This window comes from Eleutherodactylus coqui, chromosome 1 (assembly GCF_035609145.1).
Source record: "Eleutherodactylus coqui strain aEleCoq1 chromosome 1, aEleCoq1.hap1, whole genome shotgun sequence".
Lineage (NCBI taxonomy): Eukaryota > Metazoa > Chordata > Amphibia > Anura > Eleutherodactylidae > Eleutherodactylus > Eleutherodactylus coqui.
In genome coordinates this window covers 512,241,437-512,502,155 of record NC_089837.1, presented here as the reverse complement: position 1 = coordinate 512,502,155, position 260,719 = coordinate 512,241,437, and the positions used below count along the sequence as shown (strand labels likewise).

General features: G+C 46.7%; 1 protein-coding gene across 1 annotated transcript; it reads left to right on the top strand.

Annotated features, from left to right (window-relative positions):
• Positions 1-61,831: 61,831 nt before the first annotated feature.
• LOC136614489 (uncharacterized) lies at positions 61,832-233,267 on the top strand. The gene is made up of 7 exons (XM_066594117.1): positions 61,832-61,857; positions 66,903-67,149; positions 76,265-76,387; positions 129,553-129,675; positions 191,976-192,095; positions 212,239-212,370; positions 232,365-233,267. The coding sequence occupies exons 2-7, from the start codon at positions 67,069-67,071 to the stop codon at positions 232,548-232,550; spliced, it is 765 nt and encodes a 254-aa protein (XP_066450214.1). The 5' UTR covers positions 61,832-61,857; positions 66,903-67,068; the 3' UTR covers positions 232,551-233,267.
• The last annotated feature ends 27,452 nt before the right edge of the window (positions 233,268-260,719 follow it).

Here is a 260,719-nt window from a genome sequence, read left to right as displayed (position 1 = left end):
GGGGAATTACTTCTCAAAATGTCATATTGCCTTCGTGGAATGGAAACGTTCAGGGCAGTTGATTTCGTGAAATTGATCTTGAAGTTTGAGAGCAACCCGAAATCTTCAAGAAGCTCAGAGAGTCTAGGGAGACTCTTCTGGAGGTCCGTGACCACAAAGGCAATATCATCGGCAAAAGCTGCCGCCGAAATTTGCTGTTCTCCCACCCGTAGGCCCTTGACCCCTGGGTCTTGTCTGACCCTCTGGAGCAGGGGTTCTAGAGATAGAATAAAAAGCGAGGGGGAGAGGGGGCAACCCTGCCGAGTGCCGTTTCTTATAAGGAAGGGAGGGGAGAGGATCTCATTGATTTTCAGCCTAGCATGCGGGCAGCTGTAAAGCGAAAAAATCGCTCGGATGAACTGCGCCGGGAGGCCGAAAGAATGCAAAACTCTCTCCATGTACAACCAGTCTACCCTATCAAACGCCTTTTCGGCATCTGTACCTATTATTGCGAGTGGGATCTTGTGATGTTGGGCGTACCTGGCCGCATGGAGGAGCTTGATGCAGTTATCTCTCCCCTCCCTCCCCCCAACGAAGCCGGCCTGTTCCGGATTAATCAACCCGGGTATAAACGGCTCTAATCTTTTTGCAAGCAATTTTGCCCACAACTTCATATCTACATTAATCAGAGAAATGGGGCGATAACTGCCGCACATTTCTGGGTCCTTGTTGTCTTTGAGAATTAGCGTAATGTGAGCTTCTTGGGATTGCTTCGGCAGGGGTGCCCCCCTTAACAGGTCGTTGAACAGAGAAGTCAATTTTGGCTTTAGTATAGGGAGGAAGGTTTTATAGTAATGAAGCGGGAGGCCGTCCGGCCCCGGGCTTTTGTTGGGGGGGCTCGAGACGATCAGCGCCTCCACCTCCTCCTGTGAGACCTCTGTAATCAAGCTAGCAGCCCCCGCAGGATTCAGTTTCGGCATATTAAGGTGTTCCAGGAATTTATTTACATGGGCCGCGGGGTTCTCACCCGGAAGGGCATTATGAGTGTCCCCGAGGTTGTACAAATTCGTGTAGAACCTCCGAAACTCCTCTGCGATATCCCCAGATGTAGTCAGGGTCGCCCCGGCAGGGGATTTGATCGCTCTTATTAAGTTTTTAGCTCTGGCCTTTTTAATCAGTGACGACATGAGCTTGCTGCCCCTATTACCCTGGGCGTATAGTTTATGCCGGAAATGCAGCTGGTTTTTGTTATATTTCGAGTTGAGCAGGAGTTTCAGATCTGCTCTTGCTGCCGCAAGTTCAGCTCCATTCTGTACTACTTGGGAGAGTTTTGCAGTCAGCTCCAAACTGGCGATACGTGAAAGCTTCTCGTCGATAGCCTTCTGCTTTTTTTTCTTTATGCGAGAGCCCAGGGCAATCAAGAGGCCACGGATGTAGGCCTTATAGGCCTCCCAGACCAGAGGCGACTCCGACTCTTTTGTGGAGTTGAGGCGAAAATATTCTTCTAGATGTTTAGATAAGCACTCTCTATCCTCTATGTCATCTAAGAGGGAGATGTTCAGTGACCATCTCCACTCCCTGGCTACTGGTTGAGGGAGACGTAGAGATGTATGAACCGGGGCGTGATCAGAGATCGTCATAGTGTCAATGCTCGATCTAATCAGGGACGGGAGTAGGGAGGAGGAGACCAGGACATAATCTAACCTCTGAAAAGTGGAGTGCACAGAGGAGAAAAAGGAGAAATCCTTGGTGAAGGGGTGCAGAGTGCGCCAGGTGTCAACCAAACCCAACTCCTGAAATCGTTTGCCCAATTTTTTCAGTTTCTTTTGGGATATATGCGAGCGGCCCGAAGAGGAGTCTACTGTGGGATTAAGAGTGACGTTAAGGTCACCCGCCAAAATAATCTGGCCTTCGCTAAAGTGTTTTAAAATCTCGAGTTGCTTAAGCAGCCAAGGGATCTGTTCTGTATTTGGGGTATATAAATTGGCTAATGTAAGTTTTGTGTTATTCAGAGTGCCCCTTACGAACAGAACTCTGCCCTCGTCGTCTCCAAACCGGGCCTCCTCGACAAAATTAATTGTTTTATGGAGAAAAATGGAGACCCCCTTCGAGGCCGACGAGGGATGAGTGCAGTGGAATGCCCGAGGGAATGATTTCCCAGGTAGGGGGAAAGTTTTATTACCTTTGTAGTGGGTCTCCTGGAGGAAGAGAATCTTAGTGTCGTACCTCCTCAGAAGTAGTTCCAAGCTGTGACGTTTAGAGGGCGAATTAAGACCTTTGGCGTTGAAGGAGGTGAGACGCAGTTCATTCATGGTGGAGACCCTGAACTAAAAGGGGAAAAAACACACGTGAGACAAGCAATGACGTAATCACCGCTAATATGAATATTATGAATTTCCGTAAGTGCTCCTCTTCGCCGTCCCCGGTTTGGAGGCAGGGGGTGGGATAGGGGGGGAGGCGGAGGAGGGCAGGGGGGTGAGACAGATACCAGAAGGTAAGGTAACGCACAGATAGAAAACAACAGAGAGAGAAAATAATGCAAGGAGAATCCCCGCAGCAGAGCCACTGCTGGCAAGGAAACCTATGCAAGTGTGCCCCCGGGGGGGGGGGGGGGTCCGTAGACTCCCCACTAGGGTCCACACGTGAGGCGGCCTACTGAGATCCCACCGAGAAATGAATCTGATGGGATGTCAGAGAATTAGTTGCGGCCTGGACGAAACAGGCCCCACAGCCCACTAACCAAAAAAAAGAGAAACGAGGTATACAACCAGCGAAACCTCCGATCAGATATATCAAACAACTTACAACAGTTACAGCAAATAAAAAACCTATGAAGACATGCTCACAGTCTTTTACAAAGTCTCTGGCCCGAACAGTGCGATACACTATATCGTAACCTGAGAAGAGGGGTGTCCTGAAGTCTCGAAGTCGGGAGGCTACCAAGTCTCTTGTATAACTCCGACCGATCCGATGTACCGTTCAACTCCGGCTGAACCCCATAGCATACTGTAGGCATAAACGGTTAATCAAGAAAGAAAAAACAGCTTATAACATCAATTGCCATAGGACCATCCTCCACGCCGCATGTAAAACGGCTATAGGGGAGGCCCCGCGGCTAGTACCATATTTGAGGGCAAAACAGGAGAGGACACTCTCCGAAAACAGCGGATCACGAGTCCGGCTTGGGTTTTTTCTTCTTCCCCTTAGGGGATTTTGTGCTGCCCGCCAGCAGCCAGTCCTCAGGGTTCTCTAGCGACTGAAACTGGGGAAGGTCCGGGAGAGGTTGCCAATTAGAGAGTTCGATCGGATCCATTTCCAGGAGGGTCCACAGTTCCGCCATCTCCTCTTGAGTGCGAATATTGACCCTCTTACCCTTGATGGTCACGCTGATGCCGAAAGGGAACAACCACGCGTATCGGATGTCGCGGTTTTTCAGAACATCGAGCAAAGGGCGTAAAGCGCGGCGCTTTGCCAGGGTAGAGGGCGCCAGGTCCTGGAATAACAGAATGGACGAACCCTCAAACTTCAAGTCCTTAAAAGATCTGGCCGCTCTAAGGACCGCGACTGCGTCCGGGAAGGACAAAATTTTGCATATTACGTCCCTTGGTTGTTCAGAGGGGCCCGCCGGCGGTCGAAGGGCACGGTGTATCCTTTCCACACAAATAGAGGCCGCTCTCTCCTCCCCCAACAGGGTGGCGAAAATAGCTTTGGCGATTTTTTCCAGGCAGTCATTTGCATACAATTCGGGGATGCCTTTAAAACGTAAATTATTGCGCCTGTTCCTATTTTCTAGGTCTTCCTGGAGCAGGAGAGACCTGTTTAAATGCAGGTGCTGTTCCTTTAAGGCATGCTCCAGTTGCAGAGAGTGGGAGGTAATGGCTGCAGAGGAGGACTCTAAATCTTCCACCCTGTGCCCCATTAGTTTAAAATCTTCTTTAATCTCTGCTAAATCAGCACTAATGGGGCGCAGGGCTTGTGCTATCAGGTGCTTCATAAATCCCCTGGAAACGGACTCACCATCCTCCTCCTCCGAGGTCCGTTCTTCCTCCTCACCATGGCTGAGAGCGGGAGCGAGCGCTCGTGCCGGCGCCATCTTAGCAGGGGGCCGCGGGGAGCGAGAGGAGCGATCCCTGAAGAAACCCCTCATGTCAGCCTGCGTTTTGGTCGGTCGAGGGGTGCCCTGCAGGTCAGTGGACTTTTCTTTACTCGTTTTGCCCATGTTTCCGCTGGTTGACAGCCGCTGTAAGTTGCTGTGGGTGCCTGCTTGTGGGAGCGCGGGTCTCAGGCAGCCATTGCGCTCGACGTCCAGGCTCCGCCCCCCCCCTGAAACATTTCTGTAGCAAGAGTATAGGCGAACTCCGCAAACCTTTCAGTAGCAGGAGTATAGTTGGACCCCTGAAACATTTCAGTAGCAAGAGTATAGGCAGACCACTGTAACCTTTCTGTAGCAAAATTATAGGCGGACCCCAGTGATATTTCTGTAGCAAAAGTATAGGCAAACCCCTTTAACATTTCTGTAGCAAGAGTATAGGGGGACTCCTGAAACATTTATGTGGCAAGAGTATAGGCTGACCACTCAATCCTTTCAGTAGCAAGAGTATAGTTGGACCTCTGAAACATTTCTTTAGCAAGGGTATAGGCGACCCCAGTAATATTTCTGTAGCAAGTGTATATGGGGACCCCTGAAACATTTCTGTAGCAGGAGTATAAGCGAACCCCTCAAACCTTTCAGTAGCAAGTGCATAGGTGGACCCCTGAAACATTTGTATAGCAAGAGTATAGGCAAACCCCTAAAACATTTCTATAGCAATAGTGCAGGCAAACCCCTCAACCCTTTCTGTAGCAAGAGTGTAGATGAACCCATAAAACATATCTGTAGCAAGAGTATAGGCGAACCCCTCAATCCTTTCAGTAGCAAGTGTATAGGCGGACCCCTGAAACATTTCTGTAGCAAGAGTATAGGCAAACTCCTCAAAACTTTCAGTAGCAAGAGTATAGGTGGACTCCTGAAACATTTCTGTAGCAAGAGTATAGGCAGACCACTGTAACCTTTCTGTAGCAAAATTATAGGCGGACCCCAGTGATATCTCTGTAGCAAAAGTATAGGCAAACCCCTTTAACATTTCTGTAGCAAGAGTATAGGGGGACTCCTGAAACATTTCTGTAGCAAGAGTATAGGCGGACCACTCAATCCTTTCAGTAGCAAGAGTATAGTTGGACCCCTGAAACATTTCTGTAGCAAGGGTATAGGCGACCCCAGTAATATTTCTGTAGCAAGTGCATATGGGGACCCCTGAAACATTTCTGTAGCAGGAGTATAAGCGAACCCCTCAAACCTTTCAGTAGCAAGTGCATAGGCGGACCCCTGAAACATTTGTGTAGCAAGAGTATAGGCAAACCCCTAAAACATTTCTATAGCAATAGTGCAGGCAAACCCCTCAACCCTTTCTGTAGCAAGAGTATAGGCAAACTCCTCAAAACTTTCAGTAGCAAGAGTATAGGTGGACCCCTGAAACATTTCAGTAGCAAGAGTATAGCTAGACCACTGTAACATTTCTGTAGCAAAAGTATAGGTGAACCTCTTTAACATTTCTGTAGCAAGAGTATAGGGGGACCCCAGTAACATTTCAGTAGCAAGTGTATATGCGGACCCCTGAAACATTTCTGTAGCAGGAGTATAAGCGAACCCCCCAAACCTTTCAGTAACAGGAGTATAAGTAAACCCCTCAAACCTTTCAGTAGCAAGAGTATAGGCGGACCCCTGAAACATTTCTGTAGTAAGAGTATAGGGGGACCCCAGTAACATTTCAGTAGCAAGTGTATATGCGGACCCCTGAAACATTTCTGTAGCAGGAGTATAAGCGAACCCCTCAAACCTTTCAGTAACAGGAGTATAAGTAAACCCCTCAAACCTTTCAGTACCAAGAGTATAGGCGAACCCCTAAAACATTTCTGCAGCAATAGTAAAGTCGAACGCCTCAAACCTTCCTGTAGCAAGAGTGTAGGCGAACCCCTGAAAGATAACTGTAGCAAGAGTATAGGCGAACCCCTCAATCCTTTCAGTAGCAAGTGTATAGGCGGACCCCTGAAACATTTCTGTAGTAAGAGTATAAGCGAACTCCTCAAACCTTTCATTAGCAAGTGTATAGGCGGACACCTGAAACATTTCTGTAGCAAGAGTATAGGCAGACCCCAGTAACATTTCTGTAGCAAAAGTATAGGCGGACTCCAGTATCATTTCTGTAACAAAAGTTTAGGCGGACCCCAGTAACATTTATTTAGCAAAAGTATTGGCGGACCCAAGTAACATTTCTGTAGCAAAAGGTTAGGCAGACCCCAGTAACATTTCTGTAGCAAAAGTGGTGTACCAAGAGTATAGGTGAATCCTGGAGAAATTAGTTGGCTAAGAGTATAGGCGAAGGCTTGAAAAATTGGTGTGCCAAGAGTATAGGCAAAGCCCCGAACATTAGTTTGCTAACAGTATAGGCGAGGGCCTGAAAAATTGGTGTACCAATACTACAAGTGTACCCCTGAAAAATTGCTTAATCCCGAGGGCAGGTGAAACTCATAAATATTTTTTAACCATATAGCTTGTTGTTGCTTAATTTGTAACAGAGCCTGGAGACAGCCCTCCGAAAAAATTGGTTTTAACAGAGCCTTTGGCCAGCAGAAAAATTGGCAGTTCAGCGTGATGACATGCTGTTTGAGGAGGAGGAGGAGTAATGTCCGAGAGGAATAGACCAAGCTACTGCTCCCCTTTTTTGGGGTGATAGAGGATTCATTTTTCTCCTGTTGCAGTGAAAAGAATCTTTATGATCCTACCCTTTCCACCGGAGGAGAAGAGAAGTCTGGGAAAATCCAGCATTTGTTCATCTTAATGAGTGTAAGAATGTTGGCGCTGTCAGTTGACAGGCAGGTACACTTAACCATGATGATTTCCCCCAACTGCACTAAACCCCCTCTCTGACAAGAAGCTAGCGGCAGGGCAGTCCAGCACCTCCAGGGCATATAGTGCAAATTTGTGCCCCGTGTCCAGCTTTGACACCCAATAGTTGTATGGAGCAGAGGACGGTGGTACAGTCGACTGTGTACTCCCTAACCATTATTTTACAGTGCGCCCTCCAACTCAGTCTTGACTGGGGAGTGGTGACACAGTCTTGCTGGGGAGGCATAAAACTGGCAAAGGCCTTCCAGAGTGTTCTCCTGCCTGTTCTGGACATGCTGCCTGATCGTCGCGATTCCACTGCTAGTTGGCCCTATGAACTGCATCTTCTACCGCTAGTGCTGTCAGATGAGAACTTTAGCATCACTTTTTCCACCAGGGCCCTGTGGTATTGCATTACTCTTGTACCCCTTTCCTCTTCAGGAATGAGAGCGGAAAAGTTCTCCTTATACCGTGGGTTGAGAAGGGTGTACACCCAGTAATCCGTGTTGGCCGGAATGCGTCTAACGCAAGGGTCACAAGAAAGGCAGCCTAACATGAAGTCAGCCATGTGTGCCAGAGTCACATCGCTGTTCTCACTAGGATGCTGGCCTAATACGCCGCAGATAGCAGCACCGAGGTAGGACCCGCTATTCTCGGTGTGGGTAGCACATGAGCGGTCCCAGGCTCTGACTCGATCCCAGCCTCCACCTAGTTCACTCAATGTGCCGTCCGGGAGATATAGTGTCCCTGCCCGCCAGTACTTGTCCACGTGTCCGTCGAAAAGTGGACCTTACCAGTAACTGCGTTGGTGAGGGCACGAATAATGATGCGGCAGACGTGCTGGTGTAGGGCTGGGACTGCACACTCGGAAAAATTGATGACAGGGGATCGAGCAGTGCAGGACCAGTGCCATCATGTTTTTGAAAGCCTCCGTTTCCACAAGCCTGTACGGCAGCATCTCCAGGCTGATTAATTTGGCAATGTGCACGTTTAAAGCTTGTGCATGCAAGTGGGTGGTGGCGTATGTCCGCTTTCGCTCCAACACTTGTGTTAGCGACAGCTGAACACTGCACTGAGAGACATGGCTGGATGGAGTGGAGGACCGTGGAGGTGAGGGTGTGTGCAGGCCGGGAGGCGCTCATGTCTGTACCCTGGGAGGGGGATTGGATCTGTGTGGCAGGTTGTGGCACAGGGAAAGAGACAGTGTTGTGACCGGAAGGCGGTGAATAGACTTCGTCCCACCTTGTGGGGTGCTTGGCCATCATACACCTGCGCATGCTGGTGGTGAGACTGGTAGTGGTGGTTTCTTGGCTGATCTTGGTGCGGCACAGATTGCACACCACTGTTCGACGGTCGTCCATGCTCTCACTAAAAAACGTCCACACCTTTGAACACCTAGCCCTCTGCACGGAGGCTTGCTGTGAGGGGGTGCTTTGGGAAACAGTTGGGGGTTTCTTTGATCTGATCCTGTCTCTCCCCCTGGCCACCGCACTGTCTCTTTCAACTTGCCTCCCTCTCTGAAGCCCTGTCTTCAGTAGGCTTAGCAAGCCAGGTGAGGTCAGTCACCTCATCGTTCATCAACTCTTCCTCCGAATCCTCAGGACCTGCTCACATTTTCTGCTTGTAATAAAGGTCTACCACATGGACTCGCAAATTTTGATATGAGGTTGGGGAACATAGAGACTTGGCGCTCTCCTAATCCCTCAGCAGCCAGCTGTGATTCACCCCACCAATGACCTTGGCATGTGCCCACTCCCTCACTTGGACGACCACATCCACATCCTCGACCCAGGGCCCAAATAAATTACCCCACTGTATAGCGCTGAGAACTGTGGCTTATTAACTGCACACAGAGACTTGTAGATACTGGACACTCTATGCTGTGACTTGAAAAAATTAAACCGCTGTCTTGCGCTGATGCCTAGGCGTCATTTACCACTCACAGAGACTTGTAGATAAGAGAGGCTGTATGGAGTGGCAGAAAACATTAAAGCCATTGGATAGGGCTGGTAACTGCGGCTACCTTAACCCCCCCAAGGAAAGGGTATTGTGAGACGCTGTGCACATGGGCAGAAAATTATGAAGCCAATGAATAGTGCTGATAACTGTGGCTACTTCACCGCACTCAAAGAAAAGGTATTGTGAGACACTCTGCACAGGGGCAGAAAACTATAAAGCCAGTGGATAGCAATTGAATGCAGGCAACCCAGGCAGTGATTTTCGGGAAAGGGCTTGAAATAAAAATCCCGGCCTCCTGAAAGGGCAGCGTCCGATTGGCTAAGCGCTCAGCCAATCTCAGGCAGCGCTCAAGTATTCATTGAATGACAGCTGAGCGCTGCCTATGATTGGTAACAGCGCTCAGCCAATTAGAGGCTGTGCTCAGCCATTCATTAAATTTAATGAATGGCTGAGAACTGCCTGTGATTGGCTGAGCTCCGTGACCAATTACAGGCAGCGCTCAGCTGTCATTCAATAGTTTAGCGCTGCCTGTGATTGGCTGAGCGCTCAGCCAATCAGACACAACCCTTTGGGGTGACCGGGATTTTTATTTCAAGCCCTTCCCTGAAAATCACTGCCTGGGTTGCCTGCATTCAATTGCTATCCACTGGCTTTATAGTTTTCTGCCCCTGTGCAGAGTGTCTCACAATACCATTTCTTTGAGTGCGGTGAAGTAGCCACAGTTATCAGCACTATTCATTGGCTTTATACTGATATTTTTTTATGAGGATCCACAGCAGATTTTACCCTCTCAATTAAAGGGATGAATTCTGCATCAAAATCCACACTTAACCTAGATTCATACCGGCGTTGCCCCTTTTACATTCACCCGCTGGCGACGTAAAAATGCTTGAACAGGCGCAAAAATCTACCATTTGTGTGTCCGTTCAGATGGCCCTGGCCTGGCGCATATACACCGAGGCCGCAATATCTTTGAGTGACGGGGAAGACCGTTTAAATCTGCCAAGCTATCTCCCCCTTCCCTACCCCTCGCCATCTCTCAGCAAGGGGAGGACACAGGACATGGTGGGAGCTAGTGTGCTAAGCTCCACCCTTTGTCACAGCCAGAATTGAGAGAAGCCGGTACATGGGCGAAGCTTAGGTCCACCCCGCCTCCTCTAATTGCAAACAGCCGCCAATGTGTGGAGAGGAGCAGGCAAGTGGGTGGGAGTTTAGCAGTAACACTGCTAAACTCCCTCCCACCTCCCTTCTCCATAAAAGCGCCCGGCCAAAATCCATGGCCCATATACGCACGTGTGAATCCAGCCTCTGGATAATTTCACATAGATGAGAGCCATATTAGGCCTGATATCCCACTCATGTATGTGCAACTTCCCCACAGATGTGAGGCATTATTGTGTTAAAAACACCTTGCATCACTTCAGAGAAGTAGCCATTCAGATCGCAGAGTGTTTCCCACCTAGCATGTGGTGTGATGCTTCGCCAGCCCTATTGAAGACAATGGGTGATACATTTTGAGGTAACGCCCAAACATAGGACATTTTTAAAATAATGGGGTTCATATTCATGTGAGATTTGTGCATTTCACAATGCCTAAATCTCGCACAAGATTCTCGGGTCGTGTGAAACCGGCCTTATGGTGCTGATTTCGGTGTGAAAATTGCCAAACAATAAACATCCTTTTTTATTTATTTATAATCAAACTACGGTTCCTGATGAATTGCATCATCTGCAACGGAACACATTGAACCGTGAACCGCATATCATTTAATAGTACGCATCTCCTATGCGTCTATTGGGATGACTAACAATTTTGCACACCTAGGTTATCTTCCAAATTAGTATGCTCTAAAGTCCCTTTCCTTATTACTGTTTCTGGGAACTTGGTACACAGGAGTGCATCGTTCGCCGTATGTAGGGGTGATTAGAAGTTTGTGTGACCCCCAATTTCCCAAGTTATTGCCACACCTTTATCCACACAATTCTTGTTGTGTTGTGGCAATACGTTGTGTGTGTCTTGTGCCCTATAAAAATAATTTTAAATATTCTATTTAATAAAAGTTGAGTTTTTAGTTACATCTATTCTGCGAAGGGTTCTAAAATTACTATAGACTGTTTTTGCCTCTGTGAAAAAGATATATAGACTTCAGGCCACTACACTAGCAGTGCGAAAAAAATGCTCATCTGACCAAACCCTTATTGTTACTAGCATACAAGTTCTTTCTACTGATTACTGTGTGTCTTTTTGCACCCATAAGAAGAAGTTGTTAGACATTTAGCGATGGTGACATGTCGTCTTCTTCTTGGCAAGTGGCCAGAACTGCCGGTGTAAGGACAGCAGGGCTGCTTCTTTGGTTGCCTGGCCTGCCAAGGCATATCTAGAGTCCGTGTAAATGTTATCTGTCTTGTGCCAGCGTACAGGCATGTGTAAGGGCCTGCAGTTCAGCTTGTTGGGCTGAGACGTGCGCAAGTAATGACTGTTGTTGAAGGACAGGGGTCTGTGTGGTGACTGCATATTCAGTGTGAAATTGTCCATTTACAGCATACCTGGAGCCATCACTCAACACGGTTAAGTCGGGACTAAGTAGTGGAGTGTCCTTGATGGAATCAAACCCAGAAGTTTCCATCTGCATGAGCTGGGCGCAGTTGCGAAGTTCTTCTTGAGTCATTTGCTCAGTGTCATCCTGTTCCGGTAAAAGAGTAGCAGGATTCAAAGTCTGACAGCGGGTGATGGTAACATTGGCAGGCATCAGCAGGGCACATTGGAGTCTCAGGCAACAGGCTGCAGACAAGTACTTAGGCTGAACCTGTCCTACATCCTGGAGACTGCCGCTACTGCTCGTAGACAGGAAGGTGATCATTGGATGATGGGGTCTAACCTGCTGGAATAGTAGGCTGCGGGTCATTGGTGCCCTCCGTGCTGCTGTGTATCCATTGTTCTCATTGCAGTAGAGCCTGAAGGGTTTGTCGTAGTTGGGTAAGCCCAGGGCTGGGGCTACCAAGATGGCTACTTCTGTAAGTTGGAAGGGTTCTTTCTTGAAACAGTCATACAGCGGCCACATCAGCTGCGAAGCATTCACAGTTCATGGTCTACAATAAGAAACAAGTCCTACAAAGGTATGTAGTTTAGAGACAGAAGCAGATACCTTAATGTCCATAACGGCAGATTTACGATCCTGGGTGAGATGACGAGCTCCTGACGTGAGCCAATGTCCAAAAAAAGTCACAGATGAACAACAAAACTGGAACTTCTTCTTTGACGCCTTACATCCGTTCTTTATAAGGAATTGAAGAGAAATTGAAGCTTCTACCCATGTAGCTTTGTCTGGAGCACAGAGCAAAAATCATCAACGTATCATAACAAAACAGCAGCCTATGATTCAGGTTGCGAGCCTTCCAACACTTGACCCATGAGCTGTGAGAACAGGGAGGGTGATATCTGAGCTCCCTGCAGCGTCACAACCCAGGTATATTGCTTGCCTATGTGTGTGAAAGCAAACAAATACCTACTGTCTTTAATACAGAGGGATAGAGAAATACATGGCAATGGAACTCTTGGTTTCAACCTGACCTGAACTGGTGATACTGCTAGTCTGCCTATATCCGTTGTTCCCTCACTCCAAAGGCGGGGCTGGAACTTGTAAGCATTGTTCCAGCTCCTCCTCTGACTACAAAGGTGTGCATACGGCTATAGGAGTTTCTGAAGACTGACAAAATGCAGCTAGTATACAGATTTCTTTCTCTGCTAACTGACCCGTGATTTTAACCGACCCATCCTCCCTGAACTCAAAGAGGTGTGGATTTTCTGCAGCAAATCCGCTCCTAATAGGTTGAGAGGAGGAGTTTCATTAACCAACAATCGAGTAGTTCAGAGAATAATTGGTTGTGAACTTCACTTCCATTGGCTTAGACAAAGGAGTATCTTTTGGTATCCCATCTACTCCTACAAAAAAAATACTTTTTTACTGACGTCACTCTCTTTGACACGTCTGCTATGTATTACACTAGTGGCTACTCCAGTGTCTACCAGAAAGGGGAGAGGACCTTCTAAACCTACAGTCAGAGACAATAGGTTCTGGGCCCCTTCTGGATTTGCTAACTTGCAAAGGGCAGACGTCATCAATGAGTACAGACACTGGATTGCCTGTTTCCTAATGGTCAGGGGAGGACGGTCTGGATTTGGACTGTTCATTCTGAGCCTTAGGAGGTGCCCTACATTGTCTACGCTTGTGGCCCTGTTTGCCACAGTTGTAGCAAGTGATAGGTTTACAAGTACCGTGGTACAGGAGCCTAGCTCCAAACTGCTGACAACTTAAAGAAGAGCCTGAGCCTCTAGAGTACGCCACTCAGGACGGATGGCTTCTAATTTGTCCTTCAGGGTCTTTATGAGACCTCCCAAAAAGGCTTACGTAAGAAGTTGGGCATGTGCAGGGACATTAGGACTGTATCCCAAGTCCCTCCACGCTACCAGAATCCTAGACAAACATTTTTCTGCTGATTCTGTCTTCTCCTGCCTAACATCATGCAAGGTAATTCCTAACTCTGTCATATGCTTTAAAGCCCAGTCTTTCATATGGTGTAGGAAAATAGCCCCTGAGCCTGACACTTTAGGGTCAGGTGGTGGATTAAATTCCTCCATCATCAAGGGGAAGAAGAAGGGATCAGCTTTATGTCTGGCCACTTCTTCTAGGTCTTTTTAACAGCAGTCATAAACTCCCACTAACTGTAGACAACCTCTGTTTCTCAGGATCTAACTTCCCTTTAGCAACCAGGCGGGCACATCTGTCCCAACCTTCAGCTGCCTCCAGGAATTTAGCATCTTTAAAACTGACTTTATATTCTATCTTTGCATTTGACCACAGACAGGGACTAAGGGTTCCATGTCTGGTGTCTTGTTTCCTGAGAGACATCAAAGCCTTACATTCTTTAGCTATCTCTTTACCTTCCATATTCCTTACTATGTTTTTGGCCATTATCCATTCTGACTCATCCAAGGTGGCTTTCTTAGACCATCCGTTACCCATGTTTCACTGGTAATCTATATGGGTTTTTAATAACCTTTTTCCTCCTTATTTGAGGAGAGGGTAACCCCGTCTGAGGATATCATGTCGACTATGGCAAGAGATTCTTGTCACAAATCAGACACTTTTCCTACAGACATCATACAGTACAAGTGTTCCCGCTGCATGACTCTAAAAACTCAGACTTCACAGTGCAGGACCCACTTAAACCATATACACATGTGTTCCCACTGCATGACCCTAAAAACTCAGGCTTCATATTGCAGGACCCACCTAAACCATCAGTCCCTCGCGAGAGACCGGAACACGTTACCAGTAGATTAGGGAACTGAGATCATAGAATAGCCACACTAGGACAATTATTCAACCTATTGATATTATTATGGCCTTTAAACACACTGAGTTACACATTCATTCCAACCTAGACAACGAGACAGCTTATTTGACAGGCTTCTTTGTCATATAAAATAGACCGAGTTTAGACCTTAAATGAACCACTCAATATAAATGAACACACTTACCCAACTTTGAGCAGACAGAATCATAGAGACACAATGAGAGATAAGAATAACAGTTTCTTACCAGCTTTGTCCTGATTATGGGTCTGTGCATTCTGTCTGTTCGAGAGTAAGTCGGGTCAGAGGTTCCGGTCACACTCGGTCCCTGTTCCGGGCGCCAGCTTTTATCGGACCACACCGGTACCGATCTGATGACCTTGTTGCCAGGTGCCAAATTGGTAGATATGGAAGCCCGTGATGAGGAGATTTTGCTTGCAATTATCTATCGATAGCATGAAATTACTCCATGTTATGTCAAGACATTTCTCCAGTGAGAATCTCAATAAATTCTACTTTATTATCAACATTGCCAACTCTTATACAGAAAGAAGAGGGCATATCCAAATGCTGCTTGGTACAAAGATTAGTGTTACGTAGCTTACTGTTACAAAGGTGAAAATACTTATTGATCATAAGACTTAGTAACATCTATATTGACATTATATTCTTAAAGCTCTTAAGGCCCGTCTCAGACATAGAAATGACCTAAGTCAGGATATTGCTGTTGCATTAGACAACATTTCTGCTATCACTGTGTGTCTTCTCTGTTAACATAGCTTAGCCTTATTTAATTTGTCTGTTGACTTCTTATCTTAAAATCCTAGTTACGGGCACTACAAAGCATATGTTTTAGTCTTCTATTTAAGGGTCAATAGTCCAATACAAGGTAAGAAACATATTCTTCACCGACAAGAACTTTACTAATACTAAAATTATAAATTTTATTAATGTTCGTTAAAAGAAGGGGGAAAGGGAAGGGGACCAACCACAAACATACACAAACGAAAAGAATTCTTTATAAATATTGGTCCGTCTTTAGAGTGACTTGCCCATCACTACACTCACTACTCTATTACCTTTTGAGTGTAGACGTTTCTTCTTTTCTTATTTCACTACCCACATAACTTACAAGTGCTATAGAAAATTGATACCTGTCGCATCAGGTTATGTTGGGAAGGATGATACCAAACGTTGAAGGTGGTAGAATAATCAAACTCTGTCACCAACACGTTATGTTTATACGTCTTTTGTCAGATGAAATCAAGAGCATTTATTACTATAATACCCCTAGATAGTATCAGCAAAAAAGTCAGCACTTTTGTTGTGCTTTCTATATCTGTACACACTGTCACATAAGCAACCTCAGATTGAATAAGTAGAGGGATCGATGTTTATCGGCACTTTATATTGTACTTTCTTATCTATACACACTGTCACATCGACGCGTTTCTATGACACTGTTTTAACGTGTCACTTCATCAGGATGGACTGGCTGCGTACATTTTACCTGCAAAACGCAGGTAAAAAAACGCCAGTGGGTGCTCGCCCTTACTGACAACTTTATCTTCCAAAGAAGAGAAAATAAGGGGATCTGCTATCTTGCACCTAATAATTACCAACAGGGAGAGAATGGTTAAGGAAGTAAAGGTGGCTGGGACCTTGGGGGGCAGTGATCATGCCATCCTAAGGTCCCAAAAACCTTTAACAAGGAAACCTCAGACCAGTGAGCCTGACTGCCATACTGTGAAAAATCATTGAACAAATTATTAAACAGCATGTATGCAAGTACTTGGATGAGAATGGAATAATTAACGAGAGACAGCATGGGTTTGTAGCAAACAAATCATGCCAGACAAATGTAATATCCTTCTATGACAGAATCACTGATTGTGTGAAATATAGAACAGTTCAGCTCCCTTGCGCTACTAAATACCTATAGGTAAGGGATGTACATTCAAGCCAAAGTGAATGTTACTTACTTCACTGGTGAATCTGGATGCAAGCATTCCCCCCCCCCCCCCCATTCCAGGTCAGTCTTAAAAGATAGAAGTAGCGATTTTGTTATTTCTTCACTCCTTTATTCAAATCACAGCTGGTTCAGTAAAAATAATAGGTATACAGAGCAATGTGTTTCGGGGTCCATATGCCCCTTTTCCAAGCCTAACGGTAATACATAAACATACTCACTTATATATTACCCAATAACAGTATTCACAAATGGGCCTGCAGCGCTTCCAAATGACATCAGTCATTGCATCGCCGCAATCATTTGGCATTATCCACAGCGGGACGGATATGTGTTCCATTGTGCGTTCCGACTAACTCAGTCATGTGACACGTCATTTGGTGACGTGACGCATCGAGGCGCACATCACATGAGGACACAGCAGGATGGCAATGCGTTCCATTGCGTGTCTCAACTGCAACCGGTCACGTGGGATATTATGTGATGACATAGCAAATGGCACGTCTCCACGATCAGAATATCCAATGCTACTATGCATTCTACATGTATTTCAGAGCAGGCATATTATCTGATATAGTAAATATGTACATTTATGACAGATTGGAAAAATGTTAAATGCTCTATCTTTTCAGAACTTATATATATACAGTTATATGTCTGATCCATATTATGAAGAATATTTGTAAAAACAAATGAGTGAATATTTATTTATGCATAGATAGATACAAAAACAATAAATTACAAGATTTGAAAATTTTAAAAAATTAATACATTTTTTTAATAGACCCATACTTCCGACATATCTGCCATTCCAACTCTATGGAATTATAACTATAAATATAATCCTAAATATTTCTTGTAAAATTCTGCTATCTATAAGTATACGCAATGTACAGATAGTCCCCGACATACGAACATTTGAGTTACAAATTTTGGTACATACGAACAAGGTCGTCCTCAAGCGCCTGAGGCTAATTCGCATGACGGCCGAGTGGTTGCAGCAGTGAGCAGGAGCCGCGCCTGCCGCAAACAGTAGCTCTCTCTTACTGTACCCACGTGGTTTCAGTACAACGCGTGTTGTGAATTCCAAACATGTCGGGTGCCAAGTGCAAAAGCAGTGGTGATGCAGGTATTTCTAAGAAACGCCAGGCCATCACGATGGAAACAAAAGCTGACATCATAAAAAGAGTGGAGCGCAGTGAGAAGATGTCTAATGTTTTTTGCTCATACCAGATGAGAAGTTCAGTGCCTATGCACTCTACTATTATTAGTAAGAAACGTGGAAAAGTGATAGAAGAACTTGAAAATCTTCTGAGCATTTGGATGGAGGATTGTCATCAGAAAAGAAAGCCACTAAGCTTAATGCTGATTCAAGAGAAGGCTTTAAGTCTTTTTGAAGCTGTAAAGACAAAATATGAGGAAGAAGCAGCAGATGTAACCTTTACTGCAAGTCATGGATGGTTTAACCGCTTCAAGGCACGTAATAACCTCCACAACATAAAGGTGACTGGAGAGGCAGCAAGCGCAGATACGGTAGCAGCCCAGGAGTTCCTCTCCACACTTTAAGAAATTATCAAAGAAGGTGTGTTTTCACCTCAGGAAATATTTAATGTTGACGAAACAGGCCTTTATTGGAAAAAGATGCCAGACAGAACCCACATCAGTAAGGAAGAGAAGTCTATCACTGGCTTCAAACCCGCAAAGAACAGACTGACGCTACTGCTTGGCGGTAATACCGCAGGAGATATGAAGATCAAGTTTGATCACTTCCTGTTGTTTGGAAGAGAAAGCCGAAAAGCCTGGGTCATTCTTGCTATGTTTCAAGACTGGTTTTATCACCATTTCATGCCCGAGGTGGAACGGTGCTGCCAGGATAAGAACATTCCCTTCCACATTCTTCTCCTTTTAAATAATGCACCGGGCCACCCTCCTTTCCTGGATGATTTTCATGCAAATGTGAAGGTAGTTTTCCTGCTACCCAACATGACTGTGATCAATCGGATATAGCCCTCCGGACTTATGTGACATTCAGACACGCACCTAAGTTATGCCCCCTTCCCGGGGCGCATAAAGGGAATACATCACTCACTCCGGATGCACGTTGCGGTTTGATGCCATTGGTGGCATTACACGGCCGCCATCAATTCAATACAGTATGAGCAGGTTATCTAAATACATCATATGTGACTTCTGGATACGCCCCCAAGTCACGCCCCCTCAACGACACGCCTCTATACAATATGAGAAGCGCACTAAAACTAGGCCGGTGAGTATCTAGTAGGCGTGGACATCACGTGATGACGCTATTCATTGCGCCACACGGCCACGCCTACCCCGGATTGCATAAACATCCTACTCGGCCGCGATGTAAGGGACGCAGCGTGATGACGTAGCACGCTTGCATTCCACGATGGAACGTGGAAGTTCCGGCTTGCATAAACATCTTACTCGGCCGCGACGTAAGTGACGCAGCGTGATGACGTAGCACGCTTGCGTTCCACGATGGAACGCGGAAGCTCCGGCTTCCTAGCCCAATAACGGCATAGTGAAAGGTAGTAGGCTTGATCGGAAGGGAGCAATGGAGTCCGGTCTGTCTACTGAGTATCTAGGACTATCAGGGAGATATTTTAGATAGGATTAGCTTAGATTACCTACAGGGTTGTATTGAGAGCAACGAGTACCAACGTAAGAACCTCCTCCAGTCCTCTGTGATTGGTTATCTAATTGGTGACACCCTAGTTGGGAGGAGCTATACACACATATAACCCAGACCTACACACAGAGACCTCAGATGCCCGCAGCTCACCATCGGAGCTGCAGGCGATGCTAGAGATTACTCCTAGCACTCCTCTTTGCCTTGCTCTATGTCCTCTCCTGTAGCTCTATAAGCTACCATAGCTAATCTCGATTTACCAATGCAAGCCTCCTAGCTAGCTTAAAAAATGCTTTTTGCCATTGTGGCAGCTACTAGTAGTCTCTAGGCTGAATTGGGGTATTGTCCCCTGCATGATACCTTATGGTAGGCTAACAGATATCTAATCTTGCAGCCAGCTTAAAAAATTCTTTTTGCCATTGTGGCAGTTACTAGTAGTTCTTAGGCTGAATTGGGGTATTGCCCCCGTATGCTGTCTGTGGAGTGGGCTAATGACTAATCTTGCAGCCATTAATCTACGAGATACTTGTCCACAACTAAGTATGATAGTCTCATGCTAACCCTTTGGTCTAGGAAATTGGGAATTATTCTAGGTAGGCTAACTCTGACAGTTTGAGACACACTATTAAAGGCCGGGCCCCGTTTCGGTTCTATGTGATGCATTTATGCATAACCATTCTAATCCACACTAGAATCGTATTAACATGGCAGACCTGAGTGTCTAACTGTGAGGTAGAAATATCCAGTTAAGTCGATTTCTAGATCTTGAATGACTTGAGCACGTTTGGGACCCAATTGATCGGTAGGGTCCAAATGTAATATACAAATTAGGCAACTTTGAGGAATCTTTTTATGGAATAGTGACAGGCATTTTTTAGTCTTCTAACCAGTGACCGTTTCTGAAAAACACTCTTTCCTACTACTCAGGGGTGTATCGATGCCCGGCTCCTGATGAACTATCGGTCATTCCGATAGGAAAACGCGTCGAGAAATACAAACAGCAATATAAACGGAAAGTTTGATAACAGTGAAAACTAAATATCATATCGGTTCAAAGAGTAATCTAAACGGAAAATCTGAAAACTGTGAAAATAAAACACCACATTATATTGGTTCAAAAGATTAAAAACTACAAGAGTCCTAAATGTCAAAAAAATTGGGTTGTTTGATTCATATAATACATATATCTCTACTGAAAAAGGCAATTTCCCAGTTGGAGAATATATAAATCATACAACACCTAAGGTGTTGAATACTCACCTTGAGAGGGGTATTTGCCCCATCAATTAAACTTCAAGAGACTCTTGAGGATCTAGGGGAAGATTAGACGGGAATTGGTGATATTTAATTCCCTCCCTTACCCGTCCTAGATCCCTCTTTTTGGTTGTCTGTCTGTCCTGTCACTTTATGTTTTATGTAATTGTTCATTTGGTTGGCCCTGATTTTTAAACACATTCCTAATAAAATTTAAATTTTTTAATAAACTCTATATCTGTGACGGCCTTAGCTCTGACTATATAGATTTCTCATACCACTGTGATTTGTGAATTGTTTGAATGGTATGGCAGGTTTCCTGTCAAGAGACCTGAATGCCACACAATGGCTTAATGACGCAGGCGCAGTGTTCTCCGAAGGAGAGTACAATCGATCTAATCAAGATTATTCCATTAATACATGTTTCAAAGCACTTACAAACCAATATCGCGAATATATTAGAAATTTATGGGAGATCCAGGGGTTACAAAAATATGAAGAATCCAAAATAGTACCTAGAGGTCTCAGAAACCCGATTATACCCCCTAAACGACTACAAAGTACGGAATTTCTTACTAAATGGGAAAACGAATGTACAACGTCCTCCCTACGTCTCATCATTTTACTATTAGAGGAGGAGAATGCAACCCTAGTAATAACCAAAAGAAACTGGAGGAACTAATTGCAAAATCGAAAACCTTCTCAAGTGACCCAGACTTCCATACAAAAGAGAAATCTTTACAAGTAAACATTGAAAAATTTACGGAAGAAATAAAAGAACGCAAACACTTACAATTTAACAGAGATCTGAGGGACTTTAAAGAAAACCGTGTTTACACCATAAATAAGACAACATCGGAAACAGATATCAGTTCCTCTGATGTCTCCGATAACGAAAGGGCGGTAAACACTAGGAGACCCTTCAGAGCCTCAAGACGGAACCGCCACCCACAAAATCAAAGGGGGCGAGGAAGGACAGGGCAAACAACGAATTTTTTAGACCAACCAATTTCGCATTACTTCCTCCGGGGGAGACGAGATCAGCAAGGGCCACTATGAATCACAGAACTGGACGGCCATTACCCTATGAATCATCAGTCATTAGATCTAATTCAGGGAGAGATACGAGCGATAAGCTCCAAGTGTGTTGGAGAGGGGGCTGTCCTTCGTCCCCACGACCCAGTATGATCCGTTCGTGTGGGTGAAGGGCATCTCCCTCTTCACACATAAACTCCGATGGCATAAATATTTTGGGTTGTTTGATTCATATAATACATATATATCCACTGAAAAAGGCAATTTCCCAGTTGGAGAATATATAAATCATACAACACCTAAGGTGTTGAATACTCACCTTGAGAGGGGTATTTGCCCCATCAATTAAACTTCAAGAGACTCTTGAGGATCTAGGGGAAGATTAGACGGGAATTGGTGATATTTAATTCCCTCCCTTACCCGTCCTAGATCCCTCTTTTGTCAGGACAGTGTCCGGGATATGGGGGTCCCTGAGATATCCCGCAACCCCTGTCCCTGCCTACTTGCCCCCCTGGGCTAACCCCCAGGGCGACAACTGGGCGACGGTCCCTACCCTCACTAGGGAAGCGGGACACGGGAGACAAACAGACACTGAGACAAACAACGGTAGAATGGTCAGACAATCCGGGTAGGCAACAAGAGGGTACGCAGTACAGAGGGGTCAGGCAAAACGTAGTCAAGTCCAAAAGCAGGTGTCAGAAAAGCCGAGGTCACAAGAGCAGTCAGGATAAACGCGGGTGCAGCTGGAGAACCAAACTAACACTGGCAACGCCTGACAGGAAAACACACATATTTAAATGCTGTCAGTGCTCCCGCCCCAGAAGCTGATTGGGGCGGGGAGCCTGACAGCAGCAGGGCTAATCAGGGAGGTGCTGGGGGCACGCCCCCAGTCTTGCAGCACAGACCGTTACTAGGGAAGCCAGCCTGGTAGTCAAGTGACTAGAAGCACCAGCTGCCTCCCTAGCAACCCGGCGGCGACCAGTCTTACAGCGGCCCGGGGAGATCACCAGAACCGGGGCTCCCCTACGCCGCACTCCTGTAGCCCGGGTGGCAGGACCGGTGGTGCGGGCACGGCGGCCCCGAGAGTTGCAGGTTCTGACAGTACCCCCCCTTCTACGGGGGGACACCGGACCCCCATGGCCCGGTGCGGGCTTAAGCGGGAAAGCCCTGTGGAATGACTGGACTAGGCGTGGCGCATGAACGTCCCTGGCAGGGACCCACGTCCTATCCTCAGGGCCAAATCCTCTCCAGTGGACCAGGTACTGCAGCCCACCTCTAACCCGTCGGGCATCCACAAGCCTTTCTACTTCATACTCCAGTTCCCCCTGTACCAGAGAGGGAGGAGGCGGGTTCTGGGTGGGGAGAACTGGAGTCACATACTTCTTAAGCAAGTTCTTGTGAAAAACCTTGTGGACCTTCCAGGGGTCAGGAAGTGCCAACTTATATGACACCGGGTTGATAACCTGAGAAACCGTAAATGGGCCAATGAACCGAGGAGCAAGTTTCAGGGAGGGAACCTTAAGTCTCAGATTCTTGGATGATAATAAAACCTGCTCCCCGACCACAAAAGGTGCAGAGATAGTACGTCTTTTATTTGCGTATTTACGCAGTTTCTCTTGGGAACCCTGAAGGTTCTTACGAACCTGGGCCCAAACTGTGCACAGTTCTTCAGCGGATATGTCAGCGGCCGGATTGTTCGAGACAAAAGGAGTAGAAAGCGAGAACCGGGGATGAAACCCATAGTTACAAAAAAAAGGTGACAGTTGGGTCGACGAGTTACCATGATTGTTAATAGCAAATTCGGCGAGAGGTAAGTAGTTGGCCCACTGATACTGGTTATCAGAGACAAACAGTCGCAGATACTGGATAAGTTCTTGATTCATCCGTTCCGTTTGTCCGTTACTCTCGGGATGGAAAGCGGAGGAAAAGGACAAATTAACGTTTAGATTTTTACAGAAGGCTCGCCAGAAGCGAGCGACGAACTGAACCCCTCTATCTGACACAATATCCTCGGGGATCCCATGTAACCGAACAATCTCCTTGATGAACATCTCAGACAAAAGTTTGGCGTTAGGCAACTTGCCAAGCGGAACAAAATGAGACATTTTAGAGAAACGGTCAACTATTACCCAAATGACCGTATTCCCCAGCGAGGATGGCAGATCAGTAATAAAATCCATGGACAAATGGGACCATGGCCTGGACGGAATGGGCAAGGGCAGAAGAGGCCCCTCAGGACGTCTCCTGAGATTCTTCCCCCTTGCGCAAACCGGGCACGCGGACACAAATACCCGTACATCCTTGGCCATGTGCGGCCACCAATAGAGTCTGGCCGCTAACTCCAGAGTACCCCTGATGCCGGGGTGTCCAGCTAGGACTGAAGCATGTGTCTCCTCTAACACTTTCAATCTCAGTGACAACGGGACAAATAATTTACCTTCCGGAAGGGCTTCAGGAGCCGATTGTTGAGCGGCGTGAATGAGAGGTGAAAGGTCGGAGGAGACAGCAGCGAGGACCACCCCAGGGGAGAGAATGCTCTCAGGCTCCGGCTCGGAAGGTTCCGGAGAACCAAAACTCCTAGACAGGGCATCAGCCTTGACATTCTTAGAACCGGGTCTATAGGTAACCACAAAATTGAACCGAGAGAAAAACAAGGCCCAGCGGGCTTGCCGAGCATTTAACCTCTTAGCGGAATCTAGATAGGTGAGGTTTTTATGGTCTGTGAGTACCGTGATCTGGTGATGGGCTCCTTCCAAAAAATGCCTCCACTCTTCGAAAGCCCACTTAATCGCCAGCAATTCCCGGTTGCCTATATCATAGTTCCGTTCGGTGGAAGAAAACTTCCTAGAAAAATAGGCACACGGTCTAAGGTTGGTGAGAGTGGAGGGACCTTGGGACAGTACCGCTCCCACACCAAACTCAGAGGCATCTACCTCCACCACAAAAGGGCTGGACAGATCCGGTTGTACTAGGACAGGTGCAGAAGAGAACGCCGCCTTTAGGGTATCGAAGGCCCTCAGAGCCTCAGAAGACCAGGTCCTCACATCTGCCCCCTTTCTGGTGAGGTCCGTTAGAGGTTTAGCCACCACGGAGAAGTCTTTAATGAATTTGCGATAGTAGTTGGCGAAGCCGAGGAAGCGTTGAAGGGCTTTCAACGACCCTGGCTGGGCCCACTCCGTGATGGCCTTCACCTTTTCAGGATCCATCTGGAAGTCGCATGGCGTGATGATATACCCCAAAAATGATATCTTTTGTACCCCGAAGACACATTTCTCGAGTTTAGCAAACAGCTTGTTATGTCTGAGTCGAGCTAGCACAGTCTGAACGTGAGTATGGTGACTCGGCAAGTCGGAGGAAAAAATCAAAATGTCGTCTAGATATACAACCACGAACACCCCCATGATATCCTGAAACACTGAGTTCATGTACCCCTGAAAAATGGCGGGGGCGTTACACAATCCAAAAGGCATAACTAGGTATTCAAAATGCCCGAGGGGCGTATTGAAGGCGGTTTTCCACTCATCCCCTTCCCGAATGCGGATGAGGTTGTATGCTCCCCTGAGATCAAGTTTAGAAAACCATCGGGCACCAGCGACCTGGTTGAGGAGGTCAGGAATGAGTGGAAGAGCATACTGGTTTCGGACTGTGATTTTATTTAGCTCTCTATAGTCAATACAGGGCCGGAGACCCCCATCCTTCTTCTCAACGAAGAAAAACCCGGCACCCACCGGGGATTCTGAGGGCCGGATGTGCCCCTTGGCCAGACTGTCGTGGATGTAGTCCCTCATGGATTCTCTCTCTGGGACCGTAACGTTATAAATGCGGCCCTTAGGAAGTTTGGCCCCAGGAATCAAGTCTATTTTACAGTCCCATTCCCTATGAGGGGGCAGAGCTTCAGATAATTGTTTGGAGAACACGTCAGAAAACTCGGAGAGGTATTCTGGTAGGGGGCTCCCCTCGCAGGTGGAGATTCCCACCTTCACCGCACAAAGGTGGTTGACACAGCGGGGACCCCACTTTACCAGTTCCAACGTGTCCCAATTTACTACCGGGTTGTGCTCCCGGAGCCAGGGGAGGCCTAGGACGACGTCCACAGACAAATCTCTCATCACTAGAAAGGTGCAGGTTTCCACGTGTAAGGCTCCTATCGTAAACCTTACTTCAGGGGTAACCAGATTAACCACCCCTGCTTGCAATGGAGTGGAGTCCACTCCTGAAACCAGAATCGGAGTCTCTAAACGTAACAAAACTCCGGACAGTTGAGCAACGAAATTAAAGTTAACGAAATTAGCCGCAGCCCCAGAATCAACAAAGGCTTGCCCAGTACGGTGGAAAGCCTGAAATTCTAGGGTGCAAGGCACTAACATCTTGGACAACACAGGGAGTACCTTGGCTCCTAGACAGTCCCCCCGACAACTGCCTAGGAGCGGGAGTTCTTCCTGCCGTGGCTTCTTAGCGCAGGTAGCAATGCGGTGACCCGGCTCCCCACAGTAGAAGCAGAGGTTCTTCTTCAGGCGGTGTTCCCGTCGTTGCTTGGGGGTCATGGCTCCCAGCTCCATGGCCTCGGTGGTGGGAGGGTAAAAGGTCGGGTCAGTCGAAGAAGTAGACGTGGGGAGTGGGGTGGTCCGAGCGGCGTGTCTGGCCCTCAAACGTCGGTCGGCTCGAATAGCCAGCGACATGGCTTGCTCCAGCGTTCTAGGCTCTGGGTGGGCCACAAGTAGGTCCTTGAGACCCTCAGACAGGCCGGTCAAAAATAAGTCTTTTAGGGCGGCATCGTTCCACCGGGATTCCGTACAATGTTGACGAAATTGGGAACAGTAGTCCTCCGCCATCTTACAACCCTGGCGCAGGGCCAGAAGTTTGGAGACTGCGTAGCCCGCCCGGTCGGGTTCGTCATAAATTTGACCCAGGGCGGAAAAAAAGGCGTCAAGGGATAGTCGGGCTGGAGAGCCAGCTGGTAGCGAGAAAGCCCAATTTTGGGGGTCTCCCCTCAGGCGGGTAATTACGATTCCCACTTTCTGGTATTCAGTACCAGAGGAGTGGGGGCGGAGATCAAAGTAGAGCTTGCAGCTCTCCCTAAATGCAAAAAACTGATCTCTCTCTCCGGAGAAGCAATCCGGAAGCGTGGCTCGAGGTTCTGACATTGTTCCTGGAGCGGACGAGGGCTGCATGGGGCCTGCAGCTGCCACTTGTTCCCGTGGCTGCAAGCGGGCGGTTAGGTCCTGGGCAAGGGTCGTAAGGACCTGGACCTGGTTCGCTACAGCCGCCACGGCCTCCATCGAGGGGCTCAAAGTCGCCGGGCGGATGCAAGGGTCTGACCTTCGTTCGGCCAGTGTTACTGTCAGGACAGTGTCCGGGATATGGGGGTCCCTGAGATATCCCGCAACCCCTATCCCTGCCTACTTGCCCCCCTGGGCTAACCCCCAGGGCGACAACTGGGCGACGGTCCCTACCCTCACTAGGGAAGCGGGACACGGGAGACAAACAGACACTGAGACAAACAACGGTAGAATGGTCAGACAATCCGGGTAGGCAACAAGAGGGTACGCAGTACAGAGGGGTCAGGCAAAACGTAGTCAAGTCCAAAAGCAGGTGTCAGAAAAGCCGAGGTCACAAGAGCAGTCAGGATAAACGCGGGTGCAGCTGGAGAACCAAACTAACACTGGCAACGCCTGACAGGAAAACACACATATTTAAATGCTGTCAGTGCTCCCGCCCCAGAAGCTGATTGGGGCGGGGAGCCTGACAGCAGCAGGGCTAATCAGGGAGGTGCTGGGGGCACGCCCCCAGTCTTGCAGCACAGACCGTTACTAGGGAAGCCAGCCTGGTAGTCAAGTGACTAGAAGCACCAGCTGCCTCCCTAGCAACCCGGCGGCGACCAGTCTTACAGCGGCCCGGGGAGATCACCAGAACCGGGGCTCCCCTACGCCGCACTCCTGTAGCCCGGGTGGCAGGACCGGTGGTGCGGGCACGGCGGCCCCGAGAGTTGCAGGTTCTGACATCTTTTTGGTTGTCCGTCTGTCTTGTCACTTTATGTTTTATGTAATTGTTCTTTTGGTTGGCCCTGATTTTTAAACAAATTCCTAATAAAATTTAAATTTTTAAATAAACTCTATATCTGTGACGTACGCAACACTACCTCCCTACTGCAGCCAATGGACCAGGGGGCCATTGCAACCTTCAAGAAATTCTATCTCCATCACACTTTTAATCATGCACTGAAGGCAACTGAGGGTGATTCTAGGATGACATTGTGTGAATTTTGAAAGAACTTCACCATCTATAATGCCATAAAGAACATTGATGCTTCATGGCATGAAATTACCACGGCCACCATGAATGGGTTTTGGAAGAAACTGTGCCCCATGTTTGCCCCCGATTCCCGTAGTTTAGCGAAGCTACAGGCAGAGAAACAAAATGTAGTCAACAACTTAGTGAGCATCAGCGAGAAGCTTGACCTTGATTTTGAGGAACAGGATTTCAATGAATATTTTGCTGCGCACAACCAGGAGCTGACAGATGAAGACCTCATGGAACTGGAAAACCAGAGGAAGGAAGAAGAAAAAGAGGACAAACTGGAAGTGGAACCAGCACCGAAGCATTTCCAGACCAAGATGATGGCAAAGGCATTTCAGATGCTTGAAGACTCTCTGGCACTCTTTGAATCACAGGACCCAAATGTGGAACGGTACACCAAGGTTGCAGCATCTGGTCACCACCTAGGCATCCTTAGACCGGTTCTTTAGGAGGATGGAAAGATGTGATGAGTCTCATCATGACCCCGAACCAGTGCCATCGACGTCAGGTGTTACAACATCCACGCCAAAATCTTCTCACCCTCCATCTAATGTTGACGTCCCATTACCACTGAGTGCTGATGACTCATCCTCTCCAATTGTTGATGCATCATTGTCTCCCATTTCTGCTGCTCCACCATCGCCCAACGTCTCCTCCACTTCCAGTCAGTAATTTCCCACAGAAAGCCAGTCCATGTACTTTAGCTGTGTCACCTTATCAAGGTAAGATCCTATTTTTAATATCTTTACACCCAACGATTCTATTACTTGAATGTGCATTTCTTCGGACATACGAACAAAATGGAATTGCGAACAGGCTCCTGGAACGGAACCGGTTCGTAAGTCGGGGACTATCTGTATTAAATTTTAAAATATTATATATTAACCCCTCAAAGACGCAGCTGTTTTTTCTGACATTTTTTTGTTTTTTTCTCCCCCTTTTAAAAAATCTTAACTCCTTTATTTATCCATCGTATTTATGAGGGCTGTTTTTTGGCAGGACAAGCTGTATTTTTCAGTGGTACTATTTAATGTACCATATAATGTATTGAAAAAAATTCTAAGTAGAGTAAAATAAAAAAGAAATTAATGACATTTTGCCATCTTTCGTTGCGTCTTGTTTCCACGACGTACAAACTGCAACAAAAATGACATAACTTTCCTTCTATGGATCGATTACTATGATACCAAACTTGTATAGTTTTTATTTGCTGTACTACTTTCTTTTTTTTAAAGACATTACATTTTTTTTTATTATTTTCTGTCACCATCTTCTGTGCGCAATAACATTTTTATTTTTCAGTCGACGTAGCTGTGCAAGACATCCTGTAGTTTACATCGGTACAATTTTCAGAATACATACAACTTTCTTTTTTTGTAAATTTGAAATCAATAATGAAAGCAGTACAATGGTAAACATGTATACACATTAGAGATGAGCGAACGTGTTCGGCTCCGCCCCTTTTTGCCCGAACACCGAACTTTGCGAGCAATTCCGTGCTCGGGCGAAAAAAGTTCGGGGGTCGCCGTGGCAGCGCGGGGGGGTGCGGCGGGGAGTGGGGGGGAGAGGGAGAGAGAGAGGGCTCCCCCCTGTTCCCCGCTGCTGCCGCCCGCGCCGCCGCGCCTCTCCCCGCCCCCCGGCGCCCGCCGAAGCTTTCCGCGCGGACACTGAAGTCCTCGGCAAAGCCGGTGTCCGGGTGCGTAAGTGTTCGTTAAGAACACGTTCGCTCATCTCTAATACACATACATTTTACATATTATGAGCACTACATTTTACATATTATGAACTGAATAAAAATTCAGTTTTCAACAAAAGTATGATGGGAGAGATGAGGGTAAAGTATCGGGTGGGGGGAGAAGGGGGAAGGGAGGGAAAATAAGAGTTAAGTGATGAGCTTACAATAATACTAGCTAAAAGACAAGACAGAGAGTATTAATACCTCCAACCTCTGATATAAGATGAATATGAGAGCACTATTGTCAGAACCAGTGGCTCTTAGGGTCTCTGTGCCCTCACCGCAGATCCTGGCACCCAGGCTGCAGGGTGCAAGGCAGGGGGAGTCTGGTCTTTGTGACTTCCCCTGGCCGCAGGTATCCTGGATGCAGCCATGTTGCTAGGGGCGCTGCGGGTGCAGCCCCATGCCACATCCCATTGCCATGACACCCGGGCGGCTGGGCTCTGTTGGTTATGCTGCTGCCAGGGGGCTGGTTCTCCTGGCACCCCGTAACTGGTTCCTGTAGCTGTCAGGACTCTCCGCCCCAATCAGCTGCATTAAAATGCCTCTGTTATCTTCTGTCTTTGCCAGTGTTTGTTTGTTCTTCTGCAGCACTCACATTCCTTTATTTTGACTGACTTTCTGATTGACTACTGCATGTACCCTGACCTCTTGTACTGCGTACCTTCCTGTTGCCAACCCGGATTTCCTGACCAGCCTTTCTGTTGTTTGTCTCTGTGTTTTGTTTGTAACCTGACTCCTGCCCTACATCCTTAGAGGAGTGTAGGGACCATCACCCAGTTGTTGCCCTGGGGGGTAGCCCAGGGGGGCAAGTAGGTAGGGACAGGAGTAGCGGGCAGTTCTCCTAGGGACTTCCTGTACCTGGACCCCAGTCCCTTGACAACTATAGTTAGCAATAATATAATAAAAACCTATAGCTACCCATTATGGATCACCCAGGTTAAAATGTCAAGAGCGTAGCTTCCATGGCAACGAGGTAGATTCAAATTTATTGTGAGATCGGTTAGCCCAGCTTGACAGTTCCCCAAAACTGCAAATTTTGTTAACCTTCGCTATCCATTGATTATACGATGGAGCTATAGGTTGTAGCCATAGGAGTATGAATAATAATTTGGTAATAAGATGTGAGATAAGATTACTCCCAGATGGCCTATAGCCAGCAGAGGGTTTGGAAAGGATCACACAATCCAGAGAGAGACTGAAAGAGCTCTCAGCTATGTCACATATGGTTCTTTCAATCTGCTTCCAAAATGGTGTTAAAAGAGGGCAAGACCACCAGATATGTGCCAAGGATCCCACTTGTTCATTGCAGCGCCAACAGGTACTAGATTTGGAGTGTTTATGCGCGAACTACCACTCAAGTGATTTATACCATCTAGTCACCAGCTTGTAATGGTTTTCTTGTATCCTAATGCATTTAAAGTGACCATGCGAACTGCTTAAACTACAGTCTACCTCTTTATCTGATAACTTGACATCGAGCTCCCTTGCCCATGATATAATGAAGGTCGGTATGGAGTTAGCTTGAGGAATAATACATTTCCTTTTAAGGAGAGCAATCTTCCCACTGGTGTTACATTGAGCTACTGTGACTCGTTCCAGATCTGTAAGAGGGCAGGATGATGGGAACTCCCTATTGAAACTGTTCAGAGTTCTAGATAGGTGAATTGCATGTAAAGGGTTAAGCAAGCAGGAAGTTGTCAGAGAAAGTAATTTTTCCAAGAGCTTTCTGCTCTTGAGCGATCGATGCAACCAAAGATCTGCAATTGATAGATCGCTCAAAAAAGACCAAACTTGTTTTGTATGTACGTCTAGATCTAAACCCAGATAGTTTGGTATTAAGCTTAAAGGGGTAATTGGGGGTGGGAGGTCCTGATTCTCCTCAGAGAGAGTCCCACATCTTGCACGCTCCTCTCAGCTCCTCTCCCTTCTGTGAAGGGAGCCACATATCTGTAAAGATACATGTTCCATAAGAAGCATGAGCCAGAAGACTTCCCACTTAGTTTTTAGAGGGCTTAGTTAATTCCATCCATCTATTGAGTTGAATTGATTTATAGTAGTGGAGCATATCTGGTAAGTTTATCCCACCTCTCTCTCTCTCCTCTGGACTAGTATACTGTGGGTCATACGGAGTCTTTTATGTCACCATATAAATTATAAAAGCTTTGTTTAATCTGTTTAAAAAAAGAGACTGGCAGATAAATCTGAAGCATATGCCGTTTGTGTAATAATTTGGGATATATATACATTTGAAGAAGGGTTTTGCGCCCAAAACCGGAGAAAGTACCGGCAAATTGTATGTTTTAAGAATGAAGATATTTCTGTAAGGAGAGGTGCAAAGTTATTATCATGTAGGTTCCCTAAGTCTTTGGTGATCTTAACCCCTTGAGTGGGGTGTTTCTTATTCCTGGTCAGACCCACCAGGGCAGGTTTTTTAAATGGGCCAATCATTTAATTTCAACTAATTTTCCAGTCACATTCCAAGACCCATAACTTTTTCATTTTTCCATTGACACAGCCATATGAGGGCTTGTTTTTGTGGGACAAGTTGTACTTTTTGATGGCATCATTTTTGGGTATATATAATGTATTGCATAACTTTTGTAAAAAAATTTGTAGGGAGGTTCGAGTAAAAAAAAGGAAATTCTGCCATTTGTTTTTTTTTATTTCATTTTTACTGCGTTCAGCATGCAGAATAAATAATTGGATAACAATATTCTCTGAGACAACACGATTCTGGCGATACCAAGTTTATACAGTTTTTTAGGTATTTTTGTGCATTTAAAACATTTTTCTTAAAGGTTTGCTTTTGTGTTGCCACATTCTAAGAGCCGTATTATTTTTTTTTCCATTGCCAGAGCCCTAGAAGGCTTTTTTTGGGGCCTTATTTATCTATTTTTTAGGAACATGTAAAATTTTGATTGCTTTTTATTCCATCTTTTCTTGTAGCAAAATTAACAAAATCTGTAATTCTGGCATGTTTTTTATTTTTCACTGCATTCTCTAAGCAGTCTTAATTATATATATTAAAGTAACTCTACAGGCCGGTATGAGTATACCAAATTGTAATAGTTTTTTTCTTTTTTAGCGGCTTTTTCACAGTTTAAAAAAAAAGTAATAAAAGTTTAAATCACCCTCCTTTTGCCATATCTATAATAAAAAAATCATAAAAGAAAAATACATATTTGGTATCGCTGTGTCCGTAAAAACCCGATCTATCAAAGAAGTGCATTCTTTGCCAAGCACGGTGAACGTAGTCCGAAAAAAAAATAAAGAACGCCAGAAATGCACTTTATTAGTCACCCTGTCTACCAGAAAAAATGCAATAAAAAGCGATCAAAAAGTCGTATGTATTCTGGATTAGTACTAGTGTAAACTACAGGACATCACACAAAAAATGAGCCCTTGCTCAACTACATTGATGGAAAAATAAAAACGTAATTGCGTGTAGAAAATACTGCAGAAATTAATTTAAAAAAATGAAATGTCTTAAAAAAAAATACAAGTATTACAAATAAAAACTATACAAGTTTGGTATTGTAGTAATCATACTGACCCATAGAATAAAGTTATCATGTCATTTTTGTTGCAGTTTGTGTGCCGCAGAAATAAAACGCACTTGGAATTGTGTAAAAGTTTTTCAGTACATTATATGGTACTTTAAATAGCACCATTGAAAAATACAACTTTCTACAAAAAAACAAGCCCTAATGCAGCGACATTGATGAATAAGTAAAGGAGCTATGATTTTTTAAACGGGGGGAGGAAAAAAGGAAAAGGTGGGAAAAAAGGAGCCACGTCATTAAGGTGTTAAATAATGTTTTTAATTTTTTACAAAGTAAAGTAACGCGGGAAAAGTTTTTTTTTATTTTTTTAATAATTTTGTAACTTTTTTTACTTTTTGTCCCTTTAGGGGACTTCCACAGAGACCCATCAGGATCCCTGATCACATTGCAGGGGTCCAATGGTGACAGCTTTTTACATGCTGCAGTTGCATAGACCACGGCGTGCAAAAGGTTAACACAACAGAGATCGGAGGTTTTCTCCATTCTCTGCTATGTCAGAGCTGGTGCCCAGCTATCCTCTGACCGAGGGAGCCCCCTCCCTCTTTCAGCCCTTTACATGCTGCGGTCTCATAGACTGTGGCATGTAAAGGGTTAACACAGCAGAGATCGGAGGTTTTCTTCATTCTCTGCTGTGTAAGAGCTGGTGCCTGGCTATCCTCTGACAGCCAAGCACCAGCTCTCCCTGCCACAGAGACCATCGGCTGGCTTCTGACAAGCTGATGGTCTCCATGGCAACCTGTAAAGAAAGCAGTGCAGAAATTTGAAATTAGAAGCGGGAAGTTGCCGGCATATCGGTGATATCTTCCTGCTTCTTATTTCAAAGTCCTGCACTGTTCTGTGTGGGTCTGTGCAGGCAGAGCACAATGCCACAGCTTATAGCAATGTGCTCTGCAGGTCCTATAGTGAAACATAGCCCGTAAATCTTCCGGGCTATATCACTATGGGCAGTGGAAGTCGTCCCTGAAAATTTCCGGGCGTGCCAATCAAGGGGGTTAATCCCCAAATATTCAATGTAAGTTTCAGCCCAAGAATACTCGGAAGATAGTTGCAATTTTTTTTGCTATATTGGTAGGAAATTGTGTAATATTAAGTACCGTGGACTTCAACTCATTAAAAAAGGAGGCATAGGTTTGTAGGATCTTATTGAGATTTGGCAGGCCCTGCTTTGGGTTAGTTAAAGGGGTTGTCCCGCGGCAGCAAGTGGGTCTATACACTTCTGTATGGCCATAATAATGCACTTTGTAATGTACATTGTGCATTAATTATGAGCCATACAGAAGTTATAAAAAGTTTTATACTTACCTGCTCCGTTGCTGGCGTCCTCGTCTCCATGGTGCCGACTAATTTTCGCCCTCCGATGGCCAAATTAGCCGCGCTTGCGCAGTCCGGGTCTTCTCCTGTTCTCTATGGGGCTCCGTGTAGCTCCGTGTAGCTCCGCCCCGTCACGTGCCGATTCCAGCCAATCAGGAGGCTGGAATCGGCAATGGACCGCACAGAAGAGCTGCGGTCCACGGAGGAACAGGATCCCGGCGGCCATCTTCACCGGTAAGTATAGAAGTCACCGGAGCGCGGGGATTAAGGTAAGCGCTCCGGTAAGCTTTCTTTAGGTCCCTGCATCGGGGTTGTCTCGCGCCGAACGGGGGGGGGGGGTTGAAAAAAAACCCCGTTTCGGCGCGGGACAACCCCTTTAATACGAATAAAATATCATCAGCAAATGCTACAGCTTTAAATGTATGGTGGTTGATTTTAATTCCTTCAATCCTCTCACTCTGCCTCACTAATTGTAGAAGAATTTCTAAAAAGAGGATGAAAAGGGTAGGGGACAGGGAGCACCCCTGACTGGCTCCGTTTGTAATGGAGAAGCAAGGGGAGAAGGAGTCATTAATCCTAATTCTAGCATAGGGGTTTGAGTATAGCGAAAAAAATAGCGTTTATAAAAGGAGGGAAGTTGAATTTTCTTAGAACTGCCAAGATAACGTTCCAATCTACCCAATCAAATGGTTTTTCAGCATCGATACCCAGAAAAATTAAAGGGATTTTTTTTCTTCAATATACTGTATGGCATGCAGTAGCCTTGCTGAATTATCTTTTCCTTCTCTACCTGAAACAAAGCCAGATTGTTCCGCATTTATCAAGTTGGGGATATATTTATTAATGCGTCTAGAAAGTAGCTTCACCCATATTTTGATATCTAAATTCAAAAGGGAGATGGGTCTGTAGCAACCACACAGGATGGGATCTTTCCCTTCTTTATGAAGGAGGGTGATAAAGGCTTCTTGTGCCTGTGTAGGTAGCAAAGCTCCCTTTATCACAGCATTGAGCAACAGGGATAGGTATGGTAAGATATTTATTGGATTTTTTTAATAATAAATTGAGGGCAGACCATCCCGGCCTGAGCTTTTATGTAATGGGAAGCTTTTTAATACAGAGGATAGTTCTTCGAGAGAGATTGGAGTAGTCAAGGTAACCACTTTGTCCTGCTTCTAAGCGGGAAGAGCGAGGGATGCCAGCAGTGCCTCTAAATTTTTGCTTCTACTTTCCTCTAGGAGCCCATTGGGTTAATTTAAGTTATATAACAGAGTAGAAGGACTGGAAAATTTGAGCTTTTTTTTTGGTTTCCCTATGGGTTGTCCCCAACTGGTCATTTATTTCTGATATATGTGTTTTCCCTCTAGCTTTTTTTTTATTAAAGAAGACATTAAGCTTTTATTGCCATGGGAGAAAAGTTGGTGTTTAGAAGAGATTTTGCAAATCTGTTACTTAAGATATTCTTCAGACTCTCTCTCAAATCAGTTAATTTTGTTTGAGCCTCTATAAGCTTTTTCTGTTTGGACTGCTGTTCTAATTTAGCAATTTGTAGTAGTTTAACTAATCACTGAGGCAGAGGATCCCAATTAACTTAAACGTGCATCACTGTAAGGAACTTTCTGAGATAATTAAAATTTAACTTTTATTAAATATCAATTTTAAAATAATACCCCACCAATACAAACACACACTAAACAGACAAAACAAAACAATTTCATAGAAGACTACCAATTGTATATATTACTTTCTATGATAAAATAGTCGTCCTTTGTTGGACTCTGGTGTAAGGGGCCGTATTGAGCTGTTATTATTGAGGTATTGATGATATTATATCGGTAACCTATGATATCAAGCTACGACGGATCCCCCCACCTGTACTAAACAGGTCTATCTAATGTAATGGCTCCAAACTGCGAACATGAGGCCATGGGGATTGATGAAGTCCCTGCCCGTATTGCAAAACTAGCTAGGTAGGTATATTCCCAAAGAGATGCCTCCTAATGCTCTTATGTGCTATACTAGTGCCTTGGCCAGAGACCAGATGGTTATTCCAATTTATGTGCGCTTATAGCTAATGAGAAAATGGCAGCACAGTGTTGATTTGTTGGTTGATTGAAAACCAACATCAAAAATTGACACTATGAGCTGTGCTGTGTTCTCGTAAGGCTATACAAACTACAGTTACACGTCAGGAGACAGAGCTGCCCCTGGGTGTCACTGTATGTGAGCCAAAAACAGGCAAGAGAGTTTCTGTCAACTATAAGGGCAACTGTTATAGTCCGTTGTCTCCATATGACTAATCACGGTTAAATCTGTGGTTAGTGCGTTACTGCCGCATTACTGTCGACACGTTTCCGCAGCAATTTTTGGCTGCTTCATCAGGACAGTATGTCAGAGCGAGCCACCTTTAATTTTGGTGCTCAAAAATAATGCATGACCAAGCAACCTTAGTTTTTTGGTGCAATAGTTTAGGACATGAAGTCCGATATGACTGCTGAGCTCGCTGGCCCAGATAAAACTGACAGCAATTTGTAGTAGTAAATCATCTATCTCCCTCTGTTTTTGTTTTTTTCCGAGCAGCACCCATTGCAATGAATATGCCTCTGATATATGCCTTATGAGTCTCCCATACTAAAGGGTATTTGTCTGGAGATAATTGGTTTTCATTAGAGATGAGCGAACGTACTCGTCCAAGCTTGATACTCGTTCGAGTATTAGCGTGTTCGGGATGCTCGTTACTCGTAACGAGTACCACGCGATGTTCGGGTTACTTTCACTTTCCTCTCTGAGACGTTAGCGCGATTTTCTGGGCAATTGAAAGACAGGGAAGGCATTACAACTTCCCCCTGCGTCGTTCAAGCCCTATACCAACCCCCCTGTGAGTGGCTGGGGAGATCAGGTGTCACCCGAGTATAAAACTCGGCCCCTCCCGCGGCTCGCCTCAAATGCGTTGTGAGATAGCTGAGGGACAGTGCTATAGTGTTGGAGCTGCTGTAGGGAGAGCGTTAGGAGTTAGTGTAGGCTTCAAGAACCCCAACGGTCCTTCTTAGGGCCACATCTAACAGTGTGCAGTAGTGTGGAGGCTGCTTTTAGCAGTGTTGCACTTTTTTTTTTTTTTTTACTATATCGGCCGTGCAGAGCATTGCGCCCTGCAGTAATACTACAGGGACAGATGTGGTGGTTAGGCAGGGAGAGTGTTAGGAGTTAGTGTAGGCTTCAAGAACCCCAACGGTCCTTCTTAGGGCCACATCTGACCGTGTGCAGTAGTGTGGAGGCTGCTTTTAGCAGTGTTGCATTTTTTTTTTTTTTTGCTATATCGGCCGTGCAGAGCATTGCGCCCTGCAGTAATACTACAGGGACAGAATTGCGTAGGCAGGGCCAGAAGACATCTTATAGATTGAATATACGCAGTGGTCCTTTTGCAAAAAAAGATTTGAAAAAATCTATTTGGCCTGCCTGTTACTCTGCTCAGTGTTGTGGGTCCGTGTGTGCTGGGGGTAAAATTTCTCCAAATTCATACGCAGCCAGCTAAGTGTTACAGCAGGCTTGCGTAAAATTATTTCCTGGGGTTCCGTAAACGAAGTCAGCCTCCAACCAAAGGCCAATAAGCGGCACATTTAATTACAGCGTTCTGTTTCTGCACTACTGCTAATACACCATGCTGAGGGGTAGGGGTAGGCCTATAGAACGTGGACGCGGGCGAGGACGCGGAGGCCCAAGTGAGGGTGTGGGCACAGGCCGAGCCAGTGTGGTGGCCAGGGGTAGAGGCAGGGCCAGACCGAATAATCCACCAACTGGTTCCCAAAGCGCCCCCTCGCTCCATGCCACCCTGCAGAGGTCAAGGTTCTCTACGGTGTGGCAGTTTTTCACAGAGACGCCTGACGACCGACGAACAGTGGTGTGCAACCTTTGTCGCGCCAAGATCAGCTGGGGAGGCACCACCACCAGCATGCGCAGGCATATGATGGCCAACCACCGCACAAGGTGGGACGATGCCCGTTCACCGCCTCCGGTTTGCACCACTGCCTCTCCCCCTGTGCCCCAACCTGCCACTGAGATCCAACCCCCCTCTGAGGACACAGGCCGTACCGTCTCCTGGCCTGCACCCACACCCTCACCTCCGCTGTCCTTAGCCCCAACCAGCAATGTCTCTCAGCGTAGCGTCCAGACGTCGCTAGCGCCGCAGTTTGAGCGCAAGCGCAAGTACGCCGCCACGCACCCGCACGCTCAAGCGTTAACCGTGCACATTGCAAAATTGATCAGCCTGGAGATGCTGCCGTATAGGCTTGTGGAAACGGAGGCTTTCAAAAGCATGATGGCGGCTGCGGCCCGCGCTGCTCGGTTCCCAGTCGCCACTACTTTTCCCGATGTGCCGTCCCAGCCCTGCACGACCACGTCTCCCGCAACATTGTACGCGCCCTCACCAACGCGGTTACTGCCAAGGTCCACTTAACAACAGACACGTGGACAAGCACAGGCGGGCAGGGCCACTATATCTCCCTGACGGCACATTGGGTGAATTTAGTGGAGGCTGGGACAGAGTCAGAGCCTGGGACCGCTCACGTCCTACCCACCCCCCGAATTGCGTGCCCCAGCTCGATGGTGGTATCTGCGGGGGTGTATGCTTCCTCTACTAAACCCTCCTCCTCCTCCTCCTCCTACGCAACCTCTGTCTCGCAACCAAGATGTGTCAGCAGCAGCAGCACGTCGCCAGCAGTCGGTGTCACTCGACGTGGCAGCACAGCGGTGGCCAAGCGTCAGCAGGCCGTGCTGAAACTACTCAGCTTAGGAGATAGGAGGCACACGGCCCACGAACTGCTGCAGGGTCTGACAGAGCAGACCGACCGCTGGCCTGCGCCCCTGAGCCTCCAACCGGGCATGGTCGTGTGTGACAACGGCCGTAACCTGGTGGCGGCTCTGCAGCTCGGCAGCCTCACGCACGTGCCATGCCTGGCCCATGTCTTTAATTTGGTGGTTCAGCGCTTTCTGAAAAGCTACCCCCACTTGTCATACCTGCTCGGAATGGTGTGCCAGCTCTGCGCACATTTCTGCAAATCCCACACGCACGCTGCCACCCTGCGGACCCAGCAACATCGGTTTAATCTGCCAGTGCACCGACTGCTGTGCGACGTGCCCACACAGTGGAACTCTACGCTCCACATGTTGGCCAGACTCTATGAGCAGCGTAGAGCTATAGTGGAATACCAACTCCAACATGGGCGGCGTAGTGGGAGTCAGCCTCCTCAATTCTTTACAGAAGAGTGGGCCTGGTTGGCAGCCATCTGCCAGGTCCTTGGAAAATTTGAGGAGTCTACCCAGATAGTGAGCGGGGATGCTGCAATCATTAGCGTCACCATTCCTCTGCTATGCCTCTTGAAAAGTTCCCTGCAAAGCATAAAGGCAGACGCTTTGGAATCAGAAACGGAGCCGGGGGAAGACAGTATGTCGCTGGATAGTCAGAGCAACCTCATGTCTATATCTCAGCGCGTTGAGGAGGAGGGGGAGGAGCATAGGGAGGAGGGGGAAGAGACAGCTTGGCCCACTGCTGAGGGGACAGATGCCGCTTGCCTGTCATCCTTTCAGCGTGTATGGCCAGAGGAGGAGGAGGAGGGGGAGGAGCATGAGGAGGAGGGGGAAGAGACAGCTTGGCCCACTGCTGAGGGTACAGATGCAGCTTGCCTGTCATCCTTTCAGCGTGTATGGCCAGAGGAGGAGGAGGAGGATCCTGAAAGTGATCTTCCGAGTGAGGACAGCCATGTGTTGCATACAGGTACCCTGGCACACATGGCTGACTTCATGTTAGGATGCCTTTCTCGTGACCCTCGCGTTACACGCATTCTGGCCACTACGGATTACTGGGTGCACACACTGCTCGATCCACGGTATAAGGAGAGCCTTTGCACTCTCATTCCCGAAGAGGAAAGGGGTTCGAGAATGATGCTATACCACAGGGCGCTGGTGGACAAACTGATGGTAAACTTCCCATCCGACAGCGCTAGTGGCCGAAGGCGCATTTCCGCGGCCCAGGTAGCAGGGGAGGCGCAGAGATCAGGCAGCATGTACAGCGCAGGCAGGGGAACACTCTCTAAGGCCTTTGACAGCTTTATGGCTCCCCAGCAAGACTGTGTCACCGGTCCCCAGTCAAGGCTGAGTTGGCGGGAGCACTGTAAAAGGATGGTGAGGGAGTACGTAGCCGATTGCCGCACCGTCCTCGGTGACGCCTCTGCCCCCTACAACTACTGGGTGTCGAAGCTGGACACGTGGCCTGAACTCGCGCTGTATGCCCTGGAGGTGCTTGCTTGTCCTGCGGCTAGCGTCTTGTCAGAGAGTGTGTTTAGTGTGGCTGGGGGAATCATCACGGATAAGCGTACCCACCTGTCAACCGACAGTGCCGACAGACTTACACTCATCAAGATGAACAAAGCCTGGATTTCCCCAGACTTCTCTTCTCCACCAGCGGACAGCAGCGATACCTAAGCAATACGTAGGCTGCACCCGCGGATGGAAGCATCGTTCTCTATCACCATCCAAAACGTGGACCTTTTTGCTTCATCAATCTGTGTATAATATTCCTCCTCCTCCTCCTGCTCCTCCTCCTGAAACCTCACGTAATCACGCCGAACGGGCAATTTTTCTTAGGCCCACAAGGCTCAGTCATATAATTTTTCTAAACAATTTTTATACGTTTCAATGCTCATTAAAGCGTTGAAACTTTCACCCCAACCAATTTTTATTTTAACTGGGCTGCCTCCAGGCCTAGTTACCAATTAAGCCACATTAACCAAAGCCATTAATGGGTTTCACCTGCCCTCTTGGTTGGGCATGGGCAATTTTTCTCAGGTACATTAGTACTGTTGGTACACCAATTTTTGTGGGCCCTCACCTACAGTGTAATCAAATTAATTTTTAGCCCACCTGCATTAAAGCTGACATCACCTCAGCTGTGCTGGGCACTGCAATGGGATATATTTATGTACCGCCAGTGGGTTCCAGGGAGCCACCCATGCTGTCGGTCAACAAGGAGATGTAACTGCATGTGTCCACTTCTAAAGAACCCCAGTCTGACTGGGGCATGCAGTGTGGGCCGAAGGCCACCTGCATTAAGCATGACATTACTACCTCAGCTGTGTTGGGCAATGCAATGGGATATATTTATGTACCGCCGGTGGCTTCCTGGCACCCACCCATGCTGTGGGTCCACAGGGAATTATAAATGCATCTGTTTCCACTTCTAAAGAACCCCAGTCTGACTGGGGCATGCAGTGTGGGCCAAAGCCCACCTGCATTAAGCACGACATTACTACCTCAGCTGTGTTGGGCAATACAATGGGATATATTTATGTACCGCCGGTGGCTTCCTGGCACCCACCCATGCTGTGGGTCCACAGGGAATTATAAATGCATCTGTTTCCACTTCTAAAGAACCCCAGTCTGACTGGGGCATGCAGTGTGGGCCGAAGCCCACCTGCATTAAGCACGACATTACTACCTCAGCTGTGTTGGGCAATGCAATGGGATATATTTATGTACCGCCGGTGGGTTCCAGGGAGCCACCCATGCTGTCGGTCCACAGGGACTTCACAATAGGGAGTTTTACCTGCCTGTGTCTATGAATTAAAAAGCCCGGTCTGACTGGGGCATGCAGACACCTTGACAGAATGAATAGTGTGTGGCACATAGGTTCCCCATTGCTATGCCCACGTGTGCAGCTCCTGATGGCAGTGGCACAGGATTATATTTCTCATTGCTTCTGTACAGCATTGTGGGCTATCACCCCGCCCCTTTTATGGGGGGGTCGCTGCCTAGCTATGCCAACCCTCTGCAGTGTGTGCCTGCTTTTCCTGTGGCAGACGCACTTATAAATAGACATGAGTGTGGCGTGGCATGAGGGCAGCTGAAGGCTGGGCAGGGACAGTTTGGTGTGCGCTGTGGACACTGGGTCGTGCAGGGGGGGTTGGGCAGCATGTAACCCAGGAGAAGTGGCAGCGGAGTGTCATGCAGGCAGTGATTGTGCTTTGTTGGAGGTAGTGTGGTGCTTAGCTAAGGTATGCATTGCTAATGAGGGCTTTTCAGAAGTAAAAATTGTTGGGAGGGGGGGCACTCTTACCTCTATTGTGGCTTAATAGTGGGACCTGGGAACTTGAGATGCTGCCCTATCCATTGCTGTGTCGTTCCCATCACTTTCTTGAATTGCCCAGATTTTCACAATGCTCGGGTCGCCCATTGACTTCAATGGGGTTCGTTATTCGAAACGAACCCTCGAGCATCGCGAAAAGTTCGTCTCGAGTAACGAGCACCCGAGCATTTTGGTGCTCGCTCATCTCTAGTTTTCATTAAAGAATGTTTCTAAATGAGAAGATATATTTTTGAAATCTTCTTGACTAGCTAAGAGAGACTCGTTTCATCTCCAGCTCTATTCTCCACAGGACAATCAAAGGTTTTTTTGGAAGCCTCGGAGTTATGTTTCCTTTAAAATAGGTTTCTTGTAAGAATGCTATAGATGTTTTCATCTTCTTTAAAAGCCGTAACACTCTACTCCTCTTTTGCGGGGAGTAAGACTTTTGTGTTCAGAGATGTGGAAATGATTTCGTCCATCGCTCCAAATTGGACGAGAAACTACTGTATAAATTGTGGTAAGACCAGTTAGAGTGTCTTACTGCAGCCTTCACGGGAAAACAACTCTCTTCTTTGGGGGTTAGAGGATTGGGTTAGGGGTAAATTACGAGGTTTAGGGAAGGGTAAAGCGTTAAATTACGAGTCAAAATATACGGAGCTTGAGACGTTCACAACGTTTACACCTTTAACCGCCGACGTCTAAGTCGAGGGATTAGCTTTGAGTTTAATCAAAACATAATGTGCATCTACTATAACAGCAAACTGTTACTTTGAGTGAAGAAATAGTACTGTTTTAGTGTTACTTTGGTAGTATAGAAAAATTTGGGTAGTAAAGTAAAAATTGTATGTTCCGCTCTCCTACTCTTAACAGATTGCATGAGAAATAAGTAACCAAGGCAACTTAACAATGAAAACCATTTCAACTGGCATCCAGCCATTCAACAGGGCCACCCACAGGCATAGAAGCAACATTAATAACCACAAATGTCCAGGGGCTCAAGTCCCAACACAACATTGAGGTGTGCAAGGTCCCACCCCTGAGCTCTTTGGCATGAGTGCTCAGCTTCTCCCTTACTTCCCCACCCGCAGCACGGCAGATATGATCAGGACATCCCAGGGGGCACAAAGGTACCCCGTGGGTCGGCCCGAGCCACCCCGGAACCAGAGGCAAGGAGGGGGGTAAGGAGGCTACATACAACTGTCCATTTCTTCAACAGCCTAACTCAGTAGGCATCAATACAGACTTCCGGTGAATTCAGACAAAATAGAATAACAAATTATGATACCTCAAGGATATGTCCCGATACTTATAAAAAAGGTCTAAAAGTCAGGTCCTCTGGTGTGAGCAAGACAGGTCTTCACGTTGTAGGAATGTTATCTGGAGTAGAGGAGACCTGGCTTTTTTCACTGTAAAGGAAACATTAAGAGCAAATAGAGAAAGAAAAAAGGAGAGAAAGGAATACGAGAGAGAGAGAGAGAGAGAGAGAGAGAGAGAGATGACCAACATGGTCACCTTCTAGCATCAGCAACATCTATGAGTTCAGATCTTCTATCTGGTGACGCCGGCAGTACCAGACCAGCCCCCTGTAAGGTGATATAGTGAAGCTTGCTCAGAATTTTTGTGAAGGAGTCAATTTGGCCTTTTCATTTTGTGGGAGGTCAAGTCTAGTACGTGGCCTTCTGTTCCTTAGAGACTTGGAGTAAGGTATCTCCTTCTATGCCAATTGCTCTGTTGCCCTAGTGGGCATTACTTTTTCTCCTAAAGGAATCCAGAAGATGATCTGTAATGGAGAGAAGTCCAGTAAGGATCATGCCCTATCCAAGTCCGATGGAGTATGTATATAAATGTGTCTGCCATCCTTATGCACCGCCAGTCCAAATAGAAAGAGTCAGGCATACTGTAGGTTTTTGGCCCTTAGGGCTTCTAGAAGAGGTTTCATAAGCCTTCGCTTAGCAAGAGTGGACGCAGCTAGGTCTTGATAGATCTGAATTGTTGATCCTTGGTAGCACAGTTGGTCCCTGTCCCTGGAAGCAATTAGAATTGCTTGTGTGTCATTGAAAGATTATATCACATGGTGGGTCTTCAAATTTTGGTTTGGGGCGTAGCACCCTGTGAATTCTCTCAACGATCACAGTGCCAGCTCTCTCCTCCCCCAAGAGATCCAAAAAATACAGTTTACGCCATCTTCCTAAGTTCATCTGATGAATGTTACTCATAAAGGCCTTTAATCCTGATATTGCGTCCCCTACTACTGTTCTCTTGGTCCTCTATTAAGGTCAGAGCTCTGTCAATTTGCTCTCTCTGAATCTCCACCTGGCCAGAAAAGACATTGGTTTGTGTGATGATGATTGCATGGGAGTTCTCTAATTTCTCTACTCTGTTTCCTATGTGTAGGATTTCTGTTTTTAGGTCATTAAGCTCCAAAAGGACCGGTTGAATGGCTTGAGCCAGAGCTTTTTTTAAGGAATTCTTTTGTAAATGTTTGCTCTGTGAGGATTATCTTGTTCTATCTCATTTTCACTCTCCATGTCTGAGTCTTCTGGTGCTTCCTCTTCATTTGCGAACGATGGGTTCTTTTTGGAGGCGCCAGCAGGGAAATGAGCACTTCTCTATTTTTAGGTAAAGTTGCAAATCCCCTTGGTGTTTTGCTGATGATTGCTGCCCAGAGGCTAAGCTGGATATCTCCTTCCCCGTCTTCCCCATCTTGCCCCCTGGTGAAGTAATGCAGCTATATGGGGTGTGTAAGGGGACCAGGAATTTACCGATATGAACACAGTTAAGGAGTTAGAGGAGAGTAAGGTTATCTGTCAAATCTCCTGAATTTAGCTAGGTGCTTAAAAGCTCTAAAGTCTCTTAGAGCAGAAAGGGTATATTACGGTGTTGTGGAGGTCTTAGAGCATTCCTCCTGCAAACAAAGTGTTGTTCGGAAATTACTTCTCCACAACCTTTGACTTGAGTCAGCAAAATGTTCCAGCATCTACAATTATATATAGGCTGCAATGTTCTGCAATGAATAAGCTCCGGATCAAGTTGACAGAGTAGATAAAATAAACTATCCGCGCTCCAAGGGAATAAAGCGGCTTCAAAGTAGGGAACCAATGTCCTTCTTTATTAGTATTCTTTGAGCAACGCGTTTCGGTAGATTAACTACCTTTTTCAAGCTCTATACATTTAAAATAGCTAGCACATATAAATAGGCACTCACATGTCAATCCATTTGTCTCCAGCCCTGTGAATAGCAGGTCTGTAATTAGCGGGGGCGTGGTGCACGCCTCCCAGGTAGATCCCACTTCATCTATGTTGATCACCTGGAACGCTCCAATCTGCGCTCCACAGTTTTCAATAAAGTTTTATTTAGGTTGCAAAAGAAAAAAACAACCCTCTTACAAATTTTGTGCATTCCCGCTAAGCGCTGGCTATTCTTATGTTAAAATTTCAATGATTACACTCTAAATAAATCCATTCTAAACTCTATAATAATCAGTTTAAAGATTAGTGAATAAATTTTACAAAGATAGGTATTACACCCGGTATATTCCTATTCGCTGACAATATAAAATACATTCCTCGCTTAAAATAATAAATTCATAAATTAACACAATCATCCCCTATCTATACACATATATATTCATTATACCCACAAAAGACTGTTCGATCGTTATTTCTTAGTAATAATTTTTAACCTTTTTTATTTATTTTTTTATAATTTTTCTAACACCTCGTTTAAACCGTTTGGGCATAATGTGTTTAGTCTGTAGATCCAGAACATCTCGCGTCTTCTCAATTCGCTAACTGAATCTGTCTCTATGCATTCCAGGGGGGTTACTGACATTTTTAAAAAATCGGCACCATGCACGTCATTGAAATGCCTTGATAAACTATGGGTGCGTAGATTGTTTTTGATGTTTAATCTATGGTTGTTAATTCTCGTTTTAAGTTTATTTTTAGTACGACCGATATATTTAAGGTTGCACGGGCATTCAATTAGATAGATCACTCCGATTGTGTTACAAGATAAATGTTGGCTAATGGAAAATTTTTTACTATTATCGCTCTCATCGTGCTCAATTTCTATTCTTTTATTAGTAATTATTTGGCAACATTTACATTTACTGTGTCCACATTTGTATACTCCCACTGTTTTATTACATAATTGTTTTTGTTTATGTCGAGTGCGTTTTTTGTCTGGATTAGAAGGGGATATAATGTTTTGGATTGTTTTGTTTTTCCTAAAAATTAGTACGGGATTTTTTTCAAGATTCCTAGATAGAAACGGATCTTGAAATAATATTGGCCAATGTTTTTTGACTATATTTCTAATTTTGCTGCTATCTGTACTAAATTTAGTTATAAAGGATATATTTTGCTGATTCATTTTTGTCTGTTTTGTTAGTTTTTTACTATTGTTTGCATTTGTTTCATTAGCTATTTTATTGTATGCATTTTCTAAAATTTTTTCAGGAAAATGTTTCTCTCTAAATCTGTTTTTTATTCGCGCTGCCTGATCTTCGTAATCACTATTTAAGGTGCAATTTCTTCGGATTCTTTTTAGATAACTGTATGGTATGTTGTTAAGCCAATGTTTGGCATGGCAACTTCTGTAATCTAAGTATGAATTTTTGTCAACCTGTTTAAAGTGCGTTTTAGTAGTAATTTTATCATTAATGGGAATTAATTCTAGATTTAAAAACGTTATTTTTTCTTGGCTAATATCACTAGAAAATTTTAAATTATTATTATTATTGTTTAAAACTCCTATAAATTCTAAAAGACTATTACGAGGGCCCTTCCAAATTATTAAAATATCGTCTATGTAGCGTTTATAAAAAGCTAAATTTTCGCGTGATAAAAAGGACTTTTCAAAATGGCCCATATATAGATTTGCGAAAGATGGGGCGAATTTACATCCCATGGCCGTTCCGTGGGTCTGTAAATAAAATGTTTTTTTATATAAAAAATAATTATTTTTTCAAATAAAATCTATCGCTTTTGTTATAAAATTTTGTTGATTCGGGGGCATAAGGATATCTTCATTAAGGAATGCTTGTGTGGCTGCAATTCCAAGGTCGTGAGGGATGCTAGTATACAAAGCTTCAACGTCCAGGGTGCATAAAAAATAATTACTGTCCCATTTAAAATCGTTTATAAGCTCCAATAAGTGACCTGTATCCTTTAGGTAAGCCGGTAAAGTTACAACGTATTTTTGTAGGATCCTATCTACGTGTTCGGCCAGTCTACTGGTAACTGAATCAATTCCGGCAATAATAGGGCGCCCAGGGGGATCTGATTGATCCTTGTGGATTTTAGGGAGGTGGTACATAAATGGTATTTTGGGTTCTATCGATGTAATGTAACTACCCTCATTTTTGTTTAATCCCTTTAATTCAATATTTTCATTAATGAAATTTTTTAATTGTCTAGCAATTTCTTTAGTAGGATCGCTTGAAATAATTTTATAGTTAGTTTTATTATTTAGCATTTCTAGGTTTACTCTATCATATCGACTATAGTCCATAAGGATGATCCCACCTCCTTTGTCTGCACATTTGATTATTAAATTATCATTATCTCTAAAATTATTTAAAATGTTTCTTTCCGATAGAGTTAGGTTTTGGGGGGATGTGAATTTATTTGAGTTTTTGTTTTTATCACACATTTCGGTCAAATCTTTTAAAATATTATTATAAAACAATTCTATAAAAGGACCTCTAATGTCAGTGGGATAAAATTTGCTTTTTGTTTTAAGATCTGAACTAATGGGTTCATTAATATCAAATTCTACTGTTAATTCTTTAGGGGTATCTTTTTCGTGTATAATGTAATATTTATTTAAGGTTATTTTCCGTACGAAGTTGTTTAAATCAATAAATAATTCAAATAAATTAGATTTAGATGATGGGCAGAATGATAATCCTTTGGATAATAGATCTAGTTCTTTTTTGACTAATATATGGCTAGATAGGTTAAAGATCCCGTGTATTTGTGCTGTACTTTTATCTATTTCCTTATCTTTATCGATGTTATCCTTTTGTTTTTTATTGGTTCTTTTGCCTCCTCTTGTCCCTCTCCTGTGTTTCTTTGTTGGTTGCTTGGTGTTTTTTGTACTAGAGGTATGAGATACTGACTTATTTTGGATCTCGTTACGGGCGGTGTTATGTTTATATTTGTCGTCTTTTTCTTTTTTATTGGTACTGTTTAGGGATTGTTGGTTATAATATGTTTTATTTTGGGACGTGCCCCTAAAAAAGACACCGTAGGGGATTTATTTCTCAACGAAATGCTACTTGATTGACACTCTAAGGTGTTTGTTACCATTGAATTCGTTATCTTGCTAGGGGTTTTGTTTTTTATACTATCATTAAGGCTAGCGCTAGTTTTTTCTAGACCAAGAGGAAGTTCGGTAGATGTTCGGTTAAGTGTATTGTCAATGTTAATAAAATCGGGAGGGGAAGAGCACGGAGGTAAGTTCAATATTTTTTGTTCAAATCTCACTAATGAGGAAATTTGTTTACTACTGTCTGTTATAATGCATTTCTTTTTCGTCCTGTCTTGGCTTTTTTTATGTGAATCTACCGTTATTATATTTTTATGGGGTGTTTCATTTATATTCTTATTCATCTCGCTATTTATTGGTTTTATTATAGTTTTATCAGTAACTTTATGAACTATATTGGAGGGTATTCTTCTGTGTTTTAGATCCGGGTTACTTCGGGAGTATATTCTTGTTTCTCCTGTCCATACTGTGATTTTTTTGTTTTTACTTTCATTGTTTTTTCTACTGTTTCAGTTCCCTATTGTTTTAGATTGATTTTGGTGTGAGTATTCTATATTCTCATTTCTATTTCTTTTACAATCCTGTGGAAAAAATAAGTTATTTTTAACATCTGTATAATCACGATACATTTTAATTACTTTCTTATGCAGCAATGGTATTTCTATAAAATTCGTATAACAAGACAGATTTAATAATAATGATGTATTAAGGTATGCATTGGAAATAAAAAATTTTAGTGCTATATCCATCAAATTTTTCCTTTTTTCAATAAGTTTTGCAATCATCAAGTTGGAAAAAGTGTTTAGCATAATCAACCAGCCGTAAGAAAATTCTTTATCGTTCACAAAAGCTGGTTTTAAAGGAACCCGCAGTCCCCTGGGAGCAAATAGATTCTCCTGGTAAATCAATAGGAAGCAAAGATCGAGCGTATGTCTCCATACTTCATTTAGGAGACTTTTCATAGTTTTCAGCGATATGGTATCCTGGTTTAAAACCAAGTTTCGTTCAGCGGGCCACAAATCTGTAAAGAAACTTTTATATACAGTTGTTTTTAAATCTCCCAATGTTTCTACTTTTAATCTTACTGCTTTTTCCACTCTGTGGGGTAATGATATCCATTCTTTCTTGATTGTGTTTAATATTGCATCCGTCGCCATCTCCTTTAAAAAGAGTCCGGTGCATTAATTAATGCCCGTGTGAAAATATAAACAAATTGTAAGGAGGCGCCTTGATGATATAAAAATTGTTATATACTTATAACAATAATGAAAAAATGAGTGTTAACTCACCTGGTGTCAAGCGAGGATACCTTTCCCAAGGCACCTCGCTGACACCGTAATCCAAGTTCGCTTATAGTAAAGCCTTTAGTTCCATCCGACCTCATTCGGAGAGCTGCAGGACCATTTTGATTAAGCTCCACCGGATAACCGGGGCTTAGATAGAGTATGCAGAGTAGATAAAATAAACTATCTGCGCTCCAAGGGAATAAAGCGGCTTCAAAGTAGGGAACCAATGTCCTTCTTTATTAGTATTCTTTGAGCAACGCGTTTCGGTATATTAACTACCTTTTTCAAGCTCTATACATTTAAAATAGCTAGCACATATAAATAGGCACTCACATGTCAATCCATTTGTCTCCAGCCCTGTGAATAGCAGGTCTGTAATTAGCGGGGGCGTGGTGCACGCCTCCCATGTAGATCCCACTTCATCTATGTTGATCACCTGGAACGCTCCAATCTGCGCTCCACAGTTTTCAATAAAGTTTTATTTAGGTGGCAAAAGAAAAAAACAACCCTCTTACAAATTTTGTGCATTCCCGCTAAGCGCTGGCTATTCTTATGTTAAAATGTCAATGATTACACTCTAAATAAATCCATTCTAAACTCTATAATAATCAGTTTAAAGATTAGTGAATAAATTTTACAAAGATAGGTATTACACCCGGTATATTCCTATTCGCTGACAATATAAAATACATTCCTCGCTTAAAATAATAAATTCATAAATTAACACAATCATCCCAGTCACAGTGCCAGCTCTCTCCTCCCCCAAGAGATCCAAAAAATACAGTTTACGCCATCTTCCTAAGTTCATCTGATGAATGTTACTCATAAAGGCCTTTAATCCTGATATTGCGTCCCCTACTACTGTTCTCTTGGTCCTCTATTAAGGTCAGAGCTCTGTCAATTTGCTCTCTCTGAATCTCCACCTGGTCAGAAAAGACATTGGTTTGTGTGATGATGATTGCATGGGAGTTCTCTAATTTCTCTACTCTGTTTCCTATGTGTAGGATTTCTGTTTTTAGGTCATTAAGCTCCAAAAGGACCGGTTGAATGGCTTGAGCCAGAGCTTTTTTTAAGGAATTCTTTTGTAAATGTTTGCTCTGTGAGGATTATCTTGTTCTATCTCATTTTCACTCTCCATGTCTGAGTCTTCTGGTGCTTCCTCTTCATTTGCGAACGATGGGTTCTTTTTGGAGGCGCCAGCAGGGAAATGAGCACTTCTCTATTTTTAGGTAAAGTTGCAAATCCCCTTGGTGTTTTGCTAATGATTGCTGCCCAGAGGCTCAGCTGGATATCTCCTTCCCCGTCTTCCCCATCTTGCCCCCTGGTGAAGTAATGCAGCTATATGGGGTGTGTAAGGGGACCAGGAATTTACCGATATGAACACAGTTAAGGAGTTAGAGGAGAGTAAGGTTATCTGTCAAATCTCCTGAATTTAGCTAGGTGCTTAAAAGCTCTAAAGTCTCTTAGAGCAGAAAGGGTATATTACGGTGTTGTGGAGGTCTTAGAGCATTCCTCCTGCAAACAAAGTGTTGTTCGGAAATTACTTCTCCACAACCTTTGACTTGAGTCAGCAAAATGTTCCAGCATCTACAATTATATATAGGCTGCAATGTTCTGCAATGAATAAGCTCCGGATCAAGTTGAAATGCTCTCAATGTCTTCTCTCAGGGTCCAATGATGGAGGGACCCAGTACTCCTCAGAAACACTTCTGTCGATTCACACTACAGTAAGGAGATAGTTGAAGGTCAAAGAGTCCCATAGAGCAGATTAGGGGGCTTAAAAGCCACTATTCTTCAGGATGGGTCTTCCTCTCTCAGAACTGGCATTGTAAGATCTCATGCAGAAAGATTTTTTTTGCTCTTCTAAGTTGCCATTAGAGCGTAGTATGTAAAGAGAGCTTACTTGATAAGTAACATTGCTGGTACTTAGGGCACAATGTGGAGGGTATCTTAGGACATTCTTATTCACTAAGTGCTGTTAAGAATGAATTCCTATATATTTTGTCCTTTAACATCTCTTGTATTTCAATAATTTTGCTCATAAATACAATAAAATTCTGGGATGAACTGGTGCAAGAGCAAGCTGAAGATCTATTTGTGTCTGCTCTCCGAGTCTTAAGTGCAATAGACTGTTAGGTGTAGAGCTACTGCTGGGGGGCGCTGGCGGCCGGCAGTCGCTCTCTGCTCCTCCTGGCGCCGCGAGTATCAGTGCTGGTGGCTCCGGTTGGGGTTCCCCTGTGTTGGTAGTTGCACGTTCCCGCCGCGTTTGGGGACACTCTTTCTGTGGCCGGCCGTACGGCTCTCTGTATAGTACACAGCCCCGTGGAGAGCTGGTCTTATCTGCTCCCCTATCGGCATGTCACCTTTCCCCGCCCTGTCTGGACGGGGATTTTCACATGTCAGGCTTCTGAGTGCGAGCAGAGGTTGCCAGTGTTTGGTTAGACTTATTTCTGCTAGCACCCGCATATACTGCTCCCGACTGTATTGTTCTTTGACCCATTTTTGCCCTTGACTCCGCTCCTGTCTTAGTCCTTTTGTACTGAATACGTGGCTCCCTGGTTTGACATGGTCTTCCCTGACTACTCTGTGTTATCCTCTGTCGTTTTGCTCTTGGTAGGTTTTGCCCCAGCTTGTTTGACCATCCGTCTCCTGTCCCTCTCCCTTGGGGCCCCTTTCACTAGGTCAGAGCAGGGACCGCCGCCCAGTTGTCACCCTGGGGCGTAGCCCTGGGAGAGCAAGTAGGTAGGGATATGGGAGTGGGCTGGTGTAGGGACCCCCCCTTGGTCATCTGTCCCCTACCAACCCTAACAGACCCAGTACTTCTAAGCACACTTCTGTGAGAAGGGGGTGAAAGGGGAGGAGGAGGCAGTGAGGGTGTGCTGAAACTGTTATTAGTAAGCCTCCTATGTAGATCCTAATGGCAGTGCACTTCATGTGCTTCCTTTGCTCTCCCCGTCAGCTCCGGTCTCTCTCCTGTCAGCTTCCCTGCTGTGTGAAGCATACTTCTGGCTTCAGTGAGTTTGCCGGCAGCAGCGATTGTCTGCAGTGACTGCCCCCAGTGGTCCCAGGGCATAAGTGCAGAGCACAGGGTCATGGACACCACCACTAGCCTCCTCACCTTTTCCTGATGTCAGTGCCCAGACAGGAGGCTCCGTTTCTTCCTTGGTAAGCTGCCTCCCTTGTCCACGGCCCCAGCGCACGCTATGCGGCTTGTTTTCAGCGTTTTCTTTCGCAGCCTCCTCAGCCTCCTCCAAAATCTAGCCCCAAGCTTCCAGCTATGACAGGCCCACAGAGCTGCCGGTGTTCCGAGCGGCCGGGAAGGCTGTAAAACCCTCTCTCTGTAGCCTAGCGAACTCCGGAGATCTTCTACCTTATTCTCTGTGGTAATCAGAGCCAGGAACACCCACAAATATCAAATTTTAGAGTCTCGTTGAGATGCTCCTTCTCTGCACGTCTGACCTTGTTGCAGGCTTAGCCACGCCTCCATACATACAACTTTTTGATCGCTTTTTATTACATTTTTTCTGGGGTAAAGGATGACCAAAAAAGTGCATTTCTGGCATTCTTTTTTTTTTTTTTTTACACGATGTTCACCATGCAGGGTAAATAATGTGCTTCTTTGATGTATTGGACTTTTACGGACACATCGATACTAAATACGTATTTTGTTTTATGATTTAGATTTTTTTTATTACAGATATGGCAAAAAGGGGGTATTTAAACATTTATTACATTTTTTTTACAATTGGTAAACTTTATTGATCTTATTTTTACTTCTTTTTTTAGCCCCCTAGGGGACCACAATTAGCAATGCCATAGCACTACATCATACTGTAATCTGACAGACAGACAATCAAGCCACCCCATGGGGACAGCTTGATAGGCTGTCTGCTAAAACAGCCCTGGGGCCTTTTAGAAGGCCCCCAGCTGCCATGACACCCGCACAGCTCCTTGCGATTTCACCGTGGTGGGGGGTGCAAACAAGACCCGGAACATTGCTTGGGAGATTTGAATGCCACTGTTAGAATTGACAGTGGCATTTAAAGGGTTAATAGCGCTGATCAGCTGCGCGGCTGATTGCAGCTATTGCCCATGGGTTTAGGCTCTGTGATCTCTCTTCATACATAGACCGCCGTTACAGGCCATCAAAGGTATTGGTGGTTGCTAAAGGGTTAAATTAAAATACTTTATCAATAGATCTAAAGATTATGAAAACATAGATCTAAAATTCATAGTTAATAAATATCCAGATAAAAATATAATCTATTTAAAAAGAAAAGGGCGTAATTTCATTAGAAAAGGAAATATATATACACATTTAATTAAAAATACCTGACTGGGTTGATCAGGAAAATGCAAAAGATATAGTATATTTTGACAAAGTACTTCATACCATCCTTATTGAAAAAAAATGACTAAATAAGGGATTGACAAGGCAACTGTTAGATGAATTCACAACTGGCTGAGTGATCAAACTCAGAGTGGTCATAAATGGCTGCACATCCAAGTGGAAGAAGTGGGGTACCACAAGGCTCTATCCTGGGCATAAGTGTTGTTCAACATTTTTATAAATGATCTAGAGGAGGGAATAGAGGGGAAATTAATCAAGTTTGCCGACGACGACACACAGCTATGATGGATGGCTGACACTGGAGAAAAGAGAGAAGGGAATAAAAAGATCTGGAGAAACTTGAACAGTGGGCAGCAACTAGCAGAATGGTATTTAAAAAGCTGATATAACAGAAGTAAAATCACATGCATTAAGCCAACCCCAATCAACACCCTGTAGCCCATGCCTCCTTTTATCTTTGGTTGGTATATTTTATTAATAAAAGTGACAATCTCATATCCATTCCAAATTTAAATAGTAAGAAACAAAGCACTGTGGGTTGGACTAAGGCTAACGGGGAGGGAAGGGGTTAAGGAACAGGCTGCATGCTAGGAGTAGGGAATGCAAAGGAAAAGTGTGTGAAAGACAGGGGAAGAGCCAGTTCCTGCAGCGAGAGAGAAGAAGGAAGAAGAACCGGACGGAGAGTAAGGAAGTAAGAAGACACCGACTGAAGTAAAAAAGCCAGCTAGCAATCAGAGGGAGGAAGAGCAGAGGAAGAGGAGAAGTAAGAAGCGCTTGAAGAGAAGAAGGAAGAGCCCAAAGACGAAGGACTTACTGTAGGAGAATATGGAAGCATCCGGGTGGCAGTGGAAGAACAGGGCCTGGCCTGGAGTAGATATCCGGAGCGGCCTTTGGAGCAGTGGAGACGGAGCTGGTGGCAGGTCTGATGAGGGAGCAGAGGCACCAGCGAGTGTTAGCCCAGAGCACACGCCAATGCCGGGTAGGGAACCAGTCCCAGGTCCTTTCAGGCAGGGTCTTCCCTGCATCAGCACCAAGTGGGATGAGCAAGGCTAGGGAGAATCCTGCTCAGCAGCATGATGCGGTGTCCAGTACTGGGCCCTGTGCGGATGGGAATGCGGGGTCTAGTGCCCTCTGGGATCCATGAGAGCTGAGAGAAAGTGGGGCTGCTCACCTGTTGCAGGACCGAGCGCAGAGCAGCCCCACCACAGACACAGCCCAGCAGGAAGAGGATAGAGACAGGGCTGCACTGATTTGTGGAGGCAGACGGCATAGAGAAGTTAGTGGGGGACAGCATTCGAACAGTTCAGCACAGAACAGAAGGATATCAGCCCCGAAGCATGCAGCAGTGGCTGTGTGCACAGATGGGAGGCAGCAGTCCAGGAAGAGATGGCAGCGCAGAGCGGCAATGTCATTGACTAGGAGGGAGATTGGCAGGAAGACGGGTCCTATGCAGCCCCGTGAGTTAACATGGATGTCAGTTTTGTCTAACACTGTTAGCCAAGTAGCACCTGCGGGGGTAGTTTTTCAGGGGATGGGTAGTTTGGTAATGCCTTTACGGGGGTGTGCAGCACTAGCAGTGAGGTTAGGGCATTAGTGGGGTGCATGGTGGAGTTTTTGCAGGGACAGGAATTAGGGCCTGGTCCGTTGCCTGTTTCGGTATGTCACACACCGCTGAGCGTGTCATCCGGTAGGGAGATCGTTCCGAATGGAAGCTTAGCCGGTGGGACTGGGGTAGAACAGGCAGTGGGGTATGTTAAAAGTGTGGCCGATCCCATTGCCGACATCGGCATGGAACTTGTGTGTGCGAGCTTCATCCAGCAGGGATGGTACTCTGGGTGGAAGGTCTGCTGGGGGGGGGCTCGTCTGGAATCACCAGCTGTAGTTACCGTGGTGGTACAAACAGAAAGGGATGGTGACGGGATTCACCCAGATGATAGGGCAAAAGGGGAGGTCTATGTTTGCTTTATGGGGCCGTTGGGGGCCCACATGAAGAAAGAAGTTAGGGAAAAGATCTGGAAGGATGAATATGTAGAAATATTCTCCCCCCTTCCATTGGAAAAAATAATTTAGATGAAGGGAAGAGGACAGAGTACAAGAAGGAGGAGTAGAAAAGACATAGGTGGCGTGCGATTCCTCAGACATTCGCCAATTAGCTGCAAGCATTTGCCATTTCGGCAAGCGTAATTAGGAAGGTGGGGGTGGCAGCGCCGGAAAATTGCTCTGGCCATTTTTGTTATTTGGACTCAATAGGAGAAGCATATTGGGTATACAGGGACACAGACCTGGCTGCCCTATGACGAGCAGTTCAGGCAACGGAAAGCCGTTCCACCATCAATCAGATAAAATCAAAAAGACTTCGGTTTGTGGCTGAGGGTAATGGCTTTGGGCCGCCCTTTCAGGGAGGAATCGGGTGATCAGGCTCAGCTTCTAATTCGCAAGCCGGAAGTCAAGCAGACGAGGCAGGAGGTAATAGATTCAGTTTTGTTGGCAATTCAATGAAGGCCAATGTAAATTTGGGGCGGGTTGTGGGTTCAAACATGGCTGCTCCCTCTGTAACACAGGGTCACACGGAGCAGCTACTTCAGGAAAAGAAAGGGGAAAGCTCTATGGGGTCTTGGAAAAAGGAATGACCTCCGTGATGCTGGTAGAGATGGTGCCGTTCCTAAATAGGTAACATGACAGGGAGAAGGCCAAGATATTTTTTTTTTAAATCAATAAGTTTTTATTGATCTACAGAAAATGGATGTTACAACATAGGCGTTTAGGTATTTTAGATACAATATCAAATCATATAAAGAATGTACATTTATTCCAATCTTATCGAGTAAATAGCCTAGAGCATTTAAAGTGACCAAAAAGATTTTCTTTTATAAGAGAAAAAGAAAACAGCAAGTACTAAATTAACAAAGTTATTATTCCCTTCACAGATATAGATAAAAATTAATAACGTTTATTAAATTATTTTAAAAGACATTGGTTTACACTGACAAAAACAACACACAGATCAAGACGGAACAGGGAAAAAAACAAAGAAAGAACCCTGGTTTCCTGGTTTGGAATTAGATGGGGGATTCAGCACCTCGATAGTACATAGAGGTAAGTATATTTATCCCTTGTAATATATAAAGGAATATATATAGGTATTAATACAGACACGATTTGTTTTAAGAGTAGATGGTGTAGAGCACGTCAGGTCTAGATGCACAAATCGTGTTAGAATCTACTCAGACAGGGTGTATATATACCCTTAGGCGATTGGTGACAGAACACCGATATAAATATGTAGTCATATAGTGAATCCCCAATGATACCACAAAAATTGTTCGTATATAGAGTTATTGTTTCTGGGTCTGGTTATGGTGCATATCGATATTACTGTTAACCAGAACCCGCGGAAACAAGCTCTTTGTACCTTGGTAGTATTAAATCTACCAGTGTGAGGCCAAAATTGGCCCGGCGTACGGCAAGTAGGAGTATGCAGCTCACAGCTTGCCGTCATGCCATATGGTAGTGTTTAAAGAATAAATTCATGCTCAAAGATAGGCTCGACGCGTTTCCCTATCCGATTTTTGGATAGTTCCTCAGGAGCAAAAGGTACGTATACCATCAGTTCATATATAGTCCTTTTCCTGTGGACCAGTCAGCACCAGGGTAGGTGAAGAAAAAAGTATCTAGATGATAGAATGTTTTTTTGGTGGATTTGCAATTTGACCACCAGTTCCTTAGTTGAAAAATACCGTGAAATACGGTTGTAGATTGCTACTCATACTCTCGCTCGGCGCAAAACAGCATATCCACATTGACTGTCAGACCGACTGGTGTTAGAATACAGCTGTCGATGCTATTATAAGATCAGTCATTAAGTGAGATAGGTTGGAGCCAAATAACCCTTTTTTAAAAAAAAGTTTTCTTTACCATATTAAGAGATATTATATACTTCATTGCAGATGACATCTGATCTGCAAGATATATATTTACCTGCAACCAACTGAATGCTCACTATTTGGTTATTATGCAATTGCTGTTAAGATCCTGAGAGGCATATTAAATATTCACAAGAGGTCCCTGAGGAGCTCAAGTTGAGCGAAACGCGTCGGACCAAGGACCAGATATTGATTAAAGGGGTTGTCCCGCGCCGAAACGTTTTTTTTTTTTTTTCAACCCCCCCCCCCCCGTTCGGCGCGAGACAACCCCGATGCAGGGACCTAAAGAAAGCTTACCGGAGCGCTTACCTGAATCCCCGCGCTCCGGTGACTTCTATACTTACCGGTGAAGATGGCCGCCGGGATCCTCTTCCTCCGTGGACCGCAGCTCTTCTGTGCGGTCCATTGCCGATTCCAGCCTCCTGATTGGCTGGAATCGGCACGTGACGGGGCGGAGCTACACGGAGCCCCATAGAGAACAGGAGAAGACCTGGACTGCGCAAGCGCGGCTAATTTGGCCATCGGAGGGCGAAAATTAGTCGGCTCCATGGGAACGAGGACGCTAGCAACAGAGCAGGTAAGTATAAAACTTTTTATAACTTCTGTATGGCTCATAATTAATGCACAATGTACATTACAAAGTGCATTAATATGGCCATACAGAAGTGTATAGACCCACTTGCTGCCGCGGGACAACCCCTTTAAGCCTTTTTGGTGCTAATACCAAGCACAAATAATCTCGCTCTTGGGCACTATCAGTTTCCCAAGACTGTAGATACTACCGTTGTGGGGGTGTATTATCACCCTGAAATGGTTATTTGTTGCCTCGAATAGATACCAGTTAAGGCATCGCACTATACCTAGAAAGTACGATATATGGCATCTACATTTTCAAGAACCCTCTGAGATACACTTCCAGAGTTATTAATATTTTTCTTTATGTATTATATGTGTCAGTCTTTGTGAGTACTATTTTAAATTTTAATTGCTTTATTAAAGGTTATGTTTTAAAGTCCTAACAGTGAATAATTTTTTGAATAAGCAATTGTGATGCATTATTTTTTTCCTTTTTATGCGAAGTGCTAATATCCTCTGTGTTGCTAGAGTGACTTGTGATCCTCCGTTTACTTGCTTGTGATGTCCACTCTGCAGCAGTCTGTGTTTTAGTTCGCACAAAGCTGCCTTTTAACACTAAAATAAATGTCCTCTGAATAAGGACACACATTAGAGTTATTAGCCTTTTTTTAATGGCCCTTGGTAGAATTGTGTCTGGTTTAGCAAAATTACAGATGCAGGGCCTTGCTAAACACATCATCTCTCCTGTTGGTGTAATTTGCACATACTGCATGTCACATTATATGTAATTTTTCTGTGTATTAATTGCTTTCTTGGGTCTTCTGTGGCCCAAATATTCACCCCTCTAGTGAAAGCGCTGCATACATCATGGCGCTCCATAAGAGACTAGTTCACCAGGGTGCTGCGGCAACAGATAAATGCTGGGATGTCACCTGGTGACCCAGTGCGCTACAAGTTTAGCTATGTGCTTGGCTTTTTAAGACCAGTCCTTGAGTTAAATACGTAAGTATATGCTTTCCTTTGTGAAGTTATAATAGACGGACATGTTACATATATTTAGAAGAAACGTTACAAACAGTGGAGGCTCATGGAAAGGTGTGTCTCAATACTGTGTGGAAGAGTCACTTCTTGCAAGTGTGTCTCAAATTGGCGCTGCTCCATCTTTAAAAATAGAGATGCTTAACTGAAAAAATTGAGCTAAGGCACTAATACAGTCTTTTGTGTGGATGTTATATTACACTATTGTACTCTCTTGCATGTTTGAGGATTGCCACATACTCCAGAGACAAAGCAGTTGAGTTTACTCTAGTGTGCTTAGGAATGTAACCAAACAGTATATTTAGGCTCACTGCCTAGAGCTTAAATTTATAAACACACTAGGTTGCAGGGTGTTGTAAGAGGCAATAGGATTTAGCACTTTCACATTAATTGACCAAAGGATATATATCTGTTCTGACTTTTTATTTGGGATGATCATTATACATGACTAACCAATTGCAAAACTGCCATGCACACGCAGGGTGTTTATATTAATAGGCAATGCAAAAAACTACAGTTCTAACATTATAATTATCCATGTACAATGATCCTTGCCCTCAATTCATTCTGCATGTTGTTTTATTTTTTAGCACAGAATGTCGTTTGGAAACGAACGTTTGACATTTACAATCTCTTTAACCAGACAATCCAGTAATCTTGAGGAGCTGCGGGAGCAGCCTCCAGAGCAGAAGGAAGATCAAGAAACGGAGGAGGAGGAGCAACCACACTTCAAGCCGGTTTTTCTGCCCGATCTGGGGGAACACAGGATGCTGGGCGGGAAGAACAGAGCCCTGTGTTGGACAGGCCGCCTCAGCGGGGTTCCTTGCATCGCGGAGCCAGGGTTCCCCCTCAGGCTCCCCCGGCAGATCCGTCCAATCCTCCTTCACCCAGGGTTCAGGTAGAGATGGGAGTGTTGCAGTACCTGAGACTTCGGGCGGATGAGGATTGGGCAGACAGCCCCTCATTGTCGACAGGTCCCCCCAATGCTGCAGGGGACAGTGAGAAGGGCCCTTGGGACTGTCCTTGATGCAGCCCTGCAGCCAGATCCAGCACATGAAGTCTTCTTGATGCTGGACCTGTGGTGCCTCAGTGCCAGGGGAAGGCACCGCCAGAGGCAGGCCTATGAACGCTGGCTCAACGATGCAATGGATTGAAGGACTGATTTTTCTCCTGACCTATATGGTGAGGATTCGGAGGAGGATATGTATACACCACAACCCTTTTGTAGCAGTCCCTCTGAATATGCCTCCCCAAGGCCTGTAGGTCAGGGTCCTAGCTCTCTGAGTGAGGAAAGTGATATGCACACACTCCCCTCTCAAGAGCCACCTGCTGGGGCAGCAACTCCAACAGAGGACTCAGATCTCCCTGCGCCTCCTGTGCCAATCCCCTGACCCTCCCCGGTTCCTGGCCCTTCAGGGGTTGTACCCCTGCCAGTCCCTCCCTACACCCCTCCCCATCAAATAGCCCAGTGAAAAATGCAGCCAGGGCCAGGCAGGGACTCTGAGGTAGATCCTGCTTTTGTTGGACCCAACATTGTGGATGATGTAGAAGGCGCCCCAGAAACAATAGAGGCTGATGAGGAATCCTGCAGCCTCCACCACCCCCAGTACCACTCCAGGAATGTGTGGTTGAGGCAGGAGAAAATGATCCTGGGGAAGGCTAGTCCCAGGAGGTGTTGGGGCAGGGCAGCCCTCCTACTCGAAGGCTACGGGGTCGCCCACGAAAAAGGGATCATTCCCGAGGCGCATCCAAGCCTTTAACAACCCGGGGCTGCCAGGGAAAATTAGGAACATTTTTTTTTTTTACTTTGTGATTTCCTTTTTAGTTTGCACAAGAAACATAAACATTTAGTTTCCTTATTAAATATATGGCCAATGAAGGCTTTTTGTGTTGACAACATTTTATGTTTGATTATAAAAAGAATTGTTAACACAAAACGTTGTGGAAGACTTATTTTTGGGTACAAATACAATTCCCTTTAAAAAATATATATTGTGCCATGATCCTATTTCAATTTGCCATGTAATGGTATAAAGGAAGGGCATGTTTGAAATCATGAGTCTTTTTAAAAAAAGTGTGTTTTGACACATTGCTACTCAACGTGTTAAAACATGCTTGGGACACGCTTGCAAAATGGGAACAAATAGCTGCTTTGACCTCCCTTGAGCAGCTCGATGGTGCTGGTTGAGTGCTTACACGGCAACCAGAGTAGCCTGTGTTAAGCACCAGGGACAGCGCAACACCGCAGAGCTGTCAGGTGAGTGTCCAATGGCTGGCCTTTTAGTTGTCCAAGTGCAGGCTTATCATTTATCAGAAAGATGGCTGTGTGTGCTATTGACAAGCAAACTAGTGCTCTGCACTACAAGCAGGTTTAGACACACAGCTGTAGTAGCGATGCAGTAACAACTGGATGAGGCAAGCCTTTAGTTACACATAAAATTATTGTATAAAGGTACAAATAGAACAGTTGTTGGCCAGAAAAAAATATGTTTTGTGTGGTTTTCAATGCAGACAATGGAAGGCCAAAAATGAGATAATCCCATCCTAATCTGCTTTATACAAGTAGCAGGATGGCCAATGTTGCATTGTGAAGAAAAATAATTTAAAAAAAGCCAAGAAAGGCAGAAAATGTGCGGATGGGAATACATTATTGACTTCAACTAAAGGGGTTAATGCTATAATGGTAGCTAAAGACACACATATCTCACAACCGAACACACTAAATGACACATTGTATTGGGTTAAAATGTCTCAAAGAGGAAAGCCCGCAGCACTCCAAAGTAAGCCCATATCGTGCCGAGGTATTTACTTCATGCCAACTAGTAGGACAATGGACCTTCCATCATCCTTATACAGGCAAGAAGTTCAAAATTTGCAAACAATATACCTGTACCTCTTCGTACATTGTCTACCTGGTAACCTTCCCCAGTGGGCTAGGTTACGTAGGTAAGACAACACTGGAGGCAAGAACCCCCATGATCAAACACAAGAGCACCATCCGTACTAAGTGTCTTAATCTTCCTATTCCTAAACATTTTCATGACATGAAGCGTAGCATCAGCTAATTCAGGTTTAGGATTATAGATGATGTTCCTCCATTGACACGAGGAGGTGATAGGGAGTCCCTGCTAAAAAAGGACATTTAGTGGATACACACTTTAAATACCATGCATCCGTTTGGTTTAAACATGGATTATAATTTCGCACCTTTTAACTAATATGCTCTCTCTCCATTGACAGTATTTTTTGATCGGTCACCTCCCGTCTTAATTTTTCTTTGTGATATTGTTATTGTCTAGCCCTTTCTCCTTTTTCTGTATCCCCTCTTTGTTGGTTTACTATTTGTCCTATACCCTAGTTGTTTTTTTAGTTACTTAACATAATTAGTTTGGATTACATCCACATTCTCTGCAGGTGCCATCTTGTGGTTGGCTGCCGCCCAATACACATTTGGTTGGCTGTCTGGGGCCATCTTGTAGTTTGGGCTATATCCACATTCTCTGAAGGTACCATCTTGTGGTTGGCCGCCGCCCAACGCACATTTGGTTGGCTGGCCTTGGGCATCTTGTGGTTGCTGCATGTAATATGTGCCTCCGGGGCTTTGGTTAACACCGTGCTGAGGTCACTATGCTATGCGCACATGTGCATTCGCAGGAGAAGATGCCGAACCTCTAGGGGGTGGCTGGGAATGATCATATGGACAGGGGATGGCACCATATGTTCTTATGTCATGTGAGTTTTTAACAGGTGTGTGTTGTCAGGTGTTGGGAATGCTGTCAAATCATTGCAGGGCGGTTACTTCCCGCCCACCTATGTCGGTTTGGTTATAGAATGAGTGGTGCAGTGGCATACTAGCAGGTTTGAAAAAGACTTTTTAAGGTCGAAATGTTGCCTGTATTTTTAATATGGAGCAATAAAAGTTATTTTTACTTTAAATCCACCACTGATGCTGCCACTCCATTTGCTTCTCTGGATGACACATTGTGTTGAGATAACACAAACACTGCGCGGAACAATAGGGCAAAGGGTACATTATAATTAAACAGATTTTTTTTTAAAGCGAAAACCGTGTGCATTTGTTCACAATTACCAATAGGCTATGTAGAGATGACAAATAGAGATGAGCGAGCACCAAATTGTTCGGGTGCTCGTTACTCGAGTCAAAATTTCCGCAATGCTCAAGAGCTCGTTTCGAGTAACGAACCCCATTGAACTCAATGGCAACTCGAGTATTTTTGTATGGGACCGATGCTCCGCATAGGTCATGACTTGTGAAACTCTGGAAAACCTCAGAAAGTCATGGAAACGCCACAGAACCAGATAACGAAGGGCAGGGGCAGCATGTATGGCTGCATCTCAGGCTCCCAGGTCCCACTATTAAGCCAAAATGGGGGCAAGAGTCTGGCGTCACTCCCCTAACAATTTTTATTTCGGACAAACCCTCATTAGCAAGGCACACCTTAGCTAAGTACCACACTACCTGCAACCAAGGGCAATCACTGCCTGCGGGTGGCACCGCTGCCTTTTCTCCTTGGTTACATGTTGGCATTGCTGTCCAACCCCCTCCGCACGACCCTGCGTCCACAGTGCACACAAAAGTGTCCCTGCGCAGCCTTCAGCTGCCCTCATGCCACACGCTCACTTCATAGCCACACCACCCTCATGTCTATTTATAAGCGCGTACTAGATGAGGAGGAACCAGAGGCACACACTGCAGAGGGTTGGCAGGGCCAGGCAGCGACCCTCTTTGAAAGTGTGGGCGATAGCCCACAATGCTGTTAAGAATTGATGATAAATTGACGTTCGATCATCATTCCAATCCTGTGACACCTCCATCGGAAAATTGTCCGGAGCTGCAAACGAGGGCATAAAGGGGACGCAGGTGCCAGCACTTCTACACATCTCTACAATACAGCAATGCTCTGTGTGGGAAGCACGTGGGCGGGCCCAGGGTCAGGCTCATTCCCAGTCTTCATCTTATGTGACCCAAGGTGCCGTGAGTTGCATAGCAATAGGAAATCCATGTGTCCCCACACAATTCATTCTGTGTAGGTGTTAGATAGCTTAACACCGCAAAGGAAAGTCTTTGAGTTCCTTGGGCTTGCCTGTGCTGTGCACAAAGATGGTATTACACAAGAAGAAATCAGAGCGCTCAAACATGTCAGAGTTTCACCCCGCCAAGGACCTCAGCCCACATTTCTACCCTAGTCAGTCAGTGTATTTATGCCAGACAGATAAAACACCGCTATGGAAAGTATTTGTGCACTCACAGCATAGGTGAGCCAAAGGAACCCAAGGAAAGTATTAAACATGAAGAAATTACAGTGCCCAAATATGGCAGACTTTCACTCCGCCCCCCCCCCCCAGGACTTCGGCCTCTGTCCATACGCTCAGCAATCGTGGGCATAAAGCGGACTTCGATGCTAGTACAGCTGTGAACGTCTCATTTAATTAGTTGCGGTTGCTTTCACCGCTCCAAAGACTGGATTAACCAGGAAGAAGTTCCACAGGCCCAACCTGGCGCAGTTGCATTTTCCCTAGGACATAGGCCTCGGCCCACACCCTCAGCAATCGCTGGCATAACACGGACTCCGATGCTAGTACAGCAGTGAACGTCTCATTAATGCAGTAACGCTCCTCTTGTTTGGCCCAAACTAGTGTCTCAGATAACTGTGGTAACACGAGAGAAAATACATGTTGCCCAGTGCTGATCCCGACCCCAAGCAGGAGGAGGAGGTGGCCTTACAAGGCCAAGAAACCATGACCAGGACACGCTATAGTCTGTGTGGGAAGCACGTGAGCGGGCCCTGGGACAGGCTCTGTCCCAGCCCCCACCTTGTGTGACCCAAGGTGCCCTGAGTTACATAGCAATGGGAAACCCATGTGTCCCCACACAGATAGCTCAAGATAGCACACAGATAGCAAGGTGAAGTCTTTGCGTTCCTTGGGCTCACCTATGCTGTCACTGCAAAAAAGATTGTATTACTCAAGAACAAATCAGAGTGCCCAACTATGGGAGAGTTTCACCTCGCCACGGACCTTGGCCCTGGCCCACATTTCTGCCCTAGTCAGTCAGTGTATTTGTGCCAGATAGGTAAAACACCGCGATAGAAAGACTTAGTGCACCCACAGTATAGACAGACCCCTGTAACATTCCTGTAGAAAAGGTATAAACAGACCCCAGTAACATTTCTGTGGCAGAAGTATAGGCAGACCCCAGTAACATTTCTGTAGTAAAAGTATAGGCAGACCCCCTGTAACATTTCTGTAGTAAAAGTATAGGCAGACCCCAGTAACATTTCTGTAGTAAAAGTATAGGCAGACCCCCTGTAACATTTCTGTAGCACTAGTATAGGCAGACCCCTGTAACTTTTCAGTAGCAGAAGTATAGGCAGACCCCTGTAACTTTTCAGTAGCAGAAGTATACGCAGACCCCTGTAACATTTCTGTAGCAGACGTATAGGCAGACCCCTGTAACATTTCTGTAGCAGAAGTATAGGCAGACTCCTGTAACATTTCTGTAGTAAAAGTAGACGCAGACCCCTGTAACATTTCTGTAGTAATATATAGGCAGACCCCTGTAACATTTCTGTAGCAAAAATATAGGCAGACCTCTGTAACATTTTTGTAGCAGAAGTATAGGCAGACCCCTGTAACATTTCTGTAGCAAGAGTATAGGCAGACCCCTGTAACACTGGTGTACCATGAGTGTAGGCGAAGGCTGGAAAAATTAGTTAGATAACAGTATAGGCGATGGCTAGAAAATTTAGTGTACCAAGGGTACAAGTGTACCCCTGAAAAATTGCTCAACCGCGAGGGCAGGTGAAACCCAGAAACATTTTTAAAGATACAGCTCGCTGTTACTTAATTTGTAACAGAGCCTGGAGGCAAACCTGTGAAAAAAATGGTTTCTGTTAAAATATCAATACTTTTGAAACTTTGAAAAATTGTAAAAAAAATTATAAGCAGAGCCTTTTGGGCCGCAGAAAAATTGTCAGTTCAACGTCATGACGTGCTGTTTTAGGAGGAGGAGTAGGCATCAAAAACCTCCGTTTGCCCGGGTGTCTTTACATGGGGCGCAAAATGCTGCTGAATATCTGCAACAAATTCTGCAGCATTGCTGCATCCAAAACAGTCAAAATCGGCTTCAATGAGGATTTTGACTTGAAATCAGCTGCGCACGTAGCTTTCATTGGAAATACATTTCTGGTATACTGTCATTACATGTGATATGAGTTCATACTGTCATTACATGGGATATGAGTTCACTTGGCCATCACATATTTCTGTTTTCCATCATAGAGATAGCCAAGAATATTTAAACTTTACTAACTGGAAGAGCAGGTTTGATGCAGCGAGGGAAGTATTTACCTGCCATCTACACCCAGGATCCTCCAGTCTCCCATTCTCTGCCTGCAAGCTTGCTGTAAACGTTCAAGTCGTGGCCATAGCTTTCATCACTGCAGATATGGCACAACATCGGATTATGACCATCTTGCTGTTTGTGTCCCTATCGCTCTGCTTTGAGGTCGCACATCCTAAATTGAAGGTAAAGTAAATTCTTTATATCAGTTTTTGTATTTTACACATTGTATATTTGCAATTATATAGAGAGTTCAGGCTTCTATATTTAGATTCTCTCTGTGTTAACAATTGGGAACATTTATTACAAAAAGCCGAGCAAAAATATTATATATACACCCTGACAGAGGCTGGAGAATGCAAGGCTGTTTCACGATCTTCTCCATTGATCTCACTGGGTCCGGCACCATAGCATGTTTTTGATACAGACCTACACCAAAATCTGCATCAAAAACCTCAGTTTGCCCGGCTGTCTTTACATGGGGCGCAAAAAGCTGCTGAATATCTGCAACAAATTCTGCATCCAAAGCGGAGTCAAAATTGGCTTCAATGAGGATTTTGACCTGAAATCAGCTGCACACGTAGCTTTTAATAGAAATACATTTGTGGTAGACTGTCATTACATGTGATATGAGTTCTGGTGGTCATGAAGCATTGCATATTTCTGTTTTCCATGATAGAGATAGCCAAGAATATTTAAACTTTATTAACTGGAAGAGCAGGCTGGATGCAGAGTGGGACAGTAAGCTCCGGGTATTTACCTGCCATCTACACCCAGGATCCTCCAGTCTCCCTTTCTCTGCCTGCAGGCTTGCTGTAAACGTTCAAATCGTGGCCATAGCTTTCATTGCCACAGAAATGGCACAACGTAGGATTATGACCATCTTGCTGTTTGTGTGCCTATCACTCTGCTTTGAGGTCGCATAGTCTGAGGATGGCTTCAGACAAGAGTGCTTTTGTGCGTGCATATTTGAGCACAGAAACACTCGCCTATTACAACACATGCATTCCCTATGGTGTGTTCACATGTCTGTGTTTTACAGGTGCGTGCCTGTAAAGATAGGACATGCATGCACAATAGGGAATGCAGGCATTGTCTTCAATGGAGCTGCGGCTGCTGTCGGCGGTTCCATTGAAGGCAATGGTCTGCCAGCACCTCGTAATTGTTTTTTAGGGAAGAGCTAAACTCACCTCTCCGCCGCTGCTGTATCCCCTGCGGGGATGAAGAACATATCTGCCACATGCAGCAGATGTTTTTTTTTTCATCCCCCGCAGTGGAATAAAGAATTCACTACTGCAGCTGTCACAGATGACAGCTGAGGTAGGGGATCCAGCTGCCGACACCCAGTAATTGTTTTTCAGGAAAAAAAGTATAAGCCCTTCCCTGAAAAACAAGGAAAAATGGTGTAAAAAATAATAATCGCCACATACTCACCTTCCTTCAACTGCCGGTGCTTAGCTGCATCCTTCCAGCTCTGTCCCCGGCTCTGTAATGCAATTCTTTTAGCAGGCAGGGATTTAAAATCCCCGCCTGCTGAAAGAGCTGCTTGCGATTAGCTGAGGTGCTCAGCCAATTACAGGCAGCTCTCGCCTGTCATTCATTCAGTGAGAGCTGCATGTGATTGGCTGAGGTGCTCAATCAATCAGAAGCAGCCGTCTGTGATTGGCTCAGCACCTCAGCCAATCACAGGCAGCTTTCGCTGAATGAATGACAGGCGAGGGCTGCCTGTGATTGACTGAGCATCTCAGCTAATCACAAGCAGCTCTTTCAGCAGGTAGGGAATTTAAATTTGCACCTGCTGAAAGAACTGCATTACAGAGCTGGTAACAGCACTGGAAGCATGCAGCGGAGCCCCGTCAGTTGAAGGAAGGTGAGTATGTGGTGTTTATTATTTTTTACACCATTTTTCCTTGTTTTTCAAGAAAGGGCTTATACTTAAAGCTCTTCCCTGAAAAACAATTACTGAGTTCCGTCACCACAGCTGTCATCTGTGACAGCTGCGGTACGGAATTATTTATTCCCCGCGGGGATTTAGAATTAATTTGCTGCATCTGTCACAGATGTGACAGGTGTAGCAGGGAATTCTTTTTTCTCGCGGGGATGAAGAAAACATCTGCCGCATGCAGGGGACATGGCAGCCGCGGACAGGTAAGCATTTTTTCAAATTTTTTTTAATTTACACTAAAATGCTTTTTTCTCAGGGAAGGGCTGATATGTAAAGCCCTTCCCTAAAAAACAATTCAGGGGTGCCTAAAAAACAATTCAGTGGTGCTAGAAGGCCATTGTCTTCAATGGAGCCACCGTCAGCAGCCGCAGCTCCATTGAAGGCAATGCATGGACCTTCATACATGCGTGTTTTTGCATGTACATAGGTGAACACCTATGTACGCACAAAAACATGCTCGTGTGAAGCCAGCTTAAATTGAAGGTAAAGTAAATTCTTTATATCAGATTTTGTATTTTACACATTGTATATTACCAGTTATATAGATAGTTCAGGCTTCTATATTTAGATTCTCTCTGTGTTAACAATAGGGAACATTTATTACAAAAAGCCGAAAAAAAATATTACATATACAACAGAGGCTGGAGAAGCATTTCTAAGGCCTTCTGCACACTGGCGAGAGCAATATCGGGCTGTTATTCACGTCCCAATATCGCTCTTACAAACCTTTCAAAACCCATGGATGCATGCAAATAGCATTGCATCCCTGCGGGGCTGAATGAATCCCCCAAAGGAAGAAGAGAGAGGGAGGCTGACCTGCAGAGGATCTTCTACAGATCTCATATTTGGAGATATAGTGGGGATGAGCGGGTGGGTCTAGATTCCTTATGCCTGCCCATCTCTTGGCTAGAAAGGAATCACTATGAAAACTCCATCTAGCCCAGCCCTCTCTCACCCCTGCTCTCATGAATGCCCTGGGGGAGCCCTCTAGCCCCACCCCTATCTCCCCAAATGTGGGATGATCTCTAGGAAATCCCTTGTAGCTTCACATCCTCTCCATTCTCTCTATGGGGGATTCATTCAGACCCGCTGGAATACAAGGCTGTTCCACAATCTTCTCCCAATGATTTCAATGTAGCCGGAGCTACAGCTGCCGGCCCCATTGAAAGCAATGGGCGATATCGCTAAGAGAAAGAACATGCTGCGATTTGTTTTCTGCATAGCACCGCAACGCATGTAAACATTACAGACATGAATGAACACATTCAAAAGAATGGGTTTCATATTTGTGCAAGATTTGTATGTTTTGCAACGCACAAATGTCGCACAATTTCATCACCAGTGTGAAGCCCCCTAAATGGGGCAGATTCCTATACTTTGTTTTGTTGCAATTCATTTAATATTATGATGCCATGGGACATCGGAGCAGCTCAGCAGCTGATACCGGCGGCAAAGCAGGTGCAGGGGCAGTAAAGTAAGACCGGAGCGCAGTAGCCGGCGCCAAGAGGCCACCAGGAGTCCATCGGCAGCAGCAGCGGAGGGGACCAGAACGGAGCAGCAGAGCAGCTGAGACAGAAGTGCAGAGTGAGCGGCCGCCGGGAGAGCGGGTGACGTCACCAGGAGGAGTGGAGGAGTGGAGGAGCCGATAAGTATCTTCTGTGTGTGTTTGTGAGCTAAGTGTGTGTCTTCTGTGTATCTGGTGTGCCCTAGTTGTGTCTTCTGTGTGTGTGTGTGTCTGGGGGTCTAAGTGTTTGTGAGGGGGGAAAGAAAAAAAAAATTGTCAGCGGTTGCGTGAGAGTGGCAGCGTGTGAGTGGTTGTACAGAGGCAGCAGCGTGTGAGCGGTTGCAGCAGCGGCTGAGCGGTTGCAGCAGCGGGTGTGCGGTTGCAGCAGCGGGTGAGCGGTTGCAGCAGCGTGTGAGCGGTTGCAGCAGCGTGTGAGCGGTTGAGTGGAGGCGGCAGCGTGTGAGTCTATCTTCACTACTTCCACAAGTAAATTGTACATCCCCATTAGGATGAGCTCCATGTCTGGCAATGTCATCCAGTGTGCTACTTGTGCAATGTATGCAGTCCTTGATCAGCCGATCGAGGGTGCATACTGTTGCGCAAGATGCGTGCACGTCGCACATTTAGAAGCCAAATTCTGGATCTAAATGAGCAACTGGCAACACTGAGAGCCATTGACAACATGGAAAGGAGTTTGCTGCTCACTGAGCAGACACTTGCTGGGGTAGAGGCGGGGGCGGATGGTAGTACGGAAGAGCAGGGGGAGCAGGCAGTCAGCTGGGTGTCAGATAGAAGGAGGCATAGAGGGAATAGATCCAGGGAGGCTAGTCCTGAACTGGCACAACCCAACATGTCTGCAACGTTGGCAGATGAGGGGGATGCCATTACAGAGCCAGCACCACTGCAGCATGACATGCCCTCTGAACGCCAGGGAGATGACTGCTCCGGTGAGACGGGGACGGGGAGTGCAGGGCAGGCTAGACAGGTTCTAGTGGTGGGGGACTCAATTATTAGGGGGACAGAGAGGGCAATCTGCCATAAAGACCGGGATCGTCGAACGGTGTGTTGTCTTCCTGGCGCTCGAGTTCGACACATTGCGGATCGGATTGACAGATTACTGGGAGGGGCTGGTGAGGATCCAGCGGTCATGGTGCACGTTGGCACCAATGAACAAGTTAGAGTCCCTCAAAAATGATTTCAGGGACTTATGGGGCCAAGCTCAGGGCGAGGACCTCCAGGCTAGTTTTCTCGGAAATACTACCTGTACCTAAAGCCACACTAGAAAGGCAGCAGGATCTTAGGGAGGTAAACAAGTGGCTCCGGAGTTGGTGTAAGAAGGAGGGATTTGGGTTCCTGGAGAACTGGGCTGACTTTGCTGTCGGCTACAGGCTCTACCGTAGGGACGGGCTGCATCTTAATGGGGAGGGTGCAGCTGTGCTGGGGGATAAGATGGCTAGAAGGCTGGAGGAGTGTTTAAACTAGGGACTGGGGGGGAGGGTAAAATGAGAAATAGTGGGGTAGCCAGCAAAGGGAATGGGGGTCGAGCAGGGGGTGGGGTTAGTACAGTTAGAACTGATAGATCAGCCAATAGTACGAATAGCAACAAAACAAATTTAAAAAACAAAAAAAAATGATATAAATTGTATGACCACGAATGCACAAAGTCTGATTGGTAAAGTGGGTGAGCTTGAAGCGAGAATGACTGATGAAAATTATGATATAGTCGGAATTACGAAAACATGGCTTGATGATAAGTGCGATTGGGCGGTGAATTTGCAGGGGTAAATCTCTTTAGAAGGGACCGAAGGAACCAGAAAGGGGAGGGGTATGTCTGTACGTCAAACCGAACTTGAAGCCGAGGCTACGGGAGGATATAGGGGTAGGAGACGAACAGGTGGAATCTCTGTGGGTAGAAATACAGGGAGGAAAAAATAACAAAATCCTGATAGGGGTCTTCTATGAACCACCAAAAGCAACAGAAGAAACTGAAAACTTACTACTAAGGCAGATAGAAGAGGTATCAAAGCGCAACAAAGTAATTATCATGGGGGACTTTAATCATCCAGATATAACATGGGAGAAGGAAACCTGCAAATCTCACAGGGGTGATAAGTTCTTGAGAGTAATTAAAGACAATTACCTGAACCAACTTGTGCAGGAACCAACAAGAGGGAGGGCCATTCTGGACCTAGTACTAACCAACAAACCGGAACATATAAAGGGGGTGCAGGTTGAGGGGCACTTGGGGAACAGTGACTACAATATAATCAATTTTCAGCTGTCAATCAATAGGAAGCCTTATCAGGGAGTGACAAAGAAACTAAACTTTAGTAAAGCAAAATTTGATCAGCGTAGAACTACTATCGGTAACATTAATTGGGACAACATCCTCAAAAATAACGGTACGGAGGACAAATGGGAAAAGTTTAAAAGGATCCTAATCACCTCATGTGAGCAGTTCATTCCCTTTAAAAATAAAAGAAACTCAACTAAAAGGAAACCAATGTGGCTCGACAAGACGGTAAGAGGGGCAATAAACAAAAAAAAGAAAGCATTCAAACTACTAAAGCAAGAAAGCAGCGAAGAAGCGCTAAAATCATACAGGGGAAAAACAAAATATGCAAAGATAAGATCAAAACTGCCAAGGAGGAAGCAGAAAGACGGATCGCCAAAGAGAGCAAAAACAACCCGAAGCTATTTTTCAACTATATTAACAGCAAAAGGATTTGCAGGGAGAGCGCTGGCCCTTTAAAAAATAATGCAGGAGAAATCATTGATGATGACGAAGGGAAAGCAAATCTACTAAACAGTTTCTTCTCAAGTGTATTCACAAACGAAAAGGAAATGCCACACGAGATGCAGGGGAATAAAAGGAACCCCTCACAAAGTATCTCATACCTAACGCAGGAGGAGGTGCGGAAGTGACTAAAGAAAACTAAAATTGATAAATCGCCGGGCCCAGATGGATTACACCCAAGGATACTAAGGGAACTAAGTGACGAGATAGCTAGGCCACTATACTTAATATTTCTAGACACTATCAAGACCGGTGTAGTACCAGTGGATTGGCGCATTGCCAACGTGGTTCCAATTTACAAAAAAGGGAGCAAAAGTGAGCCTGGTAACTACAGGCCAGTAAGTCTCACTTCAGTAACAGGAAAAAATTTCGAGGGGATTCTGAGAGACGCCATCGATGAGTACCTCAAGGAGAATAAGGGAATAACTCCTCACCAGCATGGATTCATGAAGGGTCGCTCATGTCAGACAAATCTGATCAGTTTCTACGATGAAGTAAGCTTTAAGCTGGACCAGGGAGAATCTATTGATCTCGTATATCTGGACTTCTCTAAAGCCTTTGACACCGTGCCACACAATAGGCTAATATACAAAATGAGGCAGCTAGGACTGGGCGAAAACGTGTGTAAGTGGGTAAAAAATTGGCTCAATGATAGAAAGCAGAGGGTGGTAATAAATGGTTCGTACTCTGATTGGACCACAGTCGCTAGTGGGGTGCCACAGGGTTCAGTATTAGGCCCCACTCTGTTCAACATATTTATCAATGACCTGATAGAGGGGCTGCACAGCAAAATATCAATATTTGCAGATGACACAAAATTATACAATATAATTAATGCAACGGAGGACAATGTGTGGCTACAAACGGACCTGGATAAGCTGGGGGCTTGGGCAGAAAAATGGCAAATGAAGTTCAATGTTGAAAAATGTAAGGTTATGCACATGGGCAGGAGAAACGGATGACACCAATATTCACTTAATGGGGTACCACTAGGGAAAAGTGATATGGAAAAGGATCTGGGGGTTTTAGTGGATAATAGACTAAACTGGAGTAACCAATGCCAGTCAGCTGCTGCAAAGGCAAATAAAGTCTTGGGGTGCATTAAAAGAGGTATAGGGGCGAAGGATGAGAACATTATCCTTCCATTATATAAGGCACTTGTCAGGCCTCACATGGAATACTGCATACAGTTCTGGTCACCGGTGCTTAGGAAAGATGTCCCAGTGCTTGAGGGGATTCAAAGAAGGGCAACTAAACTAATACATGGAATGACAGGACTGGAATACCCAGAGAGGCTATCCAAACTGGGTCTATTTACTCTAGAAAAAAGAAGGTTAAGAGGCTACCAAATAACCATGTATAAGTACATGAGGGGACAATACAAGGATCTCTCCCAAGATCTGTTTACACCCAGGACCACGACGGTAACAAGAGGACATCTGCTACGATTAGAGGAAAGTAGGTTTCATCACCAACATAGAAGGGGATTCTTTACTGTAAGAGCAGTTAGACTGTGGAACTTTCTACCGGAGGAAGTGGTGATGGCAAAATCCATAGAGGAGTTTAAAAGGGGACCTGATGTATTTCTGGAGAAGAAGGACATTATAGGATATAAATCTTAGGTTAATTATCAATCCGGGTATATAGGAAGGTAAGAACTGTTAGGGGTTGATCCAGGGAACAGTCTGATTGCCAATAGGGAGTCGGGAAGGATTTTTTTCCCCAAAAGGGCTAATTGATTTCTGTCCTTGGGGTTTTTTGCCTTCCCCTGGATCAACACAGGAGGATAGACAGGCTGGACTAGATGGACATTGTCTTCATTCAGCCTTACATACTATGTTACTATGAAACATGTTTTGATGGATGAGTGGTAGATGGCAGCAGAGAGGGCAAATAATGCAGGCGGCTCAGTATATTGCATTTACATATCTTTGTACAGTCTAGTGGACTTTGTGGCCATGTGGCTAATGATGCTGGTGGTATCATGTCTAATGAGCGCTTCCCCGACAGTCACAGGAAGCAATCACCAGTGAAAAAAGATCCACATGGGAATCCACAGATTTCCCATGTAAACGCTCCACACAAGAAATAAGCAACATCTACAGTAGCAGCAAAGTAGGTGAGATCCTCGCAATCTCGTCCACATGCAGTGGGAAAAAAAATGCACAAAACCCGTGCGGAGATTGCCATGCAGTGCAGAATTTAAATCTACAGAATGACAATTAAAGCACTGAATACGCTACAGAATCCACCTCTAATAATGAATTCCACATCAGAATCCATGTTAAAATCTGCATCAAATTTCTTACCAAATGGTGCAGTTTTTGGTATGGATTTTCTGCTGTGGAATGTCTGCTGCAGATGTTCCCCAGCAAATCCACCCCATGTGGACATAGCCTTACTGTAGAGGGGAATGGAACATTGAGGGGAGTGTAAGCACAGCAGCCGTCATGAGGAGAGGGGGAAACTATAAGCAAGTCTGCCGGAGCTTCAGAGGAGTTGTGCTGCAGAGCCAGACAGCGCCTCTTAGGTGATCTATTCTTTTGTTTTTTTTACTGCAGCTGGGGCTGCTCGCTAGGAAATGCGGGCACACAGCCTTCTGAAAAAAGTAGCTTGCCGCCTTCAATTATTGACTTATATATGTCCAAGCATGACATGAAAAAGGCACACTTCTACTGCACCTCTGGGATGAGCACCAGCTACTCCGCTGTCAGGCTCTGCCTCATTCATCGTGATGAACAATGTATTTTCCATGGGGTCTACCTACAGGGGGCACTGCTGATCTCCTAGGGAGGGCAGGCATGTGGCAACAAGATCAGCAGGAAGTCCAGGGTGCTGCATACATCCAGGGAAATCTCTTATAAAAGGCTTCAAAGAGACTTCAGTGACATGCAGTAGATTCTTCATGGAATCTGGGAGGTCGCTCCTCCTTCTGGGAACCTTAAGGACATTCCGAGTGACAAGTATGAATCATTTTTATCTCCTTGCTGTGACATAAATGTAAAACCTTATAAACAAATTCACTAAACATTTTTTCCCTGTGTTTTACATCTAGAATGATGGAGATCCATGTATATACAGCGATGATTGTGAGAGCCGGTGTTGCCACAGGGATTCCTCTAAGGGCTCTGGGAAATGTGTCCAAAAATCAATGGGAGGTGTGAGATGCTACGGCCCGGTGAGTACCTGTAAGCCGCTGTTGTACTGGTTTCTCCTCCCCGCACTCAGTTTAGGGGCTCATTTCCACGGACGTATGCGTAAAATGTGTGAGCCGGAGTATCGCTGTGTATATAGTATTCACTACGTGCGGGTAAGATAGGGCAGCCCTATCTTCTCCCAAAAGTACAAATTACGGCCGGGAAAAGAAGTGATGAAAATGAAACCACTGAAATCCCATCAAGATCAGTGGGTTTTTTTCCTGTTATATGGCTGTGATTATCACGGCAGTAAAAGGGGACAAAACCGCGATCATCTGAATCCACTCTAAAATAGATCATACTGCGTCTTTTTTACGCACGTATTATACGCAATGAAAAACACCAGTGTGGGGGCGTGGCCTGGAAGGAGACCTGGATGGACGCATCCTAATACAGCTCTCCTTATAACCTACCCAGCGACTCACAAGCGACGGGGAAACAAGCCAAAAACAACCCCACTCATCATTGGAAACCTTCCTCAACACCGGCAATATGCCCAAGAGAGAGAAAAACCTGCCTCCTAAGAGACTCACAGACTTTTATGCCACACGGAGCCGCGGTGAAGAAACAGAAAATGGTGCTCAAGGATTCCCGCGCTCCAGGAGAGAGGAGGAGCAGGTGAAAGCCACACTTAACCCTGCCAGAGAGGACACATGCCGCTGTGGAAGCAGAAGCCTCCCTAAATCTCCTCAAGGTAGGATAAATTTGCTCTCTGCTTTATCCGGAGACCCTTCGCTGACAGCAGATGCCGGCGATTTGTCAGGCAGCCGCGTACGCCGGAGCTCGGAGGATACTCCTGCAGCCGACTCAGCTAGCACCTCCGCTATCTCTCCCGCTGCATCCCCGGCCAGCCCCAATAAAGCCCGGTTGAAAAATAACAGCAGAGATTCCCCTGCTGCACACAGCTCTCCTCGGGGACCCCCCACGGAGCCCCCCCCCCCCCCCCCCCGCGCGGCGATCAGTAGCAAAGCAGCCGCGGCTCGGGAAGTTCTCCTGCCCGCCCTGACAGTAACACAGAATCCCCGACCCTGTCACTCTCCGGGTTTACTGTAACTCTACCAGAAGGGGAACAGGCTACCCCAAACAACAAGAAAGCCCATCAAGAGGCTATTATAGGTCCTGGACACCAACACACAGTTAAAAACAGAGACTCTTATAAGCACTCTGCCTCTACACTGAAGCCTTATAGGAGTGCACAATTAACCCCTGAAAAAGCTCTCTGCAATAAGCCTCAATCTGTACATCCAGAAAAAAACACAAGTTACTGTGGCAAACAGGCAATAAAAGCTTTTAACAATGCAGAACCCAATATAGAAATTAAATCATGCGATATTCCTCAAAAAGTATGCACATTTCTGGAAGACCAAACAACAGCACGAAACGACTATACCCTCACAGATACACATGACCTCACTAAAGCAACACACTCTGAGAGTGTTCCGAACGACCCGCCAGTCACGACCAACAACCCTCCTCCGAGCTGGGCTTGCATAAACCCCACCGACGTATCTCTCCCCACTCATATGGGGATAAACAGCAAAAGGGGACCACAGCGCCCACCGTCTAACTCAGCAACAGCAAAGAATAATAATTCAAACTCTTCCAGCCCATTAAAACAAAGAGCCCGCTACTCTTCCAACCCTGACCTCTCGCAAGAAATGACCCTACAAGATACCTACAAGATATTCCAGCTATCAACCAGGCAACCTCTGAGCTGTTTATGAAAGAGGCTATGCTGGCATTACAGACCTCAATACAAAAAGATATCGCCAAAAGCCTAGCTGGCATAAATGCGTCAGTGGAGGAACTGGGAGGTCGAGTAGACCATACAGAGCGTAAAATGGAAGAATTCGCATCAGCCCATAATTCACTGGTGGACTCACATAACAATTTGGAAGACGAAGTTGAAACCTCGCGAAATAAATTGGAAGATATCGAAGATAGAAATCGCCGAAACAACATCAAGTTTAGAGGAATTTCCAAATCGATCCCGCCTGCTGAGCTTCTCCAGGGCCTGATGCGAGCGGTTATCCCGCAATGCTCTCCTATAGACCTCACTATCGATCGAGCACACAGACTTCCAAGAGCTCAGAACATTCCGACTTCCTATCCACGAGACACAATTGCTCGAATCCACTTCTTCCACATTAAAGATCAATTAATGCGAGCCTCAAGACAACTGCCGGCTTTACCAGCACCCTTTCAGAATATCACACTCTTCGCTGACCTTTCCCAAGCCACAATAATAGCCAGGAAGAAGCTTGCCCCTGTAACAGCCACCTTACGAAACCATGACATAAGATATAAATGGGGCTTTCCAACAAAAATTATCATTACAAACAGCGGGAAAACTTACGTAATTGTCAAGCCCGAGGAAGGTATGGAGCTTTTACGGAAATGGAATTTGCCTTGCCCAACACGTCCGGACCAAAGCAAGACTCAAGAGAATAAACCCTCTCCCAAGATCCCACAAGAGTGGAAGGATGCAAGCTAAAGAGACTCTCACGCTGATTCCCATCTGACAACCACAGGTTTGCCACACGTTTCTCGTAAACTTTCCCCCAAGTTTGCGCAGTATGACTCACTGCACAATTGTATGTACCTTTCTAAGTTTATTTCAAATGTTTTATGTTTTTTCAAAGGTATCTCACAGTGTAAATTTATATTATACTAAATTGCATTTTCGGCGTCTACACTATCGATTCATAGCAATGCCAACGCATCCCTACCATAGATTAAATGGCTTTGAAGTTATTGTCTCTTAATGTAAAAGGACTGAATAGCCCTTACAAGAGATCTCTCCTGTGGAGGGAAACTAAAAGGTCCAAAGCGGACATAATCTGCATACAGGAATCACACTTGCAGAGATCAGACACCAATAGACTCTCAAACAAAGAGTTCTCCCAAATTTTCTACGCTAATGGCCCTAAGAAAAAAGCGGGAGTCTTCATAGCAATAAAAAAAAACGATTGCCTTCCAGTTAATACGGGAGCTGCAGGATGATAAAGGGAGATTTGTTGCCTTGACATGTAAAATTAACAATACAACATTTACCATAGTAAATGTTTACGCACCCAACACCGGACAACGTGCCTTTTTAAATGGTGTCCTCAAAAAAATTTCCCACCTGGTAGAGGGGAATCTTATAATCTGTGGGGACTTTAATAACATCCAAAAATCAGAACTAGATTCCACATCGAAAAGTAGCAGACCTCCCCCCACTTATATGAGTGGCTCCAAAAGGAAGACTTGTATGATGTGTGGCGATGTAAACATGCCTCCGAAAGAGACTACACATTTTACTTGCATAGACACAACACTTACTCCCGTATCGACATGTTTTTATCGACTACATGGCTTCTACCAATGATAGTCAAATGTGAAATAGGGGATATCACTTGGTCGGACCATGCCCCGATCACTCTGTCCATCCAGCTTACCCATTCGCATCCGAACACCTTTACTTGGAGGAATAACACGCATGTAATGTCCCTAAAAGACAATATCGTTAATACAGAAAAAATGCTTAAAGAATACTTTGTCTTTAATTCTCTCCCATCCATTAACCCTGCTACACTATGGAATGCATATAAGGCATTCATAAGAGGTATTCTTATTCAGCAAACAGCAAACCACAAAAAACAACGCAATGCAACTCTCACAAGCCTCCTATCTAAAATCGCGACTTTAGCCGCAGCTCACAAAGCAGATGCCTCCTTAGCGAATTTATTACTATTGAAAAAAGCAAGAACTGAATTACAAGCGCATCTTGCAATAGACCATGAGTAGTATCTAAAAAGACTTAAAATGCTACATTACTACTCACACAATAAAGCGAGCAAATTAATGGCTAATAGAGTTAAAGCGGAAAAAGCAAATGCTAAGATCCCCTATCTAATCTCGCAGACCTCAAAACACAAAATTCATGCTCCACAAGAAATCGCCGAAGAATTTAGTAAATATTACAACTCTCTTTACAACTTAAAACAAGACAAAGACACCCTACAACCCGACGAAGAGACAATTAATGCATTCTTATTAACCTTATCTTTACTACGCCTATCACAGACACAAAACCAAAAACTATGCCTTCCTATCACAACGCAAGAGGTAGAACAAGCCATCAGATCACTTAAAACAGGCAAATCCCCCGGCCCAAATGGCTTCGCAAACGAATACCTTAAATTATTTGCACCAACTTTGCTCCCTCATGTATGCAACTTTTTCAATTATATTATGACAACAGGTAACGCACCCCCAGAAAACCTAAAAGCAACTATAGTCACTATACCCAAGGAAGGCAAGACCCCTGATATCCCAAGCAACTTCCGACCCATATCCCTTCTTAACTCAGACATTAAGTTATATGCAAAAATCATAGCAAACCGACTATTCCCAATCTTACCCCAACTAATTAAAAATGACCAAGTAGGCTTCACAAGAGGACGTCAGGCCCCAGATGGAACAAGACGACTAATAAACCTGATAGCTAGCGTGGACGCTGCACGAACGCCTTCTCTGCTCCTTGCCTTGGATGCAGAGAAGGCGTTCGATAGGGTGCACTGGAGATTCATGCAGCGAACACTGGAAAGGTTTGGGCTTTCGGGTCCGATTCTCTCAGCTATAACAGTGCTCTACACTACTCCGTCGGCATCTGTTCTAACAAACGGCATTTTATCCAAACCGTTCCAAATAACCAACGGCACGCGCCAAGGTTGCCCGCTATCGCCCCTAATCTTCTCATTGATGATGGAACCATTAGCGGAGATGATAAGATCCAACCCACTCATTCAAGGTATCCCTATAGGCTTAAAAGAGCACAAAATAAACCTATTTGCTGATGACGTAATTCTAACCTTGACTAACCCCGGAACCTCTCTTCCTCAAGCGACCTCCTCACTATTACAGTTTGGAGCTGTCTCCTACTATAAAATGAATCCCACAAAATCACAAATGATGGGGATTCACTTAACTAAAACAGAAGAGAGATACCGAAAATCGGCGTTCCCATTTCAGTGGTGCCCTTCGTCCCTACCTTACTTGGGAATGATACTGATCCCCTCAATTGAAGAACTTCCGACTTCCAACTTCTCACGGCTGGAGACTACGATACAAAAAGAACTAGACCGTTTAGCCAAATTCGAACCCAGCTGGATGGGCAGAGTGATCTTATACAAAATGCTTATTTTTCCCCGCATATTATATCTCTTTAGGACTCTCCCTGTGGTTATTCCCGAATCTACTTTTAAAACTCTCCACCAACAGATGAACAAATTCATCTGGAGAGGAGCCAAACCCAGAGTGGCATTCTCCATCCTAAATAGACCACTAAAATTCAGAGGCATGGGTCTTCCCAACCTCCGCAATTATCATAAAGCATTTCTGATAGACCAAAGCAGACACTGGTGCAGAGCGGAAACGGACAAAGCATGGGCCCAGATGGAGTCCCTATTAACGGGAATAACTGAATGGAGAACATATCTACTAGCGTCAATTGTTCAGACCCAAAGGGACACTCAACGTTCCCCGACGGTCCAGGCTACGGCGCAGGGGTGGAGGGCATTACAAGCTAAACCAAACTCGGACCTAACTAACTCAATAAAAATTCCGCTCCCATTTCTTAGCCTAAAATATTTAATATCTGAATTATCCCTGAGTAACTGGCCACACAGAGCAACTATGAAAGTCTCCGACCTATATAGTGGAGACTCCATCTTGCCTTTCTCCCAGATACAAGCAAAATATGCAATTCCACAGTCAGAATACTATACGTATTTACGGATCTGTAACTTTCTGAAAGTAAGTAAGACTCTCAGCGTTACACTTCCATGCCTACTAAGCGACCTACTAGACGGAAGCCTGGCCTCACGGAAAAAACTCACAAAATCAACCTATACCAACTTGTCTGGCATCCAATATTTCAAAAAAACGGTTAACTTTCTAAACTGGGAAAAAGATCTAAACAAAAAATGTTCCCCCAGGACATGGTGCGAGGCCTTGGCATGGGCCCATAGGTCCACCTCCTGCGCTTCTCACTGGGAACAATACCAGAAACTCTTGACAAGGTGGTATTGTTCTCCACTAAGGCTGTCGCAGATGAAAAAAGACGTGTCCCCCCTGTGCTGGAGAGGATGCGGTGGAGTGGGCTCCCTGCTACATATATTCTGGTCGTGCCCCCAAATATCTTCCTTCTGGAGAGGGATTTCTCAATACATAACTACTTTTCTACCGCTCTTGAAGAAAATTGAACCAGAACTAGCCCTTCTCCTTATAGGTATAGGAAACATACCCAGAAGTCATAGGGTAATTATATCTCATATTCTCCACTCTGCGCGTTTACCAATAGCAAGGAAATGGAGATCTGAGCATATTCCCACCATAGAAGAAATACAAGAATCTGTTAACCTAAATTGTATCTATGAGAAATCAATAGCCCACCAAAAAAACACTCTGGCCCAATTCAGGAAAGACTGGGCAGTATGGCTACAGATAACAAAAATGCCGATAGGTTTCGACTAAACGAATGCAAATGGTCTCCTTTTCTTTCCGGAGAACCGTTCGCCTTCCCGCCCATCCTCCCCTCTGGGGGGGAGGGTATGGCGCCGAACCCTACGCGCATGGGAAGTGGCTGTATTGATATGTTAGTGTTAATGTGTCGATATGGGATGATCCAATTCTCGATAGACTAAGATAGCGCTTTATTTGAATGCACTCCTTGTTTGGGGAATCCTAAACAAAGAACAGTATAAAAGAATTTCAATAACTTCCGCTTAAATGCAATTGCAAATGTTCATGATACCTTTGATATTTAAGGTTATAAACTTTCCCATTGTCCCTATCCTTTCCCCTTCCCTCCTCCCCCTCCCTATCTCCCCTCCCCACACAAGATGTAATATGCAATGTTCTAGAACTATTAATGAAACTTCTGCATGTCAATTTCAAATGTTGTATATTTTGGAAATGCCAATAAAAACGGAATGTTTAAAAAAAAACCAAACACCAGTGTGAGTGGGACATGCGAAAATCAACGTATTTGAATTGCTACGATGCACCACATATTATGGTGCGTAATACGCAATTCAAATACGGCCGTGTGAATGGGCCCTAATTTCTTGTTAAGATGGGCTTTGAACTGACAGATCCGTGTAATCCTTCCAATGTGAAACTGCATGAGTGAGAATTCCCACTAGATGACCTGCAGCTCGGATTGGCAGAGCATTCAATACAATCCTAAAGTAATGCTGATTTAGCTGCAGATTTGGGTGCGGAATCTGTGCCCAATTGTGCAAGTATATTTTACCATGTGAACGAGGCTGAAGGGCCTTCTGTCTCTAAGTATTTTGCATTTCTTATACAATATAAAACCCGGGACATCTTATATGAGAACTATACATGGAGGGGTTGGTATTCTATTGCTGTAAGGGCTCACACCCACTGGCGATGCGAGAGTGAGTGAAAACGCATGATAATGATACCAATCATTTTCGGTGGTTTCATTCTCATTAACGATGTTTTCACACTAACCTCGCATCACAAAGAAGAATGTGCGATATTGCCAATTGTTTTCAATGAGGCCTGCAGCAGCAGTGCTGGTCCCACTGAAATCAATAGAAGATCACAAAGCAGGCTAGGAATTCTCCCCCGAGAGAGAAGTGAGAGGGGGGGTGTAGCTACAGGGGGATCTGTGACATATCTCCCCATATTTGGAGATATAGGGGGCGGGGCTAGTGGGTTTCCCTAAAGGGGTGGGGCTTGCAACGGGCAGGGCTAGATGGGATCTAGTAATCTCTTGCTAGCCAAGTGAGGGGGCGGGGCTAGCGGTTTCCAGAAGGGTCCTACAAAAGTGCAATCACTTAATTTATGTAGATTTCAAATTCACGCAGTGCATGCAAGGTTTAAGTACGGGTTAATCTGCCCTGAAACAGAGCTAAATGTAAGCTGCCTGGCAAGCAGCTATTCTCATTGGCTGCTGGCAGTCTGAGCTCTAATTGGCCAATCTGTCTGGAGAGTTGAACAATTTGATTGCCTATCTGATGGTGGGGTGACAGTTGGGAAGCAGGGCTTGATTGGAAGTAGCAACAGAGCCCGCGCAGGAAGACATGAAAGGAAGGCCTCATGCCCACGGCTGGATAAGATTCTGACAGCGAGATTCACTAAGGGGAATGCGAACAGTGTCCGGCATTGACCTCCCACTTACCTGTCGGCGTCTTCTCTCTGCGCTCTGTGATGTGCCGGCAGGCGCACAGCCACGCATGCGCAGAGCAGAGTCGGCGTGTCAGCAGTGACGTTTCTGTGCTTTGATCCAAATTATGTAACTCCTTACATCCTGCGATCTACAACGACCATAGCATCTAGGTGATTAGATAGAAAGACAGAAACTTAGGAAAGGCCTGCAAGCAGCCTACCATTGTGTGATTATTAGACTGATCCTTCAGCATCGCCTAATAGATGGCTTTGCAGTTTTAGATGCATGTGGAATAATTCTTTGCTGTATTGAGCACCAAAGATCACATTGTGTGTCTAAATAAAAAACAGAATAAATCTTAACATATAATAACAGTATTTTAGGATGAAAAATGACTTGTGTCCATCCAGTTCAGCCTATTAACCCCCAGTGTTGATCCAGAGAAAAGCAAAAAGACCACTTTTCTCCATTTTTCTCAAACTCCAAGACAGGCAATCAGAACAAGTCCCAAATTACCGATCCTGCTGAAGTTATTAGTAATTATAACATGTAATAGTACATCCAAGAAAGGTGGCTAGGCGCCCTTTGAACTCTTCTATTGAGTTTTCTATCACCATGTCTTCAGAAAGAGCGTTTCATAGTCTCACTGCTCTTACAGTAAAGAACCCCCTTCTATATCGGTGTAGAAACTCCCTTTCCTCTAGACACAGTGGATGTCCTTTTGTTACAGTCACAGTCCTGGGTGTAAGCAGTTAGGAGAGATCTCTGTATTGCCCCCTGATATATTTATACATAGTTATTAGGTTGCCCCTCAGCCATCTCTTTTTTAACTAAATAACTCCAATTTTGATAACATTTCTGGGTATTGTAGTCCACCCATTTCATTTAATAAATTCAGCTGCCCACCTTTGAACCACTCAAGCTCTGATATATCCTTTGATTATTGGTGTCTAGAATTCTACACTATTCCATGTGCGGTCTGACCAGTGACCAGTGTCCTCTCTGGTGTTAATTACTTTACAGACTTTTGTATCATCTGCAAATATTAATATTTTACTGTTCTATCAAGTCATTAATAAATATATTAAAAAGAATAGGATCCAAAACCAACCCCTGTGGAAACCCACTATTAAAGGGGTTGTCCTGCGGCAGCAAGTGGGTCTATACACTTCTGTATGGCCATAATAATGCACTTTGTAATGTACATTGTGCATTAATTATGAGCCATACAGAAGTTATAAAAAGTTATTCACTTACCTGCTCCGTTGCTGGCGTCCTCGTCTCCATGGTTGCCGTCTAATTTTCGCCGTCTAATGGCCAAATTAGACGCGCTTGCGCAGTCCGGGTCTTCTTCTCTTCTCAATGGGGCTCCGTGTAGCTCCGTGTAGCTCTGCCCCGTCACGTGCCGATTCCAGCCAATCAGGAGGCTGGAATAGGCAATGGACCGCACAGAAGAGCTGCGGTCCACGGAGGAAGAAGATCCCGGCGGCCATCTTCAACCGGTAAGTATAGAAGTCACCGGAGCGCGGGGATTCAGGTAAGCGCTGTGCTGTTTTTTTTTTAAGTCCCTGCATCGGGGTTGTCTCGCGCCGAACGGGGGGGGGTTTGAAAAAAAAAAACTGTTTCAGCGCGGGACAGCCCCTTTAATGGTGACCCAATCAGAATATGTACCATTTATAATTCCCCTCTACCTTCTATTACTGAGCGAGTTACTTACCAACTTACTCACATTCTGACCCAAACCAAGCATTTTCATGTTATATACCAACCTTAGAGTGGCTTCAGAAGAGCGTGTATTTTGTGTGTGGATATGTGCGGACAAAAACACGCGTCTATTAGTCCCAATGCATTCCCTATGGTGTGTGCACATGTCCATGCTTTACAGGCATGTGACTGTAAAGATAGGACATGCGTACGCCATAGTGAATGTACTCATTCTTTTCAATGGAGCCGTGGCTGCAGCCGGTTGCTCCATTGAAAACAATGGTCTGCAGGGAACCTTATGCATTTTTTTTTTAGGGAAGGGCTTTACATATAAGTAGAGATGAACAAGCACCAAAATGCTCGGGTGCTCGTTGCTCGAGTCGATCTTTCCGCGATGCTCGAGAGTTCGTTTTGAGTAACGAACCCCATGGAAGTCAATGGGCGACTCGAGCATTTTTGTATATGACCGATGCTCACTAAGGTTTTCATTTGTGCAAATCTGCAAAACCTACGAAAGTGATGGAAACGACACAGAAACGGATAGGGCAGGCAAGGAGCAACATGCAGGGCTGCATCTCAGGTTCCCAGGTCTCACTATTAAGCCACAATAGCGGCAAGAGTGCCCCCCCCCCCCCTAACAATTTTTACTTCGGACAAACCCTCATTAGCAAGGCACACCTTAGCTAAGCACCACACTACCTCCAACCAAGCACTGCCTGCGGGACACACCGCTGCCTCTTCTCCTCGGTTACATGCTGCCCAACCCCCCCCCCCCCCCCGCACGACTGCGTCCGCAGCGCACACAAAAATGCCCCTGCGTAGCCTTCAGCTGTCCTCATGCCACACGCTGGCCTCATAGCCACAGCACCCTCATGTCTATTTATAAGTGCGTCTGCCATGAGGAGGAACCGGTGGCACACACTGCAGAGGGTTGGCAGGGCCAGGCAGTGACCCTTTTTGAAAATGTGGGCGATAGCCCACAATGCTGTTGAGAATTGATAATAGATTGACGTTCCATCTTCATTCCAATCCTGTGCCACCTGTCAGGATCTGCAAAGGTGGGCATAAAGGGGAGTCCACTGCCAGCCCAGCACTTCTACACATCTCCACAATGCAGCAATACTTGGTGTGGGAAGTATATGAGCGGGCCCTGGGTCAGCCTCTGTCCCAGCAAACACCTTGTATGGCCCAAGGTGCTGCGAGTGACATAGCAATGGGGACTCCATGTGTCCACACACTACTCATTCTGTTTGGGTGTCGGATACCTCATCGACAATGCAAGGGGTAAACCATCTGCACTCTGCACCCTATCCAAGTCAGTCAGTGTTTTGGGGACAGACAGATACAACTCCGCTATGGCAATTCTGTGTGCACCCGCAGCATGGGTGGCTAGCAGGTACACACAGACGGTACAAAAAGAAATCCCATTGCAGTGCCCCGGATAGCTGACGTTACGTGAGAGGAAATACATATTGGCTGCAGCCCACACGCCATGCCATAGACATTCAGGGATTTTTTTAAAAAGTGCCAGGCAGGTAGAACTCTGCTATGGCAAGTCTATGTGCACCCGCAGCATGGGTGGCTAGCAGGTACACACAGACGGTACAGAAAGAAATCCCATTGCAGTGCCCCGGATAGCTGAGGTTACGGGAGAGGAAATACATATTGGCTGCGGCCCACACGCCATGCCCTAGTCAGTCTGTTTTTTTTTTTTGGCTAGATAGGTAGAACACCGCGATGGGAAGACTTAGTGCACCCATAGTATACACAGACCCCTGTAATATTCCTGTAGCAAAGGTGTAAGCTGACCCCAGTAAGGCCTTAGTCAGACGGGCGTTTTTTCGCGCGATTTGCGGATTGCATGATAGATGCGCATCCGCAAATCGCGTGACCGGTGCGCGCAAGTCGCCTGCAAATCGCCCGAAAATCTGCTCCTAGCCGCGTTTCATTAGAAACAGGCCGGAGCTGTCCAGCGCATTGCATTCAATGGAGATGGCAATAGAGCCGCCTCCATTTAAAGCAATGCGCTGCGGGCGAGCCCGGGATGAATTGTCGGTAAGGGCTTAAATATATAAGCCCTTCCCAGCAATTCATCCTAAAATGTGTTAAAATAAAAAAAAAATTGTATACTCACCTTCTCCTGGCAGCCGGAGCTCCGTGCGGCCGTCCTGCAGTGGGTGTGAAGGGGGTGTGAGTCAGACCTGCCCCCTGATTGGCTCAGCGCTGAGCCAATCAGAGGCATGCCTCACTCACACCCATTCATGAATTCATGAATGGATGTGAGTCAGAACCCAGGAAGAAAGGGTCTTTTCTCCATCTTCAGGGTTGTTAAGGATGAATGTTGATCCCTCTTTGTGGAGAATGAGCTTTGTGGGGTAGCCCCATTTGTAGGGAATTTTTTCTCTTCTGAGCGAGGTGGTTATGTGAGTGAAAACCTTTCTGGCTTGAATGGTGGCGGCAGATAAGTCCACAAATAACTGGATGTTTGAGAATTGAGCGGATGTGATAAAAATGAATTCTCACTATCACGTCGCGCAGAGTATTATCCGGGAGAAATTTTGGTTTTTGTAAGCGATGAGCTGTATCGATGATAAGTTCCTGCACAAGAGAGGCAGGCAGTATTTTTTTCATTAGTTGTGTTAAGTCTTGCAGCTCGGTAGGGCTGATTTTTTCGGGGATACCTCTGAATTTGACGTTGTTACGTCTATTACGGTCCTCTAAATCAGCCATTTTAGTTTTGATCTGGGACACTTCTTCTAATGAGTAGTGAGTGTCTATCAGCGTGCTGTGCAAATTAGTCAGTTCCCCCATCTTGTGTTCAATATGGGTAGATCTTTCCTCCACGTCTGTTATGGAGGAGCTAATTAGTGTGGAAAATGAGTTGAGGTCTTCACGCATGGAATTTCTTAAAGCCATCATTTCTTTGATGAATGCTTCTGATGCAGGCTGGTTTGATGAGGGAAGCATGTCTATTATTTCGCCCACTGCCTGGTGGGGGAAGTATTGTTTGCATATCTGTTTCTAGCCTCGGTCGTCTTTTATCTGGGCTGGCTGTGGGAGAGTTGCTATCTCCTATAGCTGACATGAGGCTGGACGCCATTTTGGGTGAGTGGGACTGAATATGTATGGGGGATGCTGCAGCATCACTCACCTCTGCCATCTCTGTGGCGAAGCGGGCATTTCCCTGAGCAGTTCCTGGGCTATCCGGCGCTGTTCTCTGCCTCTGAGGGGATTCACTGGCGTCTCTGGAGGGATCGTCAGGAGGAGCGGTGAGCGTGGGTGCTCGGCCTCTTCTGTTACTGTGGGCCGAGAAGAAGTCGGCTACGCGTTGTGGAGATGGCTTTGCCGGCTTGCGTCGGGTCATCGCGGCTGAGTCGGGGATTCCGGAGAAGCACTTGTCAGTAGCTGGATCCCGCTGAAGCTAAGGATAGTTGCTTGGGAGGGTTATACCGGAGAGGAGCTCAGGGCACTGCGTCCGTCTCGGTCTTCAGTCAGGCCACACCCCCCACCCCAGTAACATTTCTGTTGTAACAGTATAGACAGAGCCGAGTAACAATTCTGTAGTAACAGTATAGGCAGACCCCAGTAACATTTCTGTAGCAGCAGTATAAGCAGACCCCTGAAACATTAATGTAGCAGCAGTATATGCAGACCCCTGTAACATTTCAGTAGCAGCAGTACAGGCAGAGCCCAGTATTTGTAACATTTCAGTAGTAACAGTACAGACAGACCCCAGTAACATTTCTGTTGTAACAGTATAGACAGAGCCGAGTAAAAATTCTGTAGTAACAGGATAGGCAGACCCCTGTAACATTTCAGTAGCAGCAGTACAGGCAGAGCCCAGTATTTGTAACATTTCAGTAGTAACAGTACAGACAGACCCCAGTAACATTTCTGTTGTAACAGTATAGACAGAGCCGAGTAACAATTCTGTAGTAACAGGATAGGCAGACCCCAGTAACATTTCTGTAGCAGCAGTATAGGCAGACCCCTGTAACATTTCTGTAGCAGCAGTATAGGCAGACCCCTGTAACATTTCTGTAGCAGCAGTATAAGCAGACCCCTGTAACATTTCTGTAACAGAAATATAGGCAGACCCCAGTAACATTATTGTAGCAGAAGTATAGGCATACTCCTGTAAGGGCGCCCACCCACTGGCGTTTTTTTTTCCTTTGCGTTTTGCGTTTTTTCTCAAGAGCAATTAGTTTTGAATGTACTCCTGTCCACTGGCGTTTTTTTTTTTCAGTCCGTTGCAATTTTTAACATAGGAACTGTCAGTTGCATATGTGCCCTTATTTTTCTCTTAATGCACCCATGAATGTCAATGTAAATTAACGGAAAAAGCCGCGAAAAAGCCGCAAAAAACGCGCAGAAAACGCGCCAAAAACGCGCCGAAAACGCTGCATTTTTCACGCACGAAAATCGCAAACGCCAGTGGGTGGGCGCCCTAACATTTATGTGGCAGAAGTATAGGCAGACCCCAGTAACAGTTATGCAGCAGAAGTATAGGCAGAACCCAGTATCATTTCTGTAGCAGCAGTATAGGCAGATCACTGTAACATTCAAGTGGCAGCAGTATAGGCAGACCCCTGTAACATGTGAGTAGCAGCAGTATAGGCAGACCCCAGTAACTTTCTCGTAGCAGAAGTATAGGCAGGCAGGCAGACCCCAGTAAAATTTCTGTAGTAATAGTATAGGCCAACCTCTGAAACATTGGGATACCATGAGCGTAGGCGAAGGCCGGAAAAATTAGTTGGATAAGAGTGTAGGCGTGGGCCCGAAAAATCATTTTTTTAAAGATACAGCTCACTGTTGCTTAATTTGTAACAGAGCTTGGAGGCAGCCCTGTTGAAAAAATTGGTTCATGTAACAGTCTCAATACTTTTGAAATTTAGAAAATTGTAAAAAGATTGGTAGATGTAGACGAGCCTTTTGGGCCGCAGAAAAATTGGCCTTTCAGCGCGATGACATGTTGTTTCTGGAGGAGGAGTAGCAGGAGGAGGACTAATGTCAGAGACAGATTGACAAAGATAAATGCCCCGTTTTCCCGGTGATACAGAAGAGTGCTTTTATCTGCGGCTGCAGCAAAAAAATTCTTTAGGTTCCGTCGCTCTCCGCTGCTGGAGAAATCCAGTCTTTGTTCATCTTTATGAGTGTAAGCATGTCGGTACTGGCAGTTGACAGGCAGGTACGCTTGTCCGTGATGATTCCCGCAGCCGCACTAAACACTCTCTCTGACAAAACGCTAGCGGCAGGGCAAGCCAGCACCTCCAGGGCATACAGCGCAAGTTCGTGCCACGTGTCCAGCTTTGACAGCCAATAGTTGAATGGAGCAGAGGCATCACGGAGGACAGTGGTACGATCGACTACGTACTCCCTCACCATCTTTTTACAGTGCTCCCTCCGACTCAGCCTTGACTGGGGAGTGGATACACGGTCTTGGTGGGGAGCCATAAAGCTGGCAAAGGCCTTGGAGAGTGTTCCCCTGCCTGCGCTATACATGCTGCCTGATCTCCGCGCCTCCCCTGCTACTTGGCCTTCAGAACTGCGCCTTCTGCTGCTAGCGCTGTCAGATATCCACCATCAGTTTGTCCACCAGGGCCCTGTGGTATTGCATCACTCTTGAACCCCTTTCCTCCTCGGGAATGAGAGTCGAAAGGTTCTCCTTATACCATGGGTTGAGAAGGGTGTACACCCAGTAATTCAAAGTGGCCAGAATGCGTCTAAGGCGAGGGTCATGAGAAAGGCAGCCTAACATGAAGTCAGCCATGTGTGCCAGGGGGCCAGTACACAAGACATGGCTGTCCCCACTAGGAAGATTACTTTCAGGATCCTCCTCCTCCTCATCCACAGGTTATACACGCTGAACAGATGGGAGGCAAGCAGCATGGGTACCCTCTGCAGTGGTATAGATATGCGCTGAGATATAGACATGAGGGTGCTCTGACTATCAAGCGACATACTCTCTTCCCCCGTCTCCTGTTCCGACCGCAAAGAGTCAGCCTTTATGCTTTGCAGCGAACTTCTCAGCAGGCATAGCAGAGGAATGGTGACGCTAATGATTGCAGCATCGCCGCTCACCATCTGGGTAGACTCCTCAAAGTTTACGAGGACCTGGCAGATGTCTGACATCCAGGCAAACGCCTCGGTAAAGAATTGGGCAGGCTGACTTCAACTACGCTGCCCATGTTGGAGTTGGTATTCCACTATTGCTCTATGCTGCTCATAGAGCCTGGCCAACATGTGGAGCGTCGAATTTCACCGTGTGGGCATGTCACACAGCAGCCGGTGCTCTGGCAGATTAAACTGATGTTGCAGGGTGCTCAGGGTGGCAGCGTCCGTGGTGGACTTGCGGAAATGTGCGCAGACGCGGCACACCTTGCCGAGCAGGTCAGACAAGTGCGGGTAGTTTTTCAGAAACCGCTGAACCACCAGATTGAAGACGTGGGCCAGGCATGGCACGTGTGTGAGGCTGCCGAGCCGCCACCAGGTTACGGCCGTTGTCACACACGACCATGCCCTGTTGGAGGCTCAGCGGCGAAAGCCAGATGTCGGTCAGCTCAGTCAGACCCTGCAACAGCTCAGGGGCCGTGTGCCTCTTGCCACCTAGAGTGAGTAGTTTCAGCACGGCCTGCTGACGCTTGCCCACCGCTGTGCTACCATGCCACACCAACTGCTGGCGACGTGCTGCTCACATTTCTTGATTAAGAAGTACAGGTTGCGTAGGAGGAGGAGTAGGGGGAGGGTTTAGAGGAGGTGGCATAGACCGCCGCATATACCAGAACTGAGGAAGGACCTGCATTTCTGGGGGTGGGTAGGACATGTGCGGTCCCAGGCTCTGACTCGGTCCCAGCCTCCACCAAATTCACCCAATGTGCCGTCAGGGAGATATAGTGGCCCTGCCCGCCAGTACTTGTCCACGTGTCTGTTGTTAAGTGGACCTTCCCAGTAACCACGCTGGTGAGGGCACGATTGATGTTGCATGAGACTTGCTGGTGTAGGGCTGGGACAGCACACCGGGAAAAATAGTGGCGACTGGGGACAGAGTAGAGTGGGGCCGCCGCCATCATGTTTTTGAAAGCCTCCGTTTCCACAAGCCTGTACGGCAGCATCTCCAGACTGATCAATTTGGCGATGTGCGTGTTTAAAGCTTGAGCGTGCGGGTGCGTGTCGGCGTATTTGCGCTTGTACTTCAAGGCTTGCGCTAGCCACAGCTGGATGCTGCACTGAGAGACATTGCTGGATGGGGCCGAGGACAGCAGAGGTGAGGGTGTGGGTGCAGGCCGGGAGGCGCTCGTGCCTGTGTCCTGAGAGGGGAGTTGGATCTAAGTGGCAGGTTGGGGCACAGGGGGAGAGGCAGTGGTGTGACCGTGAGGCGATGAACGGCCTTCGTCCCACCTTTTGGGATGCTTGGCCATCATATGCCTGCGCATGCTGGTGGTGGTGAGGCTGGTAGTGGTGGCTCCCCAGCTGATCCTGGCCGACACAGGTTGCAAACCACTGTTCGTCGGTCATCCGCGCTCTCACTGAAAAACATCCACACCTTTGAAGATCTAGGCCTCTGCAGGGTGGCTTGGCGCGAGGGGGTGCTTTGGGAAACAGTTGGGGGAGTCTTCGCTCTAGCCCTGCCACTACCCCTGGCCACCCAACTGCCTCTTCCAACCTGTCCTTCTGCTGCACTTGCCTCCCCCTCTGAAGACCTCTCCTCAGTTGGCTTAGCAAAACAGGTGGGGTTAGTTACCTCATTGTCCAGCGGCTCTTCCTCCGAATCCTCTGTGCGCTCCTCCCTCGGACTTACTGCCCTTACTACTACCTCACAGATAGACAACTGTGTCTCATCATAATTGACCTCCTCACCCACTGAAAGCTCTTGAGACGGTTGCCGGAAGTCCCCAGCCTCATTACCCGGACCCCGGGAACTTTCCAAATGTTGGGCATCGGTCACAACAATCTCCTCAGGTGGGAGAGGAACCATTTTTTCCCAATCAAGGCAGAGGCCCCAGAACAGTTCCTGGGAGTCTGCCTGCTCATCAGAATGTGTCATTTTCATGGAGTGAGGAGGCTGGGAGGAAGGAGGAGCAGCAGCGAGAGGATTCAGAGTTGCAGCAGTGGACGGCATAGAAGACTGGGTGGTCGATACATTGCTGGATGCATTTTCTGCAATCTACGACAGGATCTGCTCACACTGCTCATTTTGTAATAAAGGTCTACGACGTGGAGCCAAAAATTGTGATATGAAGCTGGGGACCCAAGAAACTTGCCTCTCTCCTAATCTCGCATCAGCCGGCTGCGGTTCACCTGGACCAGGAACTCGGCCTGTGCCCACACCCTCACTTGGACCTCCGCATCCTCGCCCGCGTCCACAGCCACGTCCTCTAGGTCTACCCCTCCCCCTACCCCTCAGTATATGTTTATGTTATGTATATGTTTTTCCCTCTATCAGCGTCTGTGGGCGTACCCTGTGCGTGAAGTTGACGGGACGCACAGAGCGGTGTAAAAAATTAGGCAATTATTGGCCTGCACTTGGAGGGTCACAGCGGTTATGTAACGCACACTGTAGGCCGAAAAAATTATACGCTGGGGTGCAGAAAGGCCTAGCTTGCTAATAGTGAGCAACTACAACAGTAATGCACACTCTCACAGGTAGCCCTAAGGAGGAGCTTTTTTGGGGTACTTGTTAACAGGATTCTACCCTACCACTGTCCCTGCCTGACCAGTACTGCCCCTATACTCTGTATAATTGGCTGCAGACTGAGAATGCAATAGTCTGCACAGCCCAAGATGAAAAAAAAAATGCTAAACTGCTCCCAGTTGCCACAACAGTAATGCACATGATCACAGGTAGTCCTAAGAGGGACCATTGGGTACTTGTTGACAGGATTGTACACTACCACTGTCCCTGCCTGACCAGTACTGCCCCTATACTCTGTATAATTGGCTGCAGACTGAGAATGCAATAGTCTGCATAGCCCAAGATGAAAACAAAAAAATTGTGCAAAACTGCTCCCAGCAGCCACAACAGTAATGCACACGGTCAGATGTGGACCTAAGAAGGACCGATGGGGTTCTTGAAGACGCTAACACTCTCCCTATAGCAGCAGCAGCACTCTCCCTAATCTCTGCCAGCGTGTGTCTGAGGCGAGCAGCGGGCGGGACTGCTTTATATACTAGGCAGTCACTTGATCTCGCCAGCCACTCACTGCAGGGGGGTGGGATAGGGCTGGAACATCACAGGAGGTAGTTGTAATGCCTTCCCTTCATGTCTATTGGCCAGAAAATGGCACAAAACATGCAGGGAAGGAAATGGAATTGACTCGAGTACCGTGTGGTGCTCGTCTCGAGTAACGAGCATCTCGAGTAGCCTAATACTCGAACGAGCATCTAGCTCGGGCGAGTACGTTCGCTCATCTCTACATATAAGCCCTTCCCTGAAAATCCAAAAAATTTGTGTAAAAAATAAATAAATAAACAAACCTACCTCTCAGCCTCAGCCAATCACAATCAGCTCTTCCAGCAAGTGTTTTTTTTTAATCCCCTCTTGCTGATAGATCAGCGCTACAGAACAGTGGACAACAGGAGAAGACGTGGCTGAGCCCCGGCAGCTGAAGGGAGGTATGTTTTTTTTTTGTTTTTTACACTACTTTTACTGGATTTTCAGGGGAGGGCTTATATTTAAAGCCCTTCCCTGATATCAATTGTCAGGGTGCCAGCAGCAGAATCCTCTACTGCAGCTGTCATGTGTGACAGCTGCGGTAGAGAATTGAAGAATTCCTCTGCTGTATCTGTCACAGATGTGGCAGATGTAGCAGCAGGGAATTCTTTTTACTAGCGGGGATGAAGGAAACATCTGCTGCTTGCGGCCGATGTGTTCTTCATCCCCGCGGGGGACACGGCAGCGGTGGAGAGGTAAGTTTATTTATTTTTTACACAAAAATTTTTTTTTCAGGGAAGGGCTTATATGTAAAGCCCTTCCATGAAAAACAATGCAGGGGTTCGGCAGATCATTGTTTTCAATGGAGCCGCCGGCATCAGTCGCGGCTCTATTGAAAACAATGCACGGACCTGCATTCACGCGTTTTTGCACATACATGGTTGCGCACTTATGTACACATCTATGTATACACAAAAACACGCTCATGTGAAGCCACCCTTATTGTGGCACAGTATACAAGATCCAATGACTCTTCCTAATGTAATCTAGAACTTACCTCCTCATAGAAGCTGATCAGTTTGGTGTGACAGAAATGATCCCACATAAACCCGTACTGATATGGAGTTATACAGTTGTTTTCCTAGAGGTATTCCAGGATAGCATCTCTTAGAAACCCTTCAAACATTTAACCCACAATAGAAGTTAGACTTACCAGCCTGTAGTTTCCAAGTTTGCTTTCTGACTTCCCTTTTTTAATATTGGCACCACTTTTACGATGGGCCAGTTCAGTGGCACAGACCCCTTCACTATAGAGTCCTTAAATATAACAAACAATGGTTTGTATATCCAATTTATTAATTACCATAGAACCTAGGGGTGTATGCCATTGGGACCTAGCAATTTCTTTATTTTTTTAATAATCGTATTTTACTGAGAGTCTGAAAATAAAGATGCAGGTTACATATATTCATATTGTAAGAATTAAGAAAGTGAAATGAAAAAGGAACACACAGGCCCTAAACAAGGTTGATACTTTAACCCCTTGTAGGCATAAAATTATGAGTATTTTTGTATTATCTAAGCATACAAGGGGTCATAACTTTCCTGCATTAAGAATCCTTTGAGTATAAGATGAACAAAAATTATTAACAAGCACAAATCCCACATAAAACATCCCATGAGGCAGTCATGTCTAAAAGGCTCTTTCACTATTGTGAGTTATAAAAGGTAATTATTTGTATTTTCCATACACACACGCGGGCCAGTCTTAAAGCAAACCCTGGAATAATTGGAGAGTTAGATCTCACCACTCAGCCTACCCAACCTCATCTTCTTATTGAGGTCCTCAGGTATTCTAATTTTGTTACCCAAGAAAAAAAAAATTTGTGAACCATGAAGTTAAAATTTTTTATATAGAAGCAAGTAAAAATGACCTTAAGGCCCCACCCTGTCTCCACATGAGTACATTTCTGAAAATTATCCAGTAAAATAAAAGTATTCCCCGCCTAAAATCATGGTCTGTGTAACTCAATAAATTTGAGGGCATGGGAATTATGACAAAATAAATTACAGAGGTGGTGATCTTGGTTAAAGGCTTAAATTATTTGAAGCAATGTTTTGTTTACCAGGGTTTTCAGATTTGAAGAAATTTGTCTTGTACCATTCTCCTAGATCGGAATTTCTTCAAGCGGCATTTCTGTGTAACTTTAGCTTTCCATTGGGACATAGAGGGTGGTTCAGGCCTGTACCACATTAGGGGGATTAGGAGTTTTGCAGCAGAGAGTAGGAAAGTTGGAAGGTTTTGGCTAGAGGGGTGCAGACAGGTAGAGGGTTTCCATCAAAGGACATTTACTGGGGATAACTGCATATGAGTTGAGCATATTTTATTGATGTGTTCTATTATTTGTGACCAATAGGCATTCCCACCAGATGCAGAGCAACGAGCCCCCACCAATGTCATAGTGCCAGCAGCAATCTGAGACATTGAGCTTTGACCTAGCTAAACTAGTAGGTGTCTTATACCATCTCATAAAGAGCTTCAAAGAGTTTTCTTCTATATGAACACATCCACTGAATCCATGAGAATTAGTTAGTATTTTGACGACATCTTTTCTGGAGAAGGTGAACTTCAACTCCTTTCCCATTCCGTAAGGTACCATGGTTTATTAGGTGCAGAGTTTAGTAAATGGCCTTTATAAAGCCTTGATATAAGGTTATTTGGGAGGGATGGAAGGGAAATATATATTTTATACCAGAGTGGGTCTCTGAGTTTATTGTTGTACAGAGTCTGGAATTTTTTTATCGACTGAATGATATCCAACCTATCCAGGAATACAATAGTGCTATCCCGGTTGACCACGGCACCCACGATACCTTAATCTTCAAGGGAGGAATATCTTGGATGTACAGTGCATGCTCTCAGTCCAATCCTGGATCAGTCCCTAATGTTACAACCTCTCCAGGAGAGTATAACGAATAAGTAGGATAGGAATGCGCCACAAGGTTTTCAAAACTCCGATGTAGTTCCACAAGTACCCAATCCACGTGTTAACCGGAGAGCTGCAGGACATTTAAAAGGTGTTACCCTGATACAGGGTAACCCTCACAGAGAAATATATAACACAATTATGTTAGAAAATTGTCACCGCGCTACGTGGTACTTGTATTATATGTATGGAAACACTTTGTCCTTAGCGATAAACGTAAAGGCGACTGGTAGTATAAGAAAGACACTAACTGGGAAGGAGGGGTGTGTGTGTATAATACAGAAGCCCCCTCCTTGAAGTGTAGACTCCAATCACTGACAAAGTGATTGGAGTCTCCACTTCAAGGAGGGGGTTTATACCAAGTTACCTCAGTGGTATAATAATAACCTCAGCAGAAAGAGAAATAACAACCAATCACAGCGCAACTTTTATTCTGCCTCAGCAATATAAAAAAAAGCAACCAATCACAGCGCAGCATTCATCTTACCTCAGTGGTATAATATATAGGAACCAATAGTCCTGCGAAACGTTCGGCGGATGCATCATTTTGTAGTTGGACACGCATCCCGTTGCTCGTAATGCCTTTTGCTTTCGTACTTATAATAGAAATCAAACGATCTTTGTCTGGGGGGGCATAACTGTCGACGATGCTTGCACGCGCGCCACCTATCGTAGGATAGATGTACTATGCCAGTAATCTTCCCAGGAGTGTACTCAACAACTTCCCAAAGTTTCATGGCGATCGGATGAATGGTGTAGTAGCGCATAAAGGACAAACAGATAGACAGACACGCAGACAGACACGCGGACATTCAATTTTATATATATAGACTAGCTTACCCATCGCGCGTTGCTGCGAAGACAGACATACGTACATACATTCGTTTTTATATATCTAGATAACAACCAATCACAGCGCAGCTTTCAAGTTACCTCAGCGGTATAATATATAACAACCAATCACAACGCAGCTTTCATGTTACCTCAGCAGTATAATATATAGCAACCAATTACAGCACAGCTTTCATGTTACCTCAGCAGTATAAGAAATAGCACCCAATCACAGCACAGCTTTCATTTTACCTCAGGATTCTCAATATCCAGCAATTGTCTTGTGAAACGTTCAGCGGATGCATCATTTTGTAGTTGAACACGCATCCCGTTGCTCGTAATGCCTTTTGCTTTCGTGCTTGAGATGGAAATCAAACGATCTTTGTCTGTGGGGCATAAACGTCGAAGATGCTGGCACGCGCGCCACCTATCGTAGGATAGTTGTACTATGCCAGTAATCTTCCCAGGAGTGTACTCAACAACTTCCCAAAGTTTCATGGTGATTGGATGAATGGTGTAGTAATGCATAAAGAATAGAGATGAGCGAGCGTACTCGTCCGAGCTTGATACTCGTTTGAGTATTAGGGTGTTCGAGATGATCATTACTCGAGATGAGCACCACGCGATGTTCGAGTAACTTTCACTTTCTTCCCTGAGAAATGTGCGCGCTTTTCTGGCCAATAGAAAGACAGGGAAGGCATTACAACTTCCTCCTGTGACATTCCAGGGCTATACCACCCCCCTGCAGTGAGTGGCTGGGGAGATCAGGTGCCACCCGAGTATTTAAGTCTGCTCCGCCCGCGGCTCGCCACAGATGCATTCTGACAGAGATCAGGGAAAGTGCTGCTGATGCTGCTGCTGCTATAGGGAGAGTGTTAGGTGTTATATTCGTCTTCAAGAACCCCAACGGTCCTTCTTAGGGCCACAGGTGACCGTGTGCAGTACTGTTGAGGCTGCTGGGAGTAGTGTTGCACACTTTTTTTTTTTTTTTTGTATATCGGGCGTGCAGAGCATTGCGTCCTCAGACTGCAGTCATTTTACTGAGTATAGGGCCAGTACTGCTGAGGCAGGGACAGTGGTACAGGGAAAGAGATATACAGGCTATATAGGCAGTGGGCTTTTTCAAGAAAATTGGGGAAAAATACTATATTTGGGCTGCCTGTGACCGTCTTCAGTGTACTGCGTGTCTGCTGGGGGTAGTAGTCGCCAATTAATACCCAGCTAAGTGTTACAGCAGGCTTGCGCAAAATTGTTTCCTGGCTCTGCTGTCTCCGTTACATCACCGTCGTCATAGCGCCAGAGGGAAACAGTATACATAATATACACTGCCTACAGTATGTCTGCTGTATCAGCTCAGCATTTAAAAAATAGAAGCAAAATACTTAAGGCCTACCACTGGCCTTGGGCCACTTGACTGCTTCTGCGCTGTGAATTCCACTAGTTCAGTGATACGCACCTACGTCTTACTACAGGCGTGCGCAAAATTGTTTCCTGGCTCTGCTGTCTCCGTTACATCACCGCCGTTATAGCGCCAGAGGGAAACAGTATACATAATATACGCTGCCTACAGTATCTGTCTGCTGTATCAGCTCAGCATTTTAAAAAATAGAAGCAAAATACTTAAGGCCTACCACTGGCCTTGGGCCACTTGACTGCTTCTGCGCTGTGAATTCCACTAGCTCAGTCATACGCACCTACGTCTCACTACAGCCTTGCGCATAATTGTTTGCTCGCTCTGCTGTGCGTTCCGTAAGCGAAGTCAGCCTCCAACCACAGGCCAATAAGCGGCACATTTAATTACAGCGTTCTGTTTCTGCTCTACTCGTAATACACCATGCTGAGGGGTAGGGGTAGGCCTAGAGGACGTGGACGCGGGCGAGGACGCGGAGGCCCAAGTCAGGGTGTGGGCACAGGCCGAGCTCCTGGTCCAGGTGTATCACAGCCGACTGCTGCGGGATTTGGAGAGAGGCAAGTTTCTGGGGTCCCCAGATTCATCTCACAATTAATGGGTCCACGCGGTAGACCTTTATTAGAAAATGAGCAGTGTGAGCAGGTCCTGTCGTAGATGGCAGAAAGTGCATCCAGCAATCTATCGACCACCCAGACTTCTACGCTGTCCACTGCTGCAACTCTGAATCCTCTGGCTGCTGCTCCTCCTTCCTCCCAGCCTCCTCACTCCATTACAATGACACATTCTGATGAGCAGGCAGACTCCCAGGAACTGATCTCGGGCCCGTGCCCAGAATGGGCAGCAATGGTTCCGAATCCTCTCCCACCGGAGGAGTTTGTCGTGACCGATGTCCAACCTTTGGAAAGTTCCCGGGCTCCGGGGGATGAGGCTGGGGACTTCCGGCAACTGTCTCAAGAGCTTTCAGTGGGTGAGGAGGAGGATGACGATGAGACACAGTTGTCAATCACTCAGGTAGTAGTAATTTCAGTAAGTCCGAGGGAGGAGCACACAGAGGATTTGGAGGAAGAGCAGCTGGACGATGAGGTGACTGACCCCACCTGGTTTGCTAAGCCTACTGAGGACAGGTCTTCAGAGGGGGAGGCAAGTGCAGCAGCAGGGCAGGTTGGAAGAGGCAGTGCGGTGGCCAGGGGTAGAGGCTGGGCCAGACCGAATAATCCACCAACTGTTTTCCAAAGTGCCCCCTCGCGCCATGCCACCCTATAGAGGCCGAGGTGCTCAAAGGTGTGGCAGTTTTTCACTGAGAGTGCAGACAACCGACGAACTGTGGTGTGCAAGGTTTTTCGCGCCAAAATCAGCCGGGGAGCCACCACCACCAGCCTCACCACCACCAGCATGCGCAGACATATGATGGCCAAGCACCCCACAAGGTGGGACGAAGGCCGTTCAGCGCCTCCGGCTTGCACCACTGCCTCTCCCCCTGTGCCCCAACCTGCCACTCAGATCCAACCCCCCTCTCAGGACACAGGCACGACCGTCTCCCGGCCTGCACCCACACCCTCACCTCCGCTGTCCTCGGCCCCATCCAGCAATGTCTCTCAGCGCAGCATCCAGCCGTCGCTAGCGCAACTATTTGAGCACAAGCGCAAGTACACCGCCACGCACCCGCACGCTCAAGTGTTGAACGTGCACATAGCCAAATTGATCAGTCTGGAGATGCTGCCGTATAGGCTTGTGGAAACGGAGACTCTCAAAAAGACGATGGAGGCGGCGGCCCCGCGCTACTCGGATCCCAGTCGCTACTACTTTTCCCGATGTGCCGTCCCAGCCCTGCACGACCACGTCTCCCGCAACATTGTACGCGCCCTCACCAACGCGGTTACTGCCGCAAGTCCAAGACGGACGCTGCCACCCTGCGACCCTGCAACATTGGTTTAATCTGCCAGTGCACCGACTGCTGTGCGACGTGCCCACACGGTGGAACTCTACGCTCCACATGTTGGCCAGGCTCTATGAGCAGCGTAGAGCTATAGTGGAATACCAACTCCAACATGGGTGGCGTAGTGGGAGTCAGCCTCCTCAATTCTTTACAGAAGAGTGGGCCTGGTTGGCAGACATCTGCCAGGTCCTTGGAAACTTTGAGGAGTCTATCCAGATGGTGAGCAGCAATGCTGCAATCATTCGCGCCACCATTCCTCTGCTATGCCTCTTGAGAAGTTCCCTGCAAAGCATAAAGGCAGACGCTTTGCGCTTGGAAACAGAGGCGGGGGAAAACAGTATGTCACTGGATAGTCAGGGCACCCTCATGTCTATATCTCAGCGCGTTGAGGAGGAGAAGGAGGAGGGGGAGGAGCATGAGGAGGAGGGGGAAGAGACAGCTTGGCCCAATGCTGAGGGTACCCATGCTGCTTGCCTGTCATCCTTTCAGCGTGTATGGCCTGAGGAGGAGGAGGAGGATCCTGAAAGTGATCTTCCTAGTGAGGACAGCCATGTGTTGCTTACAGGTACCCTGGCACACATGGCTGACTTCATGTTAGGATGCCTTTCTTGTGACCCTCGCGTTACACGCATTCTGGCCACTACGGATTACTGGGTGTACACACTGCTCGACCCACGGTATAAGGAGAACCTTTCCACTCTCATACCCGAAGAGGAAAGGGGTTTGAGAGTGATGCTATACCACAGGACCCTGGCGGACAAACTGATGGTAAAATTCCCATCCGACAGCGCTAGTGGCAGAAGGCGCAGTTCTGAGGGCCAGGTAGCAGGGGAGGCGCGGAGATCAGGCAGCATGTACAGCACAGGCAGGGGAACACTCTCCAAGGCCTTTGACAGCTTTATGGCTCCCCAGCAAGACTGTGTCACTGCTCCCCAGTCAAGGCTGAGTCGGCGGGAGCAATGTAAAAGGATGGTGAGGGAGTACATAGCCGTTCGCACGACCGTCCTCTGTGACGCCTCTGCCCCCTACAACTACTGGGTGTCGAAGCTGGACACGTGGCCTGAACTCGTGCTGTATGCCCTGGAGGTGCTTGCTTGTCCTGCGGCTAGCGTCTTGTCAGAGGGTGTTTAGTGCGGCTGGGGGAATCATCACGGATAAGCGTACCCGCCTGTCAACCGACAGTGCCGACAGGCTTACACTCATAAAGATGAACAAAGTCTGAATTTCCCCAGACTTCTCTTCTCCACCAGCGGACAGTAGCGGTACCTAACGACCTTTGTCAATCTGTGTATGATATTCGTCCTCCTCCTCCGGCTCCCCCTCCTGAAATCTCTCGTAATCACCGCGAACGGGTAATTTTTCTTAGGCCAAAAGGCTCATATAACTTTTCTATATAATATTTATCTGTTTCAATTCTCATTTAAGCATTGAAACTTCCACCTGAACCAATTGTTTTTTAGACTGGGCTGCCTCCAGGCCTAGTTAAAAATTAAGCCACAGTACGCTAAGCGACTAATGGGTTTCACCTGCCCTCTGGGTTGGGCATGGGCAATTTTTCTGGGGTACATTTGTACTGTCGGTACACCAATTTTTCGGGCCCTCGCCTACAATGTAATCCAAGTTGTTTTTATGGGCTTTGCCTGCACTCATGGTACACCACGGTGTCTGGGGTTAGCCTACACTTTTGCTACAGAAATGTAACTCTGTTCTACCTACCTATACTTCTGCCACAGTAATGCTACAGGGGTCTGACTATAATTCAGCAACAGAAATGTTACTTCGGTCTGCCGATACTTCTGCTCCTGAAATATTACCTTGGTTGGTGCATGCTGTTACTACTGTAATTTTACTAATACTGGGCTCTGCCCATAATGCTTTAATGTAAATATTAGTGGGGCATGTCTATACTGCTATAACAGAAATGTAACTAATAGTGGGCTCTGCCCATACTGCTTCTACGTTACTGTTGCTGGGGCCTGTCTATACTCCTACTACTGAAATCTTACCAATACTATGCTCTCCTTACACTGCTGCCAGGGTAATGTGAATCTGCTGCTTTGCCCATACAGCTTCTACATTACTAGAAAATGGATCAGGGATGCACCAGGTGAATAACAGCGGATGCACAGAATAATCAAGTTTGAACTCACTTGGTACCGAATGGGGAAATCAGCCAGATAAACCCCGTCGACACCGATGTCCAAGGAGGTTTTGAACAGGTTCTTTAATCCCACATCCGCAGCAAAACGGAGAGCAGCAAAAGTAAACAGCAAACAAATACCCGTAGGTGCTTGATAGACAGCAATAAATAAAAAGAAAAAAGCTGCTTTTGCGCTCGTCGGGACAAAAGATAGCAGATTATAACTGCAGTAGATTTATTAATATAAATACGAGCAACGCGTTTAGAGCTTCAAAAAGGCGATTGCATTCGCCGAAACGCGTCGCTCCTATTTATATTAATAAATCTACTGCAGTTATAATCTGCTATCTTTTGTCCCGACGAACGCAAAAGCAGCTTTTTTCTTTTTATTTATTGCTTCTATGTTACTCTTACTGGGGTCTGATTATACTGCTACTACTGAAATGTTACAAACGCTGTGCTCTCCCTACACTGCTGCCGTGGAAATGTGAATCTGCTGCTTTGCCCATACTGCTTCTACATTACTGTTACTGGGGCCTGTCTATACTGCTACTACTGAAATCTTACCAATACTATGCTCTCCCTACACTCCTGCCAGGGAAATGTGAATCTGCTGCTTTGCCCATACTGCTTCAACGTAAATCTTACTGGGGCCTGTCTATACTCCTACTACTGAAATCTTACCAATACTATGCTCTCCCTACACTGCTGCCAGGGAAATGTGAATCTGCTGCTTTGCCCATACTGCTTCAACGTTACTGTTACTGGGGTCTGTCTGCACTGCTGGAACTGAAATGTGACTGGGGCATGTCGCAACTGATACTACTGAAATGTTACTGGGGTCTGTCAATACTGCTGGAACTGAAATGTTACTGGGGTCTGTCTATACCAATACTACTGAACTGTTACTGGGGTCTGTCTATACTGATACTACTGAAATGTTTCTGGGGTCTGTGTATACTGCTGCAAATGAAATGTTAGTGGGGTCTGTCATCACTGCTGCCAGTGAAATGTTACAGGGGTTTGTGCATACTCTTACCGCTGAAATGTTACTAATTCTCGGCTCTGCCTATACTGCTGCTACTGCAATGTTACAGGGTAGTGGAAAAAGGAGGCTTCCCAAAGACATGATGGTGGCGAGGCCGCGCTACTAGGTTCCACAGGCGCGACAACTTTTCAGCGACGCGGTCACTGGGAAGGTGCATATAACCACAGGACACGTACTGCCTCAAAACTCAGCCGTCCTCCTCCTCCAACAATGAAAACATTCTTGGCCGAAGCCCACCTGCATTTAATCTGACGTTAGCTCTGCTGTCCAGGGCACTGCAATGGGATCTTTTTATGTACCGCCGGTGGGTTCCAGGGAGCCACCCATGCTGTCGATCCACAGGGACTTCACATAGAGGATTTGTACCTGCCTGTGTCTATGTATTAAAAACTTCGGTCAGGTTGGGACATGCAGTGTGGGCTGAAGCCCACCTGCATTTAATCAGACGTTACCTCAGCTGTGCTAGGCAATGCAATGGGATTTATGTACCGCCGGTGGCTTCCTAGGACCCTCCCATGCTGGCGGTCCACACAGACTTCACTTAGGGAGTTGTAGCTGCCTGTGTATACTTATAAAAAACTCCAGTCTGACTGGGGCATGCAGTGTGGGCCGAAGCCCACCTGCATGTAATCTGACGTTAGCTTTGCTGTCCAGGGCACTGCAATGGGATATATTTATGTACCGCCGGTGGCTTCCTGGGACCCACCTATGCTGTCGGTCCACACAGAGTTGTAACTGCATGTGTCTACTTATAGAGAACCCCAGTCTGACTGGGGCATGCAGTGTGGGCCGAAGCGCATCTGCATTAAAACTGACGTTACCTCAGCTATGCTGGGCATTGCAATGGGATATATTTATGTACCGCCGGTGGGTTCCAGGGAGCCACCCATGCTGTGGGTCCACAGGGAATTCACATTGGGGATTTGTACCTGCCTGTGTCTATGAATCAAAAACCCCGGTCAGGTTGGGGCATGCAGTGTGGGCCGAAGCCCACCTGCATGTAATCTGACGTTAGCTTTGCTGTTCAGGGCACTGCAATGGGATATATTTATGTACCGCCGGTGGCTTCCTGGGACCCACCCATGCTGTCGGTCCACACAGAGTTGTACCTGCCTGTGTCTACTTATAAAAAACCCCAGTCTGACTGCGGCATGCAGTGTGGGCCGAAGCCCACCTGCATTTAATCTGACGTTAGCTCTGCTGTCCAGGGCACTGTAATGGGATACATTTATAAACAGCCAGTGGGTTCCAGAGAGCCACCCATGCTGTGGGTGCACACGGAATTCCCATTGCGGAGTTGTACCTGCCTGTAACTATTTATAAAAAAACCCGGTCAGACTGGGGCATGCAGTGTGGGCCGAAGCCCACCTGTATTTAATCTGACGTTAGCTCCACTATCCGGGGCCCTGCATTGGGACAAAGTACAGGAGCAATACAGCGCGTAATGAGACGTGCACAGCTACGCTAGCATTGGAGTCCGCTGTAGGCCTGCAATTGCTGAGGGTTTATGCAGAGGCCTATGTCCTGGGTGCAGTAAAAGTCTGCTACCTGCCTAGGATTGCTGAAGCTGTGGGCCCAGGCCTATGTCGTGGGCGCAGTGCAAGTCTGCCATGTTTGGCCGCTCAGATCAATTTTTTGTTCATGTCTTGGGTTTCCTAGGACACACCTATGCTGTTGGTGCAAACTTAGTTCCCATCGCGGTGTTTGACCTGTCTGGCACAAAGACACTGACTGACTTGGGTAGGGGGCAGAGCGCAGACAGCTTTCCCCTTGCAGTGTCGATTGAGCTATGCGACACCTTGACAGAATGAATACTGTGTGGCACATGGATTCCCCATTGCTATGCCCACGTTTGCAGCTCCTGACGGACGTGGCACAGGATTGGATTTCTCATTGCTTCTGTACAGCATTGTGGGCTACCGCCCCGCCCCTTTTAAAGAGGATCGCTGCCTGGCCCTGCCAACCCTCTACAGTGTGTGTCTCCGGTATCTCCTCATGGCAGACGCACTTATAAATAGACATGAAGGTGGTGTGGCTATGAGGCCAGCGTGTGGCATGATGAGGGCACCTGAAGGCTGCGCAGGGATACTTTGGTGTGCGCTGTGGACACTGGGTCGTGAGGAGGGGTTGGGCAGCATGTAACCCAGGAGAAGAGGCAGTGGTGTGTCCCGCAGGCAGTGCTTGTGCTTGGTTGGAGGTAGTGGCTTACTAAAGAGGGTTTGTCCAAAGTAAAAATTTTAAGGGGGGGGGCACTCTTGGCGCTATTGCGGCTTAATAGTGGGACTTGAGAACCTGAAATGCAGCCCAGCATGTTGCCCCTCGCCTGCCCTATCCGTTTCTGTGTCGTTTCCATCACTTTCGTAGGCTTTGCAGATTTTCACCAATGAAAACCTTAGAGAGCATCGGCGATATACAAAAATGCTTGAGTCGCCCATTTACTTCAATGGGGTTCGTTACTGGAAACAAACCCTCAAGCATCGCGGAAAGTTCGACTCGAGCAACGAGCACCCGAGCATTTTGGTGCTCGCTCATCTCTAATAGCAGCCAATCATGGCACAGCTTTCATGTAACTTCAGCATTCTCAATATCCAGCAATTGTCTTGTGAAACGTTCGGCGGATGCATCATTTTGTAGTTGAACACACATCCTGTTGCTCGTAATGCCTTTTGCTTTCGTGCTTGTAATGGAAATAAAATGATCTTTGTCTGGGGGGCATAACTGTCGATGATGCTCGCACGTGCGCCACCTATCGTAGGATAGTTGTACTATGCCAGTAATCTTCCCAGGAGTGTACGCAACAACTTCCCAAAGTTTCATGGCGATTGGATGAATGGTGTAGTAATGCATAAAGGACAGACAGACAGACATTCATTTTTATATATATAGATGACATCAGGAAGTAAGAGAATTTGATTCCGTACGTAAAATTTGGACGCTAATTCTTGTGCGCTTAGAATTGAATAATCGAGTTGGGACCTATTAACTTTTCCTGTTTATGACATAATCAATGCTCGTGCTAAATTTCAAGTTTCTATGACATTGAGAAGTGAGAAAATTAGATTCCGTACATTAAATTTGGGTGCTAATTCTTTCGTGCTTAGAATTAAATAATCGAGTTGGGACCCATTAACTTTTCCTATTTATGACATAATCAATGCACATGCCAAATGTCAAGTTTCTATGACATGGGGAAGTGAAAGAATTAGATTCCGTACGTAAATTTTGGACGCTAATTATTTTACGCTTAGAATTAACCCCTTCATGACATGGCCTATTTTGGGCTTAAGGACACAACAATTTTTGGCGGATTTTCTTCTCCGTTTATCAAAAGTCATAACTTTTTTATTTTTCCGTCGACGTGGCCATATAAGGGCTTGTTTTTTGCGTGGCGAACTGTAGTTTTTATTGGTGCCACTTTTGGGTACATAGACTATATTGTAAAACTTTTTAAATTTTTTTATGATAGCAGGGAGAGAAAACGCATCAATTCTACCATAGATTTTTTTATTTTTTTTTTACAGCGTTAATCATGCAGCATAAATGAGACATTCCATTTTTTCTGCGTGTCAGTACGGTTACAACGATACCAAAATTCCTACATTTTTTTTAGGTTTTCCCACTTTTCTGCAATAAAACCCCTTTTTTTTGGAAATCTTTTTTTCTATTCTAAATTGCTGCATTCGAAGTCCTGTAACTTTTTTATTTTTTGATGTACGGCACTCTTTGAGGGCTTATTTTTTGCGAGATGAGCTGTAGTTTTTACTGGTACCATTCTGGGGTACATATGGCTTTTTTGATCACTTTTATTGCGTTTTTAGTGAGGCAAAATGCTAAAAATTAGGATTTTGCCTCAGTTTTTTAGCGTTTTTTTTTTTTGCATTTTTTTCCGTGCACAGTCAAAAGCATGTTCAACTTATTGTATGCATCGTTACGGACGCGACAATACCAAATATGTGGGGTTTTAATTTTTTTTTACCTCTTTTTATGCTAATCTGAGAGAAAGCATAAAAAATGTTTTTTTACTCTTTTTTTAACATTTTTTTAAATTCATTTTTTTAATGTTTGTTTTTTTTTACACTGTTTGTGTCCCTCTGAGGGACTTTAACCACTGCCCTGATGATCGCTGTCATAAGGCATGGCAGAGCTACTGCTCTGCCATGCCTTATCGCTTATACAGCGATCTCAGGCATAGGCAATACAGGACGCCAGTGTCTGGCGTCCGGTTGCCATGGTGACAGGCCGGGCTCTCGCGATGATATCGCGAGTTCCGGCTGGAGACACAGAGTGAGCGCGATCCCTCTGTGAACTCTTTCCCTGCCGCGATCTACTTAGATCGCGGCAGGGAAGGGGTTAACAGCGGGGGGGCATCTCCGATGCCCCCCGCTGTTGCAGCGGGACGCCGTCTGTGACTGACAGCCGGCTCCCGCTGCGGGATAGCGCGTGATCATATGTGATCCCGCGCTATCTCCAGGACGTAAGTTTACGTCCTGTTGCGGGAAGTACCAGGCTGCCAGGACGTAAACTTACGCCCTGCAGCGGGAAGGGGTTAAATAATCGGGTTGGGACCCATTAGCTTTTCCTATATATGACAATCAATGCTCGTGCCAAATTTTATGTTTTTACGACATCGAGAAGTGAGAGAATTAGTGGCAATGATGGACAACGAACGATCTACATGGGGGGGGGCGTAACTGTCGACGACGCTCGCACGCGCGCCATTTATCATAGGATAGATGTACTATGCCTATAATCTTCCCAGGAGTGTACTCAACAACTTCCCAAAGTTTCATGGCGATCGGATGAATGGTGTAGTACCGCATAAAAGACAAACAGACAACAGACACACGCATACATTCAATTTTATATATATAGACTAGCTTACCCGTCGCGCGTTGCTGCGAAGACAGACAGACATACATTCGTTTTTATATATCTAGATAACAACCAATCACAGCCTAGTTTTTTTAGGTTACCTCAGTGGTATAATATATAACAACCAATCACAGCGCAGCTTTCATGTTACCTCAGCTTTATAATATATAACACCCAATCACAGCGCAGCTTATATGTTACCTCAGCAGTATAAAATATAACAACCAATCACAGTGCAGCTTTCATGTTACCTCAGCGGTATAATATATAACAACCAATCACAGCGCAGCTTTCATGTTACGTCAGCAGTAAGAGAAATAACAACCAATCACAGCGCAACTTTTATTCTGCCTCAGCAATATAAAAAATAGCAACGAATCACAGTGCAGCATTCTTTTTACCTCAGCGGTATAATATATAGCAACCAATCACAGCGCAGCTTTTATTTTACCTCAGCATTCTCAATATCCAGCAATTGTCTTGCGAATAGTTCGGCGGATGCATCATTTTGTAGTTGAACACGCATCCCGTTGCTCGTAATGCCTTTTGCTTATGTGCTTGAGATGGAAATCAAACGATCTTTGTCTGGGGGGGCATAACTGTCGATGACGCTCGCACGCACCCCACCTATCGTAGGATAGTTGTACTAAGCCAGTAATCTTCCCAGGAGTGTACTCAACAACTTCCCATTAACTTTTCCTATTTATAACATAATCAATGCTTGTGCCAAATTTCACGTTTCTATGGCACCGGAAAGTGAGAAAATTACATTCTGTACGTAAAATTTGGACGCCAATTCTTTTGCGCATAGAACTGAATAATCGAGTTGGGACCCATTAACTTTTCCTATTTATAACATAATCAATGCTCATGTCAAATTTCAAGTTTCTATTACATTGGGAAGCGAGAGAATTCGATTCCGTACGTAAAATTTGGACGCTAATTCTTTTGCGCATAGGATTGAATAATCGAGTTGGGACCGATTAGCTTTTCCTATTTATGACATATTCAATGCCCGTGCCAAATTTCGAGTTTCTATGAGATTGGAAAGCGAGAAAATTAGATTATGTACGCAAAATTTGGACGCTAATTCTTTTGCGCATAGAATTGAATAATCGAGTTGGGACCCATTAGCGTTTCCTATTTCTGACATATTCAATGCCCGTGCCAAATTTCGAGTTTCTATGACATTGGAAAGCGAGAAAATTAGATTATGTACGTAAAATTTGGACGCTAATTCTTTTCGCATAGAATTGAATAATCGAGTTGGGACCCATTAGTGTTTCCTATTTATGGCATATTCAATGCCCGTGACAAATTTCAAGTTTCTATGTGAGAAAATTTCATTCCGTACGCAAAATTTGGACGCTAACTCTTTTGCACATAGAATTGAATAATCGAGTTGGGACCCATTAACTTTTCCTATTTATGACATAATCAATGCTCGTGCCAAATTTCACGTTTCTATGACACCGGAAAGTGAGAAAATTAGTGGCAATGATGGAAATCGAACAATCTACGTGGGGGGGTCGTAACTGTCGACGACGCACGCACTCGCGCCATTTATCGTAGCATAAATGTACTATGCCTATAATCTTCCCAGGAGTGTACTCAACAACTTCCCAAAGTTTCATGGTGATCGGATGAATGGTGTAGTAGCGCATAAAGGACAAACAGACAGACAGACACACACACACACAGACAGACAGACATTAAATTTTATATATATAGATGACATCAGGAAGTGAGAGAATTAGATTCCGTACGTAAAATTTGGACGCTAATTCTTTTGCACCTAGAATTGAATAATCGAGTTGGGACCCATTAACTTTTTCTATTTATGACATAATCAATGCTCGTGCCAAATTACATCGGGAAGTGAGAGAATTAGATTCCGTACATAAAATTTGGATGCTAATTCTTTTGCGCTTAGAATTGAATAATCGAGTTGGGACCTATTAACTTTTCCTATTTATGACATAATCAATGCTCTTGCCAAATTTCCTGTTTCTACAACATCGGGAAGTGAGAGAATTAGTGGCAGTAATGGAATGTCATAGAAACTTGAAATTTGGCACGAGCATTGATTATGTCATAAATAGGAAAAGCTTTGGGTCCCAACTCGATTATTTAATTCTAAGTGCACAAGAATTAGCATCCAAATTTTACGTACGGAATGTAATTCTCTCACGTTCCCGTGACATAGAAACGTGAAATTTGGAACCGGCATTGATTATGTCATAAATAGGAAAAGCTAATAGGTCCCAACTCGATTTTTCCATTTTAGCGCAACAGAACTAGCGTCCAAATTTTACGTACGGAATCTAATTCTCTTACTTCTTGATGTAATAGAAAGTTGAAATTTGCCACGAGCATTGATTATGTCATAAATAGGAAAAGCTATTGGGTCCCAACTCGATTATTGAATTCTATGCGCAAAATAATTAGCGTCCAAATTTTACATACGTAATGTAATTCTCCACTTTCCCGTGTCATAGAAACATGAAATTTGGAACGGGCATTGATTATTATGTTATAAATAGGAAAAGTTAATTGGTCCCAACTCAATTATTTAATTCTATGCACCAAAGAATTAGCCTCCAAATTTTAAGTATGTAATCTAATTCTCTCACTTCCCGATGTCATAAAAACTTGAAATTTGGCACGAGCATTGAATATGTTATAAATAGGAAAAGTTAATGGGTCCCAACTCGATTGTTCAATTCTAAGCGCAAATGAATTAGCATCCACATATTACGTACGAAATCTAATTCTCTCACTTTCCAATGTCATTTGGCACGAGCATTGAATATGTTATAAATAGGAAAAGTTAATGGGTCCCAACTCAAAAATCAAAAATGTTAAGATTGCTGGGAGTGCTTTTTTGGTATTTGTTGTCAGTATTAGGAGATCATTAGCAAAGGCTGCAATGGTGTGTTTGACCTTTCAGACTTTTAATCCAATTTCTTATCTTATTTTTTGAAGTACTGTTTCAATCATCAAAACAAATAGGGTGAGTGAAAGTGGGCAACCTTGCCTGGTGCTGTTTTAGAATGCAAAGAGTTTTGACAAAGTGTCATTGACCCCCTCTTTGACTGTGGGCTTCAAGTATAGGCAGAAGATAGCTGAAATTACTTGCATTGGGCCACCAAATCTATACAAGGTACCTCTCATGTAGTTCCAGGTAACTCTAAAAAAAAATTTTTTCAGTATCCGCGCTAAGTAGAACAAGAGGGATCTTCAGCCTAGCATAGTTTATTGCCTGTATGATGTGAGATATGTTGAACTTTCCTTCCCTATTTGGGACACATCTCACTTGGTCAGGATGTATAAGTTTAGTGAGAAAGGCTAATATTCTATGTGTGATACGTTTTTGCCCACAATTTAAGGTCAGTTTTCAGTAGGGAGATTGGTATATAATTACTGCATAATTCTGGGATTATGTCCTCCTTGGGGATTAGGGAGATGAATGCTTCTAAAGATTGTTTGGGAAGGGATTTACAAAATTGGAGAAATGGTGGGAGATGAATTCTGGAGATTTTTTTTTATAATAACATATAGGGAATCCATCTGGTCCTGGCTTTTCCCATTGGGAATTGATGAGAGAACCTTTTAGATCTCTGGAGCTATTAATGGGTTGAGTAACTGTGCTTTGACCTCTTCCGTAAACTCAGGAAGAGTTATTGAATCTGGAAAAGGGATGTTGGCAGATGAGATTGCAGATAGGGAGTCAGGGAGGGAAATATTTGTTAATTATACAAAGCTTCATAGTAAGTTCAGAATTATTTGGTGATCTCTGTGGTAGCTGTAACTGTATTAGTTGCGGGGGATTGGATTTTGTAGATGATCGTGGCTTTAGAGCCTTTGGCTCCATGTGCATATATTTTGAATTTAGAGAGTTGAAATGTTTTAGCAACTTTAACAATTAGTAGATCCCTTAATTTGTTTCTAAGACTATTAAGGTCAGTTAGCACATCAGAGTTTATGGACTTTTTGTATAGATTATCTGCCCTAGAAATTTGGGATAGAATGGAGTTAATTTCAAGTTCTCTTTGTTTTTAAATTCTGGATCCCATAGCAATCAACTCGCCTTTTTGCATTTCCCAGACTACTGGAGTGGAGCTTTCTGGCCTATCATTTAGTTTACATAGCCCCTCCAATTTCTCTGAGAGTAGAGTATCGTGTTTCTCATCTGCAGTGAGTGTAGGATTGAGTTGCCAGGTCCATTCTTTAGCTGGTAGTTCTTGCACTGAAATTTTCAAAGAAATTGGAGTGTGATCTAAAATTGTAATTGAGCCCACCTCCAGTCCAGTGACCATTTGTATAAATGTTTCACAGATGAACAGGTAGTCAATCCTGTGTAATGAGTCATGAATATGTGAGCAGTATAGCCTTTGGTTTCAGGATTGATTGCTCTCCATGCATCTTTAAGATGATAGTCTGAAAGAGTAATTTTGGTCAAACATTCATTTTGTCTTGAGAAGCGAGGTAAAAGGGGAGGGGGAGGAGGAAACCGAGTCACCACTGCACGTTATGTCCAAGAGCTATGATCATCAACTACCTGTTACCATGAAATCGGTCAGGGACCACAGGTGGCAGTGGCACAGTTCACCACGGCGTTCTGGGATGGTGTTGCGCCCACGTTCGGGTCGGCGCGCGGCAGCTCCATGCTCCGGTGTGCGGGTGCGGAGTGTGTGAGTTATAGTGGCTGGCTGGGAGCTCCCGTCAGCAAGCTTGATTAGACTCCAACCAATGGGTGGATTCTCCTGAATATAGTCTTGCAGCTGCTGATAGCAGTTGCCAGTTATTGGTTCCGTTCCCTCTGTGTCTGACTTCAGTCCTGCTCCTGTGAAAGTTACCTTGTCTCGATCCAGCGCTGCTTATGTTCTGTGGTTTTCCTGTCATGTTGGTTTATCCTATTGGCCTAGCCTGTCGGTGCTAGTAAGTTGTTATCTGCATAGGCAGTGTAGGGTCAGTGTTGGCGGCCTGGACCTGTCCACCTTTGGGACTACCTCCAGGAAGGAACATTGGCGTGGGTGAGGGACAGGGAGTCCCGCGCCATGCAAACCTATGCATACAACTAGTACTGTAACATAATAACTGCCCCCCCCCCCCCAGAAAATATAAATAAATATATATATATATTTTCCTGTGTTTTTTTTAGGTGGGATTCACGGTGTTAATGGAGTCCAACAATATGATTACCGGTCAGATTCGTGACCTGGCCGGGATGGTTCAGGACCTGTCAGGGCATCTCAGCCATCATGAGCAGCATTTGGTTGTGCCCGCTCATCCAGTATCTGAACCTAAATGCCCATTACCCGAGGTTCTTGGGGGACGGGAAAAAATTCTTTGTCTTCCGGGAGGCTTGTAAGTTGTTTTTTCGCTTGCAGCCTCTGGATCCGAGCCCCAAAGGGTGGGGATTGTTATAATTCTGCTCAGAGAAGGGCCTCAGTCATGGGCCTATTCTTTACCAGCTGATTCCGCTTGTCTGCAGTTGGTAGGCTCTTTTTTTCATTGAGCTCGGGAATATTTTTGATGAACCCGATTGTGCAGGTTATGCAGTTAGTAAGTTGTTGGCCCTACACCAGGGTCACCAGTCTGCAGAAGAATATTGCTTTAGTTTCAAGCAGTATTCGGGTGAATCTGCATGGAATGACTGCAGGCTCAAAGATTAATTTTTGGTAGGCCTGTCTGACACAGTAAAAGATCTACTGCTGTCCCATCCGTCACCCTCTACTTTGACTAAGCTAGAGTACCATCAAGAACGCGGTGCTAAGTCTCTGGTGACTTCTACAGCCTGTACCCCACTGTCAACCCTCGAAGCTGATTGTATGAAAGTGGACCGGTTGAGTTCTGAAAAACGGAGGCGGTTCCGGGTTTGCCAGGAAAGGCAGATACGGATGCAGCAGGAAAACTTTAGCTCCTAGGAGACTGTCGGGAGGGTCATCTAGGAGGTCAGGTACTCCCTAAATTACTGGTGCCTTGTAGTGTGTCTTACAAGGCTTTTCACAGGGTGGGACAGGCATTTATTGATTCTGGGTCAGCCACGAACCTTATCCATTTGCCGTTCATAAAACCACTGTTATCAAGTTTAACCACGTTAGGTTTGCCGATCCACTTTACAAGTATCGATGCAACCCATCTGTCCTCAGGGGTAGTGCAGTGGAGGACACCAGAACTTTGGTTCATGGTGGGCGCATTACATTCGGAGGTTATTTCATTTCTAGTCATGGAGAAGATGTCCGTCGATATCGTTCTGGAATTGCCGTGGCTAAGGACGCACAATCCTCAGTTTGATTGGACTACTTTGGAGCTAGTTCAGTGTGGAGAGTGCTGTCAGGATAATCTAGCGCCTGTTACATTGTGCTCTACCGATACTATTAGTATTCCGGTTGATTTACAGGATTTTCAAGATGTGTTTTCTAAGAAGCTTTCCGAGGTATTATCCCCACACTGCAAATGGGATTGTAGGATTGATCTGGTACTGGATAGTCCCATCCCTAAGGGAGCCAAATTTAATCTGTTGGGTAGGGAGCATGAGGCTCTTAAATCCTATATTTCAGAGACTTTAGCCAAGGAACATATCAGACCATCAAAGTCACCACCTGGAGCCTTATGTTGACTATTGGGTTTTAAACAAGATCACCATAAAAAAAATCAGTGCTCGCTCCCTCTGATCCCTGATCTGTTGAATCAGGTGGTGGGAGCACACTGGTTCTTCAAGCTTGACCTTCGGGGAGCTTATAATCTTATACATATTAAGTCTGGTAACGAGTGGAAGACCGCGTTCAACACCCCATTGGGGCACTTCGAGTGTCTGGTTATGCCCTTCGGGTTATTCAACGCCCCTGCGGTTTTTCAGGGGTCGATGAACGCGGTCTTCCACGATTATCTAGGGGATTTTATGGTTGCCTATTTTGACGACATGTTGGTGTACTCGTCGGATTGGGACACGCATGTCAGACATCTCCATTTAGTGTTAGAGCTGCTAAGGGAGTACCAATTGTATGTTAAATTCTGTGCTCATTCCTTGGGTATATCGTTACCCCAACTGATATGTGTATGGAGTCAGACAAGGTTGCGGCAATCACACAATGGGCTAAACCAGATAATTTGAAGGCTCTTCAGCACTTTCTTGGATTTGCTAACTTTTACAGAAAATTGATCAGGAATTTTTCAGTGATTGCACAACCGCTGACTGATCTCACGAAAAAAGGAGCAGGCGTGACTTCGTGGTCTCCGGAAGCTTCAGAAGCGTTTGAGCAACTTAAGAGGGCTTTTTCCACTGCATCGGTGCTTGCTCAGCCTGACATTCAGAAACCCTTTTTTGAGGAGGTAGACACTTCGGAGGTTGGGGTGGGGCAGTCCTCTCCCCCCAATTCAGGGTCATTCAGGGTATAGTCCGTGTGCCTTCTTTTCCTGTAAATTCAGTAGCGCCAAGCACAACTACGATGTTGGGAACAGGGAACTGTTGGCAATAAAATGGGCATATGAAAAATGGCGTCATCTTCTGGAGGCGGCTCGACACCAGGTGACTGTCTTCACCGATCACAAGAACTTAGTGCATCTTGAGAATGGTAAGAGTCCTAATGCGCAGCAAGTCAGGTGGGCGCTTTTCTTCTCGAGATTCAATTTTAGTCATGTACCTGCCGGGAGAAAAAAAATGTGGAAGCTGACACCCTATCCAGCTTTTTCGGGACTTCGGAGGTTAAGGACTCTTCTCAAGAAGTCATCCTCCAGCGCGGTGTTGTGGTAGCAGCCCTGACACGGAACCTTCTGGCTCAGCTTCAGGAATGTCAAAGAGAAGCCCTGGAGGGGGTTCCGGCAGGGAAGTTACTTGTACCGAGGTCTCTGCGGTTGTTAGTTCTGGAAGAGTCTCATTCCTCCGTTTTTGCATTGAATTGTTGTTCAGCTTGTGCACGTGGTAAGAGTCGTCGTAAGAGCCCTGAGGGACCGTTAATGCCGGTGTCAGTACCTGGTAGTCCATGGCCGGATGTGTCCATGGATTTTGTCACTGACCTGCCTCTGTAACAAGGTTGTTCCACCATTTTGTTTGTTGTTGACAGGTTCTCGAAAATGGCGCATTTTGTTGCTTTAAAAAAATTGCCATGTGAGGCTGAATTAGTGAAGACTTTCATTAGAGAGATTATAAGATTGCATGGAATACCGGTCAATATAGTTTCGGATCGGGGGGGAGCAATTTGTGGCCCAATTTTGGAGGGCCTTCTGTAAAAACTTGGGAACATCTCTGTCTTTCTCATCAACGTTTCATCCACATACAAGTGGGCAAACGGAACGTAAAAATCAAGACCTAGTACAAGACTTGCGTCTTTTTGTGGGCTAGAGGGTCAGTCGGTGGGTAGAGTTTTTACCTTTAGTTGAATTTGCCATAAATAAATCGTATCAGTTCTGCGACAGGGGTGTCACCTTTCTTCTGTGTGTTTGGTCGGCATCCCCGGTTCCTGACTTCCATTCCAGTACCTACAGCTTGCCCCACTGTTGATGTTGTTACTAGTAAGTTGCGGGATGTTTGGAATGGTGTACACAAGAATCTGGAGGAAGCAAGTGGTCGTATGCAACTACATAGTTGTAAAAGGTCCACTGTGCTGGAGCCATTTGAGGTCGGTCAGAAGGTCTATCTGTCCACGAAGAATTTAACCCTTTCCAATCCAAATTGTATCCTGGTTTTCCTAGGGTGCTTACTCTTTTTCTGCTGTTATACAATGGTGCTATATGCTGGCTAAAGCCAGTACTGCATGAGGTGACACGTTGGATAGGCTCTGACAGCAGAGACGCTGGCAATATACAGGAAGAGAACCCAGACGGATTTCTTCCAACATCAGAGCTGTACGGCCTTAAATCATAATGTCTTCACAGGTCAGACAATGGATTGGAAAGGGTTAAAATTAAAGCTCCCTCGGTAAAGATTGCGCCGCGTTTTATCGGTCTCTTTGCGATAACGTCACTGATTAATCCTCTAGCTTGAGAGTTGGATTTACCGAGTTCTTGGAGGGTGCATAGGGTGTTTCATAAATTTCTCTTGAAGTTGCTTATCCCTCCGGTGGACACTAATGGGAGAAGTGATTGTTGTAGAAGTTGTATCCATAATACTTTCCAAGTGACTGCTAAAACCAGACTGCAAATTAAGGTCAGGTGGTGGGTGATGTTGGGAGTCCTCAGTTAAGTTGCTCAATGGTTTGGTATCAAAGACCAACACCGCAGCTGTGTTTGATGGGGGCTGTAGTATAGATGGGGTTTGTGGTTTGCAAAACAACTAGGGTGGAGAGTGTTATCTGCGGTGCTTGGTAGATTACTTAGTGGCCTGATGCCACAACACAAACACTTCAATAGCAACTGATAGCCACTCTGGTACAGATGGGGGGCTCATAACCAAACACTTCAACAGTATCCGATAGGAGTTGTATTGCAGGCGAATATGTATTTACCCACTATATAACAGTGCCCAATGGGAGCTGCAGCAAAAATGGAAATTGTGGTCATGCACTTTAACAGGTTCAAAGAGAGCTGTAGTATAGTTGAAGATAGTAGTGAATCCCCTCAACAGTGTCAGACAAGAGTTGTAGTACAATTGGGACTTGCAGTCAAATACCTTACTAGGGAATGGTGTGAGCTGTATCACAATGAAGTTTGTAGTCAAGCACCTCAACAGTGTCCAATAGGAGTTGTAGTACAGATAGGGATAATAGTTAAACACCTCACCAGTGTCTGATGGGAGCTGTAGAACAGATTGGGCTTGAGTCAAAAAACCTCAGTAGTACCTGGTGGGCGTTGTGGTATAATTGGGATTAATAGACCAACACCCCAGCAGTGCCAGGTGGGAGCTGTAGTATGGATGGTGTTTGTAACAAACTTCACCAGTGATTAATGGGAGTTGTAGCCAAGATGGGAAAGTAGTCAAACACCTCAGAACTGCCTGATGGAAGCTAAAGCACAGAAGAAGTCTGGGGTCATGCATCTTAGCAGTGTCCGGTGAGAGTTTTAGTACAGTTAAAGTTTGTATTTAAACACTTCAGAATTGTAAGACAGGAGTTCTAGTACAGATGGAGTTTGTAGTGCCACTTCTAAATCTCTCCTGTCTTCATCAATGTGTCAGGGAGCCCAGCAAGTAAAAGGAATGGCAGGAAGGTTGTCTCCACTACTCCTAGTTGGGTTAAGAGTTTGCAATGGAGAGCCCCTCTCTTCACCTCTGTCTTCTGTTATCTCCCTCACTTCTCTCTCTCCCCATGTGCTGTAGCCCCCTCTCCACACTCTCTCAACTTCTCCTTCCCACTGACCTTGCGTTGCTCTGTAACTTTATATGGGACTAGATGGTGTGTTGTCCCTCCACCACTCTGCATCCAAGATGATGGCTAAAGGTAAGATGGTGGACAGAGATGGTCACAGTGTTTGTGCCACACTCAGGCCTCCGGTGAAAGCCTCCACTCCAGAGTACAGGTGGTGCAGGAGATAGCATACCCTAGTCCAGTAGCTGGTCAGGCCTGTTTCAGACTCTAGCAAATATTCAGAGCGCCCTGCACCAGGCCGCCTCCACAGTATGGTCCCTTGTAGGCATAGACAAGGTCCTCAGCCATGCCAAGGACAGAGGTTCACCTCCGACTGGGCAGAGGGTGTCAATTAAGGAGGTGCAGATCGTTTTCCATGAGTATATGCGTCTAGTGAATCTCTTCCCGTCCGATGCGGTCAAAAAACAAATTCGGGTTTGCACTGGCCTCAGCTGGCTGTGGAAGGCCCTAACCTTGCTTCATTGGACAGAGGGGAAATCCAGCTCCTACAAGGTTCTTTATGTATTGGAGAGGTCTGAGTGGGGATAAGGCTGACCTTCTGGAGCAAGGAAACGAAATGATGTTTGTAGAGCAGGGTCAGCAGGGTTTAGCAGCACACATCTTCTTCTCTTGGTATTTAATCTAAGCTCCCTGCGATTTGTATATTTTAATCTGTTTAAGGTGGTTCTGCATTTCCTCCTGGGTTACACGGTGAAATTTAGTAAAGAGTTTACTTTATTAGTCTGCATCTCATCTGACATTTCTTTTTCCTAAGTGAATACACTGGACAAAAGAACGATTTAATAGATTTGATTTCTCGCCACCACGCTCTACAAATTTTTCTTTCATTATTTTTTTAAGGGCCAATACTTTTAATATTAATCTTTTTACTATTTTTTTTATTTATTTCCTTATAGGGTTTTAATGTTTCTTCACTGTCTTCTTGTTTCAGTACTTTAAATGCTTTCTTTCTGTGATTTCCCCCTTTGCAACTTTATTGAGCCACAATGGTTTTCTCCTTATCCCTTAACGCTTTTATTCCTGTTAGGTATGAACCGCCTACAGGGAGTATTTAGTCCGCTGAAAGTGGGGGAAAATACTCCATTGCACTCAGCGACCAAAAGATCAAAGATGAATCTTCCCGCTCATCAATGGAGGACCCCATACCCTCCCTAGACTCTGCTTCAGCACGTCCTATGAAGCTGGAAACTACTGCAGCTTCCCTCTCTGATTCACTATTACCCCAAATTCAGCTAATGCTGAAAAAAAGGATTTTCACAAATCTCTAACGGCATAACCTCCAAACTCACCAAAGAGATCCGAGACCTCGGATACCAAACAGCTGCGCTGGAAGACCACATGGATAATGCAACTACAGTCTTTGAGTCCCACGAAAAAGAAGTCGAGCAGATACAGAAGGAAATCTTCATCCTCCACGACAAGTGGGATGATGCTGAAAACAGAGCTCGTAGAGACAACCTACGAATATGGGGCCTCCCAGAATCCATTGAAGATCTTCAATCCACCATAACAGACCTTTTCCAGGAATTATGCCCCAATATTCCTATAGAACAAATGGAGATGGACAGACTCCACAGAGCGTTAAGAGCCCGCAAGGCTGGGGGCCCACCAAGAGACATTGTCCTGAAAATGCACTACCACCGCTCTAAAGAACAACTGCTTAATATGGCTCGCTCCATCTCAAAGCTCTCCTTCCAGGGTCACTATTATCAATTATTCCCTGACCTGGCCCCTTCAATCCTTGCTAAAAGGACAGCCCTCAAGCCCTATTTGGAAATTTTGCAGCAAAAGCGCATCCAGTATAGGTGGGGCTTCCCGTTTACGCTGACATTCCTCTTCCAAGCTAACACCCATACTATCCTGTCCCCGGATAGAGCTCGGCGCTGCTTTACGGACATGTGCTTCCAGCTCCCGGACCAGCAATCAGGTTCACCAGATGCATTGCAACCTTCTAGATCTCCCCGGAAACCAACGAGCAACTGTGAGCCATAATCTTGGGAGGTGCTGCCTCCTGCCATTCAAGTCAGACTGACCTTGAGGGTGCCTTTCCAAGAAAAGTATCCAACTCCAACTGAAGAGACTCCAACATCCTTAAATACATTGCTGGACATGTTATGACCATGCGTATACTTCCCTGTCTTCGAAGGCCTTTCCAACTCCTATGTTCCACAGGCAAACTTTATAGCCTCCTAATGAAACAGAAAATGCATGATTGACGCAGGCAACTTGGCAGCGATACCTTTATCACTTATGGACTAACTTCATATATGCATGTAGAATCGCCACTCCGCCGATAGAAGTAAAAAGAATGAAAAAACTACTGGAGTAAGGGAAATGGAAGGGTCTGCCAAATACTACCCATGGACTGGGATTCTGGTTATCTTTAGTTAATAGACTCTAGAATTTAGTTCTTGGGGCCTATACGCTCTATGCTACAAACCAACTCTTCTTTTCTAACTCTTTCCACCTTCTTCTCTTATTTATTTTTATTTTCTCCTTTCCTCTGCTTCTTCCTTTCCTCTCTACTATTTTTTATTTCCCCCCCCCCCACCTCCTCATGCACTTGGTTCTCCTCTGAATATTTTATATAAAGCTTAAGAACGCCTCTTTGGCATTGTTGCCGTGTGTCGTTCCCACGTTGTAGTTGATGTTATGACCACCAAAACAGCTCTTACCATGCTAGTTACTTGTAATGTCTTAAATGTCTTCCATGTTGAATTTACAGGTCTGGCACCTTCTCTATATCGCTCCCACACCTCCTTCTCCCCACTCTCTCCCCCTCACTTTCTCCCCCTATTCTTCTCCCGTGGGGCTGGGTGTCCCAGATATCCAATGTTTATAGTTCTTTATATAACTGCCCATGAATTTAAAAATTATCTTGCACAATGTGCAGGGCTTTAATTCCCCCAATAAACGATCCAAAACTTTCTGCTATTATAAAAAAGTCCATGCCAATATTGTATGCTTGAAGAAATTTTTCCACTAATCCTTCCCCGCGTTCTCTCTTCACCCATTCCCATTTTTTTTCATCAACTGCTTCATCTAAAACAAAAACTGTCACAATATGCTTCAACCGGTTAGTCCCCTTTACTCACACATTATTTACACTGGGAAGAGCCCACTAACTAATTTTAAACATAAAATATAACTTTTATTCACTCTGTTAAAAATTGAGCTCACTGACAAACATACACAGATATATATCAATCTAAATGATCAATTTACGATCAGTAAAGTATCACACATCAACTATCTCTGACCCCGAAGGCCATTATCTATTACTCACAGGTATAATTCAACATGTCCCGGTAACCATTGTATCGTACTATACCCCAAATACCGGACAAATACATTTCCTTACAAAATTGTTTGAACTGGTAGAGACAAATAAATATGGGACGGTCATACTGTGAGGGGACTCAAATTGTATTTTGAACGCGGGCCTGGACAGAAACTCCATAACTCATCTGACACCTCTGCTGCCGCCCTAGAAATCCCTGTCACATAATCTTCGAGTATTGCTCACCCAGCACCACGTAGTCGATTTCTAGAGGGAAACCAACACTACCAAATATTTTATGCATTTTTCAGCCCCACACTCCCTATATAGAAGAATAGACCACATTCTAATATCTTCCTGCCACAAATAACCTGTACTAAAATTCTTTCCATTCCTTGGATGGACCACAGCCCAGTATCAATATCCATGCAGCTCTTTAATGTCAAAACGCACTAATACCACATGGGCCATTAATGATTCTCTTCTAGCACTACCCGAGGTACTGTCTCTGATAACACCACAATTAGAAGGATACTTTGCTATAAATAGCCCCTCCGCCTCCTCACCCATGTCACTGTGAGAGGCGCATAAGGTAGTCCTCCGCCCGGCGAAAGAGAGAGCGCCTATCCTGACAACTAGAATTAGAGCAAAAGGTTCTACAGTTAGAAGACAAGGCCAAAAATCACCCATCTTGGGAGAATTTAAGATTAATCTCTCAAGCTAGGACAGAACTAGACCTATGTATTTCAAAACTTGTTGAGTGCAAACTAAGATGGTCCTGCTGACACTTTTATGTGGTAAATAACAAACTGTCTACTCCCTTAGCCCGCAGGCTATGAGCCAGCGCTACGATAAGCCCTTTTTTAGGCTCCGCACTAGACATAATACAATCACGGCAAACCTATTCACTATAGTATCAGAGTTCAGACAACTTTTCGATAAGCTTTACTCCCAGTCACATCACCGATCCCCAGAACAGATAACCTCTTACTTTCACGATATCACATTTCCCATGCTTCCTAGCACATTCTTTGAACACTTGGCGGAAAAAATTATTCTAGAAGAAGTCATAGAAGCTATAAAAGCATTGAAAATTAATAAACACCTGGGACCGGATGGTTTTTCTTCTTCTTACTATAAAAATAAAATTTCCCCCATTCTGCACACATCTTGCAAATTACTTTAACGCCATCCGAGATGGATAGCAAATAGGTCAGACTTCTCTCTTGGCAGCTATCTCCATGATACCAAAGCCTGAAAGAGATTTGCTGGATAAATAGTACTACTATATCCTTAATTAATGTAGACATGAAGCTTCTTACTAAAATTTTGGCCTTTTTGGACGACAAGCTCCAGACAGCATACGTCGATTCACCCAACTCACCCACATTTGTCAAAATAGGGGCATTCCTGCAAAGTTGCTCTCCTTGGATTTGTACACTATAAGCTGGCCATATATGTTTTCAGTACTGGAACACTGGAAATTTCCCGCTGAATTCCTCACATGGCTACGTATTTTATATTCTTCCCCCAAAGCCTTTGTTCATTACAAGGGCTTTTGCTCAGATAACATCTCGATCCGGCGAGGCACAAGGCAGGGCTGTCCATTGTCCCCCCTCCTTTTCATTCTAGCGATAGAGTTATTAGCGATTAAAATTGGAAACAACCCTGACATCAGGTGAATTGAAATTGCCTATATTCACCATAAAATTAGCATGTTTGCTGATGATATATTGGCTATAATATCTTCTACCTATACCACTATCCCTAACCTAATGGCGGAACTGTCCAGGTTTGGGTCTCTGTCTGGCCTTATCATCAACAGCGCAAAGTCAAAAGCTTTCAACCACACATTACCCCCAGATATGGTCTCCCTACTCCAAACCAACTTCCCCTTTAAATGGATGATGGGGACATTGGGCTACTTGGGCATTAATTTAACAAGCTCCTACACCTCGCTATATGAGCAAAATTACATGCCACTCCTCTGTAAACTCATTCATTGATCCTTTTTTTTTTAAAATTAACTTTTATTGATAGATTTAAAATAATGCGCCTCAAAAGACATACAAGACACACAACATCTAGAACACAACAAGAAGAGCAAGAGTCCCAGAAGACCCCATCGATAGTGAAAAAATATCTCAACTGTTAATCACTAATCAGCCACATGAGGATGAACCAGTGGCTAGTGTTAGTTCTGATACAGAATATCTCTCACTTAGGACATGAGTGATGCTACTAGCTGATACAATTCTAGTTTTTTTCCTTAGAGGGACCCCTAATGATAGTGCTCGCTCTCGAATAAGGGTAGTCAAGGATTAGACCTAGTGATGTGGGAGTTATTAGTAATTGTTAGGATATTGATTCAGAATAACATATTTATGCTTGTAAGTGAAATGACTCAGTTCCAATCTCAAAGGAACTGGTCGGGTTCTGGTATTGGTTTGACGCATTTCCGTCAACTAAGTGACACATTAGGAACCCTAGATGATTAGGAACAAATTGCCAATAGAGTAGCAATTTGGACAGGTGATACAGACTGTATACGTCTTGTAGAAAAAGTAGAGCCGATACTGGCAAAGAGATGCTAACAAGAAGAGTCTCGTTGTGATACTGAATCACGCTACAAATGGAGAATTCTCCTATCAGGCTGTCCAAAGTAGATGGAACACACATTAATGTGGGTCCCTAATGACCAGGATTGTCATAGGGCCTGGGTCCATCCATGTGAAAATAGTGGACTAATAAGAAACCTTTGAGGAATAGCCCTCAAGTAGATTCCAGAGCTGAAAGTAGCTTAGCCCTTAGACGATTCTTATCACATCTGAGCCAATACTCAGCAGATAATAAGATAAAGTTTCATTAGCTTAATAAGTTCCCAAATGTAATGAGCCATACTCGATAAATACAAGACCTAGTCTAGGTAATAATAATAAATGTAGCCCAACTAGACCTAGCTAAGGAACCACAGACATGCCAGCATCTCCAGCCCAGAAAGTAGACTGGAGAGCAATGAAGCCAGTAAGTCCTAACAGCACTTTTAAGAGGCAATAAGAAGTACACCCCTAGGGGTGTGAGACAATGACAACCAATCAGGTAAGGCCCAGCCTGGAGAGCACGCCCCGATATGGGAGGATGCATAATATGTATAGAGTGGCATAGGTGGATCCCGGACTCTGTGACTGATTAAACGATAATAGTCCCATAGCTGGTGGCATGTAAGCAATATTGCCATGCTCAGACTACTTCTGGAAAGCTGGGGCCAATACCACATCTCATGGATTGGAAGAGTGAATTCCCCAAAAATGACATTTCTGCCTAAACTGCTTTACTTTTTCCGATACATGTACCTGGGCGCATCATGAAGATACTTCAGCAGATGACCCTTTGCTTTATTTGGAATAACTCTATTCCTATTGTGTCATGCTCTACTTTATACAGACATAGACTGCAGGGAGGATTGGGAGCTCCAAATATATTGAAATACTACCAAGCTGCCCAGGTGGCCCAACTAGCCCTCCTTCATTCCACAACCAATGTGCCTCTTTGGCTTGCTCTAGAGGCCATGGAATTACACCCTCTCACAGTGGACTCGATTTTGTGGACTACTCCGACTCCTAGACAACCTATCGCTAAACCCATTATAAAACATTCCCTAAAAATCTGGGATTCCATGAAGTACTCTGGGAAACTTATCTCCCCTCACTTACCCCTTCTACCATTTTTGCATACCTCCTTATTCCCACCAGGTCTTGACTCCCCACTGTCCTTTGAAAGTTGGACAAGCAAAGGTATATCCAAAATACACCACTTACTTTCATTAAATGATATAATTACATTCCCTGCCCTTCAGAAGTTTGGCCTACCATCTTCTGAAATATTCCACTATTTACTGCTCAAGAATTTCATAACCTCTCTTCTCAAAAACACAAACTCCCCATTAAAAACAACCCCCTTTGAAAAATTCTGTCTCAAATACCCACAAGCAAAAGGCCTTATCTCACAAATATATCCGGGCCGTGTACATACCTCCTATCGTTTGCAACTATCATATGTAGCAAAATGGGAGCGAGATATAGGTAACATTCTAAACAACGACGAATGGTTCCAGATTTGGAGATCAACCAATTGTGGTGCCCGCAATACACTGATGTTAGAAACATCGTATAAAATCCTATTATGCTGGTACTTAGTCCCTACAAGAATTGCTCACGCGGTTCCAGGTCATTCTAAAGACTGCTCCTCCCCAGAAAATATGTTTCACATATGGTGGTCCTGCACTCGAGTCAAAAGACTGTGGATTAGAGTATACTTCCTAATCTATACAGTAGCTAATCAAAACCTGCGTAAAAACCCATGGGAAGCCCTACTGAACAAAAGGATTGCAAATATATCTCCAAACTCTAGAAAGCTGATTTCGTTCTTCATCCTAGCCACAAAACAAACTATCGCTCGACCTTGGCAAAATACCTCACTGGTCTTCTCTGAGGTCAAATGCTGAATAAATTTGTACCTGATTAATGAGAAATTACCATCAATTTCAGAGGATAGGTATGACAGATTTCTGAATATTTGGACCCCATGGATAGATTACACCATCCCTACAGTGGAGGCTGGCATCTCAACTGCACTATAAATACAAAGCCCGAAAGCTAACCTTGGGGATCCCGCCCCCCTTGGGTTGCTGCCCCATAAGAGAAGAACATCCCTCACCCCCTCGATACCCCACCCCAATACCTGCCTACCTCCCTCCTTTTCCCCTTCTGCAAGTTGGTCCTGGCCAGGCCAATGAGGTTTTTGAATCGTTTTTCAAACAAAACAACAAAGAAAGCTAGAGAAGAATCTGGCTATAATAGATTAGAATTGTACTATTACCACTAACCCAGCCAGCCTTGTACGCCTTCATACATTATCTCAATGTTATATTCCTTTGTAAAATGAAACATTTTTATTAAAAATTGTTAAAAAAAAAATGTTAGCCCTCTGTGATTTTTATGGATAACTTGCTCAGAAAAAAAATAAAGATTATTATTTTTAAAATTAAGATTGGGAAACCTAAAGCGAGATAAGTCTGCATGTCCCTGACTGCCTGCCATACATCCGCCACCAGGGCCACAGGATATTTATTTTGACATCTTTCAAGAGGCTTTGGTGACATATGGCAGATTTGACAACCCTGTCGTGTATCTGGGAGTTCTCCCCTTTGTCTGGGAGGCTCATGGACATTATGGAAGAGTTGACAAGCATGTAATAATCTTCACTGTCTTCTGTTTTGTCTGTTTTACATTTAGAACAATGGAAATCCATGTTTTCACAGTCACCAATGTAACAGCGGGTGTTGCCATCCTGGGAGCTCTGTATACCAAGCATTTTGTGTACCAAAATATGGTAAAACTCGGAAATGTCTCGGCCCGGTGAGTACCTGTAACCAGCTGTTGTCCTGGTTTCTCATCCACACACAGTATAAGGGCTCAGTCACACGGGCGTTTGTACGCACGTCTGTCAGTTGCATTTGCTGGCTGCATTTAAATAGAACCAATGCTTTTCAATGGGAGTGTGCACATGTGCGAATTTTAAATGAGCATAAACATACGTGGCAAAAATTATAGGACACCGGTTCGCAGAATGCATGTAACTGCGGCAAACGGGTGTTGTGTGTAAGTGAAACCCGTGGATGTGAAACACCTTGCGCTCAATGGGGCTGGCCCCATTGACCACAGGTGGAACCCCTGAATGTGACAGCATCCAGCTGTTTCACATCCAAGGAATCCCCTGCTGCAGCTGTCAGCCACAGCAGGGGATAGCGGGCAGCACACTTTTTCCCGCCGTGACGCCCGCTTCGGGGACGCAAATTTTTGAACGCATAACTGATGCATTCAAAAATTTGTGCGTCAAAATGCCCGTTTGACTGAGCCCTAAGGCGTCGTTTACACGGGTTTTAAACTGGCATATTCATGTTAGATTGTTCTGCCATGGTTATGTCCATTTAATCCATGGTAGAATATTGAAGTTATAGTTTGGAGTTCTGCTGTAGTCAATGGGGTAAATGCGCATTCGCCCGCCGGATCTGGTTTCCATGTGATTGTCATGTTAATTATTATTGCTGTAATGTTGATTTCAAAATCTGCATGAAAAAAATGTGTCCTATATGATCTACAGCCGGGATCTGCCTGCCAATTCATGGAATGCTAAAATGGTGTGAAATGGGCAGAAAATTGGGTGCAGAATCTGTATTTTAGGGTGACTACCCACTAGCGTTTTTTTTACTGCTAAATTTGCAGCGTTTTTTTTTTCTGCAGGGGTCTATGAGCTATGGACTTGTAAAGCTAAAATCGCGATCGCACAAAATCGCGATTTCGCGGTAAATCGCGATTTTAACATTACAAGTCCCATAGACCCCTGCAGAAAAAAAAAAACCGCTGCGAATTTCACAGTGAAAAAAAATGCTAGTGGGTAGGAGCCCTAATTCAGAGGCAAAATACCCCATGAGAGCAAGAACTATAAGACATGTCTGTCTAAGTAACTATTTGCATTGCCCATAAAAAAAAAATCCTGAGCACTTTATCTTCTAACCTTACATCAAGCTGATCCTCTTTTATCCCTCCTGGAAATGTATAGCTGAATCCACTCTCGGAGTGCTTGTACATGTAGCATTAGTGCGCCGCGCACTTTTACTGCATATCACATTTCCAATGCAGTTTTTAGATGCATGGGTTTTACAGATACAAAATATTAAAACCTCGTTTCATCTGTACAAACCGTCGCAGCTAAAGACGACATAAAATACTGCTGTCATTCAAGGAAAAACCCCATACGATTGGTGACGTAGTGTCAGACAGGACATTCTTGGTACATGGACCTCCAGCCTCACACTGCATTTCTAATCACTGAGTTTAAATGTTTCAAATGATTCAATAAAAATGATCAAATCCGACAAAAAAACCCTGAAAACCTACTGATACAAAGATGCAAGAGCAGGAACACCCCAGCTCCCTGCAGCAGGCAGAAAGACACAATGCTATATGGAGGAGCACAGGTGCAGAATACTGATGTACGACCGCTCTCACACCAACCATACACTGGGGGGCTGCTAGTATTATACCTGCACATAGATGAGGCTTGTATAGGGGGCCAGTCACACTACATGTAGTGCACCTTGCAGGCTTACAGCAATTAGTGATGCCCCTACTATTACATCAAAGGAGTTGTCCTGCATATTTTAAGGGCTCGTTCAGACAAGCAGAGATTCACACATTTTTCCGCACAGAAAAAAACGCAACGCGCGTGCAGGAAAAAATCTGCACCTATAAAAGATAGAACATATAATAATCTTTATTTGTATAGCGCCAACTTATTCCGCAGCGCTTTCAGGCATGGGATAAATGTAAAACAATGCAGCAATTACAATGTGAGGTACATTCAGTTTGAAACAAATGGGGTGTGGGTTGTACAGGAGGTGCAAGGGGGGCAGGATTTAGTATGCTACCCTGAAGAGGTGCATTTTTACGGCACATCTGAAATTTTGTGCATTGGGAATTGTCCAGATGCCTTGGGGTAGAGGATGGGTGCTGCTCTGGGGAAGTCCTGCAGGTGAGCATGGGAGGTTCGTATTACAGGGGTGTTTAGTCTGAGTGTGTTAGTAGATCGGAGTGAGCGAATTGGGTGGTGTACTGGCAGGAGGGAGGCGATGTATGGTGGCGCAGCGCCATGCAGAGCTTTGTGGGTGAGGTTGAGGAGTTTAAATTTAGTTATGCAGTGGATAGGCAATCAATGTAGCGACTTGTACAGTGTAGAGGCGTCTTAGAAACGGTTGGATAGAAAAAAAGAGCCTAGCTGCCGCATTTAGTATGGATTGGAGCGAGTCTGGTGTGGGGGAGGCCAATGAGTAGCAAGTTGCAGTAGTCGAGTCGGGAGTGGATGAGGGCGAGTGGATGAGTGTCTTTAGCGTGTCTGTGGTGAGGAACGGACGTTTTTTTAGCAATATTTCTGAGGTGCATGTGGCATGTTTGAGCCAGAGATTAGAAATGGGGGGTAAAGGAGAGGTGTCCAATGTGACCCCAAGGCAGCGGGCATGCTGTCTGGGGGTTATGAAGGTCCCAGACACTGGAATGGAGATGTTGAGGGGAGGTCGGTTGGAAGGCGGAAAAATTAGGAGGTCAATTTTAGAGAGGTTTAGTTTGAGAAAAAAGGAAGACATAGTATGGGTGATACAGACAGTCGGCGATACAGACAGTCAAGCCCTTATACAGCTGAGTCAACGGAAAAATAAAAAAGTTATGGCTTTTGGAAAATGGAGATGAAAAAATACCAAAAATCGTTTGGTGCTCAACGCCAAAATAGGCCACATCATTAAGGGGTTAATAACAAAAGCTGAGCTTTTCTTTTTTGCTTTCAAGCATAAAGTGTTATTAACCAACCATCCGGTGGGGCTGACCACGCCCCTTGGAAACCGTATTTATTAACCAGAAAAAAAAGTCAGGCGGGCTGACCACGCCCCATAGATGACTTTTTTACATTTATTTTCAAACGTAAGGTGTCATCAATCAACTGCAAACCCAAATTCACTAGAAAAACTAACTGCAACTTTTATTTTAATTATGAGTGTATGGACTTTTTTTTTTCTCACTAGCTGAACCAAATACCCATATAAACACGTTTTTTAATACTTTTTTTTTTTCTCCACCAAACCTTCCAACAACATCTCAAATAATAAAGAGAACATATAAACTCCATGCAGGTTTTGTCCTTGGTCAGATTTGCACATAGTATTCCAGCATTGGAAAGCAGCGGTCCTAACCACTAAACTACGCACCCTGCAGAATCAACAATCTTTAGACCTTTGGCGGGATCTCCATCTGCCGGGTTAACCGTCGCAAAAGAAAAAACTTCACTATCGATTAAGTTAGGCAGGCCCTCGACGGATGCCTGGCTGGTCAGTTTTTGATCAATGTGTACTGTAATGATTTTAAGACTGTAACCAAATCTCAGTCACTCGTTTCTCTTGACGGGTCCAAACAATTTTTCCATGCATTGTTACATGATGACTTACCAGCTAGACCGACCTCCGGCGCTGCCAAGGGTAGGGTCCTCGCCAACCTGCCGCGTTGACTCCTTCTGTGTCAGGCCGAGTGCTGCCGCCTGCTCCTAGGCAAAGCCCCTCGAGCCGTTCCCTCTGCGATACTCCGGACTGGCGGCTACCGTGAGCGCATCTGCTTCCAGCGGCGAACCTGCCCGTCACTTGGAAAGTATGACAAAGAAATTGACGGCGGTCGGTGACGACTCAACTGGTAATGCCGTTCCTGATGCCTGCTCTCTACATCACTGCTACCAGCCTCGCGTGCCCCTGCATTCCTCCTATTGCTCACCAACTTCCTCCCCCATTCGCCTTCAAGCAGAGAGTGTGAGACGCACTGTGTTCCCTTGCGACCTCCATCTACCTACGCCTGCCCTACTGCCCCTGCTGCCTATGCTGTGTGGGCTAAGAGACCCCTTGCCTTCTGCAACTCCCCGTCTCTCAATACCAAACTGGGCTATCTGCCCTGCATGCTGGCAGCCCGTGCAGGGGAGCGTGGGGCAGCATGCCGTATGCTATCAGAAGGCTGAGGACACGTGTCCCAGCACCCCCTGCACGCGCTGCAGCTGAACCTCTGCCTTTTTTACGGACTGTTGGAGCCTTATCCCCTGGCCCTGCAATACCTCCCTCTGCTAAGATCCAACAATTTTTGTGCCCTCCTCTTCCTGCTCCTAAACCTATCCCTTTCCGGTCACTGACCTCACTCCTGTAACTCCGCCCCCAGTCCCTGGCAGCTTCGTTAAGCACTCTGCTGCCTTCAAGGTCTGGGGATTTACAGTACATAATGGCTGGCTATATACAGTGGTCTGGGGATTTACAGTAAACTATGGCTGGTTATACACAGGGGTCTGGGGATTTACAGTACACTATGGCTGGCTATATACAGGGGTCTGGGGATTTACAGTACACTATACCTGGTTATATACAGGGGTCTGGGGATTTACAGTACGGTATGGCTGGCTATATACAGTGGTCTGGAGATTTACAGTACACTATGGATAGTTATATACAGGGGTCTGGGGATTTACAGTTCACTATGGATAGTTATATACAGGGGGCTGGGGATTTACAGTACACTATGGCTGGTTATATACAGGAGTCTGGGGATTTACAGTACACTATGGCTGGTTATATACAGGTGCCTGGGGATTTACAGTATACTATGGCTGGTTATATACAGGGGGCCGGGGATTTACAGTACACTATGGCTGGTTATGTACAGGGGTCTGAGGATTTACAGTACACTATGGATGGTTATATACAGGGGTCTGGGTATTTACAGTACACTATGGCTGGTTATATACAGGGGTCTGGAGATTTACAGTACACTATGGATGGTTATATACAGGTGCCTGGGGATTTACAGTACACTATAGCTGGTTATATACAAGGGTCTGGGGATTTACAGTACACTATAGATGGTTATATACAGGAGTCTGGATTTACAGTATACTATGGCTGATTATATACAGGGGTCTGGGGATTTACAGTACACTATGGCTGCCTATATACAGGGGTCTGGATTTACAGTACACTATAGACGGTACAATTTGCTTGTACAGCTGTTGTTTTTATGGTTTTTGTAAGCATCTCCCCAGTTTACACAAGACAATGTGATGCCGGCAAACAAGGATCTTCATGTCCACATAGTAAATTAGATCTGCTGACAAGGGAGCGTTTGCTTGTTTGTCAACTGATTGCGGGCAAAACTTCATAAGAGAACAATCAGCAACGAGCATTCATATTAACCCTTGTGCTGCTGATCATCAGCCCATGATAAAGAGTTTTAGATGGAACGTAAGTCCTTATGGAAAATTCAGCCCCGTGTTAAAGGAGATGTCTCGAGGAAGCAGTTAATTTTTTTTTTTGCCCAGTCCCCCCCATTAAACACACATTACTAAGCCCCCCTGTAAATGACATTTCTAGCTGGTTCGTACTTACCGTTCCAGCGTTTCAGCAAGTTATAAAAGTTTCCTCAAGATGGCCGCCGGCTCTTTCCCAGTCGCTCGCTGCAGCCCGACGTGCGCGCTCCCGAGACGCCGCCAGCTGTGTCTCCATGGCAACCGGACGCATCGCAGCCGCCGACCAGACGCCCCGCAGCCGCCGACCAGACAGCAGGTAACCGGCGCTAGCCCCCGGCTCCCCAGCGCTAGCTCCCCCGGCGCAGCGACAGCCCCCCCCATCGCAGCGACAGCCCCCCCGGCCTAGCGCTAGCTCCCCCGGCGCAGCGACAGCCCCCCCGGCCTAGCGCTAGCTCCCCCGGCCTAGCGACAGCCCCCCCGGCCTAGCGCTAGCTCCCCCGGCCTAGCGACAGCCCCCCCGGCCTAGCGACAGCCCCCCCCCGGCCCACCGCTAGCTCCCCCGGCGCAGCGACAGCCCCCCCGGCCTAGCGACAGCCCCCCCGGCCTAGCGCTAGCTCCCCCGGCCTAGCGACAGCCCCCCCGGCCTAGCGCTAGCTCCCCCGGCCTAGCGACAGCCCCCCCGGCCTAGCGACAGCCCCCCCCGGCCCACCGCTAGCTCCCCCGGCGCAGCGACAGCCCCCCCGGCCTAGCGACAGCCCCCCCGGCCTAGCGCTAGCTCCCCCGGCGCAGCGGCAGCCCCCCCGGCGCAGCGGCAGCCCCCCCGCCCGGCGCAGCCCGGCGCAGCGGCAGCCCCCCCCCGACCCATCACTTACCTGGGAGGCTTCTCGGGGCTGCTGGGCTGGGCTGGTCTTCTCCGCTGGGCAGCTCCAGTTTCTGCACCTTCCTCTAACAGAGGATGGTGCAGAATGGCCGCTTCAGCGCGCTCCCGAGCAGTGACAGCTCGTCTGCGCATGCGCAGAAGAGCTGTAGCGGGGAGCACACTGAAGCGGCTCGTGCTGAATAGAGAAGACCGGACTGCGCAAGCGCGTCTAAAAAAGCAAGCTGCGAGCGAATTTAGACGGAACCATGGAGACGAGGACGCTAGCAACGGAGCAGGTAAGTGGAATAACTTCTGTATGGCTCATATTTAATGCACAATGTACATTACAAAGTGCATTAATATGGCCATACGGAAGTGTATAACCCCACTTGGTTTCGCGAGACCACCCCTTTAAGTTGCCTTTACATGAGACGACTATTGTCTGAATAATCTCTGGAAACAGCAATTTTAGTGATAACGGTTCATTATCAATATGGCCACCGACAGAGCAATGAGTGATAATTTGCTCACTATTTGCTGGTCGTCTCATTGCAGCTCACTGAAATAATAGTCGCTGGTTGATCAAAAGTCCTCTTGTGTAAAGTAACAGTCGTTTGTGCTTGAAAGATTTGTGCATTTGTTTAAATGGCTGTCTCCTATGATGATAAGTCACCAAAGAACTATTGAACAATAAGTTATCTGCGTAAATGCAAATAATAACTCCCACTTGTACACTTCAGTGACACTTTGTGAGCTGGAGCCTGACAGACAGTTCCTTCATGCAAGGGTGCATTCACACGAGCGCGTGGTTGTGCATATATACGTGCGCACAAAACCGGCGCACCCACATACGTGCACAAACATGCATGAATGTATGTCCGTGCAGCATTGCTTTCAATGGGGCCACGGCTGCTGGTGGCCCCATTGAAAACAATGGCGTGCCGGAAACCCTGAAAATCATTCATATCTGGTGCAACTAGTCGCTTGAGTCCCATCACTGTAATGAAGTTCTTCCAGCAGGCGTGGATTTAAAATCCTCGCCTGCTGAAAGGGCTCTGTCTGATTGGCTGAGCGCTTAGCCATTCATTGAATGACAGCTGAGCGCTGCCTGTGATTGGTCACAGCGCTTAGCCAATCACAGCAGCACTCATAGTAACATAGTTCGTAAGGCTGAATGAAGACAATGTCCATTTAGTCCAGCCTGTCTAGCCTCCTGTTTTGTTGCGGCCATTCATTGAATTCATTGAATGGCCGAGCGCTGCCTGTCATTGGCTGAGCGCTGTGACCAATCCCAGGCAGCGCTCAGCTGTCATTCAATGAATGGTTAAGTGCTCAGCCAATCAGACGCAGCCCTTTCAACAGGCAGGAATTTTAATTCTCCACCTGCTGAAAGAACTTTATTACAGTGACGGAACCAAAGGGGCTAGATGCGCCTGAGACCCAGAAGGGGCAGAGAGGTGATTATTAGAGATGAGCGAGCACCAAAATGCTCGGGTGCTCGTTACTCGAGACGAACTTTTTGCGATGCTCGAGGGTTCGTTTCGAGTAACGAACCCCATTGAAGTCAATGGGCGACCTGAGCATTTTTGTATATCGCCGATGCTCGCTAAGGTTTTCGTTTGTTAAAATCTGGGCAATTCAGAAAAGTGATGGGAACGACACTGCAACGGATAGGGCAGGCGAGGGGCTACATGTTGGGCTGCATCTCAAGTTCCCCGGTCCCACTACTAAGCCACAATAGCGGCAAGAGTGGGCCCCCCTCCTCCCAACAACTTTTACTTCTGAAAAGCCCTCATTAGCATAGCATACCTTAGCTAAGCACCATACTACCTCCAACAAAGCACAATCACTGCCTGCATGACACTCTGCTGCCACTTCTCCTGGGTTACATGCTGCCCAACCCCCCCCCACCCCCCGCACGACACAGTGTCCACAGCACACACCAAATTGTCCCTGCGCAGCCTTCAGCTGCCCTCATGCCATACCACCCTCATGTCTATTTATAACTGCGTCTGCCATGAGGAGGAACCGCAGGCACACACTGCAGAGGGTTGGCACGGCTAGGCAGCGACCCTCTTTAAAAGGGGCGGGGCGATAGCCCACAATGCTGTACAGAAGCAATGAGAAATCCAATACTGTGCCACCTCCATCCGGAGCTGCACACGTGGGCATAGCAATGGGGAACCCATGTGCCACACACTATTCATTCTGTCAAGGTGTCTGCATGCCCCAGTCAGACCGCGTTTTTTTTATAAATAGTCACAGGCAGGAACAACTCCGCAATGGGAATTCCGTGTGCACCCACAGCATGGGTGGCTCCCTGGAACCCACCGGCGGTACATAAATGTATCCCATTGCAGTGCCCTGGACAGCAGAGCTAACGTCAGATTAAATGCAGGTGGGCTTCAGCCCACACTGCATGCCCCAGTCAGACTGGGTTTCTTTAGAAGTGGACAGATGTAGTTACAACTCTGTGTGGACCCACAGCATGGGTGGGTGCCAGGAAGCCACCGGCGGTACATAAATATATCCTATTGCATTGCCCATCACAGCTAAGGTAATGTCGTGCTTAATGCAGGTGGGCTTCGGCCCACACTGCATGCCCCAGTCAGACTGGGGTTCTTTAGAAGTGGACGGATGTAGTTACAACTCCGTGTGGACCCACAGCATGGGTGGGTGCCAGGAAGCCACCGGCGGTACATAAATATATCCCATTGCATTGGGTGACACAGCGGTGACACAGTCTTGCTGGGGAGCCATAAAGCTGTCAAGGGCCTTAGAGAGTGTTGCCCTGCCTGTGCTGTACATGCTGCCTGATCTCCGCGCCTCCCCTGCTACCTGACCCTCGGAACTGCGCCTTCGGCTACTAGCGCTGTCGTATGGGAATTTTACCATCAGTTTGTCCGCCAGGGTCCTGTGGTATAGCAACACTCTCGAACCCCTTTCCTCTTCGGGTATGAGAGTGGAAAGATTCTCCTTATACCGTGGGTCGAGCAGTGTGTACACCCAGTAATCCGTAGTGGCCAGAATGCGTGCAACACGAGGGTCACGAGAAAGGCATCCTAACATGAAGTCAGCCATGTGTGCCAGGGTACCTGTACGCAACACATGGCTGTCCTCACTAGGAAGATCACTTTCAGAATCCTCCTCCTCCTCCTCCTCCTCCTCCTCCTCTGGCCATACACGCTGAAAGGATGACAGGCAAGCAGCATGTGTACCCTCAGCAGTAGGCCAAGCTGTCTCTTCCCCCTTCCTCCTCCTCCCCCTCCTCCACGCGCTGAGATATAGACATGAGGGTGCTCTGACTATCCAGCGACATACTGTCTTCCCCCGCCTCCGTTTCTGAGTGCAAAGCGTCTGCCTTTATGCTTTGCAGGGAACTTCTCAAGAGGCATAGCAGAGGAATGGTGACGCTAATGATTGCAGCATCGCCGCTCACCACCTGGGTAGACTCCTCAAACTTTCTAAGGACCTGGCAGATGTCTGCCAACCAGGCCCACTCTTCTGAAAAGAATTGAGGAGGCTGACTCCCACTGCGCCGCCCATGTTGGAGTTGGTATTCCACTATAGCTCTACGCTGCTCATAGAGCCTGGCCAACATGTGGAGCGTAGAGTTCCATCGTGTGGGCACGTCGCACAGCAGTCGGTGCACTGGCAGATTAAACCGATGTTGCAGGGTGCTCAGGGTGGCAGCGTCCGTGTGGGACTTGCGGAAATGTGCGCAGAGCCGGCGCACCTTTCCGAGCAGGTCTGTCAAGCGTGGGTAGCTTTTCAGAAAGCACTGAACCACCAAATTAAAGACGTGGGCCAGGCATGGCACATGCGTGAGGCTGCCGAGCTGCAGAGCCGCCACCAGGTTACGGCCGTTGTCACACACGACCATGCCCGGTTGGAGGCTGAGCGGCGCAAGCCAGCTGTCGGTCTGCTCTGTCAGACCCTGCAGCAGTTCGTGGGCCGTGTGCCTCTTATCTCCTAAGCTGAGTATTTTCCGCACGGCCTGCTGACGCTTGCCCACCGCTGTGCTGCCACGCCGCGCGACACCGACTGCTGCCGAAGTGCTGCTGCTGACACATCTTGAGTGCGAGAAAGAGGTTGCGGAGGAGGAGGGTGGTTTAGTGGAGGAAGCATACACCGCCGCAGATACCAGCACCGAGCTGCGGCCCGCAATTCTGGGGGTGGGTAGGACGTGAGCGGTCCCAGGCTCTGGCTCGGTCCCAGCCTCCACTAAATTCACCCAATGTGCCGTCAGGGAGATATAGTGGCCCTGCCCGCCTGTGCTTGTCCACGTGTCCTTTGTTAAGTGGACCTTGCCAGTAACCGCGTTGGTGAGGGCGCGTACAATGTTGCGGGAGACGTGGTCGTGCAGGGCTGGGACGGCACATCGGGAAAAGTAGTGCCGACTGGGAACCAAGTAGCGCGGGGCCGCCGCCATCATACTTTTGAAAGCCTCTGTTTCCACAACCCTATATGGCAGAATCTCCAGGCTGATAAATTTGGCTATGTGCACGTTTAACGCTTGAGCGTGCGGGTGCGTGGCGGCATACTTGCGCTTGCGCTCAAACACTTGCGCTAGCGACGGCTGGACGGTGCGCTGAGAGACATTGCTGGATGGGCCCGAGGACAGCGGAGGTGAGGGTGTGGGTGCAGGCCAGGAGACGGTAGTGCCTGTGTCCTGAGATGGGGGTTGGATCTCAGTGGCAGGTTGGGGCACAGGGGGAGAGGCAGCGGTGCAAACCGGAGGCGGTGAACGGCCTTCGTCCCACCTTGTGGGGTGCTTGGCCATCATATGTCTGCGCATGCTGGTGGTGGTGAGGCTGTTGGTGGTGGCTCCCCGGCTGATCTTGGCGCGACAAAGGTTGCACACCACTGTTCGTCCGTCGTCTGCACTCTCAGTGAAAAACTGCCAGACCTTTGAGCACCTCGGCCTCTGCAGGGTGGCATGGCGCGAGGGGGCGCTTTGGGAAACAGTTGGTGGATTATTCGGTCTGGCCCTGCCTCTACCCCTGGACACCGCACTGCCTCTTGCAACCTGTCCTGCTGCTGCCCTTGCCTCCCCCTCTGAAGACCTGTCCTCAGTAGGCGTAGCAAACCAGGTGGGGTCAGTCACCTCATCGTCCTGCTGCTCTTCCTCCGAATCCTCTGTGCGCTCCTCCCTCGGACTTACTGCCCTTACTACTACCTCACTGATAGACAACTGTGTCTCATCGTCATCGTCCTCCTCACCCACTGAAAGGTCTTGAGACAGTTGCCGGAAGTCCCCAGCCTCATCCCCCGGACCCCGGGAACTTTCCAATGGTTGGGCATCAGTCACGATAAACTGCTCTGGTGGGAGAGGAACCACTGCTGCCCAATCTGAGCAGGGGCCCCAGAACAGTTCCTGGGAGTCTGCCCGCTCCTCAGAATGTGTCATTGTAATGGAGTGAGGAGGCTGGGAGGAAGGAGGAGCAGCAGCCAGAGGATTCTGAGTTGCAGCAGTGGACGGCGCAGAACTGTGGGTGGACGATAGATTGCTGGAAGCACTTTCTGCCATCCACGACAAGACCTGCTCACACTGCTCATTTTCTAATAAAGGTCTACCGTGTGGACCCATTAATTGTGCGATGAATGTGGAGACGCCAGAAACGTGCCTCTCTCCTAATCCCGCAGTAGTCGGCTGCGATACACCTGGATCAGGAGCTCGGCCTGTGCCCACACCCTGACTTGGGCCTCCGCGTCCTCGGCCGCGTCCACGTCCTCTAGGCCTACCCCTACCCCTCAGCATGCTGTATTACCAGTAATGCAGAAACAGAACGCTGTAATTAAATGTGCCGCTTATTGGCCTGTTGTTGGAGGCTGACTTTGCTTACGGAACACCAGGAAATAATTTGGCGCAAGCCTGCTGTAACACTTAGCTGGCTGCGTATGATTTTGTAGAACTACTACACCCAGCACAGACGGACCCAGAACACTGAGCACAGTGACAGGCAGGCCAAATAGATTTTTTCCCCCAATTTTTTTTGCTAAGGCCCACTGCTTATATTCAATTAATAATATGTCTTCTGTCCCTGCCTACGCACTTCTGTCCCTGGAGTGTGTCACAGAACTGCAGAGTGTTGCACTATGAACTGCAACACAGCGGTGATTTTAGAGCCCAGACAGAGCCAGGAAATAATTTGGCGAAAGCCTGCTGTAACACTTAGCTGGCTGCGTATGATTTTGTAGAACTACTACACCCAGCACAGACGGACCCAGAACACTGAGCACAGTGACAGGCAGGCCAAATAGATTTTTTCCCCCAAGTTTTTTTGCTAAGGCCCACTGCCTATATTCAATCAATAATATGTCTTCTATCCCTGCCTAAGCACTTCTGTCCCTGGAGTATTACTGCAGGGCGCAATGCTCTGCACGGCCGATATACCAAAAAAAAAAAAATGTGCAACACTGCAAAAAGCAGCCTCCACACTACTGCACACGGTTAGATGTGGCCCTAAGAAGGACCGTTGGGGTTCTTGAAGCCTAAAATACTCCTAACACTCTCCCTATAGCAGATCAGGCAGCAACAGCACTTTCCCTCCTCTATGTCTGAATGCATCTGTGGCGAGCCGCGGGAGGGGCTGATTTTTATACTCGGGTGACACCTGATCTCCCCAGCCACTCACTGCAGGGGGGTGGTATAGGGCTGGAACATCACAGGAGGAAGTTGTAATGCCTTCCCTGTCTTTCAATTGGCCAGAAAAGCGCGCTAACGTCTCAGAGATGAAAGTGAAAGTAACCCGAACATCGCGTGGTGCTCGTTACGAGTAACGAGCATCCCAAACACCCTAATATTCGATCGAGTATCAAGCTCGGACGAGTACGTTCGCTCATCTCTAGTGATTATGTATTTTTTTTAAGTTTTACTACAACTAGAATTAATTTTCAGTGAGGGGCTCATATTAATAGCCCTTTCTCAAAAATTACTGCATGGGTGCCGGCATCCTATTGCTTTCAATTGAAATCAATCGGAGAGCTTTGCAATCCTCTGTCACTGTGCTGTTACAGTGTTCAGTGATGAGGGGACTCCCCGCGGGGAATATTGACACGCACCACTGACCTATGGTGCACGCATGTCCTATCTTTTACAGGTACACCTGTTATCACGCCTGTAAAACAAAGACATATGAACACACCATAGGGAACCAATGGTTCTAATAGACGAGTGGTTATGTGCGCACATATGTATGGACATAAACACGCTCGTCTGAATGCACCCTAAAGGTACCTTTCAGCATCACAGATTGAATTCCCGACCACTTTGTCCGGAATATGAGATTGTCTTTTTATATAACTCCATTTTCACAAACAGCACAAAATTTATACTGAAAATCTGCCTTTAATTTCTGCACCAAGATCAACAATCAAATCAGCCCATTATTAGCGACCCCTGGGACCTGCACCTATCTCTAGTTGTGGACTGCACTACCCTGGTCTGACTGTATGTAGTGGCCAGGTGTGGTCAGCAGTTACGGAAACAGCCGAGTAGTCCTATAATATGGCTTTTGCTTCAGCCATAAATAGTGGCATACATACAGCAGTCTCACTGTACTACTGGTGGGCTTCATAATATTACTTCTACATAACATCAAATATAGGTACAAGCAGCACTCTTTTCTAGCTTCAATAAAGCAGGACTGTATTCATTATGCACGTCACAGAAGGGAACTTGAATCTAAAAATTCCAGATAGATCACAGATATTAACAGTGGGTGGGCGCATCTCCGATGCCCCCCACTCTCGCTGCAGGAGGCTGGCTACTAGTGACAGCCGACTCCCGCTGCAGGATAGTGCGAGATCTGCTATGATCTCGCGCTATCCCTATGACTTAAGTACCCCGCTCCCATGACGTACCCTTACATCATGGGGAGGGAAGAGGTTAAACAAGGGCTTCTAGTGTCCTGAGGTTATCCAGGGGGCGTGGTCAGCCCACCTAATGGTTTTTGTTATTAAACATGGGTTTCTAGTGTCCTGAGGTTATCCAGGGGGCAGAGTCAGCCCGCCTGACAGTTGTTATGGCTTCTAGTGTCCTTGCGGTTATCCAGCCTTCTCTGGGGGGCTTGGACCTGCCCGACTGAAAGCGTATCAAGTCTGGTGATGATTTTATGGTTGTCTGGGAATAAGTTTTAAATGCAAAAGAGCAGCTTTCAGAAGCCCGGATGTTATCCGGGGGGCTCGGGCCCATCCGATGGAAAGAGGAACAGAGTGGTTATCAAAAGCTTGAAAGTTATGAGTAAACTGCAGTCGCGCACCCTCGGTTATTTCGCTCAATTCAAGGTTGAAGTGTTGCCTCTCCTTAATGTTGAAGGTGGCAGAAAAACTAGAAATATATATTTAATAATTATAATAGTGTGGTTGATGTTATTACTATTAATAATATAGTGATGAGGATAATAATGATGATGATTATAATAATAGGAAGAAAAAGAAACCCTTTGGTGATGAGAGAGGGATTTTAGTGCAGTGTGTTTCTTGACAGTTTTTGCTCTTATAATTGTAGTATCCCCGTCTGTCATGCGGGAGATCGCTGTCTGTTTCCCCAACAGGAGCCACAGCTGATGGGGAAGAAGGTTTCAGGGATATAAGGGTAGAGATAGGTTGATACTAGAGATGAACAAGCATACTCGTCCAAACTTGATGCTCGTTCGAGTATTAGGGTGTTTGAGATGCTCGTTACTTGACCCCCAACGGTCTTTCTAAGGGCCACATCTGACCGTGTGCATTACTGTTGTGGCTGCTGGAAGCAGTTTTGCACCAAATTTTTTTTCTGTCATCTCGGGCTGTGCAGGCTATTACAGCTGTAGCGTTCTCAGTCTGCAGTCAATTATACAGAGTATAGGGGCAGTACTGGTGAGGCAGGGACAGTGGTAGCGTAGAATCCTGTCTACAAGAACCCCAACGGTCCTTATTAGGGCCACATCTGACCATGTGCATTACTGTTGTGGCTGCTGGGAGTAGTTTTGCACCCCCAAATTTTTTTTTCATCTCGGGCTCTGCAGACTGTTACAGCTATAGCGTTCTCAGTCTGCAGTTGATTATACAGAGTATAGCAGCAGTACTGGTGAGGCAGGGACTGTGGTAGTGTAGAATCCTGTCTTCAAGAACCCCAACGGTCCTTCTTAGGGCTACCTGTGACCGTCTGCATTTTACTGCGTGGCTGCTGGGAGTTGTAGTGCTTCAGTATTACGCAGCTAGGCCTTTTTGCAGCCTTGCGTATAATTTTTTTCTGGCTGCAGTTTGTGTTACATAACCGCTGTCAGCCTCCAACTGTACGCCAATAATTCCCTAATTTTTTACAGCGCTGTGTGTCTGCTGTCACCTTCAGGCACAGCGTACGGCGACACCCACTGATAGAGGGAAAGTCATATTCACACTATATAGCCTGTATTCTTTTTCAATTTTTTTTTAAAAAGCTCCTTCTTACGGCTACCTGTAACTGTCTGCATTTTACTGCGTGGCTGCTGGGAGTTGTAGTGCTTCACTATTACGCAGCTAGGCCTTTTTGCAGCCTTGCATATTATTTTTTTCTGGCTGCAGTTTGCGTTACATGATCGCTGTCAGCCTCCAACTGCACGCCAATAATTCCCTAATTTTTTACACCGCTCTGTGTCTGCCGTCAGCTTCAGGCACAGCGTACGGCGACAGCCCCTGATAGAGGGAAAGTCATATACACGCTATGTAGCCTGTATTCTTTTTCCAAAAAAATTACAATAAAAGCTCCTTCTTAGGGCTACCCCTGACCATCTGAAATTTACTGTGTGTCTGGTGGGAGTTGTAGTGAATCACTATTGCGTCGCTAGGCCTGTTTGCAGCCTTCTGTATTCTTTGTTTCTGCCTGGAGTTAGCGTTACAATACCGCTGTCAGCTTCCAACTGTATGCCAATAATTCCATAATTATTTACACTGCTCTGCGTCTGTCGTCAACTTGACGCACAGCGTGCAACGACAGCCACTGATAGAGGGAAAGTCATATACACGCTATATATCCTGTATTCTTTTTAAAAAAAATTACAATAAAAGCTCCTTGGTTGCGCTACCCCTGTCCGTGTGAAATTTACTGTGTGTCTGCAGCCTTTTGTATTCTTTGTGTCTGCCTGGAGTTCTCGTTGCAATACCGCTGTCAGCCTCCAACTGTACGCCAATAATTCCAAATTATTATTTACACCGCTCTGTGTCTGCTCTATTCGTAATTCACCATGCTGAGGGGTAGGGGTAGGGCTAGAGGACGTGGACGTTGACGCAGGCGAGGATGCGGAGGTCCAAGTGAGGGTGTAGGCACAGGCCGAGTTCCTGGTCCAGGTGAATCGCAGCCGGCTGCTGCGGGATTAGGAGAGAGGCAAGTTTCTGGGGTCCCCAGCTTCATATCACATTTTTTGGTTCCACGTGGTAGACCGTTATTACAAACAGAGCAGTGTGAGCAGATCCTGTCGTGGATGGCAGAAAATGCATCCAGCAATGTATCGGACCCCCTCTCAGGACACAGGCACGAGTGCCTCCCGGCCTGCACCCACACCTTCACCTCCACTGTCCTCGGCCGCATCCAGCAATGTCTCTCAGCGCAGCGTCCAGCTGTCGCTAGCACAAGCGTTGGAGTGAAAGCGCAAATACGCCGCCATGCACCCGCACGCTCAAGCTTTAAACGTGCACATTGCCAAATTGATCAGCCTGGAGATGCTGCCGTACAGGCTTGTGGAAACGGAGGCTTTTAAAAACATGATGGCGGCGGTTCCACGCTACTTGGTCCCCAGTCGCCACTATTTTTCCCGGTGTGCCATCCCAGCCCTACACCAGCACGTCTCCCGCAACATCAATCGTGCCCTCACCAATGCGGTTACTGGAAAGGCCCACTTAACCACGGACACGTGGACAAGTACTGGCAGGCAGGGCCACTATATCTCCCTGACGGCACACTGGGTGAATTTGGTGGAGGCTGGGACCGAGTCAGAGCCTGGGACCGCACATGACCTACCCACACCCAGAATAGCGGGTCCTTCCTCGGTTCTGGTATCTGCAGCGGTCTATGCCACCTCCTCTAAACACTCCCCCTCCTCCTCCTACTACACAGCCTTTACCTCTCAATTAAGAAATGTGAGCAGCACGTCGCCACCTGTCGGTGTGGCGCAGCGCGGCAGCACAGCGGTGGGCAAGCTTCAGCAGGCCGTGCTTAAACTACTCAGCCTAGGTGACAAGAGGCACACGGCCCCCGAACTGTTGCAGGGTCTGACTGAGCAGACCGACCTCTGGCTTTCGCCGCTGAGCCTCCAGCCTGGCATGGTCATGCGTGAAAACGACCGTAACCTGGTGGTGGCTCTGCAGCTCGGGAGCCTCACACACGTGCCATGCCTGGCCCACGTCTTACACTCTTATCCAACTAATTTTTCCGGCCTTCGCCTACGCTCTTGGTGCCCCAATGTTTCAGAGGGTGGCCTATACTATTACTACAGAAATTTTACTGGAGTCTGCCTGCCTATACTTATGCTACAAGAAAGTTACAGGGGTCTGCCTATACTGCTGCCACTTAAATGTTACAGGGGTCTGCCTATACTGCTGCCACAAGGATATTACTAGGGTCTGCCTGTGCTGCTGCCACTTAAATGTTATAGGGTTCTGCCTATACCTCTGCCACCTAAATGTTACAGGGGTCTGCCTATACTGCTGCCACAAGGATATTACTAGGGTCTGCCTGTGCTGCTGCCACTTAAATGTTCTAGGGTTCTGCCTATACTTCTGCCACCTAAATGTTACAGGGGTCTGCCTATACTGCTGCCACAATGATGTAACTGGGGTCTGCCTATACTGTTGCCATGTAAATGTTACAGGGGTCTGCCTATACTTTTGCTACAGAAATGTTACTGGAATCTGTCTATACTGTTACTGCAGAAATGTCAGAGGGGTCTGCGTATACTTCTGCTACAAAAATGTTACTGGGTTCTGCTTATACTGCTGCCACGTAAATGTTACAGGGGTCTGCGTATACTTCTGCTACAGAAATGTTACTGGGATCTTTCTACACTGTTACTACAGAAATGTTACAGGGGTCTGCGTATACTTCTGCTACAAAGATGTTACTGGGGTCTTTCTATACTGCTGCCACACAAATGTTACAGGGGTCTGCCTATACTTCTGCTACAGAAATGTTACTGGGATCTGTCTATACTGTTACTACAGAAATGTTACAGGGGTCTGCGTATACTTCTGCTACAAAAATGTTACTGGGGTCTGCCTATACTGCTGCCACGTAAATTTTACAAGGGTTTGCCTATACTGCTGCCACAAGGATGTTACTGGGGTCTGCCTATACTGCTGCCACGTAAATGTTACAGGGGTCTGCGTATACTTCTGCTTCAGAAATGTTACTGGGATCTTTCTATACTGTTACTACAAAAATGTTACAGGGGTCTGCGTATACTTCTGCTACAAAGATGTTACTGGGGTCTTTCTATACTGCTGCCACACAAATGTTACAGGGGTCTGCCTATACTTCTGCTACAGAAATGTTACTGGGATCTGTCTATACTGTTACTACAGAAATGTTACAGGGGTTTGCCAATACTGTTGCTACATAAATGTCACTGGGGTCTGCCTATGCTTCTGCTACATAAATGTTACAGGGGTCTGCTTATACTGCGGTGACAGAAATGTTACTGGGGTCTGCCTTTACTTCTACAGAAATGTTACTGGGGTCTGTCTATACTGTTACTACTGAAATGTTACTAATACTGGGCTCTGTCTATACTCCTGCTACTGAAAGGCTACAGGGGTCTGCCTATACTGCTGCTACATGAATGTTACTGGGGTCTGCCTATACTGTTACTACATAAATGTTACTTGTCTCTGTCTATACTGTTACTACATAAATGTTGATGGGGTCTGTCTATACTGTTACTACTGAAATGTTACTGGGGTCTGTCTATACTGTTACTGCAGAAATGTTACTGGGGTCTGTCTATCCTGTTACTACTGAAATGTTACTGGGGTCTCCATAGACTTCTGCAACATAACTGTTATTGGGGTCAGCTTATACCTTTGCTACAGGAATATTACAGGAGTCAGTGCATACTATGGGTGCACTAAGTCTTCCCATCGCGGTGCTCTACCTATCTGGCCCCCAAAAATCCCAGACTGACTAGGGCATAGATGGTGGGCCGAGGCCAACATTTATTTTCTCTCACGTTACCTCAGGTATCCGAGGCACTGCAATGGGATTTATTTATGTACCGTCTGTGGGTTCCTGGGAGCCACCTATGCTGTGGGCGCACACAGACTTCCCATAGCGGAGTTGTACCTGCCTGGCACTCTAAAAAAAAAAAAACAGACTGACTAGGGCATGGAGTGTGGGCCGAAGCCAACATTTATTTTCTCTCACGTAACCTCAGCTATCCGGGGGAACTGCAATGGGATTTCTTTACGTACAATCTGTGGGTTCCTGGGAGCCACCCATGCTGTTGGTGCACACAGACTTCCCATAGCGGAGTTGTACCTGCCTGGCACTTTACAAAAAAACCCAGACTGACTAGGGCATGGAGAGTGGGCCGAAGCCAACATGTTTTTCTCTCACGTAACCTCAGCTATTTGGGGCACTGCAATGGGATTTCTTTACGTACAATCTGTGGGTTCCTGGGAGCCACCCATGCTGTTGGTGCACACAGACTTCCCATAGTGGAGTTGTACCTGCCTGGCACTTTAAAAAAAAACAAACAGACTGACTAGGGCATGGAGTGTGGGCCGAAGCCAACATGTATTTTCTCTCACATAACCTCAGCTATCCGGGGCACTGCAATGGGATTTCTTTATGTATGGTCTGTGGCTTCCTGCTAGCCACCAATGCTTTGGGTGCACACAGACTTCCCATAGCAGAGTTGTACCTGCCTGGCACTTTGCAAAAAAACCCAGACTGACTAGGGCATGGAGTGTGGGCCAAAGCCAACATTTATTTTCTCTCACGTAGCCTCAGCTATCCGGGGCACTGCAATGGGATTTCTTTGTGTACCGTATGTGGGTTCCTGCTAGCCACCCATGCTGTGGGTGCACACAGACTTCCCATAGCGGAGTTGTACCTGCCTTGCACTTATAAAAAAACAAAAAAAAAAACAGACTGACTAGGGCATGGAGTGTGGGCTGAAGCCAACATCTATATTCTCTCACGTAACCTCAGCTATCCGGGGCACTGCAATGGGATTTCTTTATGTACAGTCTCTGGGTTCCTGGGAGTCACCCATGCTGTGAGTACACACAGACTTCCCATAGTGAAGTTGTACCTGCCTGGCACTTTAAAAAAAAGCAGACTGATTAGGGCATGGAGTGTGGGCTGAAGCCAACATGTATTTTCTCTCACATAACCTCAGCTATTCGGGGCACTGCAATGGAATTTCTTTATGTGCCGTCTGTGAGTTCCTGGGAGCCACCCATGCTGTGGGTGCACACAGACTTCCCATAATGGTGTTTTACCTGTCTGTCCCCAAAACACTGACAGACTTGGGTAGGGTGCAGAGTGCAGATGGTTTACCCCTTGCGTTGTCGATGATGTATCTGACACCCAACCAGAATGAGTAGTGTGTGGACACATGGATTCCCCATTGCTATGTCACTCGCAGCACCTTGGGCCACACAAGGTGTTTGCTGGGACAGAGGCTGACCCAGGGCCCGCTCACATACTACCCACACCGAGTATTGCTGCATTGTGGAGATGTGTAGAAGTGCTGGGCTGGCAGCTGAGTCCCTTTTATGCCGACGTTTGCAACTCCTGACGGAGGTGCCACAGGATTGCAATGAAGATCGAACGTCAATCTATTATCAATTCTCAACAGCATTGTGGGCTATCGCTCACACTTTCAAAGAGGGTCGCTGCCTGGCCCTGCCAACCCTCTGCAGTGTGTGCCTCTGGTTCCTCCTCATGGCAGACACACTTATAAATAGACATGAGGGTGGTGTGGCTATGAAGCCAGCGTGTGGCATGAGGGCAGCTGAAGGCTGCGCAGGGACACTTTTGTGTGTGCTGCGGATGCAGGGTTATGTGGGGGGTTGGGCAGCATGTAACACAGGAGAAGAGGCAGCGGTGTGTCCCGCAGGCAGTGCTTGTGCTTGGTTGGAGGTAGTGTGGTGCTTAGCTAAGGTGTGCCTTGCTAATGAGGGTTTGTCCGAAGTAAAAATTGTTGGGGGGGGGGGGACTCTTGCCGCTATTGTGGCTTTATAGTGAGACCTGGGAACCTGAGATGCAGCTCTGCATGTTGCCCCTCGCCTGCCCTATCCGTTTCTGTGTCGTTTCCATCACTTTCGTAGGTTTTCCAGATTTTCACAAATGAAAACCTTAGCGGAGCAAAAGTCATATACAAAAATGCTCGAGTCACCCATTGACTTCAATGGGGTTCGTTACTCGAAACAAACTCTCGAGCATCGAGGAAAGTTCGACTCAAGCAACGAGCACCCAAACATTTTGGTGCTCGCTCATCTCTAGTTGATATGGTTTGTCTTTTCTCAATGGGGGCCTCTTTTCGGCATACCGTAGAACCAGTAAAAAGGGCAAGCCAGAGAGGCAGCTCATTAGGCATTCCATGAGTGGTATAAGTGTTATTTCCTGTCCCGGAGTAGTCGGGCATTCAGTTTTTCACAGGCTGATGTATCATGGGAGGCGCCCTACTGTTTAGAAGAGAATACAATGGGGCTGGTGTCATATTTTGGTTTTCCTTTTCTTGGGAATTGGATCGACATTTAAGATAGTAATTCTCTTTATGTTCATGGAAAGTCTGGCAAGGCTATGATGAGGCGTGTTTTTGCAAGGAGATTGTGGGCGCAGAGTGCAGACATTAATCGGTCTTTATCTGCAGAGAATTTTATTTATTTATTTTCAGAACTTCTAAAGGTCAGGTTCTGTGACAGAGAGGAGTTAGCTAACATGGAGAAAAAATTATTGTCTGGTTTGGGGTGGCTCCAGTTAATACTGGTATTCTGCTCAGGATTTGTGGCAATTCTGGGCGACAAGTTGGCGAATTGGATGGCATGTTTGAGTTGACTTCAAGGAGGTGGCGTGGTGGCTTGGTTGGTTGAGGCGCCTGCCTAGAGAACAGGAGATATGGATTTCAGCTGATAGTGTACTGTAAATTCAATCCCTGTATGTAACCAGCTATAGTGTACTGTAAATCCCCAGACCTCTGTATATAACCAACCATAGTGCACTGTAAATCTCCACCCCTATATATAACCAACCATAGTGTACTGCAAATCCCCAGACCCCCTGTATATAACCAACCATAAGGTACTGCAAATCCCCAGACCCCCTGTATATAACCAGCCATAGTATACTGTAAATCACCAGACGCCTATATATAACCAGCCAGTGTTATCGGACCACACCGGTACCGATCTGATGACCTCGTTGTCGAGTGCCAAATTGGTAGATATGGAAGCCCGTGATGAGCAGATTTGCTAGCAATTATCTATCAATAGCATGAAATTACTCCATGTTTTGTCAATACACTTCTCCAGTGAGAATCTCAATGAAATTCTACTTTATTATCAACATTGCCAACTCTTATACAGAAAGAAGAGGGCGTATACAAAAGTTACTTGGTACAAAGATTAGTGTTACATAGTTTACTGTTACAAAGGTGAAAATGCTTATTGATCTTAAGACTTATTGAAATCTACCAAATAGTCTCCATGCTCTTAAGACTCATCTCAGACATGGAAATCACTAATTAAGAAATTTTTATTCCTCTAGACACTATTTCTGCTCTTGTTGTTTATCTTCTCTGTTTACATAGCTGAGCACTTTTTAATTTGTCTGTTGACTCCTTATCTTAGAATCCTAGTTACTGGCACTACAAAGCATAGGTTTTAGTCCTCTATTTAAGGGCCAATCGTCCAATACAATAAGAAACATACACTTATTGCATTCTGAAACTTAACACTTTATATTCCATGACATTCCTCCCTTTTGTTTCTTATCTTCACCCAGAACAACAGTAAATATTTGAAGTATCTCAGTACATCCTAGCAATGTCTGCCAGCCTTTTAATTACATTACTTCACTGGATTCCTCCAAATCACTATTGTTCTGGCCAATATAAGAATGTTCAAAGCCGGGTGTGCTTAAGAGCTGGGCATAAATACCATTTTGTGCTTTCATAGTAGGTATCACCTTTTGAGCAGATTTTGCCAATATGCGGCGTATACAAGGTACTATACAACAACCTACTACTACAAAAGCAATTACTATAATAATCATGGTAAAAAGAGACGTGACCCAAGCACTTCATTGTCCAACAATGTCCTCCAGCCATGATGTAAATCGATCATAAACACCAGAATTTTCTGCAAGTACTATAGATTTTGTAGTCCATGCAAAACTTTAGTCACTGATCCGTCCGGAGCTGTGTTGTTAGGGATGTAGGTGCAGCATGAATCCCCAATCATCTTGCAGACTCCTCCTCTTTCTGCTATTGGCATGTCCAGAGCAAGACGGTTCTGGAAGGCCAAAGAGGATGTTGGTCCTAGTTGTTCCAATAATCCTTGTATGGCATCTCTGGTGTAGTTTACAAATATCTGTTGATTATAATTTATATAATTCAATCAATATTTTTATTAATTGTGCACCAAGGACAAAAGAATGATTTGATTTCTCCTGTAATCTGGTGTCTGGCTTTAAACTCATTTGTCCCTCCCCTGGGTATCCCTATTTCATCAATATAAATATCTGCTTAAAAAGATCCACCAGGGAAATTACATCACAGTCTATGCAGAGATTGTTTATGTCCTGGTGGGGTATGATTGTGTGTCCTGTCCACCCAGCTGCGAACAGCTGAAAGGGGAGGAGCACTTTTGTAGGTGCGCACTTACCTTTCCAAAATTTTGGCAGGGTTGCATGCATCCTACCATCACCACAAATCCCCCAGACATCCTGCAATGAAGTTAATATATTTTCAAATTGAACCTGTAATTGCTGAAGAAAATATAGGCCTAAACAAGGGGCTGAACCAAACAGAATCTCATAAAGACTGAGACCTGTCTGTTTGGTGGACGTGTGTCTTATTGAAAACATAGCCAAGTAACGACAATCAGGCCAATGTTTGTTCAATTCAGTCATTGCTTTCAAAATTTAGTTTTTTATGGTCCCATTCGGCCTCTCCACTCTCCCACTGCTTTGAGGATGGTAGGGTGTGTGGAATGCCTGTTCTATGCCTTACATCCCTGCCATCTTGACTGCTGATGTAAAGTGTGTCCCACGGTCACTCTCAATGGTTTCTGGGACACCAAACTTGCAGACTACTTCAGAAAGAAGCTTTTTGGCTGTATTTTTGGCAGTAGCCGCAGAAACAGGGAAAGCCTCCACCCAGCCAGAGAAGAGATCAACACATACAAGGACGTATTGAAATGGTCCAGATTTGAGGAAGTTGTATGTAGTCGATCTGCAACCTCTGGAAAAGGTCCAAGAGCCTAAGAGTTTGTTTATAATGGTTTTGACAGTTTTACCTTGGTTGGACAGGACACAAGTCATACATCCCTGAGTATAAGAGACAGAAACTACCGAAAAACTGGGCGCATACCAATACCTGTAAACAAGATCACACATTGCAGTTTTAGAGGCATGCATGAGTCCATGTGTGATGGAGGCTAGCACTGAAAACAAGGCTCTTGGAAGACAAGACTTCCTGTGAAGTGTCCCCATGCCACTGGAATCTGAAGAGGTTCCTTTTGCTTACCAACTGGACACTTCATGGGAAGATACGTGTTTCTGAAAAGACAAAAGAAGATGTTGTGAAACATTAAGTGATGGTGACATGTCGTCTTCTTCTTGGCAGGTGGCTAGAACTGCCAGTGTGAGGGGCAGCAGGGCTGCTTCATTGGCTGCTTGGTCTGCCAAGGCATATCTAGAGTCCATGTAAATGTTAACTGTCTTGTGCCAGTGTATAGGCGTGTGTAAGGGCCTGCAGTTAAGCTTGTTGGACTGAGACGTGTGCAAGTAATGACTGTTGATGAAGGACAGGTGTCTTTGTGGTGACCGCATATCCAGTGTGAAATTGTCCATCTACAGCATACCTGGAGCCATCAACGAACAAGGTTAAGTCAGGATTAAGTAGTGAAGTGTCCTTGATGGAATCAAACCCACAACTTTCCATCTTCATGAGCTTAGTGCAGTTGTGAGGTTCTTCTTGAGTCGCTTGGCCAGTGTCATCCTGTTCTGGTAAAAGAGTAGCAGGATTCAAAGTCTGACAGCGGGTGATGGTAACATTGGCAGGCATCAGGAGGGCACATTGGAGTCTCAGACAATGGGCTGCACACAAGTACTGGGGCTGAACCTGTGTTAGAATGGCAGAGATAGCATGTGGTGCTAACACTTGTACCTCATGATCCAGAACTAGGTCCGCTGACTTGTCCAACATCCTGGAGATTGACGCTACTGCTCATAAACAGGAAGGTGATCCTCTGGTGACAGGGTCTAACCTGCTGGAGTAGTAGGCTATGGGTCGTTGGTGCCCTCCGTGCTGCTGTGTAAGGACTGCTGCTGCATGTCCATTGTTCTCATTGCAGTAGAAGCTGAAAGGTTTGTCGTTGTTGGGCAAGCCCAGGGCTGGGGCTTCCAAGATGGCTACTTCTGTAAATTCGAAGGGTTGTTTCTTAAGACAGTCAAACAGTGGCTACATCAGCTGCGAAGCATTCACAATCCATGGTCTGCAATAAGAAACAATTCCTAGAAATGTACATAATTTAGAGACAAAAGCCAGTATCTTAATGTCCATAACGACAGATTTACGATCCTGGGTGAAATGACAAGTTCCTGCCGTGAGCCAATGTCCAAGAAAAGTCACAGAGGAATAACAAAACTGGAGCTTCTTCTTTGATGCCTTACATCTGTTCTTTACCAGGAATTGAAGAAGAGAAATTGAAGCTTCTATGCATGTAGCTTTGTCTGGAGCACAGAGCAAAAAGCCATCCACGTATTGTAACAAAACAACAGTCTGTGATTCAGGTTGCCAGCCTTCCAACACTTGATCCATGAGCTATAAGAACAGGAAGGGTGAATTCTTAGATCCCTGCAGCATCACAACCCAGGTATATTGTTTGCCTATGTGTGTAAAAGCAAACAAATACCTATTGTCTTTTATACAGAGGGATAGAGAAATACATGGCAAAGGGACTCCGGGTTTCAACCTAACCTGAACTGGTGGTACTGCTAGTCTGCCTATATCCATTGTGCCCTCACTCCAAAGGCGAGGCTGTAACTTGTTGTAAGCATTGTTCCAGCTCCTCCTCTGACAACATAGGTGTTCATGCGGCTATAGGGGTTTCTGAAGACTGACAAAATGCAGCTAGTATACAGATTTCTTTCTCTTCTAACTGACCTGTGATTTTAACTGACCCATCCTCCCTGAACTCAAAGAGGTGTGGATTTTCTGCAGCAAATCCGCTCCTAAAAGGTTGACAGGAGTGGTTTCACTAACCAACAATTGAGTAGTCAGAGAATAATTGGTTGGGAACTTCACTTCCATTGGCTTAGACAAAGGAGTATCTTTTGGTGTTCCATCTACTCCTACACATAAAAGGCTTTGTTTACTAACGTCACTCTCTTTGACATGTCTGCTGTGTATTACACTGGTGGCTTCTCCAGTGTCTACCAGAAAGGGGAGAAGACCTTCTAAAACCCACAGTTAGAGACAATAGGTACTGGTCCCTTTCTGGATTTACTAACTTGCAAAGGGCAGACGTCATCAATGAGTACAGACACCGGATTGCCTGTTTCCTAATACTCAGAGGAGGACGGTCTGGGTTTGGACTGTTCATTCTGAGCCTTAGGAGGTGCCCTACATTGTCTACGCATGTGGCCCTGTTTGCCACAGTTGTAGCAAGTGGTAGGTTTTCGGAATTGTTGTACAGGTTTACAAGTACCATGGTACAGGAGCCTAGCTCCAAACTGTGACAATTTGAAGAAAACCTGAGGCTCTAGAGTACGCCATTCAGGACGGGCAGCTTCCAGTTTGTCCCTCAGGTTCTTTTTGAAACCTCCCACAAAGGCTTGCATAAGAAGTTGGGCATGTGCAGGGACATTAGGACTGTATCCCAAGTCCCTCCATGCTACCAGAATCCAAGACAAAAAAAATTCTGCTGATTCTGTCTTCTCCTGCCTAACATCATGCAAGGTAATTCCTAACTCTGTCATACGCTTCGAGGCCAAGTCTTTCAGATGACGTAGAAAAGTAGCCCCTGAACCTGACACCTTAGGGTCAGGTGGTGGATTAAATTCCTCCATCATCAAAGGGAAGAAGAAGGGATTAGCCTTATGTCTGGCCACTTCTTCTAGGTCTTTATGACAACAGTCATAAACTCCTGCTAACTGTAGATATGCTCTATAGAATGCCATGGGTTGTTTCTCAGGATCTGGCATTGTTAGTAATATTATCTTTCTCATGCTGTACTTACTGACACCATCATTTTCAATTATTTCATCTATCTTCCCTTTAGCAACCAGGCGGGCACATCTGTCCAACCTTCAGCTGCCTCCAGGAGTTTAGCATCCTTAAAACTACCTTTATATTCTATCATTGCATTTGACCACAGATGGGGACTAAGGGTCGCATGCCTAGTTTCTTGTTTCATGATAGACATCAAAGCCTTATATTCTTCAGCTATCTCTTTACCTTCCATATTCCTTACTATGTTTTTGGCCATTGTCCATTCTGACTCATCCAAGGAGGCTTTCTTAGACGATCCATTACCCATGTTTCACTGGTAATCTATATGGGCTTTTAATAACCTTTTTCCTCCTTATCTGTGGAGAGGGTAACCCCGTCTGAGGATATCATGTCGACTATGGCAAGAGATTCTTGTCACAAATCAGACACTTTTCCTACAGACAACATACAGTACAAGTGTTCCCGCTGCGTGACCCTAAAAACTCAGGCTTCACAGTGCAGGACCCACCTAAACCATCGGTCCCTCGTCAAGGATCGGGAACACGTTACCAGTAGATTAGGGAACTTAGATCATAGAATATCCACACTAGGACAATTATCCAGCCTATTGGTTCTATTATGGCCTTCAAACACACTGAATTACACATTCAATCAAACCTAGACAACGAGACAGCTTATTTGACAGGGTTCTTTGTCATAAAATAGACTGAGCTTAGACCTTAAATGAACCACTCAATATAAATAAACACACGTACCCAACTTTGACCAGACAGAATCACAGAGAGACAATGAGGGATAAGAATAACAGTTTCTTACCAGCCGGCATTGTCCTGATTATGGGTCTGTGCATTCTGTCCGTTCGATAGTAAGTCGGGTCAGAGGTTCTGGTCACTCGGTCCCTGTTCCGGGTGTCAGCTGTTATTGGACCACACCGGTACCGATCTGATGACCTCGTTGCCGAGTGCCAAATTGGTAGATATGGAAGCCTGTGATGAGAAAATTTGCTAGCAATTATCTATCAATAGCATGAAATTACTCCATGTTATGTCAATACACTTCTCCAATGAGAATCTCAATGAAATTCTACTTTATTATCAACATTGCCAACTCTTATACAGAAAGAAGAGGGTGTATAACAAGTTACTTGGTACAAAGATTTACTTTTACAAAGGTGAAAATGCTTATTGATCTTAAGATTTATTGACATCTACCAAATAGTCTCAAAGCTCTTAAGACTCGTCAGATATGAACAACACGTCAGGAAATTGTTATTCCTCTAGACACTATTTCTGCTCTAGTTGTGTATCTTCACTATTAACATAGCTTAGCCTTATTTAATTTGTCTGTTGACTCCTTATCTTAGAATCCTAGTTACCAGCACTACAAAGCATAGGTTTTAGTCTTCTATTTAAGGGCAAATAGTCCAATACAAGATAAGAAACATACACTTATTGCATTCTGAGACTTAACACTTTATATTGCATGACACCAGAGTGTACTGTAAGTCCCCAGACACCTGTATATAACCAGCTACAGTGTACTGTAAGTCCGCAGACCCTTGTATATAACTAAACATAGTGTACTGTAAATCCACAGACCCCTGTATATAACCAGCCATAGTGTACTGTAAATCCCCCAGATCCCTGTATATAACAAACCAAAGAGTACTGTAAATCCCCAGACCTCTGTATACAACCAACCATAGTGTACTGTAAATCCCCATACCCCTGTATATAAACAACCATAGTGTTCTGTAAATCCCCAGACCCATGTATGTAACAAACCAAAGTATACTGTAAATCTCCACCCCTGTATATAACCAACCATAGTGTACTGTAAATCCCCAGACCTCTATATATAAACAACTATAGTGTACTGTTAATCCTCACCCCTGTATATAACCAGCCATAGTGTACTATAAATCCCCAGACCCCTGTATATAACCAGCCATAGTATACTGTAAATCCCCAGACCCCTGTATATCCATCAATAGTGTGTTGTAAATCCCCAGACCCCTGTATATAACCAGCCATAGTGTACTGTAAATCCCTAAACCCCTGTATATAACAAGCCATAGTATACTATAAATCCCCAGACCCCTGTATATAACCAGCCATAGTATACTGTAAATCCCAAGACCCCTGTATAACCATCCATAGTGTGTTGTAAATCCCCAGACCACTGTATATAACCAGCCATAGTGTACTGTAAATTTCTGGACCCCTGTATATAACCAACCCTAGTATACTGTAAATCCTCAGACCCCAGTATATAACCAGCCCTAGTATACTGTAAATCTGCAACCCCTGCATATAACCAGCCTTAGTATACTGTAAATCCCCAGATCCCTGTACATAACCAGCCATAGTGTACTGTAAATCCTCAGATCCCTGTATACAACCAGCCATAGTGTACTGTAAATCCCCAGACTCCTGTAAATAACCAGCCCTAGTGCACTGTAAATCCCCAGACCCCTGTATATAACAAGCCATAGTATACTGGAAATCCCCTGACCCCTGCATATAACAAGCCATAGTGTACTGGAAATCCCCAGACCCCTGTATATAACCAGCCATAGTATACTGGAAATCCCCAAACCCCTTTATATAACCAGCCATAGTGTACTGTAAATCCCCAGATGCCTGTAAATAGCCAGCTATAGTGTACTGTAAATCCACAGACCCCTGTATATAACCAGCTATAGTGTACTGTAAATCCCCAGACCCCTATATATAACCAATGTGAGGTACTGAGGGGCGTAGTGGTGGACGGTCGCTACGTCGCCTCTAGGTTCCGGTACTATGCATAAGGGGACTGGAGGAAGGTCATGTCTCGCTCTCAGAGACGTAAGAAACCAGGAGCATAATTTGGTCTCCAGCAAGCAGTTGCTGGAGATCTGTTCTTTAAAAATACCTGGGCCTGTTTTTTTTTTGAATAGATGGCAGGTTGGTAGTGGGGCTGTCCATTTCACCTCCTCCACTCCAGGGTATGGCATGAGCTCAATCAGCCCAGGGACTGAGGCTGAGCCAGTGTGCACATAAATAGCAGGTGCACGGACACAGGGTAGTTAAAATGGCTGCTGAAACCTGGGAGCCTGTGTGACCAGCTTGAGAGAGAAACCCTGCTGTGCGCCGCACCTGCTAAGTGTGACCGGATCAGGTCGGGACGGCCTGATAGCGGGATTGTGGACTATTGTTTGTTTGCCTGAAACTAAGGTTAGGACTTTTATGTTGCTGTTTTGCCCGAAACTAAGGTTGGACTTTATGTTGCTATTATAAAATAAATGCAGGTCACACCTGGTTTGGACTGCATCCGCTGGTGTTCCGTCTCTAAATATCACGAAACCTGCACGCTACCAAGCTATCACCCCACATAAGCCATAGTATACTATAAATCCCCAGACCCCTGTATACAACCAGCCACAGTGTACTATAAATCTCCAGACCTCTGTATATAGCCAGCCATAGTATACTATATAACCCCAGACCCCTGTATATAACCAGCCATAGTATACTGTAAATCCCCAGACCCCTGTATATAACCATCCATAGTATACTGTAAATCCCCAGACCCCTGTATATAACCAGCCATAGTATACTGTAAATCCCCAGACCCCTGTATATAACCAGCCATAGTGTACTATAAATCCCCAGACCCCTGTATATAACCAGTCATAGTGTACTATAAATCCCCCGACCCCCGTATATAACCAGCCATAGTATACTGTAAATCCCTAGACCCCTATTTGTAACCCACTACAGTCCTGTAAATCCACAAACCACTGGCGTACTGTGAGGGGTCGCAGGGGTTGCAATGGCGAACTGGCCCCTTCACTAAGGTGGCCCAGAGGCCTTGCCATATTTAGAATGCACTCTTCTTGCATTATTGGCACAGTCAACTGCGCAATTGCTGCAGCCAATACTAGTGTGTGGAGGAGGAAGGGAGGGCTGTTACCCGGGAGCCGGCCCTATTACAAGCTGCAGACTCCCACGATGTGCTTCTTCCACTGACAGACTGCAGTTATAAGTGATCACAGCTGCAGTCTATCAGTTATGCAATGGGTAATGGCGATCACGGACAAGTAAAAATAAAAGTAAAAAAAAAGTTTAAGTGTCACCTCCCCTCATTGATTGGATCCATGAGGGGAAGTGAAAATATTCACCCCAGTCCTCCCTGATCTCCGGCAGCGATGTGCAGCTGCCGCGGGCTTCTGCAAATGTGCCATGGTGGTGCGCATGCGCAGAAGGTCGGTGAGCCCAGCAGATTCAAAATTTCCCTGCACCCGGATGTCACAGATAGCCGAGTGCAGGGAGATGTCACCAGGGACCGCTGTATGTGGTTCCCAGTCACATGATCACCGTTATCCATCTGAAAACAGTGATCATAAAGAGTTAAAAAATGTAAAAAGAAAAAAAATTTTAATTAAAGATTCGTCTCCCCTTATGAATAGTATCCGTGAGGGGAGACGAAACTACATACCCAAGGTCCCTGAATTTTACCCCCGATGGGATCTTGATCCGCGGACCTTACCTCGGCTTCGGCGCATGTGCCCATCAGCATGAGGGCGGACGCATGCACAAAAGTCAAGGATTGCCCAGGAAATTTAAAGGTAGCCAAATGCCCTGAGATGTCACGGGGGCCCACGGTATGCGATTCCTGGTCACGTGATCACCTTTATCCAATGGGCAATGCAATTGGCGACATCCAGTGGATAGCGCTGATCACAATAAAGAAAAGAAAAAGTTTAAAAAGTTAAAGATTCAGCTGCCCTGAAGGATCAGATCCATCAGGGCAGCTGAGGTTACTTATCCACCTTGTCCGTGGTGTCCCTCGGTGAACTGGTCCTTCAGGACCCGCCGCTCTTCTGCGCATGCGTGCCAGACGGATAATGTCACGGCAAATTTAAAATCTCCTGGCTCGTGAGGGTAGCTGGGAACCAGGAGATGTCACCGGGGACCGTGAATAGCAGCAATCACGAAAAAGTTTTAAAAAGTAAAAAAAAAGTTTAAGCTTCACCTCCCCTCATGGATCGGATCCATGAGGGAGGTGAAAAAACTCACCCCGGATCCTCTGTGATGTCCAAGTCTTTTGGGACCTGAAGTCCCCTTCTGCGCATGCGCCCGATGTCATTCATCGAGCGCATGCACAGAGGGGCTCGCACCTGGGAAATTCAAAATCCCTCTGTTCCTGGCTACCGTGTAGCCAGGAGAAGAGAGAGTTCATCAGGAACGTGATCAATGTTATCCAATGGTTAACAGTGATATTTAAAGTAAAAAAAAAATAAAAAATTTGAAAAAGTTTAAAAAGCTTAGGTTTCATCTCCCATCATGGATCATATCTGTGAGGGAGGATGAAATTGCGTACCTAAGGCCCCTGGATTTATCCGCGGACCTTACCCCAGCTTCTGCGCATGTGCCCGTTGCCAAAATGGCAGACACATGCACAAAAGCCATTGATTGCCAGGGTCATTTAAAATCTCCCTGCTCCTGGCTACAAAACGTAGCCGAGAGCCTGGAGATCTCACGGGGGGCCGAGGTGAGCGATTTCTGATCACATGTTCGTGAATCACGAAAAAGTCACGTAAAAGTAAAAAAAAAAGTTGAAGTTTTATCCCCCCTCACCATTGCGATCGGTGAGAGGAGATGAAACTTTTTACCGGAGACCTCTGTATTTGAACCTCGATGTGATCCTCCTCCATGAACCTTCCAACCACTGGCAAAATTCAGGACATTTGCACAGGAGCCAGAGAGCCCAGGAAATTTAAAATCTCCTTGCTTCCGACGACCAACGGTCACAGAGAGCCTGGAGTAGTGACCTCGTTGAGCAATCCCCGGTCATGTGATAAAAAGGTAGCTATGTACCTGAGGTCTCACATGACCGGATAGGAATTACGAATTCCACGTGGGTCTGATCCAAGGTAATACGCAGATCAATTGCATTGGATTATACAACTCCGCTCACATTAGCGGGTTGGAATTGTGTAATCCACTCGCAGAAAAAAGAATGCAGCAGGTTCTATTTTACCGCGGATATCAGCAACATAGAGCTCATTGTGCTTCAACATTGTGTACAGGCTGCGGGTACCCACATCATCGCTAAGCGATGGTACAGGAAATACAAACAAAAAAGGTGTACTACACATTACCGCCTGTGTGAGTACGCAGTGATACGCAGTACATTACGCAGCCATATGCAGAGTTACGGCCAGGCTCACAGCTGGGATCCGCTGTAGGCCTCTGCAAGTGGTTTCCACGTACGGCCGTGTGAACACGGCGTTATTCAGACCGCTACCTGTAATACGGAATTTGCAAGAAGCTCCGGGAACGCTCGCCTTCCTGCAGTTCCAGGAGCGGCTTGTTGAGCGCCTTCTGTGTGAGAACGCCGCACCTCAGCAAGATTACAAAGCCTCACAGAGCGCTGCTTTTTACACCTCATCCCTGCTGCTGAGGTTAAGAAATAACCCCCAAAAAGCATGAGAGGGGGGATACCCGATTCTATTGCCCCATTTTACCATCCCAACCAGGCCCCCTAATTACTTCTGTCTTTCACATTATTATTTTTATCTAAGATTTGAGGAACGCCAAAAGGGCACCCGGGGGGGGGGGGTATTTTTAGGGAGTCAATTTTTATTCCATACTAGCTTACCCGTCGCGCTTTGCTGCGAAGACAGACAGACATACATTCGTTTTTATATATCTATATAACAACCAATCACAGCATAGCTTTCAAGTTACCTCAGCGGTATAATATATAACAACCAATCACAGCGCAGCTTTCATGTTACCTCAGCAGTATAATATATAGCAACCAATCACAGCACAGCTTTCATGTCACCTCACCAGTATAACAAATAGCAACCAATCACAGCACAGCTTTCATTTTACCTCAGGATTCTCAATATCCAGCAATTGTCTTGTGAAACGTTCGGCGGATGCATCATTTTGTAGTTGAACACGCTTACTCGTAATGCCTTTTGCTTTCGTGCTTGAGATGGAAATCAAACGATCTTTGTCTGGGGGGCATAACTGTCGACGATGCTCGCACGTGCGCCACCTATCGTAGGATAGATGTACTATGCCAGTAATCTTCCCAGGAGTGTACTCAACAGCTTCCCAAAGTTTCATGGTGATTGGATGAATGGTGTAGTAATGCATAAAGGACAGACAGACATTCATTTATATATATATATATATATATATATATATATATATATATATATATATATATAAATGACATCAGGAAGTGAGAGAATTAGATTCCGTATCTAAAATTTGGACGCTAATTCTTTTGCGCTTAGAATTGAATAATCGAGCTGGGACCCATTAACTTTTCCTATTTATGACATAACTAGCTTACTCGTTGTGCGTTGCTGCGAAGACAGACAGACATACATTCGTTTTTATATATCTAGATAACAACCAATCACAGCGCAGCTTTTTTAGGTTACCTCAGTGGTATAATATATAACAACCAATCACAGCGCAGCTTTCATGTTACCTCAGCTTTATAATATATAACACCCAATCACAGTGCAGCTTTCATGTTACGTCAGCAGTAAGAGAAATAACAACCAATCACAGCGCAACTTTTATTCTGCCTCAGCAATATAAAAAATAGCAACGAATCACAGCGCAGCATTCATTTTACCTCAGCGGTATAATATATAGCAACCAATCACAGCACAGCTTTTATTTTACCTCAGCATTCTCAATATCCAGCAATTGTCTTGCGAAACATTCGGCGGATGCATCATTTTGTAGTTGAACATGCATCCCGTTGCTCGTAATGCCTTTTGCTTTTGTGCTTGAGATGGAAATCAAACGATCATTGTCTGGGGGGGGCATAACTGTCGACGACGCTCGCACGCGCGCGCGACACCTATCGTAGGATAGATGTACTATGCCAGTAATCTTCCCAGGAGTGTACTCAACAACTTCCCATTAACTTTTCCTATTTATGACATAATCAATGCTCGTGCCAAATTTCAAGTTTCTATTACATCGGGAAGCGAGAAAATTAGATTCCGTACGTAAAATTTGGACGCTAATTCTTTTGCGCTTAGAATTGAATAATCGAGTTGGGACCCGTTAACTTTTCCTATTTATGACATAATCAATGCGCGTGCCAAATTCCGAGTTTCTATTACATTGGGAAGCGAGAGAATTCGATTCCGTACATAAAAAATTTGGATGCTATTTCTTTTGCGCATAGAATTGAATAATCGAGTTGGGACCGATTAGCTTTTCCTATTTATGACATATTTAATGCTCGTGCCAAATTTCGAGTTTCTGTGACATTGGGAAGCGAGAAAATTAGATTCCGTACGTAAAATTTGGACGCTAATTCTTTTGCGCATAGAATTGAATAATCAAGTTGGGACCCATTAGCGTTTCCTATTTATAACATAATCAATGCTCGTGCCAAATTTCAAGTTTCTATGACATTGGGAAGCGAGAAAATTAGATTTCGTACGTAAAATTTGGACGCTAATTCTTTGGCGCATAGAATTGAATAATTGAGTTGGGACCGATTAGCGTTTCCTATTTATGACATATTCAATGCCCGTGCCAAATTTCACGTTCCTATGACATTGGGAAGCGAGAAAATTAGATTCCGTATGTAAAATTTGGACGCTAATTCTTTGGCGATTAGAATTGAATAATCGAGTTGGGACCCATTAGCTTTTCCTAGTTATGACATAATCAATGCTCGTGCCAAATTATAAGTTTCTATGACATTGGGAAGCGAGAAAATTAGATTCCGTACGTAAAATTTGGACTCTAATTCTTTGGCGCATAGAATTGAATAATCGAGTCAGGACCCATTAACTTTTCCTATTTGTGACATAATCAATGCCCGTGCCAAATTTCAAGTTTCTATGACATTGGGAAGTGAGAAAATTACATTCCATGCGTAAAATTTGGACGCTAATTCTTTTGCGCATAGAATTGAATAATCGAGTTGGGACCCATTAGATTTTCCTATTTATGACATAGTCAATGCTCGTGCCAAATTTAAAGTTTCTATGACATCGGGAAGCGAGAAAATTAGATTCCGTACGTAAAATTTGGACGCTAATTCTTTTGCACTTAGAATTGAATAATCGAGTTGGGACATATTAACTTTTCCTATTTATGACATAATCAATGCTCGTGCCAAATTTCAAGTTTCCATGACATTGGGAGGTGAGAAAATTAGATTCCGTACGTAAAATTTGGACGCTAATTCTTTGGCACTTAAAATTGAATAATTGAGTCAGGACCCATTAATTTTTCCTATTTATGACATAATCAATGCTCGTGCCAAATTTTATGTTTCTACGACATTGGGAAGTGAGAGAATTAGTGGCAATGATGGAAATTGAACGATCTACGTGGGGGGGGTCGTAACTGTCGACGACGCTCGGACGCGCGCCATTTATCATAGCATAAATGTACTATGCCTATAATCTTCCCAGGAGTGTACTCAACAACTTCCCAAAGTTTCATGGCGATCGGATGAATGGTGTAGTAGCGCATAAAGGACAAACAGACAGACAGACAGACATACATTCAATTTTATATATATAGATAGACTAGCTTACCCGTCGCGCGTTGCTGCGAAGACAGACATACATACATTCGTTTTTATATATCTAGATAACAACCAATCACAGCGCAGCTTTTTTATGTTACCTCAGTGGTATAATATATAACAACTAGAGATGAGCGAGCGTACTCGTCCGAGCTTGATACTCGTTCGAGTATTAGGGTGCTCGAGCTGCTCGTTACTAGAGACGAGCACCACGCGGTGTTTGAGTTACTTTCACTTTCTTCCCTGAGAAATGTGCGCGCTTTTCTGGCCAATAGAAAGAGAGGGAAGGCATTACAACTTCCCCCTACGACGTTCAAACCCTATACCACCCACCTGCAGTGAGTGGCTGGGGAGATCAGGTGCCACCCGAGTATTTAAAGGGGTTGTCCCGCGCCGAAACGGGGTTTTTTTTTTTCAATTGCCCCCCCCGTTCGGCGCGAGACAAACCCGATGCAGGGGTTAAACAAGAAAACCGCACAGTGCTTACCTGAATCCCCACGCTCCGGTGACTTCTTACTTACCTGCTGAAGATGGCCGCCGGGATCTTCTCCCTCGGTGGACCGCAGGGCTTCTGTGCGGTCCATTGCCGATTCCAGCCTCCTGATTGGCTGGAATCAGCACGTGACGGGTCGGAGCTACAAGGAGCTGCTCTCCGGCACGAGCGGCCCCATTCAGAAAAGAAGAAGACCGGTCTGCGCAAGCGCGTCTAATCTAGCGATTAGACGCTGAAAATTAGACGGCACCATGGAGACGAGGTCGCTAGCAACGGAACAGGTTAAGTGAATAACTTCTGTATGGCTCATAATTAATGCACAATGTACATTACAAAGTGCATTAATATGGCCATACAGAAGTGTATAGACCCACTTGCTTTCGCGGGACAACCCCTTTAAGTCTGCCCAGCCCGCGGCTCGCCACAGATGCATTCTGACAGAGATCAGGGAAAGTGCTGCTGATGCTGCTGCTGCTATAGGGAGAGTGTTAGGTGTTATATTCGTCTTCAAGAACCCCAACGGTCCTTCTTAGGGCCACATCTGACTGTGTGCAGTACTGTTGAGGCTGCTGTGCACAATTTTTTTTTTTTGTATATCGGGCGTGCAGAGCATTGCGTCCTCAGTCTGCAGTCATTTTACTGAGTATAGGGCCAGTACTGCTGAGGCAGGGACAGTGGTACAGGGAAAGAGATATACAGGCTATATAGGCAGTGGGCTTATTCAAAAAAATTGGGGAAAAATACTATATTTGGGCTGCCTGTGACCGTCTTCAGTGTACTGCGTGTCTGCTGGGGGTAGTAGTCCTAATTAATACGCAGCTAAGCGTTACAGCAGGCTTGCGCAAAATTGTTTCCTGGCTCTGCTGTCTCCGTTACATCACTGCCGTGATAGCGCCAGAGGGAAACAGTATATATAATATACGCTGCCTACAGTATCTGTCTGCTGTATCAGCTCAGCATTTAAAAAAATAGAAGCAAAATACTTAAGGCCTGCTAGTGGCCTTTGGCCACTTGACTGCTTCTGCGCTGTGAATTCCACTAGCTCAGTCATACGCACCTACGTCTCACTACAGGCGTGCATAAAATTGTTTCCTGGCTCTGCTGTCTCCATTACATCACCGCCGTCATAGCGCCAGAGGGAAACAGTTTACATAATATACGCTGCCTACAGTATCTGTCTGCTGTATCAGCTCAGCAATTTAAAAAATAGAAGCAAAATACTTAAGGCCTACTAGTGGCCTTTGGCCACTTGACTGCTTCTGCGCTGTGAATTCCACTAGCTCAGTCATACGCACCTACGTCTCACTACAGGCGTGCGTAAAATTGTTTCCTGGCTCTGCTGTCTCCATTACATCACCGCCGTCATAGCGCCAGAGGGAAACAGTATACATAATATACGCTGCCTACAGTATCTGTCTGCTGTATCAGCTCAGCAATTAAAAAAATAGAAGCAAAATACTTAAGGCCTACTAGTGGCCTTTGGCCACTTGACTGCTTCTGCGCTGTGAATTCCACTAGCTCAGTCATATGCACCTACGTCTCAGTACAGGCGTGCGCATAATTGTTTCCTGGCTCTGTTGTGCAATCCATAAGCGAAGTCTGCCTCCAACCACAGGCCAATAAGCGGCACATTTAATTACAGCGTTCTGTTTCTGCTCTACTCGTAATACACCATGCTGAGGGATAGGGGTAGGCCTAGAGGACGTGGACGCGGGCGAGGACGCGGAGGCCCAAGTCAGGGTGTGGGCACAGGCCGAGCTCCTGGTCCAGGTGTATCGGAGCCGACTGCTGCGGGATTAGGAGAAAGGCAAGTTTCTGGGGTCCCCAGATTCATCTCACAATTAATGGGTCCACGCGGTAAACCTTTATTAGAAAATGAGCAGTGTGAGCAGGTCCTGTCGTGGATGGCAGAAAGTGCATCCAGCAATCTAACAACCACCCAGACTTCTACGCCGTCCACTGCTGCAACTCTGAATCCTCTGGCTGCTGCTCCTCCTTCCTCCCAGCCTCCTCACTCCATTACAATGACACATTCTGAGGAGCAGGCAGACTCCCAGGAACTGTTCTCGGGCCCCTGCCAAGAATGGGCAGCAATGGTTCCGAATCCTCTCCCACCGGAGGAGTTTGTCGTGACCAATGCCCAACCTTTGGAAAGTTCCCGGGGTCCGGGGGATGAGGCTGGGGACTTCCGGCAACTGTCTCAAGAGCTTTCAGTGGGTGAGGAGGACGATGACGATGAGACACAGTTGTCTATTACTCAGGTAGTAGTAATTTCAGTAAGTCCGAGGGAGGACCGCACAGAGGATTCGGAGGAAGAGTAGCTGGACGATGAGGTGACTGACCCCACCTGGTTTGCTAAGCCTACTGAGGACAGGTCTTCAGAGGGGGAGGCAAGTGCAGCAGCAGGGCAGGTTGGAAGAGGCAGTGCGGTGGCCAGGGGTAGAGGCAGGGCCAGACCGAATAATCCACCAACTGATTCCCAAAGCGCTCCCTCGCGCCATGCCACCCTGCAGAGGCCGAGGTGCTCAAAGGTGTGGCAGTTTTTCACTGAGAGTGCAGATGACCGACGAACTGTGGTGTGCAAGGTTTGTCGTGCCAAGATCAGCCGTGGAGCCACCACCACCAGCATGCCAGACATATGATGGCCAAGCACCCCACAAGGTGGGATGAAGGCCGTTCACCGCCTCCGGTTTTCACCACTGCCTCTCCCCCTGTGCCCCAACCTGCCACTGAGATCCAACCCCCCTCTCAGGACACAGGCACGACCGTCTCCCGGCCTGCACCCACGCCCTCACCTCCGCTGTCCTCGGCCCCATCCAGCAATGTCTCTCAGCGCAGCGTCCAGCCGTCGCTAGCGCAAGTGTTTGAGCGCAAGCGGAAGTACGCCGCCACGCACCCGCACGCTCAAGCGTTAAACGTGCACATAGTCAAATTGATCAGCATGGAGATGCTGTCGTATAGGCTTGTGGAAACGGAGGCTTTCAAAAACATGATGGCGGCGGCCCCGCGCTACTCGGTTCCCAGTCGCCACTACTTTTCCCGATGTGCCGTCCCAGCCCTGCACGACCACGTCTCCCGCAACATTGTACGCGCCCTCGCCAACGCGGTTACTGCCAAGGTCCACTTAACAACGGACACGTGGACAAGCACAGGCGGGCAGGGCCACTATATCTCCCTGATGGCACATTGAGTGAATTTAGTGGAGGCTGGGACCGAGTCAGAGCCTGGGACTGCTCACGTCCTACCCACCCCCAGAATTGCGGGCCCCAGCTCGGTGCTGGTATCTCCGGCGGTGTATGCTTCCTCCACTAAACCACCATCCTCCTCCTCCTCCGCAACCTCTGTCTCGCAATCAAGATGTGTCAGCAGCAGCACGTCGGCACCAGTCGGTGTCGCGCGGCGTGGCAGCACAGCGGTGGACAAGCGTTAGCTGGCCGTGCTGAAACTACTCAGCTTAGGAGAGAAGAGGCACATGGCCCACGAACTGCTGCAGGGTCTGACAGAGCAGACAGACCGCTTGCTTTCGCCGCTGAGCCTCCAACCGGGCATGGTGGTGTGTGACAACGGCCGTAACCTGGTGGCGGCTCTGCAGTTTGCAGCCTCACGCACGTGCCATGCCTGGCCCACGTCTTTAATTTGGTGGTTCAGCGCTTTCTGAAAAGCTACCCACGCTTGTCAGACCTGCTCGGAAATGTGCGCCGGCTCAGCGCACATTTCCGCAAGTCCAAGACGGACGCTGCCACCCTGCGGACCCTGCAACATCGGTTTAATCTGCCAGTGCACCAACTGCTGTGCGACGTGCCCACACGGTGGAACTCTACGCTCCACATGTTGGACAGGGTCTGTGAGCAGCGTAGAGGTATAGTGGAATACCAACTCCAACATGGGCGGCGTAGTGGGAGTCAGCCTCCTCAATTCTTTACAGAAGAGTGGGCCTGGTTGGCAGACATCTGCCAGGTCCTTGGAAACATTGAGGAGTCTACCGAGATGGTGAGCAGCGATGCTGCAATCATTAGCGTCACCATTCCTCTGCTATGCCTCTTGAGAAGTTCCCTGCAAAGCATAAAGGCAGACGCTTTGTGCTCGGAAACGGAGGCGGGGGAAGACAGTATGTCACTGGATAGTCAGAGCACCCTCATGTCTATATCTCAGCGCATTGAGGAGGAGGAGGAGGGGGAGGAGTATGAGGAGGAGGCGGAAGAGACAGCTTGGCCCACTGCTGAGGGTACCCATGCTGCTTGCCTGTCATCCTTTCAGCGTGTGTGGCCTGAGGAGGAGGAGGAGGATCCTGAAAGTGATCTTCCTAGTGAGGACAGCCATGTGTTGCGTACAGGTACCCTGGCACACATGGCTGACTGCATGTTAGGATGCTTTTCTCGTGACCCTCGCGTTACACGCATTCTGGCCACTACGGATTACTGGGTGTACACACTGCTCGACCCACGGTATAAGGAGAACCTTTCGACTCTCATACCCGAATAGTTAAGGGGTTCGAGACTGATGCTATTCCACAGGACCCTGGCGGACAAACTGATGGTAAAATTCCCATACGACAGCGCTAGTGGCAGAAGGCGCAGTTCCGAGGGCCAGGTAGCAGGGGAGGCGCGGAGATCAGGCAACATGTACAGCACAGGCAGGGGAACACTCTCCAAGCCCTTTGCCAGCTTTATGGCTCCCCAGCAAGACTGTGTCACCGCTCCCCAGTCAAGGCTGAGTCGGCGGGAGCACTGTAAAAGGATGGTGAGGGAGTACGTAGCCGATCGCACAACCATCCTCCGTGACGCCTCTGCCCCCTATAACTACTGGGTGTCGAAGCTGGACACGTGGCCTGAACTCGCGCTGTATGCCCTGGAGGTGCTTGCTTGTCCTGCGGCTAGCGTCTTGTCAGAAAGGGTGTTTAGTGCAGCTGGGGGAATCATCACGGATAAGCGTACCCACCTGTCAACCGACAGTGCCGACAGGCTTACAATCATAAAGATGAACAAAGCCTGGATTTCCCCAGACTTCTCTTCTCCACCAGAGGACAGCAGCGATACCTAAACAATACGTAGGCTGCACTCGCGGATGGAAGCATCGTTCTCTATCACCATAAAAAACGGGGAGCTTTTAGCTTCATCAATCTGTGTATTATATTCATCCCCCTCCTCCTGCTCCTCCTCCTGAAACCTCACGTAGTCACGCCGAACGGGCAATTTTTCTTAGGCCCACAAGGCTCAGTCATATTACTTTTGTAAACATTGTTTATACGTTTCAATTCTCATTAAAGCGTTGAAACTTGCACCTGAACCAATTTTTTTTTCTAACTGGGCTGCCTCCAGGCCTAGTTACAAAAATAAGCCACATTAACCAAAGCGATAAATGGGTTTCACCTGCCCTCTTGGTTGGGCATGGGCAATTTTTCTGATGCACATTAGTACTGTTGGTACACCAATTTTTTTGGGCCCTCGCCTACAGTGTAATCCTAGTAATTTTTAGCCCACCTGCATTAAACCTGACGTTACCTCAGCTGTGCTGGGCACTGCAATGGGATATATTTATGTACCGCCGGTGGATTCCTGGGACCCACCCACGCTGTCGGTCCACACGGAGTTGTAACTGCATGTGTCCACTTCTAAACAACCCCAGTCTGACTGGGGCATGCAGTGTGGGGTAAAGCCCACCTGCATTAAACCTGATGTTACCTCAGCTGTACTGGGCACTGCAATGGGATATATTTATGTACCGCCGGTGGATTCCTGGGACCCACCCATGCTGTCGGTCCACACGGAGTTGTAACTGCATGTGTCCACTTCTAAACAACCCCAGTCTGACTGGGGCATTCAGTGTGTGGTAAAGCCCACCTGCATTAAACCTGACGTTACCTCAGCTGTGCTGGGCACTGCAATGGGATTTATTTATGTACCGCCGGTGGCTTCCAGGAAGCCACCCATGCTGTGGGTCCACAGGGACTTCACATTGGGGATTTGTACCTGACTGTGTCTATGAATTAAAAACCCCGGCCAGGTTGGGGCATGCAGTGTGGGCCGAAGCCCACCTGCATTTAATCTGATGTTAGCTCTGCTGTCCAGGGCACTGCAATGGGATACGTTTATGTACAGCCGGTGGGTTCTAGGGAGCCACCCATGCTGTGGGTCCACAGGGACTTCACATTGGGGATTTGTACCTGCCTGTGTCTGTGAATTAAAAACTCCGGCCAGATTGGGGCATGCAGTGTGGGCCGAAGCCCACCTGCATTTAATCTGACGTTAGCTCTGCTGTCCAGGGCACTGCAATGGGATACGTTTATGTACAACCGGTGGGTTCTAGGGAGCCACCCATGCTGTGGGTGCACACGGAATTACCATTGCAGAGTTGTACCTGCCTATGACTATTTATAAAAAACCCCGGTCTGACTGGGGCATGCAGAAACCTTGACAGAATGAATAGTGTGTGGCACATGGATTCCCCATTGCTATGCCCATGTGTGCAGCTCCTGATGGAGGTGGTACAGGATTGGATTTCTTATTGCTTCTGTACAGCATTGTGGGCTATCGCCCCGCCCTTTTTAAAGAGGGTTGCTGCCTGGCCGTGCCAACCCTCTGCAGTGTGTGCCTGCGGTTCCTTCTCATGGTAGACGCACTTATAAATATACATGAGGGTGATGTGGCTATGAGGCCAGCGTGTGGCAAGAGGGCAGCTGAAGGCTGCGCAGGGACACTTTGGTGTGTGCTGTGGACACTGGGTCATGCGGGGGGGGGGGGGGGGGGGAGGGTCAGCATGTAACTCAGGAGAAGTGGCAGCGGAGTGTCATGCAGGCAGTGATTGTGCTTTGTTGATGGTAGTGTGGTGCTTTTCGAAGGTATGCCTTGCTAATGAGGGTTTTTCAGAAGTAAAAATTGTTGGGAAGGGGGGGTGCACTCTTGCCGCTATTGTGGCTTAATAGTGGGACCTGGGAACTTGAGATGCAGCCCAACATGTAGCCCCTCTCCTGCCCTGTCCGTTTCTGTGTCGTTCCCATCACTTTCTTGAATTTCCAAGATTTTCACAAATGAAAACCTTAGCGAGCATCGGCGATATACAAAAATGCTCGGGTCGCCCATTGACTTCAATGGGGTTCGTTACTCGAAACGAACCCTCGAGCATCGCGAAAAATTTGTCTCGAGTAATGAGCACCCGACCATTTTGGTGCTCGCTCATCTCTAATAACAACCAATCGCAGCGCAGCTTACATGTTACCTCAGCTTTATAATATATAACACCCAATCACAGCGCAGCTTATATGTTACCTCAGCAGTAAGAGAAATAACAACCAATCACAGCGCAACTTTTATTCTGCCTCAGCAATATAAAAAATAGCAACCAATCACAGCGCAGCATTCATTTTACCCCAGCTGTTTAATATATAGCAACCAATCACAGCACAGCTTTTATTTTACCTCAGCATTCTTAATATCCAGCAATTGTCTTGCGAAACGTTCGGCGGATGCATCATTTTGTAGTTGAACACGTATCCCGTTGCTCCTAATGCCTTTTGCTTTCGTGCTTGAGATGGAAATTAAACGATCTTTGTCTGGGGGGGCATAACTGTCGACGATGCTCGCACGCACCCCACCTATCATAGGATAGATGTACTATGCCAGTAATCTTCCCAGGAGTGTACTCAACAACTTCCCAAAGTTTCATGGTGATTGGATGAATGGTGTAGTAATGCATAAAGGACAGACAGATAGACATACATACATTCATTTTTATATATATAGATGACATCAGGAAGTGAGAAAATTAGATTCCGTACGTAAAATTTGGACGCTGATTCTTTTGCGCTTAGAATTGAATAATTGAGTTGGGACCCATTAACTTTTCCTATTTTTGACATATTCAATGCTCGTGCCAAATTTCATGTTTCTACCACATCGGGAAGTGAGAAAATTAGTGGCAATGATGGAAATCGAACGATCTACGTGGGGAAGGGGGGCGTAAATGCCGATGACGCACGCACGCGCGCCATTTATCATAGCATAAATGTACTTTGCCTATAATCTTCCCAGGAGTGTACTCAACAACTTCCCAAAGTTTCATGGTGATCGGATGAATGGTGTAGTAGCGCATAAAGGACAAACAGATAGACACGCATACATTCTATATATATAAAATTGAATGTATGTCTGTCTGTCTGTTTGTCCTTTATGCGCTACTACACCATTCATCCGATCGCCATGAAACTTTGGGAAGTTGTTGAGTACACTCCTGGGAAGATTATAGGCATAGTACAACTATCCTACGATAAATGGCGCGCGCGCGTCCAAAGTTACGACGCCCCCCACGTAGATCGAATAAGTAAGCCACCTGCTATTGTGATGTCATCACTGATGTCATCAACATCGGACGCCCTTGAACATGCCCCAACATGTTCTATAAAGCTGCATTGTGATGTCATTAAGGCTCTATTATGACACGTACAGCTTGGAACCATAAATACTAGAGCACGCCAGCCAATTACCATTGGAGTTGGAAGTGGATAAATAAGTACTAGGATATCTTCCTAAGAAGCCACAGCAGCCGGATAAATTGTATATTCCACCCAACGGCTATTTTATTCAGCCCGCAAGGGGGAAGCAGCGGCCTACAAAATCTCATTCAGGTAGGTAGGTTCAGTTCTTGGAGGTTGGGGAATCCTTATGGGCAAGGCCTTATGTCTCATCCCAACTCGATTATTCAATTCTAAGCGCAAAAGAATTAGCGTCCAAATTTTATGTACGGAATTTAATTCTCTCACTTCCCAATGTCATAGAAACTTGAAATTTGGCATGAGCATTGATTATGTCATAAATGGGAAAAGCTAATGGGTCCCAACTTGATTATTCAATTCAAAGCGCCAAAGAATTAGCATTCAAATTTTACGTACGGAATCTAATTCTCTCATTTCCTGATGTCATAGATAGATAGATAGATAGATAGATAGATAGATAGATAGATAGATAGATAGACTGTATGCAATGACACGTACAGCTTGGAACCATAAATACTAGAGCACGCCAGCCATTTACAGTCAGTCTCCATTGGAGTTGGAAGTGGGCAAACATGTACTAGGCTATCTTCCCAAGAAGCCACAGCAGCCGGATAAATTGGATGTTCCACACAACGGCTATTTTATTCAACCTGCAAGGGGGAAGCAGCGGCCTACAAAATCTCATTGGTCGCTGCTGCCGTCATCTAGATATATAAAAATGAATGTATGTCTGTCTTCGCAGCAACGCGCAACGGGTACGCTAATTCAATTTTATATATATAGACAAGTGAGCAATGGGGCCTGGAATTTATCCAGTTGTGCCCTGCAATCCAACATGTGTTCCCTCCATCCCTCCATTATAGGACTTGCCATGGGTCCTGTAAGTAAATTAGGACAACGGAAATGTTTCTGCACAGAGGACAAATGGGGGTATACATTTTGGGGTGAACGTCTTCATTCCTATGTACAATGTACAAAAAAAAAATATTTTTAATTGACACAATCGACAAAAAAATGAAAATCGTAATTTTTTTCCTTTTGCTTTGCTTAAATTCATTCAAATACTGTGGGGTCAAAATATACAGTACACCCCTAGAGGAATTTGTTAAGTTTTTAAAATGGGGTCATTCGTGTTTTTTTGTTTTTTTTATTGTTTTGGCCTCTCAATGGCTCTGCAAGTGGGCAGTGGAATTTATTCAGTTGAACCCTGAAATCCAACGGGTGCTCCTTCCATTATAGGCCTAAGCATGTGTCCTGAAAGTAGATTAGGGCCACAGTGAGTATGTTTCTGAACACGGGACAAACAGGGGTATCCATTTTGGGGTGAAAGTCTTCATTTATATGTGTGCTGTAGAAAAAAAATCTGTTTTTAAATTGACACGATTGCCAAAAAAATGAAAATCATATTTTTTTTTCTATTGCTTTGTTTAGATTTATTCAAAAAATTGTAGGGTCAAAATACACAGTACACCCCTAGATGAATTTGTTAAGGGGTCTAGTTTTCAAAATGGGATCATTTGTTGGTGTTGTCTGTTGTTTTGGCCGTTCAAGGCCTCTAAAGGTGTGCTATGGGCCTAAACCACCTTCAAGCAAAATTTCTGTTCTGAAAGCCACAGACTATTCCTTTCATTTTGGGCCCCGTGGTGCATCTAGACATAAGATTAGGGCGACAATGGGTAGGTCTTTGAACATGGGAGAAACAGGGGTATCCATTTTGGGTTGCAGGTTTTCATTCATATGTACAAAGAAAGCTGGTTTAAAATTTATATTTGAAATATTACAGTTGAAAATGTGAAAAAAATGACAATTTTTTCAAAATTTTCCCAATATTGGCACTTTTAATAAATATACACAAATTCTATTGGTCTATTTTTACAACCTAAATGAAGTATAATATGTGGCGAAAAAATAATGTTAGAATCACTTTGATATACGAAGCCTTTACGAAGTTATGTTTTGTTAAGTCACGTCAGATTTCCAAAATGTGGCTCCATCACTAAGGCGCAAAAAGTCTTCGTCACTAAGGGGTTAAATCCCCTTGCTCCTGGCGACCAACAGTCTCCGAGACCCTGGATTAGTGACCTTAGCCTTGTGGAGCGGTCTCCAGTCACATGATAAAAAGGTAGCGATCTACCATTAGGCGGGTCTCACATGACCGGATAGAAATTGCGGACTCCGCATGCGTTTGATCAGCGGTAATCCGCGGCCCAATCAAATGCACTGGATTGCACAATTCCGCTCAAATTAGCAGGTCGGAATTACATAATTTACTCACAGAAAACAGAATGCAACATGTTATATTTTACCGCGGATATCCGCGACATAGAGCCCATTGTGCTCCATGGTCGCGGATATACCAGCAGCCTATACGTAACTACATTGTGTACGCGACGCCGCAGGAAATACAAAGAAAAGCCGGTATATTGTGAATGACTGTCTGTGTGAGTATGCAGTTATGTACAGTACACGGCCGTACACAGCGCCATGGCCAGGCTCACAGCTGGGATCCGCTGCAGGCTTCCACAAGCAGATCCCACATATGGCCAAGTGAGCCCGGCATTATTCAGACCGCTACCTTAATACGTAATTTACAAGAGGCCCCGGGAATGCGCGCCTTCTTGCAGTACCAGGAGCAGCTTGGTGAGCGCCTTCTGTTTGAGATTGCCTCACCTCAGCAAGCTTACAAAGGATCGCAGAGTACCACTTTTTACACCACATCCCTGCCACTAAGGTCAAGAAATACCCCCCCCCCCCAAAAAAAAAAGCATGGGAGGAGGAGGGATACCTGGTTTTATTGCCTCATTTACCCATCCCAACCAGCCCTAGTAATTACCCCTGTCTTCAGACATGACACACAGTTTACATAATTACTTTTATCTAAGAGTTAGGGAAGACCAAAAAGGGTGCAGAGGGGAATTATTTTTAGGGAGTCGATTTTTTTCTGTACAAGTGGGCAATAGGGCCTGGAATTTATTCAGTTGTGCCCTGAAATCCAATAGGTGTTCCCTCCATTATAGGCCTAGCTGTAAGAGATGGGGTTACCAGTGGGGGCGCCGGGATCTGGTTGGTGTGGGCTGCTCGTCCTGGCAAGCCTAGGGCCCGGGCTGGTGGCTCTGTCCGGGGTTCCCCGACTCTGGTGGTTGGTCGTGTCTGCCGGAGGCGTGTCCCATGTCCTGCGCGGGTATGCCAGTCCGCTGGTCGGCCGCTTGCTGCCGGGGGGAGGTGGCTTAATGACTCCCTCCAGAGGGGCAGGGAGGTCTGCATATAAACCCTGCTGGCCCAGAATCCAGTGCCAGTGTTTGTTTTGACTTGTTTCTGACTACACCCGCAATCTTTGACCTGACCATAGTGTGTATGACCTCTGCTTGCATTTGACTCTGCTTCTGCCTTACCCTCCTGTACCTCGAACATGTCTTTTGGTTTGACCTCGGCTTGCATCGAACTCTGTTTCTGTTTTTGCCCTCCTGTACTCCGCACGTGACTTTTTGATTTGACTTAGCTTGCTGTCTCGACTATTTTCTGGTTAGCGCATTGTTGTCCTATTCAGCTCATGGTTCCCACCTGTCGGTCTCCCAGTCCCTCCTTCTTGGGGTCCCTGACACTAGTGCAGTGCAGGGACCATCACCCAGTTGTCGCTCTGGCGCCTAGCCTAGGGGGGCAAGTAGGTAGGGACATGGGAGAGGGTTGATGTAGGAATTCCCTGTCCATCTGCCCTGACCAGCCCTAACAGAAACACTGGCCATATTGTTACTGGGAACCTGTTTTGACCTTCCAGTTTGAACTCTGATATGGAGGCTGTTGCAAGCCTTGCTAATCAGGTGCAAGCCTTAACAGGGTTGGTGCATGATCTGTCCGCTCGGTTCAAGCATTAGGAGCAGACAATTGCTGGTACTCCTGTCACTATTGCTGCAGCCCCAGGCTCAGGGGTCGAACCCAAGATTGTGCTACCTGATGTTTTTTTCAGGTGACCTTTAGGATATTCTTTGTTTTCCGGGAAGCGTGCAGGTTATATTGTGAATTACACCACCACCGGTTGGGAATACCAGAGGGTAGGCATTGTAATTTCACGCTTGAGAGGCAACCCCCAAAACTGGGCATTTTTGCTGCCCTCCAACACACAGCTCTGCCAATCGGTTGATGCCTTTTTTTTAATGGCCCTTGGGCAGATTTATGACGAGCCAGATAGGGCGAGATATGCCATGAGTAAGTTATTGAGTCTTCGGCAGGGAAGATGTCTTGCAGAAGAGTTCTGCTCCCAGTCTCGGCAGTTTTGTGTGGAGTCTAGATGGAATGACCACGCTCTGAAAGATTTGTTTTGTACTGGATTGTCCTAGTCTGTTAAAGATCTGTTGTTGTCGCACCCGGAACCCGAGACATTATCACAGGCTATGACTATTGCGGTAAAGGCGGAGCGTTGTCTTAAGGCAAGACTCAGATCGAACCGCCTGTGACCCGGTCCAATAATCCATTCTTGACCTCAGCTACCATCGGAGTCAAGGCAATGGAAGTGGGCTCCTTGTCCTTAAAGAAGCGCAAGGAATTTTGGCTCAGCAACCAATTATGCCTTTATTGCGGAGGTCCAGGTCCTTGGGTCGCCAACTGCCCCAAGAAACAGCCATGGGAAAACTTCTAGGCGATGTCCGGAGGGATTGCCTAGGAGCTCAGGTACTTCCGGAATGTTCTAAATTGTTAGCGCCATTCTCTATTTCATATAATGCTAATGTCCTTAATGGTTGTGCCTTCTTTGATTCGGGGGCTGCCGCAAACTTTGTTAATTTTGAGTTCGTCAAGTCTATGTCTGCATGTCTTTTACCACTGAATCCTCCTTTCCGGGTATCGATTCCACTCCATTGTCAGCGGGGTTAATCAGTAAGAGGACTCCAGAACTAGTTTTTTCCGTAGGGGCGCTACATTCTTACGTGTGTTCATTCTTGGGGATGGAGAGCCTTTTCGTCGATTTAGTCCTCGGGTTACCCAAGCTCCGGCAGCACAACCCCCAGCTTGATTGGTCCACCTCTGAACTAGTACAGTGGGGGCAAGGTTGTGGTGAGCATTTAGTCTCCGTCCAGGTGCATTCCCCAGAGTAGAAGGTAAATGGGTTACCTCCGTACATTGAAGATTTTTCTGACATGCTTTCCAAACAGCTTTCGGAGACATTTTCCCTTGCACCGGGAATGAGATTGCAAGATCAATCTTATTCCCGGGAGCAAGATTCCTAAGCGAGGAATATTTAATGTAACTGTTCCTGAACGTGAGGCAATGAAGGAGTATATTACTGAGAGTCTCGCCAAGGGACATATACGTCCTTCCAAATCACCCGCAGGGGCAGGGTTATTTTTTGTGGAGAAGAAGGATGGTGGCCTCCAGCCTTGTGTTGGTTATAGAGCCTTGAATAGGATAACCATCAAGAACCAGTACTCTTTACCCCTGATTCCTGACCTCCTCAATCAGGTTGTAGGGGCCCGTTAGTTCTCTAAGCTAGACCTTCGGCGAGCTTATAATCTCATCCGTATCAGAGAGGGGGACAAATGGAAAATGGCATTTAATACTCTGTTGGGGCATTTTAAATATGTAGTCATGCCATTCGGGTTACGTAACGTGCCAGTTATTTTTTAAGGTTTTATGAATATCATTTTTCATGACATCCTGGGCACGTTCATGGTTGTATATTTTGATGATATTCTCTCCTGATTGGGAGAGCCATGTCAGGCAGTTACGGACAGTGCTTTCCCACCTTCGAGCCCATCAATTGCATGCTAAGTTGGAGAAATGCCATTTTGGTGTACAGGAAATTGCTTTTCTGGGATATGTTATTTCTCCATCGCGCATCCGGATGGACTCGGACAACATAGTAACATAATAACATAGTATGTAAGGCCGAATGAAGACAATGTCCTTTTAGTTCAGCCTGTATGTTGTTGATCCAGAGGAAGGCAAAGGTCAAGGTTATCACTGATTGGGTGCAACCCACCAACTTAAAGGCGTTACAACACTTTTTGGGGTTCGTAAACTTTGGAGATTCATTAAGAACTTCATGGTGGTGGCCAAACTCTTGACTGACTTGACCAGTAAGGGGGCTAGGGTTGATTCCTGGTCTCAAGAGGCAGTGAAGGCCTTTGCACTTCTCAAGAGGGCTCTTTCCGGTGTTGGTTCAGCCGGAGCTAGATCACCCATTCGTCATTAAAGTGGATGCATCTGAGCATGGGGTGGAGGCAGTCCTCTCACAAGAATCTCCCGGCGCTCTTTTCCAGGAAGTTTAATCAGGCAGAACGCAACTATGATATTGGCAAAAACAGGGAATTATTAGCCATAAAATGGGCATTTGATGAGTGAAAACATTTCTTAGAGGACACTCGTCCTCACGGACCAAAAGAATCTGGTTTATCTGGAGTCCGAAAAGTGCTTGTCAGGCAAGGTGGTCATTGTTTTTTTTCACGTTTCAATTTTGTAGTCACATATGTGCCTGGGTCCAAGAATGTCAAAGCTGATGTGCAGTCTCGCAGCTTCGGGGTTCCCAAGGTAGAGGAGCCTCAGCGAGAGAGTATTCTAGGCCCGAGCGTGGTTGTACCAATTTTACGCCTGACACCTCTGTTTCACTCCAGTCGGCTCAGCAGTCCGTTCCCCAAGACCTCCCGGAGGGGAGACTTATTGTTCCCTATGCCTTGCGGCTCCTCATACTGGAAGAGGTTTATTCTTCGGTTTTAGCAGGGCATCCAGGGGTCTGAGGCACCCTGGAGCTGTGTGGCCGTTTGTATTGGTGGCCACAAATGTCTCAGGATGTCAGGGAATTTGTCAAGTCCTGCCCTATTTGTGCTCGAGGGAAGAGTATAAGGAGATGACCTGAGGGTCTGCTTTGTCGTCTCCCCATTCCGGAGAGGCCATGGACCCATCTGTCGATGGATTTTATTACCAACCTGCCCGGGTTCCAGGGGTGCTCGGTCATCTGGGTGGTCTTCGACAGATTTTCCAAGATGGTGCATTTTACTGCTCTAAAGAAGCTTCAGTCCGCTCCTGAGTTAGCCACCATCTTTATCAGGGAGATTGTGCGCATGCATGGGGTCCCTAAGGATATTGTTTCCAACCGGGGAGTCTAATTTGTTGCCCAGTTTTGGAAGGCTTTTTATAAGAATATCTGTATCGGGTTGTCGTTTTCCTCTGCCTTTCACCTGGAGTCTAATGGGCAGATGGAACGTATGAACAAGGAACTGGTTCAGTACCTCAGAATGTATGTGAGTGATTGTCAGAGTCTCTGGGTCAATTCTCTAGCAGTGGCTGAATTTGCTATCAATAATCATACACATGCGGCGTCTGGCGTGTTTCCATTCTTCTGTAATTTTGGATTTAATCCCAGGTTTGCGGTATCCTTCCCCTCCTCTTCTAACAATCTGTCTGCAGACGCTCAGGTTCAGGACCCGCGGGATGTGTGGGAGAAGGTGCATGGCAACTAGGAGCAGTCCAGGGATGCAGTGCTAAGGAGGAGTAGAGGTATGCACAATATCTCTGAACCTTTGTCTGTGGGCCAGTTGGTGTACTTTTCTTCCAAGAACCATAAGTTAAAGTGACTTCTTTAAAGCTGGTTTCCGATTAGTGACGGGAAAAGGGCCCACAAAAGTGATTAGTCCTATGGCGTACAAGCTGACACTACCAGACACGTGGAGAATCCAGAGTTTTCCACAAATCGCTCCTCAAGAGGTAAGATCCCCCAGGGCCAAAGTGGGTATGTTTATGAACACAGGACAAACAGGGGGATCCATTGTGGCATGCAAGTCTTCATTTGTATGTACGCTGCTAAAAAAAAATGTTTTTAAAATGACATAATTGCCAAAAAAATGAAAATCATATTTCTTTTCTTATGCTTTGCTTAGATTCATTCAAATACTTTGGTGTCAAAATGCGCAGTACACCCCTAGATGAATTTGTTAAGGGGTCTAATTTTCAAAATTGGGTTATTTGTGGGGGTTATCCATCATTTTTACCGCTTAAGGGCTCTACAAGTGAGCAATGGGGCTTAAATCACCTTCAAGCGAAAGGTCTGTTCTGAAAGCCAGCGGCTGCTTCTTTCGGTTTGGGCAACGTTGTGCATACGGACGTAGTATTAGGGCCACAATGGGTATGTTTCTGAACACGGGACAAACAGGGGTATCCATTTTGGGGTGTAAATTCTCATTTTCATGTTCACTATAGAAAAAATGCTTTTATTAGAGATGAGCGAACGTACTCGTCCGAGCTTGATACTCGTTCGAGTATTAGCGTGTTCGAGATGCTCGTTACTCGTAACGAGTACCACGTGATGTTCGAGTTACTTTCACTTAAAAATCGGTCCCTCCCGCGGCTCGCCTCAGATGCGTTGTGACATAGCTGAGGGACAGTGCTATAGTGTTGGAGCTGCTGTAGGGAGAGTGTTAGGAGTTAGTGTAGGCTTCAAGAACCCCAACGGTCCTTCTTAGGGCCACATCTAACCGTGTGCAGTACTGTGAGGCTACTTTTTGCAGTGTTGCACATTTTTTTTTTTTGGTATATCGGCCGTGCAGAGCATTGCGCCCTGCAGTAATAGTCCAGGGACAGAAGTGTGGAGGCAGGGAGAGCGTTAGGAGTTATTGTAGGCTTCAAGAACCCCAACAGTCCTTCTTAGGGCCACATCTAACCGTATGCAGTAGTGTGGAGGCTGCTTTTTGCAGTGTTGCACATTTTTTTTTTTTTGGTATATCGGCCGTGCAGAGCATTGCGCCCTGCAGTAATAGTCCAGGGACAGAAGTGTGGAGGCAGGGACAGAAGATATATTATTGATTGAATATACGCAGTGGTCCTTTTCAAAAAAATATTGGGCAAAAAATCTATTTGGCCTGCCTGTCACTGTGCTCAGTGTTCTGGGTCCGTGTGTGCTGGGTGTAGTAGTTCTACAAATAAATACGCAGCCAGCTAAGTGTTACATCAGGCGTGCGCCAAATTATTTCCTGGCTGTGAAATCACCGCTCTGTTGCAGTTAATAACAGTGCAACTCTGCAGTTCCGTGACACACTCCAGGGACAGAATTGTGTAGGCAGTGCCAGAAGACATATATTATTGATTGAATATACGCAGTAGGCCTTTTCAAAAAAATATTGGGCACAAAATCTATTTGGCCTGCCTGTCACTGTGCTCAGTGTTCTGGGTCCGTGTCTGCTGGGTGTAGTAGTTCTACAAATAAATACGCAGCCAGCTAAGTGTTACAGCAGGCGTGCGCCAAATTATTTCCTGGCTGTGAAATCACCGCTCTGTTGCAGTTAATAACAGTGCAACACTCTGCAGTTCTGTGACACACTTCAGGAACAGAAGACATATATTATTGATTGAATATACGCAGTAGGCCTTTTCAAAAAAATATTGGGCAAAAAATCTATTTGGCCTGCCTGTCACTGTGCTCAGTGTTCTGGGTCCGTGTGTGCTGGGTGTAGTAGTTCTACAAATAAATACGCAGCCAGCTAAGTGTTACAGCAGGTGTGCGCCAAATTATTTCCTGGCGTTCCGTAAACAAAGTCAGCCTCCAACCACAGGCCAATAAGCGGCACATTTAATTACAGCGTTCTGTATCTGCACTATTGCTAATACACCATGCTGAGGGGTAGGGTTAGGCCTATAGGACTTGTATGCGGGCGAGGACGCGGAGGCCCAAGTCAGGGTGTGGGCACAGGCCGAGCCAGTGCGGTGGCCAGGGGTAGAGGCAGGGCCAGACCGAATAATCCACCAACTGGTTCCCAAAGCACTCCCTCGCTCCATGCCACCCTGCAGAGGTCAAGGTGCTCTACGGTGTGGCAGTTTTTCACAGAGACGCCTGACGACCAACGAACAGTGGTGTGCAACCTTTGTCGCGCCAAGATCAGCTGGGGAGGCACCACCACCAGCATGCGCAGGCATATGATGGCCAAGCACCCCACAAGGTGGGACGAAGGCCGTTCACCACCTCCGGTTTGCACCACTGCCTCTCCCCCTGTGCCCCAACCTGCCACTGAGATCCAACCCCTCTCTGAGGACACAGGCAGTACCGTCTCCTGGCCTGCACCCACACCCTCACCTCCGCTGTCCTCGGCCCCATCCAGCAATGTCTCTCAGCGTAGCGTCCAGACGTCGCTAGCGCCACTGTTTGAGCGCAAGCGCAAGTACGCCGCCACGCACCCGCACGCTCAAGCGTTAAACGTGCACATTGCAAAATTGATCAGCCTAGAGATGCTGCCGTATAGGCTTGTGGAAACGGAGGCTTTCAAAAGCATGATGGCGGCGGCGGCCCCGCGCTACTCGGTTCCCAGTCGCCACTACCTTTCCCGATGTGCCGTCCCAGGCCTGCACGACCACGTCTCCCGCAACATTGTACGCGCACTCACCAAAGCGGTCACTGCCAAGGTCCACTTAACAACAGACACGTGGACAAGCACAGGCGGGCAGGGCCACTATATCTCCCTGACGGCACATTGGGTGAATTTAGTGGAGGCTGGGAAAGAGTCAGAGCCTGGGACCGCTCACGTCCTACCCACCCCCCGAATAGCGTGCCCCAGCACGGTGGTGGTATCTGCGGGGGTGTATGCTTCCTCCACTAAGCCACCCTCCTCCTCCTCCTACGCAACCTCTGTCTCGCAATCAAGATGTGTCAGCAGCAGCAGCAGCACGTCGCCAGCAGTCGGTGTCACGAGGCGTTGCAGCACAGCGGTGGGCAAGCGTCAGCAGGCTGTGCTGAAACTACTCAGCTTAGGAGAGAAGAGCCACACGGCCCACGAACTGCTGCAGGGTCTGACAGAGCAGACCGACCGCTGGCTTGTGCCGCTGAGCCTCCAACCGGGCATGGTCGTGTGTGACAACGGCCGTAACCTGGTGGCGGCTCTACAGCTCGGCAGCCTCACGCACGTGCCATGCCTGGCCCATGTCTTTAATTTGGTGGTTCAGCGCTTTCTGAAAAGCTACCCCCACTTGTCATACCTGCTCGGAAAGGTGCGCCAGCTCTGCGCACATTTCCGCAAATCCCACACGCACACTGCCACCCTGCGGACATTGCAACATCGGTTTAATCTGCCAGTGCACCAACTGCTGTGCGACGTGCCCACACAGTGGAACTCTACGCTCCACATGTTGGCCAGACTCTATGAGCAGCGTAGAGCTATAGTGGAATACCAACTCCAACATGGGCGGCGCAGTGGGAGTCAGCCTCCTCAATTATTTACAGAAGAGTGGGCCTGGTTGGCAGCCATCTGCCAGGTCCTTGGAAACTTTGAGGAGTCTACCCAGATGGTGAGCGGGGATGCTGCAATCATTAGCGTCACCATTCCTCTGCTATGCCTCTTGAGAAGTTCCCTGCAAAGCATAAAGGCAGACGCTTTGGAATCAGAAACGGAGGCGGGGGAAGACAGTATGTCGCTGGATAGTCAGAGCAACCTCATGTCTATATCTCAGCGCGTTGAGGAGGAGGGGGAGGAGCATGAGGAGGAGGGGGAAGAGACAGCTTGGCCCACTGCTGAGGGGACAGATGCAGCTTGCCTGTCATCCTTTCAGCGTGTATGGCCAGAGGGGGAGGAGGAGGGGGAGGAGCATGAGGAGGAGGGGGAAGAGACAGCTTGGCCCACTGCTGAGGGTACAGATGTAGCTTGCCTGTCATCCTTTCAGCGTGTATGGCCAGAGGAGGAGGAGGATCCTGAAAGTGATCTTCCTAGTGAGGACAGCCATGTGTTGCATACAGGCACCCTGGCACACATGGCTGACTTCATGTTAGGATGCCTTTTTCGTGACCCTCGCGTTACACGCATTCTGGCCACTACGGATTACTGGGTGTACACACTGCTCGACCCACGGTATAAGGAGAGCCTTTCCACTCTCATTCCTGAAGAGGAAAGGGGTTCGAGAATGATGCTATACCACAGGGCGCTGGTGGACAAACTGATTGTAAACTTCCCATCCGACAGCGCTAGTGGCCGAAGGCGCATTTCCGCGGCCCAGGTAGCAGGGGAGGCGCAGAGATCAGGCAGCATGTACAGCGCAGGCAGGGGAACACTCTCTAAGGCCTTTGACAGCTTTATGGCTCCCCAGCAAGACTGTGTCACCGGTCCCCAGTCAAGGCTGAGTTGGCGGGAGCACTGTAAAAGGATGGTGAGGGAGTACGTAGCCGATCGCACGACCCTCCTCGGTGACGCCTCTGCCCCCTACAACTACTGGGTGTTGAAGCTGGACACGTGGCCTGAACTCACGCTGTATCCCCTGGAGGTGCTTGTTTGTCCTGCGGCTAGCGTCTTGTCAGAGAGTGTGTTTAGTGTGGCTGGGGGAATGATCATCGATAAGCGTACCCACCTGTCAACCGACAGTGCCGACAGGCTTACACTCATCAAGATGAACAAAGCCTGGATTTCCCCAGACTTCTCTTCTCCACCAGCGGACAGCAGCGATACATAAACAATACGTAGGCTGCACCCGCGGATGGAAGCATCGTTCTCTATCACCATCCAAAACAGGGACCTTTTTTCTTTCTTCAATCTGTGTATAATATTCATCCTCCTCCTCCTGCTCCTCCTACTGAAACCTGACGTAATCACGCCGAACGTGCAATTTTTCTTAGGCCCACAAGGCTCACTCATATAATTTTTCTAAACAATTTTTATACGTTTCAATGCTCATTAAAGTGTTGAAACTTTCACCTCAACCAATTTTTATTTTAACTGGGCTGCCTCCAGGCCTAGTTACCAATTAAGCCACGTAAACCAAAGCGATTAATGGGTTTCACCAGCCCTCTCGGTTGGGCATGGGCAATTTTCTCAGGTACATTAGTACTGTTGGTACACCAATTTTTGTGGGCCCTCGCCTACAGTGTAATCCAATTAATTTTTTGCCCACCTGCATTACAGCTGACATAACATCAGCTGTGATGGGCAATGCAATGGGATATATTTATGTACCGCCGGTGGGTTTCAGGGAGCCACCCATGCTGTGGGTCCACAGGGAGTTGTAAATGCATCTGTGTCCACTTCTAAAGAACCCCAGTGTGACTGGGGCATGCAGTGTGAGCCGAAGCCCACCTGCATTAAACATGACATTATTACCTCAGCTGTGATGGGCAATGCAATGGGATATATTTATGTACCGCCGGTGGGTTCCAGGGAGCCACCCATGCTGTCGGTCCACAGGGAGTTGTAAATGCATCTGTGTCCACTTCTAAAGAACGCCAGTCTGACTGGGGCATGCAGTGTGGGCCGAAGCCCGCCTGCATTAAACATGACATTATTACCTCAGCTGTGATGGGCAATGCAATAGCATATATTTATGTACCACCGGTGGGTTCCAGGGAACCACCCATGCTGTGGGTGCACACGTAATTCCCATTGCGGAGTTGTACCTGCCTGTGACTATTTATAAAAAAAACGCTGTCTGACTGGGCCATGCAGACACCTTGACAGAATGAATAGTGTGTGGCACATAGGTTCTCCATTGCTATGCCCACGTGTGCAGCTCCAGATGGAGGTGGCACAGGATTGGATTTCTCATTGCTTCTGTACAGCATTGTGGACTATCGCCCCACCCCTTTTAAAGAGGGTCGCTGCCTCGCCGTGCCAACCCTCTGCAGTGTGTGCCTGCGGTTCCTCTGGCAGACGCACTTATAAATAGACATGAGTGTGGCGTGGCATGAGGGCAGCTGAAGGCTGCGCAGGGACAATTTGGTGTGCGCTGTGGACACTGGGTCGTGCAGGGGGGGTTGGGCAGCATGTAACCCAGGAGAAGTGGCAGCGGAGTGTCATGCAGGCAGTGATTGTGCTTTGTTGGAGGTAGTGTGGTGCTTAGCTAAGGTATCCATTGCTAATGAGGGCTTTTCAGAAGTATAAGTTGTTGGGGGGGGCACTCTTGCCGCTATTGTGGCTTAATAGTGGGACCTGGGAACTTGAGATGCAGCCCAACATGTAGCCCCTCGCCTGCCCTATCCGTTGCTGTGTCGTTCCCATCACTTTCTTGAATTGCCCAGATTTTCACAAACGAAAACCTTAGCGAGCATCGGCGATATACAAAAATGCACTTCAATGGGGTTCGTTACTCGAAACGAACCCTCGAGCATCGCGAAAAGTTCGTCTCGAGTAACGAGCACCCGAGCATTATAGTGCTCGCTCATCTCTAGCCTTTATAAAAAGGATTTCTTTTTTAAATTTCCTTTTTTTTTCACTATGCAATGCAGGCTGAGGCTATGCAGTGTGTATTGCACTTTCAACCTATGGGTGTCTGACACACCGTACACTTCTGATGCAGCTGGCGTGCAAGACAGAGCAGTGTAAAAAATTTGTGGTTTCTTGGCGTACTCTTGGAGGCAGACAGCGCAGACGTTACACTAACTGCGGACACAAAATATTTAAATGAAGGCTGCACGCAGGCTCTGCTGTGAAAAACGGAGGTACTACAACTCCCAGCAATCACAGAGTTAAATGCACACAGTCAAAGGTTGCCCTAAGAAGGACCGTTGGGGTTCCTGTAGACAGGATTCTACACTACCACTGTACCTGTCTGACCAATACTGCCCCTATACTCAAGTACAGCCTGCAGCCTGAGAACGCTACAGCCTGCACGCCCGATATACATAAAAAAAAATTTTAAAGTGCAAAACTGCTCACAGCAGCCACAACAGTAATGCACTAGGTGAGCTGTGGCCCTAAGAAGGACCTTTGTGGTTCTTGAAGACGCTAAAACTCTCCCTATAGCAGCAGCAGCACTTTCCCTGATCTCTCTTAGCGTGTGTCTGTGGCGAGCCGTGGGCGGGGCAGATTTAAATACTCGGGTGTCACCTGATCTCCCCAGCCACTCACTGCAGTGGGGTGGGATAGGGCTGGAACGTCACAGAAGGAAGTTGTAATGCCTTCCCTGCGTTTCTATTGGCCAGAAAAGGGCGCAAATCTTTCAGGGAAGGAAATGTAATTGACTCGAACACCGCGTGGTGCTCGTCTCGAGTAACTAGCATCTCGAACAACCTAATAATCGAACGAGCATCAAGCTCGGACGAGTGCGCTCGCTCATCTCTAGTCTCTAGTTCAATAGTTTTCCTGGATGCTAGAATATGGAAAGATCGCGGGCTAGCCTTGGCTGTCCCCTCTTCTGGCATAATAGATAATAATGTGAATGTAATTTACAAAGAGGTCCTTCACTAATCTGGATTACTAAAGGACCTTTCATAGTACAGATATTATGAAAATGGTTTATATAATTAAGAAACACAATATATATGATAATGAAAGCTAAAGGTTTATAACATAAGATAATTAGTGATGGATTAGCAGCGTAATAATTCTGAAGATAGTTACAATTTGTATCATCTAGAAAGTGTACAAATTTCATGTGGACGAAGTCACAGGTAAAAGCTATAATTATGTATGTACAGCTCCTTGTATGTAGTAATATGGAGCATACTGGTGTAGCTCGGTTTTTGAATAGTGCATGCAGTTTTTCTATGTTTTTTAACGGATTCTAAAATGTAACGAAAAACATGAACACAGTTTAAGAGGCTGCAAACAAATTTTCAAGCAGTCCAAGAAATGAGTCATGTTTGCAAAGTTTATGGCAATAGGCTACATCATGTATGCAAATTTGTTTTGCAGTTATATGCAGCATGCTGTAGGTCCGGGTACAAGTATAGGTGGGAGGGGCTTGAGCTGAACTTCTGCACCCAGGACCCTGAGCCCTTAGATATGCACCTGCTGAGACTCCCACAGATTGCTAGAACAAGTCAGCCAAAGCGCTCATCAGATTGCTGTCCTTGCTATTTAACTGAAGACTGGCTCAATACAAAGTCTATGGGCTCACCTTCAGTGGACCAGCAGTGACAGCTCTTGTATGAGTGCTTTGGCTGCTTTATTTTTAGCAATCAGTGTGGTCTCATCATCTGCAGCCCAAGTGATAAAAAATTTTCACACGTCCCTATGACATGTCGAAAATGTTTGTAAAACACACTTCTTTATGTGACATAAATGTGAAAGCTTATAAATGAATTGATAAAACTTTTCTTTCCTTTGATTTACATTTAGAACCTTGGAGATTTCTGTTATTCTAGTGACCAGTGTCATAGCGGGTGTTGCAACAATTTGGACACTATTGGGAACGTTCCAATATGTGTAACAAAATCCGAAGATAAATGTTTTGGTGCGGTGAGTACCTGCTGCCAGCTGCTGTACTGGTTTCTCCTCCGTACATACAGTATAAGGCCTCATTCACACGGGCTTTAAAGTGTCAGATTCCACATTGTTTTTTTTTTTTGTTTTTTTTTTCCAACATGTGTTTGACAGCTTAATGCAAGCAACAAAATGCTCCCCCTTTGAAAAACGATGACATTCATTCAAAGAGGGCAAAGAAGACAAATCAAAACACAGACCTAACTAGGCAGAGTCCCTCGTGCTTTTTCTGTCACCCTTGTAGATATTCTGTTTACCTCCCCAGCTTCTTTCTGAAAGTTTTATATGTAAAGATAGGCAGAGGGTGGCACTATGCCCCAAAACAATACCCAGGGAATGCTTGCTGGCCTATTGTTACGTTCGTGTGGGCAACTAAGCACCGGGTCCACACGAACGTGACCTGAAAGCACGGGTTTAGGGACAACTGGCCCTATACTGCTGGCAAGGACAACATGGCCCTACCTAAAAAAGCAGGGCGATCACCTCAATAGAGGCAGCCCCACGCTGGAACCTTGGTCCTGCTCTCTCTGCAGGGGGACACTCACAACCAAGCGGAACTGACAGAATGCACAAACTCACCACACAAACCTCGCACTCTACAGTAGATGGAAAAGCTGAATATAAAAAGCGAGGAATTAGCTCGTGCATTGGCCAATGAACTGAAGCTGCAAGCCACGTCAAGGCTACTCGTGTCTTGCAGTCCCTACTCTAACAAGACACTACGAGACATACTGACATGACACTGTAGACACACACACTGTACACAGAACAGGACTGCTCACACAACATGTCTGGCCACTTGGGCAGACATACAACACTAGTCACTGTTCACACCAGACTAAAACAGGTAGTGCATACAACATGGACTCCACCCAGAGCTCAAAGGCACACAGATGAAACTCCACAGCAAGTCTAAAGTGTCCTCATACCAGGGGGATAGACAGTCAGCCACCATGCTGACATAGAAAACTGAGTCAGACCTAACCCATCTGACACACAACAAGACAAAAAACGTTTGGAGGCCCCATCTGTCAGGGGAAGGGAAGAGGGGGTTTGCATATGATACAGACAAGGACTATAGGTGTCCAAAATGTCTTTGGAAAGCAGAGAGACACAACAGACCTACATGGAAATACAGCTCTGAGTGGGTCCAAGACAGATGCCATCCAAGGAGTACAAAGACCAGCCTCAACTACTGAGAGATGCTGGTTTTTATATGCTGCAGACTAAAAAGGATTGGCTGCTGGGGAATACCACACCCCACCAGCTGAATTAACCCCTACCTGTGAAGGTGTGCTCCTGGAACCCAGTAGTACAACAGATCCCAGCAGCACAGCCTGACACCTATGTTCTGGCTGTGGCTAAAGCTCTGGTTTTCCATCTAATTTTGAAGCCATTTCTTAGCCACATTTTGCAAAAGGAAGACATTTTTTTTTGTACTGCTTTGCCCCAGAATTTTCTCAAATGTTCACAATTTGCTTTTTTTGTAGAACTAACTGACATGAATCAAACAGTCCATATGACATGATAGTATGATGGAGTCCACAGCTACACTAATTTTTAGCCGCGCGGCACAGTGATTTCAGTACCTCAAGATGGCAGCACTATTGCATATTGTCATACTGAGGTCAGCCTTTTGTTGCTAGGTGCATTGGTAACTCCTCTTTACAATAAGATATTTAACACTGTCATTGTCCATGTTATCTACAAATTATTCTGATTTTAAAGCTTTAATGGTTTTTGTAATGCTCAGCGATCCATGTACGGTTCCAAAACTATAGCTGTATTCTATGTCGAAAATGAGGCAGATGGTAAGAAGATCATTAGAAGCATTGGTACATTTGCTGAAAATACCAACAAAATTATGGAAATCCTGAGAAAATACTGACCAAATTTGCTAGCGGATCTTTAATTGGAAAGTATCATAACCAAACAACCCAGTATTACATACAGGAGGGGTCAGAACCTTAGGAAGATTCCTGTCCACAGCCACATTGATATAACATCCCAGCCTAAGGGCGCCCACCCACTGGCGTTTTTTTTCCCTGCGAAATTCGCAGCATTTTTTTTCTCTGTAGGGGTCTATGGGACTTGTAATGTTAAAATCGCGATCGCGCAAAATCGCGATTTCGCGGTAAATTGCGATTTTGCGCGATCGCGATTTTAACATTACAAGTCCCATAGACCACTGCAGAGAAAAAAATGCTGCGAATTTCGCAGGGAAAAAAAACGCCAGTGGGTGGGCGCCCTTATAGAGGACTCTCCTGGTAGCCAACCCTGTGGTAACTGTTCTTATTGCCTGCCCAATAAACTGGGGAACAGAGGTTGTGGTTGTTATGGGTGATGCCCCCGTTCCTGTCCCACCCCCCCCCTTTCCTCCTGGCATGAACATCAGCGGGGAAATAAATGAGCCACATACAGGAGATATAGTACCTCAGGTCCCCAGGAATGGTCAGGGCATGGAATAACTTTTACTTGCAGAATAAACTTTAATAAGGCATAAATGACAGGTTTGACAAGTGCAGGAATTCAAGAAGCTAGAGTACTTCCACATGGCAGATCCTGACTTCAGGCCGCCTGTGCGTGACTAACTAAAGATGTGTACCTCCACTCAGCGGGACCAAGGCTTCCGAATACTTGAATGGGAACAATGACTGTAGAGTACCTCCACCGGGCAGTCCAAGGCTTCAGGACTCGCGGACATGAAGCAAATAAGTGAGCACCTCTGCACTAGGCCTTGCAAGGCTGCACTCGCTTGCTGCTCACTCTCTCTCTTTGGGGGCTCACTCCATCGTCATTCCTTAAAGGGGTTGTCCCGCGCCGAAACGGGTTTTTTTTTTTTCAATAGCCCCCCCGTTCGGCGCGAGACAAACCCGATGCAGGGGTAAAAAAAACAAAAAACGGATAGTACTTATCCGAATCCCCGCGCTGCGGCGACTTCTTACTTACCTTGCTAAGATGGCCACCGGGATCTTCACCCATGGTGGACCGCAGGTCTTCTCCCATGGTGCACCGTGGGCTCTGTGCGTTCCATTGCCGATTCCAGCCTCCTGATTGGCTGGAATCGGCACACGTGACGGGGCGGAGCTACGAGGAGCAGCTCTCCGGCACGAGCGGCCCCATTCAGAAGGGAGAAGACCGGACTGCGCAAGCGCGTCTAATCGGGAGATTAGACGCTGAAATTAGACGGCACCATGGAGACGAGGACGCTAGCAACGGAGCAGGTAAGTGAATAACTTCTGTTTGGCTCATATTTAATGCACGATGTATATTACAAAGTGCATTAATATGGCCATACAGAAGTGTATACCCCCACTTGCTTTCGCGGGACAACCCCTTTAACCACGCACTCTGGGAAAACCTCTCCTTTTCTTCCATACTTCAACACATGAGGGCTGAAGGTGCCTCTGTGCTTTTCTCTCTCTCAGCTCCAGAAGATGGTCCAACTATCTTTTCCCGCTCTCAAGGACTCACATTTGTAGCCTCTCTTATACCACGTGACAAGACATAATAGATACATTTACAAACAGTCAGCTTATTTTTGCAGACATTAACTCATCATTTGCTGCAGCTGTGCAGTACACATACTAGAATGGCAAGACATTTTTGCACAGTGCATCTACATAAGACATTACATGTATGACATTTATGGAGGGGACCAGGATGATGTGCTGGCCACTACATGTGTACCTGCATGTAGCATTGCTGAGTGTTTGTGTACCTGTGTATAGTAGTATTGAGTGTGTGTGTGTGTGTACTTGCATGTAGCAGGGCTGAGTGCATGGAGAACCTGCATGTAGTAGTGCTGAGTGTGTGTACCTGCATGTAGTAGTGCTGGGTGCATTTGTGTAGCAGTGCTGAGTGTGCGTGCCTGCATGTGGTAGTGCTGAGTGTGTGTGTGTTTGTGTGTGTCTGCATGTGGTAGTGCTGAGTGTGTGTGCCTACGTTTTGCAGTGCTGAGTGTGTGTACCTGCATGTAGCAGTGCTGTGTGTGTGTGACTGGATGCCATCTTGGAAGCCCTGCCAGCTTTCTTCATACAAATTCCCTGCTCTTACCTGATGGGGGTTTGCCGGGCTGTCAACTCTGTGTGCCTTCGGCAGAGGAGGAGGCAGGCGCGCCAAAACCCTGTGCAGGGAAGGACTCTATTAGCGCTTGGGGAGCGCTTTCGCCAGATCTCTTCTGGTCATGCTGATCTCTCCAGTGAATCAGCAGTGCTCCGGGAGGTGAGTGATCCACGGGTCCGCATGAATTAGTTGGTGAGGAGAACAGAGCTATCAGCTGTTCTCCTCATATGACATCACACTCCGTAACCACACGTCGCCACACTTAGCCGCGTGCCCATAGACTTAGCATTGGGAACTTTGACCTGCTCTAACAAGTGACTTGTTGTATAAAAATCTAATTTTAGGATTTTATGGTGGTGGTGCGGATGTAACACAACCCCTGACACCAAAATCAGCCACCAGCAGTCTTATAAAGGGGTCAAAGAGTGGTGCAAGAAAAAGACTGTGGGATTATTTACTCTCCCTCCTGTGGGCGTTGTTTGAATCCCCTTCCTATGGCTTTGCTTGACTCCCCCCCCCCCCCCCCAATGTGTGTCGCTTGACTCTCTCTGCTGTGGCCGTCTCCCTCCTGTGAGCTTCATTTGCCTGAACTGCCACTGTATATTGTGTGACTATGAGCGTTGCTTAGCAACGCTTGAATCCTGAAGTGCCGCTATACTTTAACATGGAGAACTTTGACAGGGCCCGATGAGTCACTCAGTGTATCCAGCTCCTACAGCGGTGGTGAGAATCCAACAAATCGAAAAACAGCAAAATCGCCCTCCTAAGGTGAGGCAAAGTGTGGTGCAAAAAAAACCTGTGGGTGTGTGTATATAATATACAGTATATAAAGGTGAAAGTATATGAACGTCCCGATGTCATATAAACATGAAATTTGGCAAGAGCATTCTTTAGGTCCTACATAGGAAAAGTAAAAGAGGTCACAACTCGAAAATTCAATGCTAAGTGCAAAAGTATTGGCACAACTGTGTAATGTACCAAATCTAATCCACAACTTAGATATGAGTGTATATGTGTGTGTGTGTGTGTGTGTATGTGTGTATATGTGTGTGTGTATATATTTTATATATATATATATATATATATATATATATATATATATATATATATATATATATATATATATATATATATATAATATATATATATATATAATATATATATATATATATATATATATATACATATATATATATATATATAGATGGTATGAGATGGTTTAGGTCTGTTGCTCTTGGCTTTTCATGTGGGCCCTCATTTTAATTCAGATTTTTCTATTGTTGGGTAGTTTTATTTAAACATAATAAAGATTTTATTTAAGCGATTACAATCTAAAGGCTCATGCCCATGGCTGTGATGGGCTCTGCAAGAGGAATACCCCTGCAAAGACCGTCACGGCGCCCCCCCCCCCCTCCCCCCCAAAGACCCCCAAAGATCCACTGTGGGAGTCCCGCATGACTGGCTGGTGCACATGCAAAGTACAGCACATGACACGCCAGCAGTGTCATATGATGCAGCCGGTGGTGGGCGGGGTAGCGCATTCACACTATACTTCTGCTGTGCTACAGCGGAAGTAAGGCGTGACGGCCAGCTTCCATTGACTACCATGGAAGCCGGCTGCACGTATTCCCGCGGCAAATAGGACATTCTGCGGGTTATTTTACGCTGCGGAATTCCGCAGCGTGAACATTCAGTTATTATGTTCAAAAGAGCCTAATAGCTGCGGGGCAAATCCAGCCTTGGACATTAGCCGTAATCGCAATAAAACCCTAGGGAATGTAGTTGTTTGCTTCTGTAAGTTTATCCATCTTCAATGCTCCTGTATGCTGCCCATGTGCTGCTCGCTAGGGAATTCTTGACAAGGTCACCTATAATGGGGTAACAACCTGCCAAAAGTGCTTACAACAATATTCACCAACCTGATTAGCACTAGCTAAAATAATTCCTCTAGCTTTCCTCTGGATAGTGTATCAGCTACAGTGGTGTTCATCCCGGGAATATGCTTCACATTGAAATGGATATTGAACTATTTGCACTTAGTTACCAGATACTTCAATATATTGATAAATGGGACTGATGTTGAGGATGTTATTTACCACATCAACTGCATTCATGTTATCGGTCCAGAAAACTATGTGCTGGTTCTTTATAAGTCTATAACTCTCCTGCTACTGCAATAGGAAATAGTATTAATAGTGTCATGTTGTGCCATAGGTCATTGAATTCCCAGGGCTTTGGCCACTGTCCCATGCACCAACAACCCTACAAATACATGGCAAAACACAATTGCCCCAGAGGCATCCATGGAAAAGTCTCATTGCGGTTTGATTTCAGGGCTTCTGATCATACTATTATCACATTAAAATTTTGTGAAGGAGACCTCCTGCACTGACAGGTCTGCTATCAAAGCTTTGGTTCTTTGGCTTTAGAGAATGGTTTTCTGACTCCTGCAGTGCTTTGCTCCACTCACCTGGAGAAGCCTCTACCCATTGGAAGTACTCTGCAAGCAAAGTTCAACAAGTCTAGCAATGACTGCATTTCTTTTAATAGTAGAAGCAGAAACTCCCTCCATGGATGCCCCCTTGTTGTGTGGAGGAGTCTACATGCTCTGAGAAGGCTATAAGCTATGCTAGTGGTAATGTATTCTACTGGTAGCGCCACCCATGCCAGACAGGTTTCAACAAAGGACCCAGGCTAAGCATATCCACCCAGATGATAGGAAGACTGCACTATTTCATCTTGGCTGGCACCAAGCCTAAGAGAAAGACAACTCTGATGTAAAAACCTATAACTTGTGGACCTCACTGTCACTTTCCTAGCTTGTTAGGCCATGTCAGATGAATCCCAAGTGTAAAGGATGGGGTAAGTACTGCATACTGTGTACTCCTACTAAAAATTCTACTACACATGCTTGTAAGGCATGCTCACCTCTGCCGTGCAGATGGTTTAACACTCCTCACTGATGAGGCTTTTTTTCTAAATTAGTGGTCTGGACAATAAGACCTTCTTTAGCCCCAACCACATGGTCCAATATTCAGCAATACATCACATCCCAAAGCAGCCAGAAAAAAAAACGGAACTTGATGAGATTCCCACCCCATCAAGGTAATTCAACAGCTGAAAAGTAGCAAGGTAGTGAAGCTAAAAAAAAGGATGAGAGAGTTTAGTAGCATCCATCGCTGGGAATAGTTTACAGCTGGGTCTAGTAAAGCATTAAAAGTCATTCTGAGGATTTATATTGACCAAGGGATTTCTACGCTGCAGAGTATATTTTCACTAATACACAGCAGCTACCTGTGTGAATGGACAAAAAAAAGCTAATTTAGATTGGGACTTGATGGCGGCTCTTTTCTTTTTACGTGACATTTGGCCGTGATGTGGCCAGTGTGAAAATGCATTAAAGGGGTTGTCCCGCGAAATCAAGTGGGGTTATACACTTCTGTATGGCCATATTAATGCACTTTGTAATATACATCATGCATTAAATATGAGCCATACAGAAGTTATTCACTTACCTGCTCCGTTGCTGGCGTCCCCGTCGCCATGGTGCCGTCTAGTTTCAGCGTCTAATCGCCGGATTAGACGCGCTTGCGCAGATGGGTCTTTTCCCTTCGGCTCGCTCCGGCAGCAGCGGCGTTCTGGCTCCAATCAGGAGGCTGGAATCGGCACATGTGACGGGGGCGGAGCTACGTGATGACGCGTACAAGGGGGCAGAGCCAGAATGCCGCTGCTGCCGGAGTGAGCCGAAGGGAAAAGACCCATCTGCGCAAGCGCGTCTAATCCGGCGATTAGACGCTGAAACTAGACGGCACCATGGCGACGGGGACGCCAGCAACGGAGCAGGTAAGTGAATAACTTCTGTATGGCTCATATTTAATGCACGATGTATATTACAAAGTGCATTAATATGGCCATACAGAAGTGTATAACCCCACTTGCTGCCGCGGGACAACCCCTCTAAGTTGTGTGAAAGAGGCCTAAGTGCCATTATTGTGATATACCGCTTAGTTATGCATATCGGTCTTCCTGGTATTCATTTCCTGCAGTCTACTAGCAAGAGAACAGCGACACAGCAGGGTAGCAATCGACCAGTAGCACCCCCTTGGAATTGTGATAAGCAGTTGACAAGCCAGTGTGCTAAATTGAGACCTTGTGATTCAGATGGGTGTGAGTTGTGAACGTGTAGTGCAGATTCCTTGTTTATTGGATTACTGTATATGGAAGAGGCAAACTGTACACCTGCCCATGTAAATGGTAATTTTGGCTAGTTCCGCACCTTCATTGCCACCGCAGAATACTGGTGCTGATGGAGTTCTGTGGTGATCAACTAATAATCTATTTGGTACATCCTCCTCCATTGTGTAATTTCTGTATAGCCACCAAAACAGGAGTATGGTTCCCTCTCCCTCTTGGGGGTAACACTATGTAATGAGCAATTGCCCCTTTTTGTGATGCATTTTTAGTTAGTTTAGTCTTAGTTTGTGCCAGAAACTCCCCAGGTTGCACTCATTATTTCCTTGTCTGATGTGTCTGAGTTGGGTCATGGTATTGCTGGAGTAAGAAGAAAAGTTTTGGCCTGCTAGTTGCATCCAGCACCAGAGAGGAGCTCGCTATGCTATCCAGAAACCTGGCACCGCCCATTGGTGACATTTCTGATCGGCCCATCATGGTGCCAAAGGGTACATGAAAGCACAGTCAATGACTTTAATTCAACTTCCGGCATTGAAATGGCACTTGTGGGGTACACATCTGCTGGAAACAGTCTGGTCCTTCTCTCTGTAGTCATGGACAGTGATGATAGTCCCAACGTGCCTATTGCTGTTGGAAATCTGGTTAATTACTAGTCATGCCACGGTTCTGGTGCTGTGATAGTGCTTGGTTAATCCTCCTCTTCCAGATCTGGGCTGGTCCTCTTCTCCCTGGTTGCTCCTTGCAATGGTACATGTGGGAACCCCATACCTGGCTGCTGGCATTGCCTTTTTTGCACGAACCCTATATCTGTACCCTGACTGGGGACCAATTACAGTGTTGACAATAGCTGAGAGGGCACCGTGTGGCTGTTATGCCCTACATTCTCCACTCAGGCTCTGCCAATGAGAGTTGGAATAAACTGTATTCCCTGTGCTCATGTCCTCCTTCCTGCAACTCTAAATGGCAGCCTTTGCAACCCTGTACATTGGAGTCTCTTTACTTGGCTCTCCGTGTTTTCTGTTATGATTTGGGACTATGCATGCTTTTCATGGTCTCTCTGCCAGCACTTCACCACCGCTTACTGACTTCCGACTCATTTTCACATAATGTTTCCATTAAATGCTCACTAGGTAAGAGTTTCCTAGCGATGGTCCAAACTTCACAGAACTCCTCCTAGCTGTACTTATTCTTTCATCTGCTGGGGAAAGGAACTGCCTACCCGCCATCCTAAAGGCAAACTTAACCACAATAACCAAGCCCACACTCTTCTCCCTGTCTCCTCGTTCCATGTGCTCGCTGGATGCCCTTATGACTCCTCATCCTTAGCTTTGCCCAACTCATGCTGCTCTTGTGTGAACCCTCATTGTGTTATATAGCATCTGGGTGATGCTCAACTATAGTACAACTCATATCCCATATGGTTTCCAAAAATAATATCTGTGAATAAATAAGAAAGTTCCCTCCTTTACGCTGAGTTGTGCTCGCTTTTTTTTTTTTTTTTTCTTGTTTTCTTTTGCTGTGCAGGAATGAATTCACGTCCACTACCACTCGATCCTAGTGATTGTTCTATTCACATATAGAAAAGAGTTGCGGGAGCTCGGACTTTTGTGAAAAAACATTCCCTTGCTTTATTGAAGAATAGTGCTCAATACATCAGAGTTGCTGCATGTTCATGGAGAACACGTTTCAATCTCCGTAGAGATCTTGTTCACCTCATCCCCACAATGCAATCTGCTTCCTTAAAACCAATTATCATTAAAATCTACCTGATGATTAACCCCTTCGTTACTTGAAGAAAATATGTGCAACGTAGATCCATCGCTCCCCAAGGAATCATAGATATATCGCACATTTATTCTTACTATATCTAAAGTTTAACAGAGACAAATTTGTTATCCTATGTCTTAAAAAATTGATACTTATAGTAAGTGAAACCTGTATATTTATATACTTTATTAGTGAGCTATTGTTGACCCCAGAACGATTTATCCCTAATTTATCCTAAACCATATCAGTTTACTATTATGGCACATAATAATATTACCATACGCTTAAAAAAAAAAGAAAATTCCCCTTCTCTTCTCTTTCTCTCACCTTCTTCCCCTTCTCATTCCTTTTCTTTCTCCTTCTTTTTTCTTTCTCCCTTTTTTCTTCTCCTCTTCCTATTTCTTTTTATAAAAAAAATATATAAACTGCAATAAGCATATTATTAATCCATAATAAATAGAGATGAGCGAGCACACTCGTACGAGCTTGATGCTCGTTCGAGCATTATGGTGCTCGAGATGCTCGTTACTCGAGACGAGCACCACGCGGTACTCAAGTCAATTCCATTTCCTTCCCCGCATGTTTAGCGCCATTTTCTAGCCAATAGACATGCAGGGAAGGCATTACCACTTCCTCCTGTGATGTGCCAGCCCTATCCCACCCCCATGCAGTGAGTGGCTGGCGAGATCAAGTGACCGCCGTGTACTTAAAGCGGTCCCGCCCGTGGCTCGCCTCAGAAACACACCGGGAGAGATTAGGGAAAGTGCTGCTGCTGCTGCTATAGGGAAAGTGTTAGTGTAGGATCCTGTCCTCAAGAGCCCCAACGGTCATTCTTAGGGCCACATCTGACCGTGTGCATTACTCTTGTGGCTGGCTGGGAGCAGTTTTGCTCAATTTTTTTTTTTCATCTCGGGCTGTGCAGGCCATTACAGCTATAGCATTCTCAATCTGCAATCTATTATATAGAGTATACGGAAAGTGCTGCTGAGATAGGGAAAGTGTAAGTGTAGGATCCTGTCTACAAGAACCCCAACGGTCCTTCTTAGGGCTACATCTGACCGTGTGCATTTTACTGGGTGGCTGCTGGGAGTTGTAGTGCTTGCAGTTTAGTTGTACGCAGCTTGGCCTGTTTGCAGCCTTCCGTTATTTTATTTTTTTTCTGGCTGGAGTTTGCGTTAAAATACCGCTCTCAGCGTGAAAGTGTACGCAAATAATTCCATATTTATTCATACCGTTCTCTGTCTGCAGTGAATTAGACAGCGGTCTCACCGCTAAACAGTACTGTAAAATTTCAGCCCAGCCGCTGTACAGAGCATCTCACAATACCATTTCCGTTGGTGCGGTTGAGATCACCGCAGTTACCAGCACTATCCACTGGCTTTACAGTCGTCTTCCACTCCACACAGCATCTATAATCTACAAGTCTCTGCGAGCAGTAAATTACCCCTAGGTATCAGCGCAAGTCAGTGGGTTACTTTTTTCCTAGTCACAGTCCGCTATCTACAAGTCTCTGTGTGGTGAATTAAGGCCCAGTTGTCAGTGCTGTACAGTGAGGTAATTTATTTGGCCCCTGCTCTTTTCGTAATCCGCCATGATAAGGAGTAGGGGTAAGGGTCAAGTATTGGAACGCCGACACGGACGTCCAAGTGAGGGTGTGGGCACAGGCCGAGTTCTTGGTCCAGGTGAATCACAGCCGGCTGCTGTGGGATTAGGAGAGAGGCAAGTTTCTGGGGTCCCCAGCTTAATATCTCAATTTATGGGTCCATGTGGTAGACCTTTATTACAAAGAGCAGTGTGAGCAGGTCCTGTCGTGGATGGCAGAAAATGCATCCAGCAATGTATCGGCCACCCAGTTTTCTACGCAGTCCACTACTCCCGGCTTAGGGACTGCAACTCCGAATACACTGGCTGCTGCTCCTCCTTCTTCCCAGCCTCCTCACTCCATGAAAATGACATTCTGATGAGCAGGCAGACTCCCAGGAACTGTTCTCGGCTCCGTGCCTTGAGTGGTAAAAAATGGTTCCTCTCCCACCTGAGGAGTTTGTCGTGACCGATGCCCAACCTTTGGAAAGTTCCCAGGGTCCGGGTGATGAGGCTGGGGACTTCCGGCAACTGTCTCAAGAGCTTTCAGTGGGTGAGGAGGATGATGATGATGAGACACAGTTGTCTATCAGTGAGGTAGTAGTAAGGGCAGTAAGTCCGAGGGAGGAGCGCACAGAGGATTCGGAGGAGAAGCCGCTGAGGTGACTGACCCCACCTGGTTTGCTAAGCCTACAGAGGACAGGTCTTCAGAGGGGGAGGCAAGTGCAGCAACAGGACAGGTTGGAAGAGGCAGTGGGGTAGCCAGGGGTAGAGGCAGGGCCAGAGCGAAGAATCCTCCAACTGTTTCCCAAAGCACCCCCTCGCGCCAAGCCTCCGTGCAGAGAGCTAGGTGTTCAAAGGTGTGGACGTTTTTCAGTGAGAGCGCGGACGACCAACGAACAGTGGTGTGCAACCTGTGTCGCGCCAAGATCAGCCAGGGAGCCACCATTATCAGCCTCACCACCACCAGCATGCGCAGGCATATGATGGCCAAGCACCCCACAAGGTGGGACGAATGCCGTTCACCGCCTCCGGGTCACACCATTGCCTCTTCCCCTGTGCCCCAACCAGCCACTCAGATCCAACCCCACTCTCAGGACACAGGCACGAGCGCCTCCCGGCCTACACCCACACCCTCACCTCCGCTGTCCTCGATCCCATCCAGCAATGTCTCTCAGCGCAACATTCAGCTGTTGCTAGCACAAGCGTTGGAGCGAAAGCGCAAATATGCCGCCACGCACCCGCACGCACAAGTTTTAAATGTGCACATTGACAAATGAATCAGCCTGGAGATGCTGCCGTACAGGCTTGTGAAAACTGAGGCTTTCAAAAACATGATGGCGGCAGCAGTCCTGCGTTACTTTGTCCCCAGTCGCCACTATGTTTCCCGGTGCGCTGTTCCAGCCCTACACCAGCACGTCTCCCGCAACATAAATCGTGCCCTCACCAATGCGGTTACTTGGAAGGCCCACTTAACCACGGACACGTGGACAAGTACTGGCGGGCAGGGCCACTATATCTCCCTGATGGCACATTGGGTGAATTTGGTGGAGGCTGGGACCGAGTCAGAGCCTGGGACCGCACACGTCCTACCCACACACAGAATAGCTGGTCCTACCTCGGTTCTGGTATCTGCGGTGGTCTATGCCACCTCCTCTAAACCCTACCCCTTCTCCTTCTCCTTCGCAACCTCCACCTCTCAATTAAGAAATGTGAGCAGCACGTCGCCTGCAGTCGTGTGGCGCTGCAGCACAGCGGTGGGCAAGCGTCAGCAGACCGTGCTGAAACTACTCAGTTTAGGTGACCAGAGACACACGGCCCCCAAACTGTTGCAGGGTCTGATAGAGCGGACCGACCTCTGGCTTTCGCCGCTGAGCCTCCAACCAGGCATGGTCATGTGTGACAATGGCCCTAACCTGGTGGCGGCTCTGCAGCTTGGCAGCCTCACACACGTGCCATGCCTGGCCCACGTCTTCACTCTGGTGGTTCAGCGTTTTCTGAAAAACTACCTGCACTTGTCTGACCCGCTCGGCAAGGTGCGCCGCATCTGCGCACATTTCCGCAAGTCCACCACGGACCCTGCCACCCTGCGGACCCTGCAACATCTGTTTAATCTGCCAGAGCACCGACTGCTGTGCGACGTGCCCACAAAGTGGAATTCGACGCTCCACATGTTGGCCAGGCTCTATGAGCAGCGTAGAGCAATAGTGGAATACCAACTCCAACATGGGCGGCGCAGTGGGAGTCAGCCTCCCCAATTCTGTACTGAGGAGTGGGCCTGGATGGCAGATATCTGCCAGGTCCTCGGAAACTTTGAGGAGTCTACCCAGATGGTGAGCGGCGATGCTGCAATCATTAGCGTTACCATCTCACTGCTATGCCTGCTGAGAAGTTCGCTGCAAGGCATAAAGGCCGATGCTTTGTGGTTGGAACAGGAGACGGGGGATAACAGTATGTCGCTAGACAGCCAGACCACCCTCATGTCTATATCTCAGTGCGTTTTGGAGGAGAAGGAGAAGGGCAGGAGCAGGAGGAGGGGGAAGAGACAGCTGAGCACACTGCAGAGGTTACCCATGCTGCTTGCCTCTCGTCTGTTCAGCGTGTATGGGCTGTGGAGGAGGGGGAGGATCCTGAAAGTCATCTTCCTAGTGAAGACAGCCATGTCTTTCGTACTGGCACCCTGGCACACATGGCTGACTTTTTTAGGCTGCCTTTCTCGTGACCCTCGCGTTAGACGCATTCTGGCCAACACGGATTACTGGTTGTGCACCCTTTTCGACCCACGGTACAAGGAGAACCTTTTCATTCCCGAAGAGGAAAGGGGTACGAGAGTGATGCAATACCACAGGGCTCTGGTGGAAAAAGTGATGCTAAACTTCCCATCTGACAGCGCTAGCGGTAGAAGCCGCAGTTCCGAGGGCCAAGTAGCAAGGGAGGCGTGGAGATGAGGCAGCATCTACAGCGCAGGCAGGGGAACACTCTCCAAGGACTTTGCTAGCTTTATGGCTCCCCAGCAAGACTGTGTTACCACTCCCCAGTCAAGGCTGAGTCGGAGGTAGCACTGTAAAAAGATGGTGAGTGAGTACGTAGCCGATCGTACCACCATCATCCGTGATGACTCCGCTCCATACAACTATTGGGTGTCAAAGCTGGACACGTGGCACGAACTTGCGCTGTACGCCCTGGAGGTGCTGACTTGCCCTGCCGCTAGTGTCTTGTCAGAGAGGGTGTTTAGTGCAGCTGGGGGAATCATCACGGATAAGTGTACCCGCCTGTCAACTGCCAGTGCCGACATGCTTACACTATAAAGATGAGCAAAGCCTGGATTTCCCCAGACTTCTCTTCTCCACCAGTGGAAAGCAGCGGTACCTAAAGATTCTTTTTGCTGCAACCGGATAAATAAGCATTCTCTATCACTGGAACAAAGGGGGAATTACCTTTGTCAATCACTCTCGGATATTAGTCCTCCTACTCCTCTTCCTGAAACAACATGTCATCACGCTGAACTGCCGATTTTTTTGCGGCCCAAAAGGCTCCGCTTACAATTTTTTTTTCAATTTTTCAAAGTTTCAAAAGTATTGATACTTTACCAAAAACCTATTTTTTTCACTGAGCTGCCACCAGGCTCTTTTGCAAATTAAGTAACAGCAAGCTGTATCAATATAAATTTTTCAGAGGTACCCTGGTACTCTTGGTACACTAAGTTTTCTGGCCCTCACCTATACTGTTATCTAACTAATTTTTCGAGACTTTGCCTATACTTCTGCTACAGAAATGTTACAGGGGCCTGCCTATACTGCTGCTACAGAAATGTTACAGGGGTCTGCCTATACTTGTGCTACAGAAATGTTACAGGGGTCTGCCTATACTTGTGCTACAGAAATGCTACTGGGGTCTATTTATACCTTTGCTACAGGAATGTTACAGAGGCCTGTCTATACTATGGGTGCACTAAGTCTTCCCATCGCGGTGTTTTACCTATCTGGCACAAATAATACAGTGACTGACTAGGCCAGAATTGTGCGCCAAGGCCAAGGTCCTTGGCGGGGTGAAACTCTCCCATGGTTGGACACTATGATTTCTTCCTGTGTAATATCATCTTTGTGCACTTACAGCATAGGCGAGCCCAAGGAACTCAAAGACTTCCCCTTGCAGTGCTAAGCTATCTGTGTGGGGACACATGGATTTCCCATTGCTATGCAACTCAGGGCACCTTGGGTCACACAAGGTGGAGGCTGGGACCGAGCCTGACCCTGGGCCTGCTAACCTGCTGCCCACACAGACTATAGCGGGTCCTGGTCATGGTGTCTTGACCTTGTAATGCCACCTCCTCCTCCTGCTTGGGGTCAGGGGATCAGCACTGGGCATCATGTATTTTCTCCCATGTTACCACAGTTATCTGGGACACCGGTTTGGGCCAAAAAAGAGGAGCGTTACTGTATTAATGAGACGTTCACAGCTGTACTAGCATCGGAGTCCACTCTATGCCCACGAGTGCTGAGGGTGTGTGCAGAGGCAGAGTGAAAGTCTGCCATGTTTGGACACTGTCATTTCTTCATGTTGATTACTGTCTTTGGGTTCCTTCAGCTCGCCTATGCTGTTGGTGCACAAAGACTTGCCATAACGGGGTGTTTTACCTGTCTGGCACAAAGATACTGACTGACATGGGTAGGGTGCAGATGGCTTTCCCCTTGCGGTGTCGATTGAGCTATCCGACACCTACACAGAATGAATAGTGTGTGGGCACATGGATTTTCCCATTGCTATGTCACTCGCGGCACCTTGGGTCACTAAAGGTGTAGGCTGGGACCGAGCCTGACCCTGGGCACGCTCATGTGCTTCCCACATAGAGTATTGCTGCATTGTGAAGATGTGTGCAAGTGCTGGGCTGGCACCTTTATGCCCACATTTGCGGCTCGTGACAATTTTGCGACGGAGGTGGCACGGGATTGGAATTATGATCGTACGTCAATTTATCATCGATTCTCAAAAGCATTGTGGGCTATCGCCCTCCCCTCTTTTAAAGACTGTCGCTGACTGGCCCTGCCAACCCTCTGCAGTGTGTGCCTCCGGTTCCTCCTGATCGCAGACGCACTTATAAATAGACATGAGGATGGTGTAGCTATGAAGCGAGCGTGTGGCATGAGGGCAGCTGAAGGTTGCGCAGGGAAATTTTTGTGTACACTGTGGACGCAGGGTCGTGCGAGGGGTTGGGCAGCATGTAACCAAGGAGAAGAGGCAGCGGTGTGACCCGCAGGCAGTGATTTTGCGTTGTTACAGGTACTGTGGTGCTTAGCTAAGGTGTGCCCTGCTAATGAGGGTTTGTCCAAAGTAAAAATTGTTGGGGGAGGGGGGGGGCAGACTCTTGCCCCTATTGTGGCTTAATAGTGGGATCTGGGAGCCTAAGATGCAGCCCTGCATGCTGCCCCTGCCCTTCCCTATCCGTTTCTGTGGTGTTTTCATGACTTTCGGATGTTTTCCAGAGTTTTACAAGTGAAGACCTATGTGGAGCATCGGTTATATACTAAAATGCTCGAGTCTCCTATTGACTTCAATGTGGTTTGTTACTCGAAACGAGCTCTCGAGCATCACGAAAAGTTCGACTTGAGCATTGAGCACCCAAGCATTTTGGTGCTCGCTCATCTCTAATAATAAACCTCACTAATCCTTTTATGTAATCTATAAAGCATAAATATTTCTCTCTATATAACATTACTATTATAATTTTTTTTTTTTTAAATCACCTGTGGTAAGGCAGTATCACAAATAGCCATTAGGGGCTGGAGAGCAGGCTTTACTGAGAAATATTTAGCAGGGATAGGGTTAAGTCTGCTGATTAATAAGGCAACACCTGTGTGGATGTGGCTCCGGTCTTGCTTAGTTCAGTGTCCCATTGGAATGGTCCTTGAGAGGTCCAGTGGAGACCAAGCTGCTGTGACCTATGGGAGAGTTACATTCCTAGACTGACATCCTGGATTGGTATAGTGTTATGGACATTGCTATGTGTTTGAAACCCTAGGCATATAGGTTAGACAGTGTAAGGCCGCTTTCACACGGGCAACAAAATCATGCGATTTTCTCACAGTGTGACAGTGCTACAGATCGCATGTATGTGAAGCCCATGCTTTCCTATGGGTTCCTTCACATTAGCGATGTTTTCTTCGAATCTATGTTGTGAGAAAAAAATGTGGCATTCTCTGTACTGCCGCAGTTTGTGATGTTTTGTAGCCCATGTTTCCCTATAGAGACTTCTTGTTTATCGCATCTAACGAACAAGCGATTTTTGTGAGATGCGATGCGCTTCCCTACCCATAAAATAAGCCCTAGCTACATTCCCAGAAAAAATGGAATACTTACCTAGCAGACGAGCTCTGGGTCCTTCTGCTGCTGTCCAGAGCTCTGCGGCTCAGCCAATTTCTAAATCCCACCTCCACAACATCATTGGTATTTTTCAAACTCTGCTCTGCCAATCAATGCAAAGCTGGATGAACCAATCACAGTTCTTGCATTGGTTCATCCAGCGCTACTCAGCCAATCAATGCAGTGCTCAATGAACCAATCAGAGCCATTGATTCCTCTTGTTCGGATTTCTGAATCCCTCAACGTGGAAGTGATGTTCTGTGAGCGAGCAAGGACTGCAGGACTCCCAGCGGAGTTCTGGAGAGCAGCGGGAAGGACTGAGCCTTTTAGGTAAGTGTTCCATTTTTTTTCAGGAAATTCAGCTTGGGCTTATTTAAGGGGTAGTGCTTAACCTTCTCGCGATTAAACCGCCGAGTTGATGCCGCTATTTTATTGCTGTCAGCAGCGAAGTGATGCATGATTTTTCACAAAAAAAACACATCAGTGACGCTACAAAATTGCGGGAAAAACACCTGCTGCAATTTTGTAGCGCCGATATCGCTGCCTCCCTTGTGAAACAGGCCTAATGTCTGCGTTATATATCAGCCACATGGTCAGCAAATTGTATCTGTTTGTGTACACTCCGACGAATGAGAACAGTGTGAAGATTATGTTATGAGTTACAAAAAAAACACTTTTTTTAATTGTATTGGCTTGAGAAAGGTGTTTCTTACACCGAAACGCGTTGCCAACATTTTCCTATGAATAAAAACAAAAGACCTAATCCTCCTGTGGCAGTTTCATCCGCAACCGGGAGCTTTTCTTGAGGAGTCGACACTTCAAGGAGGGGGCTTCTTGTTTCATACACCCCCCTCCTCCTGAGTAAGTGCCACGTTGATTTCTTTCTCACCGGATTTGACAGTTGTTTTGGGCTATTTCTTCTTTTACTTTTCACGAGCGCATACTTTTTTTTACAAATCTATTTGTCTTCTTTCTGTTGGGGCTCGTTCTCATTGTGAGAACCCCCCAAACTTTTGTTGCAGCTCACCTTTCCTGTAAAGGATTTGAAAGTACTAAGATGAATAACCCGCCTCTAATCTCTGGTGCTAATTGAACTACGGTGTTTTCTATCCATTAGATGCAGGTGCTGACATACTCTTGCTTATATCATGCCAGGCTTCCAATGCAGTTCCATTACATATATCAGATCAAAGGCCCATTTACACAGAGCGATGATGGCTCAAAAATCGCTCAAACAACAGTTTTGAGGGACAGTTTTTAGCTATCATCTTTGCATAGTCTATTGTAGCTACTTAGCTTCTTAAAAGTTATGCAGGCAGAGTGGGATAATGCCGCGATAACACAGAGAATAATGCAGCTGTTTTGAATATGCAAACAGTTGCATTGTTCTCCATGCTTTCAGCTGGTGTCCTGCTAAGAACTGCCAGCAGGATACTGGCTGAAAGAATCCTCTCAGTACCACCCGTTGAATTTCAAGCGATAATCATTGTGTTTAAATGGGCCTTAAGACCTGCTAGTAGCCTCCATAAAAAAGCGTATATGTGGACACTAATGAGTTAAAATATTTTTAAGTTTTAAAAAAAAAGCATCAGTCTGGTATTTTCATAAAGCTCTCACCGCTTACAGTCTTTCAACAGAACTTCTATAGAAAAAAAAGGACCAAAAGAACACTTGAAATATTGACAAACATTCTGTGTGAATGAGGGCTAAGACTGTGTTCAGACAGACAGTTGTAAATTGTGCGTGACAATCTAGGACAGCACAGAGATGTACATCCATGTGTTGGCTGAGAGGCAGGTAGTGGGCATTACATATCCTACCCACATGTTACTGACCAGAACAGGATGTGAATAGCCTTATTGGCAAATATGGATCCGTGTGCCGTGAATTGCATGGACAGCACAGATAGGAAAAATGACGGTCTGAACTGTCCCTAATAGTCGTTCCTTCCTCAGTGTATTTTTTAACATTCACGCAGCAGTACCCCATATGAATGACATGAAATACACGAATAAAGATTGGGTCAAATATTCATTCATGCAAATAAACGCTGCATACGGCCAAACATAAACATGTATACGGTGGTGTGAAGGAGGCCTTATACACAGAATTATAATTCACATATCAATACGTATTTCTTCTCTTTTACATTTAGGACAATGAAGATTACTGTGCTCTAAATACTCTATTTAAGAGTGGGTGCTGCCGAGGCCCTTTGTATTATCACACTTATAAGAGTGGTATATGTAGACTAAAAGCAGCAGAAAATGAGGATTGTAGCCTTGAGGTGAGTATCTGTAAGCGACTGCTGTACTGGTTTCTCCCTTAGGGCTTATTCCGACGTGTGTATATCAGCCGGGTTTTCACGCCCGGCCGATATACGCTGTCTCTCTCTGCAGGGGGAGGAGGCGGGTCAGATCGGGAGCAGTGCACTGAATTGCCGCCCACTCTCCGCCCCTCGCCACTAATTGCAATGGAAGGGGGCAGAATGGGGCAGAACTTAGCTTTACCCCTGCCCTGCCCCTCCCATTGCAAATAGTGGCAAGGGGCGGATAGGGGGTGGGAGCTCAGTAAACTGCTCCCGGCCCAACGCACCTCTTTCCTCTGCAGCGAGGGACAGTGTATATGGGCCGGGCATGAAAACCTGGCCGATATACTCACATTGGAATAAGCCCTCAAGCCGGCGTCTCACGGGCATATGTGTGTGCACACTATGTGGAAAACAGAACCCATAGATTTAAATGGATTTGTACTCACTTCCTTTTTTGCGCACACATTTCTCTTCACCCAAAAAATATAGGACATGCTCATTTGCGCACCGAGGATCCTCAAAGAAGTCAATTAAAGATGTGCAACGCGCACACAGATGCATCACCCTGTGAAAAAAATAACACTTCTGGAACTCATTAGGATAAATAGCCATTTAAATCAGGGGGTTGTTTGCCTGCCGTGTGGAGATGAACATCCCTGCATGTGCAAAAAGTACAATACAATGCGCCAATATGCGGACAAGGAGTCATACGTAGCGCAAATATGCACTGAGTCATGTGCAAAACCGCTTATTGCCATGTGAAGCCGCCATAAGGCCATATTTAAATGGGCGAGAGTGAGTTACGCTTGAGATTCTTGGGAGCAACACCCCTCGCAGTGCACTGCAGGTTACGGGGCTCATTCTTGTGCCAGATTTGCACAAAACTCGGACACTCAATTATTTTTCCAGCTTGGATCATCAGTCTGTGAGAAAATTCACTCATGTGAATGAACCTATTTAAATAAATTAGTTAATTTTCTGTGCATGTTCAGTCATCTCAGAAACGGAAAGAACCTGCACAGAAGTATCAGCGGTGTGAATACGGCCTTATACATATGACAACCCTACAGAGGAGCCGCCACCTCTCCTCCCATGTCTGATTGACTAAATACTTGCACTGCCCACAAAATAAGGGCTTTTACCCACTAGCGATATTTTTCCCTGCGATGCGACATCGATGGTTCTGAAACCAATGATTTTCAATGGTTTTATACTCATTTGCGATGTTTCAGTACAGCTTCGCATCACATAAAAGAAATCTGCGATATCGCTCAGTGTCTACAATGGGGCGGGCTGCAACAGCGATAGCCACACTGAAAACATAGTTTTACTGTAAAAGTGCCCCAGAAGTATTAGATTTGATAATCTGTTTTATAATAAAAGTTATATTTTAGTAATAGGACTTTAATTTAAAAAAGCTACATCACACCACCAGATGGCCCAGCACACATCAAAAAACTAGACTAACATGAACATACAAACACCCACAGAACATACAGGACAGGGGGTAGGTATATCACCTTATCGTGGTGATCCACTATACCGATTTTGTTAAATTACCGTTCCCTTAATAGATTTACAGGTACGGTTATATTACTATTTATACAGTGGTAATAACGGTATAAATATTTATTTCAGAAGGCGAAGGATGATAGACAAATAATATTTAATCGACGCGTTTCTACGGCCCTGATGTAATAAGTGAGCCGATTCATCAGGATCAAGACAAATAGCCTCTGTCTTTTGTACTCAAATGCCCCAAATGAAAAGTGGTTCATAGGGCTTATAACACTTATATGTAGTTAGTTCGTGATTACTTATATTGCCCTTCTAGAGGTACAGGTGGTTGGCGACTGCGACCGATGATACCACTGATTTATACTGTATTTAACATAGTAGTATAATTGCCTGGGCAAGAATAGCCAGACGTGTTTCTAATACTTGTGATGGAGTAGTTAAGAGGGTTGAGGAGTGTAACTCAATTATGCAGGGATATCCCCTCTTTTTGCGATCAAAGCCGATGTTGGCACTTGCACCAAATATGTGGGTGATGTGGTATTTGATGCTTATACACACATCCCCACCGTGTTTATGCCCAATGGCTAAAGATCGTACTGTTTGCTATAACAGTGTTAAGGGCTCCGTTATTAGGCTTGGAGAACTGATAGTCGTCAGATCATGCACTTAAGATAGTACAGATAAAGCCCTGAGAAATTCAGATAACATATCACTTATGGGCAATCTGTGCTTATCTAATTAGAAGTCTGGACGTGCATTCACGCCCTCGAGTTGATAGAGACTATGCCTGATTGTAGCCTCCAGCAAGAGCCCTGCACTCCTCAAACACCTCTATGTCTGCACTTCACGGCGTCCTAGACCCTACTGACATCCCTGGTAAGGTCCATGCCGAGCCTCCCTTATGAATGGGAGGCTCCGCCCATCTGCTCGCATGATTCGCTAGGCTATCAGCCAATGGTGAAACCACCTGCCGGACAAGCCTCCTCCTTACTTGCCATGCCTGATTCTCATATAATGCCAGGGAGAAGCAGCGCATGTATAGTAGGATCTAAACGGGACTTAGTCATATGTGCCTCTGCTGGATGTCCGCGCCCGAGCGCTATTAACAATCCAAGGCTTGACTGACAGGATCCCTGCATATGTGAAGTCCTGCGCAGTGGGGTCTAAATGGGACTTAGTTATATATGCCTCTGATGGATGAGCATGCCCGAGTGCTGTTAACAATCCAAGGCTTGGCTGACAGGATCCCTGCATATGTAAGGTCCTGCAACATAACCATATATTGTCGGGGAATAACCCGCGCGTGTGCGGTAAGGTTATATCGGGATTTAGTGATTTGTGTCTCTGGAATATGTCCCCTGATTTAACTGACTGTATCCCTAACCATGATGGAATCATGCCTTTAAATTAATAACCCTTGGTGTCAAAACACTAGCGGTCAGGGTACACTTAGAACCAGGAATATGTGTTCAGAAGTAGGTGATAAAGAAAACGGACACATGGTATCTATTCGCTTTATACTCCATGTTAGATAGCGCTTGAGATCAATAAGAGTACCAGACTCTAGTGGGACTTATTTTACATATATGTGTACTTGGTGCTCCATTTTCAATGATTATAGGTAAAATTCTGCGTTCCCTATATGCATTAAACCTTAATTGGTTTTATAAAGTAGTGTTTCATATAGCTGACAATAATCCATTAACATGGTAATTTTAGATGGTAACTGTTACTACCTAAAGAGAAATATTCATGCCACATTTCCCCGTATTAACAGGTTTATTCACAAGCGGTAGTTTGTTATCAGGGAGATCATAACATATTTTGCCTGTATTGGTTGTCATTAGAGATGAGCGAACGTACTCGTCCGAGCTTGATGCTCGGGCGAATATTAGCATGTTCGGGATGCTCGTTACTCGTAACGAGTACCACGCGATGTTCGGGTTACTTTCAGTTTCCTCTCTGAGACGTTAGCGCGCTTTTCTGGCCAATTGAAAGACAGGGAAGGCATTACAACTTCCCCCTGTGATGTTCCAGCCCTATACCACCCCCCTGCTGTGAGTGGCTGGGGAGATCAGATGTCACCCGAGTATAAAAGTCGGCCCCTCCCGCGGCTCGCCTCAGATGCCTTGTGAGATAGCTGAGGGACAGTGCTGCTGGTGCCGGAGCAGTCCTCAGCGTTCTGGGTACGTGTGTGCTGGGTGGAGAACTTAAACAAAAAAATACGCAGCCAGCTAAGTTTAACAGCAGGCTTGCGCCAATTTATTTCCTGCCTGGGAAATCACCGCTCTGCTGTAGTTAATAACTCTGCAACACTGCAGTTCTGTGACACATTGCAGGGCCACAACACATTTATTATTGATTGAATATACGCAGTGGGCCTTTCCTTTAAAAAAAAGGGAAAAAATTCTATTTGGCCTGCCTCTGACAGTCCTCAGCGTTCTGGGTACGTGTGTGCTGGGTGAAGAACTTAAACAAAATTATACGCAGCCAGCTAAGTTTAACAGCAGGCTTGCGCCAATTTATTTCCTGCCTGGGAAATCAAATCACTGGTAATATAGCATGCTGAGGGGTAGGGGTAGGCCTAGAGGACGTGGACGCGGCCGAGGACGCGGAGGGCCAAGTGAGAGTATGGGCACAGGCCGAACTCCTGATCCAGGTGTATCGCAGCCGACTGCTGCGCGATTAGGAGAGAGGCACGTGTCTGGCGTCCCCACATTCATCGCACAATTAATGGGTCCACGCGGGAGACCTTTATTAGAAAATGAGCAGTGTGAGCAGGTCCTGTCGTGGATGGCAGAAAGTGCTTCGAGCAACCTATCGTCCACCCACAGTTCTGCGCCGTCCACTGCTGCAAATCCGAATCCTCTGTCTGCTGCTCCTCCTTCCTCCCAGCCTCCTCACTCCACTACAATGACACATGCTCAGGAGCGGGAAGACTCCCAGGAACTGTTCTCGGGCCCCTGCTCAGATTGGGCAGCAGTGGCTCCTCTCCCACCAGAGGAGTTTATCGTCACTGATGCCCAACCATTGGAAAGTTCCCGGGGTCCGGGACTTCCGGGACTTCCGGCAACTGTCTCAAGACCTTTCAGTGGTTGAGGAGGATGATGACGATGAGACACAGTTGTCTATCGGTGAGGTAGTAGTAAGGGCAGTAAGTCCGAGGGAGGAGCGCACAGAGGATTCTGAGGAAGAGCAGCAGGACGATGAGGTGACTGACCCCACCTGGTTTGCAACGCCTACTCAGGACAGGTCTTCAGAGGGGGAGGCAAAGGCAGCAGCAGCGCAGGTTGCAAGAGGCAGTGCGGTGGCCAGGGGTAGAGGCAGGGCCAGACCGAATAATCCACCAACTGTTTCCCAAAGCGCACCCTCGCGCCATGCCACCCTGCAGAGGCCAAGGTGCTCTAAGGTCTGGCAGTTTTTCACAGAGACGCCTGACGACCGACGAACAGTGATGTGCAACCTTTGTCACGCCAAGATCAGCCGGGGAGCCACCACCAACAGCCTCACCACCACCAGCATGCGCAGACATATGATGGCCAAGCACCCCACAAGGTGGGACGAAGGCCATTCACCGCCTCCGGTTTGCACCGCTGCCTCTCCCCCTGTGCCCCAACCTGCCACTGAGATCCAACCCCGCTCTGAGGACACAGGCACTACCGTCTCCTGGCCTGCACCCACACCCTCACCTCCGCTGTCCTCGGCCCAATCCACCAATGTCTCGCACCGTACCGTCCAGCCGTCGCTAGCGCAAGTGTTTGAGCGCAAGCGCAAGTACGCCGCCGCGCACCCACACGCTCAAGCGTTAACCGTCCACATAGCCAAATTTATCAGCCTTGAGATGCTGCCGTATAGGGTTGTGGAAACGGAGTCCTTCAAAAGTATGATGGCGGCGGCCCCGCGCTACTCAGTTCCCAGTCGCCACTACTTTTCCCGATGTGCCGTCCCAGCCCTGCACGACCACGTCTCCCGCAACATTGTACGCGCCCTCACCAACGCGGTTACTGCCAAGGTCCACTTAACAACGGACACGTGGACAAGCACAGGTGGGCAGGGCCACTACATCTCCCTGACGGCACATTGGGTGAATTTAGTGGAGGCTGGGACAGAGTCAGAGCCTGGGACCGCTCACGTCCTACCCACCCCCAGAATTGCGGGCCCCAGCTCGGTGGTGGCATCTGCGGCGGTGTATGCTTCCTCCACTAAAGCACCCTCCTCCTCCAACGCAACCTCTGTCTCGCAATCAAGATGTGTCAGCAGCAGCACGTCGCCAGCAGTCGGTGTCGCGCGTCGTGGCAGCACAGCGGTGGGCAAGTGTCAGCAGGCCGTGCAGAAACTACTCAGCTTAGGAGATAAGAGGCACACGGCCCACGAACTGCTGCAGGGTCTGACAGAGCAGACCGACCGCTGGCTTGCGCCGCTGAGCCTCCAACCGGGCATGGTCGTGTGTGACAACGGCCGTAACCTGGTGGCGGCTCTGCAGCTCGGCAGCCTCACGCACGTGCCATGCCTGGCCCACGTCTTTAATTTGGTGGTTCAGCGCTTTCTGAAAAGCTACCCATGTTTGTCAGACCTGCTCGTAAAGGTGCGCCGGCTCTGCGCACATTTCCGCAAGTCCCACATGGACGCTGCCACCCTGCGGACCCTGCAACATCGGTTTAATCTGCCAGTGCACCGACTGCTGTGCAACGTGCCCACATGGTGGAACTCTACGCTCCACATGTTGGCCAGGCTCTATGAGCAGCGTAGAGCTATAGTGGAATACCAACTCCAACATGGGCGGCGCAGTGGGAGTCAGCCTCCTCAATTATTTTCAGAAGAGTGGGCCTGGTTGGCAGACATCTGCCAGGTCCTTGGAAACTTTGAGCAGTCTACCCAGGTGGTGAGCGGCGATTCTGCAATTATTAGCGTCACCATTCCTCTGCTATGCATCTTGAGAAGTTCCCTGCAAAGCATTAAGGCAGACGGGAGAAGACAGTATGTCGCTGGATAGTCAGAGCACCCTCCTGTCTATATCTCAGCCCGTTCAGGAGGAGGAGGAGGAGCATGAGGAGGATGAGGAGGAGGGGGAAGAGACAGCTTGGCCCACTGCTGACGGTACCCATGCTGCTTGCCTGTCATCCTTTCAGTGTGTATGGCCTGAGGACGAGGAGGAGGAGGATCCTGAAAGTGATCTTCCTAGTGAAGACAGCCATGTGTTGCGTACAGGTACCCTGGCACACATGGCTGACTTCATGTTAGGATGCTTTTCTCGTGACCCTCGCATTACACGCATTCTGGCCACTACGGATTACTGGGTGTACACACTGCTCGACCCACGGTATAAGGAAAACCTTTCCACTCTCATTCCCGAAGAGAAAAGGGGTTTGAGAGTGTTGCTATACCACAGGACCCTGGCGGACAAGCTGATGGTAAAATTCCCATCCGACAGCGCTAGTGGCAGAAGGCGCAGTTCCGAGGGCCAGGTAGCAGGGGAGGTGCGGAGATCGAGCAGCATGTACAGCACAGGCAGTGCAACAGTCTTTAAGGCCCTGGACAGCTTTATGGCTCCCCAGCAAGACTGTGTCACCGCTCCCCAGTCAAGGCTGAGTCGGCGGGAGCACTGTAAAAGGATGGCGAGGGAGTACGTAGCCGATCGCACGACCGTCCTCCGTGACGCCTCTGCCACCTACAACTACTGGGTGTCGAAGCTGGACACGTGGCCTGAACTCGCGCTGTATGCCCTGGAGGTGCTTGCTTGTCCTGCGGCTAGCGTCCTGTCAGAGAGGGTGTTTAGTGCGGCTGGGGGAATCATCATCGATAAGCGTACCCGTCTGTCAACCGACAGTGCCGACAGGCTAACACTCATCAAGATGAACAAAGCCTGGATTTCCCCAGACTTCTCTTCTCCACCAGCGGACAGCAGCGATACCTAAGCAATACGTAGGCTGCACCCGCGGATGGAAGCATCGTTCTCTCTCACCATCCAAAACGGGGACATTTCTGCTTCATCAATCTGTGTATAATATTCCTCCTCCTCCTCCTGCTCCTCCTCCTGAAACCTCACGTAATCACACCGAACGGGCAATTTTTCTTAGGGCCACAAGGCTCACTCATATAATTTTTCTAAACAATTTTTATACGTTTCAATGCTCTTAAAAGCGTTGAAACTTTAACTTGAACCAATTTTTCGTTAAACTGGGCTGCCTCCAGGCCTAGTTACCACTTAAGCCACATTAACCAAAGCGATTAATGGGTTTCACCTGCCATCTTGGTTGGGCATGGCCAATTTTTTCAGAGGTACATTACTACTGTTGGTACACCAATTTTTTGGGGCCCTCACCTACAGTGTAATCATAGTAATTTCTATGTTCTTCGCCTGCACTCATGGTACAGAAAGGTGTGTGGGGTTGGCCTACACTTTAGCTACATAAATGTAACTGGGGCCTTGTCTATACTGCAGCTACTGAAATGTGAAAGAGACTGTTATCTCCCTAAACTGCTGCAATGGGAATGTTACTGGGGCCTGTCTTGAGTGCTACTATTACTGAAATGGAACTAAGACTGCGCTCCCCCTATACTGCTACTAGTGATATGTTAGTGGGGCCTGTCCCTAATGCTACCGCTGAAATGTTAATAATTCTGGGCTCTGCCTATACCGCTGCTAATGGTATGTCACTGGGGTGTGGAAACAGAGGCTTCACAAAGACATGATGGCGGCGAGGCCATTTCCCACCAACGCTGTTACTGTTAAGGTGCATATATCCACGGACACGTGTAGAGGACACATAGTGCCTCCAAAACATCCCCCTCCTCCTCCAACAATGAAAACATTCTTGGCAAATACCTTTGCATTGGTCCGTCTGGTGGCAGTCCAAGAATTTCACCTTTAACGACACAACAAGAGAGCACCACCACCATCCCCCCGCCACGGCCCACTTAATCCTGGACACATTCCGAAAACCAACTACATAAAACCGCGCTACCAGGTCCGCAGTCACCACCACATTACCACCAACGAGGTTACTGTTAAGGTACATATTACCAGTCTGACTGGGGCATGCAGTGTGGGCCGAAGCCCACCTGCATTAAGCACGACATTACTACCTCAGCTGTGTTGGGCAATGCAATGGGATATTTTTATGTACCGCCGGTGGGTTCCAGGGAGCCACCCATGCTGTAGGTGCACACGGAGTTTAACCTACATCTGTCCACTTGTAAAGAACCCCAGTCTGACTGGGGCATGCAGTGTGGGCCGAAGCCCACCTGTATTAAGCACGACATTACTACCTCAGCTGTGTTGGGCACTGCAATGGGATATTTTTTTGTACCGCCGGTGGGTTCCAGGGAGCCACCCATGCTGTCGGTCCACAGGGACTTCACAATAGGGAGTTGTACCTGCCTGTGTCTATGAATTAAAAAGCCTGGTCTGACTGGGGCATGCAGACACCTTGACAGAATGAATAGTGTGTGGCACATAGGTTCCCCATTGCTATGCCCACGTGTGCAGCTCCAGATGGAGGTGGCACAGGATTGGATTTCTCATTGCTTCTGTACAGCATTGTGGGCTATCGCCCCACCCCTTTTAAAGAGGGTCGCTGCCGAGCCATGCCAACCCTCTGCAGTGTGTGCCTGCTTTTCCTGTGGCAGACGCACTTATAAATAGACATGAGTGTGGCGTGGCATGAGGGCAGCTGAAGGCTGGGCAGGGACAGTTCGGTGTGCGCTGTGGACACTGTCGTGCGGGGGTGGGGGGTGGGGGTTGGGCAGCATGTAACCCAGGAGAAGTGGCAGCGGAGTGTCATGCAGGCAGTGATTGTGCTTTGTTGGAGGTAGTGTGGTGCTTAGCTAAGGTATGCATTGCTAATGAGGGCTTTTCAGAAGTAAAAGTTGTTGGGGGGTTGGGGGCCCACTCTTGCCACTATTGTGGCTTAATAGTGGGACCTGGGAACTTGAGATGCAGCCCAACATGTAGCCCCTCGCCTTCCCTATCCGTTGCTGTGTCGTTCCCATCACTTTTTTGAATTGCCCAGATTTTCACACATGAAAACCTTAGCGAGCATCGGCGATATTGACTTCAATGGGGTTCGTTACTCGAAACGAACCCTCGAGCATCGCGATAATTTCGTCCCGAGTAACGAGCACCCGAGCATTTTGGTGCTCGCTCATCTCTAGTTGTCATATAAATTACAGGGCCTCATTCAGTCCTTCGGGTGCCATAGTTCTCAAGCGGTCTATCCATCTTGTTTCCTTCTGCAAAAGTTTATGGTCAACGTCACCTCTTTGGCCGTTGGGTCTTATTATTTCAACACCTCTGAATTTTAAGACAAGTGGGTTACCGCCATGGACCTCATGTACATGGATTGCCATGCTCGTTTTTTCATTCCGGTTAATATTGCCCACGTGAGAGAGAATTCTTCTTCTGAGCTGTTGTAAAGTCTTGCCCACGTAATTACGTGGGCATGGGCAGGTGACTAAATAGACCACCGCTGTAGAGCGGCAATCAATGAAATCTCAGATTTCATATTCCTGGCCCGTTGTTGCGCTTCGGAATGTTTTTGTTTTTTCCATATATGGACAGGTGTGGCACCGTGAACACGGGAATGATCCCTTCGGTGGATTCCAATTCAGCCAAGTGGGATTCTCCATGGTTTGTGTGAAATGACTATGCACTAATCTGTCACGTAAATTCCTACCTCTTCTGTAGGTTATTGATGGTTTTTCATAGAGACAGCCTGTGAGGTCTTGATCCTTCCTGAGTAGATGCCAATATTTGGAGTTTCTTTTTCTCACATCCCTGTTCTCTACATCAAAAGTGCCTATCAAGCGGATAGTATTTCCTTGATCCTTTTCGGGTCTATCTTTTCTGCGTTGAAGAAGCTCATTCCGTGGTATTTCAGCCAATGACTGTCTTGCTTTGTTGATAACAGTCTGTGGGTAACCTCTATTGTGGGATCTGGAGGCCATCTCATCTGCCCTTCTTTCGTATTCACCCGGGTTGGAGCAGTTCCTTTTCGTTCTAAGGAACTGGCCCTTTGGAATGCCACTCTTCAACGGCCATGGGTGGTGGCTTTCGAAGTGCAATAAGGTGTTTGTCGCCGTTGGTTTACGGACTAAGGTACTCTCCAATAGGCCCGTTGTTGTTTTAGAGATTTTAATGTCAAGAAAAGTTATGGTGTTATGTGTGTATAAGATCTCCCCTCCGTTCCTCCCCGCTCTCCCCCGCAGCTCCCCGCCTGCTGCCGAATCTTTGCTCCCGTGTGGGCAGGTACTCGCTAAGGGCAATGCTCGAGAGATCACTTGCCCTTAGCGAGTATACTCGCTCATCTCTAAATATAAGCCCTTCCCTGAAATCATCCCTAGCTGGTGAAAAAAAAATAAATTATATACTCACCTCTCCGCCACTTAGGCGTGTCCCCCGGCTGGCTCCCCTGCACTGCTGTCAAGCTTTTTCAGGAGGTTGAGATTTTAAAATCCCCGCCTCCTGAAAGGGCTGTGCTGATTGGCTGTTTGCTCAGCCAATTACAGGCAGTGCTTAGCCATTCATCAATGAAGGAAATCCCTGCCACAGCTGTGACAGAAGTCCACGATATACTCCCAATGCATTCCCTGGGGCTGGCGCTGCTGCCGCCGCCCCCATTGAGGGCATTTAGCGATCGCAGTGGGTTTTTTGTGCTGCAAGGCAAGAAGTATCTTATACTGGAACTCTACATGAAGCTGTTCCTCCTTTATTCCTCCTGGAAGTGTATGAATAGATACACGGTGGGGTGCTTGTACATTCAGCAGTGATGTGCCAGGAGCTTTTACTGCAAATTACCTCAATTTTAGATGCACCCTAAAACCTTGTGTTCCATCTCTACAAGCTGAGTGCCCAAAAACTGCATTGAAAAACTGCTATAAGGGCTTATTCACACGGAGGATTTTATCATTTAAAGGGGTTGTCCCGCGCCGAAACGGGTTTTTTGTTTTTTTTAACCCCCCCCCCCCCCGTTCGGCGCGAGACAACCCCGATGCAGGGGTTAAAAAAACAAACAGGAGAGCGCTTACCTGAATCCCGGCGGTCCGGCGTCTTCATACTCACCTGCTGAAGATGGCCGCCGGGATCCTCTGTCTCCGTGGACCACAGGGCTTCTGTGCGGTCCATTGCCGATTCCAGCCTCCTGATTGGCTGGAATCGGCACGTGACGAAGCGGAGCTACACGGAGCCGGCATTCTGCACGAGCGGCCCCATAGAAGACAGCAGAAGACCCGGACTGCGCAAGCGCGGCTAATTTGGCCATCGGAGGCCGAAAATTAGTCGGCACCATGGAGACGAAGACGCTAGCAACGGAGCAGGTAAGTATAAAACTTTTTATAACTTCTGTATGGCTCATAATTAATGCACAATGTACATTACAAAGTGCATTAATATGGCCATACAGAAATGTATAGACCCACTTGCTGCCGCGGGACAACCCCTTTAAGTTCTATCCCAGTTTAAAAACTGACAGAATTTGGACAAGACTTGGACCCATTAGAACAATTCAAAGGGGCGTATTATCTATCCCTATTGCAGCTGTATTTTCAACGGACAGCATACAATCCCATTGATTTGCATTGGTGGATTCAGAAGTGTAAAATCATTAATTGTAGTCAGTGGGATCATGCATTCACTGCTTTTTATACATGTTGCCAGGAGACAGTGTGTGTGTGGGGGGGGGGGGGGGGGGGAGGGGGGGGGTTGCTCCTTGTTTTGTTTTTTTTTACACGTCTGAAAAACGCAGTAAATACGGATGCAAAAAATATACACATGCATCAAAAACGCATGGACCCCGCGCAAACACACAGTGATAATGGGGCATTTTTCCCAGACTCTTACAGCCACTGGGTTCACTTATATGTGCAGTTTCTGACCCAGACCGATGGTGCTTATGAACAATAGTTGCGGCACGTCCGGCTCTGGTGGGATTCTCTTACAATGCTCTTGCATGGCGGGGAGTGAGTTCTGTGCTTGTTTTTTCAACACTCGTTGAATTCAATGGGAGGTTTAAATTCTACCAGTTGGGTCACCTCGCATTGTTTTTGCAGCCATGTGAAAAGCGGATTGCAGGGGGCGTGGCTAACCGGCAGCCGGAGCACACGCATTTACCTGAGCTCCAGGCAGCAGGACCGCGCCGTCGGCTTTCTAGCCCGAACACAGGCACCTACGCCGCCGATAACGGCACCGCTGACACCACCGGACCCCAAGCTTCAATTAGAGACCTTCCGCGGGTCTCTAGCTGGTGCTGCGATTTTGCGGCCTACAGGCCCGGCTGAAGCCTGGGACTAAATTAATACTCGCGGCCGACCGGAAGTGAAGGCCGGCCGCGGAAGAAGGAGAAAAAAACGCAGCGGGAAAGCGGTGAGAGTGGAGGAGCAGCTGCTGGAGGCCTGGACTGCGCTGGGGAACGGGCAGAGGAGGCAGCGGCAGGCCTGCATCAGTGAGTAGGCCCACAGCACCCCTTGACATCAGAGCAGGAGGGAGCTCCTGCAGAAGCAGAACACGTCCTCCCCCCCCCCACCCCCCCATCCACCTCACCTCACGGAGCTGTCGGCCGGAGGAACGGGGACACAGAGACGTGGTCAGCAGCCATTGCTCACTCCCTCCCCCCTTGCAACCACCAACACCCCGAAGGGCCAAAAGCATTAATGTGGGGGACAGAGCAAGGGACAGGAAGATCGCCACACTGAGCCGCCGAACCCCACGCAGAAGTCCCTGGCAGGATCAACTGCACAAAGTGGGACTGAAACCCCACTGGCAGGCAGCCCACAGCCTACACACCTGCAGGGTAACAGCATCAAAGTTACTAACAGAGGGCAACGGGACGGCACCAGAGAGTGGACACCTGAGCGGACAACCGCCATATTCCCCCCCCCCCCTGGGAGAATCTCTGCCGGACTTGCATTGAAACGTGAACGTTGCCTCCCACTTGCCCCTCCCGAACAGCGGACGCCGCCAGACACAGAGAGGTGTTCCTCCCTAAGCATCGAGGTGCAGTCGAGTAGAACGCCCGAACCGGACAAGATGGGCAGTTAATGTTCGCCATGTAAAGAAAGACCCCCGGGACCCATGTAACCACTTCAAACCGAGCTGGTCGGACCGCCGCGCAAACGAATAATACAGTATTCTAATCTGAGGTCGCGCTATGGTGAAAATTGGGAGAGATAAAAGTAGGGAGCACGCGGAGGCGCCCAGGGTTGACAAAAGCCAAGCAAAGATGGATAAATTCCTTAAGAAAAAGCACAGCTCTCCGGCGGCACGGCGACAGAGAGCTCCACAAGAAGGCGCTACTGGCCAACACAGAGAGGACTCAGACATAGAAAGCACCTCTATTACTCCGGACCACAATGAGGACATGGACAGGGAACCGATCTCACGATCTTTCCTTAAAGAAATCCTGAGTCAGACAATCTCTCCGGTAATGAAAGAGTTGGCGGACATAAAATCTGAGGTGAAACAAATTGGCCACAGGGTGGAGGACTTGGAGAATGCACAACAAGAACTGATGCAACATAACACAGCCCTCCAAGACGCCCTAACAGAACAGCAAGACCAATTGAACCATGCGATGCTCCTTATTGAGGACCAGGAGAACAGGAGCCGCAGGAAAAATATCCGTTTTAGGGGTCTGCCAGAATCAATAGCCACAGAAGCACTAAACTCGACTGCTATGCAAATATTTCAGTCCCTGCTAGGCGAAGATAGAACTGGTAAAATCGTGATTGAGCGGATACATAGAGCTCTGAGACTCAAACCAATGGCTACTGAACCAAGGGACGTCGTCTGCGGCCTCCTGAGCTTCGTGGACACCTCAGCAATACTGCATAAGGCCAGAGAAACAAGTGAGATCTTCTTTGAAGACCATAAAATCCTTATTTTTCAGGATATCGCCCCCAGCACCCTGGCTAAAAGACGCTTACTTAAACCCCTGACGGAAGCCCTACGCATTAAAAAACTCCCGATCAGATGGCTTTTCCCGTTTGGTCTTGCGACCTTTAAAGATGGACAGCAGATTACCATCAGATCACCAAGCGACCTCGAGAAGGCGTGGGAAAAGCTTGGAATAACACCTATTGCAATTCCATCCTGGCTGCCATTCCAACCTAAAGCACGTTTGCCCCAATTGAAGGCTTCCGAGCAATGGACGATTAACAAGCCTCCTAAAACTCCTAGGCAAAAGAAAAAACAGCAGGCGGAGGCCTGAGGACGGCCCACCTTCCTTTCTTCAAATGACTCGGAACGATATCTCTTTCGTTCTCTCCCCCCCTCCCTCCCTTCTTTTCTCTTCCACCAGCTAAACAAGATAACAGACAGATCTATCGAGGAGGTCGGAGGGGCCGGGATGCAGGAGTGAAGGAGGAGGCAACTAACCGGTTCACGGTGAATATGCGGGGGTCTGGGCGTGGGACGGGCGCTGGGGATGGGGGCTGCGCTGGGGGGGTGGGGGGAGGGGACTCCCCCCCCCCTCTGCTCCCTCCTGCTCTCCCCTTACATATTGCTAGTCAGCTGATTAGACACCGCTGCCTGGTTCTGCCGGCACCCCGCGCGTCCGTTGCATGGCCTAGACCTACACAGTTTGTTTAATGTTTAATGTGATGTAAATGCACACTGTATTTTTTCTTCCAAAGTGTGCGGATCAGTGTCCAGTCTATAATGTTTGCTAGTTTCATAACTTAACAAAACTTACGGTTTGAAAATGTTTAAAAAAAGGAAAAAAAAATTTTGATCAATTTAGGTTTATGTGGTTACCGGGGGTCGCACCAAACCGACAAGGTGCGTGTCCACCCACCCCCCAAGTACGCGAGGGCTAGGAGATGCCATGGGGCTAACGCCCCTCCCTTGACCCTGAGTGAGGAACAGGTTCAGGGTCCCTTTGGGAATGGCCCTCCCCCCACCTCGTGCCTAACAAATTTCCTCTTTTTCCCACTTCACGTGGAGTATGTTTTTACCCCCAGTTGGAACAGCAAGATGGTTAGCAAAATCTTAGATGTGAAAAAGACAGACCCCCTACAGAAAATAGTTCCCCTATGGTCGAATAATGGCGGAAGTTAAAATTGTCTCATTTAATGTCAGAGGCTGGAACAATCCCCAGAAGAGAGCACAAACATTTATCCTTACCAAAAAACATAGCCCGGACGTGATGTTCCTACAGGAAACTCACTTCCGTCACAATCGCATACCCAAACTCCCAACCCATAACTATAATCAATGGTTCCACAGCACGCATTCCTCAGCCTCAAGGGGGGTCTCCGTCGCGATCAGCAAAAATATCCCTTTTATTCTCACCAAGTCTGAATCAGACCCGGCCGGCAGATTCATATTCCTGAAAGGCACAGTGGCACACAGAGTGATCTCTCTCGCTAACCTATACGCCCCAAACAAAAATCAGGCCCAGTGGCTAATACGCACTATTTCTAAATTCAAAGAATTTGCCGAAGGCTTGGAAATAGTTGGAGGTGACTTTAACATAGCATTAGACCATACGATAGACACCACCTCGGGCGCTACACAGACACCCAAGACGCTGACCCGCAGACTGAGAAGCCTACTAGCTGAATCAAATCTGCGCGACGCGTGGAGGCTGAGGAACCCCGGGCTCAGGGAATATACCTACTTCTCTCACATACATGCAACCTACCACAGAATTGACTACTTGTTGGTCTCAGGCAGATTTTTGCACGCGATTACCTCAGCGGATATTGGCCCCATCACCATATCAGATCATGCCCCTATCTTTCTCTCTCTGATTGTGGATAGTCTCCCGAGGAGAGAATGGAATTGGTGCCTCAATTGCACACTGATCAGTGGAGGGGACAATGTTACGAGTATCTCAGAGAAACTGGAGGAATTCTTCCGGATTAATGACTCCCCGGAGGTACCGGTTCCCTTCATCTGGGAGGCACATAAAGCTTACATTAGGGGGGAGCTGATATCCCTGGGCACCAGAGTCAAGCGGCGGAGGGAGGAGGAGGTCAATACCCTACTCACCCAAATCTCAGATAAGGAGGCACAGCATAAAGAAGGCCCCAATAACGACACACTAAAAGAGCTTAAAGACCTGAGGGACAAGTTGAAAAACACCTTAAACGTCAAAGCAGCTAAAACTTTATTTACCTCCAAATATAAGATATATATACATGGCGACAGAGGTTCTAAAACGATGACAAGATTAACCCAAAAACAACGAGAGAAACACTTTGTTTCCCAGGTCAAGACAACGACGGGAGCCACAGTAACATCTACAGAAGAGGTGGCTGCGGAATTTGAAAAATTCTACACCACCTTATATAATCTAGAGAGGGACACCGGGGCCCAACAGGACACCGTGCACAACTTCCTAAATAATTTAAAATTACCTGGACTGACTGAGGAAGAGGCCTCCTCGCTCTTAGACCCAGCGACGGAGAATGAAGTAGCCGAAGTCCTAACCTCCATCCCGAACGGGAAAAGCCCGGGCCCGGATGGGCTCCCCATTGCTTACTACAAAAAGTTTGCCAACATACTTGTCCCACAACTGACCAAACTCTGCAATTCCCTTCTCTCAGGCTCAGTACTACCCAAGCAAGCCCAAGAGGCTTACATATTGCTTATCCCCAAAGAGGGCAAGGACCCAGAATCCTGTGGAAATCACCGCCCCATCTCCCTACTGAATGTAGATATTAAACTTTGGGCGAAATTGCTCGCCCATAGGATGGCCCCCCTACTGACTAAATTGATAAGCCCAGACCAGGTAGGTTTTGTGCCAGGTAGGGAGGGGAAATTTAACACAACCCGAATAATTCAGGCTATCCACTACGCGAAACACAATAAACGCCCACTGATCCTAATCTCCACAGATGCTGAGAAGGCCTTCGACAGGGTAAGCTGGAATTTCATCAACAGCACCCTGTCTAGATTTGGATTCCCCCTGCCGTTCATAAAAGCTATTTTCACCCTCTACTCTGAGCCGACGGCGAGAGTCCAGGTCAATGGCACGTTATCCAAACCCTTTCCCATCAAGATCGGCACTAGGCAAGGCTGCCCATTATCGCCCACTCTCTTCATCATAGTGATGGAGACGTTACTCCAAGATATCAGACAGAACCCAGATATTGAGGGCCTCCAAATAGGAGAGGCCACCCACACCACCGCAGCCTACGCTGATGATCTCCTGGTGATGGCCACCAATCCCAGGAGGGCCCTGCCAGCGCTTGTAGAGACGTTTGAACATTTTGGTAGGTTGTCCAATTTAAAAATCAATTATGACAAGTCGGAGATACTAAATACAACGGCCCCTCCCCGCACAGTTAGCAACCTGAGGGAACAGTTTGCGTTCAAATGGCCCACATCAAAAATTAAATACCTAGGCATCACCCTGACGGCGAACCCCTCCCTCCTATATGACACAAACTACACCCCGTTGATTAAAAAAGTGAAGAACCAGCTCGACCAACTAAAAATACCACTTATTTCCTGGCTAGGTAGGAAAAACCTTATTTCTACATATATCCTCCCGCCCATTATTTATATATTGCACTCGGTGCCAATCGACCTACGCGCTACCTTCTTCTCACAAATGCACAAATTGTTCCGTGACTATATCTCGGGAGGGCATAATCCGAGACTGGCCTTTTCATTCCTGAGCCAAAAGCGCCCCCAAGGAGGTACGGGACTCCCAGACCTCCAGCTATACCACAAGGCGATTCACATCGCCAGATGGATCCTCTTAATAGATAACACAATTGCCTCCCCAACACTTTGTATGGAAAGGACAATACTTGGGAAGGATAACCAAGGTCTGCTCTGGGTTAATGGTCTCACACAAGATAAACATGTGCACCTTAACCCTATCACAAAATGCACCATCAAGATACTGAAACATGCACGGATGGGAGTGACAAGTGCAAAGTCCCCCCCCCCCCCCCCCCCCATGACACCAGCTTCCATAATACCCTCTATCCTAGCCAATAAACCACGGGGAAGTGAAGGAATATGGGATAAACTCCAATCCACCACAATTTACGATATTCTTAAGGGCCCCACTTTGACAGACCCGATGCAGCTAGACAGCTGGCTCCCACAACCGCCGCGCAACTTCTTGGAAAGGGCTACTCTATATCGCTCACTGAGACAGTTCCAAGCCACCCACCTTGAGAACTCGAGGGACCCGACATGGTTTGAGACATATACTTCCCTACCCTCTCGACCAAAAAAGTTGGTTACACATCTTTATAAAGGACTTCTGTTGCAAAAAGCCTCAGAAAGGCCCTGGTTTTTGAGGGAATGGGAAAGAGAACTGGGACTTACTCTCAGTCGAGAAAATACCCTAAAAGTCCTGAGGAATTCCCACGGGTTCTCAAAATGCGTTCGCACACAGGAAAACTCTTACAAGCTGTTGACCAGGTGGTATAGAACCCCGGTCACAACTTCCAAAACGAACCCGACATCTACAGACGTCTGCTGGAGATGTGAGGAAGAAAAAGGGACAGCCCTCCATATCTGGTGGGAATGTTCAAAAATTAAGCCCTACTGGCGGTCAGTCACCAACATTATCAACAAAATATGCCATACCTCTTACTCCTTTAGACCGGAGGAGATACTTATCTGGCTCCCCACAAACCATTTCAAACCCTCAAAAAAAAGTTTGCCTACAATCCTTTTAATGGCAGCTAAACTCCTGATACCCCTCTTCTGGAAAGAGAAGGAGATTCCACAAATCCGCCAGTGGTTAGACAGGATAGCGCAAATCTTTCGGTTTGAGGAGATCCTGGCGTGGGAGGCCAACACCAGGGACGACTTCACGGCCCTTTGGACCCCATGGATTTGCTTTCAGGACAATCCAGATTTCGCCGCAACCTAAAATAAAGGATCTGCCTATGTTCACATCACAATATAAAGACAACATCTTGCTGTTTGTTCTCCCAAATTGTTTTCCCTAATTGTTTTTCCTAAATCTACCCCACCTGATCATACCCGGTTCCCCTAGGGGTGTTTCTTGTTACACTTCGCACCCTCACCCCCCCCCCCCCCCCCGCCTATACCCCTGATTGTCCTCCCCGTTACCTGGCCGGAAGTATGCTATAAATGACAGAAGCGTTATATTTATTCTGATGTCTGTAACTGAATGGTTATTCTCAAACTGGCCCTGCGTGGCTAATATGCATGTCCTTATATCCGGCATTGTTATACCATTATTTCAATAAAAAGAAATTGTTTAAAAAAAAAAAAAAAAAAAAACGGATTGCAATCAGATGACACTTGTGCGTTAAATACACAAAAACTGATGTAAAACGCCCCACAGTGACATCAGTATTCACAGAATAACATCACACTGGATGTGTAGCATCAGACATGAGGTTCTCAGTAATGAGACCCCCGACCTCACGCTGCGTCTCCCACCGCTGATCTTACATGTTAGTGGCAGATGGCTAGGAGTCATGAGTCTCTTCATTAACCCTATCATCTCTCCTTTCAGCCATTTGGTGAGCTCTATAAGTACTGCCCGTGTGAGAGTGGACTTGTATGTGAAATGGATACATCTAGAGCCACAGCCTCCCTACTCAAGGACCTAGGAAAAATGTTGGCCGAGGACATGATCAAATTTTTCTTCTATAACCCGAACAGAAGAATCTGCAAGAAGCCAAACACAGCAAATAACTGAATCTAAGATGAGAAAATATCCGCCGGTATCTACACGGATCTACAAGTGGTTGTCAGTCTTAGGGCTTATTCACACAAGCGTATATCGGCCAGCGTTATCAGAGCTGGCTGATATATGCCACCATCTGATACATTGGATTCCAAGGCATCAGATCACACAGACGTATTCCCGTGACATAAAAGCTATCTTCCTGCCCAGACAACGTCTGCCGCCATTAACTCCTATTGGAGTCATTGACAGCAGTCGGAGAAGGGAGGTGGGAGGGAGTTAAGCAGCGGGACTGCTAAACTCCCCCCCCCTCTCCTGTCTGCCCCTTGCCACTGTTTGCAATGGAAGGGGGCGGGGCAGTGGTGGATCTACGCTCCACCCCACCCCGCACCCTCTCATTGCTGGCTGCGGACAAGAGGCGGGGAGGGGAAACTTAGCTTGGCAAACAGCCGAAGGTGAGGAGAGAGGAGGTGAGCCGGCAAGGGGGAGGGAAGGGGGAGACAGCTTAGCAGAGCTAAACTGTCTCCCCTACTGACGGCATATACACCGAGCCTGTGCATCAGATGGAAACATAAATCAGCCGGACGTGAAAATGGCAGCCAATATACACTCATGTGAATAAGCCCTTAAGGAAATTAAGTTTGTGCAACTTCCTACTAAGTTCTGTGTTTCCTCTCTGCTTTCAAGAACTCTGCTTGCTGTAAGTAAATAAAAACATTGATATTCAGAGTCTTCTTTCACACCAGCATTTTATCGCAACTATTTAGCCCCGATAAAATGTCAGCTGAAAATTTCTACCATGTAAAGCATTGGATTCCAATACATTCATTCACATGGGTGATTTATAGGCACGTGAAAAATATTGCGCCATAAAACCATCAAATCGACAACTCTTTTCGGTCGACAATTTTTCTTGCGGCATTAAAAGAAAGGTCTTGACCTATCTTTTGACAAAAAACGCTGCAGGCTCCCATATATTCCTATGGGAGCTGAAAAAAAAGGGAAGGGGGAGGGTTACCTGCATCTGCTGCTTGGAAATGAAAACAGCTGGCTCTAAGCTATTTCAGCTAGTAGTCGTCATTTTGCCCATCTACAAAATTCTGCACGGCAGCGTATTTTTTACGCAATACGCCCATGTGGCTGGATGAGAAAAGGCTAATTAATTTTGGAATTAGATTTTCACTCGCGTGTGGCCAACATGAAGATACACACGCTCGTGTCACCTTGTCTGTCTCACACAGCAGCAGTTTGTCATAATGTATCAGCCAGGAGTCTAGAACAGGAGTAAGGGCTCATGCCCACGGTTGTGCGCGCAAAGTGCTGCGAGTCTCCCACCTCGTTTTACACATTACAGCACATATGCTCTGCCCACAGAGAAACACATGCGCAGTGTGATTTTTCTTTTTTTTTTTTTTCATTCCCTGCTCTGAACAGAACGGAAACACTGTCTATATGCAATGTATTGGGTATGATACAGTATACAGAGAAATGGAGCATGCATGCTCACTCCTCACATTACATACACAGCACATTACACACGAACAACCCTGCTACATCCATCCTGACCCCCCACATGACACACACAGCACATTACACACACAGCTGTGCTACATGGTACATGCATTATGATCCCCACACAATACACACTGAGCTGTTACACTATACATTTATTATGATTCCACGCATTACACACACAGCTCTACTACATCCAATCTGACCCCCACACAAACACACAGCACATTACACACACAGCTGTGCTACATGGTACGTGCATTATGATCCCCACACAATACACACATAGCTCTACTGCATCCATCTTGATTCCCACACATTACACACACAGCTCTGCTACATCCATCCTGAGCCCACACATTACAACCACAGCACATTACATACACACCTCTACTACATCCTTCCTGATTCCTACACATGACACAGACAGCACATTACACACACAGCTCTACTACATCCACCCTGACCACACACATTAAACACACAGCACATTACACACACAGCTCTACTACATCCACCCTGACCCCACACATTAAAACACACAGCACATTACACACACAGCTCTACTACATCCACCCTAACCCCACACATTAAACACACAGCACATTACACACACAGCTCTACTACATCCACCCTGACCCCACACATTACACACACAGCTCTACTACATCCACCCTGACCCTACACATTACGCACACAACACATAACACACAAAGCTCTGCTAAATCCATCCTGACCCCACACATTACACATACAGCATATTATACACACAGCTCTGCTACATGCATCCTGATTCACACACATTACACACACAGCTCTACTACATGCATCCTGATTTACACACACAGCTTTGGTATGTGCATGCTGATTTCCAGACATCACCAGCTCACCAGACTCCTGAATACAGTGATCAGCCCCTGGTCATGTGATCCCTGTCATCACAGGTTATGGTGGCTAAAATCAGCTTATTCAGTATACAGTGCTTTCTAACAAACTGCAGAATGGCTCCTGCAACAGCAGTGATATGCAGCAGTCACATGGTCCTGGTGTCAGTGAGCTTCTTACACCCCAAAGTGAAGACTAGCATACACTAAGTGCCAGCAGAAGAGTTAGCGACAAGGGAGGAGAGTATATCTTTTTCCATGTTTGTTCTGCATACTGAGCAGCTTTTAGAAAAAGAACATCCAAAAACATCCTGATCCCCCTTTATCTGAAGCACAGGATATTTTTGATGTAAGAACAATGTCAAGCCTGTCACCATTTTTACTGAAAGTTGTAGATAGTAAACTCTACATCACTTCCACAATACTTAGTGGTATGTACATATAAGAGTTGGATACAGGACTGTATAGGGACAGATTATATGTGATATATAGACCTCCTGATGGCTATACGAGTTATAATACAGAGTTGAGTCACATTTAGAGATGAGCGAGGACCAAAATGCTCAGGTGCTTGTTACTCGAGTCGAACTTTTCGTAATGCTCAAGAGCTCGTTTCGAGTAACGAACCCCATTGAAGTCAACTTGAGCATTTTTCAAGCTGACCGATGCTTGTTTTGCCAACTGGCAAATAACAAGTTCGGATATGGCTTTAAAGAAGGGCAAGTGGGTTGATACAACAAAATTTATTAATACAAATGAATAAATGATAATATTAAAACAAATTTACATAAAAGTTGTATTGTAAAGTGTGTTTACGTTTTATTACCTAAAGACTTACAAGATATACTTACAACTTTAAGCACTTCTGCCTGGAGTTCATCTTTTCACTGGAGAAGCCACAGTGAAAAGCAGACAGTTTTTATGGACCAACACTGTAAAAGATCGTCTTCACCTTACAGGTACACCATGCTTCTAATGCATTACGATTTGTATCCTATTTTATACACTATAACTTGCTGAGTCATCTTCCATATTCTGAAGTAGCCAACTTGATTGATCAAAGGTTCAGAATCAACAAAACTCAATTCCCTAGACAATGATGATGGTATCACAGGATTATCAAGACTCAACAAATTCATGGTGATACAATGTATGGGAACAGAGTTCAAACAAACCTTTACAAACCGAATTGTAGTTAATGCAATTAGCATCGTTCTGTATAACTAATACCAATATACATGTTAGACCTCTAGCTTATACAAAGAATTAACAAGTCACATTTCACAGTTACATCAAAGCTTCCTACACCAAACAGGTTTAAAGTCCACAGAAGTGTTCATAGCATATCACATTTAAGATACAAAATGGAGGATAAAGAAACATAAATAGCGATTTATATAGGCCTGCATTGGAGGGCTACAAATAGCCAATTATATTTGTACCACAATGCTCCGCATAGGAGAGGTTGTGTGAAACACCTAAAAACATGAGAAAGTCATGGAAACACCACAGCAACGGATAGGGAATGGCAGGGGCAGCATGCATAGGTGCATCTGGGTGCATCTGAGGCACTCTGTTACCACTATAAAGCCAAATTGGGGGCAAGAGCCTGGCGGTCACCCCCCTAACAATTTACTTGGGACAGACCATAAGCAGCAATGCACACACGCTGGCACATCTTAGCTAAGCACCACACTAGCTGCAACCAAGGACAATCACTGCCTGCGGGTGACACTGCTGTCTCTTGGTTTGAAGCAGGAGGTGTCGCAAAAGTAGCCACCACAGGTATACAGTCACCCTGTGAAAGTCTCATGAAATCCGTTTCGCTTCCTGAGAACACTCCAATCCAGTATCTCGGATAGGTTTGGTAATTTGTAGCACGAGAGATAAAACATGCCGACCAACGCTGTTCCCCAGACCCTAAGAGGGAGGAGGAGGTGGCATAATAAGCTGAGAAACCGTGAACGAGGTAGGAACTGCAATACTCTGTGTGGGAAGCACTTGGATGGGCACAGGGTCAGGCTCGGTCCCAGCCTCTGCCTTGTGTGACCCAAGGTGCCATGAGTTACATAGCAATGGGAAATTCATGAGATATGACACCATTCATTCAGTGTATGTGTCAGATAGCTGAACCCCTCGCTGGGAAACCTTTGTGCACCCACAGCATAGGCGAGCCCATAAAACCCAAAGACAGTATTGCACATGAAGAAATGAGAGTGCCCAAATATGGCAGAGATTCACCCCGCCCAGGACCTCGGCCTCGGCCCACACTTCTCTGCAAGTCATTCAGTGTATTTGTGCCGGACAGCTGAACACCGCTATGGGAAAGCATTGTGCACCCACAGTATAGGCAGACCCCTGCGTGTAGCAAGAGTATAGGTGAACCCCTCAAACCTTCCAGTAGCAAGAGTATGGGCGGACCCTTTAAAAATTTCAGTAGCAAGTGTATAGGCAGACACCTAAAACTTTTCTGTAGCAAGAGTATAGGCGGACCCCTGAAACATATCAGTATCAAGAGTATGGGCGGACCCCGGAAACATTTCTGTAGCAAGAGTATAGGCGGACCCCTGAAACATTCTGAAACAAGAGTTAAGGCGTAACACTGAAACTTTTTGGTAGCAAGAGTATAGGCGGACCACTCAAACCTTTCAGTAGCAAGTGTATAGGCGAACCCCTCAAACCTTTCAGTAGCAAGTGTATCAGCGGACCCCTGAAACATTTCTGAAGCAAAAGTATAGGCGGACCACTCAAACCTTTCAGTAGCAAGAGTATGGGCGGACCCCAGAAACATTTCTGTAGCAAGTGTATAGGCGGACCCCTCAAATCTTTCAGTAGCAATTGTATAGGCGGACCCCTGTGACATTTCTGTAGCAAGAGTATAGGTAGACCCCGGGAACATTTCTGTAGCAAGAGTATAGGCGGACCCCTGAAACATTGCTGTAGCAAGAGTATGGATGAACCACTCAAACCTTTCAGTAGCAAGTGTATAGCGGACCTCTGAAGCATTGCTGTAGCAAGAGTATAGGCGAACCCCTCAAACCTTACAGTAGCAAGAGTATGGGCGGACCCTGGGAACATTTCTGTAGCAAGAGTATAAGCGGACCACTCAAACCTTTCAGTAGCAAGTGTATAGGCGGACCCCTGAAACATTCTGAAACAAGAGTTAAGGCGAAACACTGAAACTTTTTGGTAGCAAGAGTATAGGCGGACCACTCAAACCTTTCAGTAGCAAGTGTATCAGCGGACCCCTGAAACATTTCTGAAGCAAAAGTATAGGCGGACCACTCAAACCTTTCAGTAGCAAGAGTATGGGTGGACCCCAGAAACATTTCTGTAGCAAGTGTATAGGCGGACCCCTCAAATCTTTCAGTAGCAAGTGTATAGGTGGACCCCTGAAACATTTCTAAAGCAAGAGTATAGGCGAAACACTGAAAGTTTTCTGTAGCAAGAGTATAGGTGAAAACTCTCAAACCTTTCACTAGCAAGAGTATAGGTGAACCCCGGAAACATTTCTGTAGGAAGAGTATAAGCGGACTTCTGAAACATTTCTGTAGCAAGAGTATAGGTGAAACCTCTCAAACCTTTCAGTAGCAAGTGAATAGCCGGACCCCTGAAACTTTTCTGTAGCAAGAGTATAGGCGAAACCCTCAAACATTTCAGTAGCAAGTGTATAGTCGGACCCCTAAAACATTGGTGTAGTAAGAGTATGGGTGGACCCCTCAAACCTTTCAGTAGCAAGTGTATAGGCAGACCCCTGTAACATTTCTGTAGCAAGAGTATAGGCGAACCCCTCAAACCCTTCAATAGCAAGAGTATGGGCGGACCCTGGAAACATTTCTGAAGCAAGAGTATAGGTGAACCCCTCAAAGCTTTCAGTATCAGATGTATAGGCAGACCCCTGAAGCATTGCTGTAGCAAGTGTATAGGCGAACCCCTCAAACCTTTCAGTAGCAAGAGTATAGGCAGACCCCTCAAACCTTTCAATAGCAAGTGTATAGGCGGACCCCTGTAACATTTCTGTAGCAAGAGTATAGGCGGACCCCTGAAACATTGCTGTAGCAAGAGTATGGATGAACCACTCAAACCTTTCAGTAGCAAGTGTATAGCGGACCTCTGAAGCACTGCTGTAGCAAGAGTATAGGCGAACCCCTCAAACCTTACAGTAGCAAGAGTATGGGCGGACCCCGGGAACATTTTTGTAGCAAGAGTATAGGCAGACCCCTCAAACCTTTCCGTAGGAAGTGCATAGGTGAACCCCTCAAACCAATCAGTAGCAAGCATATAGGCAGACCCCTGAAACATTTTTTGTAGGAAGAGTATAGGCGGTCCCCCTGAAACTTTTCTGTAGCAAGTGTATAGGCGGATCCCTGAAATATTGCTGTAGCAAGAGTATGGGCGGACCCCGGAAACATTTCTGCAGCAGGAGTGTAGGCAAACCTCTCAAATCTTCCTGTAGCAAGAGTATAGGCGAACCCCTGAAACTTTTCTGTAGCAAGAGTATAGGCAAAACCCCTCAAACCTTTCAGTAGCAAGAGTATGGGCGGACCCCGGAAACATTTCTGTAACAAGGGTATAGGCGGACCCCTCAAGCCTTTCAGTAGCAAGTGCATAGGTGAACCTCTCAAACCTTTCAGTTGGAAGCGTATAGGTGGACCCCTGAAACATTTCTGTAGCAAGAGTATAGACGAACCACTCAAACCTTCCTGTAGCGAGAGTATAGGTGGGCCCCAGAAACATTTTTTGTAGCAAGAGTATAGGTGGAACACTGAAACTTTTCTGCGGCAAGAACCCCTGAAATATTTCAGTAGCAAAAGTATGGGTGGACCCCGGAAACATTTCTGCAGCAAGAGTATAGGTCGTCCTGTAGCAAGAGTACAGGCGAACCCTGAAAACATTTCTGTAGCAAAAGTATAGGTGGACCCCTGAAACTTTTCTGTAGCAAGAGTATAGGTGAAAGCTCTCAAACCTTTCACTAGCAAGAGTATAGGTGAACCCCGGAAACATTTCTGTAGGAAGAGTATAAGCGGACTTCTGAAACATTTCTGTAGCAAGAGTATAGGTGAAACCTCTCAAACCTTTCAGTAGCAAGTGAATAGCCGGACCCCTGAAACTTTTCTGTAGCAAGAGTATAGGCGAAACCCTCAAACATTTCAGTAGCAAGTGTATAGTCGGACCCCTAAAACATTGCTGTAGTAAGAGTATGGGTGGACCCCTCAAACCTTTCAGTAGCAAGTGTATAGGCAGACCCCTGTAACATTTCTGTAGCAAGAGTATAGGCGAACCCCTCAAACCCTTCAATAGCAAGAGTATGGGCGGACCCTGGAAACATTTCTGAAGCAAGAGTATAGGTGAACCCCTCAAAGCTTTCAGTATCAGATGTATAGGCAGACCCCTGAAGCATTGCTGTAGCAAGTGTATAGGCGAACCCCTCAAACCTTTCAGTAGCAAGAGTATAGGCAGACCCCTCAAACCTTTCAATAGCAAGTGTATAGGCGGACCCCTGTAACATTTCTGTAGCAAGAGTATAGGCGGACCCCTGAAACATTGCTGTAGCAAGAGTATGGATGAACCACTCAAACCTTTCAGTAGCAAGTGTATAGCGGACCTCTGAAGCACTGCTGTAGCAAGAGTATAGGCGAACCCCTCAAACCTTACAGTAGCAAGAGTATGGGCGGACCCCGGGAACATTTTTGTAGCAAGAGTATAGGCAGACCCCTCAAACCTTTCAGTAGGAAGTGCATAGGTGAACCCCTCAAACCAATCAGTAGCAAGCATATAGGCAGACCCCTGAAACATTTTTTGTAGGAAGAGTATAGGCGGTCCCCCTGAAACTTTTCTGTAGCAAGTGTATAGGCGGATCCCTGAAATATTGCTGTAGCAAGAGTATGGGCGGACCCCGGAAACATTTCTGCAGCAGGAGTGTAGGCAAACCTCTCAAATCTTCCTGTAGCAAGAGTATAGGCGAACCCCTGAAACTTTTCTGTAGCAAGAGTATAGGCAAAACCCCTCAAACCTTTCAGTAGCAAGAGTATGGGCGGACCCCGGAAACATTTCTGTAACAAGGGTATAGGCGGACCCCTCAAGCCTTTCAGTAGCAAGTGCATAGGTGAACCTCTCAAACCTTTCAGTTGGAAGCGTATAGGTGGACCCCTGAAACATTTCTGTAGCAAGAGTATAGACGAACCACTCAAACCTTCCTGTAGCGAGAGTATAGGTGGGCCCCAGAAACATTTTTTGTAGCAAGAGTATAGGTGGAACACTGAAACTTTTCTGCGGCAAGAACCCCTGAAATATTTCAGTAGCAAAAGTATGGGTGGACCCCGGAAACATTTCTGCAGCAAGAGTATAGGTCGTCCTGTAGCAAGAGTACAGGCGAACCCTGAAAACATTTCTGTAGCAAAAGTATAGGTGGACCCCTGAAACTTTTCTGTAGCAAGAGTATAGGTGAAAGCTCTCAAACCTTTCACTAGCAAGAGTATAGGTGAACCCCGGAAACATTTCTGTAGGAAGAGTATAAGCGGACTTCTGAAACATTTCTGTAGCAAGAGTATAGGTGAAACCTCTCAAACCTTTCAGTAGCAAGTGAATAGCCGGACCCCTGAAACTTTTCTGTAGCAAGAGTATAGGCGAAACCCTCAAACATTTCAGTAGCAAGTGTATAGTCGGACCCCTAAAACATTGCTGTAGTAAGAGTATGGGTGGACCCCTCAAACCTTTCAGTAGCAAGTGTATAGGCAGACCCCTGTAACATTTCTGTAGCAAGAGTATAGGCGAACCCCTCAAACCCTTCAATAGCAAGAGTATGGGCGGACCCTGGAAACATTTCTGAAGCAAGAGTATAGGTGAACCCCTCAAAGCTTTCAGTATCAGATGTATAGGCAGACCCCTGAAGCATTGCTGTAGCAAGTGTATAGGCGAACCCCTCAAACCTTTCAGTAGCAAGAGTATGGGCGGACCCCGGGAACATTTTTGTAGCAGCAGTATAGGCGGACCCCTCAAACCTTTCAGTAGCAAGTGTATAGGTGGACCCCTGAAACATTTCCGTAGCAAGAGTATAGACGAACCACTGTAACTTTTCTGTAGCAAGAGTATGGGCGAACCCCGGAAAGATTTCTGTAGCAAGAGTATAGGCGAAACCCTTCAAACCTTTCAGTAGCAAGTGTATAGGCAGACCCCTGAAACATTTCTGTAGTAAGAGCGTAGGCAGAACCCTCAAACCTTTCACTAGCAAGAGTTTGTGTTGACCCCGGAAACATTTCTGTAGCAAGAGTATAGGTGGACCCTTGAAACATTTATGCACCAGGAGTATAGGCAAACACCTGAAATTTTTTTTACCAGGAGTATAGGCGACGCCCGGAAAAACTAGTTGGCTAAGACTATAGACGAGGGCGTGAAAAATTGGTGTACCAAGAGTATAAGTATATCCCTGAAAAATTGCTTAACCCCGAGGGCAGGTGAAACCTATAAACATTTTTTAAAGATACAGCTTGTTGTTGCTTAATTTGTAACAGAGCCTGGAGGCAGGCCTCTGAAGACATTGGTTTTAACAGAGCCTTTTGGCCTGCAGAAAAATTGTCGATTTCGCTCCAACGCTTGTGTTATCGATAGCTGAACGCTGCGCTGAGAGACATTGCTGGATGGAGTGGAGGACCGTGGAGGTGAAGGTGTGGGTGCAAGCCGGGAGGCGCTCGTGTCTGCGTCCTGGGAGGGGGATTAGATCTGTGTGGCAAGTTGTGGCACAGGGGAAGAGGCAGTGATGTGACTTGGAGGCGGTGAACGGCCTTCGTCTCACCTTGTGGGGTGCTCAGCCATCATATGCCTGCAAATGCTGGTGTTTGTGATGCTGGTAGTGGTGGCTCCCCGGCTGATCTTGGTGCAGCACAGGTTGCACTCCACTGTTCGTCGGTCAGCCGCGCTCTCACTAAAAAACATCCACACCTTTGAACTCCTAGCCATATGCATGGAGGCTTGCCGCGTTGAGGTGCTTTGAAAAACAGTTGGGGGATTCTTTGCTCTGGCCCTGTCTCTACCCCTGGCCACCACACTGCCTCTTCCAACCTGTCCTGCTGCTGCACTTGCCTCCCTCTCTGCAGCCCTGTCTTCAGTAGGCTTAGCAAGCCAGGTGGGATGAGTCACCTCATTGTCCAGCAGTTCTTCCTCCGAATCCTGTGTGCGCTCCTCCCTTGAACTTACTGCCCTTACTACTACCTCACTGACAGACAACTGTGTCTCATCATCCTCATCCCCAAAAAGCTCTTGAGACAGTTGCAGGAAGTCCCCAGCCTCATCACCCGGACTCTGGGAACTTTCCAAAGGTTGGGCATCGGTCACGACAAACTCCTCAGGTGAGAGAGGAACAGTTTTTTCCCACTCAGGGCAGGCACCCGAGAACAGTTCCTGGGACTCTGCCTGCTCAGAATCTGTCGATTTCATGGAGTGACGAGGCTGGGAGGAAGAAGGAGCAGCCAGAGGATTCAGAGGTGCAGTCCCTAGGCCGGGAGTAGTGGACTGCGTAGAAGACTGGGGGTTTGACACATTGCTGGACGCGTTATCTGTGATCCATGACAGGACCTGCTCGCACTGCTCTGCTTGTAATAAAGGTCTACCACGTGGACCCGCAAATTGTGATATGAAGCTGGGGAGCCTAGATACTCGGCTCTCTCCTAATCCCTCAGCCGCCGGCTGTGATTCACCCCGCCCCCGACTTTGGCCTGTGCCCACACCCTCACTTGGACGCCGCGTCCACGTCCTCGACCCTGTCCCCTACTCCTCTACAAGTCAGGTTAAGGATAGAGCAGGGCCCAAATAAATTACTCCACTGTACAGCGCTGAGAACTGTGCTAATTTACTGCACAAAGAGACTTGTAGATAGTGGAAGCTCTATGCTGTGACCGGAAAAAATTAAACCGCTGTTTTGCGCTGATACCGAGGGGTCATTTACCGCTTACAGAGACTTGTAGATAAAAGAGGCTGTATGGAGTGGCAGAAAAACTATAAAGCCAGTGGATAGTGCTATTAACTGCGGCTACCTCAACCCCCCTAAGAAAATGGTATTGTGAGACGCTCTGCGCAGTGGCAGAAAGCTATAAAGCCAGTGGATAGTGCTGCTAACTGCGGCTACTTCACCCAACCCAGAGAATCATATCTGTGAAATGGTCTGCAGTGGCCCAGGAAATGTTAGAGTATTGTGTTTAGCGATTAGACCTCTGCCCAATGCACTGCACATAGAACGATATAGCTGAAATGGTCTGCAGTGGCCCAGGAACACTTTCCCTATTGCAGCTGCACTTTCCCTAACCTCTGCCAGCATGCATCTAAGGCGAGCCGTGGGCGGGACTAGTTTAAGTACTCCATGGTCACCTGATCCCGCCAGCCACTCACTGCTGTTGGCAGGCAGAGGGCTGGCACGTCATAGCAGGAAGTGGTAATGCCTTCCCCGCATGTTTATTGGCTAAAAAATGGCGCTAAACATGCGGGGAAGGGAAATGAAATTTTCTCGAGTTCCGGGTGTTGCTAGACTCGAGTACCAAGCATCTCGAGTAACCTAATACTCAAACGAGTATCAAGCTCGGACGAGTGTGTTCGCTCCTCTCTAGTCACATTATTATGACCAGCAGCTAATATCCAGAATAACCACTGTGTGCCGCACAGATAGCAGCTACATGGCATGCATGCACTCAATAAGGTACTGGTAGATGATTTCAGGTGTCTGGAGCCATGCTGACTGCATCCCACAGTTGCCGGAAGGTGTGTGAGGAAGGCCTCCCTTAGAGGCCTAATTGGGTTCAAGTCTGGGGATTTAGGGGCCAGGGAAGTACTTGGAAGTCTTGGTTGTGCTCTTCCAGGCACTGTTGTACATTTCTAATTGTGTGACATGTTGCATTGTCTTCCTCGAAAATCCTATCTGCACAAACAAGACAAACAGCATGCTTGGGTGTACAGAATTTGCAAGGATGGTTTCACAACTAAATCAATTCAGAATGCCTTCCACATGGACGAGCAAAACCAGAAAATGCCATCAAATAATTCCCAAGACCATAACACTGCCACCACCAGCTTGTTTTCTACCAGCAATGGTTGCAAGGTGTTTGTTTTCTGATGTTTCGTGCCTGACCGGTCAATGTCCATTTGTTCAATGAAGCAGAAAACATAACTCTTCGGAGAAGGAAACCCTTTGCTAATCTGTGGTGGTCCTATTCCAGCACTGCCGTGCAAATTGAAGCCTTGTCTTCCTATGCACCTTTGTTAGCATAGGTGCAGTGACCATTCATATGCAGTAGGGTTCACTGAACTGTTGTGTTATACAAATGTCTGTTGGTCCCTCGGTTCATTTTCATGGTGACCTGCTCAATTTTAGCATATCTGTAGGCCCTCGTACACCTTCATAGTGGACATTCACCTCTCACATCAATGGTCTGTGGTGCTCCACAATTTATTCACTAACAATACACGTTCACCACAGCAGCAGGTGAGCATTTCACAATCTGTGCTATTTGAGAAATACCTCCACCCTTGGCCTGAAAGCCAATAATCAACCCCTTTTGCCACTCTTTACAATGAATAACACTATTGTCTTGAGCATCAAAATTTGGGTTAACAGTTGCATGAAGATTTATGTTCTCTCTGAGTTTTGCCTAGTAGTAATCAAGCTTTCTCAAACACTCCAAAAACATAGCAAAAGGCAAATATTGATTGAATCCCACTGTCGACAGGACCCAATATAGAGGGTGGAAATCTGTGTACAGTTCTGTGGGACATCTTTTGTCAGGACATTTTGCTTGGGACATTTCACAACTAGAGATGAGCGAGCGTACTCGTCCGAGCTTGATGCTCGTTCGAGTATTAGGGTGTTCGAGATGCTCGTTACTCGAGACGAGCACCACGCGATGTTCAAGTTACTTTCACTTTCATCTCTGAGACATTTGTGAGCTTTTCTGGCCAATAGAAAAACATGGAAGGCATTACAACTTCCTCCTGTGACGTTCCAGCCCTATACCACCCCCCTGCAGTGAGTGGCTGGGGAGATCAGGTGTCACCCGAGTATTTAAATCTGCCCCGCCCGCAGCTCGCCACAGATGCATTCTGACATAGATCAGGGAAAGTGCTGCTGATGCTGCTGCTGCTATAGGGAGAGTGTTAGGTGTAATATTAGGCTTCAAGAGCCCCAACGGTCCTTCTTAGGGCCACATCTGACCGTGTGCAGTACTGTTGAGGCTGCTTTTAGCAGTGTTGCACATTTTCTTTTTTTGTATATCGGGCATGCAGAGCATTGCGTCCTCAGTCTGCAGAAATTTTACATAGTATAGGGCCAGTACTAGTGAGGCAGGGACAGTGGGAAAGGTGAAAGAGATATACTGTCTATATAGGCAGTGGGCTTTTTCAAACAAATTTGGGAAAAATACTATATTTGAGTTGCCTGTGACCGTCTTCAGTGTACTGCGTGTCTGCTAGGGGTAGTAGTCGCCAATTAATACGCAGCTAAGTGTTACAGCAGGCTTGCACAAAATTGTTTGCTGGCTCTGCGTTGCCCGTTACATCACCACCGTCATCCCGTCCAGAGGGAAACAGTATACATAATATACGCTGCCTACAGTATCTGTCTGCTGTCTCAGCTCAGCCTTTAAAAAAATAGAAGCAAAATACTTAAGGCCCACTAGTGGCGTTTGGCCATTTGATTGCTTCTGCGCTGTGAATTCCACTAGCTGAGTCATACGCACCTACGTCTCACTACAGGCGTGCGCAAAATCGTTTGCTGGCTCTGCGTTGCCCGTTACATCACCGCCGTCATTGTGCCAGAGGGAAAGAGTATACATCATATACGCTGCCTACAGTATCTGTCTGCTGTCTCAGCTCAGCCTTTAAAAAAATAGAAGCAAAATCCTCAAGGCCTACTAGTGGCCTTTGGCCACTTGACTGCTTCTGCGCTGTGAATTCCACTAGCTGAATCATACGCACCTACGTCTCACTACAGGCGTGCGCAAAATTGTTTCCTGGCTCTGCGTTGCCCGTTACATCACCGCCGTCATCCCGTCCAGAGGGAAACAGTATACATAATATACGCTGCCTACAGTATCTGTCTGCTGTCTCAGCTCAGCCTTTAAAAAAATAGAAGCAAAATACTTAAGGCCTACTAGTGGCCTTTGGACACTTGACTGCTTCTGCGCTGTGAATTCAACTAGCTGAGTCATACGCACCTACGTCTCACTACAGGCATGCGCAAAATTCTTTCCTGGCTCTGCTGTGCGTTCCGTAAGCGAAGTCAGCCTCCAACCACGGGCCAATAAGCGGCACATTTAATTACAGCGTTCTGTTTCTGCTCTACTCGTAATACACCATGCTGAGGGGTAGGGGTAGGCCTAAAGGACGTGGATGCGGGCGAGGACGCGGAGGCCCAAGTCAGGGTGTGGGCACAGGCCGAGCTTCTGGTCCAGGTGTATCGCAGCCGACTGCTGCGGGATTAGGAGAGAGGCAAGTTTCTGAGGTCCCCAGATTCATCTCACAATTAATGGGTCCGGGAAGTTGTGGCGGCGGCCCGATTGCGGCGGAACCTGGCTGCTGAATTACTCACCAGCCTGTAGCCTTCCCCGGCTGGGAGACAGCGGCGACCAGAGCTCTCCTGTAGGGGACTGAGGAGGAGGAGAGGAGGCAGAAGCGCCGGAGGAGAGAGGTGAGAGCCATCAGAGGGGGGTGGGCCTGCGCCTACAGAATAGCAGAGCCCTACTGGGAGCCTGAGAGATCCCTGTGCACAGGGGGATACCCCCATACTGGCCCACTACAAGCCAGCAAGCCCAAGGCTAACAAAACAGCACAGAGAGGCATAACCCCCCACCCCCTTCTTTCCTTTTCCCATCCATATACCAAACTGCCTGCAACTGCATGCAAGAGACTTAAACAGAGAGCCTAGTTCTTATTTTTCCGGAACTCCCTGAAGAGGAGTTCCAAACTAATAACTGCTACTAGAAGTCTAGGAGCAGGGGGGCGGAGCCTGGACGCCGAGCGCAATGGCTGCTTGAGAGAAGCGCTCCTCTGACCAAGCACCCACGCTGACCCCTAGCAGCAGTCAAATGACGGAAGAATGGGCAAGCTATCAAAAGAAAAGAACACTGACCTTCAAGGAACACCTAGAGCTACAAAAGGGCAAGTAGATATGCAGCGATTCTTCAGAGATCGGTCTGCAAGGTCCCCGTGCCCCCCTGCCAAGATGGTGCCGACAAGGGTACTTATATCTGCTCCTAGCAAGGGGGAGGAGACGTGCTCCGAAGGTGAAGAAGGGGAAACGGTCTCTAAATCCTTTATGAGAGACCTGATCTCCCATGCCCTGCGCCCCATAAGCGCTGACCTAGCCGAGATTAAGGAGGACTTTAGACAGATGGGGCACAGGGTGGAAGAGCTTGGGACTGCAACGTCAGCCATCACTACCCACTCCCTGCAGTTAGAGCGGGCCTTAAAGGAACAACACAATCACCTCAACAAGACCCTCCTGATGCAGGAGGATCTTGAAAACAGAAATCGGTGCAATAACGTGCGCATCAAAGGGTTGCCAGAATCCCACCCCAGCGAAAGTTTACCGAAAATCGCAAAAGAAATTTTCGATTTAATTCTGGGAACAGAGAGAGCCAGCTCCATAATTATTGAAAGAATTCATAGAGCGCTCAGACCCCTGCCGAACGTTTCTGACCCTCCCCGGGACATCATTTGTAAGGTGCTCGCTTTCCCTAATGCTGCCGCCATACTGAGAGCTGCAAGATTTAACAGAGATCTGAATTATGCTGAGTCTCCGATACAAATCTTTCAGGACCTTGCCCCTTCCACCTTGGCAAAGCGCCGCATTCTTCGAAAATCTTGGAGACACTCAAATCTATGGATATAAAATATTCATGGCTTTTCCCGTTTGGACTGAGCTGCTTCCATAAGGGCAAAAGAATCAATATTCGCACCAACGAAGATCTACAGAATCTTTGGACAATCCTTGAGATCGACCCTATTGAACTCCCTAATTGGCAACCACTCCCGGTCCCACCCCAATTTCACCAACTGGAGAATCCGGAAAGATGGCTTCCAACGAGAAGCTCTAAATCCCCCAGAGAGAAAAAGAAGAAACCCAGGGACGACTCGACCTGAGTCCCCCCTCAGTATTGCTGAGTACCATCTGGGGAACCCCGATTTTCACCTGGCAATTGGACGATCAGACGCTGCCACCGACTTCCCCCCGTCTGCAGCCGCCGTAGTTAAAGGTCTCCTGATCTAGATCTTGGGGCCTTGGCTTCGGCGCCGTGGGTTGTGGGGAGGACGGTTTGGAGGCTATGTTCTCGTTCCTGGCCAGACCAAGTGTTCCTTCTATATCCTATGTTATTGCCAGATTCCTATTACATCTGCTTACAGAATTGTTATGTACATTCAAGTTGAAAATTCCGTCGAGCTTTGACTGCTACAGTTTATTGCATTCTGGGCTGTTGGCTACCCTTGTTTTCTTTTTTCTTCCTTAGGGGTCGTGGGGTTGCTGGTCCGTCCAGGCTGTTATAAAAACTCTGATCTCTCGCTGGGGCCGTGACCCTGCGGGACTTCAGTAACCTGCCCAACCGTGAGAGGGAGATTTGGGGTATCCCGGACCCCCTCCTCCTCGCCTTCCCATAAAGCATTAAGTTAGTAGTTCAAGCTAAGTTTGTTTGTTTACTGTGCTACGCGTATAGTGCTCTCACCGTTTTGTGTTGTCTTCCTCCCTACCCCCTTCTGCCTCCTTACCCCCTTATTCCTCTTGTGCCCTCTCCTATACTCCTTACCCCCTCTGGAACTCCAGGCGCCCAGGCACCCAGACTAACGGCGTCTTTCAATAACTTGTACCAACTGTTAATATATTTTTCTTTTTGGACCTGCTTGAGTTCCCTGTCTAGCTATCTCACTGGACTGCTCTCTCCTACCATAGCTCAGGATCGGCACCATGGTGGGACTTCGCATCACATCTTTTAACATCAGAGGACTTAACTCCCCCTTCAAGAGACACAACCTCGCCCTCCTCCTGAAAAGGTATGGCACCAAAATACTCTTCCTTCAGGAAACGCATTTTAAAGGAACCAAATGTTTCTCCCTTCCGGGCAAACATTTTCCCAAAGCGTTTCATAACACTCACCGCTCGTCGGCCTCAAAAGGGGTCTCGACCTTTTTTCACAAAACAATTAATTTGGTTGAAGAGGCCTAATACAAGGACGGCGAGGGTAGAGTCCTTTTTGTGAAAGGTACAATAAATAATGCTAAAATGACCTTCGCAAACATTTATGCTCCTAATGCAGATCAGATACCCTGGCTACTCCAACAACTAGAAGTCTTAAAACACTTTGCAGTGGGCCAAATAGTTATTGCAGGGGACTTTAATGTCACATTCAATCCTTCCTTGGACTCCTCCTCTGGTCGATCTCAGACCTCTCAAAGGGGGTTGAGAAAAATTGGCAAAGCCCTACAGGAACTAGGATTGGTGGATTCCTGGCGTACCTTGAATCCTGCCACCAGAGACTATTCTTTCTTCTCGACGGTCCATTCTTCGTATCAAAGACTGGACTATGTCTTGGTCTCCTCCAACCTCCTTACATCCATGATTCAGGCAGAGATTGACTCCATGACAATCTCTGACCATGCCCCGATCTACATGACCATAAGGGACCCCCACCCAATCTCCTGGGAGTGGAGGTGGTCTCTCAATGCGTCACTTCTGGACTCAATTGAAGAAAGGGAACTACTATCCAAAGCACTAGAGGAATACTTCTGTGTGAATTCCTCTCACGAATCTAAAGTCCAGATTGTGTGGGAAGCTCACAAGGCCTTCATCCGTGGACTCCTGATAGCCCTGGGCTCTCGCGTTAGAAAACGCACCCAAAAAGAAATTGACACAAAACTCTCGCAGATAGCAAAAGTGGAACTAGCTGCGAAGCTTTCCCAGTCAAAACAAAATTTAGATGCCCTTACTGCCCTGAGGACAGACCTGAAGCTTTTGTTAGAATCCAAATTTAATAAAAAACAACTACATCTAAAACACCTGGTCTACGCCCAGGGCAATAGGGGCAGCAAGCTTATGACTTCGCTAATCAAAAAAGCACGTGCAAAAAACCACATCGGTGCTATAAAACCTCCACGGGCGGAACTTACTCCTCTACTACCGGGATTGCAAGAGAGTTCCAGCGTTACTACTCTAGCTTATATAATCTAAAAGATACCTCCACGCCCAACACGCCGGTTGACTCTTCAACTTTGATAGATAACTTCTTGAGTCAGCTTACTATCCCTAAAATTAATCCCACAGAAGTCACGACACTTACGGCCCAGGTTACTCAGTCAGAAGTTGAGGAATTGATAGCGTCATATCCGCCCAACAAAAGCCCTGGCCCCGATGGCTTACCTATTCTGTACTACAAATCCTTCCTTCTCATTTTAAAACCCAAACTAGCAGAGTTATTCAACAACTTGTTGGGGGGGAAGGGGGGGGCTCCCTGCCAAGACAGTCCCAGGAGGCCCACATTACTCTGTTCCATAAAGACAACAAGGATCCGGAGTTGTGTGGAAGTTACCGCTCGATATCCCTCATAAATGTAGATATGAAACTTTGGGCTAAGCTCCTTGCAAAAAGATTAGAGCCATTTATGTCAACCCTAATAGACAGGGAACAGGCGGGCTTTGTTGTTGGAAGGGAGGGGAGAGACAACTGCGTCAGATTGCTCCATGCAGCACGCTACGCACAACGCTACATAATACCTCTAGCCTTAGTAAGCACGGATGCAGAAAAGGCATTTGATAGGGTAGACTGGCGCTATATGGAAGGGGTCCTGCACTCCTTTGGCTTTCCACCGGAGTTTATCAGGGCGATCTTCTCCCTATACACATGCCCTTACGTAAGACTTAAAATCAACGACACTCTCCCCCCTCCCTTCGACATAAAAAATGGTACTCGGCAGGGTTGCCCCCTATCACCCTCTCTTTTATTCTGGCCCTGGAGCCACTACTCCTAAAGGTCAGGCAAGACCCAGAAATTAGAGGTCTCCATTTCAGTGGACAAGTGCTCTTGGTAGCTGTGTTTGCTGACAAAATTGTTTTCTTAATAACAGACCCCTAAAAGAGTCTTCCCAGGCTGACGGAAGTGCTGGAAGGATTCGGCCTTACTTCCAATTTCAAGATAAATTACACAAAGTCGACTATCTTGAATATCTCTATCCCGAAGGCCCAGACAGACGCATTGAGAGCCAACTCGCCTTTCACATGGTCGAATTCCTCAATTGAATACCTAGGCATTAAACTATCCCGGCAAGCTGAAGACCTATACAGCGTAAACTTTATCCCCCTGCTGGACCAGGTCAAACGTTTTTTAAAGAAATATGATATTCCATTTGTGTCCTGGTTCGGTAGAAAAAACATTATCAAATCATACATCCTACCTTCCATTTTGTATAAAATCAGAATGCTCCCCATTCACTTGCCGACTAGTTTCTTTAAATCACTACGTACTGCGTTTACGGGATTTGTTTGGAGGAAGAGGAGGCCAAGACTAGCTTACTGTCTGCTGACCAGGAGGAGATCCGAGGCTGGTATTGACCTCCCAAATTTATTTGACTTCTATCGGGCTGCCCAGCTTCGTTACTGGGTGGACCTAACCCAACCACACGGTGACAAACTGCTGACCACATTAGTGGAAGGCTATAACAGGGATCAATTAACCGAAGATTTGTGGCTCCCCTCTAAGACCAGATACACTGCTAAGTCTTTTAATCCACTGCTTAAGGGCCCATGCGCAGTCTGGGATGATCTTGGAAAGGACCTGTCCCCGTCCCCCTCCCCCATACTCCCACTGCGTTCTATCACGAAAATACTTGATCTGCCTTTGGATCCGTCCTCATCCTCGGTCTGGAAAAAGCTTTCTCCTCTTAAGTTGTCTGACCTATACCCCCTAGCACATCTACCACCGGCTACAATACTTCAGAGACTTCTCCCTGAGGAAAAACTATCTTTCCTACAGAAAGCACAGATAGAGAGGGTATTAAAGGTATTCCTTAATAGATATAAATCCACCAGACCATCAACCCCATTTGAGAAAGCACTACAAGACAATAAGCCGCCCCTCCGAAAAATTTCCTACCTACGTAAGAATTTTGTTGCTCCTCTCCTCCCCTACAAACCAGCTTTTTTGTACTCTTGGGAGAAGGATGTGGATATTACGCTATCCTCAAGCGAGGTGAAAATGATTCTAAAGACCCCTTTTGGCCTATCTCCCTGTGTGCTCACACAAGAAACAAACTACAAACTGCTATCTCGTTGGTATCGAACCCCACAGTGGCTACTTGACCACAACCTCACTGACGATGGCTCTTGCTGGAGATGCGGCAACTACCTAGGCTCGTATCTTCACCTCTGGTGGTCATGCCCGACGCTCGCACCCTTTTGGAAGGGAGTGGAAAAAATAATACAACAAATCTCACCGAAGTTAAAAGTAACACCGGAGTTGGTTCTTCTTTGGAAGCCCTCCAAACATTTCCACCCGCAGAGAAATAAAATGTTAGCCATGATATTAGATACTGCCAAGTCCCTGATCCCTTTCCTGTGGAAACAGAAGGTGGCCCCCTCGTTGAGACAGTGGAGAGAGAGAGTAGACGACCTCTACAATATAGAGGAACTATACAGCTGGTCCAAAAATACACATGAAAAATTCAGTCAAACTTGGTCCATTTGGTGGACAGTGAGATCCACACCAATATGGTACAAATGAGACGGTATCTATGGTACTTTGTGCCGTTCCCCCCGCTCCCTCCCATCTCCCCTTCCCCTCTCCCCCCCCCCCCCCACCTTCCATGCCCCCAGCCCCTTGATGTCTTGTCTACTGGCAAAGATGGATTTCTTACTCTGATTCTAACAATGAAAGTCAACGTCTTCGGCCGCTTAAATATTGGAGTATTATATACATGTTTCTAAGAAGCCTTCTCCAGCATAGACCCAACGGCGACAGCATCAGAGTGTTCCTGAGTTAATGAGTTGCTTATTCTTTTTCTCGGCTATCAGATCCTGATTATGTCAATTTTGTATGCTGGCCCTGTCCCTTTCGCTAGTTGATCTTCCATCACGACCATCTGTCACTGAAAATTGTACCCTGCATTTGTTGTCTAATTGTTCATGTGAAAAATAAAACTAATAAAATTTGATTTAAAAAAAAAAAAAAAAAAAACAATTAATGGGTCCACGCGGTAGACCATTATTAGAAAATGAGTGAGCAGCAGTGTGAGCAGGTCCTGTCGTGGATGGCAGAAAGTGCATCCAGCAATCTATCGACCACCCAGACTTCTACGCCGTCTACTGCTGCAACTCTGAATCCTCTGGCTGCTGCTCCTCCTTCCTCCCAGCCTCCTCACTCTATTACAATGACACATTCTGAGGAGCAGGCAGACTCCCAGGAACTGTTCTCGGGCCCCTGCCCAGAATGGGCAGCAATGGTTCCTCTCCCACCGGAGGAGTTTGTCGTGACCGATGCCCAACCATTGGAAAGTTCCCGGGGTCTGGGGGATGAGGCTGGGGACTTCCGGCAACTGTCTCAAGAGCTTTCAGTGGGTGAGGAGGACGATGACGATGAGACACAGTTGTCTATCACTCAGGTAGTAGTAATTGGAGTAAGTCCGAGGGAGGAGCGCACAGAGGATTCGGAGGAAGAGCAGCTGGACGATGAGGTGACTAACCCCACCTGGTTTGCTAAGCCTACTGAGGACAGGTCTTCAGAGGGGGAGGCAAGTGCAGCAGCAGGGCAGGTTGGAAGAGGCAGTGCGGTGGCCAGGGGTAAAAGCAGGGCCAGACCGAAAAATCCACCAACTTTTTGCCAAAGCGCCCCTTCGCGCCATGCCACCCTGCAGAGACCGATGTGCTCAAAGGTGTGGCAGTTTTTCACTGAGAGTGCAGACGACCGACGAACTATGGTGTGCAAGGTTTGTCGCGCCAAGTTTAGCCGTGGAGCCACCACCACCAGCCTCACCACCAACAGCATGCGCAGGCATATGATGGCCAAGCACCCCACAAGGTGGGGCGAAGGCCGTTCAGCGCCTCCGGTTTGCACCACTGCCTCTCCCCCTGTGCCACAACCTGCCACTGAGATCCAACTCCCCTCTCAGGACACAGGCACTACTGTCTCCCGGCCTGCACCCACACCCTCACCTCCGCTGTCCTCGGCCCCATCCAGCAATGTCTCTCAGCGCAACGTCCAGACGTCGCTAGCGCAACTGTTTGAGCGCAAGCGCAAGTACGCCACCACGAACCCGCACGCTCAAGCGTTAAACGTGCAGATAGCCAAATTGATCAGCCTGGAGATGCTGCGGTATAGGCTTGTGGAAACGGAGGCTTTCAAAAACATGATGGCGGCGGCCCCGCGCTACTCGGTTCCCAGTCGCCACTACTTTTCCCGATGTGCCGTCCCAGCCCTGCACGACCACGTTTCCCGCAACATTGTAAGCGCCCTCACCAACGCGGTTACTGCCAAGGTCCACTTAACAACGGACACGTGGACAAGCACAGGCGGGCAGGGCCACAATATCTCCCTGACGGCACATTGGGTGAATTTAGTGGAGGCTGGGACCGAGTCAGAGCCTGGGAACGCTCACGTCCTACCCACCCCCAGAATTGCGGGCCCCAGCTCGGTGCTGGTATCTGCGGCGGTGTATGCTTCCTCCACTAAACCACCCTCCTCCTCCTCCTCCTCCTACGCAACCTCTGTCTCGCAATCCAGATGTGTCAGCAGAACCACGTCGCCAGCAGTCAATGTCGCGCGGCGTGGCAGCACAGCGGTGGGCAAGCATCAGCATGCCGTGCTGAAACTACTCAGCTTAGGAGAGAAGAGGACCACGGCCCACGAACTGCTGCAGGGTCTGACAGAGCAGACCAACCTCTGGCTTTCGCCGCTGAGCCACCAACCGGGCATGGTCGTGTGTGACAACGGCCGTAACCTGGTGGCGGCTCTGCAGCTCGGCAGCCTCACGCACGTGCCATGCCTGGCCTACGTCTTTAATTTGGTGGTTCAGCGCTTTCTGAAAAGCTACCCACGCTTGTCAGACCTGCTCGGAAAGGTGCGCCGGCTCAGCGCACATTTCCGCAAGTCCAAGACGGACGCTGCCACCCTGCACACCCTGCAACATCGGTTTAATCTGCTAGTGCACCGACTGCTGTGCGACGTGCCCACATGGTGGAACTCTACGCTCCACATGTTGGCCAGGCTCTATGAGCAGCGTAGAGCTATAGTGGAATACCAACTCCAACATGGGCGGCGTAGTGGGAGTCAGCCTCCTCAATTCTTTACAGAAGATTGGGCCTGGTTGGCAGACATCTGCCAGGTCCTTGGAAACTTTGAGGAGTCTACCCAGATGGTGAGCAGTGATGCTGCAATCATTAGCGTCACCATTCCTCTGCTATGGCTCTTGAGAAGTTCCCTGCAAAGCATAAAGGCAGACGCTTTGCGCTCGGAAACGGAGGCGGGGGAAGACAGGATGTCGCTGGATAGTCAGAGCACCCTCATGTCTATATCTCAGCGCGTTGAGGAGGATGAGGAGGATGAGGAGGAGGGGGAAGAGACAGCTTGGCCCACTGCTGAGGGTACCAATGCTGCTTGCCTGTCATCCTTTCAGCGTGTATGGCCTGAGGAGGAGGAGGAGGATCCTGAAAGTGATCTTCCTAGTGAGGACAGCCATGTGTTGCGTACAGGTACCTTGGCACACATGGCTGACTTCATGTTAGGATGCCTTTCTCGTGACTGTCGCGTTACACGCATTCTGGCCACTACGGATTACTGGGTGTACACACTGCTCGACCCACGGTATAAGGAGAACCTTTCCACTCTCATACCCGAAGAGGAAAGGGGTTCGAGAGTGATGCTATACCACAGGACCCTGGCGGACAAACTGATGGTAAAATTCCCATCCGACAGCGCTAGTGGCAGAAGGCGCAGTTCCGAGAGCCAGGTAGCAGGGGAGGCGCGGAGATCAGGCAGCATGTACAGCACAGGCAGGGGAACACTCTCCAAGGCCTTTGACAGCTTTATGGCTCCCCAGCAAGACTGTGTCACCGCTCCCCAGTCAAGGCTGAGTCGGCGGGAGCACTGTAAAAGTATGGTGAGGGAGTACAAAGCCGATCGCACGACCGTCCCCCGTGACACCTCTGCCCCCTACAACTACTGGGTGTCGAAGCTGGACACGTGGCCTGAACTCGCACTGTATGCCCTGGAGGTGCTTGCTTGCCCTGCGGCTAGCGTCTTGTCAGAGAGGGTGTTTAGTGCGGCTGGGGGAATCATCACGGATAAGCGTACCAGCTTGTCAACCGACAGTGCCGACAGGCTTACAATCATAAAGATGAGCAAAGCCTGGATTTCCCCAGACTTCTCTTCTCCACCAGCAGACAGCAGTGATACCTAAACAATACGTAGGCTGCACCCGCGGATGGAAGCATCGTTCTCTATCACCATAAAAACCGGGGACCTTTTAGCTTCATCAATCTGTGTATTATATTCATCCTCCTCCTCCTCCTCCTCCTCCTCCTGAAACCTCAAGTAATCACGCCGAACGGACAATTTTTCTTAGGCCCACAAGGCTCAGTCATATAACTTTTGTAAACAATGTTTATACGTTTCAATTCTCATTAAAGCGTTGAAACTTGCACCTGAACCAATTTTTATTTTAACTAGGCTGCCTACAGGCCTAGTTACAAATTAAGCCACATGACATTAACCAAAGTGATTAATGGGTTTTACCTACCCTCTTGGTTGGGCATGGGCAATTTTTCTGAGGTTCATTAGTACTCTTGGTACACCAATTTTTTTGGGCCCTCACCTACAGTGTAATCCTAGTAATTTTTAGCCCACCTGCATTAAACCTGACATTACCTCAGCTGTGCTGGGCACTGCAATGGGATATATTTATGTACCGCCAGTGGCTTCCTGGGACCCACCCATGCTGTCGCTCCACACGGACTTCACAATAGGGAGTTGTACCTGCATGTGTCTACTTATAAAAAACCCCAGTCTGACTGGGGCATGCAGTGTGGGCCGAAGCCCACCTGCATTTAATCTGACGTTAGCTCTGCTGTCCAGGGCACTGCAATGGGATACATTTATGTACAGGTGGTGGGTTCCAGGGAGCCACCCATGCTGTGGGTGCACACGGAATTCCCATTGCGGAGTTGTACCTGCCTGTGACTATTTTTTAAAAAACCCGCTCTGACTGGGGCATGCAGTCACCTTGACAGAATGAATAGTGTGTGGCACATAGGTTCCCCATTGCTATGCCCACGTGTGCAGCTCCTGATGGAGGTGGCACAGGATTGGATTTCTCATTGCTTCTGTACAGCATTGTTGGCTATCGCCCCGCCCCTTTTAAAGGGGGTCGCTGCCTGGCCGTGCCAATCCTCTGCAGTGTGTGCCTGCGGTTCCTCCTCATGGCAGATGCACTTATAAATAGACATGAGGGTGGTGTGGCATGAGGTCAGCTGAAGGCTGCGCATGGACACTTTGGTGTGCGCTGTGGACATTGGGTCGTGCAGGGGGGGGGAGGGGCAGCATGTAACCCAGGAGAAGTGGCAGCGGAGTGTCATGCAGACAGTGATTGTGCTTTGTTGGAGGTAGTGTAGTGCTTAGCTAAGGTATGCATTGCTAATGAGTGTTTTTCAGAAGTAAAAATTGTTGGGAGGGGGGGGGCACACTTGCCACTATTGTGGCTTAATAGTGGGACCTGGGAACTTGAGATGCAGCCCAACATGTAGCCCCTCGTCTGCCCCATCCGTTGCTGTGTCGTTCCCGTCACTTTCTTGAATTGCCCAGATTTTCACAAATGAAAACCTTAGCGAGCATCGGCGATATACAAAAATGCTCGAGTCGCCCATTGAGTTCAATGGGGTTCGTTACTCGAAACGAACCCTTGAGCATCGCGAAAAGTTTGTCTCGATTAACGAGCACCCGAGCATTTTGGTGCTCGCTCATCTCTATTCACAACTCTTCTGGGATACAGGAGGTTTCCCTTTTTTCCTTCCAGCCAATTAGGAGAGCTCACAAGTCCCTAATAACATTCACAGGACAGTTCTTCAGACAGTAGAAACTTCTGTAGTGGAAATCCACTATATTTATATTTTCTGGACAGTGGACCTGTGTAGTGGACAGTGGACATGTTTTTTATATGTTAAGCATTCTGTATACCAAATGACAGTACTTTTCCATTGTTGTTTGTTTTCCTACAAATATATATATAAATATATATATATATATATATATATATATATATATATATACTGTATATATATATATATATATATATACATATATATATATATATATATATATATATATATATATATATTCTTTCATGTATCCAATATATTCACTTCCTTATAATGAAACTTCTATTCTCTAAACTCTATAAACAAAGCTAGTATTTAGCAAGAACGCTCTATTTTCCGATTTCTTGTAATTCTAGAAGAAGTAAAATCAGACATAGATAACCGCAGCTTGAAGCAGTACTGCTTTTAGCTACCGCAATAATAACCCAAGCAGTTTTACTGGAAACTTATGCAAATAACATGGGAAATGTATGCAATTAATCGTTCAAGCTGTAACCTCCAATCATATAGGATCATCCACACGTGGGGTACAAGTCGTCTCGTCCTGCCCTCTCTGGACTGCTACCACGTGACGGGCAATAACAGATGACCGGATGAAGGAAGACGCTTATCCTATAATCAGATAATACGTTGTATCTATGTAACCTTTGGCCTGCCCAAAAGGGCAGATATGTTAAACTTTATAAAAGAGGCTACATGCCCACAAATAAAGGTAGTAAGGAAGTTTTCATATGCTGAACTTGTGTCAGTGTGATTGCTTCAGGCTGTGCGCACAGTCTCATAACCAATTCATAATTAATCTGGAAGGGTGCAAACATTTCCTATTTAAGTAGGCCATGAACTCACAAAGGAAATCCATGACAGTTGGTGGCCCGTACGGGGAATGGTCGATGGGATCTGAAGACGATCGGAAGCAAGGCGCGGACATAGGCAATCTTGGACTTGGCGGGCCCAACAAACCATCAGAACACGGTAAGATAAATTAATTATCTATACCTGTGTGGCTGACTTCAGCCTTGTCTGTGTACCGTGTCAAGGCCAATCGATTTGGATTCGCGCAACAGGTATTTTAAGTCTCGACCACATAACAGAACCTGTCAAAAAGATAAAAAAGGAATGTTTGCATGCCGGTTGTCTTCAGAGTACTGATTAATTGGTGAAGTCGACAAGTTGCCTAAGGGTGTGGCCTGTGTAGGGACTCTAATCCTGGGAAGTCTGCCTATCAGACTCAGGAGGGGGGAGAGCCTGACAGAGGTCTGAGCAGGGACTCTGCCCCGGGGGGGGGGGGGGAGCTGCATAGAAGGCTCAGGGGTGAGAGAGGCTGTCAGAAATCCAGGCGGAGGTAATTAAGTCTGGTGTATCCAAATGGGACAGTGAGATTAAGCCAGTTGTACTAGTGCTCTGTCTATTTGTGTGTACACCCCACCCCCATGTCTTGTCCAGATTGTAAAAAAGGATTATTATTAACCATAAGCACATGGGGATGGGAGATCTGTAAGCATAATAACCCCTACCCCGCCCACCGGTGTGGCTATGGTCCACTGGTTGAGGGTTACTATCCACATGTATCTGTTTATCGTTTGAACGTCCACGAGTGGATCCCATTTTCTGAAGGTAGATTATTGAATTGTGTAGCGGCAGAAGTCCATGAGACTCTAGAACGGGACATACTGTGTCCGG

Excerpts from the sequence above, each read along its gene's own strand:
- LOC136614489 (XM_066594117.1), top strand. The coding sequence starts at position 67,069 with ATGGCACAACATCGGATTATGACCATCTTGCTGTTTGTGTCCCTATCG. Across the intron at positions 67,150-76,264 it reads TCGCACATCCTAAATTGAAG|AATGATGGAGATCCATGTAT; the intron begins GTAAAGTAAATT and ends TTTTACATCTAG. Across the intron at positions 192,096-212,238 it reads AAGATAAATGTTTTGGTGCG|GACAATGAAGATTACTGTGC; the intron begins GTGAGTACCTGC and ends TTTTACATTTAG.